At 43.4% G+C, this 288358-nt stretch overlaps 2 protein-coding genes and 1 long non-coding RNA gene across 4 annotated transcripts; 2 read left to right on the forward strand and 1 right to left on the reverse strand.

Moving 5' to 3' along the window:
• Nucleotides 1-24932: 24932 nt before the first annotated feature.
• trappc12 (trafficking protein particle complex subunit 12) lies at nt 24933-109308 on the reverse strand. Of its 2 annotated transcripts, none has more exons than XM_033021664.1 (12): nt 109213-109308; nt 97364-98617; nt 90142-90258; nt 86974-87087; nt 84784-84922; nt 75058-75170; nt 70930-71002; nt 57268-57341; nt 37675-37773; nt 31706-31809; nt 29624-29711; nt 24933-27441 (listed from the first exon to the last, which is right to left on the reverse strand). In XM_033021664.1, the coding sequence occupies exons 2-12, from the start codon at nt 98609-98611 to the stop codon at nt 27199-27201; spliced, it is 2412 nt and encodes an 803-aa protein (XP_032877555.1). In that variant the 5' UTR covers nt 98612-98617; nt 109213-109308; the 3' UTR covers nt 24933-27198. The 2 variants fall into 2 exon arrangements, with proteins under 2 accessions (XP_032877555.1, XP_032877556.1); XM_033021665.1 differs by having other exon boundaries at nt 109149-109246.
• On the forward strand, nt 109290-158100 carry eipr1 (EARP complex and GARP complex interacting protein 1). Its single transcript, XM_033021667.1, has 9 exons — nt 109290-109480; nt 114127-114210; nt 120933-121065; nt 136103-136259; nt 144605-144704; nt 148250-148386; nt 153249-153416; nt 156332-156499; nt 157799-158100. Exons 1-9 carry the CDS (start codon nt 109439-109441, stop codon nt 157968-157970), a joined length of 1161 nt encoding a protein of 386 aa, XP_032877558.1. The 5' UTR covers nt 109290-109438; the 3' UTR covers nt 157971-158100.
• A 54995-nt stretch (nt 158101-213095) lies between these two features.
• LOC116972861 lies at nt 213096-236292 on the forward strand. The gene is made up of 3 exons (XR_004411931.1): nt 213096-213223; nt 220605-220607; nt 236281-236292. It is a non-coding gene; the product is annotated as an uncharacterized LOC116972861 (long non-coding RNA).
• The last annotated feature ends 52066 nt before the right edge of the window (nt 236293-288358 follow it).

Genomic DNA, 288358 nt, shown 5'->3' on the forward strand with positions numbered 1-288358 from the left:
GTGTAATTGAGAAAACTCAACACGAACCATTAGAATTCGTGTCCAATATATTTACCAAAAACAAAAAAGATGGTGGTTGTCGCATCATCATAGATCTGACAAAATTGAATACATTTGTACAATATATTCACTTCAAAATGGAAACCTTTGTTACTGCTAAACAATTAATTTCCAAAGGTTACTTCATGGCCAGCATCGATTTAAAAGATGCTTACTATTCAGTGCCTATACGAGGTGACCACAGATGTTACTTAAAATTCAACTGGATGGGACAACACTGGCAGTATAAAGCACTGCCAAATGGGTTATCATCAGCCCCAGGCTGTTCACAAAAATTATGAAACCAGCCCTAGCGTTTCTACGGAAACGTAAACACATGGTCATGGCATATTTAGATGACATACTCATTGTGGGTAAAACTTTGGAATTGGCCAAACAAACTGTAACAGCCACAAAACAGTTATTTGAAAAACTGGGATTTATTATCCATCCAGTTAAATCTAAACTAACGCCTTCCACTACTATGGACTATTTGGGGTTCACCATTGACTCAGTTCACATGTCGGTGACTCTGCCTAAGGGAAAGGCTAGAGATTTAATAAAGGCTTGCAATAACCTTATTGACATCAGCAAACCATCCATCAGATTGGTAGCAAAAGTAATTGGCAAAATGGTGGCTGCCTTTCCAGCCACACAATTTGGACCTCTACATTACCAAAACTTACAGAGAGCAAAAATACAAGCACTCTAAATTAATGCAGGTCACTTTGACAGACCTATGAAACTACCAATCAAAACTAAAATGGAACTAAAATGGTGGATAGGTAACATCTGGCTTTGTTCCAATCCAATCATTGTCAGTAACCCTTCCATGGTACTACAAACTGATGCCAGTGCACTTGGGTGGGGAGCCACCAATACCATCACCAGCTGTGGAGGTAGATGGACTGCTCAGGAGCCATCATTATTACTCACACTGGGCATAAACTACCTGGAAAATGTTGGGTGCATTCCATGGCCTAAAGTCATATTGTACTGGGTCATATCACCAGCATGTTAGACTACAGATAGACAATACCACCGTGGTAGCATACATTAACCACATGGGTGGAAACAAATCGACATCATGTGACAATCTGGCTAATACAATTTGGCAATGGTGTATCCAGAGAGATATTTGGATATCAGCCACTTACCTACCAGGAAGACTAAATTTGGTGGCAGACACCAGGTCACGCAAATTTAATGAAAACACCGAATGGATGTTGAATAAAAAAGTATTTGCTGATATTACAGCAAAATATGGAACACCAGATATCGATCTATTCGCATCCAGACTTAACCACCAGTTATCAAATTATGTTTCATGGGAACCAGACCCTGGGGCAGCGGCGACAGATGCATTTTCGCTGCATTGGGGGAAATTGTTTATTTACGCATTCCCTCCTTTCTGCCTCATCAGTCGGGTATTAAGGAAAATATAAGAAGACTCTGCGTCTGGTATTTTGGTAGTACCCGATTGGCCTACTCAACCATGGTTCCCAGTGGTATTAAACATGGTATTAGAACCATGTATCACCATCCCACATAGACCAGATTTATTGCTACATCCCGTAACAAGGGATAGCCACCCATGCCATAAACATTTGAACTTATTAATTTGTAGAGTTTAAAAACACCTCTACTACAACTGGGACTGACGGACCGAACAGTGAACATGATCTCGGCGGCCCAAAGACAGTCAACCAAAAAACAGTATCTGGTCTATATCAGGAAGTGGGAGATGTACTGCCATAAAAACAACATCACCTACAGAGACATGAACATCCCGTCTGTTCTGGAATATCTGGCAGGCCTCCACTATGATGAGGGGCTCAGTTACAGTGCCATCAACTGCACCAGAAGTGCCCTATCGACTTACCTATGGCAGGGGACAGAGCGTTACTCTGTTGGGACTCACCCACTGGTAACAAAACTTATGAGGGGAATTTTTAATACTAATCCCCCAAGAACCAGGTACTCCCAAATATGGGATGTAAGTATTGTCCTGAAGATGCTCAGGAATTGGTCTCCAGCAACAGCTCTGTCCCTACACAGACTGACATTAAAAACAGTCATGCTAATGGCATTGGTTACGGCACAGTGGGTACAGTCACTGCATAAACTAAGACTGGACAACATGACTTCCTCAACAGAAAAACGTTTCATATCTATGAGTTAGTAAAGCAGAACAGACAGGGATCAGCAGGCCTCAATATACAATTTAGGTCATACCCAACAGATGACCTTCTGTGTATAGTAAGACATCTGTCGTTATACATGGAGAAAACGAAAATCCTAAGAGGCAATGAGAAGGCACTTTTTGGTCAGCCACAAGCAACCACACAAAAGAGTGACGGTCCAGACCATCTCAAGATGGCTGAAACAGGTGCTAACACAGGCTGGGGTGGATACTAATATTTTAAAATCTCATTCCACCAGGGCTGTAGCTACATCGGCAGCGATACAGTTGGATGTACCAATGGACCAAATCCTCAAGGCAGCAGGATGGTCTGGGGAAAAAACATTCTAATTATTTTACAACAAACCAGTAATGAAACCTGGAACGTTTGCAGAAACAATTTTAAGTTCTGTAAATTAATTTAAACCCATAAAAAGGGGTTATAATTTTGTGTTAATAAATTTTATGATTTCAATGTTGAATTCATGTCCAAATTATGTTAACACAATTCCTCCTACAGTGATCAAGGCAGACGTGATGCATGGACTCGTTTCCATGGCATGAAATCACAGAGCTTTAAAATCTTCACGTAGTCACTCGCGTGACTCCGAAGTAAACATAGTAAGATTAGAGAAGAGATACCAGTTAAGTATATGATCAAGGGTGGGAGCGGAGGGCACGTAATCCCTCATCGTAACTCCTCATAAAATACAGATCAAACTTCAAACTGGTAAGTTCTCGTTTAATCTTACTATTTTACGGCATGTCTCATTTACTATCTAATCATAAATAATGTCGTTTATAAGAGTGTCCCTGCATTTCTGCAGACTCTGGTTAATTGTATTTGGTTCACTCTTTCATTCCTGCAGTGTCCTACCTTTGTATTTCTGTGTTTTTGTTCAAACAGTTGTGTCACTCACTTTCTGTGGGTTGGCACTTCCCTGGTTACCATGTGGGATTTTACATGACTCTCAGCACTGAATCTCTTACTGCTGGCCATGGGGATAGACTGAGGAGGGCTGAGGTGTTGGAAACGCTGGCTTGGGTCGATGACATTTCCATAAGGCATCTCATTTGGAGAACTGAAGCCAGATACGATAGAACTTTATTTATCCCAGAAGGGAAATTAATTAATCTGCAAACAATTATAAAAACACAAAATACATAAAACATGAAATCAAAGTGATGAGCGGAAAGGATTGGACATGTGCCCAAAGATTGGGGGCGGGGGTCAGTCTCAGTCTATCCCACGACAGACAGAGGAGGGTTTGTATGGTTTGATAGCCACAGGGAAGAAGGATCTCATGTGGCGTTCTGTCATGTATCTTGGTGGAACCAGTCTGGTGCTGAAGGTATTCCTCAGGTTGACCAGTGTGTCATGGAGAAGATGAGCTATACTGTTGAGGATGCTCCACAGTTTGAGAAGCATCCTCCCACCCAAGACCATCTTCCATGATTCCAACTCTGCCCCCAGGACAGAGCCAGTTAAAAAGGAACAAATTGAAATAATAACATGGCGGCAGAAATCTATGTTAACATATTTTGTCATATTGTATTCCTGGTATATTATTAACCTGAAAATGGTCTGTTGCCATTTAGTGGCATCTGCGGGATGAAGGAAAGAGCGTTCACGTCGTGCCTTGTTTCCACCAATCTTTCCGCCACCACACACAAGAAGCACAAGACAGTTTAGAAGGATGTACACTCTGGAGTTTAGAAGGATGAGAGTGGATCTTATTGAAACATATAAGATTATTAAGGGTTTGGACATGCTAGAGGCAGGAAACATGTTCCCGATGTTGGGGGAGCCCAGAACCAGGGGCCACAGGGTAAGCCATTTAGAACAGAGACGAGGAAACACGTTTTCTCACAGAGAGTTGTGAGTCTGTGGAATTCTCTGCCTCAAAGGGCGGTGGAGGCCGGTTCTCTGGGTACTTTCAAGAGAGCTAGATAGGGCTTTTAAAGATAGCAGAGGCAGTGTGATATGGGGAGAAGGCAGGAACGGGGTACTGTCAGTTAGTCAGTCAATTTTATTTATATAGCACGTTTAAATCAACTTGCGTTGAATCCAAAGTGCTTTACATAGAAGAAATAATTAAGTTTCCGTACATCCATAGAAAAATTAAAAAAAAGAAAAATGACACAACACATTAGAATTCAACATGAACGATCCCCCCAGAACAGAATCAAAATTTTCCACTGTGGGGAAAGGCATCAGAAAGTTCAGTCCTCTTCCTCTGTGATCACCCGAGGATTCGGGGCCTATTTGTTGCCTCCGCAGCCAGTCCGATGTTTTCAGGCCCTCTTGCCGGGAAGGTGGAAATCCGGCGTCGGGTGAACACTCCTCAGCGGCTTGGAAATGTCTGGAGCGGCCGCTTCCTCCCCGGAGACCGCAGCACCCGAAGTCCTCAGGCCGCGCTGGTTGGAGCTCCGACTCTGGCGATCTCGGATCCCAGGCTCCGCGGTGTTATAAATCCAGTGCCGCCCGCGGCTGGATGCCCGCAGCCACAGCTCCTCAGATGTTGGAGTCGGCAGTCACAGCACTCCGGTGCTTACCGCCCGGCGACCCGGGTAGGGCATCGCCCGCTCCGTGATGGTGTCCTAGCGCTGTGCCGCCGCCGAAGCTCGGTTTCCGGCAGGAATCGGCATTCCAGTCCGATGGTACGCCGCGAGGAAGGGGCGAAGAAGCAGCTCGGAGGGAAGCCGCTTCCGACCTCCAACAAACATTTTGTTTTAACAGGACTAAAAATAAAAAGGGGATGGGGATGATCAGCCATGATCACATTGAATGGTGGTGCTGGCTCGAAGGGCCAAATGGCCTACTCTTGCACCTATTGTCTATTGACAGACACCATTGTATGCAGATGCCGAGAAGTGTGTTCAGCTCTGGCTTCTAATCTTGTGTGTGGACTTGATAGGAAGAAAAGTGTAATCTGCGCAAATGATCTGTAATTATCAGTTTTTTGGGACCCATTTGTAAATCAAAGAAAACTTAAAATCTCGTCCACTTTGCAAGGTTCCCTAAATTTGGCTGTGATTTATTTTGCAGCCAGAATTAGTTACACCTGACAGGGTTTTCATGTATTTGTAAAATTCCTTGTGAAGTCTTGATGCCAGTTAACTTACTTACCTCATCTTCAGTGGCCTTGCTCTGCAGTTAGACGAGAACGATCCAGAACTGTTTTAAGAATGGCAAAGAAAGAAGTTGTTCCTGGATGGACATTATAACGACACAGAAAGATACATTGCCAGATGATTAGTTTAGTTTACTTTAGAGATGCAGCATAGAAACAGGCCCTTCGGCCCACCAAGTCCACAGCGACCAACGATCCCCGCACACTAGGGACAATTTACACTTATGCCAAGCCAATTAACCTACAAACCTGTACATCTTTGGAGTGGGAGGAAACCGAAGATCTTGGAAAAAACCCACTCGGGTCACGGGGAGAATGTACAAACTCTGTACAGACAGCACCTGTAGTCAGAATCGAACCCAGGTCTCTGGCGCTGTAAGGTAGCAACTCTACCATTGCACTACCATGCCATCCTGATGATGAGGAAGGGTCATTGTTTATGGTTTGCACTGTCCATTCCGTTTTATGTAACTTAAAATAGGAGCAGGTGTAGACCACACAACCGTCTGAGTCTGGACATTGATTCTTCCCCTCCAGTACATTTTCCTATCAGATTCCCTAAGATCCTAATGCACTAGTTTCAGCCTTGGATTGACTACCTTGCTGAAGAGGGAATGGCTCCCCACCAACTCCACAAGGGCGAGTAGGAAATCCTTAAAACATAATAAAGTTGAAAAAAGAATCACAGCCCTCTGGGATGCAGTATTCCAAAGAATCGCCAACCATTTGAAAAAACAAAAAACTTAATTGATGGATCCCACCTGAGTCTTTGTTCGCTAAATCTGTTCAAGTTCAAGTTGATTGTCGAGTTCGAGTTTATTGTCATATGTCCCTGATAGGACAATGAAATTCTTGCTTTGCTTCAGCACAACAGAACATAGTAGGCATTGACTACAGAACAGATCAGTGTGTCCATATACCATTATATAAATATATACACACATGAATAAATAAACTGATAAAGTGCAAATAACAGATAATGGGCTATTAATGTTCAGAGTTTTGTCCAAGCCAAGTTTAATAGCCTGATGGCTGTGGGGAAGTAGCTATTCCTGAACCTGGTTGTTGCAGTCTTCAGGCTCTTGTACCTTCTACCTGAAGGTAGCAGGGAGATGAGTGTGTGGCCAGGATGGTGTGGGTCCTTGATGATACTGTCAGCCTTTTTGAGGCAGCGACTGCGATAGATCCCCTCGATGGAAGATGATGGACTGGGCAGTGTTTACTACTTTTTGTAGTCTTTTCCTCTCCAGGGCGCTCAAGTTGCCAAACCAATCCACGATGCAACCGGTCAGCATGCTCTCTACTGTGCACCTGTAGAGGTTAGAGGGAGTCCTCCTTGACAAACCGATTCTCCGTAATCATCTCAGGAAGTAGAGGCGCTGATGCGCTTTCTTAATAATTGCATCAGTGTTCTCGGACCAGGAAATCTGAACTCTTCCGCTGGAAAACAGCCTTTCAATATCTCTCTGCTCTGAACCTTGTACAACTCAATAGGATCATATGTCGTTCTTATAGATGTATAAAGTGTACATACCCATCCTATTCAATCACTGCCCATAGGACAACCCCTCGCCCAATGAACCAACCTTGTGAGACAATGTTGTCTTCATGTCAAATAGATCCTCCCTAATGTTAATAAGAATACTCCAGGTGTGGTGTTACCAAGGCCCTGTAGAATTACAAGACATCCCTACTCGAGCAAAAAAGGATAATATCCCATTTACCTTTGCAGTTCCTGTCATTACCTGTGTGTTGATATGAGGGAGCAAGTAGCAGTTTTTTTTAAATTTCAAAAATAAGCTTCACTTGTGATCAAAATATATCCCAAACAAATATCGTGTAAAACTCCTAATGTATTCCTAGTGCATGTGTACATTCAATATTGCTGGTGTTATACCTAGTTTTGTTAGCAGCTCACTGTTTCTTTACAAACCACACCATTGCCACTCAAGTGGCCCCCTGGGGTGATGTCCTTGCCCGTGCTTGTGGGGTGTCCCCACTGAGCTCAGCCCCTCAAAGTCCAGTCATTTATTTCTTCTTGTGGATGGAATATTAAACTGGAGAACCACCTGCCTATTTTTCCATTATTCACTTTTCCACCCCAATGCAAACCTTTTATTACTGGGTTATTACTGCTGTCTGTGGAGATCTTTTCTGTTCAAATTAACGATCTTGTTTTCTGCATCATCAAAAGCACTTTCTCTCATAAGGCCGGCATTCACTGCCTGTCTACTGGCAGTTAATTATCCCTGTTTCAGGGATAATTAAGAATCAAGTCCATTTGTATTGCAGTCACAGGTAGATCAGACATAGACTATGCGGATGGCATATTTCATTCCACAAATAAGTTAATGAGAGAGTTTTCACAATGCAATAGTTTCATGTGGACAGCAGCCTTTATACCAAGTTAATTTGGTCGCATAATTGGTGTTGCTGAACCATTAAACCACACTTTGCTGAAATAATAACTTTACCAGAATGCTGCCCTGCTCATGTAAATGCTCATAGACATTTTCGAATGTCCCGAGGTTATATAGTTTCATTACTTTATTTAAATAGCATCATACCAGGGGCGCCGCACGATTGGCAGCCTCGCCAACAGTCTGTCTGTTTTTTTCATCTTTCTTTGGTTATTTTTAGTGTGTTTTAAAAGTTTGTGTTAATGTTCTCTGGTTTGTTTTTATGTGGGGGAAGGGGGAGGGGAAATTATTTTTTCAATCTCTTACCCTGCCGGAGATGCGATTGTTTTGCTGATCGTATATCCGGTCGCTCTGCGGCCTAACATCATGGAGCTGGAGGCCTCACTTGGGACTGGCTTTGAGCCCCACCGCGGGGCATGGACATACCATCGGAGCTGATCCCTTGCCTGGGATCGCTCCAACTGTGGCCTGCGGACTTTACCATCGAGAGCTCGCAGTCTCGGGTAGAGACCTTAGATGTCGGGAGCTCCAACAACGCAGAAGGTTCGACAAGCCCCGACCCGGAGTCAGATCGCTCGGCGCGGGGAGCTGAGATTACCCCCGATACAGGAGAGGACCCGACCGCCGGCTACGGGAGTAAGATCGTCCCGTCAACGGAAGGCTAGAGGCCCCCGACTGGGAGAACAAAGAAGGGAAGATATTGAAGTTTTTTTCGCCTTCCATCAGTGAGGAATGTGGAGGAGTCACTGTGATGGATGTTTATGTTAAAATGTATTTTGTTGTGTTGTGTTGCTTTTTATTTGTATGACTGACTTGGCAAATGAAATTCCTCGTATGTTGCAAAACATACTTGGCTAATAAAGTAGTATTGTATTGTATTCTCAGTTGACAGCGCTCTTTAAATGAAATATTCTGGGCATTGAACCCAGTTTGAGAACATAACCTAGACTGAAGATAGACACAAAAAGCTGGAATATCTCAGCGGGACAGGCAGCATCTCTGGAGAGAAGGAATGGGTGATGTTTCGGGTCGAGACCCTTCTTCTGACGGTGATGCGGAGAGATAAAGAACAATGAATGAAACGATCGCCTCACGGAACACCTTCGCTCAGCCTGCCTGAACCAACCTGATCTTTCGGTTGCTGGACACTTTAATTCTCCTTCCCATTCCGACACAGACCTTTCTGTCCTTGATCTCCTCCATTGTCAGGGTGAGGCTGAATGCAAATTGGAGGGACAGCATCTCATATTTTGCTTGGGCAGCTTACAGCCCAGTGGGATGAATATTGATTTCTCTCACTTCAGGTAGCTCCGGCATTACCTCTCTCTCTATCCTCCCCCACCTAAGTCGCATGAGCTTCCCATTTTCACCCTACAAACAGCTTACAATGGCCTGTTTCCTTTATCCTCGTTACCTTTTTGCATATCTTTCATTATTCCGCTGAGTTATTCCAGCTTTTTGTGTCCATCTTTGGTTTAAACCAGCATCTGCAGTTCCTTCTTACACATAATCTAGTCTGACATTTCCAAGCAGGATGAGGGGGTGCACCATGTACCTTTCGGATGACTGTGCCATATCAAAGTCTTGTGCAACTGCTCAGATGTATCCCATGGTGAAAGGGCCTTTCATGGTATCACATGACGCAGCCTGGTAGATGCAGGAAGGATGTTTGCCCTGACTGAGGAGTCTCAAGCCAATAACCACCGTCTCAGAATAACGGGTCGACGGTTTAGGATATGAGCAATTTCTTCACTCAGCAGCAGATTAATTTTTGAAATTCTGTATCTTGAGGACTGTGACGAGTCAAGTGTGTTTTATCGTCATGTGTCCTGAAAAGGAACAATGACATTCTTACTTGTAGCAGCACAACACATATACCCATGTAATACCCATTATAAACAACAAAAACAAGTTCTGTATATATATATATATATATATATTCTGTATATATATTCTGTATATATATCTGTATATTTCTGGAGCGCTAGTATGGATGTTGTGGGCTGAAGGGACTGATTTCCAGAGGGCTAGTATGGGCATTGTGGGCCAAATGGATTCTTGGGCTGGTGGCTCAGTCATTCAAGCCTGTTGTGCTGGCAGCTCACTCACTCATGGCTGGTGGGCTGGCAGTTGACTCACGGCTATTCCTTGAAATTCCATTTCAAGCAGGGTGCAAGGCCACCAAATTCAAGTGCAGTTTCATACCATTTCAAGCAGAGTGCAAGGCCACTAAAGACAGCGAGTCGTGACCTCTCCTTCCTCCATCTTGCAGAGACTGAGCCACGTCCACACTTCTGGGTTTTATAGACCCTCCCACCAGAAGGGGCGTGGCCTTCATGGCGTGATTGACAGGAGAGAGAATCTCACCATTTTTTAAACACTAATAACTTTTATTTTTAATCGATGGGAAAAATCCTCGGCACCTGATGAGCGGAGGGGGGCTGAGTAAGATGGTCAAAAATCACAGCTATACGTGGTAGCGTTTTTTCTAAAATCAATATAAAGCGCAAACAGGAAGTGGTCAAGATTAGACTTTTAATTGTACGGAAGGCAAGACAACTTTAATTAGGCAAGCCAACTTTAATTCGGCAAGGCAACTTTAATTCGACAAGGCAACTTTAATTAGGCAAGGCAACTTTAATTAGGCAACACAGCTTTAGCATTTCCAAACCAAAGGCAACACAGCTTTAGCATTTCCAAACCAAAGGCAACACAGCTTTAGCATTTCCAAACCAAAGGCAACACAGCTTTAGCATTTCCAAACCAAATGCAACACAGCTTTAGCATTTCCAAACTATATTTTCAAACCAAATTAAGGGCATTGACAGGTCAGTAAAACCACTCACAGATTAGTAGACATGCGTTTCAGAGTTATTCACAGCTCAGACTGAGAGATGTGACCCTCTCGCTCCCCCATCTTGCAGAGACTGACTGAGGCACTCAACAATTCTGGGTTTTATAGTCCCTCCGGAAGGGGCATGGCCTTCAGGAGAGAGAATCTCAACAATTTTTAAACACTAATAACTCTTTTATTTTCATCGAGGAGGGGGGGGGAGAGGAGGGGGGGGGAGGAGGGGGGGGAGAGGAGGGGGGGGAGAGGAGGGGGGGGAGAGGAGGGGGGGGAGAGGAGGGGGGGGAGAGGAGGGGGGGGAGAGGAGGGGGGGGAGAGGAGGGGGGGAGAGGAGGGGGGGAGAGAGGAGGGGGGGGGAGAGAGGAGGGGGGGGAGAGGAGGGGGGGAGAGAGGAGGGGGGGGGGAGAGGGGGGGGGGAGGGGGGGGAGGGGGAGAGGAGGGGGGGGAGAGGAGAGGGGGGGGAGGAGAGGAGGGGGGAGAGGAGGGAGGGGGAGAGAGGAGGGGGGGAGGGAGAGAGGAGGGGGGGGGAGAGAGGGGGGGGGGGGGGGAGAGGAGGGAGGGGGGGGGGGGGGGAGGGGGGAGGGGGGGAGAGGAGGGCGGAAGAGGAGGGGGGAGGGAGAGGAGGGGGGGAGAGGAGGGGGGGAAGAGGAGGGGGGGGAGAGGAGGGGGGGAGAGGAGGGGGGGGGAGGCGGGGGGGTGGAGAGGAGGGGGGGGAGAGGAGGGTGGGGGGAGAGGAGGGGGGGAAGAGGAGGGGGGGAGAGGAGGGGGGGGGAGAGGAGGGGGGGGGAGAGGAGGGGGGGGAAGAGGAGGGGGGGGAAGAGGAGGGGGGGGGAAGAGGAGGGGGGGAGAGGAGGGGGGGGAGAGGAGGGGGGGGGAGGAGGGGGGGTGGAGAGGAGGGGGGGGAGAGGAGGGAGGGGGGAGAGGAGGGGGGGAAGAGGAGGGGGGGAGAGGAGGGGGGGGGGAGGAGGGGGGGGAGAGGAGGGGGGGGGGAGAGGAGGGGGGGGGGAGAGGAGGGGAGAGGGGGGGGAGGGGGAGAGGGGGGGGGGGGGGGAGGGGGAGAGGAGAGGAGAGGAGAGAGAGTGCCTTTTTATTTCAACCCAAACCCCCCAAACAACCATTTGCAGGCAGTGTTTTTTTACTTTAACCATATTTTCATTTTCAAACCACATTAAGGGTACTTACTCACAGTAGTGTGAACATGTGTTCAGTGTTATTCACAGCTCAGAGAAACGTGACCCACTGCCTTCCTCCATCTTGAAGAGACTGAATGAGGCACACCACTTCCTGGTTTTATAGTCCCTCCCCCCTGCCACCAGCGGGGGCAGCAGTGAGAATGGGGAATTTTGTAAAATCATTAATATCTCTGTCATTTTTCATCGACTGGAATACTCCTCGGCACACATGCGGCGGAGGGGGGCTCTGAGCGAGGTGGCCGAAAATGACGGCCGTAGGTGGCAGCGTTCTCTCGGAAATCGCAGCACAGATCGCCAAAACCGGTCAAGAACAGACTTTTAGTAATATACTAGACCAAGTGCAGACCCGTTGGGTCTGTTTCCCCAACGGCGTTTTGCAGGGGGGAGGGGGGGCTGCGGCATTAAACTCATATTAACCAACCCCCAAACACACAGGTGGGGGGATGGGATGAGGGGAGGGAGGGGAGAGGAGGTGGAGGAAATGGGACAGATTTGGGTGGGAAAGGAGAGCGGGGTAGGGGGTGAGAGAGGGGGATTGGGGGAGAGAGATGTGGGGGAGGGGGAGGATGGGGAGGTAGGGGAGGAGGGAGGGAGGGGGAGAGGGGTGGGGGAGAGAGGGGAAAGAGTGGGGAGGGAGAGTGGAGGGGGAAGGGGGAGAGGTGGAAGAGTGGGGAGGGAGGTGGAGAGGGGTAGGGGGAGTGATGGAAGAGGGACAGAGGGGTAGGAGGAAGGGGGTGGCGTAGAGAGGGAAGGGGGGTGGGGAAGAGAGGGATGGGTGGGAGAGGGGTGCGGAGAGGGAAACATAGAACCATTGAAATTAAGTGCTGGAGTAGGACCATTCGGACCTTCGAGCCTGCACCACCATTCAATATGATCGTGGCTGATCATCCAACTCAGTATCCTGTACCTGCCTTCTCTCCATACCCCCTGATCCCTTTAGCCACAAAGACCACATCTAACTCCCTCTTAAATACAGCCAATGAACAGGCCTCAACTACCTTCTGTGCCAGTGAATTCCAGAGATTCACCACTCTCTGTGTGAAAAATGTATTTCTCATCTCGGTCCTAAAAGATTTACCCCTTATCCTTAAACTGTGACCCCTTGTTCTGGACTTCCCCAACATCTGGAACAATCTTCCTGCATCTAGCCTGTCCAACCCGTTAAGAATTTTGTAAGTTTCTATAAGATACCCCCTCAATCTTCTAAAATCTAGCGAGTACAAGCCGAGTCTATCCAGTCTTTCTTCATATGAAAGTCCTGACATCCAGGAATCAGTCTGGTGAACCTTCTCTGTACTCCCTCTATGGCAACGATGTATTTGAACATTGGGCATTGTGACATCACACAATGGAACGTTCACCAAGTGCATGTGCTCCTGCAAAGGCATATGTAAATGAATCCATTCCGATTGGACATCTGTGAGCATAGGGCATTGTGACATCACACGATGGAACGTTCACCAGGGGCTGGGGCTGGTGCTGATTCTATGGGTGAGAAGCCAGTTTATTTTTGAAATATTGGGGGGGGGGTGAAGGATTTGATTAAAAACGTGCACTTAAACACGACGACCAATGGCAAACCCGTTGGGTCTGATCCCCCAACGCAGCCGTTCCCTACCCGTAGCCCCCACTGTGGGGGGGCGGCATCACACACACTAACCACCCCCACACACAGAGTTGGAAAAGTGTATAAACACCGTTCCCAACCTGTAGCCCTCAGGGGAGACGTGGTCGTCGAAGTCGGGTCCCGGCCGTCTTAAAATAGCGTATCTTGAAGTCGTCGAAGTCGGGTCCGTCTCGGCAACTCGGGGGGGGGGGGGGGGGGGGGGTGGCGGGGCGGCATCACACACACGAAGCATCCCCACACACAGAGCCTTAAAGGTGTAATGCCCCAACGCAGCCGTTGCCTACCCGCAGCCCCCACGGGAGACGTGGTCCTCGAAGTAGAGCCGTTCCCGAAAGGCCGTTTTTAAATAGCGTTGCGTGTGGTTGTGCTGTGGGCGCCAGCAACCGTTATGGTCGCTGGCCAGCAGGAGGCGACAAAATGAGTGGGGGGAGGGGGGGGGGGGGAGGAGAAGGTACATAAACATAACGAAATGTAATGAGGAGTGGATAGCTGGAAGGGAAAGTGAAATGTCTACCGAAATGGCTGCTTGTATGGGTGAGAAGCCAGTTTTTATTTGAAAAACTGGGGGGGGGGGGGGGGGGGGGGGGGGGGGGGGGGAGGCATTACACTTTTGCGTTGGGGCATTACACTTTTAAGTGGTGAAAGTTCTGACATAACAGGAATCAGTCTGGTGAACCTTCTCTGTACTCCCTCTCTATGGCAACGATGTCTTTGAGCTTCGGGCATTGTGACATCACACGATGGAACGTTCACCATTGGCTGGGGCTCCTGCATAGGCATATGTAAATGGATCCATTCCGATTGGACGTATGTGAAGATTGGGCATTGTGACATCACACGATGGAACGTTCAGCAGGGGCTGGGGCTGGTGAAGCTTCTGTGGGTGTGAAGCCAGTTTAGTTTTGAAATATTGGGGGAGGGGGGGGGGGGTTAGGATTTGATTTAAAACATACACTTAAACACGTCGAAATGTAATGAGGAACGGATACTTAGAAAGAAAAGTGAAATCTCTACCAAAATGGAAAAGATGTCGGCGATTCAGCGTTCCCCCTTATCCTTAAACTTTGACCCCTTGTTCTGGTCTTCCCCAACATCCGGAACAATCTTCCTGCATCTAGCCTGTCCAACCCCTTAAGAATTTTAAACGTTTCTATAAGATACCCCCTCAATCTTCTAAAATCTAGTGAGTACAAGGCGAGTCTATCCAGTCTTTCTTCATATGAAAGTTCTGACATCCCAGGAATCAGTCTGGTGAACCTTCTCTGTACTCCCTCTCTATGGCAATAATGTATTTGAGCATTGGGCATTGTGACATCACACGATGGAACGTTCACCATGGGCTTGGGCTCCTGCATAGGCATATGTAAATGAATCCATTCCGATTGGACATCTGTGAGCATTGGGCATTGTGACATCACACGATGGAACGTTCAGCAGGGGCTGGTGCTGAAGCTGAATCTATGAGTGAGAAGCCAGTTTAGTTTTGAAATATTTGGGGGGGGGGGAAGGATTTGATTAAAAACGTGTACTTAAACACGACGGAATGTAATGAGGAGCGGATACTTAGAAAGAAAAGTGAAATCTCTACCGAAATGGAAAAGATGTCGGCGATTCTGCGTCCGGTTTCGGAGTTGCAGGGAATCAATGGAAGAAATGTGGCCGGAAGCCAGGCCGGAAGCCGTACATGTAAATGGATCCGTTCCGATTGGACGTCTGCGAGCCTCGGGCATCGCGATTGGACGTCTGCGAGCATCGGGCATTGTGACATCGCACGGCGGGGAACGAATCGAAAGGCAGGCAGGCAGCCGGACGGAGTTCCGTTTCGGAATCTGGGGCGAGAGTTTTATATAATAACTAGACCAAGTGCAGACCCGTTGGGTCTGTTTCCCCAACGGCGTTTTGCAGGGGGGGGGGAGGGGGGGCTGCGGCATCAAACTCATATTAACCAACCCCCAAACACACAGGTGGGGGGAGGGGGGGGGGGATGTGAAGAGGGGAGGGAGGGGAGAGGAGGTGGAGGAAATGGGACAGATTTGGGAGGGAAAGGAGAGCGGGGTAGGGGGTGAGAGAGGGGGATGGGGAGAGAGATGTGGGGGAGGGGGAGGTAGGGGAGGAGGGAGGGAGGGGGAGAGGGGTGGGGGAGAGAGGGGAAAGAGTGGGGAGGGAGAGTGGAGGGGGAAGGGGGAGAGGTGGAAGAGTGGGGAGGGAGGGGGAGAGGGGTAGGGGGAGTGATGGAAGAGGGACAGAGGGGTAGGAGGAAGGGGGTGGCGTAGAGAGGGAAGGGGATAGAGGGATGGGTGGGAGGGGGTGCGGAGAGGGAAACATAGAACCATTGAAATTAAGTGCAGGAGTAGGCCATTCGGCCCTTCGAGCCTGCACCACCATTCAATATGATCGTGGCTGATCATCCAACTCAGTATCCTGTACCTGCCTTCTCTCCATACCCCCTGATCCCTTTAGCCACAAGGACCACATCTAACTCCCTCTTAAATACAGCCAATGAACAGGCCTCAACTACCTTCTGTGCCAGTGAATTCCAGAGATTCACCACTCTCTGTGTGAAAAATGTTTTTCTCATCTCAGTCCTAAAGGATTTACCTCTTATCCTTAAACTGTGACCCCTTGTTCTGGACTTCCCCAACATCTGGAACAATCTTCCTGCATCTAGCCTGTCCAACCCCTTAAGAATTTTGTAAGTTTCTATAAGATACCCCCTCAATCTTCTAAATTTTAGCATGTACAAGCCGAGTCTATCCAGTCTTTCGTCATATGAAAGTCCTGACAACCCAGGAATTAGTCTGGTGAACCTTCTCTGTACTCCCTCTATGGCAACAATGTATTTGAACATTGGGCATTGTGACATCACACAATGGAACGTTCACCAAGTGCTTGTGCTCCTGCAAAGGCATATGTAAATGGATCCATTCCGATTGGACATCTGTGAGCATAGGGCATTGTGACATCACACGATGGAACGTTCACCAGGGGCTGGGGCTGGTGATGCTTCTATGGGTTAGAAGCCAGTTTATTTTTGAAATATTGGGGGGGGGGGGTGAAGGATTTGATTAAAAACGTGCACTTAAACACGACGACCAATGGCAAACCCGTTGGGTCTGATCCCCCAACGCAGCCCTACCCTACCCGTAGCCCCCACTGGGGGGGGGGGGGCGGCATCACCCCCACTAACCACCCCCACACACAGAGTTGGAAAAGTGTATAAAGACCGTCCCCTACCTGTAGCCCCCAGCGGAGACGTGGTCGTCGAAGTCGGGTTCTGGCCGTCTTAAAATAGCGTATATTGAAGTCGTTGAAGTCGGGTCCGTCTCGGCAACGGGGGGGGGGAGGGGGGTGGCGGGGCGGCATCACACACACGAAGCATCCCCACACACAGAGTCTTAAAAGTGTAATGCCCCAACGCAGCCGTTGCCTACCCGTAGCCCCCACGGGAGACGTGGTCCTCGAAGTAGAGCCGTTCCCGAAAGGCCGTTTTTAAATGGCGTCGCGTGAGGTTGTGCTGCGGGCACCAGCAGCCGTTATGGTCGCAGGCCAGCAGGAGGCGACAAAATGAGTGAGGGGGGGGGGGGGAGGAGAATGTTTTAAAGAAAAAAATGGACATAAACATAACGAAATGTAATGAGGAGTGGATAGCTGGAAGGGAAAGTGAAATGTCTACCGAAATGGCTGCTTGTATGGGTGAGTAGCCAGTTTTTATTTGAAAAACTGGGGGGGGGGGGGGGGGGGGGGGGGGGAGGCATTACACTTTTGCGTTGGGGAATTACACTTTTAAGTGGTGAAAGTTCTGACATAACAGGAATCAGTCTGGTGAACCTTCTCTGTAATCCCTCTCTATGGCAACGATGTCTTTGAGCATTGGGCATTGTGACATCACACGATGGAACGTTCACCATTGGCTGGGGCTCCTGCATAGGCATATGTAAATGGTTCCATTCCGATTGGACATATGTGAAGATTGGGCATTGTGACATCACACGATGGAACCTTCACCATTGGCTGGGGCTCCTGCATAGGCATATGTAAATGGTTCCATTCCGATTGGACATATGTGAAGATTGGGCATTGTGACATCACACGATGGAACGTTCAGCAGGGGCTGGGGCTGGTGAAGGTTCTGTGGGTGTGAAGCCAGTTTAGGTTTGAAATATTTGGGGGGGGGGGGGGAAGGATTTGATTAAAAACGTGTACTTAAACACGACGGAATGTAATGAGGAGCGGATACTTAGAAAGAAAAGTGAAATCTCTACCGAAATGGAAAAGATGTCGGCGATTCTGCGTCTGGTTTCGGAGTTGCAGGGAATCAATGGAAGAAATGTGGCCGGAAGCCAGGCCGGAAGCCGTACATGTAAATGGATCCATTCCGATTGGACGTCTGCGAGCCTCGGGCATCGCGATTGGACGTCTGCGAGCATCGGGCATTGTGACATCGCACGGCGGGAACGAATCGAAAGGCAGGCAGGCAGCCGGACGGAGTTCCGTTTCGGAATCTGGGGCGAGAGTTTTATATAATAATAGATAGATATATATATATATTACTAAAAGTCTGTTGTTGACCGGTTTTGGCGATCTGTGCTGCGATTTCCGAGAGAACGCCGCCACCTACGGCCGTCATTTTATATATATATATTAAACAGACAAATAAATAAACAATAGTGCAAAGTCAAAAATAATGTTCCCAATCTATATAGTTGGGAGCTTATTTGGAGGTATTAGTGTTTAATAGCCTAATGGTTGTAGGGAAGAAGCTGCTCCTGAACCTGGGTGCTACAGTTTTTAGTCTCATATACCTTCTTCCCGATGGCAGCATCGTCAGGGTTGTGTGGGTCTCTGATGATGCTGGCTGCCTTTTTGTGGCAGTGACTCTTGTAGATTCCTTCGGTGATGGGGAGGTCAGCACCTGTGATGGACTGAGCAGTGTTCACCACTCAGCAATCATCTCAGTTCCTGGATGTTTGAGTTGCCGACCCAGGCTGTGATGCAACCAGTCAAAATGCTCTCTCCTGTACACCTGTAGAAAGTCAAAGGAGTAATTGTTAACAAACCGAATCTCCTCAATCATTGTGCTCATTCAAAAGACACGATCATCGTGTTAATTCAAAGCAGGGATCAGAGTTCTGGGTATTAAAGGAATCAAGAAATGTATGGCATAGGAAAATGGAGACTCAACCAATAATCACCCTTCAAAAAACACTAACTTAAAACAACTATGGGCAATTAATTTTCTCTGTGGATTGTCACCTTGTCGTGGTGGAGAAGCTTGTGTGGACCTGAGATCCCGAGAGTGATGCCATCTGGAGCTATACTCCTGGTAGGGCCACCCATGGAGGTAAGGTCGAGGGGGAGGTCTCTGACAAAGAGCAATCCAACCAAGACCTCAAAGGTGGAACAGGCAGAGGATAATGGCTGGCCTTACTGGAGCGTCACAACGGCTGAGAAGGCGGATGAAGGCTGCAGCAGAAAAGGGTCTCCGGTCGTCTTGGACTCCATGCCACTGGATCCCGACCCAGATCTGTCAAGGACCCTGGGGTGGCTGTCTGTGCACCAGTCTCCCCATGTTAAACAAAGTCATGCACAAGGGTCCTCCACATAGGGAATAGCACCCTGGGGACACCCATGGTCAGCCATGACCGAAGGGGGCCTAAGAATGGGCTATAAATCTAATTTCTGTCCCTGGGAGTACAGCAAAAGCATTATTTGCCTATATGACCCAGATACCACCAAAATAATTAATTGGTTGTATGTCTTTAATACTAATAATAATACGAATAAAATGGCAAAAACTACTAATATTGTGCCTTTAATGCAGTAAAACACCTACAGTCGCAGCTGAAGAAAATACCATCTATGCTGCCTCATGACAATCTTCCAGGTTTGCTGGCAAAAAGGGCAAAATAATAGAGCGTCCTCACCCAGGCCAATATCCCCTAAATCGTGGCCCGATTACTCTCATTTGGCTATATTGGTCAAGTCACAAAGCAGTTCCATGTAACTCACTGAAGCAGCGGACCACTTTATAACCTATCCACCCACGCACCCAATCAGTATTTTCTATATAAGAGTCTCTGGTTTATGTGCTGGCCTCATTAGCCTCCTCAAAACTGACCAAACTACAAACTGTTGTAAGAAGGAATTGCAGATGCTGGTTTAAGGCGAAGATAGACACCAAATGCTGGAGTAACTCAGCGGGACGGGCAGTCTCTCTGGAGAGAAAAAATGGGTGATGTTTCGGGTCCAGATCTGAAGAATGGTCTCGACCCGACACGTCACTCATTCCTTCTATCCAGAGATGCTGCCTGTCCCGCTGAGTTACTCCAGCATTTTGTGTGTCTCTTGAGTGGGATTCAGTCATCCTCCTTCCTGCCTAAAGGATGACAATGACCAAAGTTGCTTTGCAGATAAGTTGTGCAATAAAATGTAACACCAAGCCTCAACAAAATAAAATGAGAATAACATCTGAAGAAGGGTTGCGACCCAAAACGTCACCCATTCCTTCTCACCAGAGATGCTGCCTGTCCTGCTGAGTTACTTCAGCTTTCTGTGTCTATCTTCGGTTTAAACCAGCATCTGCAGTTCCTTCTTACACAAAATAAAATGTGAGATTTATATTGTGGTTTATAAGGGAATATACATTTGGCATTGAGAGCAAGTGGATTGGAAGTGAAGGAGACTGTTATTTCACTTTGTGGTCACTAGATGCCAGCACTTTGCTGTAACAGGATGAATATTGCCACTGATGGCAACTTGCCAAACATTTCAGTGCATTCGTCTGTGCTTTGTGTGAAAAGGTTTCCTCCCTCCAAACGAGTAACGGCTGTTCTGAATTGGGGGAAAAAAATTGAGGTGGCTGTTTTGAAAGGAAGGCGCTTATAACAAAGGACGCTTTCTTTTTTAAACGCTGGAGAATACAGGAGCTTCGTCCTAGCAATTGCTGCCTGCATGTTTGACATTTTTCCACAATGAAATATAATTATATACATTCCCAGTTGGGTCTGAATCACAGATTCACTGACATTTAAGTTGGCCTCTCCTCAGTGAATCCTGAATGGTTCATTAGACGGACTTCCGCACTGCTGAGCTGCAAACCACCTTCTGGGGAAGCATGAAGACGGGCACTCTCCCAGACCTCTCCCCCGCACCGCAGCAGCCTACCCTTGTCAGCAGAACATCAGAAATGATTGATGCACACCTTGGCACTCCTCCTGGAGACTGAGAGGACAACAATCCTGGGAAATTATATATTTATTTTAAACTGCGTGCATTAGGAAGACAGTAATTAATAAATAAAATCTGTGTTTTTTTTAAATAAAAGGAAGTGGCATTAAATATTAATTTTAATTCGATCCTTTTTCCAGGAACACATTCACTTGGACGATGAGGTTTGCTAGGTTCTTGGTGGCAGTAGGTACTTAGATGTGCGAGATAAAGGTGCCAGATGGATTCGGATTGCCATGGTAAAGGGAGACATGATAACCTTCCTGCATCCTATCATCGATTAAATGAAATGTAAGTCCTAACAGCATCATTGGGTTTATTGATCAGTGTAGAGGTCAAACATGTAATGTTAATGCAGCTGATGGTGTCAGATATTTTCAGATGCCACGTGTGACATTGGTACGTGACAATTTTCTCACAAAATGTAGCACAAAGAAACAAATGTCTTTGTTAAACTGCTTTTCTCGTGGAGCCCGTCTCCATTTCGGCTTCTGATTCTGTTGTATTAAAACAAAAAGACCAATATCTTCCGGTGAAATAATATTTAGGGAAGAGCTGCCAAACAGTAGCACGATTTAATGGCATACAAGAACAGAATAGTATGAATTTAAAAAAGGACACATAATCCATTCTACCTATTATTATAAAATGAAGCCTTCCTGTCCATGACATAATTTGCACAATGAATGGCACAGTTGCATATTGGTAGAGCCGCTCTGACATTGCCCGAGACATGGGTTTGATCCTCCTGTGATAGTAGAGGTAGGCCATTCGGCCCATCAAGTCTATTACGCCATTCTATCATGGCCGATCTATCTTTCCCTCCCAATCACATTCTCCTGCCTTCTCCCCAAAATCCCTGACACATGATCCTGACCTCGGATGCTATCGGTGTGGAGTTTACCTGTTCTACCTGACACCTCTGGTTTCCTCCTACATACAAAAGACGTGCAGGTTTGCAGGTTAATTGGCTTCAGTAGATTGTCACATTGTGTAGGGAATGGATGAGAAAGTGGGCTAACATAGAACTAATGTGAATGGGTGGTGGGCATGGACTTGGTGGGCCAAAGGGCCTGTTTCCCTCCGGGTCTCTAAACTAAATTTAAGCATCAGTAACAGTTAAACTGTTGAATCAAATCGAAGTTATTGTCATATGCACAAATACGGTGAGATACAAGTACAATTAAATCTTGCTGGCAGTAGCAGCGCAGACATAGACTCGTATATTCAAAACACAAGTTATACTCGCTTGTACTCGCTAGAATTTAGAAGATTGAGGGGTGATCTTATAGAAACTTACAAAATTCTTAAGGGGTTGGACAGGCTAGATGCAGGAAGATTGTTTCCGATGTTGGGGAAGTCCAGAACAAGGGGTCACAGTTTAATGATAAGGGGGAAATCTTTTAGGACCGAGATGAGGAAAACATTTTTCACACAGAGTGGTGAATCTCTGGAATTCTCTGCCTCAGAAGGTAGTTGAGGCCAGTTCATTGGCTATATTTAAGTGGGAGTTAGATGTGGCCCTTGTGGCTAAAGGGATCAGGGGGTATGAAGAGAAGGCAGGTACAGGATACTGAGTTGGATGATCAGCCATGATTATATTGAATGGCGGTGCAGGTTCGAAGGGCCGAATGGCCTACCCCTACTCCTGCACCTATTTTCTATGTTTCTATATATAAATTACATAAAGTTCTGAAAAGCAGGAAAAAGTTTGTTGAAAGAAGGTATTCCAAATATGGGCTATTGAGACTCCTTGACCAGGAAGATAGTAATAGTGCTAGAATAACTCAGGTCAGGCAGCATCCCTGGAGAACATGAATGGGTTATGTTTTGGGTCGAGACCCTTCTTCAAACTGATTGTCGGTGGGGAAGAAAGCTGGAAAAGGGGAGAGGCAGGATCTGCATGGCAGGTAATAGGTCGATTCAGGCGAGGGAGGGAGTTCTGATAAGAGAGCTGGTTGGAACAACTAACAAAGTGAGGAAGGTGTGAGACAGGTTTGAAGAGTTACGGATTATAAAGCCAGATGGAGGAAATTGGCGGGGTTGGGTGTGTGGCCTCACTATGGCAATGGAGGAGGCGGCCCAGGATAGAAAGGTTAGCATGCGAATGGGATGGAGTATTGAAATGGTTAGCGACTGGGAGATCTAGTAGGCCTTGGCGGACCAGGTGCAAGTGTTCAGTGAGTCACTATCTATGTTGGGTCTCGCCGATTTACAGGGTCTCGCAAAGATTGGGCCTTTCTACACCCACCCCCTTCCAATCACCACTTCACACCCAATCACCCACACCCTCTGTGCTGCACAACATAAGTTATCTAATATCAACAATAAATATAGAGGTGGAGAGGCTTTTCAGAGGACAAAAGAGCCGGAAATCTCCAGGACCTGACAATGTTTCCCCCTCTACTCTTAAGCTCTGTGCCAAACAGCTGGCACCGATCTATACAGACATTTTTAACCAGTCCCTGCAAACATGTACTGTCCCTGCCTACTTCAAAATCTCCACTATTGTCCCTGTACCCAAAAAGGCAAGGATTACTTGTCTTAATGACTACAGGCCTATCACACTGACCTCATGAAGACACTTGAAAGGCTTGTGCTGGCCAAACTGAAAAATATCACAAACTCCCTGCTGGACCCTCTGCAGTTTGCATATCGGGCCAATGGATCCGAGGATCACCTGGGCCTCCACTTCATCCTACAGCATCTAGACCGTCAGGGGACCTATGCGAGGATCCTGTTTGTTGATTTTAGCTCTGCATTCAACACCATTGTGCCAGAGCTACTACACTCCTAACTTTCCGAGTTGACTGTGCCTGAACCCCTCTGTCGGTGGATCACCAGCTTCCTGAGACAGGAAGCAGGCATGTGAGGCTGGGAAAGCACATCACGGACCCGCAAACGCTCAGCATTGGAGCACCGCAAGGCTGAGTACTCTCTCCTCTCCACCAACGACTGAACCTCCACAGACACCTGTCAAGCTTCTCAAGTTTGCGGACTACACAATCCTGATTGGACTGATCCAGGATGGGGAGGAATCTGCTCACAGACAAGAAGTGTCACAGCTGGCATCCTGGTGCTGTCGCAACAACCTAGAGCTCAATGCTCTTAAGACAGTGGAATTGATTTCAGATTTTAGGAGAGCTCCCCCTTTCCTCACCCCACTCACCATCAACAACACCACAGTCACATCTGTGGAGTCTTTTAAGTTCCTGGGAACCATCATCTCCAAGGACCTTAAATGGGGGGGGGGCTACCATCGACTCCACAGTCAAAAAGGCACAACAGAGGATGTACTTCCTATGGCAGCTGAGGAAGCACAATCTGCCACAGGCAATGATGGTCCAATTCTACACGGCCATCGTAGAGTCTGTACTCACCTTCTCCATCATGGCCTGGTTTGGCTCATCCACCAAGCACGACACCTGGAGGCTGCAGCGAATCGTCCGATCAGCAGAGGTTATTGGCTGCAACCTTCTCTTCATTGATAAACTGTACACTGCAAGGGTCAGGAAGCGAGCGGGCAAGATCATCTCTGACCCCTCTCACCCTGGCCACAAACTCTTTGAATCACTTCCCTCTGGAAGACGACTCCGGATTGTCAAAGCTGCCACAGCCAGACATAAAAAGTTTTTATCCACGAGTAGTTGCTCTACTCAACAGCCAAAAATCTGTGGCCTCCCTTTGATCTGGTATTTTGTTGGTTCACATGCTTGATCAATGGTGTTTTATCATTAATGTTTTATTATTATTAATGTTTAGTGTTTTCTGAGTCATTCGTAACTGTCATTGCATGTCATGTTGTTATTTGTGGGCGGAGCCCCAAGGCAAATTCCTTGTATGTGAATACTTGGCCAATAAACTTACTTACTTACTAACAGAAGCCAGGCCACATCGGGAACACCGGATGCAGTAGATGAGGTTAGAGAAGGAGCACGTTAACCTATCTCATCTGGAATGATTGCTGGAGTCTCTTGATGGAGGCTAGGTCATGTGCCCCACCGGGACTGCCACCCATTTCCCCCTGCCACTAACATCCCCCCCCTTCCTGCCCCCACCAATTTCCTCCCTCTGGCAACTCTTCAAACCTATCTCACACCATTCTTCATCTTTGGCCTTTGTTCGAACCAGCTGCTTATCAAAACTTTATTTTTGTGTATTTACCAGCATCTGCATTTCTGTTTTGACAAAGCAATACATTGTTAGATAGTACACTCAGCATCAGGAACTCCTATCAATTGAATAAAGAGTCAGAAATATAAAGCATTTATTACTTTTATTCTTTCTCATCAATTTTCACAATTTCATGCCAGTCTAATTGATTTTTAAAATAATAATTGATAAATGCTTATTTGGTCAGAAAGTAATTAACTGACTTGGTTATTTATAGTTTTAAACCATTTTGAAGACATGTCCGTAATAGTTCCCTCCCTAAGATGACCCAATATACACAGAAATTAATATTACATAAATTAACATACAATAATTTTAATTTACAATGTCCTATCATAAAACGAACATTGGGAGAAAATGGCAAGATTACTGTTGCTTAAAAATATGCGCTTTTAGGTAACCAAACTGTTCCTAGTTCTCTTAACTTTTGTGTAGATTGTTCTGGTTGGTACAGAATAGAGGTTGACATTGCTGATTTGTCCTTCCAATAGCTTTATGGTGGCTGACCAAGAGTGGAACACCTGGACACATCCAGAATTATTTTGTCTGAGTAGCGTTTTTAGAAGTTGTTTATGAATAAGGAGTTGCCTATTTAAGACAGAGACTTTTTTTTCTTCTTCTCAGACAACTGAGCACATTTCTCTCAGGGCAATGGAAGCAGAAACTTTGAATATTTTTAAATAGATGTAGGGAGATTCTTGATAAGCCAGAGGGTGAAAAGTTAGAGGTTAGGCTAGAATGCCATCTCTCAGATTCCTTCTGTAACTTTCTCACCACTGATGTTAGTCTCACTAGCCTGTAATTATCTGGCCTGTCTTTGCAAACTTTCTTAAATTAATGCATAACAGTAGCCACCCGAGATTAATGATTATGCAAATATTTCTGCCAGGGTCCCTGCAATTACTTTCCTAGCTTCCGACAATGCCTGAGGGTACATTTGGTCAGGCTCTTTGGAATTTATCCAGCTTTATGAACTTTAAGACTGCCAGTACTTCATCTTTTGTAATACCAATGTTTCAAAACATTACTGCTCTCTTCCCTGGGTTCCATTGCTTCCATTACCATCTCCGTGATCATGGTCGATGTGCTGATGGTATCGATGTTAAATTCCAGGATTTTAACAAAAACTTGTCTGAATAATACCAACATGCTACTGTAGGTGCTGGAAATCTAGAAATAAGCAGAAAATGCTGAAAATAGTGGGCCAATTACAATGCCATTTTCATCAGGATGAGGAAAAGTCAAACATAAAACAGTAAAAGTATTAACTTTGTCTTCTTTTGAAAGATGCTTTGATATGCACAACATATCACAGGGGAGTTGACTATTTTATTTCATATTGTCCATTGAACTAATAGCAGCATACAAAAAAGAGATCTAAAGTGAAATTGTAACCCACAAACAGTGCCCGATTGATGATTACCTGTTTCTCCTACTGTTGCTGCTGCTGCAAAATATCTACAACATTTTCTAATTTTCAGTATTAGCAGGTTTTTTTCCTGGACTGTGAAGTAACATTTGATATATGTGTGTGATGGTAAACAGTCCAATACATTTATGTTATATAAAGTTGCAACATCTCCTTTGAGGAAAGATGAGGCTTTGCATAACTGGTAATCAGCTCTAGAGAATGTTAGATAAACAAGTTGGCCAGTGGGCCCCACTTATCCACACAGTTGTTTATGTTCCACCCAAGCTCCTTCCACCCTACAGCTATCCCATAAAACAGTGATGCATCTAACTCACAGCTCTATGTTCTGGTTTAATCCTGACTTTTGTGCTGCCTGCGATAGCAGGGGTTTCCTGCAGATCCATGGATGGTTTATTTCATCATAACAAAGATATGCTGACAGGTAAATAAAATGGCCACTGTAAATGACCCCTAATGTGTATGTGTGGTAGAATCTGGGGAGAGTTGACAGTAACGTGGAGAGAATAAAATAGAATTTGTAGAGATGGATACTTGATGGTAGGCATGAGCTTGATGTGGTGAAGTTACTTCCTTTTAGGTGCATATCTGCTGTTTGGGTCTAATGTAATAATAAATTCCATGTGATTATATGGCATTTATTTAAAACCAAAAAAAACATTATTCTTGTACATCTAACCATCCACTTAGAACAGATCTGGTCAGTCTGCATGGGCAGTCGGAGCAAATAAAAATACAAATACAGGTGGGGGTAATTGAAATTCAAATTGTTCCCTTATCCCTAACAGATGCTGGCTGTGAAAGAGAAAAGATTATTTACCTGCAATATCAACAATCAGCTGTAGGTAAAGATCTTTAAAATATTTACATATTTACAGATTAAGTTACAATAATTAATTACAAACTGGAGAACATGGATGGTTTCACATTAGTTTTAGACACTGAACATTAAAGCTGTCTCCTTCACGACAGGCCACCGACTCCAGCAAGCTCTGTTTCTTCTGCATGCTGCGAGATGATTCCAGCTCATACATCGTGGTCAGGTTAAAAAGCACACTTTCATGCAGGTAGTGCTTGGGATCTTGCTGTACAAGTCCTTCCAGCTGCCTGAGGGAGTCCTTCAATTGGCCCAAGTATAGTAAGCATACCGCAGCATTGTTATTTGCCTAAATTGGAGAAAATAAATTTAGTTGATTAATTTTAACTGCTGGAGCAGCATTTCTTAACATTGAGAGGGGAGAGCAGCTTGCTAGCAATGCTGGCGTTTTTGAACAGAAAAGTAGCATTTACCTAATTACGTCGAAGAACCCACTTTTTAATGGGTTTTAAATGCCTCAAAGTCAGACATTTTAAAAATTGTTACAATCCTAAGACCCGAGTGCACTGCTGGAAGTCGTGCCTCTGATCAAGCCATGCCCTTTGAATCCAAGTCATTACAGGCCAGAGATCTCTGCACCCAGACCAGGTAAGGATGAGCATGAGAAGACCATGGACAACGATTCCAGGCCAGTAAGATTTGGCAGTTGGTTGCTTGACTACTTTTGACTTAAAAATCTATTTGAATAAAATAACTTCTTCAGAGTAGAATGAAGGTTTTCACTCAATCACGATCATCCCTTGCTTGAGAAACCAGTTCACTTATCTCAGAGCTTTCAAGTTTTGTCAGAGCATTTCAGTATTATAGTACCTGAAAATCAGTATTTTGCTGAGGAAATCAGTATTTTACGCGGTGCCATTTTGGTGAAGAAAGTGTTATTTTTTTATGTGTGGTCATACCCATGTAAGAGTACAAGAATGCATAACTTTGCTACCAATTGACATGTCTTCTACGCACCTTACTTGACAGTGCATTCATTACCATCTCTTTGTATACTGCTGTTTAAACGACTGCTTCCTGCTTTTAACACCAGATGATGATGTAGAAGCCATTTTGGAAGCCTCCCTCTCCCTCCCTCCCTCCCTCCCTCCCTCTCTCTCCCTCCTTCCTATTTCCATCCCCCTCCCGCTTTTCCTCCCCTCCCTCGCTCTCTCCTTCCTTTTTTTCCTCCCTCCCTCTCTTGTTCCCTCCCATTCCCTCTCTCCTTCCTTCCCCCTCTCTCCCTACCCCAACAGTCTGTGACCCATAGCGCTGTGGTCTGGCGCTATGTGCAAAGCCCATAGCACTATGTGTAAAGGCAATAGCGCTCCAGCTGGGAGCACTATTTTTAGAACCCATAGCGCTGTTCGTTTAAATTCCAACGTGCTAAACTGACAGCGCTGTTTAAACCTGGAGCGGGACAGGCAGATCAAAGCTTACAAAAATAATTATCCAGATCTTGAAATTGAAAATACTAATAGATTTAATCTGCTATAATTTTTAGAGGTACAGTATGACTTTTTGTATCCATGCATTTTTTAAACAGCACGATGAAACAGGAAGTCGGGCTGATTTAAAAAAAATCTACATTTTACAAAGCAAATCAGTACATCCGTATTCTGATCGCATTTCCGTACAAAATACGGAAAATCCGTACTACTTGGCAGCTGTTATCTGCAGTAATGTAAACAGAGCTTCACTGTCAACTTCATTGTGCACATGTATTGTGCAAACATATTGGGCAACAGTGTTCACAATACAGCCGCCTCCATACTGGAAGAACCAAATGCAGATCAGATGATTGCTTTGTGCTGTACTTGTGTTCAGCCTGCAAGCGTGCCTCTAACCTTCTGGTTGCCTGTCACCTGAAGTTCGTATCCCACTATCACTCTGACTTTTGTATGTTTCCTTGTGCATTTTTACAAGGCCTAATGCAAGCTTACGGAAAAACACTTCATCTACTGCAAATGGAACACAATGTGGTAAAATCTGGAAAAACTTTGGTCGGAAAAAATAGAAAATTAAAGTGAATGCTATTCACTGAAAGTTAATAGGTGGGTATTAGTATTTTGGAAGGTAAGTGATATGTTGCCTTTTGAGCCAAGAGGATTTAAGTGCACAAATAAAGATTCCTGCAAGTATATAGAGCCCTGCTTAACCTAGTCTGATATCCCTATCCAAGAATGGGGATACTTGCAATAGGAGTGGAATGAAGGTTCACAGATGGATTGATTTAATAAGACAAGAAATGTGTCTGTAATGACAGAGAATGCACATGAGATAAAATAGCCTACTCCTATTTCTTAAGTAAATAAAACAATTAGGTCAGGATGGATGGGATGGCTGGTTGCATAAACAAAGTAGAGTTACAGCTGAACGTAACATACTGGAAAAAGCAACATGCGGAAAATCTGCAGTGTGATGAAAATTACAATTTTATTAAAGTAGAACTACATTGTATAATGTTAAGAACACACCACAGGGTTACTCACCACTGGATTGCTTGGATCTAATTTGGTAACTTCGTTGAAAAAATTATAGGCTTCAGCAAAGTTATTTTGACCAAGGTGCAGGAATGCCCTAATGATAGAAATAATACATTTTCACTCTACTTAATGTTTTTTAAATCCAACAAAATTAAAACAACAAATTATGTCAAACTGAATGAAACACTCAATGGGCAATAGTCATAATTTGAAGATATTTCTCTCAGGAGTGGAACAAATATATGTTTTCACTTCAGGGATTTGCTTTTTGTCACAGAAAACAAATATTTTGTTGGAAATTTTAAGTTAACTTTTGGTCAGAAAGTATTTGTGTGTGTGTGTGTGTATGTGTATGTATGTGTGTGTATGTCTGTGTGTGGGGGCACACAAACCTGCAGAATGTACCTTTAAAAATAAAGTGCTTTATGAGACTTAAAATAAATGATATTCAGCATCATAAAGGCTGTAATGTCATGTAATTACCTCTAGCCGTTCCCTACTGTGTTTCTTTAGCTGCACAAGAGTAAGTTAAAACAATTTCAAACAGAGAACAAAACATGTGGGATAGGAGAAACAGATTCCCGTGTGACTGGAAGATACATATTGGTAGAATGCTTAATTTATCAATTTGTCCGTCAAACCAACTAACATCTCAAATACTTTCTCCCCCTCCCTCAGCAGAAAGATTTCTTGAATTTGGACCTACACATTCACACAAAGCCATGTTGTCGATGAATTCTAAGCACCCACACAGGATTTCATGTAGTGGGATCACAATGCTTTAATTAGACATGAACAGACTAGCATTAATTTCCACTCGGGCATCCCCCACACAATGATGTGGCTAGATCTTCACGAATGCTGTTCATATAAAAAAGCTGCCAAAACTGACTGGTTCTACATATTTTTTTCCTCTGATGTGATTACTGTATTTCCCGGCAATGAAGACGCAATTTTTTAACCCAAAAATAAGACGAAAATTTACCTGAGTCTTGGAGGCCGAAGGTTATGTTGTTAACCAAGAAAGATAGACTTGGCTATCCCTCAGTACAGCAACATCAAGAACATCTATCCCTCATTGCTGGAAGCTGTTGGGAAGTGGCTGTAAAACGACAGCGGCGTGGGGGGGGGGGGGGGGGGGGGGGGGGAGAAGAATTTCTTTCACAATGTGTGGGGAGTCTGGCCGGGGAGGGAAATAGGTCGGGTGGCTGCAAGCAATGTGTTGGACCGAGGACAAATCTTCAGAGATATGCACACCTAGAAGCTGTAAACTCTCTCCACCGCCATCCCGTCAATGAAGACAGGCTCGTGGATCCTCAGCTTTCCCCTTCTAAAGTCAACAATCAGCTCCTAGGTCTTGCTGACATTGAGAGCAAGATTGTTATTCTGGCACTATTCATACTGTGCAGAATCATGCCCATGCGGAAAAAGATATCCCATCTACTCTCGTCCCACATGCCAGTATTGGTCCATATTCCTCTAACCCTTTCCTGTCCATTTACTTGTCCACATGGTTTTTAAAATGTTTTTATAGTATCTGACTCAATTCCTTCCTCTGGCAGCTCATTCCATATACCCACCATCCACTGTGTGAAAAAAAAGTCACCCTTCAGATTACCAGTAAACCTTTACCCTCTCACCATAAAATTCAGATTTTCAATCTCTCTCTCCTGTAGGACTTATCAAGCATTATAAATTAGCTTTCAAATCTTGGTTTAAATGCTTCATAGTTCAGTGATCATTATTTGATTGGATTAATTGAGAAAGCATGTTGTTGCTTTCCTTGTTTCTACATGTCCCAGATCGGTATCATCAGTCTCTCTACTACCTTAACTTGTCAGGCGAAAGAACATTCCTTAGGTTTATAACTGCCCATCTGTGGATTAATCTAATAGTGTTCTTCACCCATGGTAGATTTTGCTGCATGACTGTCATGCCATCAATAGCCTCTGTGAAAAAGGAAAACAATTTGCCATACTTCACTTATCTTCCATGTTTGAGGCATAGGTTTTGAACAAAGTGAGATGACAGCAGTTAGACAAGGAATTAAAAATTATACATTTGAAAATGTTTTTTTCTGCATCTTACCTGTTCATCTGAATAATTATACTCTGTTGCAGTTCACTTCCTAACTTTGGAACCATTTTTTCAACTTTTTGAAAATATTTCTCAGCTGTTTTGATGTCACCAATCTAGATATCAAAGAAGTACAATATTGAAATCTTAAAATTTCAAATAAGCCATAATTTCTTGGACATCCAGTGGCTCTGTCATGGCTACCTCAGCCTTCAGTCCGATATCTTTTTCTTGTTATGTTTGAAGTGCGTTTTTTTTTTTTTGTCTTTATGTGGGAAGGGGGGGGGGGGGGGGGGGGGGAGAAAGAGGGTACGGTAATGGGGATTCCGTCCTTCAGTCGCTTCCTGGAGAGGATGCGACTATTATTCAAAACACATACCGAGTTAAAATTGAATCAGGATCACTGACCCTGGGTGGCATAAATTACAGTCAAATTGATTCATTTGCATGCCTGCCACCCGAATCTCAAAACATATGCTCTACCCCAAGCTCTACCATGGTAAGAGATTAACAGGCAGATCAAGGAAATGATTCTGTCCACTTCATAATTGGGAACAAAAATACAAAATTCCCACCCACTTCTGGCAATCTCTGGGCACTTGAAGGGGAGAAAAACCCAATTACATGGCACAAAGAACTTACTGCTCACATATTAAGAGTGCAAAGAAACAAAATATAAACAGGAGGAGTGCATCACCTCAAGCTATCCTCCCACTCATCTCCTGCCATGTTTGTGAATGCATTTGTAATTCTCACGCTGGTCTCATCAGTCACCCAAGAACAAGAATGGAAGCAATTTATCCTCAATCCCTAAAGACTTCCGAAGACCATTTAATATTGCTTTAAAAGAGATTAGATTAATATAATTACAGAATATTACAAACTAGCTGGGAACAATCAAAGATTGCACACATTGCAAATCTGATAGGCAATGATGTATTTATGATGTGAAATTGGCCTATTTATTGATCCTTCCAAAAGCACCCAATGGCAAGAACTGAATTAACATATCAGTTCACAATATGAACAGATATAATTGGTTAAATGGCCTTTTTAGTAAGGTTTTTTTTTCCTATGGAAGTCATTAAACGTGATTTCTGATTATACCAGCCTCAGTCTTATTTTTAAACATCTACACTGCACAGAAACTAGGTTAATTAACACATTATAGGTTAAAATAATTGAATGTCATTATAATGCCAGAGTAAAATATATACTAGTATTTTTCTCTGCATATAAAAGTATTAATAAAAAGCAGAAAATGAACTATGAAATGCTTGAGACGTGGGGAGGAGAGAAGGTGAAACAACTGGTGGACTGGTGCAACACGAACAATCTGATCCTGAATGTTGACAAAACAAAGGAGGTAATCGTTGACCAGGAAAAACCGGCACAGTCACACACCACTTCACATTAATGACATTGATGTGGAGTTGGTCAGTAGCACTAAGTTCCTTGGGGTGCAGATTACGAACAATCTGACCTGGTCACAAAATATCACATCATTAGTTAAGAGAGCGCAGCAGCGGTTGCACTTTCTGCGCCGGATGAGAAGCGCTCACCTCCCCCATCCCATCCTCACCACTTTCTACAGGGGCACCATAGAGAGCATTTTGACCAGCTGCATCTCTGTCTGGTTTGGGGACTGTAAAGCCTCCGACTGGAAGTCCGTGCAGAGAGTGGTGAGGACAGCTGAAAAAATCATCGGGACTTCTTTTCCTTCAACCGGGGACATTGCGTGCAAACGTTGCTTGTCTAAGGCCAGCAGTATTATAAAGGACCCCACACATCTCCATCATGCACTGTTCACTCTGCTGCCCTCGGGCAAAAGATATCGTAGTATAAGGAGCAGAACGGCCAGGTTTTGCAACTTCTTCCCCCGAGCCATCAGACTCTTGAATTCCATGTAATGTGCCGCCACTATTATCTATTTTATCTATTTTATCTTTTTATCTATTTTATCTTTTTATCTATTTTATCCTTTTTTTATTTTATGTTGCACGGGGAGCCAGATGCAACAAAATTCCGTTCAGGCTTGCATTTTATTGGTGTATTTCTGAATGACAATAAAGTCTTTGATAGATTGATTTAGTTCCATACTTAGTGTTCGGCACAACGATCATTTAGTCTAGAATTTTCCCTGCAACCACAGGAGATGGACTCCAATAGGCCATCAGTTCCCATACCAACCTTTCTGATCTTGGTATCATGCACTGCCAGAAGATTGGGGTGACATGCAAATTGGAAGAACAGCACCTCATATTCTGCTTGATAGCCTACAACCCAACAGTAAGATTCTCCAATTTCAAATAAAGCTTGTGTACATAAATTTTCCCACCAGCCCGTCACACTGTTCTTTTACCCTCCTCCTTATACTCATCTCCCAACCCTTCTTTCTCCGAGTCTCCCATTTCCATTTTATTCCCCTAAGCCTAAAGGCGAGCCGTGGCTCAATGACACCACCAGAGCCCCAAGAAGAGAATGCAGAAAATCAGAACGGAAGTACAAATCTGAAAAGCTTCAAATTTCCTTTGAACTCCTGAAAAACAATCTTCACAATTACCAGAAAGCGGTAAAATCTGCTAGAATTAAATACTTCTCCACCCTCATCTCCAAAACCGCTCATAATTCCAAGGTCCTTTTTATCACCATCACCTCCATCATTTGTCCTGCCCCCAGCACCAACTGGGTCCCCTGCTAAGTGCGAGGAATTTACTACATTTTTCACCAGCAAGGTAAAAAACATAAGAACAAATATTTCCCCACCCACCTGTGACCTGGCTGTCTCATTGATCTGCTCTTCAAAATTAGATTGTTTCCAACTCGTTACTCTACCCTCCCTTGTAAAATTGATCACCACCATGAAACCCACTACCTGCCCCCTCGACACTGTCCCCTCTGCCCTCCTAAAGGATGTAATTACAACAGCCGGTCCCATCATCCTCGCCATCTTCAACAGCTCTCTGGCCACTGGCACTGTACCTACCTGCTTCAAGCATGCAGTGGTCCAGCCACTCCTGAAAAAACCTACCCTCGACCCCACCTTGCCAAGCAACTACAGACCCATTTCTAAACTGCCTTTCCTCTCAAAAGCCCTTGAAAATGTAATTTTAAGTCAACATGCCTTACCTTCACCAAAACACTATCCTGGAAACACTATCAGGTTTCAGGGCTCACCACAGCACAGAGTCTGCCTTGTTGAAGGTACATAATGACCTATTGCTCACCGTTGACTCCGGCGACTGTGCAATCCTGCTCCTTCTTGACCTCAGCACAGCATTTGACACTGTTGACCACACCATCCTAATTGACCATCTCCGGTACGGGGTTGGTATTGATGGCACTGCCCTGAGATGGTTCATCTCTTACCTCAAAGGTAGGAGTTTCTCGACTAACATAGGCAACTCTTTCTCCTCCCCAGCTAATCTCTGCTGGTGGGGTTCCACAAGGTTCCATCCTTGGCCCCATTCTCTTCTCCCTGTATATGCTCCCCTTAGGCCAAGTAATTGAAAGGCACGGCATTTCCTTCCATTGCTACGCAGACGATACACAACTCTATCTCCCCCTGAAGCCCAAAAACCAATCAGATCTGCGTAACCTTACCCGCTGCCTCGAGGATATGAAGTGCTGGATGGCCCAGAACTTCCTCCAACTAAATGAGAGTAAGTCTGAGGTCATCCTTCTCGGGCCCTCGGACTCAATCAAAATGATAGCAGGCAGTCTTGGAAGCCTTACCCCACTACTCAAACCTCACGTCAAAAACCTCGGCGTGATATTTGACCCAGCACTGAAATTTGACAAACAAGTCAATGCCGTGGTAAAAGCTAGCTAGCTTCTTTCAGCTTTGGACGATAGCTAAAATAAAACAATTCCTCCACTGTGATGACCTCGAAAAGATCATCCACACATTTATCTCCTCCCGCCTAGATTACTGCAACTCTCTTTACACTGGCATCAGCCAATCTTCCCTGTCCAGCCTGCAACTGGTCCAAAACGCCGCAGCGAGACTCCTGACGGGCACCCGAAAAAGGGACCACATCACCCCGATCCTGGCCTCTCTCCACTGGCTCCCTGTGCGGTTCCGTATACATTTCGAGACCCTCCTCTATGTCTACAATGCCCTCAATGGGCTTGCCCCCTCCTACATTAAAAGTCTTCTCACCCACCACTCCACCTCCAGGTCCCTCAGATCGGCCGACTTGGGGCTGCTGAATATCCCGCAGTCTAGGCATAAGTTTAGGGGCGACCGCGCCTTTGCGGTTGCAGCTCCTAGACTGTGGTTTAGCATCCCCCTTCCCATCAGAACTACCCCCTCCATCGACTCCTTTAAGTCAAGACTAAAATCTTATCTATATTCCCAAGCCTTTCCTGACGTCCACTGAGCGAGGGCTATATGTATATATGTATGTAGTTTGTTTGTTTATACTATTCTTATAACAAATGTTAAGCACTTTGGCCAACGAGAGTTGTTTTTTATATGTGCTATATAAATAAATGTGACTTGACTTGACTTTTTCCTCCCCCCCCCCCTCCCCCCCTCAAATGTCCTTCCATTCATATCCCTCCCTCTGGTTTTATGTTTCACCGCTTCTTACCATATCTGATGTTCTTTTGTCTCCTTTTCATTGCTAACCTTTGTCACCATCTCCACCCATCTACCAATCATCCCTGCTCACCTGTATCCACCCATCATTTGCCTGGCTCTGCCCCATCCTCATTTCTCTTTTCCAGCTTCCCCTGCCCCCCCCCTCTTCATCAGTCTGACGAAGGGCCCTGTCCCGAAAAGTCATCTGTCATACCCTCCACAGATGCTGACTGACCGGCCGAGTTCCCTAGGTTCTTTCTTTTGCTCACCATTCCAGCATCTACATTCTCTCGTGTCTCTAATCTTAATAAATTGTTTCCTGCATGTATACCAAGGATATTTGTATATAAAACTATGAGAAGTAAAGATATGATAATCAGAACTTTTTTCATCCGAGATGGAAATATCCAACACTTGGGAGAATAGCTATAGGATGAGAAGGATAAAATATAATGGAGAAGTATGGACAAAATATAATGAAGAAAAGTTATGCCCTTTATCCTGGAATTGTACACTGTGAACGGCTCGATTGTATTAGTGCATAGTCTTTTCACCAACTGAATAGTTCCGCAACACAAAAATACTTTTCACTGCACCTCATTACACATGACAATAATGTCCCTGTCCCACTTAGGAAACCTGAACGGAAACCTCTGGAGACTTTGCACCCCACCCAAGGTTTCCGTGCGGTTCCCGGAGGTTGCAGGTGGTTGCAGGTAGTGAAAGCAGGTAGGGAGACTGACAAAAACCTCCGGGAACCGCACAGAAACCTTGGGTGGGGCGCAAAGTCTCCAGAGATTTCCGTTCAGGTTTCCTAAGTGGGACAGGAGCATAATAAACTAAAGAAACACAATGGAATATTCTCCACTTTCCTTGAAGAGTGCAGTTTCAACACTCAAGAATAACTAGTAATCCAACTGCCATCCTAGATATTCATTTCCTCAAAAATTATAACATCTTGGCTGCAACGTGTGCTATTTACAAAATGAAACATATTACTCGCATAGACGTGCCACCTTATATAAAAAATGCTCTACACCCAAGAAAGTGGTGTATTTTCTCTTTGTCAGGGCAAATAGAAATGAGCAAGAAATGTTGGCTTTGCCAATGATACTGCATACCAAAACAAGGAACAATGCAGATTTACACAAAACAATTACAATTTTACTTCCTACTTCACTCAATTTACACTTTAGTCAATATTATTTTACTTTTTCAAAACTTTTTTAGGATTCAGTCTAATTACATTAAGACACACAACATTGTGAGTACGTATGATTCTTGACTTCCCATAAGTCTGACCAACGTATTGTAAAAATAATTGAACGCGGGACTAAATTATCACATTCAAAGGCTAAGACATTGAAAAAGCCCTCATTTATCCCACGGCTCATACCTGCAAAAGTAGTCTTCCTATTCCACTTAAAAGCTGAGGCTCTTGTTCTGGTTGGTATTGAATGACTGAGAGATACATGTCAACAGCAAGTACGTAGTCCTAGGAATAGTGAAGAAAAGTAGGTAGTTTGTTCAATTCAGAATCTATATTCAATAAATCATCTTTAATCTTTGATGGCTACAATGCCATTTTGGAAAGATAAATGGGATCCGTTTTATTTGCTAAAAAAAATGGAAAAAGTGAACAACATGAAACCAAAGCACAATTTACAGAACCCATTTACTCTGAGTAAATCTCAAACAAAAAAAGCCAGTGTAGAGGGATCGTAGGTTGGCGAGGACTCAGTGGGTTGAAGGGCCTGTTTCCATGCTGTATCTCTAAAACTAAAAAATAAAACTAAATGGTATGAAGTTGTTCAGTAGATGATACCAGGTTCAACAAGATTAACATTGCAAAGGGAGTGGAAGATTGTAACCTTCACGTGGTCCGCCCAGTTTCAACTAATGCAATCAACTTGACGTGCACAAACGGAAGATAAAATAGAACAAGTTATCCAACAACTTTAGGCTGTGCACGCCACACGAAAGAAGAAGAGCATTTCAAAGGGACATCCAGTCCCTTCCTCATGCAAGAGGATTCCAGGCCTAACCACATGATGCTCCATGCCACCCCACCTCCACTCTCCTGCCCCCCAATATTTTATTGGGGCGTCCTTACTCTCTCTCATCCTCCTTGATCACATATCCCAGTCCCAACACTAACCTTGACCCTTCTTTCCAGCCTGATCATTCTTCACCACACACTCCCCCCCCCTCCCAATGGGAGCTCTCTCTCCCATTACCTTTCCCTGATCCCACACTGCATCTCTGCTCCAACTCCTATCACTTAACCAACTTCACCATCCATGTGAGTTTCCCCTCGCTGACACTGAACAGTTAGTACTCAGTAGTGGCCAGACCTTTGCATACTTCTTCCTGCACTTAAATTAATTTTGCGCCCAACATAACGTTGGTCTCTTCTTCCCCTGCCTTATCTTTCGAGCCTCTTTATTTGGCAAGGAATCCTAACTCCCCACTAATGTGCTTTCTCCCATCTCCAGCAGTGCCCTTGTATTTGGAGACCCTTGCTGGGATCATTTCCCCTCTGATTGCACAGCACTGCACCAATCCCAACCTCTTCATCGAACGTGCAGATAAGAACGTGCAGTGACCTCGACCATGCAGAGGCAAGATACCTCTTAATATCCCCCAGCCGATGACCCACCAACGAACACCAGGCTATTCTCTCTTACATATATCACATCTCTACTTCACATCCTCCTGATTTATTGCAACACTGCACTGTCCACTTCTATTTCTTATTGCCCAAATAGATCCACTGTTCCTGCCTGACAAATTATATTTTTATAGCTTAACTCTATTCTGTCTTCCCTTAGCCAGACACTTCCAACCTATAACACTCTCATCCACCTGGCAGAATTTATTCTTACCCTTATCTACTTCTCCGATACCTCTCATTTTCTACATATCAAAGGTAAGCCATCTGCACTCACAAGGGCCCCAGCTATTCCTGTTTTTTTTCTTTTTGGCTTCATGCAACAGTCCTTGTTCCAAACCTAGAGAAAGAGGGGTGGGTGGTGGAGAAAGTGGACCTCGAGGGTACCTAAAATTGAAGAAGTCAATGTTCATACCATTGGGTTCCTGAAACCAAGCAGAATATGGGCTGCTGTTCATCCAGTTTGCTTATGGCCTCACTGGCAATAGAGGCAGCCCCGGACAGAAATGTCCGTACAGGTATGTGGGTGGGAGTTTAAATGGCTGGCAACCAGGAAATCAGGTAGACTTGGCAGACTGAGCGCAAGTGTTCGTCGAAATGGTCGCCGAGTCTACGCTTGGTCTCACAGATGTACAGGAGCCCACATAGGAAACACCAGATGCAGTAGATGAGGTTACAGGAGGTCCATGTGAATCTGTCTCACCTGGAAGGACTACTTGGGTCTGCAGAAGGACTGCTTGGGTCCGTGGGAGGAGGTAAGGGAGGAGGGACAGGTGTTACATCTCCTGCAGTCGCAGGGGAAAGTTCCTGGAGAGGTGATGGTTTAGATGGGAAGGGATGAGTGAACCAAGGAGTTGCGGAGGCAGTGGTCTCTATGGAACGTGGAAAGGGATGGGGATGAGAGTTGAACTAGCGTTGGGATCATGTTGGAGGATGATGTGTTGAATGTGGAGGCTAGTGGGCTGGTGGACAGGGGATAGCAATGTTACAACATTTTGAGATTTAAAAAATCAAGTCTGCAATTTATCCCATCAGATAAAGCATAAAAAGAAGTTTAATTTGGCACCTAATTCACTTTCATATCTTCACTATTAAAAAGGTTATGGCCATTTCCATACTCGGAAATTAGCATCTTGTTCCCTATTGCTTTTGCATTGACTTAACACAAAAGCTGTGATCGAGGATAGTCAAAGTCCCATAGCTTCCTTAAAAATTAAGAGAACTGAATGAAATGTTCATTTATTATAGATTGAAGCATTCTGAAACAAATATAAAACATCTTACTTGGATCTGAAATTAAAGCATATAATTAGTTAATTATCTAATTGTAGTTAATTATAAAATTGACCGTTGTGACGGAAATAGTAATAAACAGCCAGACTGCCTTAAATTCAAAAATGTGATATTCTCAAGATCAGAACTTTAATATTATTGTATTATATGCTGTAAATCCGTAACAGATAGGTAAAGAAATTACAATTTCTATGGAGAAGATCAGTTGCTGGCTGGTACATTGGCATATCATAATCAGTAGCATCATCATACTCCTCAGATTGTAACCAATAAGCAACTCTGTACACCTTGTTTTTCCTCAACTTTTCAATTTTGGCATTGTAAACTACAAATGTTTGCTCTTCAAACCACACATGACATGCCTTTCTGCCCACTACTTTCCCAAAAACAATGTCCTGTAGATTCAATTTCTTAAGAAAAGGATAATTTCTTTAAATAGCCCAAGTATCCAAATAACAAACTAATCCCATTCACACAAGAATTCACAATATAACATGATTTTTAAATCTCACTGTCATGAATTTATATCCCAGATGGAAGGAATTTAATGTTTAATTCCCATAAATTAATCTAGAAACATCCACCCAAAATATAATAAAATTATTGTTTTTTGCACAATACATGTGACTCAAACTGTTGTGAATATTTAGTTTTAAAATAATGATCATGGAGAGAGAGAATAACACAAAATATAGACAATTTAGACGGCTTATATCCAAAAAAAAAAGGGCATTTTCATCTTGCTTCTGGAACGCGATCGATTGGAACGTTGCATTTGCAGTGAATTTGAACCCCATATTGGCATGAAAAACACTGCCGATTCGTATGGGGCCCAAATCACATTTTCGCTTATAGAGGATTGATTAAAGTCATCCCAACATCTGAGATTGCAACGGACTCGAAGAAGAAGATCCCAAGAAACAAGTTTATATGTAAAATAGACGACTTACACCGTGTTTTGTCCTATACGTGAGATCCGTCACGTTGTAGGCGTTGACAGCGTTAGAAGTCGCATTTTATTTTAATATAATTATGAAATTGTCTCGTGATTAAATAAATAAATATATTTTAAAAAATCGAGAATTAAAGTCGGAACGATTTTTCTGCAGCAGCTAGCAGCCCGAGGAAATCTGCCTCGGACAGGCGGTAGAAAACTGGATTTTAATCCCGCCCCCCTCCCTCAAAGGCACCAAAGTCGCGCACACAGCCAGTGGCAGAACTGCAGCGCCGCTGAAGGTAAGTTTTGTAACATCGCTACAGGGGAACTCTTATTTTTGTTCCATCTGGGGTTGAGGGGGATCGAGAGCAGAACAGAGAGCGATGCATCTATGACAGCAGAGGGGAATCACATTTACTAAAGAAAGAGGACATCTCTCCACATGGTTCACTTTCCCCAACTCACTCTCCATCTGGTTTGATCTGTCTGTCATCCCTCTCATCTGGTTCTAACAATTACCAGTCTCTGTCTCTATCCTTACCCCACCCCCATCTGCTTAAAATGTTCTTTATTTTTTCTTGTGTTGCTATCCACCTCTTCCAGCATTTGTTTTGCCCCTCCGTCCCACTGCAATATACTGGATATCTTCTCTTTATGTGCCCAGTCCTCATGCAGGGCATCCTCAAAATATTGACCATCCCTTTGCCTCCATAGATGTGCTTGACCCACTGAGTTTCCTGCAGTTTACTTTATTCTCCAAATTCCAGCATCCGCAGTCTCTTACATCTCCATCCTGCCGGCATATTGAACATGACTTATGGCATATAATGCCCAAAGTAAATGCAGATATTCAGTACTTAGATTTAGAAAAAAGGACCAAACATGCATGATAGAACATACAACAGGCTCTTTGGCCCACATCTTTGCTGAGCACAACCACCGTCTGGATGATTAATTGAGATTAATAAGAGAGTTAAACAGGTACGGATCAAAGCTTTAGACAAAGAAAACAAAGGTAAATATCAAAGCTGAGAAATGCAGGTCATAGTTGTTGCAGAAAGCTGAACAAAACAAGAGAAAGTGGAAATGCTGAGCAGTTCAGACAACGCCTGCAGGAAGAGAATATCTGAGATTATATTACAGATGAATAACCTTCTTACAGCACGACTGGCTAATTCTGACAGAAAAAACACTTTACCTGAAATTGTTGAATTTGAATTTGATAGAGGCCTAAAGAGCACAGTGCCTTAACAGAAGATGAGATGCTGTTCCTCAAACTTATGTTCGGCAACATAGATAGATAGGTCAGCGAGAAAGTGGGATGGTGAATTAAAGTGGTGTCACGTGAAAGGTGCAGGAAAGGTGAAGATTAGCAGAAGTAATGAAATGATTAGTCATTCTGAGTAAGAAAACAGCACCAATCTTATTGCTAATGCTTTGGAAAGAGGGTTAATTAGAGGGACTTAAAATGGACGGCAACACAGATTGTTCTATGTATCCCACAAAGAGATTTCTCACATGGATGACAAGAGAAATTGAGTCTCTGGTCAGGAAAAAGGGGGTGTGGAACATGTATAGGCAGCTGGGATCAAATGCATTTCCGGAGGAGTTTTGGGGAGGATTCAGAGGGATAATATTTATATATATGCATTTAGATACATTGGGATAGTCATCATGGTTATTTATGTGGGAGATCACGCCCTACGATTCTGAGCAAGGGCAAAGTTGTCTATATATGTTGTCTATATGGACTTCAGCATGACATTTGATAAGGTTCCGCATGGTAAGATGTTCTGGAAGCTTAGATCACATGGGATCCAGGGAGAAGTAGTAGACTGGATCTGCTTCATGGAAGGAAGCAGAGGGTGACGGTAGAAGGTTGTTTTTTGGACTGGAGGCCTATGATTTGTACCTCAGGGATGATACTAAAGTGGGTGGTATTGTAGATAGCGAAGAGGGCTATCAAACATTACAAGACCTTGATCAGTTGGGTAAATGGGCTGAGGAATGGTTAATGGAGTTTCATGCAGATAGGTGGGAGGCATTGCATTTTGAGAAATCAAATCATGGCAGGACCTTCACAGTGAATGGCAAGGCCCTGGGGAGTGTTGTAGAGCAGAGGGATCTCGGAGTGCAGTTACACAGTTCCTTGAAAGTGGCATCACAGGTAGATAGCGTGGTCAAGACATTGGCCTTCATAGGTCAGGTTATTATTTATGTCAGAATATTATATTACAGTTGTACAAGTAGTTGAAGTTGCATTTGTAGTGTTGTGTTCAGTTCTAATCACCCTGCTACAGGAAAGATGTTAAGCTAGAAAGAGTGCAAAAGAAGATTTACAAGGATGTTGCCAGGACTAGAGGGCCTCCTATAGAGAGAGGTTGGGCAGGCTAGGAATTTATTCTTTGGAGCACAAGAGGCGAAGGGGTGATCTTATGGAGCTGTATACGATTATGAGAGGGACAGAAAGGGTGAATGCCCAGAGTAAGGTAAATCAACAATTATAGGACGTGGGTTTAAGGTGAGAATGGAAAGATTTAACAGGAATGGGAGGAGCATCGTTTTTAACAGAAAGGGTGGTGGGTATAGGTAATGCAGAAAAGATAGTTAAGGCAAATGGTATAGCAACATTTGACATTCAACGGCATTTGAACAGGTACATAGATGGGAAAGGTTTAGAGGGATATGCATCAAATGTGGACCCGTGTCATAGAGTCAGAGTGATACAGCATGGAAACAGGCCCTTCGACCCAACTTGCCCACACACTTGCCCATGTCCCAGCTGCACTAATCCCACCTGCCCGTGTTTGGTTCATATCCCTTCAAACCCATTCTATCCACATACTTGTATAACTGTTTCTTAAACGTTGGGATATTCCCTGCCTCAACTACGTCTTCTGGCAGCTTGTTCCATACACCCACCACCCTTTGTGAGAAAAAGGTGCCCCTCAGTTTCCTATTAAATTTTTTCCCCTTCACCTTAAACCTATGTCCTCTGGTCCTCAATTCACCTACTCAGGTGCATCTACCTGATCTATTACTCTCATGATTTTATACACCTCTATAAGATCACCCCTCATCCTAGAGTCCTAGTCCACTCGACCTCTCCCTATAGCTCAGACCCTCTAGTCCTGGCAACATCCATGTAAACCTTATCTGTACCCTTTCCAACTTGACATCTTTCCTATAACATGGTGCCCAGAACTGAACTAAATGCAGCCTCACCGATGTCTTATACAACTGCAACATGATCTTCCAACTTCAATACACAATACTCTGACTGATGAAGGCCAATGTGCAAAAGCTTTTTTGACCACCCTATCGACCTGCGACTCCACCTTCAAGGAACCATGCACCTGCGTCCTAGATCCTTCTGCTCCACAACACTCCCCAGAGGCCTACCATTCACTGCGTAGGTCCTGCTTATGTTAGACTTCCCATCATGCAACACCTCATATTTCTCTGCATTAAATTCCATCAACCATTCCTCAGCCCACCTGGCCAATCGATCAAGATCCTGCTGCAATATTTCACAACCATCTTCACTATCTGCAAAACCACCCACTTTTGTATCATCAGCAAACTTGCTAATCTTGCCATGTATGTTCTCATCCAAATTATTGATATGGATGACAAACAGTAACGGGCCCAGCACCGAACCCTGAAGCACACCACCAGTCACAGAAGTAATCTTCCACCATCACCCTCACTTCCTTCCACAAAGGCAATTTTCTATCCATTCAGTTATCTCTCTCTGGTCGCATGCAATCTAACCTTCCAGAGCAGCCCACCATGCGGAACCTTGTCGAAAGCTATACTGAAGCCCAGTGCAGATGGGGCACATTGTTTGACACAAACATGTTGGGCCAAAGGGCTTGTTTCCGTGCCGTATGACCGACAAGTAAAGAGCAGGAGCAAACCACCAGCTCCGACAAGCCCCACCACTCAATGTGATCATGGATGATCTACGCTGGCCTCAACTGCTTTTCTGTGCCTGTCCTCTATACTCAATGCCTCCCTCTTTCAAATATTTGTATATTTCCACCTTAAATATAATGAATGATCTCACCTCCACCACTCTCTGGGGCAAAGAATTGCACAATTCACCACCCTTGGAGAGCAGATGTTTTTGGCAACTCAATTGTAATTTGACCAGCCTCTTATTTTGTTGTTATGTTCTGATGTTAGTGGTTCTCCCACGAGTGAGAACATTTTAACATCTACTCTGCCAAGCCTCCCTTTTAATTTTTTTTCCCAGCAAATGGATCCACCATCTTTAGTTTAATTTAATTTAGAGATACGGCGCGGAAACAGGTCCTTCGGCCTATCAGGTCTGCGCCGACCAGCGATCCCCGCACATTAACACTATCCTACACCCACTAGAGGCAACTTTTACATTTAGCAAGCCAATTAACCTACAAACCTGTACGTCTTTGGAGTATGGGAGGAAACCAAAGATCTTGGAGAAAACCCACGCAGATCACCGGGAGAACGTAGAAACACCGTACAGGCAGCACCCGTAGTCAGGATCGAACCCGGGTCTCCGGCGCGGCATTCTATGTAAGGCAGCAACTCTACTGCTGCACCACCCTGACCAGCTGAGAGAACAGTAGAAATCGCCATTAATCTCCTGAACCACTTTCTTTGAAACCCTTGGGTACAGTTCATTAGGTCCCTATTAGTTTTTAACCCCACATGTTTCTCCAATTCTATATCCCAACTTTATCCCTAATGCATTAAAATGTTGAGAACTATATTCTGCACTCTCTAAAACCCCTTTGTTCTACCTCTTGCACTTGACTCTGATCTGAGTGAATAGTGTGCCAACCAAAGCTTCTCACAGTACCTCGGTACGTGACAATAATAAACTAAACCTTGTGATTGGGATTTAAACAAGTTCCTCAATGTTATTTGAAATTGTTATCTGAGCAACAATTTGCAGTGTCCTGCACAGCAAAGACTGATGCATAACTTAACATACCTGCCATATCTTTGTTTCTTCTTATTAATTCATCAGCCTCATTCTCTAGTTCCATTTACTTTAGCTTTCTTCCGATTTATTTATCCACAAATATCTATATTACTAAAACTCGTCGTTTCTGCTGGCAATGTGTCACTCTGCTCTGCTTTTTCCTATCTTCTTCCAAACACAAGGCCACAGCCTTCCCATTTTCACATATTCTACTCACAGTTTGCCCGTCGATGCGATAAACATCTTCCCGTCGCATTCCGACCTATATTTCCAAAGTTATTCATGATTTAAAGTTTCAAAAAACGCCAGAACCGCTTTCTCAGAGCGTCCATTGATGATGTCACAATGCCTCTCACAGTGCACCAATCATAATGGGCTCTCAAGCTGACTGCCACAATGACATCACAATGGAACGTTGCCAACGGTAACAATGGCCTCTCACAGTGCACCAATCACAATGGGCTCTCAAGCTGTCCAGGCCCTGGCGCTGCTCTACGACCTGGGTAAGTCCTGGGGCAGGGAATGGAAGTGAGGGGAGGAGGATGAGGGAAATGAGGAGGGAGATGGGGTAGGGTCTCTACCCTCCTCCCTCTCTGTCCCTCTCCCTCTCTACCCCCTCCCCCTCTATCCCCTTCCCCCTCTACCATCCCTCTCCATCCCCTCCACCTCCCCCGCCCTCCCCTGTGACGCCACGCCCCCCCAAAGCCCCCTGCGTTGGGGACAGGACCCAACGGGTCTCACTTGGTCTAGTTCTTACTATTTGTTTTGTTATTACATGTGTTTTGCCTTATTTTTTTTACCCCCCTTTCTTCTGAGCTGGCTTAGCACCAGCACATGTGGCTTTGCATGTCCTTCTTTTCACTTTAATGTTATCTTTGACCTCCTTTGCTAATCACAGATGGTGCCTTTTTTTCCATTGAATACCTCTTTCTAATTGGTATAAATTTTCACTGAACATTACAGGCCAGCTGTTCAAATATCTGCCACTATTCATCTACTGACCTGTCTCTTAGCTTAATTTTCCCAATCCACCTTAGACAGCTCCACCTTTAAACCACTATAATTGCCCTTTGTTAAATTGAAGATAGTGGTTTTGCCCTTGCGGTGTTCACCTACAAACTGTATCTGAAATTCTATCGTGCTGTGGACACTATCTCTTAGGGCATCTTTAACCATAAGATATCCAATGAAACTTACAGTTCCCTTCACCCATGCCCGAGATATTGTCCCATTTATGCTCTGCCCTATCGCGAGGTTACATTTTGGGAGAGAGAATCTAAAAAGACTTTAGACATTTTTTTTCAAGGCTGCGATCCAACAGTTTTATTAAGAGATACAGCCCGGAAAAAGGCCCTTCGGCCCACCGAGTCCATGCCGACCAGCGATTTCCCCCACACACGAACACTATCCTATGCACACTAGGGACATTTTTTAACAATTTTATCAAAGCCAATTAACCTACAAACCTGCCGCTGTAAGGCAGCAACTCTACTGCTGCACCACCGTACATTACAACATTTTGTTTTAGGTTTAAGTAAGTAAGTAAACTTTAATTATAGCACATTTTAAGTCAACTTGCATTGACCCCAAAGTGCTTCACATAATTTAAATAATAAGTTCCATTGCAAACCATAGAAAAAGGTTTAAAAAAAAAAGAATAAAAATGGACACAACATATTATAGAGTTCAACACAAACATCCCCCCACAGCAGAATCAAAACATTTCCACTGTGGGGGAAAGGCACCAGAAAGTTAAGTCCTCTTCCTCTGTGAAACACCCGAGGTCGGGGCCCATTTGTGGCCGTGCAGCCAGTCCGTTGATTTTCAGGGCCCTCTTGCCGTAAAGATGGAACATCGGCGTCGGGTGAAACATTCCTCAGCGGCTTGGAAAAGTCTGGAGCGGCTGTCCCCTCCCCGGAGACCGCGGCACTCGTAGTCCTCAGGCCGCGCCGGTTGGAGCTCCGACCCCGGCGAACTCGATCCCTGGCTCTGCGGCGCTCCAAATCCAGCGCCGCCGGATGCCCGCAGCCCCAGCTCCGCGATGTTGGAAGTCGGCGGCCAAAGCGTTCCGGAGCTTACCGCACGGCGACCCGGTAGGCATTGCCCGCTCCGTGTTGGTATCCCATCGCTGTGCCACCGCCGCCGAAGCTGTAGTCCCAGCCGGTCCCGACAGGAAAATGCCGCTCCACTTTCGGTGGTAGGCCGCGAGGACGGAGCGAAGAAACAGCACGGAGGGATGCTGCCTCTCCGACCAGGTAGGGGACTAAGAATAAAGTTTCCCACTTCCCCACCCCCCACATAGAAGAACTCCACTAACATTTTTTAACATGACTTAAAATAAAATAAAATAAAGAAAGGTGTAGAGACGGACTGCAGGCAGGCTGCCATACACAGACGGCGCCCACTCCTGCACATCCGCCATCTTAAGTCATTAACTGAATTTGAATTGCCAGCATATCTGCAGGTCCATAAACTAGTCTTCTTTATTATGCCAAACCCATGAGAACAATACTACCCTCATCTGGGATTATTCCAATAAAGTTTCTTTCATATATCTATACATATCTCGCATTGTCCAGTCATACAGCATGTAGACAAGCCTTTCAGCTCACTGAATCCATGATGACCATCAAAAATTACTATTTATGGCTGGCGCTGATGATGGCTGCCACAGTGTACTGCTCCTTGCTGTTTTTTATGTGTTTGATTGTTTGTGTCATCTGTGAAAACCCTACAAAGATCACTTTCACGAGAGAGGTACTCATTAACATCGGACATACCGTGCCTCCAAACATTGTTCCGGATTTCTTTCAATCACTGGATTACTTGGACATACTCGTCAGCGGGACTGTGGCTGCGTTCAAGGTCTTGATACAGAGGAGGTCCCGCTCTGGAGCACTCACGCGACTCCGGCGACAAGGATCACGCACACCGCTCCCAAGCATATTCCTGGCAAACGTAAGTTCTCTCAATAACAAAGCGGACGAACTGCAACTCCTGCGCCGGACAAACAAGGACTTCTCTTGAGCCGCCGCCCTGTGTTTCACCGAGACCTGGCTGTGTGAGTCAACCCCGGACAATGCGCTGCAACTGGCTGGCTTCCAACTTCACAGAGCGGATCGCGAAGTGGAGGTAGCGGGGAAATCAAGAGGCGGTGGAATATGCTTTTATACCAACCAGGACTGGTGCAGCAACATCACGGTAATGTCAAACTTCTGCTCTCCCAGCCTAGAATCCTTCTTTATAAACTGCAAACCCTTCTACTCTCCGAGGGAATTTAACCTTTTTATTCTCTCTGGAGTTCACATCCACCCCCATGCCTTTGTAAGTGAGGCCCAAACACAACTCGCTGACCAGGTAATGAGGGTAGAGAGTGACTTCCCGGACTCCATGGTCATTGTTTTGAGGGACTTTAACAAAGCTAACCTCAGCCGAGACCTTCCAAAGTAGACTTCATGTTACTGCCCCACCAGAGGGGAGAGACTTGACCACTGTACACTTCAAACAAGAATGCATATCGCTCTGTTCCCCAGGCGGGTCTGAGTCTCACTGATCATTGTTTAGTTCACCTTATTCCGACTTACAGGCAGAAACTAAAATCTGCTAAGCCTGTGGTCAGAACAACGAAAAGGTAGACAATAGAAAATGGGTGCAGGAGGAGGCCAATCGGCCCTTCGAGCCAGCGAGGGCAATGAAAACCTACAGTCCTGCTTTGACTGCACTGAGTGGAATGTGTTCATGGAAGCAACCACAAGCCTCGATGAGTATACGGACACTGTAACATCATATGTCAGCTTTTGTGTGGACAGTTGCATTCCAACCAGGACTCGGACCTGGTTCAACAACAACAAACCCTGGTTTACAGCAGAACTCAGACAGCTCCTCCTTTCTAAAGAGGAGGCCTACAGGAGTGGGGATGCCGACCTCTACAGGCAGGCAAAGTAGAAGCTAAGAAGAGGAATCAGAGCTGCCAAGGAAAGGTACTCTGAGAGGTTGAGGAGCAAGTTCTCAGCTAGTGACTCTTCTTCAGTTTCAAAGGGATTGCAAGAAATCACCAGCTACAAGAGGAAAGCCCCCCTGCTCTTTGGACAATCGTCAGCCGACCAATGACCTGAACGAGTTCTACTGCCGGTTCGATAAACAGAAACTTAACCCTGGTACCCCCTCACCAACCAACACTTCACACCTACTCACAGCATGACTGCAAATGACTGGGGCCTCGTCCACTACCCACCCCCTCCCTGTGCCACATCAATCTGGCCACTTCTCCATCACCAACAATAGAAATTGAGGAGGTGGAGAGGCTGTTCAGAAGACAGGGAAACCAGAAATCTCCAGGAACGGACAATGTTTCCCCCTCTATTCTCAAGCTCTGTGTCGAACAACTGGCACTGGTCTACACAGACATTTTCAACCAGTCCCTGCAAACCTGTACTGTCCCTGCCTGCTTCAAAGTCTCCACTATTGTCCCTGTACCCAAAAAGGCAGTGAAGAAAGCGAATGGCATGTTGACCTTCATAACAAGAGGAGTTGCGTATAGGAGCAAAGAGGTCCTTCTGCAGTTGTACAGGGCTCTAGTGAGACCACACCTGGAGTATTGTGTGCAGCTTTGGTCTCCAAATTTGGGGAAAGACATTCTTGCTATTGAGGGAGTGCAGCAAAGGTTCACAAGGTTAATTCCCGGGATGGTGGGACTGTCATAAGTTCATAGAATGGAGCGGCTGGACTTGTATACTGTGGAATTTAGAAGGATGAGAGGGTATCTTATTGAAACATAAGATTATTAAAGGTTTGGACACACTAGAGGCAGGAAACATGTTACCAATGTTGGGGGAGTCCAGAACCGGGGGCCACAGTTTAATAATAAGGGGTAAGCCATTTAGAACGGAGATAAGGAAATGCTTTTTCACACAGAGAGTTGCGAGTCTGTGGAATTCTCTGCCTCAGAGGGTGGTGGAGGCCGGTTCTCTGGATGCTTTCAAGAGAAAGAGTTAAGGGCCTGTCCAACCTTCACGACCTAATTCACGACCCTTTTTACTCGTGGACATTTTTCATCATGCTAGAAAAACGGCCCGACCTACTTGATGCCACGAGTACCTACGACTAGCATCACGACCTGCTCCGACCTACCTATGACCTTGTGATGGCCATGCTGCGAGTATGAGCTAAGGGCAAACTCGGCATAGGTCGTGAATTAGGTTGTGAAAGTGGGACAGGCCCTACAGATGGAGCTCTTAAAAGATAGCAGATTCAAGGGATATGGAGAAAAGGCAAGAACGGGGTACTGATTGTGGATGATCAGCCATTATCACATTGAATGGCAGTGCTGGCTGGAAGGGTCGAATGTCCTACTCCTGCACCTGTTGTCTATTGATTACTGGTCTTAATGACTACTGGCCTGTCACACTGACCTCTGTAGTCATGAAGACCCTTGAAAGACGTGCTGGCCAAGCTGAAAAATATCACTAACCCCCTGCTGGACCCTCTGCAGTTTGCATACCAGGCCAATTGATCTGTGGATGATGCAGTCAACCTGGGCCTGCACTTCATCCTCTAGCACCTAGACCGCCTGGGGACCTATGCAAGGATTTTGTTTGTTGATTTTAGCTTTGCATTCAACACCATTGTGCCAGAGCTACAAACTTTCCAAGCTGACTGTGCCTGAACCCCTCTGCGGGTGGATCACCAGCTTCCTGACAGACAGGAAACAGCATGTAAGGTGTCCTTGAGACTTTTGAAAGGCGCCCACAAATAAAATTTATTATTATTATTATTATGTGAGGCTGGGAAAGCAAATCTTGGACCCGCAGCATAGGAGCACCGCAAGGCTAAGTATTCTCCCCTCTCTATTCCAACGACTGCACCTCCACAGACTCCTGTCAAGCTTCTCAAGTTTGCGGACGACACAACCCTGTTTGGACTGATCCAGGATGGGGAAGAATCTGCCTACAGACAGGAAGTGACACAGCTGTCATCCTGGTGCCATCGCAATAACCTGAAGCTCAATGCTCTTAAGACAGTGGAATTGATTGTGGACTTTAAGAAAGCTCCCCCTACACTCACCCCACTCACCATCAACAGTCACATCTGTGGAATATTTTAAGTTCCTGGGAACCATCATCTCCAAGGACCTTAAATGGGGGGCCACCATCGACTCCACAGTCAAAAAGGCACAACAGAGGATGTACTTCCTGTGGCAGCTGAGGAAACACAATCTGCCACAGGCAATGATGGTCCAATTCTATACAGCCATCGTAGAGTCTGTTCTCACCTTCTCCATCTTGGTCTGGTTTGGCTCAGCCACCAAGCATGACACACGGAGGCTGCAGAGAATCGTCCGATCAGCTGAGAAGGTTGTTGGCTGCATCCTTCCCTCCATTGACAAACTGTACACTGCAAGGGCATGGAAGCGAGCGGGTAAGATCATCTCCGACCCCTCTCACCCTGGCCACAAACTCTTTGAATCACTTCCCTCTGTCAAAGCTGCCACAGCCACACATAAAAACAGCTTTTTTCCACGAGTAGTAGCTCTATTGAATAACCAAAAATCTGTAGCCTACTTTTGCTCTGTTATTTTATTTAATTCACATGTTTAATTGATAATGTTTTAATATTAATATTTAATGTTCTATGTGTCATTCTTATGTCATGTTGTCACTTGCGAGCAGAGCACCAAGGCAAATTCCTTGTTTGTGAACATACTTGGCCAATAAACTTATTCATTCATTCATTACCTATTACTGACTCCTATTTTATCCTTGCCACATTCCTCAAAAACTTCCTAGATGCTACCAGTCATCTACACACTGGATGGAATATAAAGTGGCCAATTAATCCTGGTACTTGTCTTCACTTGTTCTAATCCTCTGGAAATGTTTGCATGGTTAAATTTTAGATTATCAGATTATAAGAGGATTATGGATTATTTATAATGAGACGGCTCTTAATGGTCCATAAAGATCCAACGTGCTGAAAATCACGAATGATGCATGAAATAAATAGCAAATTTCCAGTAATAGGAGGGCTGATAACAAGAGGGACCAGATTTAAACTAAGTGGTAAAAGAATCAGAGACAACATCAGAGACAACTAAAGCAGAGAAGTCTCTCATGAGACTGGCTTGCCGGAGATGCGATTGTTTTCCGGGTCGGATCTCCGGTCGCTCTGCTGCCTAATATCATGATGCTGGAGGCCTTGCTCGGGATTGACTGAGCCCCACTGTGGGGCGTGGACATACCATCGGAGCCTGCGGTCTCTTGCCTGGGATTGACGTTCCAACAGCGGCCTGTGGACTTTAACATCAAGGGCTCGCAGTCTTGCGTAGAAACCGTCGATTTCGGGAGCTCCAACGACGCAGAAGGATCAACTAGTCCCGACCCGGGGTCAGGTCGCTCAAAAGCGGGGAAGTTGACATTCCCCCGATGCAGCTTATTCGCCCAGACGCGGAGGCTCGACCGCCGACCGCGGGAGGACAAAGAAGGGAAGGGATTGAACTTTTTTTCGCTTTACATCACAGTGAGGAATGCGGAGGAGTCACTGTGGTGGATGTTTATGTTAAAATGTATTTTGTGTGTTCTGCTGCTTTTTATTGGTATGAGTGTATGGCAAATGAAATTCCTTGTATGTTGCAAAACATACTTGGCTATTAAATTATTATTGTATTGTATGATCATAGTCTGAAAGGGTGTTGAAAGAGTCATTTGGGAATTTGTTAAATACCTGAATGGGAAAACAATTGCAAAACAATGGGGAAAGACCACAGGAATTAGAATAAAGTAAAATTCTGTTGCACATTATAATTTTTACAAAAAGTCAACATGGCCCGAGATAACTGGATGATAGTAAGTCTGTTTCTTTCAATGGATGCTTGCCTAAAAGTTGCTCAGTTAAGTGCGTTTGAGAGTTGCAGGGGATATTGATCTTAACTCACAATAGAATTGCTATCGAGTTTTTGGATGTGTTGCTTTGCAAATAATGGGGGAAGGCAATTCCACTGAAAGGTATCCTTAATTTCCTGTCAGTCTTTAAATCACCGTTTCCTTAAGGGCCTGTCCCACTTACGTGTCCCTGGCACACAAATTACGCGACCCCGTGGTCGCATTGAGGCGCACGGGCATCGTATGGCCGCGCAGGGCCAGTCCCACTGAGAATCTCGGAGGGGTGTGTAGTTGTGCGCGACATCGCACGGGGCTCCGAAATTTTTGTAGCGAACGAAATCTTTGCGCGCCAACGGCCTGTCACGTAACTGACGGCCTAAGTAGGACAGGCCCAAGACCCTGGCGTGACGCAACGTCTCACCTCCAACAGCAGCAGAAGCAGGCAAACGATCGCCGAACTCAGCCTGGGGCTCACAGCCGTTGCGGTCCGGATCCACCCCCACTTCTACTCCCAGAGCGGGGCCAAGAAAATTGAAGATGGACACAAAATGCAGGAGTAACTCAGCGAGACCGGCAGCATCTCTGGAGGGAAGGAATGAATGACGTTTTGGGTTAAGACCCTTCTTTTCAGACTGAAGAAGAGTCTCGACATGAAACATCACCCATTGCTTCTCTCCAGAGATGCTGCCGGTCCCGCTGAGTTACTCCAGCTTTGCGTCCATCTTCAAATGTCATCACGTGCTCCAGACGGGTGTGCGTACGCATGAAATCGCGTAATTTGCGTGCCAAGGACACGTAAGTGGGACAGGCCCTTTACCTACCTTGATCATGTAACAGATCAGTATTTCAACCTAGTAACTATTCTTGTTGCATAAAGCTATAGAGGGGGCTGCTGGAAGCTATTCAAATGTGAGGCATAAAAATTATTTTTTTATTGAGAAATAAAGATAACTGGCACTACTGATCTCTAAACAATTTAGTTATTGCCACAAATTGGGATCAAACCTATAACCTACCTTGTGACAAAGTGTTGGAGTAACTCAGTGGTCAATCTTCTAAATTACTCCAGCATTTTGCCTTTTTTTGTGTAAACTGGCATCTGCATTTCCTTGCTTTAATCTTCTTTGCGAGTAATGTCCAATTACTTATATTATCACCTTATTAAAATGTACAAAACACTACATTCTACTTTATCAACAGGTGGCAAATATGATTTGGCCAACATCTGTAAATCACATCATGTAAATCTGCTATCCTTCAATCAGTCAACAACATTCTTTAAATAAAACTACAATCTCTAACTCGCTCGGATAACATTCAAACCAACCCAGTTGCCACTGCCATACTTATGAGCATAAAAGGCACCCAAGGTCTTCCCTTTTGCAAGCATATTATTCTGCATTTTTTCAAAGTCACTCTACCGAAAAGGACACAGATTGGACAATTGAAGAAGCATACAAAAACATAATGAATAAACCCATACCCATCATCAGCCGGTATATGTGAATTTTACAGTATGGAATTCAGCCAAGTGCTGTAACACTTGAGACTGATCCACACCCATGCTGACATAAACTGACCTCAAAGGGTAAATGTTGGACTGCGAAAAAGCAGGAACATTTCATTTATAATTCTTGTGGAATACTGTCCAATCTGTCACCTCCCCTGCAGAAGACATGCAATAAAATCTATTTAGAAAGGAGTCGGATGTGATGCTTCCACTGTTGAAAAGGCTGTTTTGATTTATATAATGGGAATGGCAATTTCTAGAAAGAATCTAGAAGCAGTTACTTCCTGCATATCTGCCACTCAATTTCAGAAGAGAGGAAGGCGCAAACAAAAATCTATAATAGATCAGAAGAGACCAGAATACTATTTCTTCTTTGGAACCAATTAATAGAATGGTCATCAATTGTCATAAACTATCTGGTAATACAGTGTAATTAATTTACTCAATGTTCAGGGCAATTCACATACAAATGATTTAACAAAGTAACAACATTATCACGTTTATCTGGTTGGGAAAAAAAAGGTTTTGATACATTTCTGGAGGAACTTTTTAAATTATTCACTTTTCGGGAGGTGGGCTTCAGCAAAGTAACAAAGCCAGCAATTTACAGTCCTAACTACCCTTCTGGATCACTCATCTTCATGTTTTAAGTGCATCCACAATGCTGTTTGGTATGGAGCCCCAGGACTTAGATGGTGGAAGTAAGATGATGGGATGTCTTGAATAGAATTAGCACCCCAATATTTATTTAGGATCGGGTGGATGGCACAGTGGCACAGCTGTTGATGCTGCTACTGCACACCTCCAGCGAACAGAGTTTGATTCTGACATTCAGCACTGTTTGTGTGGAGTCTGTACATTCTCTCTGTGACCGAATAGCTTTCCCCACAGGTTACAGTTTTCTCCTGTATCTGAAAGATTTACTGGTAGGTTAAATGGCTTTCAGACACAGTCTTTAAACTCTTTGATCAAGTTTTTGGTCATCTACACCCAAATTATCATGTGTGTCAAATTTTGTTTGATAGCAGTGAAATTTATCAAGAAAATTTACTATATTATATGGTAAGTTGACTGGTCAGTGCAAGAGAATCAAGGCATCGGTGGTGAACCAGAGAAGTTACATGAAAATAAGTGGGGATTGAGATTGATGGGAATGCTAACAGACTTTATGGGGTAAATGGCTCTCCTTTCTTATTATGCTGCAAAATATGTGAAATAAAGAGGGAATGAATGGAATTTTCAATCCAATTCAGTTTTGATGACAAAGATTCTAACAGCAGAGGGCGATGTTCTACAAAATAATAAATTTACCTCTATAAAGCTGTACTAATTTTTCATGCAGAATCCTACAGCTGGCGCCTCGGATCAAATTTAAAGCATTTAACAAGAAATTTGGGTATGCATGAAAGAAGAATTTCAAAAAACCTTAAAAATTGCAGTAAGCTGCAAATACTGGTCCCATGGTGCATGTGTTGCTAGAAATAATAAATCTGGAACAGGACATTAAATATATAGACATGGCATTGTTTTGGATTTCATAAAATGCAATTAAAACACCTTTATGTGAAGAGATCTTCACTTTATCTAACATGTCTGGTTTAAATTATCTGCACATCTCAGTTTCTTCTGCTACAATACACATTTTGAACTAAACTGGTGCATTGCATACGGAAGTGCTCAGATCATCGCATATATACGGTAATCCTGCAGCTCACAGCCACCCACGTACCTTCATCATCAGCAGGCAGTTTGCCATGGAGTACATCACACGCCCCAGACGTGACCTCCACAACTGCATAGAAGCTGCAAGACACAGGGGCATCTCATAAAAATATGGCGGACAAATAGTTGCTTTCTGTTACTAGTTTCACCGATTCAACTATCAGTCAGCATTGGCAATGGATTACATAATTTTATGATTTCTATTACTACTATCCCGAAAAAAGGTATTGCCAATGTATTCTCCTGCAATGCAACGAGGACTGCAAACAGATTTATGGTTAAAAGCTTAATGTTTAAAAGCTTAAAAAAATAGAAAATAATTCAGTTTGAATATCTGCTTGGAAAAGACAATATAATTTATTAAAATCATTCATATTTAATATTTTTACATTCTACTTTAATTAAGTGATGCATAAGTAAAAATATTTAAAACAAAACAAAGCCAAGTAGAAATTGTGAAAAGCCATAGAAAAATCACTGAAGAACCACAATGCATGTTTTGGATATACTCTGATTCAGGTGGCAATTTAGCTGTGCAATACTAATATAACAAGAACTGAACAGGCAGTTGCTGACATTATTTATGCATTTAGTGGGGCCTATATATATATATACAAAGACTTAAAATAATGAATTTCCTCACCCACAATTTCATCCTATTTTTCTGTGATGTTTTCCAATGGATTTTAAGGCAGTGGTCCATCGTGGAGCAATACCAGCCCACAGTATGGCCAAAAGCCAGCTGATCATTTTGTGGATGACACTGACCAAGAAGCTACTGAACTGTGGTTATTTCCTCCCTCCCTCCCCGGAGAATATCTGAAACTGATGACTAGCTAAGTACGTCACCAAAATGACAATGATACCAGTCCAGTTTGGAATAATCAGTAGAATATTTGAATGCATGTATCACAGCCAAACCCAACATCTATGCAAGCATTAACTATGCTTCATAGTATTTCATTAATCACCATCTGGAACACAGGATGATTTCCTTTCCTCAATCCTGGGAAGAGTTCCTTTCCATAGCGTGTGGGGAGTCTGGCCCGGGCCAGCACGGCCTGGGCTGCACAAAGTACCAAACTTGGTTGGGCCGCCAGGGGTAAAGTTGCGGGGAAGGCAGGAGCGTTGAGAAGGAGGGGGTCGGAGATCATGGCAGCAACTCACTCACCGCTGCCGGGGAGGGGAGTAGCTCGGGTGGCTGCGAGCGGCAGCGGGGACCTGACAGCGGAACCAGCCACCAGCTCAGCGCCTTCTGCCGGCCCACCTGCCAGCCAACCATGGTGTCCTTCGGCACAGGCGCAACCGGAAGTCCCCATCCCTCAGACCTGAACCGCACAGCGCATTGTCGGACAGGCGAAGATGGAGGCTCCCCGGTCCTCATTGCCTCTTTGAAGGAGTTTCACATCTTTCTTTCTACTGACCACACCAAACCCTTGATCCTGTCCCGCCAGTCTTTTTTCAAAATTTAGCAACTCAAAATGGGGGTGCGTCTTCAATGCAGGTGCGTCTTTGACGTCAGGAAATACGGTAGGTACAGTGAAATGCTTTGTTATGAAGTAATATCTACTTTCAACTACATACAATGCCCTCCATAATGTTTGGGACACAGCAATGTCATGTAAATGAAAGTAGTCATGTTCAGTATTTTGTTGCGTATCCTTTGCATGCAATGGCTGCTTGAAGTCTGCGATTCATGGACATCAACAGTTGCTGGGGGGGGAGTCTTCTCTGGTGATGCTCTGTCAGGCCTGTATTGCAGCCATCTTTAGCTTCAGCAACCATACATGCCTAGGCCATAACACCCCCACTACCGTGTCTCACAAATCAGGTGGAATGCTTTGGATCTTAGGCAGTTCCTTCTCTCCTCCATACTTTGCTCTTGCCATCACTCTGATATGTTCATCTTGGTCTCATCTGTCCACAATACCCTTTTCCAGAACTGTGGTTGTTCTTTTAAGTACTTCTTGGCAAACTGTAACCGGGTCATCCTATTTCTGCGGCGAACTAGTGATTTGCATCTTGCAGTGCAGTCTCTGTATTTCTGTTCATGAAGTCTTCTGCGGACAGTGGTCATTGACAAATCCACACCCGACTCCTGAAGAGTGTTTCTGATCTGTCGGACATGTCTTTGAGGATTTTTCTTTATTATAGAGAGAATTCTTCTGTCATCAGCTGTGGAGGCCTTCCTTGGCCTGCCAGTCCCTTTGCGATTAGTAAGCTCACCAGTGCTCTCTTTCTTCTTAATGATGTTCCAAACAGTTCATTTTGGTAAGCCTAAGGTTTAGCTGATGTCTCTATGACAGTTTTATTCTTGTTTCTCAGTCTCATAATGGCTTATTTGACTTTCATTGGCACAACTTTGGTCCTCATGTTGATAAACAGCAATAAAAATTTCCAAAGGTGATGGAAAGACTGGAGGAAAGACTAGGTGCTGAGAGCTCTCTCATTACTAGCATTACTAGCCCTGTCCCACGGTACGAGTTCATTTCAAGAGCGATCCCGAGTTTTAAAAAAATCAAACTCGTGGTTAGCACGGAGAATGAACGTAGCGGGTACGTCGGAGCTCAGGGACGTCTCTTAGCGGCTCGTAACGCTAACGGCAGGTACTCGGGAAGACTCGCTAATGGCAGGTAAGCACGGGAAGACTCGTGAAGATTTTTCAACATGTTGAAAAATGTCCACGAGAGCCCCGAGTATCGACAAGCGGCCATTACCGTAAATCTCTGAGCGAATCAGGGCAAACTCGGGAGAGCTCTTGGAATGAACTCGTACCGTGGGACAGGGCTTTAAGGAGGCATTTAAACACACCTGAGCAATTACAAATGCCTGTGAAGCCATGTGTCCCAAACATTATGGAGCCCTGAAATGGGGGGACTGTGTATAAACACAGCCGTAATTTCTACATGGTGAAACCAAAATGCATAAAAATCCCCTTTAATAAAATCTGACAATGTGCATTTTAACCACATGTGATTTATTTTTTAAATTACAAATCTCAAATTGTGGAGTACAGAGGCAAATAAATAAATGATGGATCTTTCACCCAAGCATTATGGACTGGTATGTTTTTTTTCTCTTTACATTTTAAACAGATGTCTCCGAAGAAGAAATACAAAATCGTCATTCCAAATGCCCAGCAAAAGAGACTGATTTAGACAACATTCGCAGAGATTATCCGAATTTGGACTACTCCAAATGTGATGATCTACAGATTCAGATTCAGATTCAGATTCAATTTTAATTGTCATTGTCAGTGTACAGTACAGAGACAACGAAATGCATTCTTAATGGGAAAGTAGTGGGCAGAAAGGCATGTCATGTGTGGTTTGAAGACCAAAAACTTGTAGTCTACAATGCCATCATTGCAAAATTGAGGAAAAACATGGTGTACAGTTGCTTGGTACACAAAATTGCTGGGGAAACTCAGCGGGTGCAGCAGCATCTATGGAGCGAAGGAAATAGGCGACGTTTCGGGCCGAAACCCTTCTTCAGTTGCTTACTGGTTACAATCTGAGGAGCATGATGATGCTATTGATTATGATATCCCAATGTACCAGCTAGCAACTGATCATCTCCATAAAGACTTGGTCTTTTGCTAGAAATTGTAATTTATTTACCTATCTGTTATGGACTTACAGCATATAATACAATAATGTTAAAGTTCTGATCTTGAGAATACCACATTTTTGAATTTTCAAGGCAGTCTTGGTGTTTATTACTATTTCCGTCACAACGGTCAATTTTGTAATTAGCGACAATTAGGCAACTAATTATATACTTTAATTTCAGGTCATCCAAGTAAAATGTGTCATACTTTTTTCAGAATGCTTCAATCTATAATAACTGAAAATTTCATTCAGTTCTCTTAATTTTTAAGAAAGTTATGGGACTTTGACTGTCCTCGATCACAGCTTTTGTGTTAAGTCAATGAAAAAGCAATATGGAACAAGATGCTAATTACCGAGTATGAAAATGATCATAACTTTTAAAATACTGAAGATATGAAAGTGAATTTGGTATCAAATTAAAATTATTTTTATGCTTTATCTGATGGGATAAATTACAGGCTTGATTTTTTAAATGTCAAAATGTTGTAACATTCCTACATTGGCCTTCATCAATCAGAGTATTGAGTATAGAAGTTGGAAGGTCATGTTGCAGTTGTGTAAGACTTTGGTGAGCCCCCATTTAGAGTATTGTATTCATTTCTGGGCACCATGTTATAGGGAAAACGTTGTTAAGCTGGAAAGGACACAGAGAAGATTACAAGGATGTTGCCAGGACTAGAGGTTCTGAGCTATAGGGAAAGGTTGAAAAGGCTGGGAGCACAGGAGGATGAGGGACAATCTTATAGGTGCATAAATCATGAGGGGAATAGATCGGGTAGATGCACAGAGTCTCTTGTCCAGAGTAGGTGATTTGAGGACCAGACATAGGTTTAAGGTGAAGGGGAAATGATTTAATGGGAATCTGAAGGGTTACTTTTTCACACTAAAGGTGGTGGGGGTATGCAACAAGCTGCCAGAGGAGGTAATTGAGGTAGGGACAATCCCAACATTTAAGAAACAGACAGGTACATGGATAGGACAGGTTTGAAGGGATACGGGCCAAACACAGACAGATGAGACTAGTGTAGATGGGACATGTTGGCCAGTGTGGGCAAGTTGAGCCGAAGGGGCTGTTTCCACGCTGTATCACTCTATGACCTCTCAGTCTCCACGGTGCAGAGAATGAAGTCCTAGCCTGCCTAACCTTTCAATAACACAGGACTTCACGCTTTGGCAACATCCTTATAAATTTTCTCTGCACCTTTTCCAGCTTAATGGCATCTTTCATATAACAGAATGACAAATATGAAAACAATACTCCAAGTGTAGTCTTATTAATCTTGTACATCTGTAACGTAATGCTCTAATTTATATCCTTCGTTCCCTGACCAATGAGCCAATGTGCAAAAAGCCTTCTCCGCTACCTGGGATGCCACTTTCATGGAACAGTGTGCTTGGACCCGTTCCATTCTATAACACACTCTACAGCCCTGCAGTTCATTGTAGAGGTTCTGCCCTGGTTTGAATTCCCAAAATGAAACACCTCACACTTATCTGCATTAAACTCTTTTAGTTATTCCTTTACCTACTTGCCCAGCTGTTCAAGATCTGCTGTAGATCTTGATAACCATCTTCACTGTCTATGATACCACCTATTTTGTCTCTTGTGCACTTACTAATCATGCCTTGTACTTTTAGTGTCATCTGCAAACTTAATAACCATGCTTCATAGATGATGCATCATGGCACAGTTCTAACCTTTCCAACATTATGGAAGCCAATCTGATTCACTCTGTTATAAATAGATTGCACTGAATATAGTACACTTCCAACAAATAATGGAAAAAGTTTTGAAGAAGCTTATTGCTCAGATTTGCTTTGTACACCAACATAAAACAATCAACCCAAATGTAGCCCCATTAATCAACTTTCAATCATCAGCAGTATTGGAAACTGTTGTGGATAGCACAAGTGACACATTCATTAACAACCTACTCACTAAAGCCCAACTTGACTTCCACCAGGATCATTCTGGTCCAGACCAAAAATATCCATAGCAGCATATGACCAAATGTGACATCAAGGAGCCACAGTAAAACTGAAGTCAAATTGAATCTGGGTGAGGAGTGTGCATATGAAACGGTATCAAACCTGTATCAAACATAGAGAAAGATAGTCGTGACAATCATCTGTCCAGGACAAGTCTATCAAAAACTGCTCAGGATAATTTTCAGGGTCCTATCGACAGTTCCATCAATGTTTTCCCCATATATTTTAAAGTAAAAGATGCATATTTATCAATAATTACATAATGTTCTGCATTAAATACTGATGATAAGTGCAGCTCAGAAACTCGCTCCCAAATGCTTTCCCACCATGCATAATGTGTGCCAGGTAAGTAACAGAATACTCTCCAATTGGCTTAAACAATCAAGAACTCGGACATCAATCCGCAACAAAGCAGTCTAATGAAATGGGAAGCAGCAATCTCCTTAAACATTGAATTCCTTTATCATCCTGTCTTAGAAACCTCCAGGGAGTAACGTCTTATCGTATATCGCCGTAGGATTATCTATATTCACACAGACTGCAACATTAAGGTGGTAACTGCCCCATACAATGACAGACCAGCAAATGGAATAACTCTCATATCTGGCCAATGAATGGGAAAAATGCCAAATCCAAATACAGAAATCATCCCTATGTTGCCTGTTACTACAATTGCACAATGACTTGTACATGAAATGCAAACAAATGATATCCAATGTTTCCTTCCTACATAGTTATTCTTGTTTAAGCAGTTTATTTCTGACAGTCACATATCATTTGATAATTAAAATGTCAAATGGACAAACTTGGGAATGTATTATTTTCTAACTGAAAGGTTACAGCTTTCCATATTTGAAATTTATAATGGAAACTCCTTTGGAGTGCTGCATTTTATAACGCCAGGGCTCGAAATTAACGGTTGCCCGGGTGCCATTGACCACTCAAAGCGCCGCCGGGCAACCTAAACACCGAGTCATTTTGCCCAGCTTGGCAACCAGATACTGGTTTGTACTGAAGATAGACACAAAAAACTGGAGTGAGTATGCGGGTTAGGCAGCTGGAGAAAAGGAACGCGACGTTTTGTGTCGGCGGTGACGGCTGTATTGCATGGGCAAGATACTAGGTGCGGGGTGACGAAGGGTCGCAGCGAATGACGGCCCCGAACAGCGGCTCCATCTCCTCCCGCACCCCGCCCGCCCTGATAAGGGCCGCTGCTTGAAAACCCGCTAACCAAAGATCTTATAGCAGAGCTCCACTATAGGATCTTTGCCGCTAACGGAGCTTTAAAAACCCTCCCGCACGCCGAGGCCGGGAGGAGGGACGGAGGGGGAGGCCTCGGCGTGCGGGAGGGTTTGTTTCGAAAACGGTTTTCGCCGTTAGCGGGATTGCTGTCGCGGCCGCTGCTGCTGCTGTGCGGGGCCCGTCATTCGCTCCCACACTTCTGAAGCAGCTGCACCATAGATCCTATAGCTGTAGGATCTTTGAGATGCACCGCTCGGCCCCCTTGGCTGGCGGAGGAGGGAGGCGGTGGCGAGGAAATCCCAACGGCCAAGGCAGCGGGGCGATGTTGTCCGAGGAGCGCTGACCCTCCTTCCTCCCTACCTCCCCCCTTTCTCTCTCTCTCTCGTATGCCCCCTCCACCCACCCTTTATCCTGGGACCCCTCCTCTACATCCGGCACTGATCCCCATTCCCGCCTCTATTCAGTCCTCACTGACATCCCCTGCACTCCCCCCCCCATCAATCTATTCATCCTGCGCTGATCACCCTATCCACCTCGCATTGATTCTTCTGCCGCCCCCCCCCATCCATCACTGGTTCCCCAATTCACCCTGTACTTACCCCTTTCCCATCCATCCTGCACTTCTCCTCCATCCATCCTGTACTGATCCCCCATCCATCCTGTACTAATCCATGCATTCATCCCATACTGACCCACCCTCCATTTACCCTGAACCTTCCCCCATTCATCCTGTAGTGATTTCCCATTCATCCTGCACAGACCCTCCGATCCACCCTGTACTGACTGACCCCCCCCCCCCCCAGGCCATCTATCCACCCCGCACTGATTCACACACACCCCCTTCCCTGACCCTATTGTCCTGGAAATGTCTTCAGGGCGAATATTGACTATGTTTGATAACGGAATGCAATCAAATGTGTTTTTATTCCCAATGTTATTATTTGTTAATTATTAATTAAATTGTGAACATGTGAAACATTAAAACCGCAGTGTTCGATTGTCACTGCTACCGTTGACATGTTATTACAGAATTCATTTTAACGGCAAATCAATGCTCTTACTATGGAGTATCAGTACTGTAGTTATTTAATGAGCAACATTCACAACTATACGTACGCATATATGTTACCATGGTCCAGGATTTATTGACACAGGTTGATCATACGCTGAATAATCCAAACACATTTTTGTTTGGGAGTGGAAAGAACTAATAGAAATTGCATTAACTGCAATGTGTAAAAAGAGTTGAGATACTGTCTTATAATTTTGCTGCATGTCATTGTGGGATATATCATGTCTTGAGTGGTGAATGTTTAGTTTGTGACTTTATTTGAAGCAGAAATAATATGTGATTGCTTCATTGAGTATAATTCCGACTGGTAACTACGCGCTTTATCCGAGCACATTATCGCGCGCGTCATGCAAGCCGTCTTAAATGACCACCTAAACTGTCATTTGGCAACGTAAAAAGCTGCCAAGGTTGCCCGGCTGGCAACAGGGAAAAAAAGTTAAGCGAGAGCCCTGAACGCGGTACAGGTGCACAACCTTTTATCCGAAGATCCAAATAACGAAAACCTCCGAATAGCGGCCATTTTTTCAGTCCTTGAAGAAAGGTCCTTGAAAACGTTCACCGAGGGCGGCCCGCAGAGATGACAGCGGAACCTCCGGTCGGTCCTCGAAGAAAGGGGAACTAAATCCCCATTCATAAAAGAGAAGGTGAGGGTATATTGCGCAGGAGGGTTAATAATTGACAATCTGCTGCTGCCTGCCCGCTGAGTTAAAAAGTTCCCACGGTAGACTCACGATACACAGTGTATCGTGAGTCTTGCGTGGGAACTTTTTAACTCAGCGGGCAGGCAGCAGCAGATTTTCGCTCCCTTCAGTTTCACCCCACATATACCCCTTTGCTTCCCGGCCATGTGTGTGACCCCTTCCCTCCCCAGCTCCCCGCTCATTGCACCGGTGCGGGGGCTTTGCACTGTCTTCACATCGGCGATTCCAGCAGGACCGTGCCAGTCACCGGAGACGTCAGGACCAATTGGACATCGACCACCAGGCCCACCGCAAACACGGAGAACCCAGAGACCCACAGCCAGCAGCAGCCCAGCCCAGCCCCGCTCCAACTACAGAGGAACCTGGGTTGCGGATGACGGGGCGCAGCTCGGGGCGTCGTAGGGGCCCATCGGGGAGCGGGTTCCTGTTGGTCCCGACGTCTCCGGCCACCTGCCATCCTCCGGGAACTGTACCGCCCTTGCAGGAGAGTGGGGTTGTTTGCAGTTGCAGAGGGAGGGGGCAAGGTCGGTACAGTTCCCAGTCTCAGCTCCAGTCCAGGGGGGTGGCCGGAGACGTCAGGACCAACGGGACACCGACCCCCAGGCCCACTGCAAGCACGGAGATCCCAGAGACCCACAGCCAGCAGCAACTCCAGCCCAGCCCCGCTCCAACTCCAGAGGAACACGTAGGGGCAGAAGCTGATGGTGTGCAAGGTACGTCTTGTTCTTGGGGTGGCGGATGAGGGGGCGCAGCTCGGGCTGTGGGCAAACTGCCACTTGTCGCCGTAGCGGCCCATTGGGGAGCGGATTCCTCTGGAGTTGGAGGGGGAGTGGGGTTTTGTGCTGTTTGATCGCCCCCTGCTATCCCAGGGACATGGAGACACAGCGGCTTTTTAGACTGGTGGGCAATCACTTCCAAAGTTCTGCCCACACAGTCAGTACACCTCTCCTACACTGCATTTCATACAAACATTTATTCTGCAAGAAAAAACTACATTGAAGACTCAAACTCGCGACCGAGTAACTGCCAGGATCGAGGCGCAAACTCGCGACCTAGCTAGGCCGCCTAAGGGCATGTAGCCCCGCTAGGGTGACATGAGTGCGAGAGGTGATTCAATGCTGCGGGCACATTTACAAATTCAGGAATTCATTCAACACACTGCATTTCATACAGACATTTATTCTGCAAGAAAAAACGACATTGAAGACTCAAACTCGCGACCGAGTAACTGCCGGGATCAAGGCGCAAACTCGCGACCTTGCGGATATGAGCCGAGCACTCTACCACTGAGCCAGCCATTAAAATCTACGCTAAAAAATTTCCATTCCGAAGACCGACAAATTCTGAATTACGAAAAGTGTCTGGTCCCAAGGCTTTTGGATAAAAGGTTGTGCACCTGTATATAAGAACTATCATTTTTCAAAACATTGAGCGATTATACAGCACTGTTGCATCGCAAAGAAATGAGCAAGCTATTTCAGTGAAAACGTTAAGACTGATTTATAAGAAACAAAACACTGAATGCTCAAAATCTGAGATGACAATCAGAAGTGTTTGAAATGCTTAAAAGTTCAGGTACCACCTGTTCGTTCAGAAAGTTCAGTTTATGGTTTTGTTGATGATTTTCCATCAAACTGGAAAAGATTGGACAAGATGCAGATAAAGTGGCACTGAAAATCAATGGAAAGGGTTGAGATTGTGGGAGATGTTCGGTGGGCGGTGCGACTCTCGTCAGCAGCGGCCTCTGCAGTCCGTCTGTGTTTTATTATTTTTTGTCTCGTTTTTATGTAGTTTTTTTTTTTTTTGGGGTATGTGTGTGGGGGGGAGGGGGTAACTTTAAAATCTTTCCCCTGCACGGGAGACCCGACCTTTTCTTTGTCGGGTCTCCGTTGTCGTTGGGGCTGCAACGTGGAGCGGCCTCCAACAGGAACGACCTGGGGTTCCAGCTGCGGAGCTGCCGACTACTCACCGTCACGGGGCTGGCCGAGTCCGGAACGGGTGGAGCTGTGGTGGAGCGCTGCTGCCACCCGACCTCCGGAGTTTCGGAGGCTGCAACTGCGGGTTTGGCGGACGGCGGCACCGGGAGCCTGCGGGTCCCTGCTGGGTGACCGCTTTTCGGGGCTTCCGCAACGGCGACTTCTCCCGCCCGAGTTGCGGGGTTGAAGAGCACCTGAGCGGGGCCTTACACCATCGCCCCGCGCGGCTTGGAATGGCCGTGGGACTTTGCGAGCGCACGCCGGGGGCTCTAACACCAAGACCCGGTATGCGACCTTGCATCACCCGGCGTGGCTTTAATGGCCGCTGGACAATCGCCATCGCCAGCCGGGGGCTTTGACTTTGACTCTGACTCTGACATCGGGGGGGGAGAGTGCAGTGGAGAGATAAGTTTTTTTTTGCCTTCCATCACAACGATGTGATGGATGTTTGTGTAAACTGTGTTGTGTCTCGGGTCTTTTTGTTTTGTAATGTATGGCTGCAGAAACGACATTTCGTTTGGACCTCAAGGGGTCCAAATGACAATAAATTGAATTGTATTGTATGAAAAGAGTATAACTGACAAAAATCAACAATGGTTACCCATAAAGGAACCAATGATCACTCTAGAAGAGACAAAAAGTGGAAAAGCAGAATCATTCTATTCGGCCACGAGCCTGCACCGCCATTCAATATGATCATGGCTGATCATCCAACTCAGTATCCTGTACCTGCCTTCTCGCCATACCCGCTGATCCCTTTAGCCACACGGGCCACATCTAACTCCCCCTTAAATATAGCCAATGAACTGGCCTCAACTACCTTCTGTGGCAGAGAATTCCCGAGATTCACCACTGTGTGAAAAATGTTTTCCTCATCTCGTTTCTAAAAGATTTCCCCCTTATCCTTAAACTGTGACCCCTTGTTCTGGACTTCCCCAACATCGGGAACAATCTTCCTGCATCTAGCCTGTCCAACCCCTTAAGAATTTTGTAAGTTTCTTTAAGATCCCCCCTCAATCTTCTAAATTCTAGCGAGTACAAGCCAAGTCTATCCAGTCTTTCTTCATATGAAAGTCCTGACATCCCAGGAATCAGTCTGGTGAACATTCTCTGTACTCCCTCTATGGCAAGAATGTCTTTCCTCAGATTAGGACAAAACAGTGTCCTCTGCAGTGGTGACACCAAGAGCATTCTGGTCAACTGGTTCGACTGGTCAGCTGGTTCGAATCCCGCTTGGAGTGCATACTGTCGTTGTGTCCTTGGGCAAGACACTTCACCCACCTTTGCCTGTGTGTGTCCTTGGGCAAGACACTTCACCCACCTTTGCCTGTGTGTGTGGATGTAATTATGTGAAGCACTTTGGGGTCAATGCAATTTGACTAAAAATGTGCTATATAAATAAAGAAAAAAAACCAAAAAAAAAAACCGTTCTGCATTATATTGCAATATATCCCAAAAGAATAATCTACTCCAGCCCTAAAAGTCTCAACTTTTTTGCAACCTTTTAATTCTGGTCTGATTCTATTACTTTACAATTATTTGGTTGCCAATTACCTGGTATTCCATTCCCAAGTTCGTATGTTTTTGTTATTACTTTTACTGATAATGATTAGTACCATACAATTAACATTATACCTCTGATCAGAATGTGAAATTGTGAAATACATTTTCACACTGAAGTAACAGAATTGGAGTACAGGGTTGCAAGGGAAATTGATTATCTCACCCTCAGAAATGTGGAGTTTATGTTAATTAACCTTTTCACAGTAGGACAGAGACACAAGAGTCTCCAGATGCTGTCATCTAGACTAGAGGAATAAACAAGCTACTGAATAAACTCAGTGGGTTGAGCACTGTCTGTGAAGGGATATGCATAATGGTGCTTTAGGTCTGGAATCCTCCATCTGGATTGCTTGATATTTTGGATCAGGACCAATCATCTGGATAATCCAACCCGAATTGTGGACTTTCCTGTGTGTTTCCCTCTACATATGCTTCCAGACCCGCTGCATTCCATAAGATGTTTGTTTTCTGAAATTAAGCTCTTGAGTTTTCCTCATCTTCTTCAGTATTGCCTCTGCACATCTGACCTGGTCCATATTCATCTGACTCTTCAAATGCTCGCCTTGAAAATTCCCTCTGCTGCAAAATTTCTAATGCACTGACTCTCTTCATTTACCCAAACACCAATTAAAAGGAGATAAAGGAAACAATAAATAGAAATTAAAAGTGAAAGGAGTTTAGCAAGGAGGCATCCTTCTTCTGCATTATGATTCTTAGAGTCATATAGAGATGCAGCACGGAAACGGGCTCTTCAACCCTTAGGGTCTGTACTGTCCATCAATCACTGCTGGGTCTCTGCCTCAGCATCTCCCCAGTTGATTTGACTTAGATTAGAACCGTGCATAATCCCACTCAAGATTGTCTACATCATTTGAATAAAGTTTAATTCCAAAATCAGCAAGGAGTTCAATGTTAACATGTTTCACCAGGGAAATGCTGTTTCTTTAATGTGCCAAAATTGTGAAAACATACTCAATATTAACATGTTAATCAATATGAAATATTTTAAGTCAAGCAACAAAAATCAAATGCAAAAGACAGGGTTAAACAATTATTAGGAATGTCATGCAGTCAGATCAACTGTGTTTAGACCTCTAATTATGCTTCTCTGTTCTGCCAGTTTTCCCAGCTGCATAATTGGCCAAGGTCCATGCATCCAGTAATTCACAGATGTGCAAAAGACTCAATTTTTGGCCAGTCTGAATGATCTGTCCCATACACCTACAGGATGCTTTTAAGCTAAAAATTGATATACAAATACACTCCTTATTGATAGGTGACAGAAAAACCTTCAAATTGCAAGAGGTTAGCTGCATTTTTAGGGTTTCAGTTTTCAGCAATGTAGAATTCCTTGTGTTATGATTTCACAAAATATGATTCTCAAATTTCTACTTACATATTAAGAAAGGTCTTATAAGCACAATCTTCTACAACATTAAACTAAAATTAAGGTGAAATTGCAGACCAATAAAAATACAATACGCTTCATGAGAAAAAAGTATTAAGAAAACATACCTTGTCTGTTCTCTGAGGATATGCTGATCATGCTTCCATCTTCAGCTAGCCCATTTTCCAAATTATCATGAACCTACATAAAACATAAATCAGTTTTTTAAAAATTGAAACGGCAGATTTATACATTTATTAAAATACGCAAAGTAACGCCGTTTCCCAAATATTGACAGCAAAAATTACCCAGCATATGAAGTTACTTATTAAAAACTTATTAAAAAAACATGAGCCACATAGAAGAGTTTAAATCTGTTATTTTTTTTTAAGTCAAAGAACATTGAGCTTCCATGTTTTACTAAATTACCTACGTGGATCAAAAAATAAGTCTTCACTGTTTCTAACACAAGCAACCAAATGAATTTAAGGCAATTGAGCTGAAGTCAATGAACATAATGCAGTGAATACAGTTGATCCCGCCATTTCATGCGAGGGTGGGGGTTGTGTTCCTAGAAAATTGTCCCAATCAGTATTTTCTGTAACAAGAAGCTGTGCCATCAGCGCATGTGTCAAGATGAGAAAAAAGATTATATACTGCCCTGCCACCACTCACATAAATTCTGTAAGAGCAAATTTATATTGCTTATCATAGAATTTTTAGTCGTAAATTGTAAATTTCATAAGGGAAAATTTCCAGTACCTGAACTGCCATAACATGGGATAAGGAATACAGACAACCCATGCATTCTGACCAATTGGGTTACAGAAATTCTGTAAAATTCACAAATCACGAAACAAAAATTTGAGCGAAAGAATAAAATTCCGTCTCACAAAATTTACTCTGCAAGAAAAGTAAACAAATCACAATCTTTTTTTGTTCAAAATGCATTTCTGGACAGTTGCACAAATGCACTTTGTGTTATGGAAAATTGTGAAACAGACAGTTTTCTAGGAAGGCAATCTCCACCCCAACGAGGTTGCCTGTGTTCCAAGGATTTTCAAAAACACAGAATTTGTAAAATTAAATTGGGGAACGATGTTATTCATTTTGTAACAAAAACTTAGCCCGAATATTATAATCTTTAAAGTTTGCTATTGTTTTTTCTGAGCCATCAAAATTAAGAGTTGCATCTTGTAACCAAAGCAGCAAACAAGATTGAATATTAATATCCATAAGCAACATTTAAGGACATTAAATGCATGCTTGATGTAATGCATGTGTCCCAAGGGGAGACTATTTAAAATTTTGAACCAGAGAACTGAATCAATACAATTTTTTATTATGCTTATGAACTGATTAATTTTAAGGAAGTGTGAATGAAGAGTCCTCATACTGCAGTCCATGTATGCATAAATTACCAAATTAGATGTAATAACGGGTTTTTCGGCAAATTCTGGTCAGCATTTTGATACAAAAGTGTACAATCTACTTGTGATCATTCAGTAATTTCTATTATAACAATATGAATCATCTAATAAGTTAAGCAACCATAGTAACAGGGTTTAAAAATGAAGAAATAGATCATTTGCCCCGACCGCAGGAGAAAAGGAGGGAAGAAGATAATACGTTATTGCCTTCCATCAGTGCGCTGTGGTGGATGTTTATGTACATTTTTATGTAGTTGTGTGTCTTGTTGCTTTTTTGGTATGAACTGTATGGCAAATTAAATTCCTTGTATGCTTTTACATACTTGGCTAATAAATTAATTACAATTACAATTTAAAGAAAACTATTTTGATATCAAGAATAGTTTGTTTGGGAATTTACTATTCTAATGAAAAACAAAGTGGTGAGGGTGGGGAGAGAGAGAAGAGAGTGCATAGGATTCTCAATCTCACCTGTAAAAGGCCAAAGTGTATCTGCTACCACTATCTCACATTTATCACTCAGTTGCCAACATGAACCATAAACCTCTAAAAATATTAATTGGCTATATTCTTGTGTGCACTTGCAAGATAAAGATTAGTACATATTTTAAATTGAGAATCCATATTCAAAGAACTTTATTAAATGGTACTACCAAGGAACAAAATAAACACCCCATTGTGCTAAAGAAAGCGAATGGTATGTTGGCCTTCATAATCAGAGGAATCGAAAATAGGAGCAAAGAGGTCCTTCTGCAGTTGTACAGAGCCCTAGTGAGACCACACCTGGAGTATTGTGTGCAGTTTTGGTCCCCTAATTTGAAGAAGGACATTCTTGCTATTGAGGGAATGTAGCGTAGGTTTACAAGGTTAATTCCCAGGATGGCGGGACTGTCATATGCTGAGAGAATGGAGCAGCTGGGCTTGTACACTCTGGAGTTTAGAAGGATGAGAGGGTATCTAATTGAAACATATAAGATTGTTAAGGGTTTAGACATGCTAGAGCCAGGAAATATGTTCCCGATGTTGGGGTAGTCCAAAACCAGGGGCCACGGTTTAATAATAAGGGGCAAGTCATTTAGAACGGAGATGAGGAAACACTTTTTTACACAGTTGTGAGTCTGTGGCATTCTCTGCCTCAGAGAGCGGTGGAGGCCGGTTCTTTGGATACTTTCAAGAGAGAGCTAGATAGGGCTCTTTAATATATGGGGAGAAGGCAGGAACGGGGTACTGATTGTGGATGATAAGCCATGATCACATTGAACGGTGGTGCTGGCACGAAGGGCCGAATGGCCTACTCCTGCACCTATTGTCTATTGTGTTGATCAACACAAGCCAGGTGTTGTACCTGCTTCCGATTTCAAGCCATTTTATTAAACACATTCCAATGGGGGGGGGGGGGGGAGATACTCTCCGTTATTGTCGATTGTCTGCTATAAACCGAATAAGGGGGATAGACATTAATTAGTTGAACCCAAGGTTGGGAAGAAGTGCAGCGACCAGGTGTTCAACAAATGGGAATTCACAGGGTGGGGAAGCACAGAGCCTCCAGACCCACATGCAGTGCACCAGGGACAGACCAGGTACTCATGCTGCCTTCATGCTGTTCACTCTTTCTGTTCCCCCAACCGGAAGCGCACCGCGTGGTGCCAGCTGGGCGGGGGGGGTGGGGGGTGGGTGGGAGAAGGAGACTGACAGTTCAATGGAAGCCTTTCACCATTACCAAGCAACTGAGGAGCACATTGCCAGGGTGAAGCAGGTGCAGTAGTATGTACAGTGTCTGCATCCAACACCCTGGGATCTTCCTTTATTGCAGCCACTACAAAACCATGCCCAATGCAATGCTCTTCAAGAGTGTTTTACTGCTTGTTCTCTCCTCACCTCCTGCCAACATGAACGGACGCCTATTCCATAATTGCAAGGGTTTACTGTATATTTCATGAGAACAAAAGTACATTCATTTAACAAACAGCTATCGATCCACAAGTCTGGAAATAAATGGTTTACATGTTTTATACCATATAACCTAGGGCTTAAAGAGAAACAGAACATTAATGCAGATTTAGGTAAGGCACCATCCATAGAAAATGAAACTGCCTCTTCATCAGAGCTGATAATTAGTTTCAGTACAGGTGGGGTAGTAATGAGTGGAACAAAGGGAATATTTGGGATAGGATAATTCAAAATGACTCAAAGGCAATGGTTAGATGTTTGGCCTGTGTAATGAGTTGTGAATGGTAGGTAAGGTAGTGAGTTTGCTTCACATGCTAAATTTATACAAGTAGGAAAAATAAATTAGCAAACAGGATATAAAAACTGATAAAGGAAAATATGGGAAAACTCGCAACCTGCCGTTAACAGCTCATTACACAGACTGAGCAGCTCCCTGTACTGATAACCACTGCCATTAAATCATCATGACTCCTCCTGTCACAAACATCTCTTTTGGTCTGTACATCCCTCCCCCGCTTTCTATCCTATTGAAAACTCGCTGGCATATCTCTTTACAAGTTCTGACAAAATTGTCACACACCTGATACATTGCGCCTCTAACCTCCTGCCTGTCATGCTGGGATATGTTTGGAACTAATAATAGCATAAAAGTTGTCACAAGAGCCTATTTTCGCTGTTGTAAAGAATAGCCATGCCAAATGAAAGCACAATCAGAAGAAAAAAAAATCAGCCAGCAATGATGTTATAACATGTAGGCAGTTTATTTTTATGATCCTCTGACAACAGCCATTCATACCATCACTGGCAACTTTATTAAGCAAACTATATTTCCCAGTCACATGATCAACTAGACCAACCTAGCTAAACAATTCCTACCTTTTGGCATATTAATTTCAGGCAATGCAGCCTGTCCAATGATTCATGTGGCTTCCCCACATATTGTGTCAGTTCTGCATGAAGGATTCTCATAGAAAATGGTATCATGGATCCTGCAACAAAAAATTTTTGAGAATTATGACTACACAAAAGAATCAACCATTTCAGTTTTTGCTTCTTTGGTATGGTCATTTGCACATTTTGAGCTGATTATTAATATTTTTGAGAAACTACATTTATAACATTTTAAAATATTAATTCAAGTTAAGCGGCCTGTATTTAACAATGAATATTAGTTTTGTCCAAAGTTGGGTGATGTCAACACCCATTCCCAACTCTCGAAATGTAGCCCAGTCATATGTTTAGGAATGTTACTCAAGTTCTAAACAAACAGGTGACAAGGAATTGTTCATTAATTTAAGATTTTTGTGCAGTCTTGGAAATTGTATATATTTTTTAAACAGGGCACGTGAAGCCAGATGATATTGTATATATTTTTTAAACAGGGTACGGCAAGCCAGATGAAACATAAGCACTGGTAGCACCGGTAGCAATACAGCTACTGCCAATATCATGCACTTAGAAATCAGTTAAACTAATTTATAACCATATTGCCTTTGTGGTGGCTATTGGTTACCCGTCACCTTCACTTGCATTTATATATTGTAGCAGACAACAAAGTGCAGGTTCTCATCCAAGTCCGTTAGCACCACCATCACTTTTCTTCATCAATGCTGGTTCAAAATTGTGGATCAATATTTACTGGTGTGAACATAGATACATTTTCCACCATCAACATCCTGGGATGGGGACAGAGTGAGCAGCATTGAGTAGAGACTCAACTGCAGCCACGAATATTTTGTGGCTAGCCCAATGTCAGAAGCTGGATATCCTGCAGTAAATGATTCATATCAATAGACAAAAAACACTAGGTGCGGGAGTAGGCCATTCGGCCCTTCGTGCCAGCACCGCCATTCAATGTGATCATGGCTGATCATCCACAATCAGTACCCTGTTCCTGCTTTCTCCCCATATCCCCTGACTCCGCTATATTAAAGAGCCCTATCTAGCTCTCTCTTGAAAGTATCCAGAGAACCGGCCTCCACCGCCCTCTGAGGCAGAGAATGCCAGACTCACAACTCTGTGTAAAAAAGTGTTTCCTCATCTCCTTCTAAATGACTTACCCCTTATTATTAAACTGTGGCCCCTGGTTCTGGACTCCCCCAACATTGGGAACATGTTTCCTGCCTCTAGCATGTCATATAAGATTATTAATGCCTCTAACCGTTAATAATCTTATATGTTTCACTAAGATCCCCTCTCATCCTAAATTCCAGAGTATACAAGCCCAGCCGCTTAATTCTCTCAGCATATGACAGTCCCGCCATCCCGGGAATTAACATTGCAAACCTACGCTACACTCTCTCAATAGCATGAATGTCCTTCCTCAAATTTGGAGACCAAAACTGCACACAATACTCCAGGTGTGGTCTCACTAGGGTCCTGCACAAATGCAGAAGTACCTCTTTGCTCTTATACTCAACTCTTCCTGTTATGAAGGCCAACATGCCATTCAAGTTCAAGTGAGTTTATTGTCATGTGTCCCTGTATAGGACAATGAAATTCTTGCTTTGCTTAAGCACACTTAATGACTTATCCCTTATTATTAAACTGGGGCCCCTGGTTTCACTTTCTTCACTGCCCGCTGTACCTACATGCTTACTTTCATTGACTGATGACTAAAGACCCCCAGATCCCGTTGCTCTTCCCCTTTTCCCAACTTGACACTATTTAGATAATAATCTGCCTTCCTCTTTTTGCTACCAAAGTGGATAACCTCATATTTATCCACATTAAACTGCATCTGCCATGCATCTGCCCACTCACCCAAACTGTCCTAGTCACCCTGCATTCTCATAGGATCCTCCTCACAGTTCACGCTGCCACCCAGCTTTGTGTCATCTGCAAATTTGCTAATGCTACTTGTAATCCCTTCATCTAAATCATTAATATTGTAAATAGCTGCGGTCCCAGCACCGAGCCTTGTGGTAACCCATTAGTCACTGCCTGCCATTCTGAAAGGGATCCGTTAATCCTTACTCTTTGATTCCTCTCTGCCAACCAATTATCTATCCATGTCAGCACTCTACCCCCAATACCATGTGCCATAATTTTGTCCACTAATCTCCTATGTGGGGCCTTATCGAATGCTTTCTGAGAGTCCAAGTACACTACATCCACTGGCTCTCCCTTGTCCATTTTCCTAGTTACATCCGCAAAAAATTCCAAAAGATTAGTCAAGCATGATTTACACTTTGTAAATCAACAGGATCGGTCCTAGTCAGCATGGATTTACGAAGGGGAAATCATGCTTGACTAATCTTTTAGAATTTTTTGAGGATGTAACCAGGAAAATGGACTCCAGCATTTTCCCCACCACCGATGTCAGGCTAACTGGTCTATAATTCCCCGTTTTCTCTCTCCCGCCTTTCTTAAAAAGTGGGATAACATTACCTACCCTCCAATGCACAGGAACGGATCCTGAATCTATAGAACATTGGATAATGATCACCAATACATCCACGATTTCTAGAGCCACTTCCTAAGTACCCTAGGATGCAGACCATCAGGCCCTGGGAATTTATCAGCCTTCAGTCCCATCAGTCTATCCAACACCATTTCCTGCCTAATGTGGATTTCCTTCAGTTCCTCCGTCACCCCATGTCCTCTGGCCGCTAGTACATCAGGAAGATTGTTGGTGTCTTCCTTAGTGAAGACGGATCCAAAGTACCTGTTCAACTCATCTGCCATTTCATTGTTCCCCATAATAAATTTACCCTTTTCAGTCTTCAGGGGTCCAAGTTTGGTCTGAACTATTTTTTTCCTCTTCACATACCTAAAGAAGCTTTTACTATCCTTTATATTTTTGGCTAGTTTTCCTTCATACCTCATTTTTTCTCCCCGTATTGCCTTTTTAGTTATCTTCTGTTGCTCTTTAAACGTTACCCAATCCTCTGGCTTCCCGCTCATCTTTGCTATGTTGTACTTCTCTTTTATTTTTATGCTGTCCCTGACTTCCCTTGTCAGCCACGGTCGTCCCTTACTCCCATTGGAATCTTTCTTCCTCTTTGGAATGAACTGATCCTGCACCTTCTGTATTATTCCCAGAAATACCTGCCATTATTGTTCCACTGTCATCCCTGCTAGGGTATCTTTCCAGTCAACTTTGGCCAGCTCCTCCCTCATGGCTCCATAGTCCCCTTTGTTCAACTGAAATACTGACACCTCCGATTTATCCTTCTCCCTCTCAAATTGTAGATTAAAACTTGTCATATTATGGTCACTACCTCCTAATGGCTCCTTAACCTCAGTTCCCTTATCAAATCCGGTTCATTACACAACACTAGATCTACAATTGCCTTCTCCCTGGTAGGCTCCAGTACAAGCTGCTCTAAGAATCCATCACGGAGGCACTCCACAAACTCCCTTTCTTGGGGTCCAGTACCAACCAGATTTACCCAGTCTACCTGCATGCTGAAATCCCCCATAACAACTGTAGTATAACCTGTACGACATGCCAACTTTAACTCTTGATTCAATTTGCACCCCATATCCAGGCTCCTTTTTGGGGGCCTGTAGATAAGTCCCATTAGGGTCTTTTTACCCTTACAATTCCTCAGTTATATCCATACTGACTCTACATCTGATTCTATGTCACCCCTCACAAGGGACTGAATTTCATTCCTCACCAACGGAGCTACCACCACCCAGTATGCCCACCTGCATGTCTTATTGATAGGATGTATACCCTTGAATATTCAGTTCCCATCCCTGGTCCCCTTGCAGCCATGTCTCTGTAATTCCCACAACATCATACTTGCCAATTTCTATCTGAGCGTCAAGCTCGTCCACTTTATTTCTTATACTTCGCGCATTCATATACGACACTTAAACTTTGGTATTCACCTCCCCTATTCACCTCTCCCCTCTCTATTGGCCCTGGCCTTGCTCTCTTATCCCTTCTCAAACTTTCCTTCCCATTAAATCGGGAGTCTTTTGTAACTTTTCCTGTACTCACTTTCCCTTTAACTCTATCTTTATCCTCAAAATGTGTCAATCCCTCCCCCACCCCCACTATTAGTTTAAAACCAATACCCTTGAATCCTGATACCCCAAAGCCTTTCTATCAGTTGCAGAACACAACGCAGGAGTGTGATAAAAGTTTCGTCTTTCTGGATGTCTGCAGCAACTCGAGCTTGACACAATTTAGAACATAGCAACCTGCATGACTGGTGCCAGATCACCAGTGTGCAGTGGCTATTTGTACTATTCTACAAAATGCATTCCACTTGCTTGCCTCGGCTATTCTAATAGCACCTCTCAAACCTGAAGCCTTTTATCAGAAAGCAGTACAGATCCTCCCCAGTTTACAAATGCCAGATATATGCACAGCTTGTACATACAATCAAGTGTTTGGGAGACCGGTAGCACAGATTACCTGGCTGCTGTGGGGTTGCAGACATCTGCCACCTGGAAATTTAATTCATGTAAAGAAACATAATGTCCCAACTGCAATACTCTATGGCTCGGCAGGCAAGCATACTATATACTTTGTTACTGCCGTACCCACCTGCGTTGCAACGTGCAGTCATGGAGTTGCGCCCAAGGAACTTTCTGTATATCAATGTTCCTAAGGTCCCTACTCTAATTGTTCTACCAAATTTTGACTTCCCAAAGGGTATTAGCGTAAACCTACCAGGATTAGACAACAATGCTGAAGAAACTCAGCAGGTGAGGCAGCATCTATGGAACGAAGGAATAGGGGACGTTACGGGTCGAGGTTCTTCTTCAGATTCGATTTTTCCAGCATCTGTAGTTCTTTCTTAAATGATTAGATACCAGATGCCACCACTCTGCCAAACTTTCCAGTTGACCCTGTAATCTCAGAGGACCTTCTTCGCTATCAGCAACTCCATCAATTTTTGTCATCTTACCAATCAGAGTGGCTACATTCTCATCCAAGTCATTTATATGTATTACAAACAGTACAAATCTCAGCACCATCACTCTGCGGTACACTCCTTATTAAAGACTTCCAGTTAAGCCAATGTCCAGATCACCAGAAATCAGTAGCATGGGTAATTTTGCAGCTGCAGCTGAGGTCCAGGTTACTTGTATGCTTCCTGGCCCCTTTAAATTCACCTGGCTCGCAGGAAAAATTATTATCCTAGTGTGACGTGTGAAAATAACGGTAACATTTTAAAAAATGATGTTGGGGTATTATTAGGAGTAGCATCCAACAAACCAGAAAATCAACTCGTCCAGCACCAAAGTTTCGAGGGAGCAAAATTCCTCTGGAGGCAGATTACAAAGAAAGGAAATGTAATTACAAGGAACTGCAGATGCAGGTTATACCAAAGTAAGAAGAAAGAAACAAGAAGTAACTCAGCTGGTCAGGCAGCATCTCTGGGGAACATAGATAAGCGATGTTTCGGGTTGGGACCCCTCTTGAGACAAAGAAAGGGAATTCCAACATGGATTACATATAATTATTTTAAAGTATATCACTTTTGTTTGTTGGGCAATTAAAAAGTAAAAAGCAGCCTGCTTGGATCAAGGAAGCTCTTGTAATAATATTCATAATCATACTTTATTAACCAAGTATGTTTTGCAACATACGAGGAATTTCATTTGCCATACACATACCAATAAAAAGCAACAGAACACACAAAATACTTTTAACATAAACATAGAAAATATGTGCAGGAGTAGGCCATTCGGCCCTTCGAGCCTGCACTGCCATTCAATATGATCATGGCTGATTATCCAACTCAGTATCCTGTACCTGCTTTCTCTCCATACCCCCTGATCCCTTTTGCCACAAGGGCCACATCTAACTCCCTCTTAAATATAGCCAATGAACTGGCCTCAACTACCTTCTGTGGCAGAGAATTCCAAAGATTCACCACTCTCTGTGTGAAAAATGTTTTTCTCATCTCGGTCCTAAAAGACTTCCCCCTTATCCTTAAACTGTGACCCCTTGTTCTGGACTTCCCCAACATCGGGAACAATCTTCCTGTATCTAGCCTGTCCAACCCCTTAAAAACGTTGTAAGTTTCTATAAGATCCCCCCTCAATCTTCTAAATTCTAGCGAGTACAAGCTGAGTCTATCCAGTCTTTCTTCATATGAAAGTCCTGACATCCCAGGAATCAGTCTGGTGAACCTTCTCTGTACTCCCTCTATGGCAAGAATGTCTTTCCCCAGATTAGGAGACCAAAACTGTATGCAATACTCCAGGTGTGGTCTCACCAAGACCCTGTACAACTGCAGTGGAACCTCCCTGCTCCAATACTCAAATCCTTTTGCTATGAATGCTAACATACCATTCGCTTTCTTCACTGCCTGCTGCACCTGCATGCCTACTTTCAATGACTGGTGTACCATGACACACAGGTCTCGTTGCATCTCCCCTTTTCCCAACCGGCCACCACAGTGACTCCTCCACATTCCTTACTGTGATGGAAGGCGAAAAAAAGTTCAATCTCTTCCCTTCTTTGTTCTTCCACGGTCGGTGGCCTCGAGCCTTCCGTTGACAGGGCGATCTTGGCTCCCGTAGCCGGCGGTCGAGCCCTCCGAGTCGGGGCGATCAAGCTCCCGCATCGCGGAGGAATCTCAGATTCCCCCGCGCCGGGGCTGGTTGAAACCTGCATCGTTTGGAGCTCCCGACATCGGTCTCTGCCCGAGACTGCGAGCTCCTCGGTGAAATCCGCAGGCCGCGGTTGGAGCGTCGATCCCAGGCAAGGGATCGGCTCCGATGTCAAGTCCACGGCCCCACAGTGGGCCCAAAGTCAGTCTCGAACAGGGCCTCCAGCTCCATGATGTTAGGCCACAGAGCGACCAGAGATACGATCCGGAAAACAATCGCATCTCCAGCAATGTAAGCGATTGAAAAAGTTTCCCCCGACCCACCACATAAAAACAAACCAGAGAACATTAGCACATACTTTTAAAACACACAGAAAATAATAAAAAGATGAAAAGACAGACAGACTGTTGGCGAGGCTACCATCGCGGCGCCACCAGGTGGACAAGTAAACCTACCTTATGGCATTTTATGCAAGTAACAGCAGAAAATAACTTTATCTCTTCAATCCAAAACATTAACTATGATACTATCAATTCATTAAGTTCAAAATTCATAATCCCCTCACCATGAACACTGCACATTGTGTACAATGGCACACAACACGCACACGAATGGTTCATCATTGTAGTTTGTTAATTGAACCATGCTTCAAAAACATTGCAAAGTATTGGAGAGTGATAAATACTGGATAATTCATGTGGACATTGAATTCTGCCTTTAGTTTTATTTCTTTGATAGTTGCATGGTTGCATCCCTTATTGCCTCTAAGAGATGTCAATAAGCCATTTTCATGAATTCTCAGTCCATTGGGTGAAAATGCTGCTGCCCATAGAGAGCTCAAGCATTTGGATCCAATAGCACAAATAGGACTACAACAGATATTCTGGACAGGAAGATGTGCAACTTAAAAAAAAAATGGGAGAACAATTTGAATTAAATTTAAATATTCTGACTATAATTAGACCTTAAAATTCTTATCAACAGCACAGCACTTCAAGATATTTTTGGGTCATAAACATCAAATAAATGCTGGTTCTTTATTCATTTATAAACTGAACATTATTTAATGTGCATTCAAAGGCCTGTAGCTTTGGAATTGAACTGTTTCTCTGCTTCTGAGGCATTGTGATGGGATAAATTGATCAGACAGGAATTCATAAAGTGCTATTAAATAGTCACAGCTCATTATTCTTAGCAAATCTAAAGAGTGCTGATTAAGCATCACTGTTCACTTAGTATTCTTGCTACAGAGTAATATTTCCCAACGTTATTGCTTTTCACAGTGAAGCAGCACCATGTGGCAAACACTGATGGCTAAATAAAATAATTCAAGGTGGCCAAGTAATAGTCCCTAAAAGATGCAGTAAAGGAAGTCATGTGCATTCAGCAGTCATTGATTTTCTCGAGTGCTTGATGAAAACAAGCATCCTGAGGCTTGCTAAATATGACAAGGGGAAGAGATTGCTGCTGAAACACAAGCAAAAAAATCCCAGCAGCAATTCTCAGGTTCATTTTAAAATTAAAAATATCTGTTCTAACTCAAATCAGGTTTGCTTAAGGTTACTGTCAGTGCATATTTTTTAACTCCTATCAGCCCAATCTATTTTATCCTGTTAAAATGTTTTAATGATTGATCCGAGTTGCCCTATGACACGCTTTTATGCAAGCCAAACTAAATTCTCTAGAAATTAAAAGAATGAGAGGTGGCTTTAAAAGGTCACCGTAAAAGATTAAAAAATAGTAGAGAATGAGCAGATAGTAACTTGTTTAGTTTAGGAGATTAGAACATCACAGTTTCAAAATAAGTGGTTTGTCATTTAGGATTAGAATTTCATCAGCAGAATCATGAATCTATGGTATACTCTAACCAGAAGGTTGAAGACACCAACTCATTCAGTGAATTCAAAATGATAATCTAAAATGTCTCTATTATAAAGGAATCAAAGGAATATAGGGACAGGACTGGAAAATAATGGCAGATCATCCATTAGCTTGCTGAATGATTGAGCAAGCTTGAGGGGATGATCCTCCACTTCGGCTTCCGTTTCTTACATTCTTACAACTTAAATGACACCTAAACTTATCCTGTACGAAGTTTAATTATTAATTATTTGATTGAGAAAAGATGCATTGGATATAGAAAGGGCGGGGGGTAGAGGGAGGGGGGGTGGGGTAGACGGGGAGCGGGGGTTAGACGGGGAGCGGGGGTTAGACGGGGAGCGGGGGTTAGACGGGGAGCGGGGGTTAGACGGGGAGCGGGGGTTAGACGGGGAGCGGGGGTTAGACGGGGAGCGGGGGTTAGACGGGGAGCGGGGGTTAGACGGGGAGCGGGGGTTAGACGGGGAGCGGGGTAGCGGGGCGGGGTTAGACGGGGAGCGGGGGTTAGACGGGGAGCGGGGGTTAGACGGGGAGCGGGGGTTAGACGGGGGCGGGGGGGTTAGACGGGGAGCGGGGGTTAGACGGGGAGCGGGGGTTAGACGGGGAGCGGGGGTTAGACGGGGAGCGGGGGCTAGACGGGGAGCGGGGGCTAGACGGGGAGCGGGGGCTAGACGGGGAGCGGGGGCTAGACGGGGAGCGGGGGCTAGACGGGGAGCGGGGGCTAGACGGGGAGCGGGGGCTAGACGGGGAGCGGGGGCTAGACGGGGAGCGGGGGCTAGACGGGGAGCGGGGGCTAGACGGGGAGCGGGGGCTAGACGGGGAGCGGGGGCTAGACGGGGAGCGGGGGCTAGACAGGGAGCGGGGGCTAGACGGGGAGCGGGGGCTAGACAGGGAGCGGGGGCTAGACAGGGAGCGGGGGCTAGACAGGGAGCGGGGGCTAGACAGGGAGCGGGGGCTAGACAGGGAGCGGGGGCTAGACAGGGAGCGGGGGCTAGACAGGCCCCATCTATGCAAAAGCTATGTCAGAAATTTTACTTCCTTGGGAAAATATACTTTGAATGTAAATAAGTTGACCTTTTTTGTTACTTATTTCAAGGAAAATACAAACATTTAAGATAGATGTACTTCTCTGCTTTCTCTATTAAATTACATTATTTAGTCCAAAAAGTATTAAATTTGAAAAAATGTTAAAAAACTGACCTCTGCGTCCAGGATACACATGAGGATAGTATTCATAGTACAAGTCTGGCTGATCGAGGTTCCCGAATGGCTCAAATTCCATCTCAGCATTTTGGAATAAACTCAGCTTCATCAACAAGGCTAGTCGCACAAACCACAGCTGTAAGAATGAACATATTAATGTAATTTGTTTGCACCATATTAAATTATACCTATCACCCAAAATTGTTTAAAAATTGACATTTTGAAATCAGACTTCCTCTGTTGTACATAGAGTTAATTCAGAAGCTCCACAACTGGAATCTAGCGGAGCATATTTTTAATCCAGATTGCTATTCAACTCCAAAATCAGGAACAGATAAATGAGTGCAGCGTAAAACCAAGTCTGCTCATCCCAAATTTCTAAATTTTTTAATGTTTAGCATCAAAATCTAAAATAATTTACTTATATCGAAAATTGTGCATTGATTTATCTTAATGCTTGTATCATCATTATACTGATGAAAGGTTTCATGTGGATTCAAACATACTAAATTTATACTCTAGTGATGCCAGCCACGTACAAAATAAAGCTTAAATACATTTTCTTGATTCATATGCTGCACTTTAAATATACGTCAATTGCCCTTTACCCCAAATGCTATTATTAAAAACAAATATTTCTGATACAATTGTTACTAGTTATTTTCATGAGTGCCGTTTCCTTACCCAGGCATTCACTTAAGAGATGTACATACCGTATTTCACGGCAACGAAGACGCACCTGCGTCGAAGACGCACCCCCAATTTAAGTTGTTAAATTTTGAGAAAAGGGTGGCAGGACAGGATCAAGGGTTTGGTTTAGTCCAGGGGTCGGCAACATCACCTGCGTGCTCCGGGACTGGCTGCAGTCGGCCGATTAGGAAAAGGGGAGATGCAACGAGACCTGGGTGTCATGGTACACCAGTCATTGAAAGTAGGCATGCAGGTGCAGCAGGCAGTGAAGAAAGCGAATGGTATGTTAGCATTCATAGCAAAAGGATTTGAGTTTAGGAGCAGGGAGGTTCTAATGCAGTTGTACAGGGCCTTGGTGAGACCACACCTGGAGTATTGTGTACAGTTTTGGTCTCCTAATCTGAGGAAAGACATTCTTACCATGGAGGGAGTACAGAGAAGGTTCACCAGACTGATTCCTGGGATGGCAGGACTTTCATATGAAGAAGGACTGGATAGATTCGGCTTGTACTCGCTAGAATTTAGAAGATTGAGGGGGGATCTTATAGAAACTTACAAAATTCTTAAGGGGTTGGACAGGCTAGATGCAGGAAGATTGTTCCTGATGTTGGGGAAGTCCAGGACAAGGGGTCACAGTTTAAGGATAAGGGGGAAGTCTTTTAGGACCGAGATGAGAAAAACATTTTTCACACAGAGAGTGGTGAATCTGTGGAATTCTCTGCCACAGAAGGTAGCTGAGGCCAGTTCATTGGCTATATTTAAGAGGGAGTTAGATGTGGCCCTTGTGGCTAAAGGGATCATGTGGTATGGAGAGAGGGCAGGTACAGGATACCGAGTTGGATGATCAGCCATGATCATATTGAATGGCGGTGCAGGCTCGAAGGGCCGAATGGAGAGAGAGAGAAGGAGAGGGAGAGGGGGGGGAGAGGAGAGGAGAGGGGAGGAGGAGGGGAGGAGGAGGGGGAGGGGGAGGGGAGGGGGAGGGGGAGGGGAGGGGGAGGGGGAGGGGGGGGAAGGAGAGGGGGAGAGGACCGGGACGAAGCAGCCAGCCTTCCGCGCAGGAGCTATCCGCCAATCACCCGCCAACCACCAACTCCACCGGTTGCGCCTGTGCCAAAGGGCACAGTGGCTGACTGGCGGGCAGGCCGCCAGAAGGCACTGAGGTGGCGGCCGGTTCCGCTGTCTGGTCCCGGCGGCCACTCACAGCCACCAAAGCTACTTCACTCCCCGGCCACAATGCGGTCGCTCCGCATCAAGAACATCGTTCTTGATGTTGCTGTACTGAGGGATAGCCAAGTATCATTCTTGGCTAACAAACCAACCTTCGGTCTCCAAGACGTATGCGTATAATTTTCGTGCCTTATTTTTGGGTAAAAAATAGCTTCTTCATTGCCAGGAAATACAGTACATTATTTAAAACTAATGTTTACTGATCCGCAGCTAAGCAATAATTCCAGAGGATTAGAGAGCAAATTAAAAAATTGCACAATCACCTACTTGCACAGAATCTGTCGTGTGGTTTGTTGGTTGACCACTTTTCCCGTAGCCTTGACCGTGTGCTGTTAGTAATCTTCCACAGAGATCAACAGCAGCGCGCCAATTTTTAGTATTCTGTTGCAAAGAAAATGAAATTATCAATTCACCAATTACTTTTAATAGTTTGAATGTAATTCTATCACCAAATTTAATTCAGGATAAATATGCAGTCTTCAAACAGGAATGTTAAAAGGTGAACCGAATTCAAAGTTGTCAATTAAAAATTCCAGATTCCTGGTAAAGGCAGCATAGTGGGATGTTGCAGTACTGGAGAAGCCAGTTCCAAATAAATCAAAAATAAGAAGATCTCTATGAGAACAATTTAGACATCATTGTATTGGCAATCAAAGTATTCTTATGTCACGATTTATTATAAAGGTTTTCAAGAGCATCTATTGGGCTCAAAAACAGAACGTGCTGGAAGTACTCAGGTCAGGTTGCATCTGTGGGAAATGAAACAGATTTAGTTTCAGGCCCAAGACCCTCTGTCAAAACAGGGAAGGACCATAATAACGTTGTTTAGATGATAGGGTAAAACCAAGGGTGACAGACAAAGAACAGACAAAAGAATGTAGGAGTCGCAAAAGCAGAGCTGGATGACACACCCAATAGGTCAGACTGGCAAGTGCTCCACTCTCAGTGGAACAAAAAAGGGGAAAGAAATAAGAAGCTGATCCCATATCACAGCAGAACAAAGATTCCTTGACCCGAAACGTTAACTTTGTTTATTTTCTCATAGATGCAGCCCGACCTTGAGCATTTCCAGCATTTTATTGTTTTTTAAATTTTATATTTCCAACATTTGCAATTTTTTAAATTTTGTTTTCATCGGGACTCATATTACTGTTCCGTCCAATTTTTACCCTTTCACTCAAAGGCAATGACTGAACTTTACTAGAGAATGGTAGTCCCGGTGGTATATTTGTTCAAGTATTTAGTCCATGTACAAATCTTGGGAGCATCACTTACAATGATCAGTTATAACAGTTTAGGAAAATCTCATCTTTAATGCCTTTGAAAAAAAAATTCAAGAAAAGGACAGTTAAAAAGGCTTTATTGCCTTCAAGCTTTTCTCATTCTTGAAAGTGTCCATAAGGTGATACATTTTCTGCTATTCTGTTCGAGAGGAAGCTCCAGCTGGAAGGAGAAATGGAAATGTTAGTAAAGGGTGTGATTTGGTGAGAAATATGGAGATGCCTGATTCTATGCAAATGGAACTGAGCATCACTAAGTGTGAAGAAGGGTCTTGACCCGAAACGTTGCTGTTTTCCTTCGCTCCATAGATGCTGCCTCACCCGCTGAGTTTCTCCAGCATTTTTGTCTATCACTAAGTGTGACTTCAGCAATTTGCCAAGATTTACATTTAAAATAAAAAAAGGTAACTTCACAAGCTTCTTTCTTCTCTGTGCAGAAGTATCAACATTTCTTTCACCCTCTTGCATTAATCCCATTTCACCTCATCCATAATGTTTAAGAAGGAACTGCAGATGCTGGAAAATCGAAGGTAGACAAAAATGCTGGAGAAATTCAGCATTTTCTCCAGCATTTGTGTCTACCTTCACCTCATCCATAATACTTGTTTCAATAAACATGTGGTTTGAATGTGGAGGCAATCTCTGGATGACAGGCTTACATTGATCGTCTCATATCACAATTGGAATGAATTGCCCGGGTCGCCGCGCTGGATCTCCGGTGTGCTGGGTCCGCCGATTGAACATCGCGGAGCTGTGGGTCTGTGGAGCGGCCAGCCGCGGGCGGCGGCGCTGATTTTAACATCGCGGAGCCTGGGATCTTTCGGCGAGATCGCCAGTGGTGGAGCTCCGTTCAGCGCGGCCTGTTGGCTTAGAAGCCGCAGTCTCCAGGTATCCTAAGCCTTTGAGAGGGTTCTCCCCACGCTGGAGCACCATTACCCAGCGAGAAGGGCCTGAAACATCGGGCCGCCGTAGCAGCGACCTCAGTAGGCCCGACTATGGGTGGACAAGGGGATGGGGACTGGACTTTGTGCCTTCCCTCACAGTGGGAACCATTGTGGGGGGATGTTTTTTTATGTTTAATGTTAAACTCCTTTATAATGTTATGTTGTATTCTTATTAATGTGCTGCAATGGCAACTCGAATTTCACTACACCAATTGGTGTATGTGACAATAATTGAACCTTTGAATTTCTCCATGTCTATCCTATTAAATTTATCTGCAATCAGGTTACCCTCTCAAGCAAGTCTATCCAATCCAATCCCATTCTGGATAAAGAAAACCAGGATAGTGCACTGGAGAGAATCAGGTTGCACAGAGGATGGGTGAAGGCAAACAGCATTAGCACAAAGAGTAATTCAGAAAAAGGAATGATTTGAGAGAGTCATAGAGGAGGGCCAAGAAGATTTGAAATGCATTTGTGTAATACACTGAAAGATGTTATGAAAGTGAGTACATGTGATTAGGATAGAATGGTAATAATGGAGAGCTGGCTTTAAGGAGAACAGGAATGAAAGCATAACATTCCTAACTACATTTATTCAAGAACAGTTTACATCAGCGAAATTCCAGTCTTGCTCACCCATCTTCAGACCCACCTTTTTAATATTTGCTAATATCTCTGCATTCATAATCACTCAGTACCAGTCAGAAATCTAAAAGCTAAAATTATTTAAAAGTTTAAGAATAACCAATCAGCCTACGCATTTGAGCCTGTCTTCCCTGATTAGGCAAAATCAGGTGGAGACAATAAATGCCAACATTGCTGGTGCCATCCACATCCCCCAAATTATTAAGATATTACACGTAAAAATTAATTAATTAAGGCAACAATTATATCAAATTAAATATACATACCTTTCTGCAGCCAATTTCTCCTATTCATGTGAATAGGTCCAATGAGAGCTGGAAAGTCAGTTCTACCCAGTCCAACCAGGCATCATTGAAGTGCTCTTCTGAGCAGAAGGTCGCACTACATTTTTCACTTGGGAATTTCCCAGTGACAGGTACATCCACCCATAGATCAGCCTATGGATTTTTATAAAATGGCTGGCCCATTGGGATTCCTTCCCTGTTCTGTACATCATTTCAAGCAAACAAGCCAACCATGAGAATATTTTATTTGTCTACTATGACCATAGAAAAAACTTTACTTACTATTAATTGCTTGAGCCCCACAAAGGATTGCTCTACAGCATTTGCAGTCAAAGCTTGTCTCTTCATTGCAGCCTGTTCTCCCATAAACCGCAGCATTACTTCCTTGACAGCATCACCCTGAAAGGATCAAAGCAAATCCAGTTTGATTTATGAGCCACTGTGGCAGACTAAGCAGATTTTTTTAAACGTCCACCTAAACTAGCCAATGTTTTATGACACACAAACAAAACAGCAAATCTGTTTGGAATTATTTCCAATAATTTCTAAGCCATTAAAGATCAACCCAGCTGAACACAATCAAATGCACATCAATGATCCTTACATATCTATAGAAATGTTGATCTTTCACCTTCATTAATTTCTTCTCAACTGAAAAATTCAAGGGTGCACATTTGGAAGGAAAATAACCAATGTAAACGTGTAATGCTACAATAAATTCTCCCAACTTGTGGCGCAATTGTATTTCGTTTTTCATCTTAAGTTGTTATACAGGAAAGAACTGCATACAGAATTATAATATGCTTTATTATTTGTATAAAATCCAAATTAAAAAAAACCCCCCATAATACATAATTTCAAAATATTAAAATAATGAAATGCTTTACCCCAAGTGTCCCTTTCCTAGAATTGCATTTTATTTGAATACTAACTGGGTCACGGATGTATTTGTAATGTTTAAAAACAAAGACCATTTATGTTTTTAGTTATTTTAATTAATCCCATTCCTAAAAACACTTTAATCCATTTAAGTTCTCTGTCAGAATGCTGAAAATCAGGATCAATTGCCTCACTATTGATTAGGCCCATCAGATAACTTACAGCCTCTCAGGATACAGGATAACATGCTTTCACTGGAGTACCATGGTTTCTGAGATGATTCGAGATCAGCGTGGGGCCTGCATATGCTGCCAAGAAGGGTGAAAGGAGGGGGCAGGTTGGGGATGGGGGCAGTAGGATTGACAATATGGGAGATGGTGTGCCTGGGCAGACACAAAATGCTGGAGTAACTCAGCATCTCTGGAGAAGGAATGGGTGCCGTTTCGGATCGAGACCTTCTTCAGACTGATGTCGGGGCAGTGGGCGGGACAGAGATAGAATGTAGTCGGATACAGTAAGACTAGTGGGAGAACTGGGAAGGGGAGGGGATGGAGAGAGAGGGAAAGCAAGGCAGGGCTGCCAACTCTCACGTGAGCGTGAGACTCATGCATTTTGCCCAATTCTCACGCTCTCACACTGATTACAGAATTTCTCACGCTCTGGGCCGCGGAACCGGGGGGAGGGGGGGGGGGGGGGAGGGCTGCAGCCCCTCCACTTTTTTGGCAAGACATGCTTCATAACCCAAAATTATCCGGCCCGCAGGCATATTTTTCTCTTCTGCTAAAGATCGCCGACATCCAGAATCTCAGAACAAGCGCACAGTGAGTGAGCGTGGCAAAACCAAAGATCATAGAGCGTAGATCATAGAACCGACTGGCCCCCCCAAACCCCTCCCTCTCCTCAACGGCACATCACAGCGCGGTTCACAGCTCCTTTCTATCATCTTTGGTCGAGATAAGGGGCAGTGAAAGAAATGCTGTGATTAGCCGCCGAGCTGGCGGGCGGGCCCGTGGGCCCCGAGAGAAAGAGAGAGAGTCAGCCCCGAGCAAAGGAGCTCTATGATCTTTGGCTCCGAGAGGGAGGGAGAGTGAGAGAGTGGGCCCCGAGAGGGAGGGAGAGTGAGAGAGTGGATCTGAGAGGGAGGGAGAGCGAGAGTCGGCCCCGAGAGGTTGGGAGAGTGAGAGTTGGCCCCGAGAGGGAGAGAGAGAAAGAGAGAGTTGGCCCCAAGAGGGAGAGAGAGTGAGGGGGGGGGGGGGGTGGGGGGGTACATGGGGGATATATCCACCCCACTTTTTGAGTTAGGGGATAGCCTATATTATGCCACAGTTTTTGGAGGTCGAGCAACAACAAAAAACAATAATTGTGCCACCCTCACCCCGCTCGGTCGCTCCGCTCCCTCACCGGGTACCTCCGAGGCCAATGATCAGTGATCACTCAGCCCAACTTTCAAAAAAGTTCCGCGACCCCTGTTGTGTGCGCATCTGTTGACAAGACATCAGCATCCTATGGGCCTGTCCCACTTAGGTGATTTTTCAGCGGACTGGACAGTTGCCGGTAGTCGCCTGAAAAGCTGGGATATGGAATGGCGACTGTCAAAGTGGAACATACACACACACACACACACACACACAAACATATCGTAAAGGCGGGGGCCAGGGAAAGCTGGGGAGCGCTGTCTAAAAAACTCCCACGGTGCAACGCCAAGGTGATACAGACACACACCACGATGAACAGGAAGGTTGGGGCTGTAATTAAGACAGCTAAAGTAAAGTGTACGGTAAGTCCTTTAAAATAGGGGGGGGGGGGGGAAGAGGTTGGGGGAAGGGGGGAGAAGGAGTGGAGACATTTAAGAAGCCAGAGATACAAGGCCATGAAGCTCGGCGGACATTTAACGTTACCGGTCGGTTCCTTGGTTCTGAAAACTACTGCTTACCCTTTTTCCCACCCCCAATGAGCCAAGGAATTTCACCGGTCAGCACCGGCTCAAACCTACGAGAACCTCCGACCTCCTGGCAACCCACTAGGACCTCCTGGCGACCCACCTACGGCACAAGAATTCTCGCTACTCTCCATGGCGACTTCATTCTAGTCACCACTAATTTTTCAACACGTTGAAAAATTCTGGGAGACCATAATGAGGCCGCGACTAGTTCCCAAAATGTGGGAACTCCTCACGACCATGAAGGCGACTCCCCGGCAACCACCAGCGAACATGTGGCAACCATGTGGCGACTACAAAGTCTCCTGCAGTCGCCTAAAGTGTTGCCTAAGTGGGACAGACCCATTATAATTATCTCTGTTATTCTCACTTGACCGACAACTGTCACACACCTCCAAAGCATGGTCCCATGCACATTTACATTGAAAGACACGGAAAGTGTCACACAGTGCAGCAATGTCCTGCTCCCGGCGGCAGTCGGAATTTAAGGATTTGCGGGAAGCAGCTGACATGAGCTAGGCCGGCGAGCAGCAGGAGAGAGATGTTCAGATGGAAAGCACCGCCAGGTGTGAGCGGGGAACTGAGACCAGTTCTCCGTGATGTCCGGATCCCAATGCTCAGTGCTTCGTGTTTCGGAGTTGGCTAATGTTATTGATTTGTAATTAGCCTGATTTGTAATGATTTGACAAAACCTTAATTTATTAATCCGGAATATCCAGGGGGATGGGATAAGTGTAATATTAAAATGGCATGCAAGGTGTTAAGCTGTCTGTCACAACATACAGCCCCGATAACCCATTATTTCCTTCAATTAAATATTGGGAAGGTGGCACCATTGTCATTTGCCACTCAACTGTTATGTTTGCTTACCTCACTGACTATTTCTAACCTCCCTTTCCCAATTCCTTTGACAAGTTGAATAGAAATGTCCCCAACCCCAATCTCGTGGTTTTATTAATTAAACACATAGATGAACATCCTCAAGGAGTGTAATCAGATGGAAACTGATTCAGTTGCGATGTTTAAGAGCTTGTTCAAAGAAGGGGCATATTTTAAAGGAGTGACAGAGATACTTGCAGGGGAATGTGTGAGGAGGTTATTATTTGTCTTTAGTTTTAGCTTGAACCAGGACATCTGAAGATTCAAAGTTTGATATAGTAATTGTGCTGATACTGACTCCAACTAACCACGTAATGAATATCATCCATTCCGGAATTCTTATTTTTCTGATGCCATTGAAACTTCACTTGGATTTCAATCACTTCAATGTAAAAGTAATTGGGAATGGGGAGCATTGGAACAAAAATTTGCTTTCGGTACATATTAACTGTAATATAATAATGTATGCATGTTGGTAGGTGCAATCATAACAAAGATCTTTTTATCATTGTTGTGTTATGAATACCACAGAAAATATTATGAACTCTCAAGAATATCATAGAATATTATTGCTTAAATATATATATTGTTATTGGCCATTGCATTTCAGAAAAGTCCCAGCTGAGAGGAAGACAACTAAATACTGAAAATATTGGGGGTGAAAATGACTTTAGGACAGTTTGTTAGGAAAATGAAGGAAATTGTAACAGAATACTTATACAGCTGAGTGAGCATAATTTTATGGATGAGAAATTGTGTTCAACCAATTGATGACTTATTTGACAAAGTAACTAGCATGTTAGATAACAAGGAAGCCAATGGATGCAGTAAATTTTGTTATATAAAATTTGGTCCGTGAAGTACCCAATAAAAGATTACCGCATTAGATAAGCACCTGTGGACTTGAACGTTTAAGTAAGGACTGCAGATGCTGGCAAAATCGAAGGTAGACAAAAATGCTGGAGAAATTCAGCGGGTGAGGCAGCATCTATGGGGCGAAGGAATAGGTGACATTTCAGGTTGAGACCCTTCTTCAGACTTGAACGTAATAGGTTCAGTCCAATATGGTCAGATATGGGGCTTTATGTGTGGGCCAGATATATTGTCAGAGCAGAGGGGCTAGGAGCAAGGCCAAGTGTACATCCAGAGTCAAGGTCTGGAATAGTACAGTGTCAAGATCTGGAAAAGCTGGGACAATGGGAGTGTTCAGCAATGGGAACCTAAGCAGGTAAGCAGCTATGATCAGGGTAGAATAGGGGGCTAGGTGCAAGGCTGGACTCAGGGTCAGGAATGAGAGAAGGTGTGCAACTGGAGTCAGGGTCAGAAGTAGTACCAGGTGTGCAGTGAGACCCAGGTTGGTCAACATGGGCCAAGTGCTTGATTATAATCTGATTTCCATACATGAATATACTAAGATCATTCATGTGCTGCACCTGTTGATCAAAGCCTGGCTCTATTGCGGAATGTAATTAGGAATGTAATGTATCCTAACCTTATTCGTAGCTAAACCAATTTAAAGCATAAATGGTGCATTCAAGTGCAAGTTAAAAGATTTGCTACAGTATGCACCAGATCGCACAATTTCAAGCTGATAAATGCAAAAGCTCCGTACCAACTCCCCCCCGGTCGCTATGCTCCCTCGGGCTTGATCTCTCGCAATTTCTCACTCCCAATTCTCACCCAATGTTGGCAGCCCTGGCAAGGGCTATTTGAAGTTAGAGAAGTCAATGTTCATACCGCTGGAGTGAAAGCTACCCAAACAAAATATGAGGTGCTGATGCTCCGATTTGCCCTGGGCCTCACTCTGACATTGGAGAAGACCCAGGACAGAAAGGTCAGATTGGGAATGGGAGGGGGAATTGAAGTGATGAGCAACTGGGAGATCAGGTAGGTACCTAGACATTTGATTTGGTTTTTGCTTGCTCCCAACAGTCCCTCAAATTCCAGCAAAAAAAATAAATCACCCAGTCATTTTTGCTCCATTTTCAGCTTGACATTTGCCATGAATTCAGTGGGGGAAGTTACATTTTTTCAAAGCACAAATTAAGAATGTCAATGAATTATTTATTCTATCCTCATGCCATGACATTGTCATTCTTTGCCATGACAGAGACCTGAGGCCTATTGTGCTGTCAGGAATGTGACTATCATGGCTTCTCATTTGAGGCTGACTAAGTGTAAGTGGGGTCACAATCCACAAATATTGGCCTAGGAGTTTGCTTATCCGATTGATGGGTTAGGAGGATTTTGTGGGATTGCACTGATGGCATTTCTCTTGTGCTTTACTGGATGCAGTCCACAGCTAGTACAGGGTGGCACAATCATTAATATCCTATAGACCAGAGCCCTCTGCAAGGTTTAAGGTCCAGATCTTCAAGCATTATTTTCCTCAGTTGGCCAAGGATTATGCTGACACATGATGGATGGTAGCAACTTTCATCACGTCTGCTTTCGTTCAGGTGGCTAGAGATATGGGAAGTGACCCACATTTTCCAGGGTATCACGTGGACCTTTATTGGTGGGAGGCACTGTAGTGCCACCGAGGATCACATTTTGCAAATGTTTAGTGCAAGTCCTATTCTCTCATACACTTCACTAAATGCACCAGTAATGAACATACAACAGTACAGCACGAGAACAGGCCACGTGGGTATCAATGTCTGTGCCGAACATGGTGCAAAGACCATCAATTGTCTACCTGCATATGACCCGTATCCCTCCATTCCCTGTATATGCATGGACCCAACCAAAGGTCTTTTAAATGCTACCAACATATCTGCTTCATCCACCACATCCGTCAACATGTTTCAGCACTCACCTTTATCTATGTAAAACTCTTGCCCCGCGCATCTCAGTTAAACTTTGCCCTTCTCACCTAAAGGTTATGCCCTCGATATTTGATTTTTATATTATTTTTTATTTTTTCTATTTTTCTATTCTTTCTGCAACCTTCAGCGTTCCAAAGAAAACAAATCCAAATCTGTCCAACCTCTCCCTGTAGCTAATACCCCTAATCCAGGCATTATTCTGGTAAACCTCTTCTGCACCCTTTCCACGGCCTCCACATCCTTCCTGTAATGGGGTGACCAGAACTGCACACAATACTCCAAATATGGCCGGACCAAAGTTACATAAATCAGCATCATGACTTATTGACTCTAATACTTAATGCCTTGACCTATGGAAGCAAGCATGCTTTCATTATCACTCTACTTGTGTTGCCACTTTCAAGGAGTTATGGATTTGGACCGCAAAATCACTCTTTACATCAATGCTGTTAAGGGTTATGCCCTTAAATGTATATTTTTCCCTTACACGTGACCTCCCAAAGTGCAACGCCTCACACTTGCTCAGATTAAACTCCATCTGCTATTTCCCTGCCCATTTATGTAATTGATCGATATTCCACTGTATACTTTGACAGCCTTTCTCACATTTGCGACCCCAGCAATCTTGGTGTCACCTGCAAACTTATTAACCAACCTTTTAATATTTAGGTCCGAGTAATTGATAGCCATGACAAACAGCAGCAGTCTCAGCAGAGATCCCGGCGGAACTCCGCTGGTCACCGATCTCCTGCATGAATATGGTCCTACCACTATCAGGTTCTGTCTCCTATCAGCAAGCCAGTTGTAAATCGATACAGCCAAGATCTTTTTCAGGAACACATCTAGTATTTATATTCTTACAAAAAAATCACTATTTATTCCTCGTTAAATGCATGCCACATCTTTGCGTCTCAATATCAGAAATATTGTAAAATAAACAACTGCCCAGTTTTTTTTTAGAAAAACGAAACTCACTTACTTGTATGTTGTCAAACTTCAGGCCAGGCATGGTTAATCTTTCCTTGTCAATAAAAACTGTGTTGAACTGTTGCGTAGCTACAGAAATTAGGATTTTCCTAGTCTCTTCAGATGGAAGCCAAGCATCATACCGTCTGTCTACCTCACTCATGTTCAGTGCTGTTGCAAAGGGATCATCATTTCCTGCAAATGCTGCTTGGAGCTGAGTGAAGGGCTTGGGTGACAGAGGTATTTCAGAAGACGACGCTGAAGGTGCTACACTATTTCCTACAATGAAAGTTTGGCTTGTGGAGTTGGAAGGACTGACCAACACTGGACTAGAAAGTGAGGACAATCGATCAGGTACTGAAGCACTAGCATTTGGATTACTAACAGAAATAAAAGATGTTGATGTAAAGGAGTCAAAAAATTCAGCTGCCGATGAACTTGAACTGGCATCATCTGTGAAAAATTTGCTTAGGCTAGGGCTAGGATGAACTCCAAATAGTGGTGGCTTACTTGGAGTATCAATGATTGTTCCAAAACTAGGAGATTTTACCATCTGAGGTTCATAGCCATCTGCTTTCAAAGGAGTAATAATCTGGTCTTTCGCTTGCTTGTCCTGATTAAAAATATTGCATACTGGTAGATTTTCATCCTTTGCCAAAAGAGTTTCTAATGACATTGGACCTTGTTTCTCCTGCAATTTGAATTCAACTTGGCCATCTTGTCCATTTTCAAGACTTTCTGTTGTTACTTGAAGCTCTTCTTCTGATTCGACTGCAAGCTCCAGATTCTGTGGGGCAGACATTTCTTCCTGTGTTGGAGCCCTGTCATCATTAGTATTGATAATAGGTGTAAGAGGTTGGTTCTCTTCAGCAGAAGCCTCTTTATAATCCTCCTTCTGCGAACCTACTGACCGAACATCACCACATTCCATATCTAAAGCCTCTTCACAGTCACGCAGGATTGCCAGGTCTCCTACATCACCCTCACTATTACTCGGTGAGTCAGATATTATTACACTCTCCATCATCTGTTCATTAAGCTTGTCCATCAGATTCATCTGACAGGTCTCAGGTATTTTATCTGTGGGCTCAGATACAAATGCATCACCACTGAGGTCTATAGTTTCTGTTCCAAACAGCATTTGCTGTTGTCGAGGTTGGGATTCTTGGAGCACCGTTGTCACACCCTCTTTATTTATCTCCTCACCAATATGGAATGTTACGGTATCTGTAACCTCAGAGCTGAAATGAAGATTTTCCATCTTTTCCTGCAACCAAAATTCACAATTTTAGTACTTTCCATATTTAAATGTCGCTACATTATGGACAGTATAGCCAAAACATTATGTACACATTAACATTAGTATGTGTTTAACCCAAATGCAATATTTTTTGGAATGGCTAGCTTAAATTAACTAATTTTTCCTTCTAGTGATTTCTTAAAAGGGATTTACTTTGGACACACAAATGTCCAAATGCCTCAAAAAGGCAGCCAACATCATCAAAGACCCACACCATCCTGGCCACACACTCATCTCACCACGGCCATCGGGAAGTAGGTACATGAGCCTGAGAACTGTAACATCCAGGTTCAGGAACAGCTTCTTCCTTACAACCATCAGGCTAGTAAACACAACAACCTCAAAAGCTATGAACTACAATAGACTATTATTATTATTATTGCGCTGTTATTGGTTGTTCTTTTTTTCCTGAGTTTTTGTTATATTATTTATTATGATTACATATTCTGTTGTGCTGCAGCAAGTAAGAATTTCATTGTTCTATCTGGGACATGACAATAAAACACTCTTGACACACAAACATCACATTTGTACCGACAAACCATCTTGACACACAAATGTCACATTTGTACCTACAAACCATTTTGTTTTAAATGTTAAAGGTACACAAAATTGCTGGGGAAACTCAGCGGGTGCAGCAGCATCTATGGAGCGAAGGAAATAGGCGACGTTTTGGGCCGAAACCCTTCTTCAGATTATTAAATGTTTGTGGATTAAGAAAGAAAAATCATCTCCATCGTGACAGTAGCTTGCAAAGGTTTTCATACCCCTTGAACTTTTCCACATTTTGTCACATTACAACCACAAACGTAAATGTATTTTATTGGGATTTTATGTGATAGACCAACGCAAAGTGGTGCATAATTGTGAAGTGGAAGGAAAATGATGCATGGTTTTCAGATTTTTTTACAAATAAAAAACTGAAAAGTGTGGCGTGCAAAAGTATTCAGCCCCCCTGAGTCAATACTTTGTAGAACCACCTTTCGCTGCAATTACAGCTGCAAGTCCTTTGGGGTATGTCTCTACCAGCTTTGCACATCTAGAGACTGAAATTTTTGCCCATTCTTCTTTGCAAAATAGCTCAAGCTCAGTCAGATTGGATGGAGAGCGTCTGTGAACAGCAATTTTCAAGTCTTGCCAGAGATTCTCAATTGGATTTAGGTCTGGACTTTGACTGGGCCATTCTAACACATGAATATGCTTTGATCTAATCCATTCCATTGTAGCTCTGGCTGTATGTTTAGGGTCGTTGTCCTGCTGGAAGGTGAACCTCCGCCCCAGTCTCAAGTCTTTTGCACTCTAACAGGTTTTCTTCCAAGATTGCCCTGTATTTGGCTCCATCCATCTTCCCATCAACTCTGACCAGCTTCCCTGTCCCTGCTGAAGAAAAGCATCCCCGCAGCATGATGCTGCCACCACCATGTTTCACAGTGGGGATGGTGTGTTCAGGGTGATGTGCAGTGTTAGTTTTCTGCCACACATAGCGTTTTGCATTTAGGCCAAAAACCTCAATTTTGGTCTCATCTGACCAGAGCACCTTCCTCCACATGTTTGCTGTGTCCCCCACATGGCTTGTGGCAAACTGCAAACGGGACTTCTTATGGCTTTTTTTCCCCAACAATGGCTATCTTCTTGCCACTCTTCCATAAAGGCCCGATTTGTGGAGTGCAAGACTAATAGTTGTCCTGTGGACAGATTCTCCCACCTGAGCTGTGGATCTCTGCAGCTCCTCCAGAGTTACCTTGGCTGCTTCTCTGATCAATGCTCTCCTTGCCCGGCCTGTCAGTTTAGGTGGACGGCCATGTCTTGGTAGGTTTGCAGTTGTGCTATACTCTTTCCATTTTCGGATGATGGATTGAACAGTGCTCTGTGAGATGTTCAAAGCTTGGGATTTTTTTTATAACCTAACCCTGCTTTAAACTTCTCCACAACTTTATCCCTGACCTGTCTGGTGTGTTCCTTGGGCTTCATGATGCTGTTTGTTCACTAATGTTCTCTAACAAACCTCTGAGGCCTTCTTCTTCTTCTATGTAGTGTTTTTTGGCAGTTGGCAAACAACTTTATTGGTGCATTACCGCCACCAACTGGCATGGAGTGTGGATCAAACAACACCATTACATATACTAATAACCTATATCCTTCCGAACAAATTGGTTACCCTAAGAAAAAGCAACAGGATTTGATAGCACTTATATGAACTCCCTTGCAAAATATCTACCAAATCAAATTGTACTCTTTCTTTTCTGAACTGCTCACTCATCCGTCCTCTCTCCTCCTCATACCTCTCACAATGTACAATGACATGCTCTATTGTCTCTTCTTGCCGACAGTATTCACATCTGCCTGTATTATGCTTGCCTATTATAAAAAGTGTACTGTTCAGACCAGTGTGTCCAAATCTAATTCTTGAAATTACTGTCTCCTCTTTTCTGTTTTTTCCTGCACATCTCATTTCTCCCACTTTCCTCTGGACTCTGTAGAACCACCGTCCTTTCCGCTCTTCCTCCCATTGCTTTTGCCATCTTTCCTTCAGTCTTTGCTTAATAATGTCTTTGATTTCAGTTTTACCTATGTTAATACTTAAATCAATCTTACTTCTTTTTGTTACCTCTTTTGCTACCTTATCTGCCATTTCGTTTCCTCTTATGCCAATGTGTGCTGGCACCCATAAAAATATGACTGTAAGCCCCATAATTTGAATTCTGAATAGTGTTTGTTGTATTTCAATCAAAATGTCTGGTCTACTGTCTGAATGGCTGTGCTGTAAATTCTTTATTGCTAAACTTGAATCTGAACAAATAACTGTCCTTAAAGGCCTAGTATCCTCGACCCACTGTGCCGCTAACAATATTGCAATCATTTCACCTGTGTATACTGAGACCTCATTATTGATCCTCTTCCCTACTTTGATGTGAAATTCTGGTACAATAAATGCTACTCCTACTTTATCTACTGAATCTTTTGATGCTTCTGTATAAATTTGGACAAAACTGTAGTATCTGTCAATGTATTCCTGTATGATGACTGAATTATACATATGTTGTTTATCCTTGTTTTTCTGTTCTAATGTTGTAAAGTCTACTGTTGCATCTGGAAGTATCCAAGGTGGAATTGAAGGTAATGGAACGGTTGGAACCACATTTAATTGTGCTATGCTGATTTGTAATGCTCTCTGGGTCACTGTCCATCCAAAACTTTTTGTTTCCCTTCTCTCCTTTTCCCAGCATGGTTTGACAGTAACTTGTGCTGGGTGTTCTTGACTGTGGCCCTGTAGGTTAATCCAGTAATTCAATGAAAGCTGTATCCTTCTCATCTCCAGAGGCATCTCCCCCATTTCAACCTGTAATGCTGCTGTTGGAGTTGTTTTTATTGCACCTGTACATATTCTCAATGCCCGATATTGAATGTTGTCTATTTTCTTAAGAGAAGTACTCGATGCGGACCCATACACCACACAACCATAATCTAACACAGATCTAATTAACCCAGTGTATATAATAATACATTTTATTTATGGGCGCCTTTCAAGAGTCTCAAGGACACCTTACAAAAATTGAGCATGTATAGGAAAAACATGTAAGGGGAATGAAATAAATAGTAGACATGACTAGTACACAAAGTAAAGACAGAATTCAATACAAAACACAGCATGAGGCAATTAATGCACAGATGAAAAGGGACGGGGACGTGGGGCTAAGGATAGGCAGAGGTGAAGAGATGGGTCTTGAGGCGGGACTGGAAGATGGGGAGGGACACGGAATTGCGGATCAGTTGGGGGAGGGAGTTCCAGAGCCTGGGAGCTGCCCTGGAGAAGGCTCTGTCCCCAAAACTGCGGAGGTTGGACTTGTGGATGGAGAGGAGACCGGCTGATGTGGATCTGAGGGACCGTGAGGGTTGGTAGGGGGAGAGGAGGTCAGTGAGATACGTGGGGGCCAGATGGTGGAGGGCTTTGTAGGTGAGGACCAGGATTTTGTAGGTGATCCGGTGGGAAATGGGAAGCCAGTGAAGTTTTTTGAGGACTGGAGTGATGTGATGCCAGGATTTGGTGTGGGTGATGAGTCGGGCGGCTGTTCAAAGCTGTTCTATCTGCCCCCCAATCACATCCAACTAAACATCTCATTACATTAAGTATCTTCTTACATTTGTCCACTACTTTCTGAATATGAACCATCCATGTAATCCTCTCATCAAACCATAAACCTAAAAATTTATAGTATTTTACTCTCTCCAATTCCTGGTTATATAATTTTAGTTTTACCTCATTACCAATTTTCTTCCTAGTAAAACACATTATCTTTGTCTTTTCCACAGAAAATTTGAATCCCCATTTATATGACCACTCTTGTACCTTTATTATAGCCCTCTGTAGTTTCTGCACAATAAACTTCACATTTCTCCCCCTTTTCCAGATTGCCCCATCATCCGCAAACAGTGAAACTCCCATTTCATTTACAATTTCTTCATATACATCATTTATCATTACTAAAAATAGTAAAGGACTTATTATGCTCCCTTGAGGTGTTCCATTTTCAATATCTAATGTTCCTGAGTATTGATTTCCAACTCGTACTTGTATTGACCTCCCAAATAATAAATCCTTAATCCATTTAAATATACGACCTTTAATCCCCAATTTACCTAGTTTCACTAATAACCCTTCTCCCCTCAACCTCTGAAGCCTTTACAGAACAGCTGTATTTATACTGAGATTAGATTACACACAAGTGGACTTTATTTACTAATTAGGTGACTTCTGAAGGCAATTGGTTGCACTGGATTTTATTTAGGGGTATCAGAGTAAAGGGGGCTGAATACTTTTGCACGCCACACTTTTCAGTTTTTTATTTGTAAAAAAAATTTGAAAACCATGTATCATTTTCCTTCCACTTCCCAATTATGCGCCACTTTGTGTTGGTCTATCACATAAAATCCCAATAAAATACATTTACGTTTGTGGTTGTAACGTGACAAAATGTGGAAAAGTTCAAGGGGTATGAATACTTTTGCAAGCCACTGTATTGTTCTTTGATTAAAAACCAGACTACAAATGTAGGTTGTTTGAAATGCAATGTTGAAATACCTTCCAATTTTTCTTCCTTGGAAGGGATCACCTGTCTCGGGACAAAAAAGACACAAAGTGCTGGAGTAACTCAGCAGGTAAGGCACCAACCCCGGAAAATATGGCTAGGATTCAGAGATGCAGCCTGACCCAGTTACTCCAGCACTGTGTCTTTTTTTTGTAAACCAGCAGCTGCAGTTCATTGTTTCTAGTGTTCTAAGAACTTCTCTTTTTACATACTTACAAATATTAAGAACCAGCAGCATATTTTACACAAAGCATGATTGAATTTTACCATAATCATATTGCACCACCTGAACACCCGATCTGACTAACCTGGTAGATGTATCTGCAGGAGATATATGCTTTCAGAATCACAGGGAAATGGCAAAAGCCTTGGTATAGATTGAATTAATTGTTTAAAACACTCTAAATGAAGTAAATGCAAAAGAAGCTAGCCCATTTGCAAAACTTTTTTTTTTGATTTGTCAGTTTTGCTACCTGCCAACTATCTATTTGACAATGATGGAAAAATCCAAAAGAACAAATGTACCACTAATTCCTCAAACGTTAACTGATAGCACAAGCTGTTATACTGCACACCCTTCTAGGTCCTGATCTAGAAAACACAAATTATCATACAGACAATAAACATTGATCACAGCTTGGTGGTTAATGTATATGTCAGACAGGTATTCATATTTACAGGCTACTATCAATTGTTTATTTTTTTTTTTTTAAATGATTGTATTAACATCTGAGAAAGGTAAATTTAGCTTTTGTTAAAGCCCTGTCCCACGGTACGAGTTCATTCCAAGAGCTCTCCCGAGTTAAAAAAAAAATCAAACTCGTGGTAAGCACGGAGAATAAACGTAGCGGGTACATCGGAGCTCGGGGACGTCCCTTAGCGGCTCGTAACGCTAATGGCAGGTACTCGGGAAGACTCGCTAACGGCAGGTAAGTACGGGAAGACCCGTGAAGATTTTTCAACATGTTGAAAAATGTCCACGAGAGCCCCGAGTACCGACGAGTGACCATTACCGTAAATCTCCGAGTTCAAATCAGGGCAAACTCAGGAGAGCTCTTGGAATGAACTCGTACCGTGGGACAGGGCTTTTATAAATTACAGCATTATCATTAACCCAATACAAACATTTAACATGTTCTCCTCAGATGCTGCCTGAGCTGCTAGGCTACTCCTGCACTCAGTGTCTTCATTTATAAATCAGCATCTTCAGTTCCGTGTTTCTTTGTTTAAACATTGGATAATTATTTCTTGTTTCCAGGCATAATGAACACCGGCAAGATTGTATTTATAGAATAACAGAATGGTGACAGTAGAGATGGTGGTCAGTCAGCACTTTGGGGGCAGACTGGGACCCTGAAAACAGCACAGCTTGTTTCACCTCACCCTCTTTTTCCCACATCAACTCCTGGCCCCTTCAGCCCACAATGTCTCTGGACATGGTGCCAAGTTAAACAAATCTCCTCCACTTGCATGTGATCCTTATCCCTCCATATCCCCATGCCTGTCCAAAAGCTTCTTAAATGTCAATCGTATCTGCATCCACCACTACCCTTGGTAGTGCGTCCCAGGCACCCACCATTCTGTGCAAAAAACGTGCCCCTCACTTTTCCTTTAAACTTTTCTCCGACCTTAAAGCTATGCCCTTTAGTCGTTGACATTTCCCTCCTGGAGAAAATAAGTTTAGACTGTCTTCCCCATCTATCCCTCCCATAATTTTTCTATAGTGGTCTTCCCTCAACCTCAGACATTTCAGAGAAAACAATCTAAGTTTATCCAATCTCTAATATCTAATAATCTCAAATACAGGCAGTAAACCTCTTCTGCACCCTCACCAAAGCCTCCACATCCTTCCTGTAATGGGGTGACCAGAATTGTTCACAATAATTACTGAATAAATGTTGCAAACATTTATTGCAATTCTTACACCGTTTTCATTCCATGGTTTTCTACCTTGTTCACATCTATGAAGAAGAGGCATCTTTAAGAAAAGCCGAAGACAAGACACAAAAAGCTGGAGTAACTCAGCGGGACAGAACCGCTTGGCAATTTATAGCAACCACACTGGCTTCATCAGAAAAAGGTTTACTTAAAGATGATGGGTTTTCAACCTTGTACGTTACCTCTGCTTCTCAATCCACAGATGCTGACTGACCTGCTGATGTTTTCAGCATCTTATTTTACTTAACCATGAACCACATTTAACAAATGTGTGCTGGCTTCCTTTAATTAGTTCATTCTCATAACTGTTCATTTTACCTTGTATTATTGTCTCTAATTGCTTCTCCAACCCAGATGTTTATTTAACTGTTCTCCTGGTGCTTTTGAGCTATTTATTGCCCATTCTTAACAACCTTATCACAGAATGGCTTGCTCAATCATATAACAGAAACTATGCATTTCCTTTCTGAAGCACGAGAATGAACCCAGTGAATTTTTACAACAATATAGCAACGATGACAGTAACTTCGTCAGGCACCAGTCTGTTCACAAACTTACTGAGTTACATTTCACAAGTTGCCATTGTGGTATCCGAACCCTAAACCTCTGGGTTACCATAAACAATACATAACTTAATCCTAGATTATGATTTCAACAAATGTTAATTATTCGCAATTCATTTTTCAATTCCTAACTGATACTCCCAATTACTTTAATCAACGTGGCTGCTTTAAATTTGAGTCTGAAGGGTCCCAATCCGAAACATCACCCATCTTTTTTATCCAAACATGCTGCATGACCCACTGAATTACTCCAACACTTTGCGTCTATCTTTGATATAAACCAGCACTTGCAGTTCTTTGTTTTTGCCCTACATTTGATATATCTTTGATATGTCATATGAGCATATGATAATGAAGTTGGCTTGATTTCCAGCTCTTGATAGATTCCCGATTTATTTACAGTAATTTATTAGAAGGAAGTGCAGTGGTAGTAGGAGAGGAAAGGAAAAAATTAAGAATGTGGATATTAGTAAACAGAAAACCAGTGAAGATTTGTATTTACAATCTTCAGCACCCATAGTGCTTGGTGGTGAAGTGTATTTCAAATGCAGAACACAAAGTGCCAGAGTAACTCAGTGGGTCAGGCAGCATCTCTGGAACAAATGCATAGGCCACCAAGTTTTAGGTCAGGACCCTTCTTCAAGTCTCATCTCCTTTCCATGTCCTCCAGATAATTTGCCTGACCTGCTGAGTTCCTCCAGCACTTTGTGTTCAATTGAAGATTCCTGCATCTGCAGTTCCTTGTGCTAACATTTCATTACAGAAGGATCCTGATCAGCAGGGCAAGTGGGCTGAAGAATGGCCAATGAGGTTCGATGCATTTAAGAGCGAGGTGTTATCTTTTTGAGAAGTCAAACCAGTGCAGGACCTTCACAGTGAATGGTAGGGCCCTGGGAGTGTTGTAAAATAGAGACATCTAAATGTACACAGTTCCCAGAAAGTAGTGTCACAGGTAGATAGAATAGTAAAGGTGACTTTTGGCACATTGGCCTGCATTGGTCAGGGTATTAAGTTTAGAAGTTGGAATGTTATGTTACCATTGTTCAAGACGTTGGTGAGCTGCATTAGGAGTATTTTATTCTGTTTCGATCAACCCTGCTATAGGATAAGCTGGAAAGAGTGCAGAAATGATTTACGAGGATGTTACCAGGAGTTGAGGAACTGAGCTATAGAGAGAGATGCAAGCTAGAACTATTCCTTGGAGCTCGAGAGGCTAAGGCGTGATCTTACATAGGTGTATAAAATGACATGTTGTGCAAGACATTGGTGAGGTCACAATTAGAGTATTGCGTTCAGTTTTGGTCACCTTTACAGGAAAGATGTTGTTAAGCTGGAAAGGTACAGGGAAGATTTATGAGGATGCTGCAGGACTCAAGGGCCTGAGCTATAGAGGGAAGTTGAGCAGGCTAGGACTTTATTCCTTGTAGTGCAGGCGTACTCTTTTACCCAGAGTAGTGGAATCAAGAACCAGCAGACAAAGGTTTAAGGTGAGGGAAAATAATTAATAGGAACCAGAGGGGCAACTTTTTTTAATACAAAGTGTGGTAGGTATATGGATCAAGCTACCAGAGGAGGTAGCTGAGGCAGGTATCATCACAACCTTTAAAAAGTATTTGCAGATACATGGATAGGATTAGAGGGATATGGGCCAAACGCAGGCAGGTGGGACTATTGTCGATGGGACATGTTGAGCCGGTTTCCACACTGTATGATGAGGGTAATTGATAAGGGTGAATGCAGTTTTTTTTTTACCCAGAGCAGGGGATTCAAGAACCATGGACAAAGGTTTAAGATGAGATGGGAAAGATTTTCATGAACCTGAGGGATGACGTTTTCACTGAAAGAGTGGTGAGTATATGGAATGAGTTATCAGAGGAAATAGTTGAGGCACATACAATAACAACATTTAGAAGGCATCCGGATAGGTACATGGATAGATGTTTAGAGGGATATGGGCAAAACGCAGGCAGGCAAACAGGACTAATTCAGGTCAGGGAATTTTGGTGGGCATGGACGAGGTGGGTGTGGGTGGGGGGTGAGGCGGGGAGGGTGTGGGTGGGGGGTGAGGTGGGTGTGGGGGGGGGGGGGTGAGGTGGTGGGTGTGGGTGTGAGGTGGGTGTGAGGTGGGGGGTGAGGTGTGAGGTGGGGGTGTGAGGTGGGGGTGAGGTGGGTGTGAGGTGGGGGTGGGGGGGGGGGGGGGGGTGGGGGGTGGTGGGGGGGGTGGGGGTGGGGGGTGGGGGGGGGGGGGGGGGGGGTGGTGGGGGGGTGGGGGGGGGTGGGTGGGGGGGGTGGGGGGGGGGGGGGTGGGGGGGGGGGGGGTGGGGGGGGGGGGGGTGGGGGTGGGGGGGGGGTGGGGGGGGGGGGGTGGGGGGGGGGGGGTGGGGGGTGGGGGGGGGGGGGGGGGGGGTGGGGGGGGGGGGTGGGGGGGGGGGGGGGTGGGGGGGGGGGGGGGGGGGGGGGGGTGGGGGGGGGGTGGGGGGGGGGGGTGGGGGGGGGGGGTGGGGGGGGGGGGTGGGGGGGGGGTGGGGGGGGGTGGGGGGGGGGGTGTGGGGGGGGGGGGGTGGGGGGGGGGGGGGGTGGGGGGGGGGGTGGGGGTGGGGGGGGGGGTGGGTGGGTGTGGGGTGAGGTGGGGAGGGTGTGAGGTGGGGGGTGAGGTGGGTGTGGGGTGGGTGTGAGGGGGTGAGGGGGGTGTGGGTGTGGGGTGAGGTGGGTGTGGGTGGGGGGTGAGGGTGGGTGTGAGGTGGGGGGTGAGGGTGGGGGATGAGGTGGGGAGGGTGGAGGGTGAGGTGGATGTGGGTGGGGGGTGTGGGTTGAGGGTGGGGGTGTGGGGTGAGGGTGGGGGTGGGGGGTGAGGGTGGGGGTGGGTGGAGTGGGTGTCGCCAGGGGCAGGTCCGCGCGGCCTCACCTCACCTCGCCTCGCGACCCAGCGACCGTTCCCCGGCGCCCACTCGCGCTCGCGCTCGCACTTCCTCACCTGACGTCGCTGCCACCAGCCGGCCTGTCCTCCGCTCCCCGCATGCGCAGCTCCAGCAGGAAGAGCGCACGGACGGGAAGCCGCGGCGTCCGTTTCGCGAACCGTCAGAGTCGGCGGCCTGAAGGGCTTGTTATTGTTGCTGTTTGTTGTGTGTTTTAATTCATTTTATCTCTCTATTGCCGCTCTCCCGCCCCCCCAACGTTTATTTGAAATACAAGCAGAGGAGATGGAAGACGACGCGCCTGTTATTTATGGGCTTGAATTCCAGGTATGCAGAGGTTTGGGGGGGGGGTTGGACGACACCCAAGTGAAGGTGGATCCTGGTCGGTGAGGCCGGAGCCAGCAGTTTGGGGTTGGCCTCATGTTGGGGTGAATGTGCCCCGTAATAAGCTGCTGTGCCTCTCTCTCATCGCCACACTAGTGCCCACCGCGCTTCGTTGGCTGTAAAACCCATCTTTAGACAAGGACGTGATGCAAAGTCTTTAATAACAACCCGTCCATTTAAGTGATGCAAATGCCTGCAATAGAAGTTGCTGTCACTCCATAGGACACCGAGCCAAGGCTCCAGTCCGAAGAAGGGTCTCGACCCAAAACGTCACCTATTACTTTTTTTCCAGAAATGCTACCTGACCCGCTGAGTTACTTCAGCATTTTGTGTCTTATCTTCGGTGTAAACCAGCATCTGCAGTTCCTTACTACACGAAACTCTGACTGTTTCGTTGAGCCGATATACAGATCCCAGAGCAAGAGTGTTATGCCCCGTTTGTATGCTGGTTTGTACCAAAGATAGACACACAACGCTGGAGTAACCCAGGGTGTCAGGTAGCATATCTGGAGAACATAGATAGGTGACAGGGTACACAAAAATGCTGGAGAAACTCAGCGGGTGCAGCAGCATCTATGGAGCGAAGGAAATAGGTGACGTTTCGGGCCGAAACCCTTCTTCAGACATTTCGGGCCGCCAACCTTCGTCAGACAAATTGTAAGGAGGAGAGGGAGGGACTAGAAGCAAGAAAACACCAGGACAAACCAGGGCCGGGAACAGATGACATCAGGCAGGGTGGTTCATCTATGGTTCATAGGCCGATTGTTGGCTCGGGGTGTCGTGATCTATGAAAAGTCGCTAAACCAATTCTACAGTTTGCAACGATGTATCCCTCTTGTTTTTGGGAGTGTGGGAAATAGCGGGAGAAATAAATCCACATTGGGGGAAGGGGCGTGCACAGGGAAGAGGGGGTGAGTGGTGGTTACTTGAAATTGGAGAATACAATGTTCATACCATTGGGTTGTAATTTAAAGTAACAAGCGGAATTTGAGGTGCTGGTCCTCCAGTTTGTGTATGGCCTCACCCTAGCAATGGAGGAGGCCCAGGACAGAAAGGGTGGCATGGGAATGGAAAGGTGCGTTCAAAATGGGAACACAGGGACGTCCAGTTGGCTTTTCTATGCTTGGTCTCGCTAATGTCAAGAAGGCCGCACCGGCAGCACGGAATGCAGTCAATGAGGCTTCAAGAAGTGCATATTTCTGGAAGGACAGCTGGGATCCCTGGGTGGAGATAATGGAGAAGGTGCAGGAAAGTTGAATTGAATCTAACCTCTAAAAGGTATTGATCACCTGTGAAGCAGACGCAAGAAAGATTTTAAAAAGCAAAAATACAAACAAGTTAATCCAAGAGTAGAAACATTAAAGAGCGAGATGCGTGTTAGATGTAAAAGGAAAGATGGCTCGGGCTCAGGCACAACTTAAGCCCAAACTCAGTCAACCATTTCTTCTTGTGCAGAAAGGAGCTGCAGATGTTGTTTCTTACCGAAGATAAGTGCTGGAGAAGGACTTCCTGAAACGTCACTCATCCTTTTTCTCTGGAGATACTGCCTGAGCCGCTGCGATACTCCAACACTTTGTGTTTATCAACCGTTTCTTCTTGCTGCATTCAGCAAGGTCTTTCATAAGGTTGCAGATGGTAGACTGCTCTGGAAGGTTAGGTTACAGGATGTCCGAGGAGATGGACTGGATACCGAATTGACTTGATAATAGGAAGCAGAGGGTGGTAGTGGAAGGTCGTTGACTATGGTATGCCTCAGGGATTCATGCTGAGCCCTTTGCTGTTTGTCATCAATATCAACGATTTTGAAGGAATTTGTCAAGAAGTTCATTGTACTTGCACAGATAGATGAATGGTGAAGAAAGCTTTTGGCACATTAGCATTATCAGTCAAGGAATTGAGTATAGAAGTTGGGATATTATGTTACAGTTGTACAAGAGTATTGTGTTCAGTTTTGGTCATCGGTGCTATTGGAAATTACATAGATGTTGTTAAGCTATAAAATATGTAGAGAAGATTTACGAGTATATTGCAAGACCTGAGTTACAGGGAAAGGTTGGACAGGCTCATCTTGGTCAAGTGATTTATTTACTTAAAGTGCAATTAGCTTTTCAAGTAAATGAAAACCATAAAAACTCCTCATGATGGAAATCTGAAACAAAAGCCAAAAATGCTGGGAACACACGGCAAGTCAGACACCATGTACGGAAAGAGAATCGGTTTCAATTTGAAGACTCGTTGTCAGGTTTTTTTAGTAATTCCTCTTCATCAGTTTTTAGCAAGTCCAGCATCTCAGCTACATTCAAGATTCGAGGGTTTATTGTCATTACAGCCGTGTACACAGTGTACAGTGCAATGAGATAGCGTTTCCCTAGAACCTCGGTGCTGTATAGAACACAATTGGACAACATGCTACAATTGGACAACAAAACCTTCCTTACTATAGTGCAACAAAGTAAATAGAAAATGTACAAAACTGCAACGCAGGACAGTAGACAACAGTGCACCAAAGTGCAATGTACACAAACCAAGTGTGCCATCTTAATTTGCTGAGACTAAACAAAATATTTTCTTCTTTGGGGGAAAAACTGATGCGAAGGAGTAATCTGTACTTTAGCCAGGAGCTGACCTGTGCTTTGGACCATGAGCTCTCTTACTATTGTTTTCTAATTAAGATTACCATTTTAACCGTGTTTGCTTGTTCTGCCTTCGTGTATTCACCTGTCCATGATCAGTAAAGAAATGTCATGTTGCTCAAAGATTGGTTCTCATGATGTAATTGGATTTTTATCAGAAACATACTGGGTTTATTGCCATTTTGAAGAGCCGGTGAATGAATGTCAACAATCCGAGCATTAGCTTCTCCAAATTCTTTTGGGGATGACTCCAGACTTAGTGAAGCCAAGGTTGCTACTTTTCTGTGGATTTTAAATGTCTTGTAGTTGACTACACTTGCAGAGGTGCAGAGAAAACAGATAGTAATAGAGGAGATTAAGTTAGTTTAAAGATACAGCGCGGAAACAGACCTTCGGCCTACCGGGTCCACGCTGACCAACAATCCCCACACACTTACACTACGCACACTACGGACAATTTACAATTTGACCAAGCCAATTAACCTACAAATCTGTATGTCTTTGGAGTGTGGGAGGAAACCTGAACTCCCAGGGAAAATCCACGCAGGTCATGGGGAGAATGTACAAAATCCATAGACAAGCACCCGTAGTTAGGATTGGACCCAGGTAACTAGCGCTGTAAGACAGTAACTCTCTACCGCTGTGCCACCATGCCGCCCAGTTGAGACGAGTTGATAAGAGACATACAGCCAGATGTCCCTTAATGAGATTAAATGTATTTATCAGTGTAGAAATGTTTGACAACTGGTATGCGAAGATACAGTGTACCATTTGAAATCAAAGTGAACTGACTACAAAATTATAACCCTACTTGTTCTGAATCAAGCCACTATGACAGGCTGAACAATTGTGCCAAATAAGTGCATAAGTCCTGATATACGCTAGCCAATGTTTCTGCTTAAATAATCCCCACCACAAGGTACTAATGCCCATTCTTTTGACTGCATTTTGACAGACTTTCTCCTGCTTTGTTTGGCTCCCACATAACCACGGATCCTTTAAAACTGATGGGAAATTTTGATGATCTACAAGTAATTTCAGATTCTAAAAGGCACATTTGAGTCAGTCTGAAGGAGGCTCTCGACCCGAAACGTTGCCTATTCCTTTGCTCCATAGATGCTGCCTCACCAGCTGAGTTTCTCCAGCTTTTATGTCTACCTTTGAATTACAGACCTATTCTTATAAAATAGATTAAGCTGTACACAGATGTCTCCATCAGAATATCCCAGTTGAAATTACAATAATACATTTTCTTTAAATGTATTGTGCATATTTTGCAGCTCTCTCGAAGCAGTGTGGGCCCACAGCGCATAAATCAAATGGCCAATCATTTGTCTCCACAGATCCTACTTGACCTACTGACATTTTCCAGCAGTTTACTTTTTATGACAGATTCCAGCATCTGCAGTCGTTTATATCTCTAAGTCAAATGTATTCCTCGTTTCCATAAATCCTGCATTTTTCAGTAGTCCGGTTATGAACAGTTGTTTTGTGGTCACTTTTAATTCCGAATACTTACTTTCTTTCTTCTGGATTTGAACAGGCCGGCACAGTGGTATAGCTGGTAGAGCTACTGCCTCATTTTACCAGAGACCTGGGTTTCAGCCTGTCCTCGGGTGCTGTCTTTGTGAAGCTTGTACGCTCTCCCTGTGACTGCATGGGTTTCCTCCAGGTGCTCTAGTTTTCTTCCTCCTCCCAAAAATGTGCGAGTTTGTAGTTTAATTGGCCCCCAGTGTATGGGGAGTGGATGAGAAAGTGGGATAACATGGAACTTGTTTGTGCGATGGTCGGCGTGAACTCAGTGGGCTGCACGGCCTGTTTCCATGATGTATCTCTCAACTAAACAAAACTAATTAGTGGAAGTTGTGATTGGTGACATTAAATCAAATGTTGGCATAAAGCAGTGATGCACTAACAAAACCAAAAATACTGATCTGTGTCATTTTTATTTTATAGGCTCGTGCTTTGGCACCACAGACAGCAGAAACAGATGCAATCAGATTTCTGGTTGGCACTCAATCGCTGAAGTATGATAATCAGGTGAATGTCATTGACACCCTATGACATAAGTGCAGTATGTATGTTAAAGAATAATGACATAACGAGCAGTTATGATGTGAACATAATGGCAAGATTTATTCATAACATTTAACACTAAATATCCATAAAATTATAGTTTATTTATAAAATACAGCTATATTATACAACTTTGTATTGTTTTCATTCATTGTGCATCTTTATGTTCAATTACCACTGCCTGACCCGCTGAGTTACTTAGTATTTTGTGCCGATCTTTGGTATAAACCAGCATCTGCAGTTCCTCCTATGTAATATTGACTTAATGTTCATTGTTTCTTTGTTTGGCACTTTTGCAACTGCACAGTTAAATTCTTTTTGCATATTTACACATGTAGGCACCGCCATGTTTTGGCGCCATTTCCAAACTCTGGTCCGCCCACCCGCTCTGTATACTGGAATAATTCCCGATCCAGGTAACCCCCAGACTCCGGCAGGGCCTTCCTCCGTCGCCCGATTGGGCCCGCGAACTGACATCCCTCTCTTCGCCTGGCCACCTTTGTCAAAATGGCATCAAAGTTTATTCTCAAACACTCCATGAGCGATAGGTTTGCCAGGTTATTACACAGGGCTCCGCCCCTTCAGTGTCCAGTGGCAGGGGAACACTATCTTGTGTGCTCGCCCCACAGAGCCTTTGCAACAGCTGCACTGGGTGCATCACTCAGATACTGGTCCTGCAATCTGACTAGCATTTGGTTCTGACAACTCATTGTACTCGAGGGCCAGCAGATATTCATCAGATCAAATTGAGTCATTCCCTGAGCTGTGATCTTCCAACAGCAGTGAATGTTTGTCACAGTATGGGTGCAGCTGGTGGAGCAGCTCAGAATGGACGTCAACAAAATACTAATGCAGTCCTTAAGATCTTCTTGGCAGACCTACTGTCCAGAAGTAGATGGATGACAGTCCCATCCATGCCAAACCATGTTGACGATAGTGTGCAGTGGACTGAGATTCCGGTTGTATATTTAAGATTTGATGGGCAGGGCCCTTCTTAACAACAGCCAAGTATAATTTTGTATATTCAGGGTTCTAATGATGGGGCATTTAGCTAAATGACTTTGATTATAGTGTGAACATAATAGGCAGAATTATAAGGCATGACAGATGGATGGAATAAAAACTTGAAAATGATAAACCTGATCTCAACTCCATTCAAACAGATTTCAGTAGTGCTAGGTAATGGAGCATGGGTTGGACAACTAATCTGTCATTGAGAAATGGGTAGATTTGGCTGCATAACTCAAATGTTGGCATTTTAGATTTAATTGTGTCGACTTTCCAGAGATTTAAAGAACTTAACAGCTGAAAGAAGGCAAGACTGATGAGATCTATCAGATCAGTGACTGTCACATTTCATATGGACCCAGGCTTTCCCTGGCACAAACTAAATTCAGATACTCAGTATCATTGGTTTCCCCACTCCACAGCACATCCTGCCCTTCTCACCTTCTGAAACTTTGATCTGTATTTTGAAAATGGTTTTCTTTCAGGATTAGTAAAAGGGGAAGGGGAGCCTAATGACCTGGTTTGGAGTAACATAAGCAGATGGACGGCTGTATTTGGGGAAAAGAGAACAAAGGAGCATCTGGTATAAGCCTACATTGCTAAGCTTTCGTAAAATTCTTAAAGATTGACAAGTGGGCAGCTTCTTTATTCAGATCAGGAAGTTCCAAGATTGAATTTAAATAGGGAGGAGAGGGGCAGAGTAGATAGGATCTCGCTGGCTCCTGGGCAAATAAATTTTGTCACGGTGTGCAGTTTGGATTGCTGTTCAGGAGTCCCTGCTTAAAGTGACATTTGTGAATATTTCATGTGAAGGAAGTTCAAGTTCATTATTAAATGTCTTCTGTCAAACAGGCTCATTCACAAACTTTCATATAAGTAATAAAAAATAATTCGGCTTTGTGAACTGGCACATCGACAAGGATTCATTTCTTCAGGGGAAAAGGAATGAGTGAAACATTGATGAGAAATAAAATACAGAGAGACCCTCGAGGTTTTAGTTATGGCCATTAGCTTGATGTTGGCGAATATCTCTTCTATAAGGATTAATGAGGTGGGTGGGGGGGGTCAAAAGATTTCAGTAAATCTATTTGAAAAAAAGAGAAATACATATTTTTAGCAGTTTCCTCCACAATTTTATTTTCCGTCTAAAATTTTAATACCGTTGCAAGGAGAGTGCCATGTGGTGCAGTTAAATGTGAATACAGAGTTGTCTATCATTTATTAACAAGATCCTGAAATATGCAAAATTGCCTTTGGATTCCCATAAATTTAAAATAAGTAAGCTTACATAATTTATAAACTCATTCTTAGTTTCAAGATCGTTTTACTTTGAGAGTAAATTCTTAATCTGAAAGCGAGATTAAAAATGTGACTGAATGAGCAGGTTCCTTTAAAAGCACTGGGATCATAACATCCTTGCCACTGTCTAATGCTCCTTACATTTGAATTTTTATTCCATAGTCTTGCTCCTTGTAATATCTGTAAACAGCTCCATTCCTATAACTCTCCAATTTATCCGTGCTGCTTTAGTTCTGGCCTTGCTCATCCTGAATTTAATTACTTCACCTTTGCTGACTACTCTTTCTGTTTCCAAGGTCCGAAACCCTGGAATTCTCTCCTAAATCTTCCCGTCCCTCCAAATCTCTGTCCCTCTGTTTCAACATCTTTTTCTTTGTTTGATTTCTGTAAAGCCTAGGTAGTGGTCCAAGCTTTTTGTTGCCTGGCCATGTGTCCTCTTTATGTGGCACGGTATTGATTTTTAACAATTTTAATTTTGCTCCCGTGCAGCATCTTGGAATATTTAGGATATAGAGAGAGAAAATATAACGTTTCTGTAATTCAAGCTTTCCATCAGGAAATGTTTTAATGTATCATATCTAGTGCAATATTTTTTTCAACATGTTTAGCAATAAACTTTAGTTATACCAATACATTTATAAATGTTAGTAATCAACTAGACCAAGTGGGGACCCGTTGGGTCCCGTACCCCCCAGGCAGTACTCCACCACTCACTCTTTTCCCCCAACGCAACCCGTTCCACCAACTCAATATTCCACCACTCACCCATAGCCCCAACTGCGCAGGCGCGGCTCATTTCTCCTCATCCCCCAGCACTCCCTCCTCTTCACCCTTCCTCTTCTTTCCCCTCTCCTCCTCTCCTCCCTACTCCCTCCTTCACCTCTCCCTCTCCTTTCCCCTCCCCTCAGTCACTACCTACCTCCCTCCCTCCATAACCCCACTCTCCTCCCTAACCCATCCTCTCCCTCTATCTAAATAACATTAAACAACAATCCTCTCCTCATCCCCTCCCCCATTCCCTCCCTCTCCTTACAACAATGTAACAAATCCCTCATTGCACTGGGAGTCCTGTCTTTGTTAACATTGTAACGGAATTTTTTTGAAAAGAGCAATCTTTTATGTTTTCCTCCCCTCCCCCACTCCCTCACCTCTCCCCGCCTCTTCGTTCCCCTACCCTCAGTCATTCTTCAACCTTCTTCGATAACCCCTCTCCCCTCCCTACCCCTCTTGACGTCATTGAAGCAGCGTCGATGACATGTGGGCTGCACAGACTTTCGCTTTTTACATGTACTGTGCATGAAAGGCATGGAGAATTATGCCTACCTAAGAGATCGATCTCTTAGGTAGGCATAATTCTCCATGCCTTTACTATTTATATTTAATAATTATCATTTTATAATTTTAGCTAGGGTAGGCTGTGCCTACCTTGCCTACCCTGACGGCACGTGTCTGCTACACTGCAAGATGCAAACCACTGGTTAGCCGCAAAAATAGGATTTGCCGTTACAGTTTGCCAAGAAATACTTAAAAGAGCAACCGCAGTTCTGGAAAAAGGTCTTGTGGACAGATGAGACCAATTTTAACTTATATCAGAGTGATGGCAAAAGCAAAGTGTGGAGGAGAGAAGGAACTGCCCATTATCCAAAGCATACCACCTCATCTGTGAAACACGGTGGTTCGGGTGTTATGGCCTAGGCACGTTTGGCTGCTGAAGCTAAAGATGGTTGCAATACAGGTCTGGCAGAGCATCACTAGAGAAGACACTCAGCAACTGGTGATGTCCATGAATCGCAGACTTCAAGCAGTCATTGCATGCAAAGGATATGCAACAAAATACTAAATAAGACTACTTTCATTTACATGACATTGCTATGTCCCAAACATTATGGTGCCCTGAAATGGGGGGTACACTGCTGTAATTTCTACGTGGTGAATCCAAAATGTATAAAAATAACCTTTTTTTAAACCTGACAATGTGCACTTTAACCACGTGGGATTTTTTTCTATTACAAATCTCAAAATGTGGAGTACAGAGGCAAATAAATAAATTATGGTGTGTCTTTGTCCCAAACATTATGAAAGGCACTGCCCCCAATGGAAATGGCAAATACTGACCATCAAATTCCCTTGAAAACATGTTAGCTCATATCATCATGCTTACTGTCTGTCAAGGCACTCAAAGAGTTTGTAATTATTGTGAATGTCTCCTACATATGTAGAATTGGGAAATAATTTTACACATATTGAATTTGTAGAATTAGTATGGATCACAGTCTTTCAGCTCATTGACTTTATGTGATCTTGGGCAAGTCACATCAGGTGGTCTTTTTTCCCCTGTCATCTACCCAATTTTGTTTTTCTTTTATGGTCCTGAATGGGTAGCCCTTCATTTTCAGACTGTGTCCTGGTTCTGGCCAATACAGCCAGGGATAACATCAAAGGTACACAAAAATGCTGGAGAAACTCAGCGGGTGAAGCAGCATCTATGGAGCGAAGGAAATAGGTAACGTTTCGGGCCAAAACCCTTCTTCAGACTGATAGGGGGTGGCGGGGAGAAGGAAGGAGAAAGGAGGAGGAGGAACCCGAGGGCTGGGGGATGGGAGGAGACAGCTTGAGGGCTAAGGAAGGGGAGGAGACAGCAAGGGCTAACAAAATTGGGAGAATTCAATGTTCATGCCCTCCGGATGCAGGCTCCCCAAGCGGAATATGAGGTGCTGTTCCTCCAATTTCCGGTGTTGCTCACTCTGGCAATGGAGGAGACCCAGGACAGAGAGGTCGGATTGGGAATGGGAGGTGAGCCACCGGGAGGTCAGGTAGGTTCTTGCGGACCGAGCGGAGGTGTTCGGCGAAACGATCGTTCAACCTCCGCTTAGTCTCACCGATGTAGATCAGCTGACATCTAGAGCAGCGGATGCAGTAGATGAGGTTGGAGGAGATACAGGGATAACATCAATCCTGATTATCATAATATTACCCCATCATCTGATGCATATAATTAACCTATTTTATCAAGACACAAGGGACTGCAGGTGGTGAAATCTGGAGCAACAAACAATCTGCCTGTGTGAGGGGGAAATACGTATTAACATTTTGGAAATCCTGCAGAAGGACTGAGAGTAAAGGGGAGAGAGGAAGTGGTGAGACAAGGGCAAGAAAGTGATTGATGAACTGAGAAAGTGTGAATAATGACAGGCAGATGGAGCTAGGTAGAGAAGGGGGAGGTATGGAGACAGGCAGATGATTGATGGAGGCAGACCAAAAACAAAAGCAGATGAGCCAGGTGCAGGAAAGGGAGCGGGAAAGCAGCAACAGCTGCTCAAGAGTGATAAGTGGGAACATAAAGACTACTGGTGTTGGAATCTGGGAAGTAAGGAAGATGATAATAGAAACCATTAGCAGAGAGGTGAAGTGTAGATAGAACCAGATGAGAAAGGAATCCAATGGGCACCATTACACTACACTTCTCTTTTCTGGCAATCTACCCTTTCCACTCGGTCCTGGTGCAGGGTTTCGACCAAAAATATTGACAATTCTCCCTCCTGGGAGATGTCAAATGTTCATGGAGCTAAATGATTGGGGATTGCCTACTCGGTTTGATCCTTGCTGGTCATCAGTCCCAGCTACATCAACTGAGATCAGAATTACGTATCCTGCAAGCTTACTATCAGGAATTATGTATTGAGGTTGAAAATTGGCAACTTGGTGATGTATCTACAAAGGCAGTCCCTGTATCTGGAATTGTACCTTACCTGTAAGTAATCATCATTAGGAGAACGGTTAACCATATAACCATATAACAATTACAGCACGGAAACAGGCTATCTCGGCCCTTAAGTCCGTGCCGAACACTTACTCTCACCTAGTCCCATCTACTTGCCCTCAGACCATAACCCTCCATTCCTTTCCCGTCCATATACCTATCCAATTTATTTTTAAATGATAAAATCGAACCTGCCTCCACCACTTCCACTGGAAGCTCATTCCACACAGTTGAAACTACTGGAGAGGAAGCACAGACGAGTAAAGATTATTCCTTTAATAAAATTGTAGTTCTCGTTAGAGTTTCTAAAAAGTAATATATATTTTTTGTGATTAAATTGTTTGATCAACACCATAGTATCAGCACATGAAAAGCCCTGCTGTTTAATGAATGTTGATTAAATCACCCTTGAATGGATGACTAACTTCTACTTTTCAATGCACAATCCCATGAAACCATACTTCTATTCCTCAGACTTTTTGTGAACTGATCCTGCACTCCAAGGACACCATTGGTCAAAGCTCATGCTCTGTTTCTTAAATTAGAGTATTTTATTAAAAAAAGCCTGACAGTCACTATTTCATTACTAATTTGTGGATGTTGATTATTATGTTTTCAGATTCACATCATAGATTTCGATGATGAAAATAACATTATTAATAAGAACGTCCTTCTGCATCAAGCAGGAGAAATATGGCACATGAGTACGAGCCCTGCAGATAAAGGTGTTCTGGCAACCTGCTACAATAAAAGTAAGTGGAGTGACCACTCACAGATTGGATAAAATAGGCTCCATTTTAAAACAGTAAAAATAATTCTGCATATTTATATATTTAATATAGACGTATTAAACGATTAAGTGAAGGAACGTTATGCAATTTTTTTCATTTATAACCATATAACCATATAACAATTACAGCACGGAAACAGGCCATCTCGGCCCTACAAGTCCGCGCCAAACTATTTTTTTCCCTTAGTCCCACCTGCCTGCATTCATACCATAACCCTCCATTCCCTTCTCATCCATATGCCTATCCAATTTATTCTTAAATGATACCAACGAACCTGCCGCCACCACTTCCACTGGAAGCTCATTCCACACCGCTACCACTCTCTGAGTAAAGAAGTTCCCCCTCATGTTACCCCTAAACTTCTGTCCCTTAATTCTGAAGTCATGTCCTCTTGTTTGAATCTTCCCTATTCTCAAAGGGAAAAGCTTGATCACATCAACGCTGTCTATCCCTCTCATCATTTTAAAGACCTCTATCAAGTCCCCCCTTAACCTTCTGCGCTCCAGAGAATAAAGACCTAACTTATTCTACCTATCTCTGTAACTTAGTTGTTGAAACCCAGGCAACATTCTAGTAAATCTCCTCTGTACTCTCTCTATTTTGTTGACATCCTTCCTATAATTGGGCGACCAAATTTCCTTCGTATTTTACAATATATTTATACCTATCAGTTGTATTTTTCTCTCAATGTGTCCTCATTTGTAAATGTATCTTAATTAACTTTTAAAAGGTATGTTAACTTTGTAATTGCAGTTCATTTCTTATATCTCATTATCTGACTGGATATTCAAACAAATGTTACTCATAAAATAAACCATATTTGAATTGAAGCATTCAATCTGCAGCAGAACAAAAAGTAAAAGTTATTTTTAATTATGATAAAGTAGTGGTAAAGATGTGACATAATGCATGTTTTTGTTCTTATATTTAGGATTTGATAAGTGTTTAAGCCACATGAGTTGTGCAAGCGAAGCCAAGGCCAATGCCATCATAAATTATAAAGTGTAATATGTCTGTTGGCCAAGTAATCTCATTCCAGCATCACTTGGTTACCAGAAATTCATTTTCTCTCATATTGCACACATGTTTTATGTGCTACCTGACTGATGTGTAAAATGGATTACAAACCTAGATCAGCACTTCATAATGCATAATGAACTATTGAATTGTGTTTCTGTGCACATGGTGCACCTATGCATAAATGATGCTGGGCCTGCAGCAATTACTTAAATGAGTGCAATGCTTGCTGCTTTACTGCTATATCTCAATCCCTCCTCTCTGTAAGGCTTTCATTATATTGACATCATTTTTAAAAGTTTTATTAGCTACATTTGATTTTTAGACTTGCCTTCTGTTCCCAAGAATTTATCTTGCTCCTCATGCTGTCCTCAGTTTCACTCCTCCTTTTAATCATTCTGAAAATTTTGATTTGTTTCTCCTTAGTTCCCAAAATTACAAGCTATAATAAATATTGCACTGTTATATTCCGGACAGCAGAATGAATAACAACTTACACGCAGGCTGCCTGGATCACAAGAGAGATTTATTACCCAACATCCCCTACTTATATACAACACCAACTCATTAGCATATACATGAATATGCATGAATACATTACACTGCTCTCCTTTTTTTAAAGTATTAAATCTAAGTACACAGTTACAATTTTCTTGTTGTGATACTTGATTTAAACCAGTATTCATTCAATCTTAAATGATAACATAATATATTTATTTTACATATTTATACATTTTCATTCTACCTAGACAGTGAGTTACTTAACTTAAAAACCTAATCTGCCTACTGGTTTACGGATCCTGCCTGATCGTCTAACAGTGTAATAGGTTTAGGTGTTGACTCAACTGTAGGCTTGTTTGGCTCTGTTTTAGTTCTCTGACTTTGACCAGAGAAATCTGTTTCTTTGTACTGACTGAACTTTGTGTTTCAATCACAGTTGGCTCTTCCAACTCACTTTCAGATAAAGACTCAGGGATTAGGAATCCATGCTCAGTTTTTGGTTCATCTTTGGCTGGAATCATTTGATCAGCATGAACACTTTTGATCCTATCTCCAACTTCAACTAAGTATTTTTTTGTTCCACACACTTCCACTATTTTCCCAACATCCCATTTGTCTTGGCTGGACTTGTTGGGAGAACTGAGAACACGAACCTGCTCATCTGGCTTGAAGTACCTCTCCTTTTTTGTGGGAGTCAAAATGCGTTTCTGACTTAATTGTTTTTGTTCAACTCTCAAAGCCAAATTGGGTTGAACTAGACTTAAGCGTATTCTTAGCCTTCTCTTCATCAACAGTTCTGCAGGTGAGTAACCTGTTGTTGTGTGTGGTGTGGTTCTGTACTTCAGCAAGAAACTAGCCAAACGATGTTTCATGCTGAGCTTTGAACTACCCTGCAAAACCTGTTTCTTGAGAGCGTCTTTGACAACTCTAACAGACCTTTCCGCCGCAGTTTGACATTGTGGCAGTTCAGTCGAGTGAGAACTTGCTCGAGGATTTCCAGATGTTCTACCATGCCTTCTGTGAATATCAGTAGGTCATCCTGGTTGCGCACACAGTGCGGAATGCCTTGTAATATTTGGTCCATGACAGTCTGGAAATTTTTCGGGGAGGATTTTACGCCATAGGGCAGCTTTGTATATGAATACAAGCCCTTATGTGTGTTGACAGTCAAGCACTGCTGACTTTCCTTGTCGACATTGAGTTGGGCGTAAGCATGAGACAAATCCAGTTTAGTGAAGACTCTTGCTCCGGCTAAGTTCTGCCTACAGATCTTGCGAGGTTGGTAATGGATATTGTTCGTCATCAACGGCTTGGTTGATTGTGACTTTATAGTCACCACATAGTCGAACAGTTTTATCAGCCTTGGGTACGGCCACAATTGGCATTGCCCAGTTACTCTGGTCTGTCTTCACAAGTACTCCATTACGCTCTAATCTGTCGAGTTCTACCTCCACTTGTTGCTTTAGTGCATAGGGTACAGGTCTTGGTCGACAATGCACAGGCCTCACATCTTGCTTAAGTCGAATGTGTGTAGAGTACCCTGTTATTCTCGTGTAACTGTCAGCAAAAATGTTTGCATGTTTGCTTATGACGTTTTCAATACGTGATTTGGACAAATTGATGCTGTAAATGTTCTTCCAGTCTAATTCTATTCTACTCAGCCAATCCTTTCCAAGGACGGTTGGTTCTGTAGCTGACTACTATGATGGGTAGTGTTACTGACTGACCATTGTGCTGAACTTTACAGTTCATTTGTCCACAAGTCTCCAAAACTTCGCCCGAGTAGGTTCTCAGCTTGACCTTACTCTCAAACAATGGTATTTGTGGGAACTTTGTTTCGTACAGGTCTTTGCTCATGACCGAACAATCTGCTGCCGTGTCAATACACATATCGATTAACTGTTCATTAATCAATAGTTTAGTTCGTAAGCCCTTGCCTTGGCTGGTTGTAGGCTTATCGATGTTGGTTGCATAAATGGTGTACAACCCAAGGCCATTGTTGATTGATTCCTGCAGATTGTTGGTTTCCTGTTCTAAGCTTAGCCCGACATGCTGAGGCGATATGGCCTTTCTTCTGGCTGTTATAGCACTTGGCCATTTTGAACTGACAAAATTGGGATGAGTGATTACCATTGCAACGATAACAACTGGCTGAACCTGGCTCCCCGCCATACTTAGGTTTTGGTTTAGAGCCTCTTGGTTTGGTCATAGGCACTGCCTTGTGACTGTAAACGGCCACTGTAGTTCGTGGTGGGCGAAACTCGCGAGCATTCTTTGATGCCATCTCTATTGTGGTAGCAATCTTGCATGCTTTCTCGAATGTGAGATCTGGAGTGTTCATCAGTTTGGACTGAATTCGTTCATCCACTAGACCACAAACAAATCTGTCGCGTAGTGCTCGTCCAAGAAAGGTTCCAAAGTTACAGTGTAAACTTAAGTTTTTCAAGGCAACAATGTACTCATTGATTGTCTCATTCTGCTTCTGGTTTCTAGTGCCAAATTTATAGCTATCTGCAATTTCCAGAGGCTTTGGGTTGAAGTGCTCCTCCAACTTCTTTATAATGACATTGAATGGCACGTCTTTTGCCTTTAAGGGAGCAAGGAGATTCACGAGTGTGCCGTACACTTCATACCAATCTCCGTGAGCAGAATCGCTTTCATGCGTTCGCAAACGGCCTTATTTGTTTCAGTCACTATCTCTCCTTCACCACTAATCTCCAATATATTGTTTGCCGTGAAAAACATGTTTGCTCTCTCCATTTAGGAGCTGAACGGCTCTCTACTCTTGTCAAAAGTGCCAAGGTTTCCAATGTAGCCCGTGGACGCTGCCATCGTGTTGTTCTATTTTTTTATTAAATAAAAGGCCCGTTCGAAAACTCCAAATTCCTGTCTGTTCTGGTGTAATAATTCACCTAAAACTTAGCTGTACAAAGACTATTGAGCTTGAGGAATTCGACAAAAAAAACTCAGTCTAAAATGTTATAAACTCCCAAGGACGAAATCTTGCCAAGTAGACACAACATAGAGATAGCCTGACAAACTCTCGCCGATTTATCCAGCTGCTGTTTTAAACTACAGTCCCCTGCATAGAAGGATCAGCAGGCCTCTCATGTCCAGCTCACAAACAACTGCGACACAACTCCGTATTTACTGTTTAAAATGTTAAACAATACTGTGTGTTGTAAAACACTTGCACTGTATTTAAATGATGAGTTCACAAACTCTATCCCATCCTCGTCGCCTCCCATCAACTTACACACAGGCTGCCTGGATCACAAGAGAGATTTATTACCCAACATCCCCAACTTATATACAACACCAACTCATTAGCATATACATGAATATGCATAAATACATTACATACCTTAGTTCCCAAAATTACAAGCTATATTAAATATTGCACGATTACAGAATGATTATGGATATTATAACAAATAACATAAAAGGTTATTTGGACAATGACCATGCACGAGCGGTTTACACAAGAGATGAAATACCATCCTTGCCGTCAGAGACCTAAATGCAATTCTGGATATTGGGGGACGTGGGGGGAGGAATGTATTTTATGGTTGGGTATCATTTCCTTGGCCCATATGTCATAGCAATGATTTTTGATTTCCTTTTCTAGAATTTAATTTGGAAGGTTTCCCTTGGGCCACAAACACAACTATCCAATTTACTTCAGGGAGCTGAAAACAAGGGTTAGACCTTTTAATTACTGGGTAAGAGACTTTGCATCTTATTTTCTTCAGGCCTTCTTGTGCAGAGCAATGCATTGTGCGCAAAGATTTTGAATTTAGAACTGGTATTGATGATTTTCTCTGAAAGCTGAGGTTGGCATGACATTGACATTGCATGAAACTTGAAATGGTCGCAAATATTGAAATAATAAAATAGAAATACTGTTTTAAATAGTTTCTGTAAGTACAACTTGTGATGGTGAAATGCAATATCCTTAGGACTAAATAAATCCTCCAGGTATCATTGTCACTGACATTCCCAGGAATGTTACTTGCGAACCATGCAAGATAGCTTTTTTGGATTGTAATTTGGGTTGTAATTTGGTAACCCACTCCCTGATATTCAGAATTGCTTTTAGGACTCTGATGGCAAGATAAGTATTTCATATCTTTAAAACGTGTAAACTGCTTGTGTTGGGACATTGTCCAAATAGTTTTGCATGTTACTTATTATAGTATCCATATTTATTGCCAGATGTCTTCATTCAAGTTTAAGTATACAAACAAGGGGTCTGCAGAGAAAACAAAAATCATTCACAAATGTAATGAACAATGAAAATGTTAGTACTTTAGTTTATTTTCTTCAATAGTTACATTAACATTACAATACACATAACTGTATAAATAAAAGTAAGGCCAATTCGGTGGCGATGTTAGGAAGAGAGCATCCTTTCGGCCAATAAATATACATTGAAAAAATTCAGTGTGTGTATTAGGCAGTAAGGCGTTCTTTTTGCTATAATTTATCTACCTTGTGAGGGTAAGTGTTCCTAAGGGAGTTATTGTTATGAGGATGGAGAGGCCTGGGGTAAAAATTGGTACCTACAACATTTCTTCCCATTGGATTGTGAGTTCCATGTATCTCAGACCAGCAGGTCATAAAGTAACTGCAGAAAGAGGTGTTTTATGTACATTGCTTATGCAGTTGATTAATTAGTGAGAGCATTTAGTAGAAATCAAACTAAAGGACATGCAAAAGTTCAGAAATGCAAGTCAGAGTTTTTACAGACAATTGGAACAAGGGGAAAAATAATGCAGTTTATTTTACAGATAGGTATGTCTGCAGTAGAACTGGCCAATTCCGATACAAACAGAGAAGTGTTGAATTTGATTTTCAGTCCCACTATTGTCAATGTGTCCAGTCGGAAGATGGAGTGCTGCTCGTCAAACTTGTATTGGGCCTGAAACAGTGCACAAAGCCACGGGCAGATAGGTTATAATGGGAGTGGGTTGGAGAATTATAGTGACAGGCAACTGAAAGCTCTTGTTGCCCTTATAACTTAAACGCAGGTGCTCGGCATTTGGTTTTTCTGATATACATTGCATCTTTCAAGTTTTCTCCCTCCCAATCCTCTCTTTTTGATGAGTTCCTAAAGTTACCACTGGGTCTCAGAGCGAGTCCGAAAATATTTCCTTCCCATGATCTTTCTCACGCAAAGCCTCCCATCACTCAGCTGTCCAGATAGAACATATAGCACAAGGCCAAGGCTTTAGGCCCACAATGCCTGTGCCGAACATGATGCAGAGAACAATTCATCTGCCTGAACATAATCTATATCCCTCCATTCCCTGCATATCCGCATGCTTATCGAAAATATCTTAAATACCACTTTTTTATCGGCCTCAACCACCACCACCCGGCAGCGTTTTCCAAACACTCACCACCCTCTGTGCAAAAAAAAAAACACTTGCCATGCACATCTCCTTTAATCACCTTAATGCTGTGCCCTCTAAGGCCTTTCTAATTCCATTCTCTTAAACCTTGCATGGAATTAATTTTTATTTTTGATCAAATTTACAACCTCTTTGTTTGTCCAAGGTTTTCTTACTTTGCCATCCTTATCCCTCTTCCTTACTGGAACGTGCCAGTTCTGAACTTTGATCAACTGGAGTTTAAACAACTCCCACATGTCAGATGTGGACTTGCCCAATAGCAACCTGACCCAAAATATGTTCGCCAATCCATGTTCTCCAGAAATGCTGTCTGACCCCCTCGAGTTACTCCAGTACTTTGTATTTCTTGCTCAGGATTCCAGCGTACAGTTCCTTTTGCCTACCATGGAAATTGTTCCAAGGTGTTAGTCTTACTGAGTCTTACTTGGTCTCAGAACATCCTACCTTGCAGACGAAGCTTCACGAGAAAGTTTGTCGGAGTTCAGTCCAGCATGGCCTTTTCTTCCACAATATCCGAGCCGAACACTATGCCAAATTCAACTCATCTTTTCTGTCTCAATTCCCTGCATATCCATATGCCTATCTAAAAGCATCTTAAATGCCACTATCGTCTCTCTTCCACCACCACCCTTGCCAGGCACCCATTCCTATCTGCAAAAAAAAAATACTTGCCTCGCGCATCACCTTTAAATTTTCTGATCTTAAACTTATCCCCTCTAGTCTTTAACATCCCACCATGGAAAAAAATTATAACTCTCTACCCTATCATAATTTCATATACTTCTATCATATCTCCCTTCACACTCCAAGGTTCCAGAGAAAAAAAATCAAAGTCTGTCCAACCTCTCATTATACTGTAACTATTACCCTCTAATCCAGGCAGCATTTTGGTAAACCTTCCTCTTCCTGCATCCTATCCATTGCCTCCACATCCTGTCTGTACTGAGGGGACAGGAACTGCACACAATGCTTTAAATGCAGCCTAACCAAAATTTGATAAAGCTGTGACAAAGCTCTTCCACTCGATGCCCCAACTAATGAAAGCACACATACCATCCACCTTCTCTACCATTTCATCTACTTGTGTTGCAACTTTCAGGGAGCTATGAACTTGGACCCTAAGATCCCTCTGTATACCCATGTTATTAAGGGCCATGCTATTTACTGTATACATCATAGTTATGCTGATTAAGCTCCATCTGCTATTTCTAAACCCACACCTGTAACTTATCTATATCCCTCTGTAATATTTGATGACTTTCCTTACTGTCCGCAATTTTCGTGTCACCTGCAAACTTACTAATCGGCATATTTACATTTATGTTCAAGAGGTTTGTGTAGAACACCACTACTTGCAGATCATCAGCCAGAATAATACCCAACCACCACTACCCCCTGTCAGTTCTGAATCCAAACTACTAAATCTCTGTAGATCTTATACATTTTAATCTACTCGATCAGCCTACCATGAGGGACTTATCAAATGTTTTTTTTAAATATATCTAGACCACATCCACTGCGCTAACCTCATCAATCACCTTTGGCGCCTCCTCAAAAAACTCGAAATCATGTTAGTAAGATATGACCTGCCACAGACAGGACCATGCTGACTATCCCTGGTTATTCCAATTCACTTTCACATGCAAGTGAATCCTCCCCAATAGCTTCCCTACTACTGACATAAGACTCAGTAGTCTATACTTGCCTTGATTTTCTCTCCTTCCCTTCGTAAACAAAGAAACACCATTGGTGACTCTCCATTCCTCTGGAACCTTGGTTGAGAGCAGATCCAAAGATCTTTGTTAAGGCCCCTGCAATCTTTTCTCCTGCCACTCTCAATAATCTGGGATAGATCCCATCAAACCATGAGGATTTAACCGTTTCGCATTTCAAGAGCCCCAACCCCACCTTCTTAATCTCAAACTGCTCTTCCTCACACTGATCTATCTTCCATGCCCTTCTCCTTGGTAAGTACAGTTGCAAAATACTCATTTAGTATCCCGTTTACAGCCTCTAACCTCCAAGCATAAATTCCCTCCTTTATTTTTGAATGGTCCTATCCTCTCCCTAGTTACTCTCTTGTTTTTAATGTACATTTATTAAGCCTTGCGATTTTCTTTAATGCGACTTGCCAGTGACATCCCATGGCATCTTTTGGTCCTTCTAATTCACTACCTGACTTGCCTCCTGCTCGGCTCATATTCCTAAAAGGTCATGTCTGATTTTCATCTTCTTAAATCTTTTTCTTTTTGATCAAATATGTAACCTCTATTGTTATTCAAAGTTTCTGAATGCTGATCAGCTAGCCTTTAAATGACTTGTAAGTATCTGATATGGACATGCCCAGGAACAACTGCCCCCAATATAATCACCCTAGTTTATGCCTAATAGAGTTGTAATCTGCTTTCCCAATTTAGTACTTTCCCCCAAGGTCCAGAAGCTGGCAAGCCATTCTTCTTAAAGGTAATTAGAGATAAGTCTTGACAATGATATCTGCGTCCCATAAATGAACAATAAACTTCTGGCGAGCTATGCATCCTAAAGCACTTCAAACAATTCAATTGATCATTTATTTCATTGTTGATATAGGAATACTTACAAACTTTCCCAGTTAATTCTCACTGTTCAAAAGTCACCCAATATGCAAAGACACATTTTGGTTTGATTACAGAATAAATTGATACTACAAATACCTCAAGAAACATCTTGGTGAAGGCAAACGTGGCAGGCGAAATACATCACTACCTTCAATGCAGCACAACACTATTCAGTTGATTGAGCAAAAGGGTATTTGAAGATCAAGACATCAGATCCAGAACATAACTCATGGTCTATCACTCAGCACGATTACTTGCTCTTTGTGCGTCAGAAACCTAGACAATCTACATCAAATGTCTTGAGATATAACCAGTACTGTTTGCTCAAAATTCTCCAAATTTACTGCAAGGTTAAGAGATCCATTGTTAGTGTTCTTTTCCGGACTAATGCCTCTGGTGTTCAAACACTAGTTCCACTCAGTTTGCCACGCGAGCTTTGGTTAAACCATGTGATTTGTATGCCCGATGCCAGATTCCTAATTCAGCGATTTGGCATAGGCAGGGAGAGGAAAAAAATCAAGGTTGTGCCCAAACTCTCCCCAGTGAAATCTGGGAATGTCTTGTGTATGGAGGGGAGGTGGAGCATTCAGTGTGTTGCAAACCTTGGGTTTGTGTGAGCACAGAGGCTCTGCATAAGTGGCCAAAATAATTTACTACCACAAAATCTGTCTAGCCCACCAGCTGCTGCCTGCACTATCTGTGAGAGTCTATGGTCCTCACATTGGCCTCATCAGCCATCTCAGAACCTACAAAACTGGAAGTAAATCATCCTTTGACACCAAGGGGCACCATAAGAAGAAAAGTAATTTTTCATTGCATTCCATTCTGTGATCTTTCTATCTCTGAAAAACTTAGTATTGTTTGCAACTCGTGCATCTTATCTCTTTAATTATGAGGGGAAATTAATATTGTTAATGATTTCTGGAAGAAGTCTTCAGAGAGAAGAGGTGAATGTAAAATTCATGAACATTATCTTCCATATCCGTTGCTTTTTTTCTTCTGTAATGTGATGGCTTTCTTCCCAGGCATGTGTTATGCTCTTTGCTGTATACCACCATGGAGTATGCAATGCAAAAATATGTGTTTGTTTCTTGGTTAATGAAAACTGCAAACTTGGGCTTTAGTGGAATGGGTTTGTGCTGGAATTTGAAGATTATTGCTGTGAACTTCAGGCAGCAGCTGATTTGGAAGTAATTGAATAAATTGGACTGCATGGGAGGAATTTATTTGCCATCTGCTGAATATCCTGAGGAACTTCATATGATGGTTTAGACTATCAACGTGATAATCAGGTTCTGGGGCTATTCATGGCAAGTATTTACATAGAACGACATAGAATTTATCATCAAAGTCTTATTGGTCCAATAGTTCTGTGCTATTTGTATTGCATACAGGCCCCTCCCCATTATACATCATAGTTACCTCAATGTATCAATGTATGCTATTCTTTTCTCCCTCGTGCACTTATCCCACTTTCTCTTTTGAAGCAAGTATAAGTAATCCAGAATTTAGAATGAATTGCAAGATCTGTACTCTAATAAGAAATGCACTTTGAAATATTTTCCAATTGTCTAATGAAACTTAATCTGAGTACTATTTGGTACAATTGCTCTTTATTAAAAACTGCTGCGCTTGAACTACAAAGAAACTCAGGGACCCATCATAAATTAATAAAACATTTATAAAACAATGTCCTGTACAACTTGTTTATGCCTTCAGGTTTAGTGTTTTAAATGTTTCTACCAGAATATATTTTTTAACGTTATGTTTGGAGTTCTTTAACTAATATAAAGAATATTGGCAGATGGTACAAGGGAAAACATCACACTTCAGTTGTCAGAATTCTATTTATAAGTGCTTACAGTGAAAATATATATTTTTTAAATGCAGTAACAACAATTTTATTTTTTGTGTTTCCAAAATACAAAATTATAGAAATTATTAAAACATCTCTTTTACTAGCCATTTATCCTGATTCTTTTTTGTTGTTGTTGCTTTTTTCTATTCTTCCCAACCCACCCTTGTCTCCCTCTGGTTTATTTATGGGCTTCTTTCCAGGTTTATTCTTGTTCACCTTTGTCTTGTTTCCCATTCCTTTCTGTCCTTTGGCACTCAATGCTCATTATCCTTGCAGCAGCAAGGGGTGTCTGATCAGCTCTATTGATTTTCTGTGCTGCTGGCAATGATAACACAGGCTTTCTTTCCACTAGAAAATCCACTATGTTGCGTGCTCCGGGGGATTTTGAAACGGAGCAAGAAAACCACAGGGGGGGATAATATAAAATGGAGCAAGAGTGAAGGAAGTAGATGGTAAATTAACTGTTCAAGCTGCACTGGACAGATTAATACATTTCTTTTTTTAATGTATGTCATCACATAGAGCAAAGACTTAAAAAAACCCCCACCAGTATAACGAAACGAAAACATTTAGAATGAAATGAGGCAGAGCATCATGCCCAAGAAGTAACAAATTAAATGGAATGAACTGCCGGTGTGTGGTTAATAGCTAAATTAGAAAGTGTGCAGTACATTATCTTCCCAGTAGCTGTATTTGAATTTAACAGGAAAGCAGACACACAGTGCAAAAAACATAGATTGCATCACATAATATTGTGACCAAATCTTATTTCTTGAAATCTGATCAGAATAAATAAAACTCATTCAAATCAAAAGTCAGGGGCAGATTCCTGATCGATAAATGCAAGGAATTTCATATCAAAACAAATGCAACAAATCTTGTTAAGAATTATGTAAATAAATTATTTTAAACTTTATCTTGCAGCTATAACTGCAGATATTGAAATTGTTTTATTTATTGAAATTTTCATTTAAAGAAATTATATGAACTTTACATTAAAATATATAAGCCATATATGCACGATTAAAAAGTATTCAAAATTAGTCATATTAATCTTCATTTGAACCATTTTTAAAGTTGAAACTGTTATACAGGTTTCTATTCTTATTTGTGGCAAACCTGACTTTTGGTTCTATTTTTGCAATTTAAAAAACATTAAATGAAATCTAAAATGTAGTTGCCTTTGCTAAATCTTCATCACATAGGAAATTCACCTGGAATGGAGGGTTGTAGTTATGAGGAGAGATTAGATAGGCTGGCTGTTTTCTCATTGCAATTTAGGAGGATGAGCAGTGACATTATAGAGATTTACAACATTTTGACGAACATAGACAGGATAAATAGTTAAAATCTTTTTCCCAGAACATGGGTGTCTAATTTAAGAGGTCACAGATCTAAGGTAAAGTGGTGCAATTTAAAGATGATAGGGGCAAGTTATGACATGTGGCCAAAATGCCTTTTAAACATTGTAATTGTATGTACCTCCACTACCTCTTCTGGACGTTGTTCACTGAGTATATGGTTAGAACGAGCATCCCGAGGAGGTGTGGAGTTAGATAATATTACAATGTTTAGAAGGCAACTTGCACAAGCTCGGATAGGAAAACAGGAGAGGGATATGGGCCTGATGAAGACAAATGAGACACAGTTAGGCATCACAGTATGATTGAGCTATCCCATAAAGCCCGGTTTCTGTGCTGCATGTTTCTATATTCATCCACAGGAACAAGGGATTTATTCAATTCATAACTTCCTACGGGGTTGGTTTGAGCTGGCTTTTCATGATTGTATTTAGGACTGTCACCTGGCAGACAGATAATTTCTTAACTGTTTGGCAAAATATTCTTTAAGATCACATGAACTGGGATTGTGAAAAGCAGTGATAAAAATCAGAAGTTGTATTTTTTTTCCGCATGGAGTTGTGCCCACTAGGTTAGCTAGTTCCTTAGTCCAGAGCACGGTTCCCTATTCACATTCTGTCTGATAATTGTTTTAAGAGCTTGCTTGGGTTTTGAATGCAAAATGAATGAATCTGTCAGACAACAATCAGGCTTTACCTCTAGCATTCAGCTAGAGAGGAATTCTCAACTAGAGTTTCCATTGTTAATAGTTCCCCACACTGCGTTACAGGGAAACTGATATGCACACACTTCAGGTAAGCAGAGGACTGGTTTTGCTGTCAAGGCACCCATACCTCAATAATTTGCTGACACTAACCTTCAAATAGTATTCATGGTAAATGCAAATGGATTTGGTAAAGGAGAGCTTACAAGGAATTGTGCTTCCACCTTTAGCGAGCACTTTCAGTAATAATTGAAGAGGGACAGGTCAGTGGCGCAGCTGGTAGAGATGCTGCCTCACAGTGCCAGAGACCCAGGTTCAATCCTGACCTGGGATACTATGTGTGCAGAGTTTTCATGTTTGCCTGTGACCACATGGGTCTCATCCCACATCACAATGGCTTTGGGGTTTGCAGGTTAATTGGCCTCTGTAAATCAACCCTAGTGTGTAGGGGATGGGGAAAGTGGGATAACTAATGTGAATGGGTGAACGATCGATGGTCGGCATGGATTTGGTGGGCAGAAGGGCCTATTTCCATCCTGTATCTCAAAATTAAATTGAACGAAAATCAGTAGCAAACTCAATTATACTAAAAGGGACTGGGATGGAATTTAAGAAGCAATCTAGGAAGACTTTAAAGTGGGGGAGAGATTTTTTTTCCTTTTGGATGTTTGCACTTTCTTGAAGGAATGGTTTAATGAAAACATCTGTTTAACTGGACTCCCAAAAATCTTTTTGTTTCAGGATACCTACCAATGCTATTAAATTCCAATTAAGTAGCCCACAGTAAAGAAATACTTATTGTTTATACATGTAACTTGGTATAAAATAATAGCATTATTGATGGCGAACTACATGAGCCTAAACTTCAGGTTTGATACCTATGCTACGATTTTCACAGGGATCTTTTCAAAACACTGAAGGGCAGCTGGAACACATGAAATATTAAATTTGTCTCGCCTCAGAAGCCATTGTCTGGATTTCAGCACAAATATCTGCAGTTCTCCAAATGAAACCTGTTGTATTATTCTCTCTTTGCTGCTTAATTAAAATATGACCGTTAATACTTCATTAAAATATTTCATTATATTTAACCTTGATATTCACCGATTATGACCATTGGGCTAAAAAATGTCCTCCATTTCAGAAATGAGCAGGTTATCACTGGCAAAAATAGTGATGTAAAATAGAATTTGTGGTAAAGATGAGTTTAGGTTTGTAGATGTTTTATATATTTAAAAAGATTAAAAAGGAACTGCAGATGCGGGAAAATCGAAGGTAGACAAAAATGCTGGAGAAACTTAGTGGGTGAGGCAGCATCTATGGAGGGAAGGAAGCGTCGCCTATTTCCTTGTTTCTCCAGCATTTTGTCTACCTTCAGTTGTTTTATATATTTAATTTTTATGTTATAACTAAACTCCTGGTTTTATTAAATAAACCAGTTATCCTTGTGTTAAAGCTGCCTGTATCTGAGAATACAATGAGTTAAATTTTCAGCACATTTATTAAAAGATTTGTTGACAGCCAATCTTTTTCTCTTTGGTGCTTAGCTTCGGACAGCAAAATCCTGACGTGTGCTGCTGTGTGGCGGATGCCGAAGGAATTGGAATCAGGCAGTCATGAATCTCCTGATGATTCATCAAGCAACCCACAGACCTTAGAGCTGCTTTGTCACCTTGACAACACAGCCCATGGCAACGTTTCATGGTAGGTCGGTCAGTATTGATTTAAAATATTTCAAATGCTTCCTTCAGGATGGGAATGTGTGAAATTTTTAATTGTAACATCGAAATAGCAAAATCCTGGGGGAAAAAAAGAGAGATATTCAGGGGAAAAAAAGCCACAATTAGTTTGTGTATGTCTTACACCAGTATACAGTTTTATTTTATTCAAGTAATTATCCATCAGTTTTCTGCTCAGTTTAACAAGTTATTAGCTTTAATGCATTTTAACATGCAGCTGATTAAGGTAAATGTTACTGGGGAATATATACATCGAGATTTGAAGTAATGAGACTGAAACGTTTCCAAATAAATAACACAATAATTTGTGTTATCATTTTCATTATAATCCAAATCTGTTTCTTTCATTAATCAATATGCAGCAATTGTAATTGGCTAATTATGACAATCATTGAACATTAGATGCAGATGGTTTAAATGAATTATGTTTGAACCTGAGATTTCATTAAAAATCTGATTTTCAAGTTTTTGATAACACTTCAATAATAAATTAAATGTACTTTTCAAAATAAATATACTCACACTTTCAAGGTGCATGTTTCATTGGAAACTACACTTGAGGTAGCCATTACTCTCCAGAAATGGCACAGAAATGATTGTTTCCATGTTTAAGTTCCTTGCCTTTCTCACACACGAGAATCAACCTGGCCACAAAGTATTCGGGTTTTTTTCTTAGTGGTGTCATTCAGTTTACAAGACTTAAATATGGTTCAAAAAGTGTTTGGAAGCTTCTGCATAAGACGGCTAGGAACTGCTACCAGCATATAAATGAGAACAATGAAGGCATTACTGAGTTTACAGCACAGCATTTGCTGCACAGAACAAGACAAGCTGCTACCAGCTGGGTTGGATTATTTGCAGGGGCACTACTGCTCTTAATTGCAGTGAAATATAGACAATAGACAATAGGTGCAGGAGCAGGCCATTTGGCCCCTCGAGCCAGCACCACCATTCAATGTGATCATGGCTGATCATCCACAATCAGTACCCCGTTCCTGCCTTCTCCCCATATCCCTTGACTCCGCTATCTTTCAGAGCCCTATCTAGCTCTCTCTTGAAAGCATCTAAGAAAGAAGATTCAAAGCACAACAATAGTATTGCCTTATGCCATCAGTGATTGTTTTTATTAACTTACTAGACTAAGTGGGACCCGTTGGGTTCCATGTTCACACGGGAGGGCTGGTCCCCCGACGCAATATTCCACCTCCCCACCAATTCCAATATTGGTGGCCAGTGGGGGGGCTTTCTGGAGTGCTGGTATGGGTTCTTGGGCTGGCAGCTCACTCACGGCTGGTGGACTGGCAGTTGACTCATGACTATTCCTTGAAATTCCATTTCAAGCAGGGTGCAAGGCCACCAAATTCAAATCCATGTTCCTACCATTTCAAGCAGGGTGCAAGGCCACCAAATTCAAGTGCAGTTTCTTACCACTATGAGCAGGGTGCAAGGCCACCAAATTCAAGTGCAGTTTCCTACTACTTCAAGCAGGGTGCAAGGCCACCGAATTCAAGTGCAGTTTCATACCACTTTCAGCAGGGTGCAAGGCCATCAAATTCAGTGCAGTTTCATACCACTTCAAGCAGGATGCAAGGCTGCCAAATTCAAATGCAGCTTCATACCATTTCATGCAGGGTGAAACCACCATAAAACCACACAAAACACCAAACTCTCAGATCAGTAGACATTTAATGTGTTCAGTTGATTCACAGCTCAGGCAAAGTCGTGACCTCTCCCTCCCCCATCATGCAGAGACTGAGCCACACCCACACTTCCGGGTTTTATATCCCCTCCCCATCCCACTGGAAAAGATGTGGCTTTCATGGCGTGATTGACAGGAGAGAGATTCTCAACATTTTTAAAACACTAATAACACTTTTATTTTTCATTGATGGGAATAATTATCTGCACCTGCTCAGCGGAGGGGGGACTGAGTAAGCTGGCCAAAAATCACAGCCGTAAGTGGTAGCGTTTTATCTAAAATCAATATACAGTGCAAACAGGAAGTAAGTGCATTTGCAGTAGTGCCTTATAACTTCAAGCCAAAGCACCCAAGCCACCATTTGCAGTAAGTAGTGCCTTTCAACTTCAAGCAAAGCACCCAAGACACCATTTGCAGTAAGTAGTGTATTTCAACTTCATGCCAAAGCACCCGCCACCATTTGCAGTAAGTAGTGCCTTTTAACTTCATGCCACCATTTGCAGTAAGTAGTGCCTTTCAACTTCAAGCCAAAGCACGCAAGCCACCATTTGCAGTAAGTAGTGCCTTTCAACTTCAAGCCAAAACACCCAAGCCACCATTTGCAGTAAGTAGTGCCTTTCAACTTCAAGCAAAGCACCCAAGCCACCATTTGCAGTTAGTGACTTTCAACTTCAAGCCAAAGCACCCAAGCCACCATTTGCAGTAAGTAGTGCCTTTCAACTTCAAGCCAAAGCCCCCAAGCCACTATTTGCAGTAAGTAGTGCCTTTCAACTTCAAGCCAAAGCACCCAAGCCACCATTTGCAGTAAGTAGTGCCTTTCAACTTCAAGCTAAATTTCCCAAACAACCATTTGCAGGCAGTGCCTTTTTACTTCAAACAAACCATATTTTCATTTTCAAACCACATTAAGGGGACTCACAGTTGTGTAGACATTCGTTCAGTGTTACTCAGAGCTCAGAGAGATGTTACCCTTGGCTTCATCCATCTTGCAGAGACTGAGTGAGGCCACCACTTCCTGGTTTTATAGTCCTCCCCCCCCCTCCAGCAGGGGCAGCAGAGAGAATGGTGAATTTAAAAAAAACATTAATATCTCTCTGATTTGTCATCGATGTGAAAACTCCTCCGCACCCGTAAGGCGGAGGGGGGCTCTGAGCGAGGTGGCAAAAAATGACGGCTGTAGGTGGCGGCGTTCTGTCGGAAATCGCAGCACAGTGGGCCAAAAGCGGTCAAGATCAGAGTTTTAGTAATATAGATTATGTATCCAGCTCCTTTCAGACTGCAGCAAACCACAAGGCACAGTTTGCAGTCCTTCATGAATGAGACCATTTGAGGCAAGCAAAACTTATCCTGCTCTCATTGACGCTCAGACACAGTGAACACAGTTTTGCACATGCCAGCCTTCCAATGGTGCAGGTTAAGATTGACCTGCCATGTGTGATCTTGGCTCTTTTTAAGAAGGAAATATTGTTTCACTCTGTTAAACATTGGCAGTGCATCCTGCTGACATATGCCTATGATGCTATTCCTTCATGTTGTCTCATCTCACTTTTACTTGCGTTTCAATCAGCATTTCAATCAAGGACTACCTTCTGAGCATCGAAAATTAACTCCTCATGATATGACTGGTGATCTTTGGTCACATGTGCACTGCAAGGCAACATTGTACCACAGGGGAAATTATACAGAATACATTGACATTTTAAAGCAATGACTCCCATTGTTTGAAACAGTGTGGAGCTCTGGAGTTGAGCACCTTTGAAAGCTTGCATTAGTCTATTTGCAAACTGCTCGTCCTAAGCATTAAGTAGCTACAGGGTGAGAGCTGGATATGGAAATAAAGCAATAGGAAGTACAATAGTAAGTAGAGAAGAGGGAGGGAAGTTGCAAAATGCTCAGCCTTCTTCTGCCCAGGCTCGATATTTAAATTATTCATTAGTATCCTCAGCAATGGCTATGCAATTCGTCAATACCTTTTGCTGTTCTCCAATAATTGACATCACATTATCTTTTTTATTATAACGCATGAAATGAAAATGACCACAAAATGTATATCTTGGCCTCATCTGTAAAGGCATGAGTGTCCTGGTCAGCACATGGACACAGCATAGAGATTAAAGAGTGAGGGACTTGGGAGCAGAGATGTTATAATTCTGACAATGAATTAGGCGTCTTTGTTTCTCGAGCTGCTTCACCTCCATAGTCTTGGTGATTCATTTGTTGCCAGATTATGACAATGTGTTCAATTATGAAAAGTGGGTCCAGAATTGTGTTGGCGGTAGTGTTAACTTGCAAGGCAACAACATGTGTTCCGAAGCAGAATGAAAATCTTTGATTAAAACCTTAGCATTGGCCATTTGATATTGTAACATGGTTACTTCATGCTGTTTCAGGTGTGGACTCCTATACATCCATGAGATTGAGTGCAGGCTTGGCGATCATTTCGCTGAACACCTCCGCTCAGTCCGCCTAGGCCTCCCCGATCTCCTGGTTTTTAAACACTTTAACTCCCCGTCCTATTCCCACACTGACCTTTCTGTCCTGGGCCTCCTCCGCTGTCAGAGTGTGGCCCAACACAAATTAGAGGAACAATGCCTCACATTTCGCTTGGGCAGCACAACCCAGCTGTAGAAATATTGATTTCCCTAACTTCAAGAAACCTTTGCTTTCCTTTTCTCTCCATCCTTCCCAATCCTAGTTCTCAGTCTAGTTTAATTGTCCTCTTGATTAAATATTACTGATTGTATGCCTCGTTATCACCATCCCCTCAGCTTACAATGTGCCATTCAACATTGCCATGATCATCGTCCCCTTTGATCTGTGTTTTCACACCTTACCCTTCCATATCTCTATGTCCTCGTTTCCCCTGACTCTCAGTCTCAAGAAGGGTCTCGACCTGAAAGGTCACCCATTCCTTTTCTCCGGAGATGCTGCCTGTCCCGCTGAGTTACTCCAGCATTTTGTGTCCATCTTTGGTGACTTCACGATTGTGTTAGCTTTTCCATATGACAAATAATGAGCTCTAAGTTCTTGGCATCTGTTTTCATCAAGGCGAAGGACATGGGGAATAGTGAGCTCAGTGTGGAGAATGCTAAAATCCAAGGGCATTTTGAGATTAAGGAGGAAATGATGTTGGGACTCTTGATGTGCATTAAAGTGGATTTCTCACCTGGATCTAATGGGATCTCTCCCAGGTTATTGAGAGAGGCAAGACATGAGATTGTGCGAGCCTTGGTGAAGACCTTCCCAAAGGACTGGAGAGTTGCTAATGTTTTTCCTTTACTTAAGAAGGGAAGTACAGAGCATCCAGGAAATTATAGGTCAGTGAGCATTGCGTCAATGGTAGGGAAACTATTGGAGAAGAATCTTCGGGATAGGAATAAATGATTTGGATGCAAACGTAGTCGACTTGGTTACCGCATTTGCGGATGACACCATTATTGCTGGGGTCGCATACTGTGAGGATGGCATAACATACAATGATCATAGTATCTATCATAGTCTATCATAGTTGATATAGATCAACTACAGAAATGGGCAGAGAAATGGCAGATTAAGTTGAATCCAAGCAACTATGGGAGGTCAAATGTGAGGAAGAAATATGAAATTCCTTTATGGAATTCCATATGCATGACCTTTAACAGCATTATTGTACAGAGGGATCTTGAGGGCCAAGTCCATAACTTACTGAAAGTGGCAACACCAGTAGCTAGAGTGGTAAAGAGGCATATGGTATGCTTGTTTTCATAGGTCGAGACGTTGAATATGAGAGTAAAGAAGTCTGGATACGGCTGTAGAGATCTTTGGTAAGGCAGCATATGGAGGATTACGCGCACTTCAGTTCACTCCAATACAGGAAAGATGTGAAGGCATTGGAAATGGTGCAGAGAAGGTTTACCAGTATGATGTCTGGATTAGAGGGTATTAGCTACAGGGAGAGTTGGAAAGACTTGGATTATTTTCTCTGGAACTCCAGAGGTTGTGGTGAGACCTGATAGAAGTATATAAAATTATGAGAGGCATATATCGGGGAGACAGTCAGAACCTTTTTCCCAAGATGGAAAAATTCATAACTGGAGGTCATAGATTTAAGGTGAGAGAGGCAAAGTTTAAAAGATATGTGCGGGGCATGTTATTTTGCACAGATTGTGGTGAGTGCCTGGAGCATGCTTCCAGGGATGGTGGTGGAGGCAGATAAGCTAGGGGTCGTTAAGAGACTTTTGGATAGCTATATGGATATGCAGGGTGTGGAGGGATGGATTATGTGCAGGCAGATACGAGTTTATCGGGGCACCATGTTCAATGCCGACAATGTGGGCAAAGAGCCTGTTCTTGCACTGTACTGTTCTATGTTCTATGAGTTCTACTTTTTTCCGTGTTGTGTGCTGACATGTTTTCCTGCCAGTAAAAAGAAGCAAATCAGTGAGCATTTTACAATGTACTGTATTGTGAGTTGACTGTCCTGGTTTGATAATTGCCTTGTGTGTGAATTTGGAATGTAAAGGGCCTGTCCCACTTGGGCGTTATTTGCGCGTAATTTACGCAACATCATTTACGCATCACGAATCATTACATGCGCATGGTACATGGTGACGTAGGCAGTTGCGCGCGGCACCCCAGGATTTTGGTATGTACAAAATCTTCGCGCGCCATCTGCGTGACGCGCAAACGACGCCCAAGTGGGACATGCCCTTAAGGCATCTACACTGTGAAATGTAGAACATTTGAATTGAAGGACTGAATATTGATTAAAAGAGATTGTAAGATTGATTTTTTACAAGGTAAGGCCAGTAGTACAGTTATTCAGTTATGCCATTTGAAGATCGAGCCCAAACACCTGGCGATCTATAGTTTGATCTGACATTATATTCGTGTACATCCCTCTTGGCATTGCTACCTATACCTACTGCGTCTTTTATCTGAAGGCCAGTGTTCTGACATCTTCTACTGAGATCAGTGCACTGTCAGAAATGTTTGGTAGCGCTTCATTTGAATGTTTGACCACTTCTCAAGGTATCAGAGGGATTCATTTTTGAAATGGTCCCCATTACTTCATGCAACAGCCCTTGCTATTTGGCCGCATGATGATTCCTGAGACTAACGAACAGCACAGGTGGTGCTGGGTGCAGGCAGCAATCATATGAAGCAGTAGGTAGCAGCAGTTTAATGTTCTGCCTGCACGCATTGAATTAGTTAATCGTGTAGTACAATCTTCTTAAAGATCTAAAGCAATTTATTTCCCAAAATAGCTAAATGTTTTGGAGTGGAAGTGTGCTTTCTTGCGATGGCACACTGGCTGTGCAATTTCCCAAATTATTTTGAATGTTTTCATTAAAAATAAAGAATTTACAATTTTATTTCTCAGTTACCTGAAATTTCTAATGCCTACGATTAAATGTTAGTAGAAAAGCATTTCATACTTTGCAATTATCAGTCATCCTCTAAAATATACTTTGTATCTCAGGTTACTGAATAGAAACTTTTTTCTTGAAAGCCAGGCTCACTTCTCAAAACCTTAGCATGCATTTGAAGGATGATTGAGCTGAATATGAAATGTACATCCTGATCATGTACACAGTACTACATTTCACAAATCTCAGGATTTATTCCTCAAATAATTCTAATGCACCAGAAAATCTATCAGTAAATGATTTTGGAAAAAAAAACAATTTGATGATAGCCAAAATTCTCATAAATGTATATTTGGTAATATTTCTAGCTATTAATTTTGAATTTTAATTGTAACTTGATTTACAAAGTTTTTGGATTCAGTTTGAATTTTTCTTTGGAAATATAAATCTTAATTATGATTTTGATTCATTCAATATGGGATTATCAAGGACATTATATGTGTTCACCTTAAGTAGGGTGTCAGTTCCAGTGAAGATGTGAAACTTTGGAATCTATTGGAGCACACTTATAAATGCATTATAGGCCATTATCATTTTTTCCATGAGTACGTTCTGATCCAACATGCCACCTGAAAAAGTATTTATCCCCCTTTGACTCTGTTGCTTTGACCTCCTCTGCCTCATCCATTTCCCAACTTTTCATTATGCTGCAAAGGTAGAAAATCTGTAACCAAATTTTGCAACATTATCAAAAAGTGTATGAAAATATATTTGGGTGAATAAATTGCAGGACTTTTAACTTTCCCAGGCTTTCAGCCTCCAATATTTGCAAGTTGCAGTGAGTCCCCAAGTGGCTTCATTGGATAATCATTCCATTACATCCTCCCTTTGTAAGTTATGACATTTATATGCAACAGGAACAAAGTGCTGTATAAATATAAATTTATATGCAACTTGGATAGGTACACAAAAATGCTGGAGAAACTCAGCGGGTGCAGCAGCATCTATGGAGCTCCATAGATGCTGCTGTACCTGCTGATTTTCTCCAACATTTTTGTGTACCTTTGATTTTCCAGCATCTGCAGTTCCTTCTTAAAGTACTTGGATAATTTCCTCTACTATAATTCCACATAGTTTGTGAATCTTTGATATTCTGAATTGTGCAAACCTAGACCTTGTAAGACATGGTATATATGCATTTTACTATTAAATTGTGTTGGTGAATATGATTGGGATTTTTACAAAATAAAATTTGATCTACAGTGTACTATGGGAGCCAATGGGAGATGGTAAAAAGATAGCATCATTGGCTGATAATCACATTCTTCTTTGGGACCTGCAAGAAAGCTCAAGCAAGGCCGTGGTAAGCAATTTTGTAGTTTACCTTTTTCTTTTCTGATAAAAACATTGTTTTCCTATTCTCAGTTGTTTTCGGTATAAAATCAATTTTATTTTGCATTGTTACTGAAAACATCCTTTGGTAAACGTATTGAGAGTAATTACATCTTTATGATAGTGAATGTATATTGTTAAAATTGCTTACAAAATATCATTATAGTGTGTTAATTTACATTGAGAGTTTCTATTATAATTGTTGATGTGCCAAAATAAAGATTGATTGACTGGAAGCTAAAGTGGACACATAGATAGTACACAACCACCCAAGGTGACAAAAGGCAGGGAAGATGTTTGCACCTGGTTCTGAATGGCTACGAAACGATAAGGCGTCTTGTGCCTATGAAGCAAGCATTAGACCATTTGAAAATTTAGAAAAAGAGGCTGAATGAAGCTTTGAGTCAAGTAGAAGATCTGCTTTGGGTTGCTGCTGATTGGTTTGGAGAAAACAAACCCCAACACTATGCCTTAAATAAGGTAATTACTTACAACTGAAAGCGCACAGTCCTGAGAATTATTTCATATACGCCGTACAATGTCTCTGAATCCAATCGGCAAACCTCAACTCTTTCCATTCACTCGATCCCATCTTCTATTGCCCGGTCCCTGGTCTTTGAGCTTCCAGAGCAAACCTACCTCCGAATCCGCTCAATCCTCCTATCGACCTCCACAACACACATCAGTCACAAGTTGGGAAAAGGGGAAGTACAATGGGATCTGGGGGTCCTTGTACATCAGTCTATGAAAGTAAGCATGCAGGTACAGCAGGCAGTGAAGAAAGCGAATGGCATGTTGGCCTTTATAACAAGAGGAATCGAACATAGGAGCAAAGAGGTCCTTCTGCAGACCTAGTGAGACCACACCTGGAGTATTGTGTGCAGTTTTCATCCCCTAATTTGAGAAAGGACATTCTTGCTATTGAGGGAGTGCAGCGTAGGTTTACAAGGTTAATTCCCGGGATGGCGGGACTGTCATATGCTGAGAGAATGGAGCAGCTGGGCTTGTACACTCTGGAGTTTAGAAGGATAAGAGGGTATCTCATTGAAACATATAAGATTGTTAAGGGCTTGGACACGCTAGAGGCAGGAAACATGTTCTCGATGTTGGGGGAGTCCAGAACCAGGGGCCACAGTTTAAGAATAAGGGGTAAGCCATTTAGAACGGAGACGAGGAAACACTTTTTCTCTCAGAGAGTGGTGAGTCTGTGGAATTCTCTGCCTCGGGGGCGGTGGAGGCAGGTTCTCTCGATGCTTTCAAGAGAGAGCTAGATAGGGCTCTTAAAAATAGCGGAGTCAGGGGATATGAGGAGAAGGCAGGAACGGGGTACTGATTGGGGATGATCAGCCATGATCACATTGAATGACTGTGCTGGCTCGAAGGGCCGAATGGCTTACTCCTGCACCTATTGTCTATTGTCTATTGTCCCTGGGTCAGCCAATTTACATATATTATCGTTATTGCAGTACAATCTCTACCCCCTCCCTCTCTACCCCCTCTCTACCCTCCTCCCCTCCCTCTCTACCACCCCTCCCTCTCTACTCCCCTTCCGGGGACCAGCCCTCCTCTGTGACGCCGCTCCCCCCCCCTTGTAATTGGGAAATAAAACACACAGTGGATCAGGCAGCATCTCGGGAGAACATGGACAGGTGGCATTTTGGGTCAGGGCCCTTCTTCAGACTTCAAAAGCCCTGTGTTTTTGTACCATTAATTAATTAGAGTTTTTATAGATCTTTTTTTATTTTCGTGCTTCATATTGACTGGTTTGATTGACAAGGGGCAAGTGTCAAGAGTTTTTAATTGTCATACAAAACTGGCAATAGAACAATGACATTCTTACCTGCTGCAGCTTAACGGGCTCATTAACACAATAACAGATGGATACATTTATAATAATCAATTATACAATAAATTAACTATAATACGAGGTAAGGAACTGGATCCACTCCAATTCACTACAAATCAGCAAGGAAATGAACTCGCTGGCTCTCCACTCTGCACTGGAGAGATATAGCAATAAATCTGTAGTTGGATTAGTCCAGAATGTGTACAGCAACAATGTGCAGTGGGGAGTTCAGAGCGAGAAAATAAAAAGTTGAAAAATGGATGAACAAAATGTTTGTGATATTTAAGCTTGTGTAATGTTTTAAAGGAGTTGTAAAGTGGTGAAATGTCTGGCTTTACAATACTCTTTTTTAACTGAATTTGACTTTCTAAGATGTAAAAGATAATAAAAATAATTATTCATTTATTTATTAATCCCATTAAGTTTTTAAAAATCAATTTTATAAGTAAACATTTACCAATTGTTCATAAATTCATAGGATTGTACAGAAAGTTGCTGACTTTGGCTCTGGTTTACTTCCAGTGCAAGGAAACAACAGGGTCCAATCATTTTAATGAATTGTAACCAGTATGTGATGAATGGGAAAGTAGGTCATAAAAAACTTAAGTGAATCAGAAAAGATCAGGAGGATAATTGCGAAATGAATAGCAGCTTCACATCCATTAAACTTTATGTGTATGGCACATTGAGAGCGAAAGTGGCAGCAACTGGAACGGGTGCAATCAAGTGCCGTGCATCATTGGGAAATCCTGAGAACTTAAATGTTTTTGCAATATAGACTCCCTGGCTAAATATTTTTTCACTGGTCTTTTTTTTAGCACTGAACATATCATTCTCCAAGTCATATCAAGTCATGTTGATTGTCTTAGGCACAGTGCATTGAGGTACAGATACAGTGGAAAGCTTGCTTCCAGCAGCATCACAGGCACATAGACTCAGACAGCAAACAAAAATATATCATATATAAATTATATTTGAATTTCATAAAAATATATTCGGTAAAAAGAGTAAAAACTGCAAAAAAACAAGACATTAGTGCAAAGAAAACAAATCCATGGTAGTGCAAGAGATGGCTTATTGTTGAGGTAGGAGAAGGCTTGATTCAAGAACCTGATGGTTGCAGGAAAGCAGCTGTTACAGAGTCTGCTGGTGTGCAGCATCAGGCTTCAGTACGTCCTGTCTGACACGAGCAGTGAAGACAGGGCATGGCCTAGAAGGTAGGAATCATCGATGATAGATGTGGCCTTCCTGAAGCAGTGCTTCATGTAGATGCTTTTGATTGTGGGGAGGACTGTGCCTGTGATGGACAGGGCTAAGTCTACCACTCTCTGCAGCCTCTTGCGTTCATTGGCTTTGGAATTGCTATACCAGGCCATAATCCAATCAGTCAGGATACTTCCTAACTCTTGTGAGGTCCAAAGATGTATTGTAAGTATTGCCAGCAAGGAATAGATGAGAATGTGGGATTAATGATGGATTAGTATAAATGGGTGCATTATGGTTGGCGTGGACTCAGTGGGCCAAAGGGTCTGTTTCAGTGTGGTATTTCTCTGTGACTCTAAAGTACAACATTAATATTTATGAATTCCTGCATAGTTAATTTATTTGTCTGTTTCTCGAATTCTATATCTTCCTTTCTTGATGCTATTGGTTTATGTAACGTGTTTTAGCTCTCAAGTTCAGCAACTCTCGAAGGAAAAGGCCAGTTAAAGTTTACTTCTGGACAATGGAGTCCTCACCACAACTGCACACAAATTGCAACAGCTAACGACACGGTTATTCGAGGCTGGGACACCAGGACCATGAGGTAAGCACAAGATGACTCTCAATCAGCAGTTCATTGTAGTTGTTGTATATTGAAGACATAATCTGAATATACTTGACATTCTAAACTTATTAAAATGCAGCCTGTGAAAATGACCACCTTTAGGCATGCTTTCAGTTGATCGCTTCAGCAAATTAACATCTTACAATTTACTGCAACTTTTGTAATTGGCATTACTGTATTTACTACACAGGTGGCTTTAAGATGGTTTAGTTGTATATACTTATATCTTATTAAGTCAGTAATGAACAAATCCGTAATGGTATTTCTTTGACTTGTTTGTGCAACCCCAGTGCCAACTCTGTAATGTCAGCATTCTTTGTCTCTGTCCCTGCAACCATTGCGATTTCATTGGACTTGCTGAAACACAGAATAAAGCTATTGATATTTTTTCAAGAAATCACCCAAGCAATTTTGACTTCACCCTTTCACCTCATTGGATAGCAAACTGCACCAAATGTTCCTACTGAGCTCTACTCATTGTGTACCTACACAATGATTGGACTTCCACAGTATTTGAACTTCTGAACTTTTTATTCAAATGTTTGTTCTTTAATTTTTTTGAAGGAAACTTTGCTAATTTTCAAGAACTAGATCCAATCAGGACTTCATAAAAAATAAAAAAGATTTACGCAAAGAATCCCTTGTGCATACATCAGATGATCACATTGAATGGCGGTGCTGGCTCGAAGGGCCGAATGGCCTACTCCTGCACCTATTGTCTATTGTCTATTGAGCTTCCTACGCTCCAAAGGAAAAATACCTAGCATATCCAACCCCTCCCTATACTCAAGCCCAAAAGCCCACGTTACACCCTGGTGAATCCCATCTGCACCCTTTCCAACTTAATGATATCCTTGCCATAGCTGGGTGAACCGGACTTACTACACAGTACACAAACTGAGGACATGTACACTTAAATCATGATGTGTCAACTTTATACAATACGCTTACCAATACTGAATAACGTTTAGTGGAGAAGGAAAAAATGCTTTTTTTGCTACAAAGATATAAACTTTACAAAAATACCAGTTTTGTAGACGATTTTGTACACAATGATCAGTTGTATGAAAATTGTATGAAACACCATGTGTGGTGCCTTTGAAAATATAAATTAACCTATTTAATATTCACTTATTTTTATGATGCATACTTTTATTTCTAAACTTCAAAATTACATGGAATCTTTTCAAAAATTAATTCAATGAAAATATTAAATATTATGCAAAATTATGTCTATTCCACATTAATAAAGTCAGAGGAATAGGTGTAAACTATCCTGAAGCCTACATCCTCGTTTAACAAAATCATGACTAATGTGTGGCCTAGAGCCATAGCAACGTTTTTTCTCCATACTTTGGATTAACAAAAAATATATTAATCTCAGATCTAAAAATTACGAGTTGGCCCTTGTGGGGGTGATTTCCAAATGTCTACATGTGTGTGCAGACCATTTTTTCTAACTTTGTTGCTGAAAGTCCTGAGTTGAATGTTTTGACATGTCAGAATCAGTAATCTATTACATTTCCTCCTGGAATTTAACCCTTGGAATCCTGGTATCATTCTGATAGTTCTGTGCTGCAGTCCCTCTAAGATTTGTGCCAGCCATGGAACTTTGCCGATTACAAAGAATATTCCCTGATTTACTGTAACTTACCCACTAGTTTTGTTCAATGTCTATTGGGCATGTGGCTAGAACTACATGCAAGACATATAAATACATTCTTTCCATCAGTATTTAATATCTTTGATATTGAACAATATAATTTCCTAAAGCTTGAGGGCTGTCAGCAGTAGCATGATTATAATGGATAGGCAACAGTGGTTGCTAGTACAAAGGTGAAGGTGTGGCATCAGTCTGTGCAGGTGATCCCCATTGTCCTGGCGCGACCATTCAAGATAGAACCTCAGGCCACAAATCTCAATTCACTCTCTCATCAAAATAAAGTTGCTTCCTGAATAACTTGAAAGAATGAAGGTGAAATTGCTTGTTCTTTTCTACGTTTTAGTTATTAGAACATAGACTACAGAGCTCTGTTTAAAAGGGAATAGTTAATTTTTTTTAAAATATAAGATTTAAAAGAAACTGGAAGAAACAGAAATACAAAGTAAATGTTCTCAATTGCTGTTGAAGAATGATCACCTGAACAAATTGTTTTTTCGAGGCTGCAAGCCCATGATCATATAATGGCAATCTTAATATAAAAGTATTATTACCAAAATTATCCAAATGAAATTAAAATTTCTAAGCTAGGATCACATTTCTTAAAAAAGTGGGCTAATTGGGATCAGTTAGCATGGCTTTGAGTGGGGCAGATCATGTCTTACAAACCATTGGGTTTTTTGAAGAGGTGGCAAAAGTGTTTGATGAAAGTGGGGCAGTGGATGTTGTCCACATGGACTTCAGTAAGGTCCTTCATGGTACAGTGCTCCAGAAGATTACGATGCATGCCATGAGATCCACTGGACTTGGTTGTTTGTTTTCAGAACTGACTTACACACAGAAGACAGAGGGTAGCAGTGGAAGGATGTTATTTTCACTTGAGCCCTGTGACCAATGGTGTTCTGCTGGGATCAGTGCTAGAACTCTTGTGTGTGATGTATATCAATAACTCGGACACAAATGTAGATGGGTTGGTTATTAAGTTTCAAGATGGCACAAAAATTGATGGAGTTACAGACAATGAAGAAGCCTGTCAAAGGATACAGCAGGATATAGATAAGTTACAGATATAGACAGAGAAATGTCAGATGGAGTTAATCCGGGCTAGTGTAAGGTGTGGCACTTTGGAAGATTAAATGTAAAGGGAAAGTATACAGTTAATGGCAAGACCCTTAACACGCACGCACACACACTCGCACCTATCTGATATTAAAAAAAGACAAAGAAGTATTAGTAAGTACAAGAGCTAGATATTCCTCTACATACTTTCCTATCTGTCCCTTTTATTGCCATCCACAAACAATAGTGCCAGATCTGGGTAGTTGCAGTCAGCCTTCAGTTTGATGATGGAGAAGCATGTTTAGATCACACCTCTCCCTTTATTTTGTTTTGCCAAAGTTAATGTTTTTTGTGTTTTAGGACTGTCTACTCTTTTCAAGAGACTTTATTGATGTGATAATGATCTTTCCAAATATATTCTGTAGCAGTTGTCCTACTCCAACTCGGCATGGGAAATCCATCTCCAAGACTTTCTTCTTTGCCTACCAATGGTTGCAAGCCTACATGAGAGACTTCTAGCAGATCAGAATAGTCAATTCTTCCCTTTTATAGAGTTTTTGTCTTAACTTTATGTAACAAGTTTTGACAGACATTGTTCCTTAAACAATATACCTACAACACTCGAGCCTTGATGATTTAAAAACTGAAAGGTCTGCTCATTTTATGACCATGATCCTAGATCCATTGCCCACCAATATGCTGACTGTGTAGCATCACTGTTGCATTGTGGCTGCAGCTCATGGAGAAAATCCTGAAGCTTACTATGGCTGCAACATTCTCCCTGGAGCAGCAATGGTGTGTAAACAACATGTAAATATACTTCCAATTTATGCAGCATGTTAACCTATATAAATTCACTGTTCCTCCATTGGTGCTGAGTCACTGGCGGGATTCATGACCTTACTTTATTATTGGACATCCATCATCGTAGAGTTGTAGAGGTTCAAGAGAAAGGCCATCATCACCATCACAGCAATAAATCCAGTCTTGTCAGTGACAACTGCTCCCTGAGAATAAATAAAAAAGTGTTAACTACTTAATTAATCATTTAGGTGATCCTGTTTAAGGGATGAATATTGCTTAGGGATTTGGGAGAACGTGCTGCTAATTTGTCATGGGTTATTTTGCATCCTGATGAGAAAACGGGATCTCATGCAAAACATTGCATTATATAAATGATTAAGAAAGTACTGCAGATGCTGGAAAAATCGAAGGTAGACAAAAATGCTGGAGAAACTCAGCGGGTGAGGCAACATCTATAGAGCGAAGGAATAGGCGACGTTTCGGGTCAAGACACTTCAGACTGATGTGGGGGGCGGCGGGGAAAAAAAAAGGAAGAGGGGGAGATAATTTATCAGTATTTAACAAATAAATGCAATACTCCGAATTATAGGCCAGTGTATAGGTCAGTGAGCTTTACAAGATTGACAGAGCAATTGTTGGAGGTTCGTAGAAACAGGATTTACTTCCATTAAAAACATATATACATATTAGAACAAATCAGTATGGGTTTGTGTAGGGGAGGTCCTATCACATTGAGTTTTTGAAGAAGTAATGAAGGTGATTGATGAAGATAGGGCAGTAGATGTTGTGCACAGGGACTTTGTAAAGGACTTTGACAAGGCCTTTGAGGATAGGTCCAGAAGATTAAGTATGGATGGCTATAGAAAACAGATGATTCTGACAAGGATAATTCTCAGAAATTGAATCCTTACATAACCCGGGAACTGCCAACATTCTTTGCACAAACTCTCGCATCCAAGCATGAAGCTGGTTGACTCCGAGCCTCTGCATTAAAGATGGAAAGATCAAAGGAAAATGTGTCGGTGCCATCATTCTCAATACCTGGATAAAGTACCACATTTCCATAAACAGATTCCCACTGCAAAGTCAAATAAATATAAGCATATACTACTTCCTAAGGACAAGCTTCACTTAGCTTGCCCTTTCGGAGATATGATCTTGATCAGGGAAAATTCCCTTGATGTACGATTTGAAAAAGTCCATGCTGCAAAACATTTTCATTGAACATTATTTATCCTTTTCATTGTCAGAAAAAAATGGATGCACGTGTGCATTGGGCTACTTCAGAAGTGAACTACTTTACACTTTCTTTCCACAGTCAAGTCTACTGTGTGGAAAATGCACATGGCCAGTTGGTACGAGACCTTGACTTTAATCCTAACAAGCAGTACTATTTAGCAAGCTGTGGTGATGACTGTAAAGTGAAGTTTTGGGATACCAGAAATGTTCAGGAACCAGTCAAAGCTTTAGAAGAGCACTCACACTGGTAAGCAATTGTCTTAATTTTCTCAATCAGCATTGCAGCCTCATTCATTTCGGTATGCATATCATTGAAAATATTTTGGGTCTACCTTCTGAAAGCTGTGCTTAAATAGATTAGAATGATAAGAGCCAATGCTCCGTCTTCCTCGGAATTGTTGACTGTTGTTATGGAGAAGACTATTGTTCCTTGCCTCATGGAGTCTTGGAACAATCTAACCTCTCTCTTTTAATTTTCTCTGTAACCTCCATACTGTAACATACAATGGCTAAGTTACCCACCAACCTAAAAAGAAACTTTGTGATACGAGAGGAAATTGGAGTAAACCCATGTGTTCATGGAAAATGTGCAGCCTTCGCACAGATATCACTGGAGGTCAGGACTGAACTTGAGACTGTGAAGCTGTGAAGCTACAGTTCCACTCTACCATTGTGCCACATAGCCATGAGGTTGGGAGACTTCCATTAATATCATATTATTTTACCTTTTCTGTTGTGTTTAAAAAAAACTAGTTTTCTGATCGCATCTGATTTTAGTGCCAGTATAAGCCATAATTCTGCTCCTAATTGATACATGGATATTTTAAAATGGTTCACTTTTAGTTCTTTGACTCTCTGCCCAAAAGCAGGATAGTATTGTGCAGGTGCTGTGGCTGAAGTTACATATCTCATTAGAAACCGTAGTACATTCCCCAGCCATCTCAGACTCCAAAGTGAGCTCACTCCTAATGGATTCATGTTCATAAGTGATAAGAGCAGAATTAGGCTATTCGGCCCATCAAGTCTACTCTGCCATTCAATCACAGCTGATCTAACCCTCCCCCAACCCCATTCTTCTCCCTTCTCCCCATAACTCCTGACACCCGTACTAAGCAAGAATCTATCTATCTCTGCCTTAAAAATATTCATTGATTTGGTCTTAACAGCCTTTCGTGGCAATGGATTTCACAGATTCACTGTCTGACTCGAGAAATTCTTCATCATCTACTTACTAAAGGAACGTCCTTTTATTCTGAGGGCATGACCTCCGGTCCTGGACTCCCACTCGTGGAAACATCCTCTCCTCATACACTCTATCCAAGCCTTTCACTATTCGGTAAATTTCAATGAGGTACCCCCTCATCCTTCTAAGCTCCTGCGAGTAGAGGCCCAGCGCCATCAAACGCTTATGTTAACCCACTGATTCCTGGGATCATTCTCGTAAACCTCCTCTGGACCCTCTCCAACGATGAACTTTGTGTGTTGGATTGGTAATCTACAAAGCTCCACATGCATTTGTGCACAAGTCTGACCACAACCTTTGCTTCTATAATTTCTCACGGTTGAAGTATAGGGACAGGAAGAAAAAGAGATGTTGCAGATCAAAGGGGGTGGAAAGAGAATCAAGGGATAATGAGATATGACAGGTCAGGATGAGGATTTCACTTGGGTTGGGAATTGATCAACAGTTTGTGACTGAATACAGTCAAGACCAGAGTGGACCTGGCAAAAGACTGGGGATTGAATGCAGGCAGATATGATGATTCATGTCACGGTGCACGATCAGCAATGTCTGTGCACCTACCTGCACCTGTATATGGAGAGACATGCTGCAGTTCATGGAAGTGCTCATTGTGTTCACCAGTGCTATCAGATTGCAAATGAAAGTTGAATGCCGCTGTGCAAAGATTTTATACCGTGTGGTTGTAAGTATAATAATTGATTTATTTTTTGATATATGTTAAATAAGTAAACTTGTTTTCAAAAATACAAGCTGTATCAGGTAATTTTAAGAAAAATTGCTGCCTGAATCCACCAGAGATAATGAAGGTACCAAAAAGCATAACCTTTCCCCACTGCTTAAAATTCTTCACTGATCAAATTTCTGACTTTATTATTCATTTTTTAATTGCTCCCAGGGTCCTTTAAGCATGCCATGGATTGCAGCCAGATTAACGCATCCAATGTCTCCTGTTGGCTCTGTGCTTTCTTGCAATTTAGCTTGGAGCATGGCTCTGCTCATTTTCAAAAGGGCTCCACAAGTGAGATGCCCGATTAGCATCTGTGGCCTGCTGGAAATGAGGCCCAAGGCCCAATTTGGAGCAAGACATAATGCTGTTGGAAGCGAAAATAGTTAATCAATAAACGGTACAGGCAAGCATTAGATTCATTGGAATGTGTAAGAAAGAAATGCAGATGCTGGTTTAAACCGAAGATAGGCACAAAATGCTGGAGTAACTCAGTGGGACTGGCAATATCTCAGGAGAGAAAGAATGGGTGATGTTTTGGGTCAAGACCCTTCTTCAGACTGACGTCAGGGGGGAGGGAGATAAGGAAGTGAGAAGGCATGAAAACAGGGCAAAGGGAATGGAGATCAAAGAAAATGTAGACCATACCATTATAAGCTGGGAGAAGGTAACTACAAAGCAAACAGAGAGAAAATATAGTCAGAGCCAGTAAGACCGGTCGGAGAACTGGGAAGAGGGAGGGATGGAGAGAGAGGGAAAGCAAGGTTTACTTGAAGTTAGAGAAGTCAATGTTCATACTGCTGGGGGAGGCCCAGGACAGAAAGTTGTGTGTGGGAATGGAAGGGGGAGTTAAATTGTTTAGCAACCGTGAGATCAGGTAGGTTGAGGCGGACTGAGTGGAGGTGTTCAGTGAAACAATCGCCTAGCCTGCGATATATAAGAGTCCACACCTGGAACAGCGAATACAGTAGATGAGGTTGGAGTAGGTGCAAGTGAACCTCTGCCTCACCTGAAAAGACTGTTGGAGTCCTTGGACAGAATCGAGGGGGGAGGGACAGGTGTTGCATCTCCTGCGGTTGCAGGGGAAAGTACCTGCGGAGGGGTGTTTGGGATCTTTCTTTATTTTTCTGTATTTAAGTATTCAGCACACAAAGATTTATATGATTCCTCCAAAAAATTATTTTCCTGTATGCAGGGTGTGGAGTGTCCGATACAATCACTCACATGATCAGTTGGTGCTGACTGGCAGCAGTGACAGCAGAGTCATTCTTTCCAACATGGTGTCCATTTCATCAGAGCCGTTTGGCCACTTAGTGGATGATGATGATTTAAGTGACCAAGAGGAGAACCAGCAAGAAGAGAAGTATGTTAATTGTCACTTAAATATAACCTCCGAAAGACGGTAGCAATTTAGACAAATGTGAGACATTCTGTACCAGCATCAACAGCTAATGTACATGAATAATTTCTGTGAGTTATATGTAGCTTTCAATCTGAGTTTGTGGGAATAGAAAATGTAGCTTTAAAAATAAAGGTATAATCTTAGATTAGGGATGTGTAAATGAAAGTCGGCACAATGCAACAACCTTGCTGTTCTCCAAGTAATGCCACAAGATCTTTTATGTGTGTTGGGGTGGGAGATTGCAACCTTCACGTGGTCCATCCTGTTTCGACAAATGCAATCAACCTGGCGTGCACAAACAAGATCAAATAGAACAAGTTGTCTTACAACCTTTAGGCTGAGCATGCCATACGCAAGAAGAAGAAGTAGATCCTTTATGTGCACTTGACCAGATAGCTGAGCCTTGGATTAATGAACGCCTTAATGTTTCCTGCCAAAAGTACAACATTTCTCTCCATAACTGAACAGAAGTTAGGTTTTGTGTTTAGTTCATAGAATGGAATTTGAACTCTTGTTCTTCATTTATATATTCATTTACTTCCATTATTTTTGTGTATTTTGTGTGTTTATTTTCTTTCAGCCTTAAAATGGAAGAAAAAATCACAACTATGCTATTCCTTTATTTTCTCCCTGCTAAAAAAATATTGCACGGAGGGAGTGAAGAGTTATAGGCCTGTCCCACTTAGGCGATTTTTTACGTGCCCACAGGCGACTAGGCTGTCGCCACATGGTCGCCAGGGTGCCGCCTGTATGGTCGTGAGTAGTCTCCTCAGTCGCCCAAAGAATCGTAGCGTTTTTCTGGTCGCTGCTGGATTTTGAAATGTTCAAAACTTTTCGGCGACAGTTGGCTTGATGCCAATGAGTGTAGCTTGACTTCTCCTGACATAGGTATTGTCGTAGGTTGTCGCCAGGATGACGCAGGTTGTCGCCGGTGCTGATTTCGGTGAATTCCATTGGCGACTATCTGCGTCAACCGGCGACAGGTACCAGCGACAGGTACCGGCGACTGAATTGTGTTAAGTGGTTGCCGACAGGGTCGTAGCTTGTGGACGTAGGTTGTCATAGGTGTGGACGTCCTAATGGGTCGCCGGTTGTCGGTAGCTTGCCGTAGTTTGACGTCGACTAGGTGGTAGGTTGTTGTAGACATTGTTGTAGACATTGTCCAGTCGCCAGTTTTTCGTTTTTTTTAATTTTAAGCAATGCAGGGGATATTCACCAGGTGCCAGAAGTATTTAATCATATATTGAATTTTCTTTATAGGAAAGAGCCACTACAGGACAGCATAATAGCTACTTATGAAGAGCATGAAGATAGTGTTTACGCAGTGGAATGGTCCTCCGCTGACCCCTGGTTGTTTGCATCTTTAAGTTACGATGGAAGACTTGTGATAAACCGAGTACCACGGGCATTAAAGTATCGTATTTTGTTATAACTTTGTAGCACAATAAATTCAGTTTTTATTCTTAAACTATGGAAGTACGTCCTTTGTTAAAATACAATATTACCCTGGAAATAAATTAACAAATAAATAAATGTAATATATCTGCTACATTGCCGAGAATCTATATATTACTAAAAGTCTGATCTTGACCACTTCCTGTTGTTCTGTATATCGACTTTAGAAAAAACGCTGCCACTTAAGGCTGTGATTTTTGGCCATTTTACTCAGAGTCCCTCTCCGCTGCGCAGGACGAGAGTATTTTTCCCATCGATGAAAAAAAAAAGTTATTAGTGTATAAAGAAATGTTGAGATTCTGTCTCCTAAAGGCCACAACCCTTCCGGAGGGACTATAAAACCCGGAATGCTGAGTGCCTCAGTCAGTCTCTGCAAGATGGGGGAGCGAGAGGGTCACGTCTCTCAGTCTGAACTGTGAATAACACTGAACTGTGAGTGGTTTTACTGACCTGTGGTTTGAAAATATAGTTTGGAAATGCTAAAGCTGTGTTGCCTTTGGTTTGGAAATGCTAAAGCTGTGTTGCCTTTGGTTTGGAAATGCTAAAGCTGTGTTGCCTAATTAAAGTTGCCTTGCCTTCTATATAATTAAAAATCTAATCTTGGCCACTTCCTGTTTGCGCTTTATATTAATTTTAGAAAAAAACGCTACCACATATGGCTGTGATTTTCGGCCATCTTACTTAGAGTCCCCCTCCGCTTATCAGGTGCCGAGGATTTTTTCCATCAATGAAAAATAAAAGAGTTATTAGTGTTAAAAAAATGTTTAGATTCTCTCCCCTGTCAAACACGCCATGAAGGCCACGCCCCTTCTGGTGGGAGGGGGGCAGGGACTATAAAACCCAGAAGTGTGGGCGTGGCTCAGTCTCTGCAAGATGGAGGATGGAGAGGTCACGACTCGCTGTCTTTTGTGGCTTTGCACCCTGCTTGAAATGGTATGAAACTGCACTTGAATTTGGTGGCCTTGCATCCTGCTTGAAGTGGTAAGAAACTGCACTTGAATTTGGTGGCCTAACAGCCTGCTTGAAATGGAATTTCAAGGAATAGCCGTGAGTCAACTGCCAGCCCACCAGCCGTAAGTGAGTGAGCTGTCAGCACAACAGGCTTGAGTGACTGAGCCGCCAGCCCAAGTATCCCTACTAGCCCTCTGGAAACCAGTCCCTTCAGCCCACACCCATACTAGCGCTCCAGAAAGCTCCCCCCCCCCCCACTATCCACCAATCTTGGAATTGGTGGAGAGGTGAACTATTGCGTTGGGGGACCAGCCCTGCCGTGTGATGCTGGGACCCAACGGGTCCCACTTAGTCTAGTAATAAATAATGATCGACACAAATGCATTTTGTAAATTCAGTCTATTTACACAAGTTGAAAGAGTTTGAATAATTATGACAATAGATAATAGACAACAGGTGCAAGAGTAGGCCATTCGGCCCTTCAAGCCAGCACCGCCATTCAATGTGATTATGGCTGAGGTATACATTCAACAACTTTCACTGACCACATTGAAGTAGCCTATTTAAACTTTCATCAGATCTGAGAGAAGGCAGAAATATGTTGTTTTAAGTTGCGGAGAAGCCGTGGGGTGGCGGCAAACAGCTAACACGAGTGGGGGTGATGCTGGTAGAAGGGTGTCCAGGATTGTTAATTGTGGCTGATCTGTCTGGAGATAATGTAAGAGGTGAATTATGGAAAAGGAGAAGGAAAGAAACGCCATGCTGGAACAGTGAGGTACAAAACACTGAGTTTGTTGGAAATACCCCCATCATACTCTGACATCATAATAAAAAATGCTGGAAAAACTCAGCAGGTCAGATAGCATGTGAGGAAAGATAAATGTAACAGGCTGATGACCCTTCTTTGAGGGTATGAGACGTGAATTGGCCAAGATAGACTGGCAATTGATTCTTAAAGGGTTGACGGTGGATATGCAATGGAAGGCATTTAAAGACTGCATGGATGAACTACAACAATTGTTCATCCCAGTTTGGCAAAAGAATAAATCAGGGAAGGTTGTGCATCCGTGGATAACAAGGGAAATCAGGGATAGTATCAAAACAAAAGATGAAGCATACAAATTAGCCAGAAAAAGCAGCCTACCAGAGGACTGGGAGAAATTCAGAGTCCAGCAGAGGACAAAGGGCTTAATTAGGAAAGGGAAAATATATTATGAAAGAAAACTGGCAGGGAACATAAAAACTGACTGCAAAAGTGCTTATAGATATGTGAAGAAAAAGCGATTAGTTAAAACAAATGTAGGTTCCTTGCAGTCAGAAACAGGTGAATTGATCATGGGGAATAAGGACATGGCAGACCAGTTGAATAACTACTTTGGTTCTGTCTTCACTAAGGAAGACATAAATAATCTGCCGGAAATAGCAGGGGACCGGGGGTCAAATGAGATGGAGGAACTGAGTGAAATCCAGGTTAGCCGGGAAGTGGTGTTAGGTAAATTGAATGGATTAAAGGCTGATGAATCCCCAGGGCCAGATAGGCTGCATCCCAGAGTACTTAAGGAAGTAGCCCCAGAAATAGTGGATGCATTAGTGATAATTTTTCAAAACTCTTTAGATTCTGGAGTAGTTCCGTAACCCCACTTTTTAAAAAGGGAGGGAGAGAGAAAACGGGGAATTGCAGACCAGTTAGTCTAACGTTGGTAGTGGGGAAACTGCTAGAATCAGTTATTTAAGATGCGATAGCAGCACATTTGGAAAGTGGTGAAATCATTGGACAAAGTCAGCATGTATTTATGAAAGGTAAATCATGTCTGACGAATCTTATAGAATTTTTCGAGGATGTAACTAGTAGAGTGGATAAGGGAGAACCAGTGGATGTGTTATATCTGGACTTTCAGAAGGCTTTCGACAAGGTCCCACATAAGAGATTAGTATACAACCTTAAAGCACATGGTATTGGGGGTTCAGTATTGATGTGGATAGAGAACTGGCTGGCAGACAGGAAGCAAAGAGTAGGAGTAAACGGGTCATTTTCACAATGGCAGGCAGTGACTAGTGGGGTACCGCAAGGCTCAGTGCTGGGACCCCAGCTATTTACAATATATATTAATGATTTGGACGAGGGAATTGAATGCAACATCTCCAAGTTTGCGGATGACACGAAGCTGGGGGGCAGTGTTAGCTGTGAGGAGGATGCTAGGAGGCTGCAAGGTGGCTTGGATAAGCTGAGTGAGTGGGCAAATGCATGGCAGATGCCGTATAATGTGGATAAATGTGAGGTCATCCACTTTGGTGGCAAAAACAGGAAAGTAGACTGTTATCTGAATGGTGGCCGATTAGGAAAAGGGGAGATGCAACGAGACCTGGGTGTCATGGTACACTAGTCATTAAAAGTAGGCATGCAAGTGCAGCAGGCAGTGAAGAAAGCGAATGGTATGTTAGGATTCATAGCAAAAGGATTTGAGTATAGGAGCAGGGAGGTTCTACTGCAGTTGTACAGGGTCTTGGTGAGACCACACCTGGAGTATTGCGTACAGTTTTGGTCTCCTAATCTGAGGAAAGACATTCTTGCCATAGAGGGAGTACAGAGAAGGTTCACCAGACTGATTCCTGGGATGTCAGGACTTTCATATGAAGAAAGACTGGATAGACTCGGCTTGTACTCGCTAGAATTTAGAAGATTGAGGGGGGATCTTGTAGAAACTTACAAAATTCTTAAGGGGTTGGACAGGCTAGATGCAGGCAGATTGTTCCCGATGTTGGGGAAGTCCAGAACAAGGGGTCACAGTTTAAGGATAAGGGGAAAATCTTTTAGGACCGAGATGAGGAAAACATTTTTCACACAGAGAGTGGTGAATCTCTGGAATTCTCTGCCACAGAAGGTAGTTGAGGCCAGTTCATTGGCTAGATTTAAGAGGGAGTTAGATGTGGCCCTTGTGGCTAAAGGGATCAGGGGGTATGGAGAGAAGGCAGGTACAGGATACTGAGTTGGATGATCAGCCATGATCATATTGAATGGCGGTGCAGGCTCGAAGGGCCGAATGGCCTACTCCTGCACCTATTTTCTATGTTTCTATGTTTCTGTTTCTTCAGAACTGAGAAGGGGAGAAAACAGGTTAGTCAAGATATATAAATAAGTGCTGGAGGAACTCAGCGGGTCAGGCAGCATCTGCGGAGGGAAAGGACTAACAACGTTTCAGGTCAGGACCTTTCATACTTATGGAGAAGGGGGAATAAACCTGGAAAAAGGAACAGAGCAATGCTTGGCCCGCAATAGATAGATGAATAGAGGTGAAGTGAGGGGGCAGTGACTGAAAGATGGGTAGAATAAGTGACAACGCCGAGAGGTGAAAAGGAAACAAAAGGGTGTCACATAAGGAAAGAAGAGGAGGAGCGAAATGTAAAGCTGGAGGGAGGGATATGGGTGGAAGGGGACGGTGGAGAGTTAAGAAGGGATTTATAGGGGAAATGTGGGGGATTGGGGAGAAAGGAAGAAGGTGACTGGGGTGGTAAATGCATGCGTGCTGAGGGGTGTGGGGAAGGGGATATGGCAAGGGAAAGAGGGCGCCTAGTAGGATATATTATTTGAAATTGGAGCATTCAATGTTCAAACCAGTGATGGAAATGGGGGGGTACGCAAGGGGACGGCGTTCCCCTACTTTCAGTTTCCATCCTGTGCGTGAATTTGCAGCTTTATCCTGCGCTATTTAATCCAAGGGCGAGCGGACAGACAGACGAAAGCAACGATCATAGAGCGGAATAGATGACATTTCGGGTCGAGACCCTTCTTCAGACTGAGTCAGGGGAAAGAGGAACAAGAGATAGACGGTACTAAGGACAAATGAATGGAACATATGCCTATATCTCCCGTTTCCCCTTCCCTTGACTGTCAGTCTGAAGAAGGGTCTCAACCCGAAATGTCACCTATTCTGCTCTATGATCGTTGCTTTCATCCGTCTGTTCCCGCGTTCGCTCCCTCTTAGTGCCGGCGCTTCTCCCCTCAAACTCTGCCAAACAAAATACACATACAGACAGCATGTACGGCAGATCGGTGCGGGCCAAGACCAGGTGCAGGGCGAAGGATGACATCAAACGGGTCATGGCAGCTATCGAAAAAGTACGGAAATGGTAAGGGAGTAATAAAAATAAAAAAAACACCCGAAGGTAATAGATGTTTAACACAAAATAAGGGGCCGGAGATCGTTCCGTGTCCGTGTCAGAGGGATGGAGGTGGGGGGTGGGGGGGGAGGGCCGGCATTAAGCCGATTGGACCAATTGCTCCCAATTGGGCTCCGCGCAAGAGTAATCTACCCCGGGTGGAGGGGGGAGAGAGGGGTGGAGGGGAAAGAAAGGGATAGACGGGGAGGGGGTGTGACGGGGAATGGAGAAGGGGGAGGTGTGTCGTTCCCTCACCGTCCCGGGGCAGTGCTCCCGCCCCTCCAGTCGCCGTGCTTCATGCACACAGTCCCGGCTCCACCCCTCTCTCTCCCCGGGAAGATGTGGTGAACAATACAGGGAGGGTTGGGCCGAGGGTTGGAACAACTATTACAAACCTAAGTTAGGATGGGGTAGAAGCCCAAACAGTAGGATGGGGCTGAAGCCCAAAATTTAATGCCTGGACTGGTTTTTCACCAATAGTTATTGGTTTTCCAGGATCTAGTCAATTGTTTTGTTTTTTTCAATTCATACTCACTAAAACAAATGGTATTGTAACTATGTACTTTTCAGAGGTGATCTACACATTTTGTTTGTTACTTGTAGGCTTACATGTATGCAATTTTATATTAAAATGTAGCTTAGACCTGTTTGGTCCATTAACTCGCAGTCACTTTTTAAGCGCACATTTTGATTACTTTCCATTCTACCATAGAGATTGAGTGGGTGCAGGATTTTCTGGAGCTCCTTCCAAATGACAATACCTTGTACGTTCAAAGTTAAAAAGGAGGACTAGGCAGGAATATTAAAATGATGACCTGCAGCTGAGAAAAACAAAGATGTTTTGTGCATGAAGAAGCCATGACCAAAGCAGAAATTCCAGAGCGGAGACGGAAGCCTGTTACGGAAATGGTGCTGAAGATTACCCATGACCCTACTACGGCTTTTTCGTCGAGTGGGCTATCTTGCTCCGCTATAGGATCGTTGGTTTCCAGTCTCCATGAGATGGAGAGTGTGGAGGAAAGTGGCGCTCTAAGGGCAGTCCACGTCTTTCACCAGCTCATTGGAACTTTTCCCAATTCCATAATGACTGTCTAAGAACTTGGCCCTCACCAGACCTGTCGTCTCTCCGCCATAAACGGAGTTCACCTCCTGGCCGCTCAACTTGTAGACCACCCGCTCCTTCCTGAAGCGGATATCAAACAGCTGTAAACCGCTGGCGGGACTGTGGCGGAACGCGAACTCCCAGTCAAAGTAGCGAACGTGGTTGTTTACAACGTGGTATCTTGGTCCACATGGCTCAAACTGGAGGGGGCCGTAGGTTTGAAACTTCTCTCGAGGTCTCAGCGAGGTGTAGTTGGGATCCGAATCCGTCTCTCTCACTCTCTCACTCCCTCTCTCTCACCCTCTTGCCTCGGCATTCCCGGAATCATTTGGCATTTTGCGGTTCCTTCCTGTTGGGGGGGGGGGGGGGGGGACTCTGGCCCGTGGCGGCTCCTGCTCCATTCCCTCTGCGGGTGCCTCCTGGCCCGCTGAGCTCCTCCAGCACTCTGCGTGTTTTTTGTTTGGCTCTGGAGTTTAAGGTGGACTCGGGGGCTGGGTAGCTCAGCGGGACGGGCGGCGGTTCTGTAGAGTGGGTGGCGTTTCGGGTTGGGAACCTTCTGCAGACAATCACAAGTACTCTCATCGTCGAGAGTTCAGTTCAGTCTAAAGAAGGGTCTTTTCTCCAGAGTCGCTGCCTGTACCACTGAGTTAATCCAGCTTTATGTCTAACTTCAATTTCAAGGGTTAAATAAAAAACACAGAGTGCTGGAGGAACTCAGCGGGCGAGGCGGCATCTGTGGAGGGAATGGATTAGGAGTTGTTTCGGGCCAGGGTTCTTCTTCAATAGGAAGGAACTGCAGATCAAATATACTAGAGCGGATACTAGTATCTTTGCTGCTGATCAGGCATGATATTCTTCCAATTTAAATCGTAATTCCTATTTCATTGTTTTCCTCTTTTCAATTTTTTGTGCTCGATTATTTGGCGGCCAATCAACCGCTGTCTCTAAGGGGTTTGCGTCCAATCACCGACTGGCTTCCCTTAAAATTCCGTCCAATCAACAAATCTGCCTCCTCCCGCCCAATCAGCCACTGTCTCCAAGGGCATTGTGTCCAATCACATAATGCGCTGGTCACTCGGTGGCCAATCAGACAGTCTCCTAGGGGCCTTTTGATCAATCAGTGACCTGCTTCCCTCACTGAAGCAGACGATGGCTGCAGCCAACACAGAGAGAGAGAGAGAGAGATATGCAAGAAAGCAGCTATGGCATATAATACACAATAAACTATATTATAAATACTCAATAAACAAGTTATGCATTCTTGTACTCTTACATGGGTATGACCAAAAAAATCCCCCCTTCCTTCCCAACCTCAGCCTCATCATCCCTCATGGACCTAAGAGTACCCCTAGTTCCTAAAACCCATTTCCATCACTGGTTCAGACCACTGGGTTGTTAGTTACCTTTTTGGAATACAAGGCGCTGTTCTTTGCATGCGACCTCACTCTGGCAATCGTTATTTAGCAAAGTGTTACATGCATTTTTATAATAGTGCCTCATTAAACCTCAGAGAAATACCTCAAAGAATGTTTTCATGGATGATCAATTACTACAAGGCATTTCTGAACCATGTTACTATGAAAGCTGTTCTTCCGTTTGAATTATGAAGAATTTGCTGCAACATGACTTTCTTTTTTTTGGATGAGATACATCCTCCAAGGGCACAGCACATGAATGATGCTGGGAAGTGCCTGGCCTTACCTCCTGCACTCAGGCAACTACTGGGATGGACTGGCTCTCCTTGGAATACCTTCTACTCCAGTCGAGCCTCCAGCTGCCAGTGCTCCTTTTGCCTCCAACATGTTCATCATAAATCATCAGTCCCACAGGGAATCGCATTTTTCAAACTTCAAAAGATTTTTCCCTCATAGCACCAGATGAACTCGTTACAGAGGTTACAAAAATGGCTGGCGGAGGATTCACAAGAACAGTGTAAAATAAATGTCCACATCTCTAAAGAAAATAAATTCCAGATACACAAACATCCTACCAGAACTGCCTTGCCTTCCATTACAGTAAGGAACGTGGAATCCACTGTGATGGATGTTTATGTTAACTTTTATGTGGTTGTGCGTCTTGTTGCTTTTCACTTTAGCATGGCTGTGTGGTAACTCAAATTTCACTGTACCTTAATTGGTACATGTGACAATAAACTGACCTTGAAACCTTGAATGTAAGTAGAGCTGATGTTTACTTTTATGAAGCTTCTTCAGTCTGAATTCACCTGTAACTGACAAATGCAATATTTGCTTAGAAATTTGAATGGGAAGCCAAATGTAATATGATTGGGAAGTCAAATGTAATAAGATTTGAGACGGATGGCATCAACATGTCTGGCTTTTGATTTTTATACCCGCGTAACTTTGAGAAGCTGGGTAATTGCTCATACCGCACAGGCATGTTTTGCAATTTATCACACAGCAGAAAAAAAGAGCAGGAAACAGGCATATCTACAATGCCATTGCCAAAGCACGCAGCCTTAGTGGTTTCTCTTTCTGTCACATGTACTTTTTTTAAATATTAATTCTGCAGGCCTCCATTTGCCTCATGTTTCCTGCTTCAAATTTAAATCTCACCATTCTGTTGTGACTATTTCCTTTGACTTAATTCTCGCTTCTACATTGCTTGTTAGGACTTATTCCACACAATTTTTGCTGATTTATCAGAATTTGTAAATTCACCTTATTTAAAGCAGCAAAGTGTAATAACATGGGAATCCTATCGGAACTTGTCAGAATTGTGGATGAGATATTAAAAGCTGATGGCCCTTTTATTTGAATCTGGTCAATGATGGACCAAATTCTCAATTTGCAAATAAGAAAAAGTTGGAAACCATGGAAAATCTCTCTTGAGTGGTTGTCAGTCCAACCATAGGAGTGGAGAATCTAAAATGTTGTGCTAATTGGTCAATGGTGAGTGCAATGAGAGTAACCTTGGAGATCAGTGGTGGGATCTCTGGAGTTTCTGGGATATGCTGGGGTGTATATAGATGGAGGGAGCGATGGGCAGGACCAGGCATGGATGCCTGGCTGTTTGAAACCTACCCCATACTTAAAATTACCCACATTAGGCATTATCCATGACTTGGAGAAAGTTCATTTTACCAAATTGGGATTTTTCTGCCAGGATGGAGCTATTATGTTTGTAACATTGAGGATCTAGGCTTGGCAGCCATAGATGCACAAGTAGTAAAATAATTTGACACATCGGGATTAGAAACTGACTGAGAGGTTGAAGACAAAGTTGACATATTATACGCAGGACATGCAAAATACTCTGGTTGTGAACTAATGTAAATTTTCTGCACTTGCTAAATGACAACCTGGAAAATATAAGAGCTGAAGGGACTTTGGGACAATAATAAAGTATATGAAGATGATATGTGACACTGTGATTATAGAAATCTACATTTCCAAACAAAATGACCTTTCTGGCACTTGAAATTACCAGGGAGGTGTGGACCTGATAGAAAAAAAGGGCAGAGGTTTTGTAAAGTGGAAATGAATCAATCGGATTAATATTAACTGTAATGGTAAAATCCTGATTGGTATTTTAGGGAGAATATGTGCATGTGCGATAGTGAAGATCAATAGATTTATTCGTTATTTAAGCAGATTAAGCAATATCGTGTTAGTCCAGGAAACTGCTGTTGAACTGAAAGATTAGCTGTGATCTTATTTAATAGCAGAGCAGACACAAGTTTCTAAACTGCTTACTTCTGTTCCTATTTTTTTTTGTCTTACTGTGAACTAATTTACTTTGAATGTGTTATCTTATTACTCTATTTCCTCAACAAATTAACATTCAATAAAATCTGATTGTTTCTAAAGTTCACATCCCAGAAACCCAGGTTAGATTCAAAATACTAATTTTCTTTTCCTCTCCGATAACAGAATACCATTATGTGCAGTCTTGTGAGTAGCATCCTCTGTTCCGTGTAACATTCTCAGGATGAAAAAGGAAAAGGTATTTGTGTAAGGTTGCTTGTGTTATTGTGTACCTCACTTTATGTTCAAAGAAGCATTACCAAAGCTGAGCCACTGTTTCACAGAAAGACACTACATGAAAATAGGCCCTTCAGCCCACTGAGTCCGCACCAACATCAAGTATGCATTTACACTAATCCTACCCTAACCCATATTATTCCTATTCCATCAATCCCCTCTTCCTCAAATTCTACCACTCACATACATAAAAGGGACAATTTTAGTGATCAATTAACCTCCAAACTCCACGTCTTTGAGATGTGGCAGGAAACTGAACATCTAAGGGAAGCCCATGTGATTACTGGAGGAACGTGCACCTCCTGGGTCACTGGAGATGACGGGTCTTCTAGCTGCGCCAAGGTGCCCCCTCTGAAATGTGACAATGCAAGATATGCCAGTGAGAAGTAGGGTTGCCAATGTTTTCACTCCCAAATAAGGGACAAAAGGTCAAAATAAGGAATAAATTCCCGATGGCAATTTGTTAACCGACTGGGTGGCTGGGTGAACGATGAGGTGGCCCGGGTGCTGGACTGCACACAAAGCCTTGTCGGCGGGCCAGCTGAGGAGTTTTGGCCCGGGCAGCGCGACATCGGGCGCAAAGTCTGGCACTCCATCTAACTCATGAACCGATATTCGGCCATGAGAAGGAGGGGTGAAGGTGTCAGCGGTAAGCAAAGGTGCAAAGGTCGGACAGCTGGCCGGGCTGCCGACCGACGGGGTCACGGGCGAGGCACTGCTGCCACACTCCATGGGCTGCACTATGTCGGGACGGGTGAGGCATAGCTAGACGCGGAGCTCTGACCCGACAGTCCCCTCGACCAAAGTGGTAGCAGTCAAATACGGGACAAACAAATTTAGCCTAATATACGGGATGTCCCGGCTAATACGGGACCGTTGGTAACCCTAGTGAGAAGGCTGCACAGTCTTTAAGGGCACAGGCCTTCCTCCAAATACCCACCTGAGTCACAAATTGGCCCCATAGCAGAAGCATCTAGGTCGCGGGGCTGGAAACTGGAAGTATCCTGAGCTAATTATGCTACCACCATCATCTATTGCAACAAGTGATGGCTTCTACTGATTGTCGCCAGAAGCTTGCGCCCTTTTCAGGATGGACAATGACAACGAGGCCAATATTTGTAACAAGATGGACATGAAAATAAGAAGAAGAAGTGACAAATTAACTCATGTCCTGTAGTCGTATAGCACTGAAGCAAGCTCTTTGGTCCATTGAGTTCACATTGATCGTCATTCCTTACACGAATACCGCATCATTCTCTCCACATTCATTTCAACTCTTCCCCCCTCTCCATCCCCTAGAGGCACTTTACAGTTGCCAATTAATCCACCAACACATATCTTTGGTCTGTGGGAGGAAACCATTCTATGAGTAAAACACTTAATGCACAAAGTAAAACACTTAATGTACAAAGAAGATTCACTAAACTGGAAAATATTTAATTCGATTTTTTAGATATTAAAACCAAATCAATTTGCACAAAAAAGCTTACTCTTTGAGATATCAATGCGAGTCTCCCTTATCAACATTATTGTATTTAAAAGGGTTTTTTACACCACTATGAAATTGTAAGCAATGGTCACCTCTGGAAAATGAGCTGTATTGTTTGAAAGCTGGCTTGTTGAAATCTGCCCTGATGTGCAACTTCTGATTCTAATCAATGACAGAAGAGAATTGTGCTGAGAAATAATAAAAGATAAAGACCATTCTGGTGGCTAATTTCCTTTCAGGCATCATTGACAAGTTTGCTTGGCCACTTGCCAGAGGGAATACAAATTTGAAAGTAAGCACATGCATTTGCAATCATATTTCTGCTTTGGAATATTTAAAAATAATCTTATTTATATCTGCTAATATGCAAGTTATAAAGGACTAAATTCCATTAAGGAAAGGATTGCAATTATTCACCAATTTTTGAATATATTTTTTGTGAACATCCAGTCACGTTTTTAAAATCGTACCATTGTGATTCTATATCTATATTTTCAGTAAAGCAAAAAATTGTTAAAACTGTTAGTTTCTTTTGGATGGAATCATACCATTGAGGGTTCCTATGATAAGGATTGCAATATTAGAAGAATTGTTGTCCTTGCTGAGTCTCGACCTAATCCCTCCAATTTAAGTGGAGGAAATAAAAAGAAACTGGACTGACCTAGCACCCCTCCTAGTGGCTGATGAAAGAGTGCAATCAGTTGCAGTTATCCGTTCTCTTGCCATCATTGATTGGAATTTATTTTCATTCACCCAGAATATTTAATTGTCTTAAAACGTTTGATTTTAGGGATTGCAATTTAGTTCCATAAAAATATGAGACGACACTAAATATTTGGGACAGTTACTCATGTTGATAATTTGCAAGTTTCATGTTGTTTTCAAAAATATATTTATTATAAATTTCATGATGGCGTACCAGAGTGAAATTGCAATTGTTTAAACATTTTAACATGAGATATTGCTTCTCACAGAACCAATTTTAACAGATAACAATTACCTATGTGTCACAACTACAGGATCATATTTGCTATCATAGAAACATAGAAAATAGGTGCAGGAGTAGGCCATTCGGCCCTTCGAGCTTGCACCGCCATTCAATATGATCATGGCTGATCATCCAACTCAGTATCCTGCCTTCTCTCCATACCCTCTGATACTTTTAGCCACAAGGGCCACATCTAACTCCCTCTTAAATATAGCCAATGAACTGGCCTCAACTACCTTCTGTGGCAGAGAGTTCCAGAGATTCACCACTCTCTGTGTGAAAAATGTTTTTCTCATCTCTGTCCTGAAAGATTTCCCCCTTATCCTTAAACTGTGACCCCTTGTTCTGGACTTCCCCAACATCGGGAACAATCTTCCTGTATCTAGCCTGTCCAACCCTTTAAGAATTTTGTAAGTTTCTATAAGATCCCCCCTCAATCTTCTAAATTCTAGCGAGTACAAGCCGAGTCTATCCAGTCTTTCTTCATATGAAAGTCCTCACTAAGGAAGACCGTCTTCACTAAGTAAGACATAAATAATCTGCCGGAAATAGCAGGGGACCGCGGGTCAAAGGAGTTGGAGGAATTGAGTGAAATCCAGGTTAGCCGGGAAGTGGTGTTGGGTAAATTGAATGGATTAAAGGCCGATAACTCCCCAGGGCCAGATAGGCTGCATCCCAGAGTACTTAAGGAAGTAGCTCCAGAAATAGTGGATGCATTAGTAATAATCTTTCAAAACTCTTTAGATTCTGGAGTAGTTCCTGAGGATTGGCGGGTAGCAAACGTAACCCCACTTTTTAAGAAGGGACGGAGAGAGAAAACGGGGAATTACAGACCAGTTAGTCTAACATCGGTAGTGGGGAAACTGCTAGAGTCAGCTATTAAAGATGGGATAGCAGCACATTTGGAAAGTGGTGAAATCATTGGACAAAGTCAGCATGGATTTACAAAAGGTAAATCATGTCTGACGAATCTTATAGAATTTTTCGAGGATGTAACTAGTAGCGTGGATAGGGGAGAACCAGTGGATGTGGTGTATCTGGACTTCTAGAAGGCTTTCGACAAGGTCCCACATAAGAGATTAGTATACAAACTTAAAGCACATGGCATTGGGGGTTCAGTATTGATGTGGATAGAGAACTGGCTGGCAAACAGGAAGCAAAGAGTAGGAGTAAACGGGTCCTTTTCACAATGGCAGGCAGTGACTAGTGGGGTACCGCAAGGCTCAGTGCTGGGACCCCAGCTATTTACAATATATATTAATTATCTGGATGAGGGAATTGAAGGCAATATCTCCAAGTTTGCGGATGACACTAAGCTGGGGGGCAGTGTTAGCTGTGAGGAGGATGCTAGGAGACTGCAAGGTGACTTGGATAGGCTGGGTGAGTGGGCAAATGTTTGGCAGATGCAGTATAATGTGGATAAATGTGAGGTTATCCATTTTGGTGGCAAAAACAGGAAAGCAGACTATTATCTAAATGGTGGCCGACTAGGAAAAGGGGAGATGCAGCGAGACCTGGTTGTCATGGTACACCAGTCATTGAAAGTAGGCACGCAGGTGCAGCAGGCAGTGAAGAAAGCGAATGGTATGTTAGCTTTCATAGCAAAAGGATTTGAGTATAGGAGCAGGGAGGTTCTACTGCAGTTGTACAGGGTCTTAGTGAGACCACACCTGGAGTATTGCGTACAGTTTTGGTCTCCAAATCTGAGGAAGGACATTATTGTCCTAGAGGGAGTGCAGAGAAGGTTCACCAGACTGATTCCTGGGATGTCAGGACTGTCTTATGAAGAAAGACTGGATAGACTTGGTTTATACTCTCTAGAATTTAGGAGATTGAGAGGGGATCTTATAGAAACTTATAAAATTCTTAAGGGGTTGGACAGGCTAGATGCAGGAAGATTGCTCCTGATGTTGGGGAAGTCCAGGACAAGGGGTCACAGCTTAAGGATAAGGGGGAAATCCTTTAAAACCGAGATGAGAAGAACTTTTTTCACACAGAGAGTGGTGAATCTCTGGAACTCTCTGCCACAGAGGCTGGTCGAGGCCAGTTCATTGGCTATATTTAAGAGGGAGTTAGATGTGGCCCTTGTGGCTAAGGGGATCAGAGGGTATGGAGAGAAGGCAGGTACGGGATACTGAGTTGGATGATCAGCCATGATCATATTGAATGGCGGTGCAGGCTCGAAGGGCCGAATGGCCTACTCCTGCACCTAATTTCTATGTTTCTATGACATCCCAGGAATCAATCTGGTGAACCTTCTCTGTACTCCCTTTATGGCAAGAATGTCCTTCCTCAGATTTGGAGACCAAAACTGTACGCAATACTCCAGGTGTGGTCTCACCAAGACCCTGTACAACTGCAGTAGAACCTCCCTGCTCCTATACTCAAATCCTTTTGCTATGAATGCTAACATACCATTCGCTTTCTTCACTGCCTGCTGCACCTACTTTCAATGACTGGTGTACCATGACACCCAGATCTCGCTGCATCTCCCCTTTTCCTAATCGGCCACCATTATGTACAATACACATACAATGTACGTTATGTGCAACGTATCAACTGTACAATGCCAAAAGGATAAAATAATCAAAGCGGGGTAGATGAAGGGAGGCAGAACGTTAAACAATTATAAAAACTACTTGCCAACTTCCCCCCCATCCCACCTTTGGCAAATATCTGGATGTTGCACCAATCATGATATTTACTTGGAATTACCTATAGGATTGTGAAATACTTCTGTTCTTCCCCAAGTTGTATGCATGAACCACAATGAATTACCACAATAAAAGCAATATTAAAGTTTGATTTAATAAACATTCATGAAGCGTCACAAATTAGCAAAGATTCCAGCTTGAAAGGAGACAGGATAAATATACTATATTTTACATGCCTGTGCTCTTTCTGCCTTGCAAGCAAAGTAAAAATTCAACAACAAAGCTAATGGAAACCAAAGCAGGGGTAGTGCAAAACTAGCTGACAAGCATTGTCGCACATTTTACGTGACTGTCCAAGGAAAGTTCATCGTCTATAGATCGTCATTGAACACCAATCATCCCCTCCAAATTCATCATCAATTTTAAGGCACTGGATCTCTGCTTCTCCCTATGCAACCTGGTCCTCGACTTCAACATCGGAAGATCCTAATCAGTTGACTGGCAACAACAGCTTCAGGACTGTGTGCTCAGTCCCCTGGTCAACTCGCTTTCTGCCCAGAGTCCAGAAGTGGTTTGCAAGAATGATTCCAGGAGTGAGTGGGTTCGCATATGATGAGCATTTGACAGCACTGGGCCTCTACTCGCTGGAGTTTAGAAGGTTGAGGGGGGACATTGATACTTACAGAATAATGAAAGGCATAGATAGAGTGGATGTGGGAAGGTTGTTTCCACTGGTGGGAGATGTCGTAGCCTCAAAATTTAAAGGAAGCTCTTTTAGAAAGAAGGTGAAGAGGAACTTCTTTTGTCAGTGGGTAATTAATCTTTGGAACATTGCCACAGAGGGCTGTGGAGGCCAAGTCAGTGTATTATTTTAAGGCAGAGAAGGACAAATTCTTGGTTAAGGTGTCAAGGTTTATGGGGAGAAGGCAAGAAAATGGAATTAGGAGGCAGAGATCAGCCATGATTGAATGGCGAGGTAGACTCGATGGGCCCAATGGCCTAATTTTACTCCTATAACTTGTGAACGTGATTGTATAGCCTGATGCCACTTTGAAGCATTCTTTAAATTTGCCAATGATACCATCATATGCCAAATAACGGATAACGGCAAGTCAGAGAACAGGAAATAGATCGATAATCTGATTGAAAAGAACAAAGAACAAAGGACATTTATTGTTACATACACCAATTGTTGCAGTGAAATATGAGTTGGCATTGCAGCGGGATCAACGTTACCCACTGTGAGGGAAGGCAGCAAAGTTCAGTCCACTTCCTCCATGTTCACCCGTGGTCGGGGCCTATTTGAGGCCTCCGCAGTTGCCACTACGGCGGCCCGATGTTTCAGGCCCTCTCGCCGGAATGTTGGAACTCTGGCGTTGGCGGCTCTCAGCGGCTTGGAGTTTCGAAACGGCCGCTTCCTACCGGAAACCGCAGCTCCCGAAGTCCACAGGCCGCGCTGGTTGGAGCTCCAGCACTGGCGGTCTCAGCGAGAGATCCCAGGCTCCATGGTGTTTAAAGTCAGCGCCGCCCGCAGCTGGACGCTCCGCAACCACAGCTCCGCGATGTTGGAGTCGGCGGTCTCAGTACTCCGGAACTTACCACATGGCAATCCTCGGTAAGGCATCGCCCGCTCCGCAATGGTACTTCAGCGCTGCGCCGCCGCCGGAGCTGGAGCTCTGGCCGGTCTCCAGCAGGAAACACCGCTTCAGTCCAGTTGGTAGGCTGCGAGGAGGGGGCGAAGATGCGGCTCGGATGAAAGACGCATCTTCGATCAGGAAGGAACTGAGAAAAACAGTTTCCCCTTTCATCCCCCACCCCCCACATAAAAAGATTAGAAGACCTCCAAAACAAAACTTTTTAACACATTAAAAATTTTAAAAGGGTTAAAGGGCAAACAGCTGCAGGCGGGGCAGCCATACTCAACAGCACCACCAACTCAGTTGCTGGGATCAGAGCAACTATCTTTCTATCAACGTTAGCAAGATCAAGGAGCTGGTTGTTGACTTCAGCAAGGCAAAGCTGAGGGATCATACACCTGCCTTCATTGGTGGGACCATAGACTTCCTTCAAGTTCATGGGTGTACAAGTATTTAATGATATATTCTGGGCCCAACACACTGATGCAATCACAAAGAAAGCTCACCAACGCCTTTATGTCCTCAGCAGTGTAAGGGGATTGGGCATGTCACTGAATACTCTATCATTCTTCTATAGATGCACAGTGCAGAGATACTGACTTATTGCATTACGGCTTGATTCTGTAATTCAAACACTCATGAACAATGGAAGCTGTGGAAAATGGTGGACAATGGAAAATAACCATGATGGTTATTGATCTGCCCACTATCGAGGGAATCTACAGGATATGCTGCTTCACGAAGGCAGCTAATATCAACAGTGACCTATACTATCCTGGCCATGTGTTCTTCTCGCGGCTACAATGGGGAAGGTGAAACAGGAGCCTGAAAACTATTACCTCCAGGTTTGAGAACAACTTCTTCCATCAACCATGAGAATAAATGATAATTTATTGCATACTTTTCCTGTTTAGTTTAGAGAAACAGCGTGGAAATAGGCCCTTTGGCCCACTGAGCACCTGCCGACCATCGATCACCCGTTCACACCAGTTCGATGTTATCCCACTTTCTCATCCAATCACTGTACATTAGGAGGAACTTTTTAGAGGCCAATTAACTTACAAACCCGCACATCTCTGGGATGTGGGAGGAAAGCGATGTTCGTGTTGGAAACCCTCAATGTTGGAGAGAGAACGTGCAAACTCCAGACATCACCCGAGGTCCTTGCTCCACTTAACTGCGCCACTGTGTCCAATATATGTCCAATATGCATGTAAACCTTTTACTGTGTCCAATATGCCTGTAAAGCTGCAGCAGGCACGTAGATCACTGTTCAGGCTCATATCTGGTGCATATGACAAACGGACACTTGAAATATGTATGTTTGTTGACAGTAACCATTAGATTTTCTGAGCAGATGAGGAGGAAGGCAGTGAGGACGTTGAGGCAGTGACCTTCTGTAACATGGACCTGGGAGGTCAACCCTGCTCCTCCATCTTTGATTCTTGTAAAGGAATTGTACAATATTGTTGGTAGCATGCAGCCATCTCACCAAGGACCTATTACACAAGGTCATTTACCAGCTGTTCACCCCTCATTAACATACTTAAAGTACTGAATATTTTAATAGTTGTGGCAGAGTGGATCTGACACATTACCTGTGTCTCTGATTATACTGTTTACCCATTTTCTGCTTAGAATATGAGCACAAGGGCTTCTTTCAGAGCGGTGGAACATTATGCTGTGGTGATTCCCTGATCCATCACCATTTATTAAAGACAGTGTTTAGCAGCCTTCAGCCACCTGCGTTTAACTGGCTGAATAATTTCCACATTTCTGTTACAATTTATTGACTATTCACAATCCACACCACAATTAATACAAATCCCACCTCCTCCAATGGGAAGTTAATAAGAATAAAACCCCTTTGGGATCACATAACAATTGGAATTCATTATTTTAAACATATAAAATATGATATACAAGATCAACTATATGTACCTTGGATTTTTGTAGAGCATTTATCTTATTACATTAAAATCATTGTTTATGAGATTTTAAATCCATGAAATATGAAACATCATGTTTCACCTGGAATTCTCATATTTGGCAACAAATAATATTGCTCTATTTCATTTGCCTCCAGAAAGGAGCTCCTGGCTTGGGAAGCCTTTTTTCAGGTGTGTCTATTAGACACCTGTGGAGCAATACCTGGTTCAGGGTTGCGTCATGATAATTTCTGCTCAGTGCAGGGGACTGTTGGAGATTCTTTGATAAGAGACCCCAACCATGTGACAACACCTGGCAAGGTTGCAGTATTTCTACCACACTGTCTCAGGGAGTATCGGAACGAGGTGACTCCGATTATAATGCTGGCTCATCCAAGTCATATGGGAGCCAAAGGCCTGAGGAAGCAACACCTGGTGCAGGGTTGCGCTCTATTTCCTCCCTGAAATACTCAGTTTCAGTGAAATACTCCAGAAGGGAGCAAGGACTCGGAGTCACTAGCAGTGAAACCTGTCTGGTAAGTATAATAAATAATGATTTATTCCGACGGCCACTTCAGAGTCGCTGGCAGACTCGATGTGCACAGCTAGTCCCGATTTGGCTCCTAGAGGGAGCAGCTTGGCAACCCCAAGTCGGGGCAAAGTCAAAGCCAAGTCTGTGAGACAAGTCCTGTCGGACGATTCGGGTCAAGGGGATTCTGTCCCCACATCTATGGCAGATGTGATTGGCTGTTTGGCTCAATTGGAACATCTGATGAATCAGATGGTGGCACGAAATATGCTCCATGTTACGGAGACATGCACAGGCAGTTCGAGTCATATGCCTGTGGCAACACCTGGTTCAGGGTTGCAATATTCCTCCCACTCGGAAGCGTATCGGAGATGGTGGCACAAAATATGCTCCGTGTTATGGAGGCATCCACAGGCAATTCGAGTCATATGCCTGTGGCAACACCTGGTTCAGGGTTGCAATATTCCTCCCACTTGGATGAAAGGAGTGTTGGAGATGGTGCCAAATAATATGTTCTGTATTATGGAGGTATGCACAGGCAGTTCAAGCCACATGCCTGTAGCAACACCTGGTTCAGGGTTGCAATATTCCTCCCACTCGGAAGCGTATCGGAGATGGTGGCACAAAATATGCTCCGTGTTATGGAGGCATCCACAGGCAATTCGAGTCATATGCCTGTGGCAACGCCTGGTTCAGGGTTGCACTATTTCTCCCACTCTGTCGAGGGGAGTGGCGGAGATCAGTATGGAGCTGACTCCGAACATGAGTATGTGCCTGAATCCCATGCTTTAATGCATGATGTACGAGAGTCGCATAAGGAAGAGCTGCCTGCTCTTGCCTCTAAATTTGCTGTTCTCTCAGGGACGGGTAAGCCACTACAAGAGGAGTTGGCCAGTGGCATCTGCTACCTAACATCACACCAGCTGAAGGAATGGCAAGCATGGCAGACAGGTTCTGCAAATGGAACTTCGCTGAAGCTCCAACATGCAAATCGACCCGGGTTCAGAGACGCTGGCAGGTAAGGTCTCTTTATTAATCTCCGTAAAACTCCAAAATGGAGCAGTCTGTCGGCCCAGGTTTGGGTTTACTGGCAGCATGGGCTGTCTAGTACCTTTCACTGTCTCTGGGAAAGATCAGGTTGATGCAGAGACATTGGCAGGGTGCCTTGCATAGTAACTTCTGTAAGTTCCAAGTAGGAACAGCTTGATTACCCTGGTTCAGTGTAGACCATCATGGAACTGGCTGGCCATATGGGTCATATTGACCAAGGAAGCATTGCCTCATCATCTGTTATTGAGGTTATCAGGTGGCTCAGTAGAATGAAGTAGTTGAAGACTCCCTCAACACATGTTTAAATTTCTGCTCAGTTAGTAGAGTTGCCAGTTCATTGGAAACATCATTGCCATCCTCTCTGGGATAGGTAGCTACCAGCAGGAAGCTGGTCTGGCATATAATATTTTTATCTGACCTGCAGGTTCATGTTGTGAATCAACAATGTATTTATAATAATCCATAGGCTCAATGCCAGTATTCCTGATTGAGTGGCGGGTCGAAGAGATTGTGTTGTGCACTCTGGCGACTCAGACAAGTGGTTTCAGTCAGAGGACTGCGAAGCAATTCCTGATTCAGGCTTGCATTATGCTCAATTCCACAAGGAAGAATGCTGAGAATTCGTGGTGACTCTTATAGTCAAGAGTTGACAGGGAACTCGTATTCCCACATCAAGGGGATACTGTGTTTTCAGCTCTAGTCATAAGGTTCTGATTATATGTTATCAGCAAAATGTATGAATACTAGATAATGCATCTTCTGTGGCAAGAGAAGCCAAATATTTTCCGTCCGTATGGTCAATAGAGGAACGGTGGTTCAGAGTGGAATCAGTGACATCTCACGGAGGATGAGTGGTCTGGCCAAGAACTAGAGGGGTATATTTCTGATACTTCTCAAGATTACAGAAACATGGAGCATGCCGAATGTTGTGTTTAGTTACCCAGTTTAAGATGGATGATTGGCTTTCAGCAATTTAACTGATTCAGAGAATCGATCTTGAAGATGCATACTTTGCCATATCTATACACATGAGGCACAGATTATCTGGTGTTTTGATAACAAAGCCAGAGGTGGAAGCCAATGCTGCCCTACTCAGATCAAAGGGCATTGTGTCATCGAGTTTTAGATTATATGCAAAATTTGCAGCTGATAAACTTAAGGGTTTATCAGTAGATGCCTCGTGCGATATTAAGGATAAGGCAACATGAAATTTAATAGTGCCAACTTTGCCTATTCATTCAGGCCATGGTAAGGCGGCTGAAGCAACTCCTATTTACTCGGTCGCGAGTGATGGCTGGGGCAGCCTGTCTTCTCGGGCAGCTAGCTCTGCACGATTGTATGGGAAGTTTGTGAACAAAATATGTGAGTTACTTTTAAATGGAAGTAACAGAGGTTTGTGTGGTTTTCAGTTTGGGCTTAGGGAAGTGTTTATGTGATAGCACAATTGACACTGCTTGTGCTGCTTTGTCATTCTCTATAGTACCATAAGTGGGACAATAAATGATTGGTTATTCACCCGTTGTTCACTAACGTTATGCAGGGGGTATTTTATATGACCACTCTAAAAGCCTACACTCATTGTAGTGTGCGATGTATATCAGTAAATTATTATGCAAATATTCTTCTACTGTATTCCTAATGGGAGCAGTATTTTTAAGTTGATTATGCTTTCAGCAACTGATTTCAGCACAAAGAACACAGTCTGTAAATCTCTGCCTCGGTCTCTGGGTCATAACTGACATTAGGGTAGCTTGTTATGGGAATGATCTCATAAGCAAAATGGGCATGATTGCGTACATTTGGAATGACAGCATACCCACCAGAGCGGAGATTGGGGGTGTCATTAGGTATACAAGTACACTGAGCTTGCTAGTACCTATGAGATGAAAGATAGTTTCTTTATTGTTATTCAATAGTCTCAAGATATTGCTGATGGCTCATTAGCAGCCAATCGAATGGATAAGTTCCCTGTCATCATACAGCAAGAGGCTTACATATTGCGTGTTAAGAAGTTATAACATTTGGTTGAATATGTCTGGATATTTGCAGATAGAATTCTGCACAGTGTTGCATGAGTTATTGTCTAACTCAAAGCCAATTGGGACTGTGGTCCAATTAAGAGCAATGGCCATGTATGCAAGTCAGCATCATGGTATTAATAACCCATGTTTTTCTACCATTAATGGTTTATCTGTTTAAGTGTTTCACACACAGATTGGGTTACTGCATTAAACCACAGAGCTTTGATGTCTTCATGTAGTCACTCACGTGACTTTGATATAAAATAGAAAGATTAAACGAGAATTTACCGTTTGAAGTTTGATCTTTATTTTATGAGAAGTTGAAGTGAGGGTATACGTGCCCTCCACTCCCAACCTACTTCTCATAAAGATCATTCGGTGATCTAAGGACGTTAATCTTTCTATAGCTTAAGTTCAGCAACTAGTCTGTGGTTTCATACAGCTGATCTGAAGATTGACGCGCATTAGCCTGGCGGGCTCTTCACGTATTCCCTCACTTCAACTTCTCATAAAATAAAGATCAAACTTCAAACGGTAAGTTCTCGTTTAATCTTTCTAGTTGAAGGCGCTGGAGGCAATACCCCAGTCCATCTCCTACCAGCCCACTCCCTTCGTCCGTCGCTGCCAGCGGCTCTCTCCTTGAATCACCAGTCTTCAGGGATCCGAGCTACCCCCACAAGTGGCCATTGGGTCTTCAATCTCGGTGGCCGACAGGTCTTTGTCGTAGATAGACACAAAATGCTGGAGTAACTCAGCGGGGCAGGCAGCATCTCTGGAGAGAAGGAAAGGGTAACGTTTTGGGTTGAGACCCTTCTTCAGACTGATCTCTGGTCTTTATCATCGTCTGCACTGGCCCCCTCCTTGTCCCTTGTTCTCGGCGGCCCTTGTCTGCTCTTGTCCGGCCCATCCACACTCTAGGCGGTCGATTCGGCCACCAGGCTTGGCCTTGTGCACGCCGGCCAGCCTCAGACATAAATGCACTATTTTAGTTTCACTCTCCCTAACCAGTGGTGGTTACATTCTATGATTTATTTGTAAAATCCCACTAGTATAAGGGACACTAGTTTTGACCTAGCAAAATAAGAGTTTAAAGAATACAAACCACATTGAGCTGGAGATCAAATGAGATTATTGATTGGACGTCTTTTTCAGCCAAGCAGTCTGGCAGCTAGGAGATGCTGACTTTTCCCAGGGAAGCAGCGGTTGTAACTGAACCAAAAGCAAATTTCTATAGATGCTGGAAATCTGAAATAAGAATGGAAAATGCTCAAAGTACCCTGCAGGTCAGGCAGCATCTGCAGAAAGAGAAACACAGTTAATGATCTGCACAAAAGGGTTCTCCGTAACATAGTCAACAATGAAAGTTCATATATCGAATGGCCATCGATATACAACTGGATTCATTGTGGTGTTCAAAAAGGGACTACATTTAGGGTGGCATGGTGGCACAGTGGTAGAATTGCTGCCTTACATTGCCAGAGGCCCGGGTTCGATCCTGTCGATGGATGTTTGTCTGAACAGAATTTGTACGTTTTCCCCATGACCTGCGTGTTTTCTCCAGGATCTCCGGTTTCCTCCCACACTCCAAAATACATGTTTGTACGTTAATTGGCTTGGTATTATTGTAAATTGTCCCTCGTGTGTGTAGGATAGTGTTAGTGTGCAGGGATTGCAGGTCAGTGCAGACTTGGTCGGCCGAAGGACCTGTTTCTGCATTGCATCTCTAAACTAAACTAAACTTGGACAAGACTGACTTTCATACAATGAAAGAGACCATCTACAGCAACTGAGATAAATCATCCAAAGAAGGTGATAATAGTTGGGGAGTAGAACCAGTTTATGCCCACAAAAGCCAAGAACTCAAACTGATCAAGTCTCGCAGGAACTCAGTTCTCTCTCCTTCGAGTTGAAGTAGTCATGTGCAGTTTTTGTATTATTTGGTAGGATTGAATGAATATTGGCTTTGGTACTCATCATCTAATCAGATGCCTATGTAGGGGGTTTTGGTTTAATTTTAAGCTGGCAGTACCTGACACCCAAATTCCAGTTCTTAAAGACAAAAGTCTGGTTTTCTGTATCTGATATTTGACAAAGAACAGAAGAGAGATCTTACTGTATAACAATACTCTGTCTTTGCAAAGGTAGGAAGGCAAAAAGACTAATGCGCCCCTTGTTTCTGTACTTAAATCAGTGAATGCAAAATATTAGTTCAGTAGCAAATGGAGTATTGCATACTATTACAGCAAGATATAATGTTCTGGAGGTCTTCAAGATATACAATAATAACATAGAAACATAGAAAATAGGTGCAGGAGTAGGCCATTCGGCCCTACGAGCCTGCACCGCCATTCAATATGATCATGGCTGATAATTCAACTCGGTATCCCATACCTGCCCTCTCTCCATACCCCCTGATCCCTTTAGCCACAAGGGCCACATCTAACTCCCTCTTAAATATAGTCAATGAACTGGCCTCAACTACCTTCTGTGGCAGAGAATTCCACAGATTCACCACTCTCTGTGTAAAAAATGATTTTCTCATCTCGGTCCTAAAAGACTTCCCTCTTATCCTTAAACTGTGACCCGTACAGTATTATAATAACGTACGGTATTATATTGTTTTCAATGGCAGCTAAATAGTAATGCTGAACAAAATATGGAATTGGCATTAAAACAATTATGGAGTGATTACAGATATAATTCAAAAAGGTTCTAAATGTCAAGTTCTCTGGCATATTATGTTTGGAGTGCCCGGCACTTCCTCACAACTAGCTATCTCCATCATTCTGATCTCCATATTTTGCCATTTGCTTGGCTGGCATTCAGTCCCAAATAAGCAGAAAATTATTCCCACTAAATGCTGAGAATCCATTGCCGACAGTCGTAGAACATTCTTTCATCCAGAGCTGAGTTTCAGACTCTATTTGCAGAAAAAATATTTTAAAAGTATTGCAGTCTGTAATGTTGACCAAGACAATTTCTGGCATTTGGATCTCTACTCTCTAAGAAAAGTGTTTAATACATGAGATGAAGTAGATTGGGACAGTATTCTCGAGAGCTTAAAACAAAATGAGAAGACTCCCGTTTATCTATATCTTAAGGGCGCGACAGGGAAGATGCAGTGAGGTTGTTCCTATTCCTGATGTCTTTAGTATCAAGGCTACAGTATCAGAATAAGGGATGGATATTTTTCCTTGAGATGAGATGAGAGGAGAGGAGAGGAGATGAGACAGTGGTGAGCCTTTGGAATTCTATATCCCAAGTGGCTATCGAGCCTTAGTTGTCATGTTCATTCAAAACAAGGTTTGATACAATTCATTGCAGTTGTATAGGGCTCTGGTGAGACCACATCTGGAGTATTGTGTACAGTTTTGGTCTCCTAATTTGAGGAAGGACATCCTACTGATTGAGGCAGTGCAGCGTAGGTTCACGAGATTGATCCCTGGGATGGCGGGACTGTCATATGAGGAAAGATTGAAAAGACTAGGCTTGTATTCACTGGAGTTTAGAAGGATGAGGGGATATCTTATAGAAACATATAAAATTATAAAAGGACTGGACAAGCTAGATGCAGGAAAAATGTTCCAAATGTTGGGCGAGTCCAGAACCAGGGGCCATAGCCTTAGAATAAAGGGGAGGTCATTTAAGACTGAGGTGAGGAAAAAACTTTTTCAGCCAGAGAGTTGTGAATGTATGGAATTCCCTGCCACCGAGGGCGGAGGAGGCCAAGTCACTGGATGGATTTAAGAGAGAGTTAGATGGAGCTCTAGGGGCTAGTGGAGTCAAGGGATATGGGGAGAAGGCAGGCACGGGTTATTGATAGGGGACGATCAGCCATGATCACAATGAATGGCGATGCTGGCTCGAAGGGCTGAATGGCCTCCTCCTGCACCTATTTTCTATGTTTCTATGTTTCTATGGCAAATGGGGACAGTGCTGGAAAATGTAGCTGAGGTAGAATACCAACCATGGTCGTGATGTATAGAGTAGTTCAAAGGACCAGATGGCCTACTCCTGTCACACTTCTTAGGTTCTAAATAAATTAATCACATTATATATGATTTAAATAAATTACCAACTGCTCACAGGTTACTTGTTGGTTGATTTATTCTGGCTTCTGCTATATTCTGCAAGTGTTTGGGCATTTTGATTGTTGTTTCAAGTTGGACGATTACAGGGAGCAGTGCAGCAGGCGTTAAGGAATTTATTACCAATCTCACAACTTATTCACAACCCAATTGCTTCTGGTCAAGGATGCTTTCACCTTGGGATAGAAGCAAGTGAGAGGCAAAATTAAGACCAGGCACAGCAGATGGAACTGCTGGAAGAGGCTTGTGGAGGAGAGATCTCAGCATACATTACCAGGGTTTTCAGAAAACAATTCTTCCTCCAGGATCTTATCAAGGAACTATGTTTGTGGTTTGCTGGTGCCTGTATCAATCATTATTTTTTATCACTGAACTCCATATGGAGTAAAATGCTAGCATGCACTCATTTTACTTTCCCAAGCATTATGTTGGGAACTTTACTTCCACCATCTACTTCAGCCAACTTCCGAATCTCAGTTATGACACTTCTGGCCTCAAAAGTATGACGGAAGCAGTGATCTCCATCACTTCATCCACCAATGCACTTACCTGATCAGGATCACGCACCCCACAACTCCGATATTCTCAGCAGACTCTCTCCATGTTCAGGCACATGGCACTCAGTAGAAAATACGGAAGAAGGGGTCTTGGTTTGAATGTACCAAAGCTTGTTCACCATGACAAATGATGAACATTTACAAACCAATGTCATTGCTGTGTGGAATTTCTTTGTGATTTGCTCCTTTCAGACAATATCTGATGGCATTTTCAATGTCAGATATAGCATTGCATCAAGGAGGCAAGTAACATTCTATTCAAAAGAACCATGTATTGCATTTCCTTCTCAAAGCAATTGTAGATATTAAGAGAGGACGTTCTATAAACTGATAGGGATCTCCGAGTACAATGAAATCAAGCTGGAATACTATTTGAATACTTTTCAATTGTATGTGCATGAAAATGCTCTCATCTGATTAGCATGAAATATGTGATTCATACTAATCAGCTAATGATATGTGTGACTGAGTCCAATATCCAGCAAGCTATAAAAATGACTGTATTCTTTGCAAACCTGCATCACAATCCCATATAGCCAGAATCTAAATGCATTTGGTGGTCAGGATTATCTTCCTGATTCATGATTAATAATGCCAGAGGTATTACCACAGAGGGAGAAGTGCATGTGACAACAAAGATGTGATGATGCAAAATAGGACTTAGCATTTTCTAGCCAGAGAACTGGTTACAAAGTGATCGGAGGACTGCCTAGTACTATATTGATTTCAGCAGCTAGCTAAAACAGATGCTTGGTTCCTCACATATTTTAATGATGATTATAATATCTGTTCAGGATCTAAATCAGAAATTGGTGTGTCAATCACCTAGTTCATGTGCGACCTTCACAGTGATCCATAAAGTTACTACAGGAGGTTGCTGTCAGAAATCTATGGCATTTTTCAAACTACTTATTGAGAAGGCACTACCAGGAGGAACAGTGAGCTCCAAAGTAAAATAATACAATGCTACTGTGGTCACAATTTATAGCTTGGTATTTTTGATAAATAAAACTTAATGTACAAACTGTAGGCACTCTACTTCTATCCTGTTTACAGCCTTAAAGTGGTGCTTTCTTAATTTCATGTACACTTGCTGACAAAGGTGCTGGCTCAAACTTTTGTGTTATGTTCCTTAAAGTCTTGTCATCTCCAAGGGCTTTTTTTGGTTTGTGTGCCTACAATTTGCAATGGAACTTAAATAATGTTCTCCCCGTGACCTGCATGGGTTTTCTCCGAGATCTTCGGTTTCCTCCCACACTCCAAAGACGTACAGGTTTGTAGGTTAATTGGCTTTGGTAAATGTAAAAATTGTCCCTAGTGGGTGTAGGATAGTGTTAATTTGTTGGGTTCGCTGGTTGGCGCGGATGCCAATACTTAGAATAAAGCTTCTTCATACATTCTTAAACAAAATGGTGCAAATATCATTTGTTTGCATTATTTCAACACAATATTTAGGTTATGTGGACAGCCAGATGTATTCATACTGCACTGATAACAAATGACTTGGCAATGTATCAAAATTAAATTGACACTGTAAACCTAGAGTTCAAAATACATTCAGAAATAGATTGAGACTTGCCAGAAAGGGTTATCTTATATTGTTTTTGTTACATGTTAAATGAAGTGAAAATCCACTTTGACTCCTAAGTGCCAGAGATGCTTGTTTTGCTCCTCTCCAAATGTTTAAGCAGTGCAGTTTTTGAATGATTTTTTGTATAAAGGTTATAGAAGCTGAATGCCTAGGTTTGTTGAATGGGAATGTAGGAACCCATTCCCAGATAATGGCAAGTTAAAAGAGAGCGGGGAACAAAAGCCTTGGCGGGTCAGAAGGGAGCATGGGAACCCTAGGCTCTGACGAGTCAGAGAGACCACAGCAATATTTATATAGTCAGCCAGATGCTGAAACTTTGGGATTTCTGGATGGTTGGATTCTGGATTAGCGGAGTTTTACTGTATCATTTTTTAAAAGAAAATCAAATGTAGTTTAGCCAAGATAAAAGTTTGGATGGATTGGCTTACAAATTCCCTTTTTTGCAGGTATAGCAACAACTGAGAGACTGGGAAAGAATGGGACTGTTTTTGGCTTCAATTCAAATAATTTTACTGAAGTCACGGTTTGGTTTGAAAAGTGTTAGTGGGGATCGGCAGATGAGCACGGTTTCAAATCTGAGGTCTCTGAACTCCATCATCTTCAGCAGCTTAAAGGGCACAGCCATAGAAACATAGAAAATAGGTGCAGGAGTAGGCCATTCGGCCCTTCGAGCCTGTACCGCCATTCAATATGATCATGGCTGATCATCCAACTCAGTATCCTGTACCTACCTTCTCTCCATACCCCCTGATCCCTTTAGCCACAAGGGCCACATCTATCTCCCTCTTAAATATAGCCAATGAACTGGCCTCAACTACCTTCTGTGGCAGAGAATTCCAGAGATTCACCACTCTCTGTGTGAAAAATGTTTTCCTCATCTCGGTCCTAAAAGATTTCCCCCTTATCCTTAAACTGTGACCCCTTGTTCTGGACTTCCCCAACATCGGGAACAATCTTCCTGTATCTAGCCTGTCCAACCCCTTAAGAATTTTGTAAGCCCTTAAGTAGTTTCTATAAGATCCCCCCTCAATCTTCTAAATTCTAGCGAGTACAAGCGAGTACTTGGTTTATACTCTCTAGAATTTAGGAGATTGAGAGGGGATCTTATAGAAACTTATAAAATTCTTAAGGGGTGGTGAATCTTTGGAACTCTCTGCCACAGAGGGTAGTCGAGGCCAGTTCATTGGCTATATTTAAGAGGGAGTTAGATGTGGCCCTTGTGGCTAAGGGGATCAGAGGGTATGGAGAGAAGGCAGGTACGGGATACTGAGTTGGATGATCAGCCATGATCATATTGAATGGCGGTGCAGGCTCGAAGGGCCGAATGGCCTACTCCTGCACCTAATTTCTATGTTTCTATGTTTCTATGTTTCTATCCAGTCTTTCTTCATATGAAAGTCCTGACATCCCAGGAATCAGTCTGGTGAACCTTCTCTGTACTCCCTCTATGGCAAGAATGTCCATATCTCTGATAGTCCCAAACAATGTGCCAGAAGTGTAATGGTTACTCTGATAGCATTCACTTTAGTCTTTCAAGGAACAGCAGCTAGAAGGTAGTGAAATACAAATATATTATTATTCAGGTTCAGTGTCACTGTGGCATTATGATGGGAAAGGCAACATTTAATATCATTCCATCATCATCACTTGTTTACACTCACCCTTTCTTTACTGAATACAGAGCAGCAGCAACAGTTCTAAGAAGCAACTGGGAAGAGATGCATTCCCAGTTAAATTTCTCATAAGGCTACCCGAGGAATACAGGAGCAAGTAATATCCTCCAAATTAGATTGCATTTCTTGACATGGAAATTACTGCCCTTTCACAAACTTTACTTCCAGTCTTTGAACATATTGTTACCTGCCTAATTCATGTCAATTATTGCAGAATTGGTTGCTTGAATTCCCTGTCCTTGCTACATTATCAAAAATAGCTCTTATGAAAGCCATCAATGAAAGCCTCTGTGGCTGTGGCATAGAACAATCTGTACAGCCTTGTCCCACACTACCCTGGCTCGGCTCATCTGTTGCTGCAATACGCATCCATGCCTATGCTACTTGTAGACCAAACCACCCCAGGTCATTTGTTCCACTTTTCATAAACCTGATGCCATCCGAAGATCTGCTGGTCATGACGCAACTCACAACACAAAACTGGAACATCTTTCAGACATGTGCATGTTTACCTACATGTGCTTTATGCCAAGACTGGTCATGATTATAAAATACTTTTGCTTCCTCACAAATATCTCCATGGCCTTTTCGCTTTGCATCTTTGTCATCTTCCTTTGCCCTATAACCTTTTAATAAAGAGCAGAAACAAGGGACTGCAGATGCTGACTGATTACTCAGTCTGAAGAACTAAAACATCGCCTATCCATGTTCTTCAGAGATTCTGCCAGACCTGCTGAGTTACTCTAACACTTTGTAACCTTCAAATACATGTGCTTCTGTAATTCTAGCTTCATGATCAGCTCCAACTTCAATTGTCTCATCATTGCAGCTGTGACTTAAGTGCCTCAAAACCCACCCACAAACCTCAACACATCTCCATCTTTAAGACTCTGCCTCTAACCAAGATTCTGGTCATCTGCCCTGATTAGTCCATTTCTGGCTTGGCATCGATATTTATTTGATAATACTGTCTCAAATATTTTCTGAGGTGCTTCACAGGTTAAAGGTGTGAAAACATGCAAAGTAGGTCTTTAATTGTAGGAGAATTAATTCCCTGGGCAAATAACTAATTAACTTATTTGCCTAGGTGAAGACAAAATAATGGAATAGAACATAATAACGTGACAGTAATGGCATTAAAGGCACACTTGTACACAGCGAGTACCCCACCCTTAATGTCTGGATTCAGCTGGATTTTAATTATATGATAACTAATAAATTTAAAAAATACCTCTGTTGTTCTGCAGGAGATGAAAGTGTGATAAATTAATGACATTAAAGCACTCAATCAGGAATCAATTTGAATCAAGGACTAACTGGGTTGATTTTTCTTTGCTTGGCCCACTAGCAGATTGGCTGGGGAAGTAGTTTAGAGATGTACAAATCAATAATAAACCAATACCAACAGAATATAATATAATAGATAAGTGTTGCAGTGAGCCATCAGGCCCTCTGGCTTTGAATTTCTGAATCATCTCTACATCCCTTAATTTCCCAAAATTCTGCAACTCTGTTTGGAATGAACCAACTCAGTCAAAATTCCATCGACTCACAATTCTGAGTGAAGAAATGTTTCCTCAGATTAATTCTAGCTGTCCTTCCCTTTATTCTGAGACTATGATTGATTCTAGACTCCTTGACCAAGGAACACATAGTGTCATAGAGTTATAAAGTGTGGAAACAGGCCCTTTGGCTCAACTTGCCCACGCAGATCAGCACGTCCCATTTATACGAGCCCCATTTGCCTGCATTTGGCACATATCCCGCTAAACCTGTCCTATCCATTAACCTGTCGAATTGTTTCTTAAACATTGCAATAGTCCCTACTCTGGGCAAGAGACCCACATCCTCCCTATATTTACTCTATCCAGCCCATTAAGCACCAAGAGGCAAGTGAAAGAGGTAAAGGGTAGCCTCTCCACTGTTCACATAACAGGATGGACATTGTACATATTCCAAATAATTATTACTGGTGTAAAAGCAAGGAACTGAAGATGCTGGTTTACAAAAAAGAAAAAGTACTGGAGTAACTCAAACTGAAGAAGTGTTCCACCCAAAATGTCACTTATCCATGTTCTCCAGAAAGGCTGCCTGACCTGCTGTCCATGCATAGTTATGCATAGAACTAGTCACGGCCATGCATAGCCCATCAGAAATCCACCTGGTTTGCAAAGTTCTTAGACCCAGTGCACTATACAGCCTGGAAATAGGCCCCAGTGGTCCAACTCACCCATGCCGACCAAGTTGCCTAACAAAGCTAGAACCGTTTGCCTGTACCTGGCCCATGATCCTCCAAACCTTTCTGATCCACATAGGTGTGACAACATGTGGCTTTTAAATGTCCTATTTTGTACCTACCTCTGCTATGAGCTTGTTCCATGTACACACCACCATGTGTGTGAGAAAGATGCCCCCTCAGGTCCCTTTTAAATCTTTCCCTTCCCACTTTAACCCTATGCAGCCGAGTTTTATCTTTGCCCCACTTGATTTTATAAAGCTCCACAATGTCACCCCAAACTCTATGCTTCAGCCTCCTATGCTCCAAGGGGGAAAAAAGCCCCAGCCTATCCAGCCTCTTCCTAGATCTCAAGCCTTCCAGTTCTAACAACATCTTATGAATATTTTCTGCACCTTTTCAGGCCTAATGATATGCTACATATATCTGGACAGCCAGAACTGTGCACAATACTCCAATCACAGCTGGATCACTGGCTGAGCCAGCCTAGTCCAGGAGAACAGAGCTGCAGCTGAAATAAAACAGATAACTTAACCTCATATTTACCAATTCACCTTGCATCTATTTAGGAGCAATGATTTATTGTAATATTTGTAAGGGTGAACAAGGGACAATCAAGAGAGAAAAAGTCCCTCCCTAAGACTTGTCTGCATGCCTTTTGTTCAACCTACAGGGTAATTCCAAAGTTTCCAAGTTCAATTTAGTGTAAGTGAAACATAGTCAAGAGATCCACTGCTTTGGTCATCTCATGACTGATATTGTGAGTTCTTGTGAGTTCTTGTGATTTTAAATACTTCACTAAATTACTTAGTAACTGTCAGAACTTGCTCTAACTCAAAGCTCTATCCAAATCATCCCCTCTGTCGATGATTTTACAGAAACCCTTTTGGGAGTTTATGGCTTGGTGGTTTCCATTCCACTTGGGTTGATTTTTCTTCAAAAGAGTGAGGAAGCAACTAATGGGCCTGTCCCACTTAGGAAACCTTTTAGGCCACTGCAGGAGACTATGCAGTCGCCACATGGTCGCCACATGTTCGCGGGTGGTTGCCGGGGAGTCGCCTTCATGGTCGTGAGGAGTTCCCGCATTCTGGGAACTAGTCATGGCCTCATTATGGTCGCCGCAGATTTTTCAACATGTTGAAAAATTAGCGGCGACTAGAATGGAGCCGCCATGGAGAGTAGCGAGAATTCTCGTGCCGTAGGTGGGTCGCCAGGAGGTCCTAGTGAGTTGCCAGGAGGTCGAAGGTTCTCGTAGGTTGTAGCCGGTGCAGACCGGTGAATTTCATTGGCTCATTGGGAAAAAAAAACTTAAGCAGTAGTTTTCAGAACCAAGGATAAACGACCGGTAATATTAAATGTCCACCAAGCTTCACAGCCGTGTCTCTCTGGCTCCTTAAAAGTTGTCTCCACTCCTTCTCCCCCCTTCTACCCCCTCTCCCTCCCCTCTCCCCCCCCCCCCTCCCCTCTCCCCCCCTTTCCCTCACCTCCTGTAAAGGACTTACCGTGCCTGTGCACTGTGCTTTAGCCGTCTTAATTACAGCGCCAACTTTCCTGTTCATCGCGGTGTATGTCTGTATCACATTGGCTTTGCACCGTGTAAATTTCACTCATACAGCGCTCCCCCGCTTGCCCTGTCCCCTGCCTGCATAACAGGCTGGTGAAGGAAGTGATATGTTTGTGTGTGTGTGCGTGTGTGTTCCACTCTGATAGTCGCCGTTCCAGTTGCCAGGTTTTCAGGCGACTGCCGGCAACTTGAAGGTAGACAAAAATGCTGGAGAAACGCAGCGGGTGAGGCAACATCTATGGAGCGAAGGAATAGGTATCATTTCAGGTCGAGACCCTTCTTCAGACTGATGTGGGGGAGGGGCGGGGGGAGGGAAGAAGATAGGATGTGGCGGAGACAGTAGGCTGTGGGAGAGCTGGGAAGGAGAGGGGAAGGAGGGAGAAAGCAAGCACTACCTGAAATTGGAGAAGTCAATGTTCATACCGCTGGGGTGTAAACTACCCAAGCAAAATATGAGGTGTTGCTCCTCCAATTTGCGGTGGGACTAACTCTGGCCATGGAGGAGGCCCAGGACAGAAAGGTCGGATTCGGAATGGGAGGGGGTTGAAGTCCTGAGTCACCGGGAGATCAGGTTGGTTATCTACGCTTGGTCTCACCGATGTAGAGCAGCTGACACCTAGAGCAGCGGATGCAACAGGTGAGGTTGGAGGAGGTGCAGGTGAACCTCTGCAGCACCTGGAAAGACTGCTTGGGTCTTTGGATGGAGTCAAGGGGAGAGGTAAAGCGACAAGTGTAGCATTTCCTGCGGTTGCAAGGGAAAGTACCAGGGGAGGGGGTGGTTTGGGTGGGAAGGGACGAATTGACCAGGGAGTTACGGATGGAGTAGTCTCGGTGGAAAGCCAAAAGGGGAGGAGATGGGAAGATGTGGCCAGTGGTGGGATCCCGTTCGAGGTGGCGAAATGTCGGAGGTTTATCTCTTGTATGTGACGGCTGGTAGGGTGGAAGGTGAGGACAAGGGGGACTGTCATAGTTACGAGCTGGGAGATGGAGAATGAGAGTGGAGCTACGGGATATAGAGGAGACCCTGGTGAGAGCCTCATCTATAGTTGAAGAGGGGAACCCCCGTTCCCGAGAGAATGAGGACATCTCCAATGCCCTGGTTTGGAACACCTCATCCTGAGTGCAGATGCGGTGTAGACGGAGGAATTTTGAGTAGGGGATAGAGTCCTTACAGGAAGCAGGGTGGGAAGAAGTGTTATCCAGATAGCCATGGGACTCAGTGGGTTTGTCGCCGGCAGTCGCATGAAAAATCGCCTAAGTGGGACAGGCCCATTAGGAATGTTATTTCTCTTTTAAATCCATGACAAGCATAATTAACGAGGTTGGCATTATATATTTCTTCAAGTATATGAAGGTCAAGTTTGACTTCTTCACATGGTGTCGGGGCAAAAGTCACAAATCAACAGCTGTTGTCTATTAAAACTTCCCTTTTCAATATGAACATCGCGTGGTTTGTTTCAGTTTGGTCTTTCCATAATGATGTCTTCATATTGGTAATTTCTGTTCCAGTATTTTGTGTCATCTTTTTTCAATTTCAGTCTTCTGCCATAAATAACACAAGTTCTTGGTGATTTAATTGTTTTGCATGTTCTAAACATCTTAAACTTACATCTTACTTCTGGTAAAGCAAACAAATTACTTTGATTACTTTGTTTTGGAGAGGTGCTGTTACTCCTGCCTTGTGCATATTTGGATCAAATAAAAATTGAACAATACTGCTACACCATCACTTATTATTGCACTTGAATTATTGATTTTACTTCTCTCATTGCTTTCTTGTTCCAAAACCACTGAAGGAATTTTTAACTCTCTTATCTTTGTTTTTTAAGTGTTTCATACCCGTGTTGATCGCATGTAATTGCTGCAATTTTTAAGGCTCCTCCCAATAAATTCTCCCTTTACAGCAGTTAACTTGTTCGATAATCCATTTTAGATCAAATCTATTTAATGGGAGGTTATTGCTGTCAGGAGGTATTTATTCTGCATGATTAAGATTAAATGTCTAAAGATGGCCCGTTTGCTCTTAAACCAAAGAATTATTCGACCCATGGTCTGATTTGGTTTTTCTTTACCCTGCATATAGGCCTATTAGGGATTATTCAGGAGCTATTTTTGAATGACATTTGTTCTTGAGTACAACCATGACATCTATAGTTTTGCGAAGTGTACAGAGATAGCCATTACTTTGGGATGGAAGTTACAGAATTCTGTGGATAGGTGGCATTAATACAAATGAGAACTGGTTTTCAAAAGACAAAACGTGTTCTAATTGCAAGCAGTAATTAGAGGTTAGCACTTAAAGGTTAGCTTTGTAAACAAACATAATGTTCTGCAGAGAATAGACTACTCAAGCAACATGGTTTACAAATTGACATAACCATGAGATGTTCTCACATACATCAGTATCAATGCAAGACCATGGAATGTGTCAAGTATGTTCAGGAATATGTTTTCAGGCTATTCATAGATAGCCTTACAAGGGAGAGGGCAAAGTTTGACCTACTCCATGGAAATATGGCAGGGTAAGTGACACCTATCTATCTATATATTAAAACTCTGTGTGTGTGTGTGTGTGTGTGTGTGTGTGTGTGTGTGTGTGTGTGTGTGTGTGTGTGTGTGTGTGTGTGTGTGTGTGTGTGTGTGTGTGTGTGTGTGTGTGCTGTGTCAGATTCCATTTTCAGATTAGATTTGTGGCCTTTGATTCCTTGGTCTGCCAAAACCACACGCAAAAATCCCGAGATTTGTTCCATTTCGGTAGAGATCTCACTTTTACATTTTAACAAGTTTGTGTTCACAAAATGAATTTTGGTTGTCAGGTGGCTGCAACCCAATTCATTTTGTGAACACAAACTTTTTAAAAAGGCGAGGCAAACTATTGGGCTGCAGCCACCTGACAACCAAAATTCATTTTGTGAACACAAACTTTAAAAAAAAAAGGCGAGGCTGAGTGAGGCACTACACCTCCGGGTTTTATAGTCCCTCTCCCCTGCCGCCAGCGGGGGCAGCAGAGAGAATGGGGAATTTTTTCAAAACATTAATATCTCTCTGATTTTTCATCGATGGGAAAAATCCTCTGGTCCAGGAAGGCGGAGAGGGTCTCTGAGCGAGGTGGCCAAAAATGACAGCCGTAGGTGGCGGCGTTCTCTCGGAAATCGCACCACAGTGGGCCAAAAGCGGTCAAGATCAGATTTTTAGTAATATAGATGACAAATGGAGATAGTCAACGACAGAGAACATGCGAAAACTTAAACACAGGACAGACCTGATACAATGATACAATGATACAATTTATTTATCGTTTGAGGTTCAAACGAAATTTGGTTTCTGCAGTCATACAAACAAGTAGAAGAACCAAGACACCACACAATTTACACAAACATCCATCACAGCGAATCTCCTCCTCGCAGTGATGGAAGGCAAAGTCTTATCTCTCCCCTGCACTCCCCATTCTCCTCCCGATGTCAGAGTCAAAGCCCCCGGCGGGCGATGGTAAGTAAGTCCCGCTGCCATTAAAGCCGCGCCGGGCGATGCAAGGCCGCGCTCCGGGTCTTGATGTTGGAGCCCCTGGTGGGCGCTAGCAAATCCCGCAGCCGTTAAAGCCGCTCCGGGCGATGTAAGGCCCCGCTCCAGGTCATCCTCAACCCCGCAACTCGGGCGGGAGAAGTCGCCGTTGCGGAAGCCCCGAAAAGCGGTCTCCCAGCAGGGACCCGCGGGCTCCCAATGTTACCGTCCACCAGACCTGCGGCTGGAGCCTCTGAATCTCCAGGGTCGGGCCGCAGCAGCGCGCCACCATAGCTCCTCCCGCTCCGAAGTCGGACAGCTCCGCGATGGTATGTACGTCCACAGGCTCCGCGACTGGAGCCCCAGGTCGTTCTGATTGGAGGCCGCTCCACGGTGCTAGGGCCCAACGACAACGGAGACCCGTCAGAGAAAAGGTCGGGTCCTCCGTACAGGGAAAAGATTTTAAAAGTTTCCCCACCCACCCCTCACCCCCACCCCCCGCCCCCCACACACATACCCAGTTTAAAAAAAACCATTATAAACTACATTGAACGAGACAAAAAATAAAAAAAGACAGACGGACTGCAGAGGCCGCTGCGATGTGAGTCGCGCCGCCCACCCATCAGACCTGGTCAGGGATTGTCAGCGAGAATAATGAAAATGGAATTAACTGCAACATGATTACCTGAACAGCACACTGTTCAATAAATCATAAATTACAATACAGGTGCACAACCTTTTATCCGAAGATCCAAATAACGAAAACCTCCGAATAGCGGACATTTTTTCGGTCCTTGAAGAAAGGTCCTTGAAAACGTTCACCGAGGGCGGCCCGCAGAGGTGACAGCGGAACCTCCGGTCGGTCCTCGAAGAAAGGGGAACTAAATCCCCATTCATAAAAGAGAAGGTGAGGGTATATTGCGCGGGAGGGTTAATAATTGACAATATGCTGCTGCCTGCCCGCGGAGTTAAAAAGTTCCCACGGTAGACTCACGATACACAGTGTCTTGCGTGGGAACTTTTTAACTCAGCGGGCAGGCAGCAGCAGATTGTCGCTCCCTTCAGTTTCACCCCACCTACACCCCTCTGCTTCCCGGCCATGTGTGTGACCCCTTCCCTCCCCTCTCCAGCTCCCCGCCCATTGCACCGGCGCGGGGGCTTTGCACTGTCTTCATGTCGGCGATGCCAGCAGGTCAGTGCCAGTCACCGGAGACGTCAGGACCAACGGGACACCGAACCCCAGGCCCACTGCAAGCACGGAGATCCCAGAGATCCACAGCCAGCAGCAGCCCAGCCCCGTTCCAACTCCAGAGGAAAACTGCAAACTGGCCGGAGACGTCAGGACCACCAGAAGCCGTTCCCCGATGGGCCGCTATGGCGACAAGTGGCAGTTCGCCCACAGCCCGAGCTGTGCCCCCTCATTGGGACACCGACCCCCAGGCCCACTGCAAGCACGGAGATCCCAGATCAGCAACTCCAGCCCAGCCCCGCTCCAGCTCCAGAAGAACACGCTCCCCGTATGGGCAGCAGCTGATGGTGTGCAAGGGACGTCTTGTTCTTGAGGTGGCGCAGCTCGGGCTGTGGGCGAACTGCCACTTGTCGCCGTAGCGGCCCATCGGGGAGCGGATTCCTCTGGAGTTGGAGGGGGAGGGGGGTATTGTGCTGTTTGATCGCCCCCTACTATCCCAGGGACAGGGAGACAGGACGTTCACCGAGGGCGGCCCGCAGAGGTGACAGCGGAACCTCCGGTCGGTCCTCGAAGAAAGGGGAACTAAATCCCCATTCATAAAAGAGAAGGTGAGGGTAAGTTTGGAGTGCATACTGTCGTTGTGTCCTTGGGCAAGACACTTCACCCACCTTTGCCTGTGTGTGTCCTTGGGCAAGACACTTCACCCACCTTTGCCTGTGTGTGTGAATGTAATTATGTGAAGCACTTTGGGGTCAATGCAAGTTGACTAAAAATGTGCTATATAATAAAGAAATTTAAATTTATTTTACATTGCGCGGGAGAGTAGGAATCCCAAGACAAAGTTGAGTGAGCGTTCACCGAGGGTGGCCCGCAGAGGTGACAGCGGAACCTCCGGTCGGTCCTGGAAGAAAGGGGAACTAAATCCCCTTCATAAAAGAGAAGTGGAGGGTATATTGCCCGGGAGGGTATCTCGCCTACCTGGAAGAAACCGGACATTTTTTCCAGGATGTCGTCTGCACACCAAAGCTCACCAAAGCTCACGTTTGGCGCTAAACATGGCACGCCAAAGCTCACGTTTGGCGCCAAACGCACGTCGCCTCTGCTGCACACGGATATAAGAGTGTGAAAATGTCGCCTTAGGCCGCCTAAGGGCATGTAGCCCCGCTAGGGTGACATGAGTGCGAGAGGTGATTCAATGCTGCGATCACATTTACAAATTCAGGAATTCATTCAACACACTGCATTTCATACAGACATTTATTCTGCAAGAAAAAACTACATTGAAGACTCAAACTCGCGACCGAGGAACTGCCGGGATCAAGGCGCAAATTCGCGACCTTGCGGATATGAGCCGAGCACTCTACCACTGAGCCAGCCATTAAAATCTACGCTAAAAAATTTCCATTCCGAAGGCCGACAAATTCCGAATTACGAAAAGTGTCTGGTCCCAAGGCTTTCGGATAAAAGGTTGTGCACCTGTATATAAATATTGGTGTCAATCTCGCAATGGATACTTTCAAGGGCACCTTTGTTAACTTAAGTGACCATCATGCACATTAGCCTGACTAATGCATAATCCGCCCACTGCCTGCACACCCATCCCCCCCCACTCCAAAATACACAGTGTTTGTGTTTTCACAAATTGCATTCATCATTTCAATTTAGAGTCAAAAGTGTAATTTCAGAATCATTGGGGAATGCTGGCCGATTACAATGAACTAAATATGCAGACATATAATTGGCAAATGAATTGTGGTATGAGTTTAGAATGAAAAGTACAGAAGCTGCGCACACTTTGGATAATCAAGTAGTGTAATGGAGAAAGATCAAAGTATAGAGGTTTGGAAGGCGTGGGTAAATAGGTCAAAAAGGCTTTTTTAAATGTCTACCTATTTGCTCAAAGATAGGCTTCAGAAATGGGATGAATTTATAGTGTAAGTTAATCTTCTAAAAATAAGCAGACATTATGTTATACAACCGTAATCAAACAGTACTCTGTGTGCAATTGTGTGCAAGAGTAATTGTAGAAGATACTAAAAAAGATGCACAGGGATGAAAGCAGAAATAAGAGATTACAACCAGCACTGGAAGACTTAACAACCTCTTCTTTTTTCCCAATAAAGAGAAATTTGAGGGGAAAATTAATTGTACTTTTTTTAATTTATGACGCAGTTAGATAGGTTGGCCATTAGAAAAGGTGATCGTCAAACACCTCCACATGCACTCAATAATCATTATAAGGTCAGTGCTGCTTTCCTTCTCTTAACTTGAAATAATCTGGCTCGCTTTCCACATTTAGTAATTGAAAACCAATTTAGGAATTGAAAACCAAGGTGTATTCTACAAATTCTCTGTGCTGAAGCATCTCACAGGTACATGCCAAAATAACCAAATGTGTGATTCAAAGGAAAACCAAAATCTGAACACAACTGTCCATTAAAGTGGCAAATCTAGTATTTGAGTGAAATAAATTGAGTTTCAATACACTCGGAGACAGCAATTGTTCACAACATGATTTGCAAAGTGGGAGATGGAAAAAAGAATTCAAAATTTAAAATTAATTTAAACTATTAAATTTCACAAAGTTTTTGTTGATTCCAGTATGATGAATAATACTTTAGCTGGAAGCTCGCTAAAGTTTTGGTTGAGATTTTAGTTCTAAATTCTGCTTTAAATGTAATACTGAGTACCTCACCTGTGAGTACCTCACTTATAAATTCTTCTCAGCACTTGGCAGCACGGTGGCGCAGCGGTAGAGTTGCTGCCTTACAGAGAATGCAGCGCTGGAGACCCGGGTTCGATCCCGGCTATGGGTGCTTGTCTGTACGGAGTTTGTACGTTCTCCCAGTGACCTGCATGGGTTTTCTCCGAGATATTTGGTTTCCCTCCAAAGACGTAGAGGTTTGTAGGTTAATTGGTAAATGTAAAAATTTGTCCCTCGTGGGTGTAGGATAGTGTTAATATGCGGGAATCACTGGTCGGCGTGGACCACCGGGCCAAAGGGCCTGTTTCTGCGCTGTATCTCTAAACTAAACTAAATGTGAATCAACTTTGTTCAAAATATTAAAGAATGAAAATAATCAAAAAATAGTGCTGCAGTTTGTTCTGGTGTCGAGACAGTCGGAAAATATTCTCCAGGCACTATGTGTAACCGATTTATAAAACTACCAATTAACTGATTTATGAAATAAGCAAGTTAACAATGTTAAAAATGTATTATTTATGAATGAATCACAATTTAAAAAAAAAATTATACATTTCTATGCTGTGTATTTATCAGTTAATTAATTGTCATTTATAGATATAACCAATGCAAAATTGAACATCTTTTCAGACACATTTTTGTGCTTCCATTCCAACATCAAGAAGATTGTGTTTCATTTCAAGTGAATGTAGAAAAATCAGTTTTGTCTTCATAGTTATGGTTTTAAGCCTGCACTATTTACCAGTTTATTTTAATATAATGATTAAAACTCCTCATTATGATTGAAAGGTATACTGTACCTGTGATAATAAGCACTCAAGTGACTGCATTTAATGCAACCAGATATGCAAAAAAAATAATTGGCTGTGCTAGATTGCTTATCTGCATGTTCAGAAATTAGTGTTTCACAGAGATATACTACAGTAGTTGATAATCCTTGAACATTAATTATAAAATCTCGAGCCTGACTGCAATATTAGCTGGAGAATGTCCAATTGTGAGAAGTAATGAAAATTTATAACAGTAATATTGTGAATTAATATAACGCAAAGGTGGACATGGCAAAATTGCGTTATATTTACTGTAGAGACATGCAGGAAATCCTAAGGAAACTACTACCTAAAATTACTTTCAGTAAAATAATGGCAATGCGGGACATAATGCTGTTTGTTGCTTTAAATGTAATAGTAGCAATAATCTTTCTAAATTCTCCAGGTAAATGAACCATTCTTTAAATCAACAATTTGATTTCCACTCTATTGTTTAAGGAAGGGCGATAGGGTACTTGGAAAATCAAAGAACGAGTAGCCTAGCATTTGTTGCCATGAAATTACTAGAGACTACAAGTGTAAATCAACTAAACACTTGTAAAACCTCAGATCAGGTTTTTCGGTGGGCGGCGCGACTTTCGTCAGCAGCGGCCTCTGCAGTCCGTCTGCGTTTTTATTATTTTATGTCTATGTTTTTATGTAGTTTTTGTTATTTTTTGTTGGGGTATGTGTGTGGGGGGGGGGGGGGGGGGGGGTGGTGTGGGGGGGAGGGGGTAACTTTTAAATCTCTCCCTGCACGGGAGACCCGACCTTTTCTTTGTCGGGTCTCCGTTGTCGTTGGGGCTGCAACGAGGAGCGGCATCCAACAGGAAGACCGGGGGCTGTGGTGCCGACTGCTCACCTCACCGTCGCGGAGCTGGCCGAGTTCAGAGCAGGTGGAGCTGTGGTGGACGCTGCTGCGGCCCGACCTCCGGAGTTTCGGAGGCTGCAACTGCGGGTTTGGCGGACAGTGACACCGGGAGCCCGCGGGTCCCTGGAGGGAGACCGCTTTTCGGGGCTTCCGCAACGGCGACTTCTCCCGCCCGAGTTGCGGGGTTGAAGAGCTCCTGGAGCGGGGCCTTACACCATCGCCCCGCGCGGCTTGGAATGGCCGCGGGATTGCGAGCGTACGCCGGGGGCTCTAACACCAAGACCCGGTGTGCGACATTGCATCACCCGGCGTGGCTTTAATGGCCACGGGACAATCGCCATCGCCCGCCGGGGGCTTTGACTTTGACTCTGACATCGGTGGGGGGGGGGGGGAGTGCAGTGGAGAGATAATTTTTTTTGGCCTTCCATCACAGCAATGTGATGGATGTTTATGTAAATTATGTTGTGTCTTGGGTCTATTTGTTTGTAATGTATGGCTGCAGAAACGACATTTCGTTTGGACCTCAAGGGGTCCGAATGACAATAAATTGAATTGTATTGTATTGTATTGTATTGTATCAGAGATACCATAGGAGTTTATAACGTGTATTTCATAGTCATAGAGTGATACAGTGTGGAAACGCAATAGAAAGGAAGGATATTAGCTTGGAGGATGTGGAATCGATATGGGTAGAGCTGCGAAACACTAAGGGGCAGAAAACGCTAGTGGGAGTTGTGTACAGGCCACCTAACAGTAGTAGTGGAGTTGGGGATGGCATCAAACAGGAAATTAGAAATGCGTGCAACAAAGGTAAAACAGTTATAATGGGTAACTTCAATCTACATATAGATTGGGTGAATCAAATTGGCAGGGGTGCTGAGGAAGAGGATTTCTTGGAATGTATGCGGGATAGTTATCTAAACCAACATGAAGAGGAACCAACGAGAGAGCAGGCTATTCTAGACTGGGTATTGAGTAATGAGGAAGGGTTAGTTAGCAGTCTTGTTGTGCGTGGCCCCTTGGGCAAGTGACCATAATATGATTGAGTTCTTCATTAGGATGGAGAGTGACATAGTTAATTCAGAAACAAGGGTTCTGAACTTAAAGAAAGGTAACTTTAAGGGTATGAGACGTGAATTGGACAAGATAGACTGGCAATTGATTCTTAAAGGTTTGACGGTGGATATGTAACTCGCAGCTCGTGGCTGCGCTTTGAAAAGGCATTGTGACGTCATCCATCTCGCTTCAGCAGTTAGATTTTAAAAATATGTCAGATTGGTGAACAATTTTAGTAAAATACTCAGGAAATAATGAATCAAATTTTCAGATGAGGGGATTTTTGAAATCATGAGGTAAATCTCTACCGGAATATGTAAAAATTTCACCGTTACCGCGTCAGGCTTTCGAGGAGATGTGCATCACATATGAAAACACTCACACACACACACACACACACACACACACACACACACACACACACATACACACACACACTCACACACACACACACACACACAGAGAAATACATCCACGTTCAAGATCAGTTTTAATAGTTATATAATATTTTGTACATTTTCCCTACAAGATTGAATACTTATTAACATCCATAAAAAATATAACTACTCATAACAATCTTAAGTAAATAAAATGTGACATATTTTTGGAAAAGACCTTACATATGCATATTGCCTTTCATGAGCATAGGGTTTTCTTATGTTCTTTGAACTCGATTAAGTACTTTTGTTGTAATTTGGAAACTTGGCAGTTTACACTTAGCAAAAACTCCACAGACAACAATGAGATAGTAACAAATAAAGCTTTTTTTGCAGTGATCAAAAGATGGTTAATGAGTAAATATTGGTCACAGTGTTCCTTGAAATGTCTATCATTTTTGAATAGCACCAGGTGATCTCCGCCATCAGCTTAACATTTCATGCAAACTATAGCAGGTCTGACTGTGTGGTGCTCCCCCCATCAGCTGGAGTGCATTACATCTTTGGCTTGAAACTTGGTCCACAGGAATATCTCAAATGAGTGAACTTCAAAATGAAATGTCAACATCAAGTTAATTTAGTACATAGCAAAAAACAAATCATTACAAAAAGATACATTTCTAATGAATTTTCAGAAATAAAAATTACACACAACATGCTGCAAAGAATTCTGTAATTTTGGATGAAGATTGAAAATTGTCAACTTTTATAATTTCAATGCAATGGTTAAAATCAACAAATGTTGCTGGTTTTTTTTAACTCAATGAATTGATGCAGAATGCAACGTGTAGAATCTATGTCTAACTTTTGGAATTTCCAGGTTTAACGCATCACATTTGCATGCCCTGCCTTCTCTTTTCTTGGATATTTCAGAGAAGGATTATTGCATCAACCGTGTTGCTGCGGATGTCAAGATAATTATCTTCATTTTGAAATGGGCTCCAGCACAGTTTAACTGCTGGGACACCCTTCAAAATTCTGCTCAGTTTTTGATTATTCTTTGTAATGGAAACAGAGCATTATTTAGGGCAGTTTCTGGTGAAGCTAATTCTATGCATTCTATTTATTGGAGAAGTTTCAGCAGTACCTCAGGTATTTCATAAGCTGTAATATGCTCAAGTGAAACAATTCATTTTTTGCAGGAATTGTGCCGTGGTTTTGCTTCATGCTCTGAATAGCTAAGTGCTGTGGCAATGATGCTCGTTGGTAAAAATTGGTCCCTCACAGTTGATTAAGAATCACTTCATAGCAAATGGCATTAATCATTAATGGCAACACTTAGTTGTGCTGCCTTTTCAACCTTGCAATGAATGACTGCAGTAGCTTTCCAAATTCAGCTTTGCTTCTTTTAAATAGAATCAGTTTTAAATATTTTCTCATTTTTAAAGCATTTACTGGTTTTGATGATTGTGGGAGATTTCATCTTGTCTAAAGTTATTTGGTTTACCATAACAACAATGTAAAACACTTTATTCTCACTCTGCTACCCTTCATTCCAATTTGCAATGATTTAATCAATTGTAAGAGCAGAAGGGGGTGAATTCCCTGCCAACTCTGTCCATGTTTCAGCTGCAGTCTTATGTTCTGAAGAAGGGTCTTGACCCAAAATGTCACCCATTCCTTCTCTCCAGAGATGCTTCCTGTCTCGCTGAGTTACTCCAGCATTTTGTGTCTATCTTCGATTTAAACCAGCATCTGCAGTTCTTTCCTACACATGTCCTGATGAATGGTGAACCATTCAAGCTCGCTGGTTGCACAGCATTGAGAGTATGTTATTTTCTTTCTTTATGTTCAATTGTCATGCCATCCACAAATTCACTAATTGTGCCACATAATTTCTCATCCAAATCGTTAATAGATGCAATAAACAACTGGGAAGCCAGCAACAATCCCTGCGGGCCAACACTTTGTCACAGGTCAACAATTTGAAAAGCAACCCTCCACTCACATGCTTTAACTCCTTCCACAAAGTCAATTTTCTATCCAGTTGAACAGCTCACACTGGATCCTATGTGATTTAACCATCCTAAGTGATTTAACCACTTGCTAGCCGGGGGCTTTGACTTTGACTTCGGGAGAGGAATGGAGAGCAGGGGAGAGACATAGAAACATAGAAACATAGAAAATAGGTGCAGGAGTAGGCCATTCGGCCCTTCGAGCCTGCACCGCCATTCAATATGATCATGGCTGATCATCCAACTCAGTATCCTGTACCTGCCTTCTCTCCATACCCCCTGATCCCTTTAGCCACAAGGGCCACATCTAACTCCCTCTTAAATATAGCCAATTAACTGGCCTCAACTACCTTCTACGGGAGAAAATTCCACAGATTCACCACTCTCTGTGTGAAAGAAGTTTTCCTCATCTCGATCCTAAAAGATTTCCCCTTTATCCTTAAACTGTGACCCCTTATTCTGGACTTCCCCAACATCGGGAACAATCTTCCTGTATCTAGCCTGTCCAACCCCTTAAGAATTTTGTAAGTTTCTATAAGATCCCCCCTCAATCTTCTAAATTCTAGCGAGTACAAACCGAGTCTATCCAGTCTTTCTTCATATGAAAGTCCTGACATCCCAGGAATCAGACTGGTGAACCTTCTCTGTACTCCCTCTATGGCAAGAATGTCTTTCCTCAGATTAGGAGACCAAAACAGTACGCAATACTCCACGTGTGGTCTCACCAAGACCCTGTACAACTGCAGTAGAACCTCCCTGCTCCTATACTCAAATCCTTTTGCTATGAATGCTAACATACCATTCGCCTTCTTCACTGCCTGCTGCACCTGCATGCCTACTTTTAATGACTGGCGTACCATGACACCCAGGTCTCGTTGCATCTCCCCCTTTCCTAATCGGCCACCATTCAGATAATAATCTACTTTCCTGTTTTTGCCACCAAAGTGGATAACCTCACATTTATCCACATTATACTGCATCTGCCATGCATTTGCCCACTCACCCAGCCTATCCAAGTCACCTTGCAACCTCCTAGCATCCTCCTCACAGCTAACACTGCCCCCCAGCTTCGTGTCATCCGCAAACTTGGAGATGTTGCATTCAATTCCCTCGTCCAAATCATTAATATATATCGTAAATAGCTGGGGTCCCAGAACTGAGCCTTGTGGTACCCCACTAGTCACTGCCTGCCATTGTGAAAAGGACCCGTTTACTCCTACTCTTTGCTTCCTGTCTGCCAGCCAGTTCTCTATCCACATCAATACTGAACCCCCAATACCGTATGCTTTAAGTTTGTATACTAATCTCTTATGTGGGACCTTGTCGAAAGCCTTCTGAAAGTCCAGATATAACACATCCACTGGTTCTCCCTTATCCACTCTACTAGTTACATCCACGAAAAATTCTATAAGATTCGTCAGACATGATTTACCCTTCATAAATCCATGCTGACTTTGTCCAATGATTTCACCACTTTCCAAATGTGCTGCTATCCCATCTTTAATAACTGATTCTAGCAGCTTCCCCACTACCGACGTTAGACTAACTGGTCTGTAATTCCCCGTTTTCTCTCTCCCTCCCTTTTTAAAAAGTGGTGTTACATTAGCTACCCTCCAATCCTCAGGAACTACTCCAGAATCTAAAGAGTTTTGAAAAATTATCACTAATGCATCCACTATTTCTGGGGCTACTTCCTTAAGTACTCTAGGATGCAGCCTATCTGGCCCTGGGGATTTATCGGCCTTTAATCCATTCAATTTACCTAACACCACTTCCCGGCTAACCTGGATTTCACTCAGTTCCTCCATCTCATTTGACCCCCGGTCCCCTGCTATTTCCGGCAGATTATTTATGTCTTCCTTAGTGAAGACAGAACCAAAGTAGTTAATCTTTTTCTCTTCACATATTTATAAAAAGCTTTTGCAGTCAGTTTTTATGTTCCCTGCCAGTTTTCTTTCATAATCTATTTTCCCTTTCCTAATTAAGCCCTTTGTCCTCCTCTGCTGGTCTCTGAATTTCTCCCAGTCCTCTGGTAGGCTGCTTTTTCTGGCTAATTTGTACGCTTCATCTTTTGTTTTGATACTATCCCTGATTTCCCTTGTTATCCACGGATGCACTACCTTCCCTGATTTATTTTTTTGCCAAACTGGGATGAACAATTCTTGTAGTTCATCCATGCAGTCTTTAAATGCCTTCCATTGCATATCCACCGTCAACCCATTAAGAATCAATCGTGAGTCTATCTTGGCCAATTCACGTCTCATACCCTCAAAGTTACCTTTCTTTAAGTTCAAGACCCTTGTTTCTGAATTAATTATGTCACTCTCCATCCTAATGAAGAACTCAACCATATTATGGTCACTCTTTCCCAAGGGGCCACGCACAACAAGACTGCTAACTAAACCTTCCTCATTACTCAATACCCAGTCTAGAATAGCCTGCTCTCTCGTTGGTTCCTCTACATGTTGGTTTAGAAAACTATCCCGCATACATTCCAAGAAATCCTCTTCCTCAGCACCCTTGCCAATTTGATTCACCCAATCTATATCTAGATTGAAGTCACCCATTATAACTGTTTTACCTTTGTTGCACGCATTTCTAATTTCCTGTTTGATGCCATCCCCAACTACACTACTACTGTTAGGTGGCCTGTACACAACTCCCACTAGCGTTTTCTGCCCCTTAGTGTTTCGCAGCTCTACCCATATCGATTCCACATCCTCAAAGCTAATGTCCTTCCTTTCTATTGCGTTAATCTGCTCTCTAACCAGCAACGCTACCCCACCTCCTTTCCCTTTCTGTCTATCCCTCCTGAATATTGAATATCCCTGGATGTTCAGCTCCCAGCCATGTCTCCGTGATCCCAACTATATCATAGTCGTTAATAGCTATCTGCACATTCAACTCATCCACCTTATTACGAATGCTCCTTGCATTGAGACACAAAGCCTTCAGGCTTGTTTTTACAACACTCTTAACCCTTATAGTATTATGCTGAAAAGTGGCCCTTTATGATTTTTGCCCTGGATTTTCCGGCCTGCCACTTTTACTTTTCACCTTGCTACCTATTGCTTCTACCCTCATTTTACACCCATCTGTCTCTACGCCCACACATTTAAGAAACCCTTTCCCTTTAACTCCATCCTCCACTATCCCATTCGACACCCCACCCCCCTTATTCAGTTTAAAACCACCCGTGTGGCAGTGGCAAACCTGCCTGCCAGAATGCTGGTCCCACACCTGTTAAGATGCAATCCGTCCCTTTTGTACAGTTCCCCCTTATCCCAAAACAGATCCCAGTGATCTAAGAATCTAAATCCCTGCCCCGTGCACCAGTTCCTCAGCCACACGTTCAGGTCCCGTATCTCCCTGTTCCTGCTCTCGCCAGCACGAGGAACTGGAAGCAAACCGGAGATAACAACCCTGGAGGTCCTGCTTTTCAGCATTTTTCCGAGCTCTCTAAAGTCACGCTGCAGAATATTCATCCCCTTCTTTCCGACATCGTTTGTGCCGACATGCACTACCACTTCCGGATGTTCACCTTCGCCCTTGAGGATTTTCTGCACTTTGTCCGTGACATCCTGGATCCTGGCACCAGGAAGGCAGCACACCATCCTCGCATCCCGTCTGTTGCCGCAGAAACCCCTGTCCGTACCTCTCACAATGGAGTCTCCCACTACAATGGCGTTGCCTGCCTTAGGCCTTTTTGGTTCTGGCTCAACAGCCCTATTCGCATCGCAAGCCAGTCCGCCGCTCAGTGTAAACATGTCTTCTGTCCCGACAGCTTCTAAGTGGGTGAACCTGTTCACAAGAGGTACAACACCCGGGGACGTTGGCATTCCATGCTTCCCTCCCTTTCTCACTGTCTCCCACCTTCTCTCTTCCAGTACCTTAGGTGTAACAATCGTACTGTAGGACTTGTCAAGGAACGACTCCGTTTCTCGGACGAACCGGAGGTCATCCACTTGCTTCTCCAGTTCCCCAACACGGCCCTTCAGGAGCTCTACCTGGATGCACTTCTCGCATTTGTAGCAGCCAGAGGCACCAGCGGTGTCCTTGACCTCCCACACACTGCAAGCATCGCACTGAATCAGCTTGGCTGACATCTCCTTCTTTCGTCTCTACCTCTCAAGCGTATTGCGTGGTCTCCTCTCCTCAGTCTCCTTGCCGAAGACTCTCGAGCCAAAGACTCACACTTTACTCACAGGGCACTTCCCTCGCAAGGCCGCTCACTCACTGCCGCTCGCTAAGAGCCGTCTTGCTTAAATTGACTGATAAATTGCCTGATTTACCAATTTACAAACCTCAGTTTACAAAATCCTCAGTTTTCAACTGGTTTCCCAGCATTGAATCACTTCTCTCCTCCCACTCGGGCTAGAGCCAATCAGTCGTATCTCTTGCAAAACTCCTGCTGCTGTTGCTCCCAAAGCTACAGCCATTCTGAGTAAAGTCTGCCTGTGCTTGGCTTCTACTTTTCAAGACTTTTCAAGACTTTGCCTTCCATCACAGTGAGGAGGAGATTCACTGTGATGGATGTTTGTGTAAATTGTGTTGGTGTGTGTCTTGGTTCTTCTCTTGTATGACTGCAGAAACCAAATTTTGTTTGAACTTCATGTGAGGTTCAAATGACAAATAAAGGGTATTGTATTGTATTGTATTGTATTGTATCAGGACCAGCCTACCAAAAGCAGTCAAAAGCTGTGCGGAAATCCATCTAGATCAGTTCTACCACCCTGCCCTCATTAATCGTCATGGGTCATTTAAAAAAAACTAAAACACATTTTTGAGTCACAATTTCCAACACACAAAACCATGCTGATTATCCCTATCTTATTAGTTAGCAGAAACCTTTGCTCTCTCTTCTGCCTTGGTGAAGAAAAAGGCGTTCCAAGCCAGAGCACCCTCTCTACCTCCCTGGTGCAGATGTGGCTGCAAGCAGAGGCTCCAACACATTTGGATTCATCCGAAGTCCCCTCTCCATAGCCAGTTCCTCTCAGCAGTTACTCTGCTCCAAACTTGAGCTGCTGCTCCCTGATCATTTTTTCTCCCTTCCTCCTGCTTATTGGAAATCTCCATCAGGCCTTTTAATTCATTCCACTGTGGATTCTGGATTTCGTCATTGACTTGCTTCTGCTCCTGGCTTGATGACACCAATACGGCTCCTACTGTTTCAATAATCCTGGTCAGTTGAGTCAGGTTGGCTCTACCTGCTGAGGCAAGGGCTGGGCGATTCATTAGGACCTTGAGGTCAACAGAGATGCTATAGACAATAGGTGCAGGAGTAGGCCATATGGCCCTTCGAGTCAGCACCGCCATTCAACGGGATCATGGCTGATCATCCCCAATCAGTACCCCGTTCCTGCCTTCTCTTCATATCCCTTAACTTCATATCCCATATCCCTTAGGACGAAGTCAGCACGCGTTTGTGAAGAGGAGGTCTTGCCTTCCAAATTTGCTGGAATTCTTTGATGAAGTAACGAGCAGGACAGACAAAGGAGAGTCAGTAGATGTTGTATACCGAGATTTTCAGAAGCCTGTGATGAGGTGACACACGTGAGGCTGCTAGGGAAGATGAGAGCCCATGTTATAAAAGGGCAGATACTAGCATGGATATCAGATGGCTGGATGGCAGAAGATAAAGAGTGACAATAAAGGGGGCTTTTTCCTATTTGGCTGCCAGTGTCTAGCAGAGTTCCGCAGGGCTCGGTGCTGGGGCCGCTGCCTTTCATGTTATATAGGAATGATTTGGATAAGGGGACTGAAGGCTTTGTGGCCAAGTTTGCGGATGATACAAAAATATGCAGAGAGGCAGGTAATGTAGAGAAAACAGAAACTCTGCAGAAGGACTTGACAGGTTGGGAGAGTGGGCAGAGAAGTGGCTGACGGAATATAGTGCAGCTTGGAAAACAGGTCAATGGCCACCTAACCCTTGCCTAGTTTTATTTAGGAAAATCATATAAAGGCACGGGATAGCTGGTGACTAGGATAATCCTGCAGGACTGTTTTCCTGCAGATTTGGCCCATTTATTTTACCTTTCAACATATAACCATATACCTTTCAACATATAACCATATAACCATATGACAATTACAGCACGGAAACAGGCCATCTCGGCCCTTCAAGTCCATGCTGAACACTTATTTCCCCCTAATCCCATCTACCTGCACTCAGACCATAACCCTCCATTCCTTTCCCGTCCATATACCTATCCAATTTATTTTTAAATGATAAAATCGAACCTGCGTCCACCACTTCCACTGGAAGAACATGCAGCTGTCATGCAAGATTTTCTGATTTCTTTTATGAATACAGAAGCTTAAAAAAGCACTTAAGGCAAGAGTTATTACCTACACTTTACAACATCCTAGCCTGTTCTCTTTCCTTTCCTGGTTCTTCAGATCGCACAGTTTTAATTTAAGAAATGTGGCTGGTTTTGAAAACTTCAATTCCCGATCTTAATACATACACATACTGAGACTGGTTACAAGACAGATCAAGTTTGTTGAGCCATTTTGATATTTGACTTCCATTCTTCCCACATCCAGACATCATAAGGTCTTAAGTGATAGGAGCAGAATTAGGCCTTTCGGCCCATCTAGTCTACTCTGCCATTCAATCATGGCTGATCTATCTCTCCCTTCTAACCCCATTCTTCTGCAGTCTCCCCATATCCATTGACACCTATGCTAATCAGGAATCTATTTATCTCTGCCTTAAAAATATCCTTTAATTTGGCATCCACAGCCTTTCGTGGAAAATAAATCAAGAGATTCACCACCCTCTAAAGACTAAGAAATTCCTCCCCATCTCCTTCCTAATGAACATATTTTAATTCTGAGGCAAGAGGGTAATGGTGGATGGCTGTTTGTCGGGTTGGAGGCAGGTGACTAGTGGGGTGCCTCAGGGATCTGTGTTGGGTCCTTTGTTGTTTGTCATGTACATCAATGATCTGGATGAAGGTGTGGTAAATTGGATTAATAAGTATGCAGATGATACCAAGATAGGGGGTGTTGTGGATAATGAAGAGGATTTCCAAAGTCTACAGAGTGATTTAGGCCATTTGGAAGAATGGGCTGAAAGATGGCAGATGGAGTTTAATGTTGATAAATGTGAGGTGCTACACCTTGGCAGGCCAAATCAAAATAGGACGTACATGGTAAATGGTAGGGAATTGAAGAATGCAGTTGAACAGAGGGATCTGGGAATAACTGTGCTTAGTTCCTTGAAGGTGGAATCTCATATAGATAGGGTGGTAAAGAAAGCTTTTGGTATACTAGCCTTTATAAATCAGAGCATTGAGTATAGAAGCTGGGATGTAATGTTAAAATTGTACAAGGCATTGGTGAGACCAAATCTGGAGTATGGTGTACAATTTTGGTCGCCCAATTATAGGAAGGATGTCAACAAAATAGAGAGAGTACAGAGGAGATTTACTAGAATGTTGCCTGGGTTTCAACAACTAAGTTACAGAGAAAGGTTGAATAAGTTAGGTCTTTATTCTCTGGAGCGCAGAAGGTTAAGGGGGGACTTGATAGATGTCTTTAAAATGTTGAGAGGGATAGACAGAGTTGATGTGGACAAGCTTTTCCCTTTGAGAATAGGGAAGATTCAAACAAGAGGACATGACTTCAGAATTAAGGGACAGAAGTTTAGGGGTAACATGAGGGGGAACTTCTTTACTCAGAGAGTGGTAGCGGTGTGGAATGAGCTTCCAGTGGAAGTGGTGGAGGCAGGTTCGTTGGTATCATTTAAAAATAAATTGGATAGGCATATGGATGAGAAGGGAATGGAGGGTTATGGTATGAGTGCAGGCAGGTGGGACTAAGGGAAAATAATTGTTCGGCACGGACTTGTAGGGCCGAGATGGCCTGTTTCCGTGCTGTAATTGTTATATGGTTATATGGTTATGGTTATTGCCTCTAATCCTACACTCTCCCACTAGTGGAACCATCCTCTTCACATCCACTCTATCCAAACCTTTCTCTATTTGGTAACTGTCCCTCCTCAACAGCAAGTATAGGTCCAGTGCTTCTAACACTTATCATATGTTAACCCATTCATTCCTAGGATCAATCTTGTAAACCTCCTCTGGACCCTCTCCAGAGCCAACACATTCTTACTCAGATAATGTGCAAAAATTGCTCATAATATTCCAAATGTGGCACCTTAGCTCAGCGACAGCATTACTTCCCTGTTTTTGTATTCTTGTCCTAGGAGATATGGGGAGAAGGCAGGAAAGGGGTACTGATTGGGGATGATCAGCCATGATCACATTGAATAGCGGTGCTGACTCGAAGGGCCAAATGGCCTACTCCTGCACCTATTGTCCTCTTGATATAAATACTGGCATTGCGTTTGCCTTCCTTACTGCCGATTCGACCTGCAAATTAACTTTTTGGGAATCCTGCACCAGCACTCCCAAGTCCCTTTACACATCCGATTTCTGGATTCTCTCCCCATTCAGAAAATAGTGTGTGCCTTTATTCCGTCATTATGCAAATGATAACTGGCCAAAAAAACAGGTGTTTTCAGTACGAATTAAACCAATTCAAAAGAGTGACGAGAGCCATCATTTCAAAGTGATATGATGTGATATGATTACACAGCATTTCTGCATTTCTAGAAGTCAGAATTGCCTGAATAAAAAAATATAATAAAACAGATCACATTTGGAGTTATGGGGCAAATGGGGGTTTGATAATGGTTGAAGAAGAATAAATATCATGAATCGCTAATGGACTAGTTAAATGAAACATAGTAATTAAATAATGATGTAATTGTGGTTGGGACATAGGGATCTCCTATGAATGTCACAGCAATATTTATCAGAAATGACTTTAAAAAAATGGTTTTGCAATGTGCTTAATCCCTGGTTAAAAGGTTCTGAGATCTGATTGTTGCATACGGCATGATCAATTATACACTCCTACACAAGTATTTTCATTCATAGTAGCGTGAAATCTAGTGACCATTTATCAATAGATAGCCAAAATGTATTGCCTAATTAAAATGCTGTGTAATACATTAATTATGACTTTATTTCAAGAGTCAAGAGACTTTATTGTCATGTGTCCCTGATAGGACTATGAAATTCTTGCTTTGCTTCAGCACAACAGAACATAGTAGACATTGACTACAAAACAGATCAGTGTGTCCAGATACCATTATATACGTGAATACACACATGAATAAATAAACTGATAAAGTGCAAATAACAGATAATGGGCTATTAATGTTCAGAGTTTTGTCCGAGCCAAGTTTAATAGCCTGATGGCTGTGGTGAAGTAGCTATTTTGTCTCATTTCTATCTTGTTTGCATTATTCTTCACCCCCATCCTCTAACAAATAGTGTATTTAATTGTCAAAGCACTTTGGATACCCTGAGATTTATTGCATTTTTTTTCTCTTCAATGTCAGTGATCTTTCTGCACACTATGATTCGTGCAGGTTCAGTAGGAGTATTTTCTTTACAAGTATGATTATGAACCGTAGAGCAGTTGAAGATTTGGTGCAGCTGAGGTTGTTCACTGTGACATAAACTAGCAATGTTACAACATTTTGAGATTTTAAAAATCAAGTCTGCAAATTATCCCATCAGATAAAGCATAAAAAGAAGTTTAATTTGTCACCTAATTCACTTTCATATCTTCAGTATTAAAAAAGTTATGGACATTTTCATACTCTGAAATTAGCATCTTGTTCCCTATTGCTTTTCCATTGACAACACAAAAGCTGTGATCGAGGACAGTCAAAAGCCCATAACTTTCTTAAAAATTAAGAGAACTGAAATAAATTTTCAGTTATTATTGATTGAAGCATTCTGAAACAAATATGAAACAATCTTACTTGGATGACCTGAAATTAAATCATATAATAAGTTAATTACCTAATTGTAGCTAATTACAAAATTCAATTACTAAATCTAAACATCTATCCATTTCTTAAGAAACGATTAACATTTTTAAATAGCCTAAGTGTCCAAATAACATTCAAACAAGAATTCACGATGTAACACGATTTTAAAATCTCATTGTCATGTATTTATAGGCCAAATGGAAGGAATTTAGTGTTTAATTCCCGTAAATTAATGCCCATTTAAATCATCTTGCGAGCAGGATTTTGTGGAACGCGATCGATTGGAACGTTGCGGTTTGCGGTGAACTTAAACCCGATATCGGCAGGAAAAACACTGCCGGTTCGTATGGGGCCTAAATCACCTTTTCGCAACGTAAAATTTGGATTAAGGTAATCCTAAGAAGCACGTTTATATGAAAAATAAACGGCTTACCTTTAGCTGTCCCGTACGTGAGATCCGTCCCGTTGTTGGCATTGACGGCATTAGAAGTGGATTTTTATTTTACTCCAGCGATGAAATTGTCCCGCGGTTTAAAAAAAAAATCACAGAACGGCATTCGGAACGATTTTTCAGCATTACCTATCAGCCCAAAGAAAATATATCTCGGACTGGCAGGAGAAAACCACATTTTATCCCCGCCCCCCCCCCCCCCCATCAAAGGCGCCAAAGTCGCGCGCACGGCCAGTGGCAGAATTGAAGCGCCGCTGAAGGTAAGTTTTGTAACATACCTACATAAACATAATCATTTATAGAACAAATTTATGTGTCCTCCTCACTTCAGTGATTGGTCATCTTGCAGTTTTTGACTGCTCGGTACTGCAATATCATTCCTAATTAAGTGTGCAGCTTCTGAATTGAATGGAACCACTTCTGAGGGAGTCATGACATTGGGTTATAGATCCATTCTATTGAAAGCTGTTAAACATAATAAAGCTGTGGGTTTATGCTTTGTTCCATACAGCCTTTTGAAACAGAATGGACAGCACAGTGCTGCTTTCCTTGTGTAGCTGATTGACTCAAATTTTCATTCATAAATTGTGATCACATACTTTTAGTGGGATTTACAATGGCAACAAACAGTAATTCCTTTTGTGTGCATGTCAGGAGTTGGCACAGCAGTTATTGGTGACATCAATCTTCATTCAATGCTGATTTGATGCTTTGCACGCTAAATTACATGATTGATTCAAATAGAGGAATGTGCAAACCATGCATAGAAAATCTAAATTTGCAGCAGGTAACTTGGAGGACGTTCAATGACTTACAGGATTCTTGGGTTGATGAAGGGCTTGGTAGATGGGATGATTATGAGATAAGAGAAATGCTGAGAGTTTTATCGTAGTTAATACTTATAGGGTCATAAGGCACAGAAATAGGCCCTTTGGTCCAACTTGCCAATGCTAACCGAGATGCCCCATCTGCACTACTCTCACCTGCTTGAGTTTGGCCCATATCCCTCAACCTTTTCTTTATTTTGAATGTTGTTACAGTACCTGCGTCAACTACCTCCTCTGGCAGCTCGTTCTACTTGACCATCTGCCTCTGTGGAAAAAGTTGCCCCATGAGTTCCTATTAAATCTTTCTTCTTTCACATGAAACCTATGTCTTCTCTCTTTTTGATTCCCCTACTCTTGGTAAAAGACTGCATTCACCCTACCCAGATTCAGATTCAGATTCAGATTCAATCTTTATTGTCATTGTGCAGTGTACAGTACAGAGACAACAAAATGCAGTTAGCATCTCACCCAGAAGAGCGAACATAGATTAATGAGCAATAAATATATATATGTACATACAGTAGTAGTAGTGCAATTTTTCTGGGGGAAGGAATGTCTGGGGGGGGGGGTGGTGACTGGCAATCACCGAGGTGCAGAGTTAAGTAATGTAACAGCCGCAGGGAACAAGCTGTTCCTGGTCCTGCTGGTCCGGCAATGGAGAGACCTGTAGCGCCTCCCTGATGAGAGGAGGGTAAGCAGTCTGTGGCTGGGGTGAGAGCAGTCCTTGACGATGCTGCGCGCCCTTCGCAGACATCGTTTGCTCTGGACAGACTCAATGGAGGAGAGTGAGGAACCGGTGATGCGTTGGGCAGTTTTCACCAACCCTCTGCAGTGCTTTCCGGTCGGAGACAGAGCAGTTGCCATACCATACTGTGATACAGTTGGCAAGGATGCTCTCGATGGTGCAGCGGTAGAAGTTCACCAGAATCTGAGGAGACAGATGGACCTTCTTTAGTCTCCCCCTTCATGATTTTATACACCTCTGCAAGATCAACCTCCTGCGCTTCCAAGGAATAACATCGTAGCCTGCTCAACCTCTCCACATAGCTCAGGCACTCGAGTCCTGGCAACATCCTCATAAATCTTCTCTGCTCTCTTCACAGATTAATGACATCCTTCCTATAGCAGGATGACCAAAACTGGACACAATACTCCAAATGCAGCCTCACCAACATATTGTACTTATGTGTTTGATTTTGACAATAGACATAACCATCTCCCAATTTGCACTGTACTATTGTATAAAGAAACTTAGTCGCAGGGACACTTGATTCAGGAAGTGGGGAATTCACCTCCAGCTTGGGAAGAGAGTGTCAGGCAGTTCAGGCACCCTGCTTTGCAACCACATTGGACTTTCGCATGATTCAGCAGGTGATTAACAGGCTGCACAGATGTGCCTTGAACATTTTAATGCCACATTCCTGACCTAGACTGGAATTACAAAGGAGTTTGCCTCCTTCATGCTTAAATATTTAATTAGACCATGGTTGTGAACTATGATGGTCAATGCTCTACACCTGGGGATCTTGCATAATTCCTTCATTCTGAGAGACTTATCCATGCCGGATATATTCCAGTCACCAGATCAATGGCTTCTGAGGGAGAAACAGTTCCCTGCATCTCAGCTCCTGATACAAGCAATAGATCAATGTTCTAATGTGTGCCTTAACAGCCACTGTAGAATGGATTGTTAAAGTAGAGACCAGTACTGATCAGAATTGTGGTACTACTTATTGGCAGCCGTATGCAGGATAACCTAGCCTTCGTGTGGACACAATCCTTCTCTGCAGTTGAAAAGCGCAGAAGAGGAGGATTGAAACTGGTGCCAATGCTGCAAGACTCTCTCTCACTATTTGCTTCATCAAAGAGCCTGGATCACCATTAACATAGCTGAGGAATAGAAGCAGTCCTTACCCACGTGATCAGGTTCTGGACAAAATTCAGTCCTGTGGGAGATAAGTAATATTTTTGCCACACAGGTTTAGTATATATTGCCAGGAAATTCAAACGTGGAATTAAGGATGAATAGCTTTTAGGCAAAGTAATAAATGTTTTTAACGAGAAATTCATCCCCCAGTAGTAGTGCTATTAATCCCATATAATGATGACTATTTGTACTATTCCGCTTTTGAGATTTAGTTCCATCAATTGCAGCTGTACTAGATGGTATGTTTAATATTACTAACTGGGAATAAATTTCTAGGTATTTTTCTATAATGTACAGACAGTCCCTAAACCCCTCTTCGCCTTCAGTATATTTAAGTGCAGAGTAAAAGTACGATGTGTTACATAGAAAATAGGTGCAGGAGGAGGCCACCCTTCGAGCCAGCACCGCCATTCATTGTGTTCATGGCTGATCATCCCCTATATAGACATATAGAAAATAGGGTTCTTACTCACAAAAGTACATCTGATTTGAAACTGCACTTTGTTAAAATATTGTGTTGGGACCCTGTGAGCACTGGCATACGTGGACAGCTGCTGCAGGGAACTTCTACCTTTTGATCTGCCTCTTCATGATAATACTCCAGTAGGGTTTGCATAGATACTATTTTGATATTTCTGCTTGGATTCCTAACTCAAAATATCCATTTGTCAACCCAGAATCTGTTATTTTTGACAGAAAGGCACCTGAATAGCTTGTTTTTTTTAGGTTATTTTTACATGGCGCCTGGATTTGAGTGGATGATCACCTGCCATAATTATGCAACAGTAATTATCGTTTCGCTTTCCTCCATATCATTTCTAAATATTGTGATCATTACAAAATAGCTGGAGAATTTAACAGGTCTTTCAGCCAGACTTCCCATTTCTTTAGCAACAACGAACTGCAGATGCTGGTTTACACCAAAGATAGACCCAATGTGCTGGAGTAACTCAGCGGGTCAGGCAGCATCTCTGAAGAAAAGGATAGGGGACATTTCCGAAACATTACCTATCCTTTTTCTCCAGAGATGCTGCCTGACCCGCTGAGTTACTCCAGCACTTTTTTTGTCTGTCTTCGTATTTTAAGGCATGTTTGCTATTGGAAAATGTCCTCAGGCAATTCTGGACAGTTTCCGATTGGAATATCGTGTGTAGTTCAGGTCGCTGCATCACAGGAAGGATGTGAAGGCTTTGGAGAGGTGAAAAAGAGGTTAACCAGGACATTGCATGTATTAAAGGGTATTAGCAATAAGAGGAGGTTGGACACACTTTGATTGTTTTCTCTATAGTGTTGGAGGCTGAGCGGGCGACCCGACAAATGTATATAAAATGATGAGAGATATAAATAGAGCAGACAATGTTTTTTTCTTGGATGGCAATATCAAATTTTAGAAGGAAGACGTTCAACTTAAGAGGAGGAAAGTTTAAAGAAGATTTATGAGGCAAATTTTATACGCAAATAGCAGGTGCCTGGAACACGTTGCCAGGGGTGGTGATACAAGCAGACATGTTTGCAGAGTTTAAATATGAGTAAGTAGGAAATGTGGGATGTTGATCACTTGCAGGTTAGTTGGTATCATGGTTGGCACAGACACCTGAGACTGAAGAGCTTGTCCTTGTGCTGCTTTGTTTAGGTATGCTACAAAACTTACCTTCAGCGGCACTGCAGTTCTGCCACTGGCCGCGTGCGCGACTTTGACGCCTTTGGGGGGGGGGTGGCGAGGTTAAAATGTGGTTTTCCCCAGCCTGTCCGAGATATATTTTCTCAGGATGTCAGCTAATGCTGAAGAATTGTTCCGACTGCGGTTCTGTGAAAAAAAATTTAAACCGCGGGACAATTTCAGTGCTGGAGTAAAATAAAAATCCGCATCTAATGCCGTCAATGCTGACAATCGGACGGATTTCCCGTACAGGATAGCTAAAGGTAAGCCGTTTATTTTACATATAAACGTGCTTCTTATGATTACCTTAATCCAAATTTTACGTTGCGAAAAGGTGATTTAGGCCCCATACGAACTGGCAGTGTTTTTCTTGCTGGTATGGGGCTTAAATTAACCGCAACCGTAACGTTCCAATCGATCGCGTTCCACAAATCCCACTCGCAAGATGATTAAAATGGTCATTAATTTACGGGAATTAAACACTAAATCCCTTCCATTTGGCCTATAAATTCATGACAATGAGATTTAAAAATCATGTTATATTGTGAATTCTTGTGTGAATGTTATTTGGACACAGGCTATTTAAAAATGTTAATCTTTTCTTAAGAAATGTTGTTTAGATAGATGTTTAGATCTAGTAATTGAATTTTGTAATTAGCTACAATTAGGTAACTAACTAATTATATGCTTTAATTTCAGGCCATCCAAGTAAGATTGTTTCATATTTGTTTCAGAATGCTTCAATCTATAATAACTGAAAATGTATTTCAGTTCTCTTAATTTTTAAGAAAGTTATGGGCTTTTGACTGTCCTCGATCACAGCCTTTGTGTTAAGTCAATGGAAAAGCAATAGGGATTAAGATGCTAATTTCCGAGTATGAAAATTACCATAACTTTTTTAATACTGAAGATATGAAAGTGAATTAGGTGTCAAATTAAACATCTTTTTAATGCTTTATCTGATGGGATAAATTGCAAACTTGATTTTTTAAATCTCAAAATTTTGTAAAATTGCTACTTTGTACTATGTAACTGATGCACAACTGGCTCATGGGAAATTAGTCCATTTGGTGAAGATGTGATTGCGGTTGTTAGGTGCCAGGAGACGGAACATTGGAGACAAAGGGGAAGAAGGGCATTTGGCACAGAATGTTAGCACTAGACTATTCGGATCGGAGGAAGAGTGGATTGAGCAATGCATGCCATTTGCCTGCCCTTCTGTACCTCTTGGCTTCACGTTTAGGAAAGAAACCCTGGATATAAATGTTTTCATAGCACCTTCCAGCTTTCCTCGGCACACACAATGTGCAGGCCTGATTAGTCCTCTCTAAAACAATCATGAGGTTACTTCAGACGTGCACAGAGCATCTTGTGACCAGTCATAACGAAAAAAACCCAATATGAAACATATATATTAGATCCTCCTTTTGAATAGATCAAATTGAATGCGATCACTCTGCATACAGTGGTGAATCTTTTTTAAGCAATAAGATGGGTGCCAATTAATTCAACTTCCAGACATAATTATCAGAAATTATGTTGCATCACTTGAGGAGAATTCTACAGAATTAGTTAATAAATTGTTGATATACAAATATCACATGTTGTTAGATAAAACTATAAGCTGCAATGGGGAGATCTCATATTATCTCTGTAACTTGAACATGTACGTGGATAGGAAAGGTTTAGAGGGATATGGGCCAAACGCGGGAAGGTGGGACGAGCGTAGATGGGGCATCTTGGTCGGCATGGGCAAATTTGGCTGAAGGGCCTGTTATCATATGGTATGCTGTTCTATGACTATATAACTGATGCCAAAGTTTAGCACAAAATACATTCAATATGTTTCAGACTTAAAAATCATAAGTATGTATTTAAAATTGTGTGATGGTCTGCTCTACTTACAGTAAGGTATTGACAATTGAACCTTGATTTTAACATCTAGCATCTGCAGTTCCTTCCTACACTGATTTTAACCAATGTAGACTCTGCAGAAGTAGAAATTGTGCGACTTGCCAGGGATAAGAGAACTGTCATTAAACTCACTGGCCCCTCTTCCAACTACCTGAACTGAAAGGGCTGTTGAGCCAAAACCAAAGAGGCCAACGCCATTGTAGTGGGAGACTCCATTGTGAGAGGTACGGACAGGGGTTTCTGCGGCAGCAGACGGGATTCAAGGATGGTGTGCTGCCTTCCTGGTGCCAGGATCCAGGATCTCACGGACAGAGTGCAGAAAATCCTCAAGGGCGAAGGTGAACAGCTGGAAGTGGTAATGCATGTCGGCACAAACGATGTCGGAAAGAAGAGGATGAATATTCTGCAGCGTGACTTTAGAGAGCTCGGAAAAATGCTGAAAAGCAGGACCTCCAGGGTTGTTATCTCCGGTTTGCTTCCAGTTCCTCGTGCTGGTGAGAGCAGGAACAGGGGGTTATGGGACCTGAATGTGTGGCTGAGGAACTGGTGCACGGGGCAGGGATTTAGATTCTTAGATCACTGGGATCTGTTTTGGAGTAAGGGGGAACTGTACAAAAGGGACGGATTGCATCTTAACAGGTGGGGGACCAGCATTCTGGCAGGCAGGTTTGCCACTGCTACACGGGTGGTTTTAAACTGAATAAGGGGGGTGGGGTGTCAAATGGGATAGTCGAGGATGGAGTTAAAGGGAAAGGGTTTCTTAAATGTGAGGGATAGACAGAAAGGAAAAGGAGGTGGAGTAGCGTTGCTGGTTAGAGAGGAGATTAACGCAATAGAAAGGAAGGTCATTAGCTTGGAGGATGTGGAATCGATATGGGTAGAGCTGCGAAACACTAAGGGGCAGAAAACGCTAGTGGGAGTTGTGTACAAGCCACCTAACAGTAGTATTGGAGTTGGGGATAACATCAAACAGGAAATTAGAAATGCGTGCAACAAAGGTAAAACAGTTATAATGGGTGACTTCAATCTACATATAGATTGGGTGAATCAAATTGGCAAGGGTGCTGAGGAAGAGGATTTCTTGGAATGTATGCGGGATAGTTTTCTCAACCAACATGTAGAGGAACCAACAAGAGAGCAGGCTATTCTAGATTGGGTATTGAGTAATGAGGAAGGGTTAGTTAGCAGTCTTGTTGTGCGTGGCCCCTTGGGAAAGAGTAACCATAATATGGTTGAGTTCTTCATTAGGATGGAGAGCGACATTGTTAATTCAGAAACAAGGGTCCTGAACTTAAAGAAAGGTAACTTTGAGGGTATGAGACATGAATTGGCCTAGATAGACTGGCAAATGATTCTTAAAGGGTTGACGGTGGATATGCAATGGAAGGCATTTAAAGACTGCATGGGTGAACTACAACAAATGTTCATCCCAGTTTGGCAAAAGAATAAATCAGGGAAGGTAGTGCATCCGTGGATAACAAGGGAAATTAGAGATAGTAATCAAAACAAAAGATGAAGCATACAAATTAGCCAGAAAAAGCAGCCTACCAGAGGACTGGGAGAAATTCAGATTCCAGCAGAGGAGGACAAAGGGCTTATTTAGGAAAGGGAAAATAGATTATGAAAGAAAACTGGCAGGGAACATAAAAACTGACTGCAAAAGTTTTTATAGATACGTGAAGAGAAAAAGATTAGTTAAAACAAATGTAGGTCCCTTGCAGTCAGAAACAGGTGAATTGATCATGGGGAACAAAGACATGGCAGACCAATTGAATAACTACTTTAGTTCTGTCTTCACTAAGGAAGACATAAATAATCTGCCAGATATAGCAGGGGATCGGGGGTGAAATGAGATGGAGGAACTGAGTGAAATCCAGGTTAGCCGGGAAGTGGTGTTAGGTAAATTGAATGGATTAAAGACCGATAAATCCCCAGGGCCAGATAGGCTGCATCCCAGAGTACTTAAGGAAGTAGTCACAGAAATAGTGGATGCATTAGTGATAATTTTCCAAAACTCTTTAGATTCTGGAGTAGTTCCTGAGGATTGGAGGGTAGCTAATGTAACCCCACTTTTTAAAAAGGGAGGGAGAGAGAAAACGGGGAATTACAGACCAGTTAGTCTAACATCGGTAGTGGGGAAACTGCTAGAATCAGTTATTAAAGATGGGATAGCAGCACATTTGGAAAGTGGTGAAATCATAGGGTAAAGTCAGCATGGATTTATGAAAGGTAAATCATGTCTGACGAATCTTATAGAATTTTTCGAGGATGTAACTAGTAGAGTGGATAAGGGAGAACCAGTGGATGGGTTATATCTGGACTTTCAGAAGGCTTTCGACAAGGACCCACATAAGAGATTAGTATACAAACTTAAAGCACACGGTATTGGGGGTTCAGTATTGAAGTGGATAGAGAACTGGCTGACAGACAGGAAGCAAAGAGTAGGAGTAAACGGGTCCTTGTCACAATGGCAGGCAGTGACTAGTGGGGTACCGCAAGGCTCAGTGCTGGGACCCCAGCTATTTACAATATATATTAATGATCTGGATGAGGGAATTGAATGCAACATCTCCAAGTTTGAGGATGACACGAAGCTGGGGGGCATCGTTAGCTGTGAGGAGGATGCTAGGAGGCTGCAACGTTACTTGGATAGGCTGGGTGAGTGGGCAAATGCATGGCAGATGCAGTATAATGTGGATAAATGTGAGGTTATCCACTTTGGTGGCAAAAACAGTAAAGTAGACTATTATCTGAATGGTGGCCGATTAGGAAAAGGGGAGATGCAATGAGACCTGGGTGTCATGGTACACCAGTCATTGAAAGTAGGCATGCAGGTGCAGCATGGCATGTGAAGAAAGTGAATGGTATGTTAGCATTCATAGCAAAAGGATTTGAGTATAAGAGCAGGGAGGTTCTACTGCAGTTGTACAGGGTCTTGGTGAGACCACATCTGGAGTATTGCGTACAGTTTTGGTCTCCAAATCTGAGAAAATACATTCTTGCCATAGAGGGAGTACAGAGAAGGTTCACCAGACTGATTCCTGGGATGTCAGGACTGTCATATGAAGAAAGACTGGATAGACTCGGCTTGTACTCGCTAGAATTTAGAAGACTGAGGGGGGATCTTATAGAAACGTACAAAATATTTAAGGTGTTGGACACGCTAGATGCAGGAAGATTGTTCCCGATGTTGGGGAAGTCCAGAACAAGGGGTCACAGTTTAAGGATAAGGGGGAAATCTTTTAGGACCGAGATGAGAAAAACATTTTTCACACAGAGAGTGGTGAATCTCTGGAATTCTCTGCCACAGAAGGTAGTTGAGGCCAGTTCATTAGCTATATTTAAGAGGGAGTTAGATGTGGCCCTTGTGGCTAAAGGGATCAGGGTGTATGGAGAGCAGGCAGGTACAGGATACTGAGTTGGATGATCAGCCATGATCATATTGAATGGCGGTGCAGGCTCGAAGGGCCGAATGGCCTACTGCATGCACTTATTTCTATGTTTCTATGTTTTTATGAACGCTATCTGGAGGCTGCTGTTGGAAACAATTTGCTGGATGGAGATTTGATCAGCTGTGCAATGGTGCTGCAAAGTTAAAGTGTGTGTCAATATTCACCATCCAACCACACAAATATGTGAGAGTGTTGTAATTGTGGGTCTTGTGAAAACATATTCCAATATAAGGCATTCTAATCTAGAAAGAGGGGAAACGTGAGAGTGGGGAAGATAGATGCAAGTTCCACCGGTTTAATAGTACGATACTTATGAAGAGTTAGACATTTTGATCGTTGGGTTAGAAGGTTACATTGATGAGAATAAGGAGGTTTGTGTGAGTAAGGAGGTAAACAATCACAAAGCCATACCGCACGGAAACAGGCCCTTTGGGCCACCTTGCCTGTACCGACCAAGTGGGCATACTGGACTAGTTCCACCTTTGTCGACATATTTAGGGAGCCATGCCCCTTCCTTCCAGTTCCCCCAGTGTTCTGCAACACTGAACATCCAGAGCTCTACCATGCACTGTGCATGAAAATAAATGACGACCAGTCAGGAGAAAGGCAGTCCACATTTTACAGTCTTTTGGTTTTACATTATATTTAATAGTATATTTGTAAATGTTTGAATTTTAGAAAACTGAATAAGCCGCTGGGATCTTACCTATTGCTTTTATTAAATGAAATATCAGCATCCTCCAGTTACACATCATTAACTGCTTTGTTGTTCTTCATTAACTCGCAACATCTCCCCAACAAGGAGCTGTTAGTGTGAGCAATCTGTATTAATATTCTCTGACATTAGCATTTACTGCACTATGAATTAATTACAGGAAAACGTACATGATAATGGGATGGAAGGAGGGGCAGTTTGGGGGATAATACAGGTTACAGTTCATGCTTTGCTGTGTCTGTCAGAGTTTACTCATGTCAAAAGTGACCTTTATTTTTTGACTTCAATTAAATTATATTTCTGAGGGAGAGTAAAGCACACTGTCAACAACATGTTGTTTAAGAAGGAACTGCAGATGCTGGAAAATCGAAGGTTACACAAAAATGCTGGAGAAACTCAGCGGGTGCAGCAGCATCTATGGAGTGAAGGAGATAGGCAACGTTTCGGGCCGAAACGTTGCCTATCTCCTTCGCTCCATAGATGCTGCTGCACCCGCTGAGTTTCTCCGGCATTTTTGTGTACCTGTCAACAACATGTTTAGCACAAGCAAATAAGCAAAAACCTCTGCCTCCTAATCCTTTAGTCTAATCTTCCTCCCAACCTTTCTACTTTTTAAAGATCCAAACCAGTCTCTTTGACAAAGCTTTTGTCACCTTGATGTATGATGGCTGAGTGTCAGTTTGTGTCTGATTTTTTTTTTTTGCTCTTGTGAAGCACCTTGGATATATTTGCTGTTTCCCTGCAAGTAGTTTACTGTATGTTGCTGCTTACAGAGCTATAAAATACTGTGGACTATTTGATGCTCATAGTTGCTTCACTATTCACCATAAATACAACAGGGTAGCAACAGAGAGAGCGAAGACAATGGAAAGATTTCTTGTTTTAATCTTACAGAAAATGACCTTCAAGGATGAACCTTTTGCAAGCCTTGGCAGCTTCATAGGCAACCGGGAGATCAGGTAGGTTAAGGCGACATCTAAAGACCACAACAGTCTTTTCAGGTGAGGCAGAGGTTCACTTGCACGTCCTCCAACCTCATCTACTGTATCCGCTGTTCCAGGTGTCAACTGCTGTACATCGGCGAGACCAAGCGCAGGCTCGGCGATTGTTTCGCTGAACACCTCCGCTCAGCTGCCTCAACGTAACTGATCTCCCGGTTGTTCAGCATTTTAATTCCCTCTCCCATTCCCAATCTGACCTTACTGTCCTGGGCCTCCTCCACTGTTAGAGTGAGGCCCAGCGCAAATTGGAGGAACAGCACCTCATATTTCACTTGGGTAGCTTACACCCCAGCGGTATGAACATTGACTTCTCTAACTTCAAATAGCCCGTGCTTTCCCCCTCTCTCCATCCCCTTCCCCTTCCCAGTTCTCCCACTAGTCTTACTGTCTCCGACTATATTCTATCTCTATCCAGCCCATTCCTGACCTGAACGTCACCCATTCCTTCTCCCCGGAGATCCTACCTGTCCCGCTGAGTTACTCCAGCATTTTGTATCTACCTTAAATGAGACTAATGTCAGGTTTAATGTCTCACCCCTGTGAAAGAATACACAATGTACAAACTATCCATGAAGACTCCCGATTATGTAAGGATTTCATTCCTTAGAATTGTCAACAGCTGATTCCTCCCAAGTCAGAAACAAGAGGGAGAAATACCTGATATTTCATATTGCTCTTCATACACTTGCCATTTTTTTCCATTTCATCAAATATTCATTAATAATTAAACTAATGAAATATTTACTGTAGAGACGAGGAACTCAACTGGTATGGCAGCATCTGTTTAGGGACTGGACAGTTATATTTTGGGTCAGGACTCTTCTTCAGAAATATTTACTGTATTCAGTTATTAATGAATACCACAAACCATTTTATTACTATTACTATATATTTTTTAAATTGATAAAAATTTAGGGGGAAATTTGCATGAAGTCAGATTTCTGTAAGTTAGGTCATTCGGTAACCCCGGGAGTCCCTGTGGTACTGATATCAAAATAGAAAATACTGGCGTCGTTCAGCAAGTCAGATAGCATCTGTGGAAGGAGGAATAGATAATGGTTCAGGTCACCAATTGTTCAGTAGACTATATTACACCATTGGCTTAGAAGCAGTTGAAAGAAAGTTCACTATGTGACCTACAATATTCTGGTGTTTTTTTGCAATGTGATTGGATTTCTACCGCCTACTGCAATCATTATTTCTGCATCAGAATGAGGAGCCTTTTAAGATTAGGGCTAGAAGCAATAAGAATCTTAGCTTGTAGATGTACAGAGATTTTAATCTTGCAAAATATTTTAGGTATTTTATGGGTCTCTTTCAGACACGATTTGATACTGAACCATGGAAGAAATATTAGGTTGCTGGTCAAAAAATATGTTTTTAAAGAGCCTTGTGATGGAGCAGGTCAAGAAGATATATGTTGAGGGAAGTAATTTCAGAGATTAAGTCTGAGACAGATGAAGGCACAGCCATCCGTTGAGGGATAATGTAAATTGGAGATCTTTTGAAAAATGAGAAGGTATGACACTGAAGCAGGTTCCATGGTGCATGCTGTGGAGAAAGCACAGGATAGGGCCCTGTAGATACAAATCTCATCCTATAGTAGGAACAACAAGGAATTCTGTGTCAGTGTGTGGAAAGCAAACAAGTGAACATCTCTCAGCGAAGCCAATAACTCATGTGGGAGTCTCAAACTTCCCGACGTGTTCTCAGGATCAATGGCAATCTCATTTGTTAACATGAGATGGTTCAGGTTGGCTGCATTCAAAGATCTATTGGCCCTTCATCAAAGTGAACATCAGCTCCTATAGTAGGGCTTGGAACGACGTCCACCCACAGAAATACTTGAAACAAAATGACGTCTTTCCTTTCCCAGATCCTGATGCAAGGTCTTGACCCGGAATGTTGAAAATTAATTTGCCACCACAGATGCTGCATTAGCTACTGTGTTCATTCAACAGTTTGTTTTTATGCTCCAGATCCCAATATTTGCAGTCTCTTGAGTCTCCATGCCTTTCCTCTGTATGGTTAAATCATCTGTCTAAACTACAACCATTTCTGAATGACACAACAAAGACGTAATCAAATTACATAGGGATCTAAATGAATTTTATTACACTGCAGACACAACGAGAATGCAAAAACTGGAAACTTGAGCAAAAAATGAAGTGCTGGAGGAACTCAGCAGGCCAGGCAGAGTCTGGGGCGGAAATGGACGGATGAAGATTGGATCAGTTTGAAGTAGGGTCCCGATTCGAAATATCATCTGTCCATTCTTCTCCACCGTTGCTGCTTGGCATGTTGATTTCCTCTGGTGTTTGATTTTTGATTCATATTAAATGATTGGCTTCGAACTCTTAAAGTAAGCTTATTTTACAGTGTACACTTTTATGTAGAGTTTTGTATCTTTTCCATTAAAAGCAATTAAAAGCTTCCAAAATAACTAACATAGAAGGAAACACACAGGTATGTCATACCTAGACCACTTACTGTTGATCCCCTCCACACTGAAACGAATGAGATGCAATTCTAAAACTAAATTCACCTGGGTAAAATTTTTGCAGGAATATTACTGGCAGAATTGCACGAAGTTCACACAGCATTGGTGAACTCCCAGAAGGAATTCAGCATCAGTGTGTGGAAAACAAACAAGTGAACATCTCTCAGCAAATTCAATAACTCATGTGGGAGTCTTGAACTTCCCAACGTTTTCTCAGGATCAATGGCAATCTCATTTGTTGACGTGAGATGGTTCAGGTTGGCCACATTCTAAGATGTATTGGCACTTCATCAAAGTGAACATCAGCTCTGAACTTTCAACAAATTAACATTACATGCCCTGGATGGGAAATTGTATACCCACTAGAACTTACAATATCTTGCCACACCTCACCACAGATGTCTCGGGAGGTTGTTGAGTTGTTGAGCTTTCTTTGTGATTGCATCAATGGCTAAAAGTTGACTATTCTTTGAGATTAATTGTTTACATCCCTTGGTTTTGTGCGATTCTTAGTGTAATGCAACAGGCACACCCAGATGTATCCATTGGTAATAGGAAAAAAAAATATTTATACCTGTGCTAATGTATTTCTTCAATCTGCCTTCTAGGGAGTGTCTGCATTGCTTGTAATCTACCAAAAATTCCCTAGATTCTCTCAAGCTCCCAGGGGTTGGAAAACTAAAAATATAATACTACTATTCAAGCAAAGTGACCAAAAGAAAACAGAAAACCATTTAGCCTAGTATTTGGCATTGGGAAAATGTTGAGATCCATTATTGAAGAGTAGAACATTTGGAATGTCAAAAGACAACCAACATGGTGATATAAAGGGGAACATGTGGTTGACAAATTTGCTTGTCCTTTAACGATATAAAATACAGTGGACAGTACAGTAAGCACAGTACCTGGAAACAAAGGGGAAGCCTCTATTGTGTCCGGAAATGTGGCTTGCGGGCAGGACTTCAGGTCAGGCTGTAGCGCAGGGGACTTCGGCTCCCTCTCCCTACTATCCTACTGGCCAACGTACAATCCCTTAAAAATAAAGTGGAGGACTTAAGGTCAAGGCTGCTTTATTAAAGGGAGCTGAGGGAATGCTCTGTGTTCTGTTTCACAGAGACATGGCTCACCCCCAGCTCCCCAGACTCAGCGGTCCAACCTGAAGGGTTCTCCATCCACCGTATGGACCGTACACTGGCATGTGGGAAAGGGAGAGGAGTGGGCGTCTGCCTCATGGTCAACTCTGCGTGATGTTCAGACGTGGCAATCCTGTCCAACTCCTGCTCTCCACACCTCGAACATCTGGCGGTGAAGTGCTGTCCATTCTACCTTCCGAGGGAATTCACCTCCATCATCCTGACTGCGGTCTACATCCCACCCCAGGCAGACGTCCGTCTGGCACTGGAGGAGCTGCACGCCGTGGTCAACAAACACCAGACGTCTTACCCCGAGGCATTTACCACCATTGCTGGGGACTTCAATAAGGCAAACCTAAGAAATCACTCCCTAACTTCCACCAACATGTCTCCTGCTGCACCAGAGGACCAAACACCCTCGACCACTGCTACACCACCATCAAGAATGCCTATCGTTCTATCCCTCGCCCTCACTTTGGTAAATCCGACCATACCGCGGTGCTGCTTCTTCCTGCCTACAGGCAGCAATTAAAGAGCGCACCCCCAGAAGTGAGGACAGCACAGAACTGTTCGGGGGGGGGGGGGGGGGGGGGGGGGGAGGGGGGGAGGGGGGCAGAGGAACAACTACAGGACTGTTTGGAGTCTGTAGACTGGGCAATGACCAAGGACTCAGCAACGGACTTGAACGAATATGCCACAGTCGTTACAGACTTCATTAAGAAATGTGTGGAGGACTGCATCCCAACAAAAACCTTCCGAGTGTTTCCCAATCAGAAACCTTGGATGGACTTTGAGATCCGCACTCTTCTGAAGACCAGACACCGGGCATTCATGTCTGATGATACAGTGGTCGACAAGAAGTCCAGATACGACCTTGGTAAGGCCATCAAAAAGGCCAAGAGAGACATCTGCTCCAAACTGGAGGATGAGACAGATGTTCGTCAGCTGTGGCAGGACCTGAATGCAATCACCTCCTACAAGGCGAAATCAGGAGGTAGCTCGGATGTTGGCGTAGCATCATTCCCTGATGAGCTCAATGCGTTTTACGCACGGTTTGATAGGGAGAACACCGATGTGCCTTCCCGAGTCCCCATTTGCTGTGATGGTATTTCAGTCTCAGTCACAGAGGCCGACGTCAGAAAATTCTTCAGAGGGGTGAACCCACGAAAAGCACCTGGACCTGATGGTACACCTGGTCGTGTTCTAAAAACCTGTGCGGACCAACTGGCTGGAATTTTTACAGACTTTTCAACCTCTCACTTTTGAAGTCCGAGGTTCCCACCTGCTTCAAAAAGGCATTAATTATACCAGTGCCCAAGAAGAGTAAAATGACGTGCCTCAATGACTATCAACCAGTGGCACTAACGCCTGTGGTGATGAAGTGCTTTGAGAGGTTGATCATGGCGCAAATCAACTCCTACCTCAACAAAAACCTGGACCCACTGTAGTTCACTTACCGCCACAACAGATCAACGGAGGATGCAATCTAGCTGGCCCTCCACTCCGTTCTGGACCACTTGAACAACAAAAATTCATATGTCAGGCTATTATTCATCGATTACAGCTCGGCATTTAATACATCCCCTCCAAGCTGGTTACCAAACTCGCAGAACTGGGTCTCTGCACATCCCTCTGCAATTGGATCCTCGACTTCCTCATTCACAGACCACAGTCTGTTCGTATTAGTGGAAATGTGTCAGACTCAATAACAATCAGCACGCGAGCACCTCAAGGCTGCGTGCTCAGCCCCCTGCTGTACTCACTCTATACTCATGACTGCGTAGCCGGTCATAGTGCGAACTCAATCATCAAGTTTGCTGATGACACCACTGTTGTGGGATGTATCACTGATGGGGATGAGTCAGAGCATAGAAGAGAGATCGAGCAACTGTCCATATGGTGCCAGCACAATAAACTGGCCTTCAACACCAGCAAAACCAAGGAACTGATTGTGGACTTTGGAAGGAGTAGGAGGGGGACCCACAGTCCCGTTTATATCAACGGGTCGATGGTTGAAAGGGTCAAGAGCTTCAAATTCCTGGGCGTGCACATCTCTGAAGATCTTTCCTGGTCCGAGAACACTGATGCAATTATTAAAAAAGCAAATCAGCGCCTCTACTTCCTGAGAAAATTACGGAGAGTCGGTAAGGAGGACTCTCTCTAACTTCTACAGGTGCACAGTAGATGCTGACCGGTTGCATCGTGGCTTGGTTCGGCAACTTGAGCTCTATGGAGAGGAAAAGACTACAAAAAGTAGTAAACACTGCCCAGTCCATCATCGGCTCTGACCTCCCTCCCATCGAGGGGATCTATCGCAGTCGCTGCCTCAAAAAGGCTGGCAATATCATCAAGGACCCACACCATCCTGGCAACACACTCATCTCCCTGTTACCTTCAGGTAGAAGGTACAGGAGCCAGAAGACTGCAACGACCAGGTTCAGGAATAGCTACTTCCCCACAGCCATCAGGTTATAAAACTTGGCTCGGACAAAACTCTGAACATTAATAGCTCATTATCTGTTATTTTCACTTGATCAGTTTATTTATTCATGTGTGTATTTACGTAAATAATGGTATATGGACACACTGATCTGTTATGTAGTCAATGCCTGAAGCAAAGCAAGAATTTCATTGTCCTGTCAGGGACACGTGACAATAAACTCTCTTGAAGTCTCTTGAAGTCTTGAAGGATTGGGGAAACTAGAAGATACGGTTTATTGGATGTTGAGAAGGCATTTACTAAGGTGTCACATAAACATTATTGAATATAATGAGAATACTGCATCAGGAGTGATATATTTACATAGGTAAGCTTCAAACAATAAACAGTCAGAATAAATGGTAATTGGTAACTAATGATATGCCACAGGGATCAGTGCTGGGGCATCAGTATTTACAATCTATGTTAATGATGTGGATGAAGGGATCAAATGCATTACAGACAGATTTGCTGATGATTCAAAGATTAGATTAGTGAATTGTGAGGAGGACACAAAAGAGCCTTCAAAGAATTGCAGATAAGATGTAGTTGGTTTAGATGTACAATTTGTGAAATTCTGAGGTTATTAATTTGGGTAGAAAGAATGAAGAAGCCAATTATTATTTCAAATGGAGTAAAATTACAAAATGTCGAAGTACAAAAATACCTGCTGTTCCTTGCACTTGAAACATAAGATATTAGTATGCAGGTGAAGCAAGCAATTACAGTGCAGAATTGACTTACTGCAAGATAAATGTAATATAAAAGGGGGGAGAAATTTACTTGCACTGCGGCAGTACAGAATAGTACACTAAATTAATTCATTGGATTATGATGTTGAAGAAAAGCTGAACCTGGACCCCTAAATGATTGAAGGAAATCTTATGGAAACATCTGAATCTAAGAGGTTTTGACTGGGCAAATACAGAGAGGATATTCCTTCTAAAGGGGTATCTGGAACAAGGGGGCATATTTTCTCGATCAGTTATCTAAAATGGTGATGCGAAGGACTTCTCTCAGACAGTTGTGACTCCTTGGAATTCTTTCTGAAAGGACTCTGGAGACAGGCACGTTGCATATATTCAAGGCACAGATTGACAGGTGATTAAACTGCCTGGGATAAGGGAAGAAAGCAGAAATGTGGCATTGTAGCTCAGGCAGAATTAACTATGATCTCTAGTTGAAGCATGGAACATGCTCAGGGATCCAAGTGGCTTCAACTGCTTGCTCTTCTGTTTTCAATCAAAAAGCAATGGGATAAATACTTGAAAGATAAAATTTTATAAGGCTTTGAGGAGATTGCAAGGAAGCCTTATATTGAACGCCAGTCTGAACATTAGTCTGAAGAAGTATCCTGACGTGAAATATCACCCATCCTTTTTCTCCAGTGATGCCGCCTGACCCGCCGAGTTACTCCAGCAATTTGTGTCTATCTTGAACACGACATCTGGTTTCGCAATGATGGGCTGAATCCTCTGCCTTTTCAAAATAAATTCTAGAAATGACTGTGAATCTGAAATCATCTGATTGAATATTTCCTCTGTGACACATCTTTCATCGACCTTAGAGGCTGCCTACAAACTCCATCAAGCTAATTTGTGTGGTTTAACATATTCTAATGCATTTGAAATGTATTTTCAATCATTTGCATTGGATTAAAATACAGATTTTAAAAATAAATTATAATCAAATACTTAAGATGGTATCTGATTTTACTTCGGAGTCACGTGAGTGACTACATGAAGAACCCACTCAGTGCGCAGGTGCGGCATTACGCCAGCAGTGCAACAGCGGCTGCAACGGGAGTTAGGCGCTCCCGCTACTGAATGAAACGGACCGTCAGGTGAGTATCCTGAGGTCGGGTTTCTTTTACAGGTGAGCCTTTTTCTGCTTGTGTTTTACAGGCAGAGAAAAAGACTCTGGAACAAAACTGTCCCCCGTTCAAGGAGGAACGTTTTCCCGTCGGGGAGGGGGGCAGCAACAGGCGGTAGGAGCGTTTACCCGGTGTTCCTCTATTCCCCGACACTGTGCCGAGCCCAGCCCGCTAGCACCTGAGCAGCGGGCTGGATGCATAGCCACCCGAAGAGGCATCCGGCAGGTGTTCCCGATTTCGGATGGGACGTCTCTCCACCCGCACGGGGGGAGAGAGAGCCGCCTGAGCCGCTGGAGCGGCTCACGGAGCAGGTGCCTGCGAGACGCGCTGCTTGAGGGGCGCTCTCGCATCTACAAGGCACAAAAGCTCTAGAAGAAGGCGGTAGGAACAATTACCGGGCGCACCGCTATCCCCATCACCGCGCCGAGCCCAGTCCCGCTAGTGCCTGAACTGCGGGCTGGATGTCTAGCCATCCGAACAGGCATCCGGCCGGTGGCGTCCGATTCGTTGGACGGGGACATGTCTCCACCTAAATGGAGGAGAGACAGCCGCTGGAGCTGCATCCAACAGCTATTGGAGCAGCTCCAGCGAGATGCGCAGAAAGAGCGCTCTCGCGGAGGGAGGTCAGGCACCCCCTCCACAGTGTTTCATGCACTGCCCTCTGCTCCCTCATTACTGGAGGCTAGCATTGGTGACCAGGGCTGGGCTGGTCTGGAACAGGGGCAGGCGGACGAATTCGGGAGTATGCCAGGGGTGCAGGAACAGGAAGAGCTGCTGGGTGTGGTGGACCGCTTTGTAGCAACCTCACGGGCTGGAGCACCGCTGGAACCAAGAATGGCGGCCAGCATCAACCATCTATGCAATAAACCATTACTGGAAAAGGTGCTCGCTGAGGTGCTGAAACAACACACAGCACCAGAAAACTGTGAGGCCCTCAAAGTAAAAAGTGTCAACAGCCAAATCTGGGGGCATGTGGGGTCACACATCCGGACCCAAGAACTCAAGCTACAGCGGATCCTAGGCTCCTGACGTCGGCCATCACAGCCTTTGCTCGTTCCGTGGAGACCACGGAGATGGATACCTGCCAGCAGGATGTGCTGGCATTAATGTGTACCACAAAATTTGAGATCAACAATCTCCGGAGGGAAACATAAGACCAGCCCTCAATCCCAAATTTGCTGGCTTGTGTAAAGCCCCAGCTGCGGAGACGGACGCGCTGCTATTTGGGGAAGATCTCAATAAAAAACTGAAGGAGATGGAGGAAGCATCAAAAACCTTCGGCCTAATGAGGGCAGGCCCCGGGACGAGCAAACCAAGACCTCCGATACCCAAGCGGGGGGAGATTACACTTGTTTAAAGAAGCATGGGGTATGGTCACGAGTGACAAGTATATTTTCAACAGCATTAGTGGATATAAAATACAATTCATGTCAGAAAAAACGCCGCCAGTTCAACATTGGCCCCAAAGGGTATTTCTCCCTCCGTCAAAGAGAAACGTGAGGGGCAAGCTGAACTGGTGAGACTTATCACAAAGGGGGTCATCGAAAAGACCAAACATGAACCTTTGGAATTTGTATCCAATATATTCACTAAAACCAAAAAAGATGGTGGCTGTCGCATCATCATTGACTTAACATCACTAAACAAATTTGTTAAGTATATACATTTCAAAATGGAGACATATGTTACTGCCAAACAACTGAATTCCAAAGGACACTTCATGGCAAGCATTTATCTTAAATATGCTTACTATCTAGTACCCATATACAAGGATCATCGCAGAAACCTAAAATTTAACTGGATGGTACAAAGCATTGCCCTATGGGCTAACTTCAGCCCCAAGATTATTCACCAAAATATTGAACCCAGCCATGGCAATACTAAGAAAACAAAAACATATTGTCATGGCATATCTGGATGATATTCAGATAGTAGGGAAAACGATGGAATTGGCTGTGGCAGCAGTATCAGCTACAAAACAGCTCCTCGAAACTCTGGGGTTCGTCCTACATCCAGATAAATCTAAGTTGAAGCCATCCACTATCATGGACTACCTGGGCTTCACAATTAACTCAGTCCATATGACTGTTACCTTGCCAAAGGCAAAAATGGTTGAATTAGCACAATCATGCAACAATTTAATGGTCAACGAGCGACCAACTATTCGACAAGTAGCAAGAGTAATTGGGGAAATGGTAGCAGCATTTCCGGCTACACAATTCGGACATTTGCACTATCAAAAAATTTACAGAGAGCAAAGGTACAGGCAATAAAACGACATACAGGTCACTATGATCGTGTCATGAACTTACCCACTGAAGCAATATCAGAGCTACAGTGGTGGGCAGAAAACGTTTGGCATAGTTTCAGCCCTATCTTTATCACTAACCCTACTTTAGTTATTCAAACAGATGCCAGTGCTCAAGGCTGGGGAGCGACTAACTCCATATCCAGCACAGGTGGTAGATGAACGAACCTAGAGTCATCATTACTACTTACACTGGGCATTAACTATCTAGAGATGTTGGGCGCCTTTTATGGTTTAAAAGCATATGTATCTAATATGCAGCACTTGCATGTTCGGTTACAAATTGATAAATACTACGGTGATGGCTTATATTAACCATATGGGTGGCATAAAATCATTATCATGCGACAAATTGGTCAACATGATTTGGCAATGGTGTGTCGAAAGACATATTTGGCTATCAGCTACTTACCTACCAGGTAAGCTAAACACCCATGCCATGAGAAAATTAAACGCCTGGGTTGCAAGTTTGAACAGACCTTACCTGGAACTGGGATTGTCCAAACAAACCACCACCACCATGTCGGCATCCCTTTGAACATCCACCAAGAGGCAGTACTTAACCAGCATCAAAAAAGGGAGAAGTACTGCCAGGAAACAGAACATACGCAACAGCCACAGCCACCAACATACTGGAGTTCCTGGCCTATCTACACCACGATGTAGGGATCAGCTACAGTGCCATCAACACAGCACAGAGTGCTCTTTCTGCTTATCTCAAACCAGCGCCAGGACAACAGGCGATGTGATCCCATCCACTGGTGGTAAAACTGATGAAGGGCATTTACAATATCAAGCCCTAAGCCCAGGTATACCCATATTTGGGATATCAGTGTGGTCCTGACATATCTCAGGGAATGGCCACCAGCCAGATCCCTCGGCCTCGAGCAAGCTACACTAAAGACGCTCATGTTGATGGCACTTGTATCCGCTCAGAGGGTCCAGTCACTACACCTATTGCGACTGGACAACATGATCACAGCTCCAGACAAGAACTGTCGTTATCCAGCGACTGATCAAACAGAGCAGACCAGGAACACCTAATCCAGTCGTGGCTTACCCACCAGAACCGCGGTTATGTGCCATGACCCACCTACTATCCTACATAGACACAACCAAAATATTCGAGGGAGATGAAAAGCCTTGTGGGTCAGTCACAAAAACCTTATGGTCGGGTGACGAGCCAAACCATTGCGAGATGGCTCAAGCAGGTGCTAGAAACTGCTGGGATAAACACTAACATGTACAAATTTTATTCCACCAGGGCAGCATCCATGTCGACGGCTAAAGAATGGACATGCCTATAGACCACATCCTGGCTACAGCAGGATGGTGGGGGGGGAAAAGACCGTTCAGAAATTTTATAATAAGCCGTTGGCAAAACCTGGTTTATTTGCAGTAAAGATTTACGAACTGCAAATATTTAATTTAAGCCCAGGGGAGCAACTTAATTCTTTGTTGTTATTGTTTAAAAAATACCATTGTGTTTTTCTACAAATAGACTCATTGGTTGATTACGATAACACTTCCTCCCTCAAGAACTTCGGCAGTGAGTGAAATGAAACTGTTACACGGTTTGAAATCACAGAGCTTTGAAATCTTCACGTAGTCACTCACGTAACTCCGAAGTAAAATAGTAAGATTAAACGAGAACTTACCAGTTTGAAGTTTGATCTGTATTTTATGAGGAGTTACGATGAGGGATTACGTGCCCTCCGCTCCCACCCTCATTATATGGATCAAACTAATAAATTGATGTCTCCTATTCTTTACTATGTTTACTTCAAATAACTGTGTCTATCTGTGATTCCACACCGCTGCTTGGAAGTATGCCGCGCCTGCGTCTGAACGGGTTCTTCACGTAATCCCTCATCGTAACTCCTCAAAAAATACAGATCAAACTTCAAACTGGTAAGTTCTCGTTTAATCTTACTATTAACATTGCTGAGAGAAGTGATACATTGATTAAGCAATTTAAATAAATCTTTGATTCAAATCCAAACACTTTCTTCTTCCTCGTTTGCCAACTAATTTAATGTGAATTCATCCAATGTTTTCTCTATAAATGTGCATAATCTTGTGTTCTTTCAGAATTATTACCTCCAAATGGAGCAGTTGTGGGGAAGTGGGAAAGTAGAGTTGCAAGAAACATTAATTTTGACACTGCCCCTTTAAGAAATCCATGCCTTTATTTCCATTGAATGTCAGGCTCTCTTTTGGGACCTTTCTTAATTCTTTTTTCTTCACTGTCAGCAAATCATTGGTTCCATTGTTTACCATGTAAGAAAGTTCAAATCAACATTTATTGATTTTCCTTTTACTGCAAGCAGTTCAAACTCTCTCCTGCTGTTCTTGTATTGGTGGTTTAGTGAAGCTTTTCAACTTCTTTCAACCTAATTTGTTCCGTTCAGTCTGCAAAGTTTTTAAACAATACAACAGCATCATTCTGAAACGGTTTGAGCTACTGCTTACTTGCTGAGTTCTTCCCACATGGCCATCATTATTCCCATTTGTAGCAATTAGCCCAGGACTGTTTTGGTGTCTTGAAATCCATGTTTAAAATAAAGAACAGAAACTGCACTTTGCATCTTAGTTCTCTTTTAGTAGTTCCAACTATAAATGGCTTCCACAAGCTTTGCATTCTGCATCTGTTCCCGTGCTTTAGATCTCATAGATACGTAGATACATAGACAATAGGTGCAGGAGTAGGCCATTCGGCCCATCGAGCCAGCACCGCCATTCATTGTGATCATGGCTGATCATCCACAATCAGTACCCCGTTCCTGCCTTCTCCCCATATCCCTTGAATCTGCTAGCTTCTAAGAGCTCTATCTAACTCCCTTTTGAATGCGTCCTGTGAATCGGCCTCCACTGCCTTCTGAGGCAGAGAATTCCACAAATTCACAAGTGTGTGAAAAATGTTTTCCTCATCTCAGTAAAGATGTTGTAAAAACGTTGTTATGTTGTGTACTTAATTATCATGTCACAATACAGTTTCAATCATAACAATATAACAATGACAAATCTTGGATTGTCATGGATCCATCTGAGCTGTTAGCATCCCCACAACAGCTCCCATTTGTTAATTTTAAGGGCATTCACAAAAGCTGATGTGACCAGTAACTTCTTTGGAGTCTGATTTTTGTCGTTGTATTATTTGAGTTGAGCAGAGGCCCTCAGAGACCATCACCTTGGTTAACCTGCAAATGGAAATTCAAGTAGGCTGTGTATACTTGTAAGAACAATCCCTTAGATGATGTACAGAAAGTGCACAGTTTACAGCCTGACGTAAAGCACAGGTCCAAGGTATCTTCCTTCAATATCATTCCTGTAATAGGTCAGCTATTAAATGTGGCTTGTGAGGGGTTTCAGTTGAATGGCCAGTTACTTGGATGGTCATTGTGATTGCTTCATCTGTGAAATCTCGCACACTGTCCCCCCCTTCAGAGCAATCATTTCAAGGTTGTTATTTATCAGATCAAATTTCCCACAGCGCCAGACTATTTTTCAACATCTTCTCATTCTATGAGGTGAAAAGCACAGTTAAGGGCAGTATCATCGACTTCATTATGCATTTTCGTTTTATGTAAATACACAACCTTAATTTTGAAACTTCAGTTGGTCCAGACCTCCACAGTTATTTTTGCAAGGGGATGCTCTATCTATGACCTTTAATGTGATGAATTATTTCTTGATCTCAACCCTAACTGACCGCGGGTCCAGTCTAAGGTTATTCTCCTTTGCCAGAAGAAATTGTTCCCTCCTCTCTATTCCATCAGATGTTTTTGTGATCTTACTCTCAATTAAATTATTCCTCAATCTTCTGTAGTCAAGGGAACAGAATCTTAACCTGTGCAATCCTCATTATTTAATCCCTTTAGCCCTGGTAATGTTCCTTTGAATCTCTGTCTCACCCCTTTAAAGGACAAAAGGACAAAGAAGCAAGATGAAGTCAATGCAATTATATTAGGTTAGCTCTGATGAAAGACCATTCGAGAAAGCAATATCCTTATTCACTGTCATTTTCTACAGCTTAATTAGCGGGTCATCTTAATTTTGGGGATATGATATCTCTGCTATCCTTTATACTAGTCCTGGGCCCAATACATTTTTTCCTTGTATGTCACAATGTCCAGAATTTATATCAAGAATTTTACCCAAATACAGACTTTAAGGGGTGGTTCCAGGTATGAAATCGTTTTTTTCACTTGCTTCATACTCTTTTTTATTCTCTGGATAGCTTCTAGTTAAGTACCTAGTTAAATATGGTGTTGTGGGGGGGAGGGGTGTGTGGGCAGGGGGTGTGTGTGGGCAGGGAGGGGGTTGTGGGGGGTGAGGTATGGGGGCGGGGTGGTTTGTGGGGGAGAGGGGTGTGGGGGTGGAGGGGTTGTGGGGGGAGGGGTTGCGTGGGCAGGGGGGGAGGTGGGTAGGGGCGAGAGTGCTCAGAGAAAAGACGGGGGAAGAGCCATGGGGGAGAAGGGGGTATAACGGGCTAGGGTGGCAGGAGCCAGCGAGGGGGACCAGAGGGGAAGGGGCTGGAGCTGGCGGTGCGTTAGCGCGCTGGTCGCTGGTTGTTCTCCTCAGAGTCTCCGCTTTCCATTTGGCGACATCTCTGACCCCGCGCCGCGCCGGGCTGGGCTGGGCCGCTTCTGTTCCTTCCGAAAATTGTGTCTGTTTGGAGACCTCCGCCAGCCATCCAGAGCATCCTTCAGCTCCAGTAAAGATGCAATGGTGCAGGAAGGGGCGGACCGTCCCGCGGAGTGACAGGAGAATAGACAAATCTGCGCGGCGCTGACTGGCAGGAGAGGAGATTGATCTGCGCATGGGTCATTTTTAAGATTTTTAAACCTCGCTAACTTTTACATTATGCCTGTGATCAGAACGAAACTTAGTGCACTCATAGCACAGGAGAACGGTGAGTAAGCTGGCGAAAAATCGTAGCGCTATCGCGTACCGTTTTTACGCAAATAGAAAGAACGCGCAAACCGGAAGATAACAAGATCAGAGTTTTAGTTATGTATAGATAACATTTACTAAATGGCATGTTACACCCACCATTGGTATGTGAAGCTTTTTGCATCAAAGCTTATTTTTACGGTTGAGCATATTTACATATCTATGGTGGAATTGTTGACCAAAATTGGAATTTGTATATTATGCCCCTGTCCCACTTAGGAAACCTGAACGGAAACCTCTGGAGACTTTGCGCCCCACCCAAGTTTTCCGTGCGGTTCCCGGAGGTTGCAGGTGGTTGCCGGAGATTGCAGGTAGTGGAAGCTGGTAGGGAGACTGACAAAAACCTCCGGGAACCGCACGGAAACCTTGGGTGGGGCGCAAAGTCTCCAGAGGTTTCTGTTCAGGTTTCTTAAGTGGGACAGGGGCATTACTGTGCAGAAACAGCAGATCAGTTACAGATGGCTACAGATGTGCCACAGAAAGCAGTTTATCAGGATGCATCACAGCTTGGTTTGGGTACAGCTCCATCCAAGACCCCAAGAAATTGCAGCGAATTGTGGACGCAGCCCAGACCATCGCACAAACCAACTTCCCTTCCATTGACACCATTTACACCTCACGCTGCCTCGGAAAGGCCAACAGCAAAATCAAGGATAAGTCGTGCCCAAGCCAGTCCCTCTTCTCCCATTGGGTAAAGGATATAGAAGTGTGAAAATGCACTCCTCCAGATTCAGGGACAGTTTTGTCTCAGTTGTTATCAGGCAACTGAATCGTTCTACCACAACCAGAGAACGGTCCTGAACTACTATCTACCTCTTTGATGACCTTTGGACTATCTTTGATCGGACTTTACTGACTGTACGTTGCACTAAATGTTATTCTCTTGGCATTCTTACAAAGAAGGGTGAGCAATAGAGCTTCAACAGGAGAATGGACAAAGCAATATAATGGACCAACGAAATGAAACATAGTTCAGCGAAGACAAATTGTTGAGTAATACTGGTGTTGGGTAAAAAACGTTTTGCACCAAGACTGTAAAAGAGTATTGCAAAAGGTTGGTAGAAGTAATTAATTCATCGCAAGGTGCGGCACCATCTAAATCTGCTTTTCTTCCTTGGGTCAGCAGCACACTTGTGATTCTTATTGAAACAATTGGTTCAGAATGCACCCTAGTTACTGGAGGATTGACCTCCCTAGCTGATGACCTGAACTCCATTTACGCTCGTTTCGAGATGGGCAACACCACCCCAGGTCTGCTGACTATCGACAAAACCGCCAGCGGGCTGGCTAACGAAGCTGAAGGGAGGAATGTGCACACATTCTCCCTGTCCAAGCATGATGTGAGGAGGGCTCTGACACGGGTGAACACAAGGAAAGCTGCAGGCCTCGATGGCATCTCGGGGCGAGTACTCAAGTCCTGTGCTACGCAGCTAGCTCCGGTGCTCACTTCAATATTTAACCTCTCCCTGGACAAGTCCGTGGTCCCTGCCTGCTTCAAAAAATCCATCATTGTACCGGTACCAAAAAATGCCTCCCCAGCCTGTCTGAATGACTACCGTCCGGTGGCCCTCACCTCGGTAGTCATGAAATGCTTTGAGAGGCTGGTGAAGAAACGCATCTGCGCCTTCCTCCCTCTCAACATGGACCCGTTACAATTTGCATACCGTCCGAACAGATCCACGGACGATGCGATCTCCCAGGTTTTGCACACCGCTCTCTCCCATCTTGACAGCCAGAAGGGGGGCTATGTGAGAGGGAGGCTTCAGTTCAGCCTTCAACACGATAGTTCCCACCAGACTGGCCGAGAAGCTACTGTAATTAGATCTCAACACCTCCCTGTGTGCCTGGGCCTTGGACTTTCTCACCACCAGGCCCCAGGTAGTCAAGATGGGAGGGAATACATCGAAGTCCCTCACCCTGAGCCCAGGATTCCCCCAGGGTTGCATCCTCAGCCCCCGAAGGAAATGAAGGAGCTGATCGTGGACTTTAGGAGGGCACATCGTCCGAGGACGTACACAGCATTGAGGATAAATGGGGATACTGTGGATAGGGTGAGCTGTTTTAAATACCTGGGAGTCCACATCTCTGAGGATATGACATGGACATCACACGCTGCAGCACTCGTGAGTAAGGCAAGGCAGCGCCTTTACCACCTCAGGCAATTGGGGAAATTCAGAGTGTCTCCAAGGATCCTCCAGTGCTTCTACTCAGCAGCTGTGGAAAGCATCTTGTCCAGAAATATTACAATCTGGTTTGGGAATTGCTCTGCCCAGGACAAGAAGGCTCTGCAGAGAGTAGTGCATTCGGCCGAACGCACTATGGGAACTTCACTCACCCCTCTGCAGGAACTATACATCAGGAGGTGCAACTCCAGAGCCAATAAGATCATGGGAGACTCCTTCCACCCCTGCAACGGACTGTTCCAGCTGCTACGGTCAGGCAAACGCCTCTGTTGCCATGCTGTGAGAACGGAGAGGTTGAGAAGGAGTTTCTTCCCAGAGGCCTTTAGAACTGTAAACTCCTATCTCACCAGGGACTAACTTTACTGTGTCACTCTACTGCTGTTTTTTCCCCTTTTTCCTTCCGCCCACAATATTTAATATGTAAAATAATATGTGATTCTGTTCCATTCTGTTTGTAGTTGGTTTGGTTGTTTGTTTGTTTGTCTTTTTGCACAAAGTCCGCGAGCATTCCCACTTTTCATTTCACTGCACTTCTCGTATGTGTATGTGACGAATAAACTTGACTTGACTTGACTGAGGATCTTTGTGTGGGAATGATTAACTAGCAAACTAGATTGATGAAATGCAAGCATATGAATGCTCTGTTTTCCATGCCAATGCCGACTGTGAATCTAAATGTCTCAACTGATGCAGAATTGCAATGTGGCAAGGATTTTTTTATTAATTTCCTGCAGTTTTATTAAATGAATGCAATCTCCAAACCATTTAAAAAAATGCAGGTTTTTGGAAATCTGAAATACAAATTTGCTGGAAATGCTCAGCGGGTCAGAAAAAATTCTGCTGCCTTGCTCTGGCTTCAGGCCAGTGGCTCCCTTGCGCTAACTGTGTCCTCTTTTGATCTTGTGAGGTACTGTACAGATTTCAGTTATTCTGGAAGAATTTTACAGTAGGATTCCACTAGATTTGGTATAACATCTGAAATGAAACGTAAGAATTCAAATGGTCTGTTCTATTGCACCTCTTATGGTCCCATGGATCTCATTATATTCATTGCCTACAGATACGTTGTGCCAAAATCATTGGGTTAAAACATTTGGAAATTTAAACAGAAATATTTTTCTGAAAATGTGACTCCACTGCCTTCAAAATATTTGTTGAGAAAAATACTTTATTTTCCCTGAGGTCCAATTTAAAATGCCCCTCACTTGCCTGATAGCTTAATTGACAAATTATTATATGCAGGGCATTAACTGTAAGGACAATGTTTTGTGCTCCTTTTCCCCCTTTATTATGGTATTCTGTTTTCTGTCAAACAGCCATTGGTGGTTGCAATTAGATTCAGCAACCAAGGGTAAGAGAGCAAAGTAAAACAGTTTCTGCTCTTGGTCACTCTATATTTGTGAACTGTACCTTAGCAAACTACAGGTAATGGACATAATTAGCAATGAACACTATCGTTACTATAGCAGCATAGCTAATAAATATTTATTCACAAACTTCACATGCAAGGTTATTTAATTTGACAATAGGCTACCCAATAGTTCATCCTTTCATGAGTTAGAAGCTGCAGTCTCAGGAAATTGGAATTGGGTGGTCAATACCAAATGATTAACTGTTGTCCGTTCATTATCTTTGATCTTGGAAAATGCAAAGCAGGGTACTGAAAGGAGATGTTCTTTGTTCCTGAACTATCACTCTAAGCAAACTGCTTTTTATTCTGCTGACAGCAAGCTGGGACCAATGGTGTGTAAAAATCCCATTTCCACAATCACACTGGGAGACTACATTGAAAATAACAGCCTCCTTGATGAGGATCTCAGCCTCCATGAGTACGAACAAAATAAAGACAGCAGGAAGGCATTTCCCTCTGCCGAAATCTTAACCAAACAGTGTAATCCAGGATTATGTATCACTAAGAGACACTCATATATATTCCCTTCACATTATATTTAAACATTTATATTATATCATCAGTAAAATGAAACAAGTATAATTATGATTAAAATTAGCTCTATGGGATGATCAGTGTTGTATCTGCTCACAAGCTCCATATGACTATATTACATAGCAAAATCAATAGACTAATGATGAATGTTAATAAAGTATAATAATCCATGCATGTAATGAGGCAAAAATACTTTGTTAACATTATTTATAAGGGGATAAGAAAGAAATATCACTGTTGACAGTTATTAGAGTTTCTTAATTGCTCTTGCAAAGACAGTGGATATTTGCAATGAATTCCCAATATTGGTAATTGTCCCTCAAAAAGAGTTTCTAGGATTGAGTTGGCTATTGTCATTCCCGAATCCAGTGATCAAATTGAAGTCCATTGGTATGATTTGGTTCTTGTCAGATACCAGGTGTAAAGAGCTACAATAACGCACAGTTGTCTTTACTGCTTTTATTGTTATAACTCACATTCATTACTGCACTAGCTGTACGTGGTCCGTCACACGAGCTAGAGAGAGATCAAGGGGTGGGGAGGTTACATTTATACTTGGGATATAGGGAGTGGTTAGTAGTGGTGAGGTCACTATGTTAAAGGAACATCTACATCCTTTCCCTTGGAAGCAAACAATACAGTAGTGACATAGGGACCACGTCTCATGCGCTACGAGCAGGCAGGCAAACAGTTAAACAAGCAGAGGAGCATACAGCTAAGCAAAATCACCATAGCGGACAGGCGGCTTAACCAGTCGACCGGACCGGGTCCGCAGCTCGCCATCTCCTCCCTCTACAGGAAGAGCAGCAGCCGAGGCGGGGAAAGGAGCCGGGGAACCGGGCGTAGAAAGAGCAGGCGGAGGCAGAGGCGGGAAAATAGCGGCAGAATCGGGTGCACGGGCAGGCGAGCCAGGGGAAGCAGGCGGCGAGTGAGGATGAGAGAGCTGGGAAGGCAGGGACCGAGGCATGCGAGGGGCGGCAGGCAGTGTTTCGGGCAGGGGAGGGCAGAAGGGGACAGCGGGAGGCGGAGGAGGCTCGTTGACGGGACGGAGATGTTGGCGGGTCCGCCTGTAAATTGTGCCGTCGTGGTCGACAAGGTAGGAGCGCGGCGATCCAGCATCACCGACAACGGTGGCAAGCTTAGAGGGACCGGAGGGGGACTGCATCCGGACGACTTGGCCGGGGAACAGACGCGGAAGGGGGCGGCATGACTGGTCGTGGGAGCGCTTCTGCACTTCGTGCTTGTGAGCAATGCGCTCCTGGACAGCAGCAGGCTTTAGGGGAGAAGGCACGAGTGACCGCTGGGTGACAGGGAGCGGAGGTCGCGTAGTGCGAGACATCAGCCGTTTGGCTGGCGAGCCCAGGACAGGGTCGCGGGAGATGTTGCGGATATTAAGAAGAGCTAAGTAAAAATCGGATTCGGACAATCTACAATGTTCCAGCAAGTCCTTGGCACTGCGGACAGCGCGCTCCGCCAGGCCGTTACTCTGCGGGTATTCAGGACTGCTGGTGAAATGGCGAAAGTTCCAGCTGGCAGCGAACCCCCGGAACTCGGCACTGGTGAACTGGCTGCCGTTGTCAGATTGGAGGGTAGCCGGGGAGCCGAAGGTGGCGAAGTGGCGGCGCAGCTTCCCGATGACGGCCGAAGAGGAGAGGGAGTGCAGCTGATCAACTTCGAACCAGCTGGAATAGGAATCAACAAGGACTAGAAAGTGCTTTCCATGCCACTCGAAAATGTCAGTGGCGAGGGCCATCCATGGAAGTTCAGGGGCAGGCTGTTGCAGAAGTGGCTGGCGTTGCGGACGGGGAGCGAGGCTATTGCAGGTAGCGCAGGCGGAGACCCTGTCCCGGATGTAATCGGCCATGCCGGGCCAGTAGAACTGACTCTGGGCGTGTGACAGAGTGGCTTCGGCCCCAGGATGACCGCGGTGGGCGGATTCGAAGTAGTGAGCATGCAGCGCAGCGGGCACGACCACTTTGTGACCCTTCACCACCACGCCGTCGTGCAGGACAAGCTCATCGCGGACCAGGAAGTACGGATCAGCACCGGCAGGTAGAGATGAGCGACGGTCTGGCCAGCCCTGCCTGATGACGTCGGCAAGCTGCTGCAGGGCAGGATCCAGGGCAGTGTGCTTGACCAGGGATTGCATCTGCTGAGAAGGCACAATGTTAAGGTTAAGCACCATCAGGTCGGAGGACTCGTACGGGTGACGGGCAGTGGATACCAGGGGTGCACGAGACAGAGTATCGGCCACAAACATGTCCTTGCCTTTGCGGTACACAATCCGAAAGGTGAAGCGTTGAAGCTGCAGCATCATACGCTGCAGGCGGGATGAGGCGGCGTGAATCGGCTTGTTTAGGATGGTGACCAGCGGCTGGTGGTCAGTCTCGATAAGGAAGTCGTTTCCCAGGATGTAATCCTTGAACTTCGAGCAGGCAAACACCACGGCCAGGAGCTCCTTCTCGATCTGAGCATAGCGCTGCTCAGCAGGGGTCATGGTGCGGGAAGCGTAGGAGACGGGTAGCTGCAGCTTGTCGTAGAGCTGCAGGCAGGCGGCACCGAGGCCGAACTTCGAGGCATCGCAAGTCAGAACGATGGGGCGCTTCAGGTCGAAAAATTTAAGAGTAGGTGCTCGGACCAACTGGGACTTCAGGGCTTCGAAAGCCGACTGATGGTGCGGGAACCAAACCCAGGCAACGTCCTTTTTGGTCAGTTCCCTCAAAGGAGCGCTCATTTCGCTGAGGTCGGGGATGAACTTCCCCAGGTAATTGACCATGCCGAGGAAGCGCTGCAGGCTTGGCACGTCGGCGGGCGAAGACATACTGGAGACGGCAGCAGTTTTCTGCGGGTCGGGCTTGAGACCGGAGGCGGTGAAAACGTGCCCCACATACGTGACCTCCGGGACGCGGAAACGGCACTTCTTGGGGTTGAGCTTGAGGTTTATATCGCGAGCCCGGTCGAGGACCAGGCGAAGGTGGAGATCATGCTCGGCTACGTCCTTCCCGTAGACCAGGATGTCGTCCACGATTATGGCACACGGCAGACCGGCAAACAGCTGCTCCATGGTCCGCTGGAACACCTCGCTGGCGGAGTTGATCCCGAATGGCATGCGGAGGAAACGGAAACGTCCAAAAGGCGTGCTGAAGGTGGTCAAGTAGGAGGATCGCTCGTCAAGCGGTATCTGCCAGAACGAGCTCTTGGCGTCGAGGACGGAAAAAACAGTGGCCGGGCCGACCTGTGCAGCGACGTCCTCTACAGTTCGCATAGGGTAGTGCGGTCGTTTGATCGCCAGGTTCAGGTCCTTGGGGTTGATACAAATGCGGATTTCACTTTTGTCCTTTTTGGCGGCAACGACCATGGTGGAGACCCACCGGGTGGGATCGCTCACCTCTTTGAGAATGCCCCAGGTGACCATGTCGCGCAGCGTTGATTCCACCTTGTCCTTCATGGCGAAGGAGACGCGGTGTGGCGGGCGGATCACAGGTTCAACATCGGGGTCGACGACGATCTTGTAGCAGCTGGGCAGCTTGCCCAGCTTGTCGTCGAAGCGGTCGGGGTATTCCAGCAGGGGGTCCATGAGGGTCCGCACCAGGTGTATGTCACGGTGAAAGGAGACCAGGCCGAGGTCCTGACACGCCCGGGCACCCAGCAAGGTGACGCTGTCAGAGTCTAGCAGATAAAAAGTGAGGGGCCGAGAGGCCTTCAGGATCTTGCAGTGCAGGGTTGCCTTTCCCACGGGAACGAGAAGCCCTCCCCCATAAGCATGTAGGCGGGAGTTGTCAACAGTGACTTTCTCATCGGTCCTAATCTTTTTGAATAGGCTTGTTGACATTACATTCGTAACTGCCCCCATGTCTAGTTTCGCAGTGAAGGTCGAACCATTAACAGTAACCCTAACCGAAGGGTCTGCTATCAGGGCATGTGCATCTAAGATCGAAAAGATGCCCGCCTCCCCTTGGGAGGGGGAACTAGTATCAGACAAAGGTAAATCTTCGGGCTCGTGTTGGGAATCGAACTCGCTATCAGCCTGAGCAACGTTGTTTAACATTCTCCGTGGTGCGGGTACTGGCCTGCCCTTGGAGCGGCAGGCTGCAGAGAAATGGTTTAATTTTCTGCAAAAGTTGCATGTCTTTCCCAACGCTGGGCACACATTGAACTGATGGGAGGAAAAGTTACAGTTAGGGCAACGCCGTGGGCTGGCGACGCCGGGTGCGGGAGAGACCTGTTGCCGTGGCGAGCCAGTGTTCCGCCGGCGGGCGGTAGCACTGGCAAAGTTGATGTCATGACCGGCCGGCGGCGAAGCCGAGTCCACCGCCTCAGCCATGCGGGCGGCGTGTAGAGCCTCGTCTAAGGACAGGTCGGGCTTACGCAGAAGTTCAGCCCTAAGCTTATAGTCTAAGAGGCCATATACAAGAATATCCCTGGTCACTTGGTCTGGTGTGAGAGCGTCCAGGCGACAACGTCTGGCCATGTGTCTCAAAGCGGCGATGTAGTTATCAACGGACTCGCCAACGACCTGGCACCGATTGAACATCTTATACCGTGCGAGAATACAGTTAGTGGGGACGTCGCACATTGCGGTGAATTTAGCCATAAGACATACCGGGTCTCGCTCATCTTCACCTGCAGCATAGACAAACGACTCAGACCGTTCCAGGGCGGCGGGGCCGGCAATGTTGAGGAGTAGGGACGCCCGCATCTCGGCGGTGGCTGCGGGATGGGCAATCGTCACGTAGTGCTGAAAGTCGCGTCTAAAGACATCCCAACGGTGGGCAATGTCCGAATCGAAGACGAGAGGATCAGGTTTACGGCACGAGGAAGCCATGGCACGAGAGTATAGAAGGGGTAGGTTACTGGGTCAAATAAAAAAAAACAGGATAGCAAGAGAATAGGAGACGTAGAGACGTAGAGCCACTATTGTGACACCATGTAAAGAGCTACAATAACGCACAGTTGTCTTTACTGCTTTTATTGTTATAACTCACATTCATTACTGCACTAGCTGTACGTGGTCCGTCACACGAGCTAGAGAGAGATCAAGGGGTGGGGAGGTTACATTTATACTTGGGATATAGGGAGTGGTTAGTAGTGGTGAGGTCACTATGTTAAAGGAACATCTACACCAGGTAACTGAAAATAAAACAAAGAACATTCAGCATGGATTTTTAAAGGGACCTATTATGCTTCATGAGCTTTGCAGGATTATATGAAGAAGCAACAAAAATCTACAAGGATAATATCGTGGACATCATACATTTGAATTTTGGAAGATTCTTCAGGTACAGTGCAAGAGATATTAGTCACAGAGAGTCAGCACTCATTCAGATCAGAACAAGGGGAGTTAGGGGGTGATGTATAGGATCAATAGCAATTTGACCATAAATCAGAAAGTAGCAACTAGCAGTTGAAGGAAGTTTGGCAAAAGATGGAAAGTAGAATAGCAGAAAATTGCCTGTTGGACCACTGGAATTCATCACTTACATACACATACATCTCATAATTTGTCTGCTGTCTGCTTATACTGTCTACTATTCAGAAGCGACTAACTCATTACAGAACTCAATATTACTAATATTGCTGCTCCTCTGTCAAGTTAAAATGATACAATTGCTGGGTGCATCAAGAGACAGGAAGGAGACCACAGGCATAGTTATGATTTCAGTCTGCAAGTTCATTTTGCTCGCATGTTAGATCTGACTGGTCGTGAATAATATTCTTACAGAATTAGAATTAGAATTAGATCCCTTTATTGTCATTCAGACCTTTCGGTCTGAACGAAATTATGTTGCCTGCCGTCATACACAGAACCAATAAAAACAAAACATACAATAAACACAAATTAAACATCCACCACAGTGAGTTCACCAAGCACATCCTCACTGTGATGGAGGCAAAGTCTTAGTCTCCGTCTCTTCCCTCCTTGTTCTCCCTCTGCGCTGAGGCGATCGATCCAGGCTGGAGATGCCACCCTCCAGTCCAGCGGACCTCCGTGGTGATGTCGCTGCCGCCGAAAGCTGGAACGCCGTCTCCGCTCCGAGACGGCCCGCCACAGCATCAGCTCCGGGCAGCCGCCCCAGCTCCAGGCCGCTGCCCCAGCTCTGGGTCCCGCAGTCTCCGCTTCGGGCCGCCGCCCCAGCTCCGGGTCCCGCAGTCTCCGCTCTGGGCAGCCGCCCCAGCTCCAGGCCGCCGCCCCAGCTCTGGGTCCCACAGTCTCCGCTCCGGGCCGCTGCCCCAGCTCCGGGTCCCGCAGTCTCCGCTCCGGGCCGCCGCCCCAGCTCCGGGCAGCCGCCCCAGCTCCAGGCCGCTGCCCCAGCTCCGGGTCCCGCAGTCTCAGCTCCGAGCCCCGCTGCATCAGCTCCAGGCCGCATCTGAAAGCCAGAACGCCGCACCAGCAAGTCGGGCCACCGCTGCCTCAGCCCCGAAGACGGCCAGCCTCTAGCATAAACTAACAAAAACATACATAAAAAAACCTTTGATAAACTAACAAAAATAAACATAAACATACTTAAATTTTTAAAATTCATATAACATCCCTAATTGATGGGTGAAAATTACTAAACAACGTGGATGAATGGGGAACTGTACCTGCACGCCAGGAAGCACAGTCAGGGCTGATGGAGAACGTGCATGCGCCTGTACTCGAGTGAATCACTTGATGATACATTAATCCGTCATGTCCAGCTCCTGTCCACTGACCACGAAAGGCCGTTTCACACTGGCGCCGTGTAGAAGTCGCTAAATATGATGTCGCTAAATATGCCGTGTGTATAATAACATTTATGAATATGAAATTAAACACAAAAATGACTCAAAAATGTATTTACATATGATTAGCCTATTTATCACAATTTCTCTCGGAACCCCTCGCAACCTCTCGCGGAACCCTAGCGTTCCGGGGAACCTCGGTTGAGAAACGCTGCATTAGACAGTCCTTGGAGAATAGGTATTTGAATCTCTTGCTGAAGCCTATGCCACTATCAGTACACTCTTGCAGCTGTAGTAATAATGAGGTTAGTCGGTAATGATTCCCATAATACTGTTGGAGCAACAGACAAAGGCAATACAGGTCATTATTCAGGATCAATGATGAATTTCTGCAGTGGATCAATATTTACCATATCACTTTCCGCGGCCAAATGATGACATGGTCATCATGCATTGCCTCAATGACTACATCTGTGACTGAGCTTTCATCCAAGGGCATGCTGGCAGTAGCCTTGATAATGAGTCCAGAAAGGGTCATCTTTCAAAACTGCCTATCATCATCTTCCTTTTCTTCCTGCTGCTCTGCAGTGGGCAGGGCTGTGGCATAATTATACCAAGGTTGTGCTGGATACAGCAGAAGGTTATAGAGGAAGATACTCGCTCTGGAGAGTACTCCCAGATATCCACTGATTAACACGGGGAAGATCTAATCTTCATCTCCTCCAGTTGTTACATCGGTGCCAAGAGGTGGATGAGGATGTTGAACGCTCCATTCATTTTTGTTTGGAATGTGGTAAATGCGTGTCTCCATGAAGTTAATTGTTGCAAGTTTGTTCCCGCGGAATGGAGAGGCTGTATTTGTGTACTTTCTGCCACTCGTACCAAGAAATTGAAAATACTTTGTGAGAGGGAATGAATGTGCTGCTATGTTGAGAAGCTGGTACCATGTGAGAGTCTTTGTCACTAGAGCATGACATTAGTATTAAGAACTGGTGGGGAAGAACTGATTGAGCTTGAGGATACCACTGAGTGGTCAGGATTGATCAAAGTGTTTCATTCATAATATTGCAAACCTGGCTGGTGGAGTATTCCTCCATCAACTGCACATTCTCAGAGAACATGGCTGGTGCTTTGCGGGAAAGTTGGAAGGGATGTTTCTTTTATTAGAGGAGCCAATTGTGAAGTTATTGTTACAGAGGCTTTGGATCTCCTGACTTTCTTTATTCCACTGCCAGCTGCTCCCCTCTTCTAAAGCTCTTGGCTCATTTCTATGTATTCTGTTTATTCTTTAACACCACCCGGACACTAGTTTCTGGCTAAGTATTCTTTTAGGTGTTTGTATTCCACTTCTTCCTTTTTATGTTGCACTTTCATCTTGTGTCACATTTAGACATGGCGAAGAAACTGATAAAGTCTGCCTATCAATGTCACTGTAAATTGCTCGTTCTAAGCTTCCGCCCAGCCTAGTTTCAGTCAAATACCACTGAATCAAGTACTTGCGCAACTTATCTTTATTTTGACAAAACACAATTACAATCCAATTACTATATCTAACCACCGCGGATTCAATCCTCGTATCTGCCTGATCAAGCTCTCTAGGCTTCGCTCAAACAGAAACACTCCAGAAGATCACGCAGACTCAAGCGCTCTCCCAGAAGTAGGACCTCGTGGTAGCAGACTTTTAGAGGTCCCTGGACCTCGAGGGGCCGAACCACATGGGCGTGGTCTCTTTACAATCCAATTACAGATATCGATTAACCCCATACATAACAGACATTTCCCTAATCCAATAATACAGTGGCTAATACATTATATTCAAACTCTGGAGCTCAGAGGCTCGAGCTGCAGGCCGGTGGACTTTGATATCGGGAGCTCGCGGGTCCAGGTGGGAGACCGCTTTTCGGAGCTCCCGCAACGCAACTTCTTCAGCCCGTGTCATGGGGTTGGAACGACCCGGAGCGGGGCCGTACATCGCCTGGTGTGGCTTTAATGGCCGCGGGATATTCCAACGCCCGCCGGGGGCTCCAACTTTGTGACATTTAGACCTGGAGCGAGGCCGTACATCACCCGGCGCGGCCTTAAATGGCCGTGGGACTTACCATCGCCCGCCTGGGGCTTCAACATCGGGAGTAAAATGGTGCAGGGGAGAGAAAAGACTTTGCCTTCCATCACAGTGAGGAGGAGATTCACTGTGATGGATGTTTGTGTGAATTGAATTGTTTGTGTGCCTTTTAGGAATTGTTTTGTTTGTATGGCTGTAGAAACTGAGTTTTGTTTGAGCCTCACTGAGGTTCAAATGACATGGAATAAATATTGTATTGTTGTATTGTGTAACAGTGTCTCTCGGAGGAAGCTAACATTGCAACATTTACCCTGATATGCAAGAAAACCAGAAAAGGCTCAATACCTCATCCAATCAACATTCAGTAAAGTAAAGCTTTGCAACATTATTTACAATTATTTACAAAGTGTATGTCTGGTTTGCAGTCATCCAATCCATTCTGTGCATTTTGCACCTAATTGACAGGGTCTGCAGAAGATCCCATTCCCTTCCTGCAGCTTGGAGTTAGGCTCTAGACAAACTGGCACAACTCTGCAGCTTGTTCCACAGAGAATACTTTCAAATTGACCAAATATCCCAGCAGCCTTGAAGCCTTTACCCAATTTTAGAGTCCTAGCCTCTCCAATCTGGCCAGCATTAACATCACCTTCTATCTATGAGAAAGAAAATAAGTTGAGATGCAAGTAAACAGGAACAGAAAACATGGATACAGTCAAAAACCTTAAATTGTCTGCTAACAATTTATACACTATCAAAAAACCAAGTCCAAATGACCTGTATAGCTGTGGACAATTTTCATTATAAAACTGTGATTACTAAGAAATGGGATGCAAGAAAATTGGGACACATGAGACTGCAGATGGTGGAATATGTAGCAATAAAAGGAAAGCTGGTGCAGGAATTCAACAAGTCCGGTAGCATCTGTGGAGGGAAATGGATAGTCAATGTGTTGGGTGGAGACTCTATTCAGAGAGTTCCTCCAACATCTCTCCCTTTTTTAAGAAAATCAAAAGCAGTAAACATTACTGTAAATAACATAAATTGAATAGATAAAGAGAACAAAAGAGGTAGTGCACTAGTTATATTTATTAGAGGTACAACAATGGCAAGAGAAGTAAAAGTAAATCAGTTATTAATAGGAGAGAGTTGTGAGTCTGTGGAATTCTCTGCCTCAGAGGGCGGTGGAGGCAGGTTCTCTGGATGCTTTCAAGAGAGAGCTAGATAGAGCTCTTAAAAATAGCGGAGTCAGGAGATATGGGGAGAAGGCAGGAACGGGGTACTGAATGGGGATGATCAGCCATGATCACATTGAATGGCGATGCTGGCTCGAAGGGCCGAATGGCCTACTCCTGCACCTATTGTCTATTGTCTATTGATGTAAATGAAAGCTGAGGATATAGATGTAGATATAGATATACATAAAATAATTAAACAAGTAGAAAACATATTAATGGGTGTGTTCTATTTAACACCTGATAGCTGATAGGAAACAAAGGAAAAAAATGTTAATTTTGGAAATACATCAAGAAAACAAATATTGGAAAATCTATCACAGAATAAATCACCTAGTAGAGGTTGATATAGGGGATAAGAGAATGGTGTTCCTACATTGCATGCATGACTTCCTTCTTGATGTGAGAAGCCTAGCAAGGAACAATTTGTTACTGAAATTCTTAATGAAGAATGCATTAGGGCAATTAAGAAAAGTAAAACAAAGGGATAATATGCCTTGGGACATGAAGTGAGAATGACATTAACATTGTGTAGATCAGAGCAATACATTGCAGAAAAGCTGATTTCCAGGACAGTCTTGGGAAGAATATGGACACCCACACAAATAGCACATAACGTTTGGATCAAACACAACACAGCATGATGGCATTGCAGTTAGTGCCGTTGCATCACAGCTTCAGAGACCCAAGATTTACAATACAATACGATAGAACTTTATTTATCCCAGGAGGGAAATTGGTCTGCCAACACAATATTGTCATAAAACACAATAATATGAAACATGAAATTAAAGTGATGAGTGGAACGTCCAGGATTGTGGATGTGCAAAGATTGGGGGGGAAGAGTCAGTCTACCCCACAACAGAAGGGGGGGGGGGGGGGGGGGAGTTGTGCAGTTTGATAGACACAGGGAAAAAGGATCTCCTGTGACGTTCTGTTCTGCATCTTGGTGGAACCAGTTTGTTGCTGAAGGTGCTCCTCAGGTTGACCAGTGTGTCATGGAAGGGAGTGAGCTGTATTGTCCAAGATGCTCTGCAGTTTGAGGAGCATCCTCCCCTCCAAGACCACCTCTAGTGAATCTAACTCCACCCCCAGGACGGAGCCAGCCCTCTTGATAAGCTTGTTAATTCTGTTTGCGTCCGCGGCCTTCGCCCTGCTACCCCAGCACACGACAGCGAAGAAGATGACACTGGCCACCACCAATTACTGCAGATGTTGAAAGAGCAGAACCTCCACAGAAAGTACAGATGGCTCCGTCCCTTCTTATACAGTGCCTCAGCGTTCATGAACCTTATGCCGAAAAAGATCGCCTAAGTGGGACAGGCCCTATTGTGTTTGAGTGTTTTATGTATTGTGCTCTTCCCAATACTGCACTGGTTTCCTCCCACATTCCAAGGGTGTGCTGGTAAGTAAATTGGATATGGAAAATTGGATCTCCAGTGTAGCTAAGTGACAAAGAACTCAGAGGGGATTTGATGGACATTCGACAAATAATTTGTTGCATGGGTACGGGAAAGGAGAAATGGAACTGATTGACTCATACTGAGCCAGTATGAAGCAAATGCCTGAATGGCCTCAGTTGTAATGTCAGTAAAATGGTTAGCAATATTGAGCAGCAGTGAGAAAACTTTAAAGCTTTTCAACAGAGTCCAAGGGAATATATTCTGCTAAAAATCAAGATGAACTGATCACTAATACGGGACCATTAATAAAGAAAGACATTTAAGCCAATAAAGGAAAAGAATGAGGATGAAGAAAAGGGCATAAAAAAGAATACGATCATGGGACGTCAAAAAATGTTGAGAACGTAGAGGAAGGACAATAAAGTTATATTATCGAAAGACATTTAGATAAAAAGAGAAGCTATTTTACAGGCACATAAATAAATAAAGTTATGAGGGTCTGAAGAAGGGTTTCGGCCCGAAACGTCACCTATTTCCTTCGCTCCATAGATGCTGCTGCACCCGCTGAGTTTCTCCAGCATTTTTGTGTACCTTCGATCTTCCAGCATCTGCAGTTCCTTCTTGAACACAATAAATACAGTTAAATTGGGAGTGGAGTAGTGGCAAGATAATGTCACAGGCAAAAAGAGCATATATTATATTAATTAAACATAGGTGATAGAACCTCAGTCCAAAAGGTTTAAATCCCCTTGTCAATTCTTCCCTTCCCTCCCAGACCACCCCCTCCCTGGGCACTTTCGGTTGCAACCGCAAGAAATGCGACACCTGTCCCTTTACCTCCCCCCTCGACCATTCAAGGACCCAAGCAGTCGTTCCAGGTGCGACAGAGGTTCACCTGTATCTCCTCCAACCTCATCTACTGCATCCGCTGCTCTAGATGTCAGCTGATCTACATCGGTGAGACTAAGCGGAGGTTGGGCGATCGTTTCGCCGAACACCTCCGCTCGGTCCGCAAGAACCTACCTGACCTCCCGGTGGCTCAGCACTTCAACTCCCCCTCCCATGCCCCGTCCGACCTCTCTGTCCTGGGTCTCCTCCATGGCCTGAGTGAGCAACACCGGAAATTGGAGGAACAGCACCTCATATTCTGCTTGGGGAGTCTGCATCCTGCGGGCATGAACATTGAATTCTCCCAATTTTGTTAGCCCTTGCTGTCGGGCTGTCTCCTCCCATCCCTCAGCCCTCGGGCTCCTCCACCTCCTTTTTCCTTCCTTCTCCCCACCACCCCAACACCATCAGTCTGAAGAAGGGTTTCGGCCCGAAACATTGCCTATTTCCTTCGATCCATAGATGCTGCTGCACCCGCTGAGTTTCTCCAGCATTTTTGTGTACCTTCGATTTTCCAGCATCTGCAGTTCCTTCTTGAGAACTTTAAATCCACATGTTTTGAATGATCACATGATTGCATATTGGTATGAAAAGGACTGTTCCAGAAATCTGGCAAACAACCAGATTGGAATGTGAAAAAACAATACACGCATCAGTTTAGTTTAGTTTATTATTGTCATGAGTACAGAGATACAGTGAAAATGTTGCTCTGTTTGCTGTTCAGTCGGATCATACTGTACATGGGTACAACTGATCCTCTTCTGGAACAGCATGCCATGTTCCAGCACCATCTTGCAATTCTACGTCTCTGAAAGCCTGATCGTGGTGGAAACAAGATATGCAATTTCTTGTATTCTCACCTTAAGGTCTGGTGCCCCGGGGACACTAAATCATTGAAGCAAGGTTTGCCTGACCCAGCCGAATGCCGTCAGCTCCTTCAAGTGCCTCTCCGTACAGTTATCACAGGCTGCACACAATCTACTCGCCCACCTGACTGTCGTAGGGTTTTCCGCAACTGTTTCCGGCATCAGTCTGAGGAAGGGTTTCAATCTGAAACGTTAACTATTTCCTTCGCTCCATAGATGCTGCCTCACCCGCTGAGTTTCTCCAGCAGTTTTGTCTCCTCACAACCTGTGACCACTGGAACTGGGCCGTCCATCTCCTCCAGCAGCCGTCCCACCTCGTCCGTGAACCAAGGCTGCCATGCCCCATTTCCTGAGCCTATCGCTGAACTTTAGGGTACTTTCCAAGGGAATCGTTCAGTGTGATAAAAGATAATAAAATTCATGCGAAAAGAGAAAATAGAAAAAGGCATAAAAAGCAAGAAAACAGCACCAAATCATGAGAATGGATTTAAAACAGGTGGGGTCTTAATCAGTCTTCTTGATTTTTTTAAAGAGATATCAGAGAGCACAAACAAGGAGACGTAATATATATAGTGTCCAAAATATAGATGTAATACATTAATGTCAAAGGTATGCAGAGATATTGGACGGAATGGATAACAAACCGACCTCAAATGGAAATTAGGGTGTAGGGGCGTTATTCAGATTGGTAGAAGATGGAAAGTGAGATCCCACAGGATCAGTTTTGGAATCATGTTGGTTCACAGTTTCAATTTTGGAATGAAAACACAGTTTGTTGACAACTCCATATGTTTGGCATGGAGGAAATAAAGCAAATGATTAAAAAGAGATTAATAAAAAAATTATTCAAAATTACAAACTTGCTCCAAGGTCAAATAATTCACAAATTAATTTCAATTCAAATTGAGACTTTGATTTTGGAGTCTGATAGCAGTTCAATGATTCAATGGTACTGAGGTACAGTGAAATTCCTTTTCACGCACAGTTCAGCAAAAGTGTTACTATACGTAAGCACATCTGTAAAAGGAATACTGCACTGAGACGGAATACAAGAGTCGCCAGATTTTGGTGCCATTTTCAAGTTCCAGTTATAAGGCTTCTTAACCTGGTCATGAAGTCCCATTGTCCTGGAGGTGTTGCAGGGACAGCCTGGCCAAGCATAGCTGCTGGTGTCCTCCACAGCTGTCCCACGCTCTGTGCAACTGCAGATCACGTCCGGGCCTCTTGGAGCGGCATCCGATCCTGCTGAGCCCCAGGCTGCTGCAGAGCTTCCAGCAGCCCACGCCAACATCGAGGTGCACTGCACTGCCTCATGCAGCCGATCCGCTTACCAGCCCTCTGTTCCTTGTGTTGTAAATCAGAAGGATCTAGGAGTACAGGTATATGGATCCTTTAAAAGTGGCATTGCAGCTAGATAGGGTGGTAATGAAGGTTTTTGGCACGCAGGTCTTTCTCATTCAGGGGATTGAGGATATAAGTTGGGATGCTATGTTACAGTTGTACAAGATATTGGTGAGTATTTTGTTTAGTGTTGGTCAACCTGCTGTAGGAAAATTTGCAATTAAGTTGGAAAGAATGCAGAGATTTATGAGGATCTTGCCAGGACCCGAATGCCTGAGCTACAGGGAGAGATAGGGCAGGCTAGGTCTTTATTCCTTGTAGTGCAGGAGACTGAGGGGTGATCTTCTGGAGGGGTATAAAATCTTGAAAGGATCTTTTGCATGGGGTAGGGGAACCAAACACCATAGGTTTCAAGTGAGAGGCGAAAGAGTTAATAGGAGTCTGAGGGGCAACCTTTTTGACACAGAGTGTGGTGGGTAATTCCCCAGTAATGGCTTTAACTTCATTGTCCATTGAGAGACTCACTCGAAATATAATTGATTGATTGCATTTTCACCTCACGAATCCAAATGTAATTAGTCTTCCATTTGTAAGCTTACCTTCAAGTTAGTCTCTGAAACTTCCTCCAAAATGTTTTCGTCTTCCTATCATACTTTGGGACGCTGATGAAAACCTACATTTGTTTCTCTGACCGAACTTCGCTGGGTCATCAGCTTTTACTTATGGTTTAGGAAAATTTGTATAAAATGCCTGGGGAATTGAGATAGGTGAGGGATTATGTGGGATCTGAACATAAATTGAGGTGGCAGTGATATTTAATGAAGTAGTAATTTGGCTATCTCCATGCACTAGACACCAGTATTAAGTGGACTCCTGTCATTTGAATGGGCTTCTCTTCTCAACCTCTATTTTGGGCCAGGGGTTCTTACGCAGAAGAGGCAGAATTTGAAAATCAACTGGGACCATCCTTCTCTTCTTCAGATGAGACTCCAAATGCTGTCTGCCTTTGAAAGCCCCTGCATCTCTTCAGGTCTCGCCCTCACATACTGAGTTCCCTGCAGGAGCAGAAATACTACTGGAAATGTATTCAGGGCATTTAATAGCCGATGATGTTGAAGGTTTATCAAATGTCTTCACTGGTTCAGTTGAAAATTAAAAACAATAATGATGGTACATTATAGACTGGGAAAATCATAGCGGGTAGGGTTCAGATGGGGTGCAATTCCTCAAAAGTGTTCAGGAGAGTTTTCTTATGTGGCCCCCCACACGTGAGAGGGCAACGCTGGATCTAGTATTGGGAAATTGGGAAGGGCAAGTTAATGAAGTGTGTGTGGAGAAGCCTTTTGGGACCAGTGACCACAGTTCGATTAGGTTTAAGATAGTTATGGATAGGGACGGAGAGGGCCCACGTGTTAAAATGCTCAACTGGGATAAGGCCAACTTTGAGGGTGTGAGAGAAGGTCTCGCTCAAGTTGACTGGAGCAGGTTATTAGAGGGGAAAGGAACATCGGCAAAGTGGGATGTTTTTAAAAGTGTACTGAAGAAAGCTCAGGATATGTACGTCCCCGTTAGAGTGAAGGGCAAAGTCGGCAAAAGTAAGGAAGTTTGGCTGACGAGGGAAATTGAGTCATTGGTAAAAAACAAGAAGGATGCATGGGACAAGTATAGGCAGCTGGGATCAAGTGCATCCCTGGAGGAGTTTCAGAAACTAAGGAGTAAACTAAAAAAGGAAAGCAGAAGGGCAAAAAGTGACCAGCTCTGGCGGGTAGCATTAAGGACATTCCCAAAATATTTTATAAATACATAAGGGAGAAAAGGGTAACTAGAGAGAGAGTGGGACCTCTCAGGAATCAAAGCGGTCACCTCTGTGTGGAGCCACAGGAGATGGACAAGGTCCTCAATTAGTATTTCTCCTCTGTATTTACCGAGAAGAAAGACAGTAGGATGGAAGAAATTGGAGCAGTCATTGGAAGTGTCTTGAAATCAGTCAGGATTACTGTCGAAGAAGTACTGAAGGTACTGTCATGTTTGAAGGTAGACAAATCTCCAGAACCTGATCTGATATATTCAAGGACATTTTGGGAAAGTAGAGAGGAAATTCCGGGAGCCCTGATTGAAATTTACGAGTCATCCTTAATTACAGGAAAGGTGCCGGAAGACTGGAGGGTGGCAAATGTTGTGCCTCTTTTCAAGAAGGGCTGCAGGGAAAATGCTAGGAACTATAGGCCGGTGAGCTTAACATCTATAGTTGGTAAGTTACTGGAGAGTATTCTAGGGATAGGATGTACAGACATTTGGATGGGCAAGGGCTGATTAGGGACAGTCAGCATAGTTTTGTACGTGGGAGGTCGTGTCTCACAAATCTGATTGATTTTTTTGAAGATGTGACCAAAAAGGTTGATGAGGGCAGAGCTGTAGATGTTGTGTACATGGACTTCAGTAAGGCGTTCGACAAGGCTCCGCATGGTAAGCTGCTCTGGAAGGTTAGATCGCATGGGATCCAAGGAGAGATTGCTGAATTGATAGCAAATTAGCTCCACAGAAGGAAGTAGAGGGTGATGGTGGAAGGTTGCTTCTCAGACTGGATGACTGCGATGAGTGGTGTACCTCAGGGTTCAGTGCTGGCCCGTTACTGTTTGTCATCTACATCAATGATTTGGATGAGAACATACAGGGCAAGATTAGCAAGTTTGCTGATGATACAAAGTGAGTGGTTTTGCAGATAGTGAAGATGGTTGTGAATGATTGCAGCAGGATCTGGATCGATTGGCCAGGTGGGCAGAGGAATGGTTGATGGAATTTAATACAGAGAACTGTGAGGTGTTGCATTTTGGGACGTCGAACAGGGGCAGGACCTACACAGTAAATGGTAGGCCCCTTGGTAGTGTTGTAGAGCAGAGGGATCAACGAGTACAGGTGCATGGTTCCTTGAACATCGAGTCGCAGAAAGATTAGTTGGTCAAAAAGGCTTTTGGCACATTGGCCTTCATCAGTCAGAGTATTGAGTATAGAAGTTGGGAGGTCATGTTGCAGTTGTATAAGACGTTGGTGAGACCGCATTTAGAATATTGTGTTCAGTTCTGGGCACCATGTTATAGGAAAGATATTGTCAAGCTTGAAAAGATTCAGAAAAGATTCACGAGGATGTTGCCAGGATTAGAGGGCGTGAGCTATAGAGAGAGGTTGAGTAGGCTGGGTCTCTATTCCATGGAGCGCAGGAGGATGAGGGGAGATCTTATAGAAGTATACAAAATCATGAGAGGATTCGATCGGGTGGATGCACTGAGACTTTTGCCCAGAGTAGGGGAATCGAGGACCAGAGGACATAGGCTCAAGGTGAAGTGGAAAAGATTTAATAGGAATCCGACGAGTAACTTTTTCACACAAAGGTGGGTATGTGGAACAAACTGCCAGAGGAGGTAGTTGAGGCTGGGTCTATCCCATTGTTTAAGAAACAGTTAGACAGGTACATGGATAGGACAGGTTTGGAGGGATATGGACCAAGCGCGGGCAAGTGGGACTGGTGTAGCTGGGACATTGTTGGCCGGTGTGGGCGAGTTGGGCCGAAGGGCCTGTTTCCATATGGTATCACTCTATGACTCTAATATTAATAAAATGTTAACGCAAGTGATGGATGAGTCATTTTAACATCTGATTCATGTGATGCAAGGAACTCTGACAGCCATTAAACCTGTTTTCACTCCACTGGCTGCCCACTCCTACTAGAATGCTAATAATATTTATAGACAAATGCTGCCTTCAATCTTCATCTGGCCAATACATGTTTTTTTTAGCTATTATCAGGATTTTCTTAATTGCGTGGCTTGATTATTTTTTTTGAATTCATATTTAAAATGGACAGGCTCCTTCTCTCAATTAACAATTGATAATTGCCTTGTGTTTAATTGCCAGTATCGCAAGATGCACTTAGAATGGACTTTGCAATTTTCTTTCATTAGCCTTGCAAATTTGTGAGTGTTTTATGTTGCTTTCTCTCACGAGATTAAGTGAATAGGACAGAATCAATGATGGAGTACAGTGTATATGGTTTGTGGCAGGTTTGTTCAATTGTCTGCTGCAAGGTGAAATTATAGACTATGCCTGGAGCTGAGATGCCAATGATACCTTGACATTATGGTGCATATTTTTGGTAGGTGCTGTGAAATATCTAGTATGGAGTATCACTGAGTGAACTGCTCTTTAACTGGATGCATATGAAAACCTATAATAACACAAAACTTTAATGTTGGAAGAAATGTGGTGAAGAAATTATAATTAAAGCCTTTGCTGTAAAACTGGCCATTCAGACTGCATTAGTGAAAGATGGGATGAAGGTTATAGTTTCCATCTTTTCACAGCATCATAATTTAACAAGTTTGAGGCAGATAGGGAGTTCCTCTTTCCGTCCTTAGGAATTGGTGTGAATGATGATGCACTCCTATATTTCCCGCAGGGCACAAGAGTGATTGCTGATAGACTGCCTGAGCACAGCAGGAGCTGGAAGGATGGAACACAGGCCTCAAGTTCAAAGCTACCTGTCAGTTCTAATGACTTCTTTTTAAGATGTTTTCTGTGCATGAGCATAATGGCCTGCAGGGGTCCTAGCAGCTGGCTGCCTGAAAAACTACAAGAAAGTGCCTTATTTCTGACCTGAATAACCGTAGAATGTCTCTTAGCATCGCTGCTTTACATGCAGTATGCGTATCTGAGAGGCACACAGCAGCCTTCATGATATGGTTATTGTACAGCGGTTATTGCTGCAACACATTTAGACACTGTGCAGCTATAATTCGTTTTGACATGATATCCTCATTTGGCAGGGTCCACAAACCCAGGTCTCTCACATTATGGGGAAAACAAATCTCAATTCTTGTTTGTATTGAGCATGGGTCGCATTGATACAAGGCGCTGGTGAACGGAAGGCTGGAAAGACGAGTTTAATCTACAAACCCCACTGGAGCTAAAAATATTTCAATTTTCCAATGTGTTGATACTTTTGTTGCAGCTGATGCTGTTTATTACTGTTACCTGATTGTGTATGTTCGATTCAATATGCAGCAACTCAGATTCTCTGACAATAATCTCAGCAATTCGGACCTCTCTGGGTATGGCACAAGAATCGTTTAGATATTCTGTCAGCACGTGTAACCTTAGTCAAGTGTACGTTGACCTGCTGCTGGTGGCTTTACTAGAATCTTATCCATTTATTCATTTTGCCTTCAGTTGATGTGATGGAACTAATCAGTAAATGGTTGATAAATCTGCAAAAGGTTTCTCAAAATGTTACACTATCTACCCCTGCCACTCGTCCAACACAAATGTTCACAGTCTGTGTCTTGCTGCAACTATAAGCTGTGACCTTGGCTGTGCTTACTGATGGTGCAGCTGTTCAATTACTTATTAGTTTAACCTCCCCCACCACCACCTCATATCCCACCAATGACTGATACAAACTGATTATAGCCGATCATCTCCTGGACCAAACTTTACTTTTGCAATGGAGATTGTTAGTATTGAAATGGGGTGGAAGATTGCAACCTTCATGTGGTCCGCCCAATTTCGACGAATACAATCAAATATGCATGTTAATCTTGGCTGAAATCGAGCAGCCATAGTACCCACACTTTAATAAGGATTTATGTATTGCTAGGCCATTTTGGTCAAGTCTGGTATGCTCTGTAGAAATGGGACAAGCTTCGGAATGGTGCCAGTATGTCTGTGGCTCAGATCAGTGTTGCATATTCAGTTGATAGATGGATGAGATTTCTGCAGAGGCCATTCAGGGAAATGTAAAATGCATGGATCTCTGCAAGAGCCTTGTATATATTGTAAATAATGTTACGAGACAGTTACCCTGTTAAGTGTCGATTGGTTGAAATGTTAATCACTGTCTGGTTTGTTTGAATCCCAGGGTAAATGTTGCATTATTCAAGATTCAGTTAGCCTCTTCTGGAAGCTTCTCCTGCAACAATGTAATAAGATTATCTAATTGGCCTGTGTACCTGTCTTAAAATGTATTATTGTAATTTGTTATACTTGATTGTATTGTAAATGTACCACCCCTCTGTAGTTCGGCCCCTTAAGGTTTGGGGACCAATAAAAGGCAGCCCCCATGAGGTTTGTTGCCAATCTTCTGGAAGAGCGCTTGGGACTGCGTGACCTTTTGGAGTGTTTCTGCTTGCACAAGACTAAAGAGCTTGGCCAGGCAGACACAAGGATTGAACCTGCAGTGGTTTAGGTATCAGAGAAACATAGAAACATAGAAACATAGAAAATAAGTGCAGGAGGAGGCCATTTGGCCCTTCGAACCAGCTCCGCCATTCATTGTGATCATGGCTGATCGTCCCCTATCAATAACCCGTGCCTGCCTTCTCCCCATATCCCTTGACACCACTAGCCCCTAGAGCTCTATCTAACTCTCTCTTAAATCCATCCAGTGATTTGGCCTCCACTGCCGCCTGTGGCAGGGAATTCCATAAATTCACAACTCTCTGGGTGAAAAAGTTTTTTTCTCACCTCAGTCTTAAATGACCTCCCCTTAATTCTAAGACTGTGGCCCCTGGTTCTGGACTCGCCCAACATTGGGAACATTTTTCCTGCATCTAGCTTGTCCAGTCCTTTTATAATTTTATATGTTTCTATAATGTGTCCCCTCATTATTCTAAACTCCAGTGAATACAAGCCTAGTCTTTTCAATCTTTTCTCATATGACAGTCCCGCCATCCCAGGGATCAATCTCGTGAATCTACGCTGCACTGCCTCAATCACAAGAATGTCCTTCTTCAAATTAGGAGACCAAAACTGTACACGATACTCCAGATGTGGTCTCACCAGAGCCCTATACAACTGCATCGTACAGGGTGATTTGTTGTGTTTTCCAAAAATAAAGTTTGGTTGTTCCAGTGCTTGAATCAGTGGTTTATTGACTGACCTAGACTGGGGGGAAGCTTAGAAAGAGTTTATTTGCATGCACAATCAAATAAGATCAAATAGAATACGTTGTCCTACAACTTTAGGCTGTGCACACCATACTCAAGAAGAAGAGTATTAAAATATCTAGTAAAAACAAATGCCGGTTTATTATTGTCCAACATAAAGACCACATATTTGTATCAAATATTTGGCCTGTCCAGCCAAATTAAATGGACATGTGCAGTTAAAGTTTTTCGCATTTTAGCATTTTCCAGACCTGGCCAAGATTGGGAGAAAAGGACTGGATATGAAAGGAAAACCTGTTTGGTTGCAAAATCAGATGTGTGAGGAACTGATTTGAATGGTCTTTGATATTGTTTGAGAGAATGGCCATTTTGGTATGGAGATACGCAAGATTGGATTGTCCTGAACAGCTTTGCACAGCCAGAACATTGCATTGCCAGGCCAAACCCCCAGGAAACAGATTGTCCATAATTGGTTGTTTAATGAGTTTCAATAGGTTATATACTTTTGCGACTTTACATACATTGTCAGTTAAGCAGAATTATTTTGCTTGAGCGTACTTGTTCTTTTTCAAATCAATATACCCAAATAGACTCCCAAAATGATATACGTAAAGATAAAATTGTATATGCAAGGTATCTTTCAAATGGCTTTGAGTGAATTTTAAATGTATACATTCCTGCATACTGATCTAAATAATGCCAATTAATTTAATCACAGACGGTGGATCTAAAATTCTCATTGTTTGAGATAAATCCATTTTCAGATCAATAAATCATATTTCACTTATTCGTCACATTTATAAATCAAATGATTTTTAAAAACAACAATAGTAAACAAAAACTACACCTTAATTCACTTCCCAATGTGTTGTTTTATGGCAGGTTTCACATTTGGTAATATGTAAGTAAATTTGAGTGAAAACAAGTAAAATGAAAAAATGTTTCAAAATGGACAAAATTGAACAGAAATTTTAGATAGAAAGAAACTATTCCATAAACTCCATAGATGAATGCAAGGCACTCTATATTATAATTACAAATCTGTGGATTTTCCTAATATCCTGAATTTTTTGGAAAGATTTAATGGTTGCGCGCCTGCACAAAGTCGACACCCATCACTCAATTGACTGAAGTTTAGATGCATGTACACTGCGATACCACTAGGGAACAGTGATGCATCTCCCACCAGACAGTCAAGCAGCAAACTACCTTTGCTGGGTAGATGATGAGACACACATGAAAGGAGGAGAAAGAAATCTGAAATAAATATAGAAGATGCGCAGGTTAAAACAACGGCCCGGTCCTTTGATAAAAGATAGATTCATATTTTGTATAAAGCATTTTTGAAACCATTTTGAAGGAGGAAATAAAATTACAACAAAATTAAAAGCGTCTGATAAAGACGTATACTCTTTTAGCACTTTCCCTGAGAACTGGCAATATTATGGTGGGGGTGGGGTGAAGTGATAGATACCAGGCTTCTTCTTACAGAGTCTGTAGAAGGGTCTCAACCTGAAACATCATCCATTCCTTCGCTTCAGAGATGCTGCCAGTCTCACTGTGATGATGGGTTAAATGGCCTCCTATGTTATAACATTTTAGATTTCATGCAAATAAAATGAAATTAAGTCATGTAAAAGGTAATAAAAGAAGTGGTCCCATATTGCAAAAAATTACACTCAATGGTAATATTGGTTTGAAATATACATATCCAAATTATTTTAAATCAATGTTTTGATGTATAGAGATTTGCGATAGGTGAATAGGAGTCTTTAATATAACACAGTTAAAATCTCTGTGGAAGAGAGAGGCTTGAGTATGTGATTGCCCAGTAAATGGTGTAAATGAAATACAGAAAATCAATTGAAGAAAGAACTTAGCAATTTTTCAGGATGATATTTATTAAATTTGAGCATCATTTTGTTGTCTTAATGTAAAAATAAATCTGGCGATCTGAAAACGCTTCCCCTGTTCCACTTTCCCGAGTTACTCACGAATCACCATATAACCATATAACCATATAATAATTACAGCACGGAAACAGGCCATCTCAGCCCTTTTAGTCTGTGCAGAACACTTACTCTCACCTAGTCCCATCTACCTGCACTCAGACCATAACCCTCCATTCCTTTCCCGTCCATATACCTATCCAATTCATTTTTAAATGATAAGATCAAACCTGCCTCCACCACTTCCACTGGAAGCTCATTCCACACAGCTACCACTCTCTGAGTAAAGAAGTTCCCCCTCTTGTTACCCCTAAACTTTTGTCCATTAATTCTCAAATCATGTCCTCTTGTTTGAATCTTGGAATGGAAAAAGCTTATCCACGTCAACTCTGTCTATCCCTCTCATCATTTTAAAGACCTCTATCAAGTCCCCCCTTAACCTTCTGCGCTCCAAAGAATAAAGACCTATCTTGTTCAACCTTTCTTTGTGCTGAAACCCAGGCAACATTCTAGTAAATTCTCCCGAGTTTTCCCCTTGGTTCAAACTCGGAGATGCCAGCCGTAGGTACTCGAGGTTATTTTTTTTACTGTATTTATACAGTGTATTGTGTATTGAAGGCTACAAACAATACATTAGGAACAGAGCTTTAAATTATTGTGCATTATGCCACTAACATTAAGAACACTTTTAATTGAACAACATAGAGCAGGCTTTGACATTTTGCAGACCATTCTTACCCTTTCGAAAATATTTTATGGTGAGAAAGGTTTAAAGGCAAATTCATTTTGTACCATTGTAAAATGAATCAGGTGTGCAAGGGGAATAAATGCTGTTTGGTGCACTGGATCCTTTATGGAGGCTCAGCAGAGGTCTACCTGCATGCAGCTGAACAGCTGTTTCTTAATGTTCAAAAGGGAACTGCAGATGCTGGAATATCAAAGGTACACAAAATTGCTGGGGAAACTCAGCGGGTGCAGCAGCATCTATGGAGCGAAGGAAATAGGCGACGTTTCGGGCCGAAACCCTTCTTCAGACGGCCCAGCTGTTTTTTAATAATGTCCACTGTCTATCCGCGGGAAGGATTAGTTTATATTTAAAGAGAGTTATTGGATTGCATATTTAAAGCAGGTGAAACAGCCTTTCGTACAGTTTTTGCAGAAAGAAATATCGCCTCTATGAATTAAAGATTCTGTGAAGATTTAATTCGGGATATCTCCAAGAAGAAAAATGTCAAGTACACCCAAAAGTTGATGCAAGCATCACAAAGGAAAATTCTCTTATGTCTGTCCCATTCCCTTGGTTTTTAGTTGATAAATCAGCAATGATATCGTGGGGTATTCCCACGAGTAACTAGAAGTATCTATAATTTGAGTGTAATTATGCTATTTTTGCTGTAATCTCCTGCTTTTTGATTTACTTAAATTTCAAGAATTGCAAGTTCCACAATTATTTGAAGAAAAATAATTGCCAGCAAACATTGCTATAGGAGAGCAATGCACAAGTCCCTGGTTTATTACTTTTTACATTGGAACAAAACTAGAGTAACACAGTGGTACAGTTGGTAGAGCTGATGAGTGTGATCTACCAGTGTGCTCCATGGAAATATTTAGAATCTGATAGGCACATTTTGAGAACTTGGTTTCCAGTTGAGAACTCCCTCAACATGGTGAGCAGGGACCTTTGACCCTTGTGTCAAATTCAAATAAAACTGGCTGGACCATGCCTGAAGATCCTTAAAGAAACTGGTGACTTCTGCCAAATGACCCACCAGTTAGTTAGCTTCACTTAGGTTCAGTATGGATGAGGGAGAAGTTGTACTGTCAAATGTGTTGGGCTGAACTCACCCCGTCTATTTGACTTTCCTCGTGTCTCCTTTGTGTTGAAGCTGCTCAGCTTTGAGATGGCTTTGGTGCAGTTTGCTGGTTTATGGAAATGTCGCGCTTGGTCCAATGTCGGAGTGAGCTTGATTCACCGTCTTCATTCCTGCATTCCAGATTCGCAGACCAGTTTGTATCAGGAGCCACAACAATACAAATTGCTCTCCCAATATCAACACAATGATTACATTGGCTATTTGAATAAAGTAAAAAACATTCTTGAAAAGTAAAAACATGGTGGTAAGTACAATCTCTATTTTTACAGAGAGCATGGAACACAATTCTGTTGAGCCAAATGTGCTTTTATTGTAGAACATAGAACATTACACAGCAAGATCACACCCTTCGGCCCACAATGTTTGTGCCGAACATGATGCCAAATTAAACTGGTCTCATCTGCCTGCACGTGATCTACGTCCCTCTATTTTCTACACTTCCATGCGTCTATATAAAAGCCTCTTAAACGCCTTTATCACTTCTGCCTCAACCACCATCCCTGGCAATACATCACTACTCTGTGTAAATAAAACTTGCATTGCACATCTCCATTAAACTTTCCCCCTCTCATCTTATAGCTATGCCGTCCAGCATTAGTCATTTATACCTTGGGAAAAAGGTTTTGACTGTCTACTCTCTCTATGCTTCTCATAATTTTATATACTTCCATTAATTCTCTCCTGAACCTCTGACGTTCCAGCGAGAACAATCCAAGTCCATCTATTCTCCCCCTGTAGCTGAAACTCTCTAATCCAGGCACTATTCTAGTAAACCACCTCTGCACCCTCACCAGAGCCTCCACATCTTTTCTGTAATGGGGCGTGCAGAACACGCAATCCGACAAATGCAGCCTAACCAATGTCGTATGGAGCTGCATCATGACATCTTGACTCTTAGGTTCAATGCTCCCAGCAATGAGGGCAAGCACACCAAACACCTTCTTTAGCACCCTATCTACTAGTGCTGCCACCCTCACTCAGCTATGAACTTGGACTTTAAAATCCTCTGCACAACAATGGTCTTGCCATTAAAGTATACTCTCTCCTTACTACTTTGTAACTTTCTGAAAAGTAAAAACAAAATGCGGGAAGTATTCGTTCGTTCAGACAGGGTTCAGTAGATCAGAAACAAAGCTAATACCAATTGTTCCTTATTAGTTCTGTTTTTCTCTCCATTGATACATCTTGACCAGCTGAGTATTTTTAGCATATTTCTGAATTCTGGCATCTGCAGTTTTTATTATTTGTAATATCATGTATTTTAGTTTCTGTGTTTCTGGGCTTGGTGAATCTCTTTGTATCTGAGTGCTCCGTGACTCATTCAGCTGTTTAAAAAGAAACACTGTTGAAGTTATAATATTGAGGTGGAAAATAAGCTCACTCCCTCCACTCACTCTGCAGCAACCTTGACATTATCATCATCCCCGCCGACAAGGGAGGTGCCATGGTGGTCTGGTGAGCTGACCTCTACCACGCTGAGGCCAGGCGCCAGCTCTCGGACACTTTCTCCTACTTGGACCACGCACCCACAGATGAGCATTAGGCCACAATCTCTCAGACCATATCTGGTTTTTATCACTTCTGACTGTCTGCCTTCCACAGCCTCCAACCTTATTATTCCCGAGCCTGCACGGCCCGGTTTTACCTTCTCCCCAAAATCCATAAACACAACAGCCCTGGCAGACCCATTGTTTCTGCCTGCTCCTAGCCACCTGAAATCATTTCCATGTACCTCGACTCCATCCTATACCCCCTGGTCAATGCCCCCTGACTTATGCCCAAGATACCTCACACATCCTTTGTCTCTTTAATGACTACCGCTTTCCGAGCCTCCACTCCCTCATATTTACTATTTAGCTGTATCTCTCATTTCTCTTTCCCCTGACTCTCAGTCTGAAGAAGGGTCTTGACCCGAAACGTCACCTTTCTCCAGTGATGCTGTCTGACCCGCTGAGTTACTCCAGCTTTTTGTGTCTATCTTTGGAAAATAAGCAATGCAGTTTTGCTGAACGTTACTGAGTGGATCCAAGATGACTGACTTCCTTCAGAGTTCTCATACACAACTAGTTCTCAATGAACACTTTATTATAGAACATCCTTGTACATAATGAATTAGATTAGATATTGTAGGTAATGATTTATTATGGGTCATTTTATCCACATTAGGGGCAGTACATATTTTTTTCTGGGCTACTGATTTTCTGCCAGTATAGGCAAGTAGGAGAGAGGAAATTGCATCTATTCTCAGATAGCCTTTTGATTTTAATAGCATTTTAACATTATATGGAGACATTTTATGGCAGTAAATACTAGAGATATCCTTTCAAGACAGACATGTCTGCTAAATCTGGTGATGTATTTGGACAAACAATGGACTCATGATGACTGCACTGAAGGGGATGTCTGAAAGTGACTGAAATCTAGGATGATGCTGTTGTACTATCTTGAATCCCTGGCTTGGAAATGCTTCACGATCTTGTATCAGCACAATGTTATTGCAATTTGATCAAAGATGTTTGATCAATTAGAAGATCTGACATTGGTGAAGGAGACATTCAGAGTGAATTTGATCAGGTCTGTGTCACCAACAGTGCTTTGTACATAATTAGTTTAAGCCTTAATATAAGCTGTGTGCCTGATTTTACAAGGTGTGATTTTGGGGAGTTAAAGGAGACTGCATATTTGGTCTGTGCAGGCTTGCATTAATATGTAAATTAATGTTACAGAGCATTATAAATGCTGGCTGCTGCCTTGCTCAAGCAGGCAGAACCCTGATTAGAAAGCATTCTTAAAGCTAGGTTATTGCTTTTTTGGCCTGCATTTAGGAATACGATTGATTTTTTTTGCTAATAAGAATTAGCCTAATTATTGTTCGACCATCATTGTGGACCGTTCCAGTCGCCATCTCCCTGGCCACCGGAACTCATGACCAGAACATCTAGATATACAGGGACACCTACGTCAGGCTCCTAATTATCGGCTCTAGCTCACACTTTGATACCATCATCCCAATTATACCCATCAACAAATTCTCTGGATCCAGGAGCTAGCATCTGCCTTTGCCACTGGATCTTTTGACTTCCTGACCCCCCAGACTCCAATCAGCGAGGATAGGCAACAAAACATCCTGCACAATAATTCTCAACACTGGTGCTAAGTAAGGACTGCTTTCTAAACTTCTTCATTTGCTCCTTATACACTTCTTCTTCTTCTTGCGTTTGAGGCAGCAGAAGTCCGCAGCAGGGTGATGCCATCCGGTTCGACATCCGTAGGTGCCCGCCCTAAAAGGGGCGCATGCTCCCGGTTGGTGCCAAGCTGCGGCGCTACTGCAGTCTCTGTTTGTTGTCGTTCGCCCGACTGAGGTCAGTTGACAGGGCTCACCACGGGGAGGTCGACAACATGAGCCCCCTTATACACTCATAACTGTGCTGCCCACATTGTGCACAATCTCCATTTACAAATTGCCAGATGACACCACTGTGTTGGGCTGCATCTCGAACAATAGCAAGACAGGATACAGGAAGGCGATAGAGAACTTAGTGACATGGTGTCAAGATGACAACCTCTTCCTCAATGTCAGCAAGATGAAGGAGCTAGTTATTGTATTCAGGAAGCAGGATGGAATAGTTGCCCCAATCAGCATCAGTGGTGCTGAAGTGGAGATGGCCAAATTACTAGGTGTAAGGATCAACAACATTTTTTCCTGGGCCAATTGATGGTATGCGTAAATAGCTTATTCTCACTCAGGTTGAAGCACAAGCATCTTTAATGTTTGGTTCATCATCACATAAGCAGTACATCACACGATCAGTCTACTGCAGCTACTGAAGACAGCAGGTGAGTTCTTACACTATAAAGCATGCATTAAGCTGAGTTATAATTACTAAGCATTCTGATTGGCGAACATGCAATAGCCAATCTACATATCTTCTTGTAGAAATGAAAGAGCAACTAAGGTACTTTAAACAACAAGCCGAGGGAATAATAGTGGGGTTAAACAAAATTGCCACATCTAATGGGTGGCCTGCTAACCCACCCGGTCCTCGTATGGTAGGGGGCTGCCTCATCGCCCTTTTCCTCCGAAAAGATGTGGGCTGGGGTTAGTATTACCGGGGGAGACCCAATGGGCCTGTGGGGGGAGACTGCCACGGGGGAACAGGGAGTGGACCGATGCGGGGAGCCCGGGGTACTGGTTACAACAGGGGATGCAGGTGCTGACCGACGCGGGGAGCCCGGGGTACTGGTTACAACAGGGGACGCAGGTGCTGACCGACGCGGGGAGCCCGGGGTACTGGTTACAACAGGGGACGCAGGTGCTGACTGACGAAGGAGCCCGGGGTACTGGTTACAACAGGGGACGCAGGGGCGGACCCGATCGCGGCAGGTGATGGAACGGCTGCAACAGGCGTTGGTTTAAATTCGAGGGGTGGGGCATCAGGACCCGGGGTCGCCGGACGACGTTCCTTCACAGGAAGATGTTGAAGGTTACGTCTGTAGAGGACACCATCGACTTTGACCAGGTAGGAGCGTGGTTCCTTTGAGGGACCATGAATATGTCCTTTGTCCGTTTGCAGGAGCACCACTTGTATAAGTGGTTTGAGTAGTTTGCTGGTTTTGTCATAGAAACGCTTCTGTGTGTCTCATTTAAACTGTACACGCTTTTGTATCATAGCGGGGGAGCGGACTTGTGGCTGCAGCTGTTGCTGGGAGACAGGCAGTGGTGGACGCGTCTAACGGGACATTAGCCGCTGGGCAGGGGAGCCGAGAACGCTGTCCCTTGAAATGTTTCGCAAATTTAACAGGTGCAGGTAGACGTCAGATTTAACTAGGTAGGAGCGCTCCATGATTTGTTCAGCGCTCCGAACAGCACGTTCGGCAAGTCCACTGGACTGTGGGTATTCTGGGCTGCTGGTGACATGTTGGAAGTTCCACCGTTTAGCAAAGTCCTTAAACTTTTGGCTGGTGAATTGAGTTCCATTGTCAATCTGAAGGGGGACGGGTACCCCATGCATGGAAAGGTGGATTTTCAGTTTTTGGATCACTGCTTCAGAAGTGATCGTTGGCAATGTCAATTTCGAACAGTTCGAGTAGGAGTCCACTAAAACAAGGTAGTGCTTCCCGTGCCATTCAAAGATGTCAGCGTGGTAGGGAGGGAGCCGGCTGGGGTAAGAGTGGCTGCTTCTGCTGATGCGGTGACTGGCTGATGCAGATGGCACACGATTACGTTTTTTAGCGTATGTACTTTATCATCCCGGGCCAGTAGATCATATTCTGGGCTAGTTTTAGAGTGGCCTCTGTACTGGGGTGGCCTCCGTGGAAGTCATCATAGTACTCGCTCCTTAAGGTAGGGGGGATGACTGCCTTGTGGCCTTTAACGATTATTCCGTCCTGCAACACCAGTTCGTAGCGAACCAGGAAGTCGGGTCGTATTTCAAGTGGGGTGCTTGACTGTTTGTTTGGCCATCCGTTTCTTATGACGGAGGTCTACATCTGTGAGGTTGTATCCACAGCTGTGTGTTCGGCAAGGAGGTGTAGGCAGTCGATGGGCATGAACGAGACCTTCAGGACTGAGAATTTGTCCTGTTCAATGGGGTGTCATTCACTGGTGGTGCGCAGGGCTCTGGAGAGCATGTCTGCAATGTGCAAGTCTTTACCTTTCTTGTAAATGATGCGGAAGTCAAACCACTGCAACTGCATCATCATTTGTTGTAGGCGAGCTGGGGCGGCATGGATGGGCTTGTTCAGAATGGTGACTAGTGACTGGTGGTCAGTCTCGACCATGAAAGTTTTGCCAAAAATAAAGTCTTTGAATTTTGAACAGGCGAAAACAACGGCGAGCAGTTCCTTCTCGATCTGGGCATAGCATTGTTTGGTGTCCGTTAGGGTGCGTGATGCGTAGGAGATGGGCATCACCTCCCCGTCGGTAGCTATTTGTAGGCAGGCTGCACCTTATCCGTACCTGAATGTATCCCAGGTAACGGTGACTGGCAGGTTTAGATTGATGTATGCCAGTGTTGGTGCGCTGGCTAGCTGGAGCTTTAATGTTTCGAAGGCTCTTTTGTGCTGGAGGTACCAAGACCATGCATTGTCCTTGTGGGTCAGTTGTCGTAGTGGAGCAGAAAGTTCACTGAGGTTGGGAATTAATTTACCCAGGTAGTTGCCCATGCCGAGAAATCGTTGCAAACTGGTGACGTCGGTTGGGACTGGCAGTTCGTTGATGGCTGCAGTCTTTAACGGATCAAGTTTCAATCCATTCCGGTGAATACATGACGTAGGCAACTTCCGGGACCCGGAACTTGCATTTTAGAGGGCTGAATTTGAGGTTGATGTCTCTGGCATGGTTTAATATCTTCTTCAGGTTAGAGTTATGCTCGGCCACATCACGGCCGTAGACTAAGATATCGTCAACAATGATGGCACATGGATATTCTGCGAACAGTTGTTCCATTGCACGTTGGAAAACCAGCTGGCAGAGTTGATGCCAAAAGGCATCTTTAAAAACCTGTAGTGGCCGAATGGTGTGGCAAAAGTTGTTAGGGCAGACGATGCCTGGTCCAGTGGTATTTGCCAGAAGGAGCTTTTTGCGTCAAGGGCCGAGAACACCATTGCATTTCCGATTTGTGCCGCTACATCCTCAGTGGTTCTCATCGGATAGTGTTGGAGTTTAATTGCTCTGTTTAAATCCTTGGGATTGATGCAGATCCGCAACTTTTGTTTATTTTTCTTGGAGGTTACGACCATGGTGGAGACCCAGTCAGAGGGTTCGCTGACCTTGGCAATGACTCCAATGGAGACCATGCTTATAAGTTCGGCGTGTATTCTCTCCCGCATGCCATGGGGGACGCGGTGAGGTGCGCGAAATATAGGTGTGACTGCATGATCCACAGTGATCTTGTATATCGTAGGCAGCTGGCCAAGCTTGTCGGCGAACAGGTATTTGTAATTGGATAGCATCTGCTGTGTTGGGCAGAGTTTGTGGACAGCACGCCCAAAGTAAACCAGCCCCGGGTCATGGCATGCGTTGATGCCAAGCAGGGTTTCTAAGTTCAGTTGGACAATGTAAAACATCGGGTTTTTAGTTTGCTCATTGACAGTGCATTTTAAATCAGCTTTACCCAATGGGTGAAGAACATCCCCCCGTAAGCATGTAGGGTGGAGGAGTCCTTTTTCATTAGTTCAGTGGTTCTTATCTTGTTGAACTCCCTGAGTGACATTACGTTCACCTTGGCACCAGTGTCGACTTTGGCATTCAGAGCCTTGTTGTTTATTATCATGGTCACCGCAGGATCCAGCAGCTTGCCTGGGGAGCGCAGGAGGGAAAGCAAGGTTGAGTCGTTGTCTGTGTTATCGGAATAATTCCCGTGGGAAGCATCGTCTTGCTCTTGGGAATCAGAGTCAGACAGTTCTTGTTGAAGCAGGTGCAGATTCGTCCTTGAAGCAGTGTTCCCATGAGATCGACAACAAGTGGTAAAATGATTAAGTTTCTTGCAGTTGTAATAAACTTTCCCACGGGCACCCCTAGAGAGGAAATAATTGCAGTTTGGGCATCTCGTGGCAGGCACATTGGGATCTTTGCGGGACGTGTTTAAAAATTTCTGCAGAGAGTAGTTAGCTAGATTTATGCTATGTTATTGGTGAGGACTGGTGGGGTCAAAAGTGGGGCCAGTGGGGCTACGGTTTCTGCCATTCGACATGCATGAAGGCTTGATCTAAAGTCAGTTCAGTGTTCCGAAGCAGTTCAGCTCTTAGCTTGCGGTCTCTCATTCCTCCCACAATTTTATCACGTACTAACTCATTGGCCAACTCACCGAAGTGGCATAGTGTGCTCATGTGTCGTAGAACGCTGATAAATTGTTCAACAGGCTCCTCAACCTGTTGCTGTCGGGCAAAGAATCGTGTTCTCTCGAGTATATGGTTCGATGGCAGGTTGCATAACTCTCTAAACTTTCTTAATAGGACCGTAGGGTTGTCGATAGTTTCTGCTGGCACCAGTACCTGACCATTCGCGTCGAGGTGTGCTGGGGTGAATTCAAAGTTGTCCGCATGGATCATTGCTTCCGGACCCCCTAGGTTGAGTAGTAGCGATGCCTTCAGATCGTCGGGGTCGTTTCGGTGAAGGGAGCGGATATAGTGAGCATAGTCGCGCTCAAACATTCACCAGCGCTCGGCTATATCAGAATCAAACACGAGGAGCTTGGCTTTCAGCAGGAGTTAGCCGTGTCGTCAAAATCAATCACAAATAAAAAACTGATAAAGAAAGTAAATCCCGGTTAACAGACGAGGGTTGGACCCAGTTTTCTGACACCATGTAAATAGGTTAGTCTCACACTGGTTGAAGCACAAGCATCTTTAATGTTTGGTTCATCATCAAATAAGCAGTACATCACACGTTCAGTCTACTGCAGCTACTGAAGACAGTAGGCGAGTTCTTACACTATAAAGCATGCATTAGGCTGAGTTATAATTACTAAGCATTCTGATTGGCTAACATGCAATAGCCAATCTACAGTATGGCCAAAAAATCATCCTAACACGTCTACTTCCTCAGAAGACTAAGAAAATATGGTGTGTCTACAATGTTCTACAGATACATTGTGGAAAGCACACTGCCAGGTTGCATCACAGATTGGTTTGGCAACTGCTCTGCTCAAGACCAGAATAAATTACAGAGAGTTGTGGATGTAATTGATTCCATTACACAGATCAGCCTGCCCACCATTGATTCAATCTACACTTCACTCTGCCTCGGAAAAGGAGCCAACATAATTGAGGACCTTTTTCAACCCGGCTATTCGCTTTCCTCCCTGCGTCTTTCAAGCAGAAGAGAGAAAAGCTTGAAAGCATGTACCACCAGATTCAGCTTCTGCTCCACTGCAATCAGATTACTGAATGGTGCTCCTATAAGCTGTAGTATAGTCACTACTTCATGTTGGACCATGGACATTTATTTAACGCTATAGTGCTATTATGCTGTAACACTTGATTCTGCCATGGACATTCGCATGGACCCCAGCCATCTTGTCAGTTACTTCCAAACGTCTTTGCTTCAAATGTACACTGGCATCACCCCCCTCTACATCGTTCTCCGCTACATTGATGACTGCATCAGGGCTGCATCATGCACAACTTGATTTCATTAAATTTACCATTAACTTCCACCCTGCCCTCCATTTCACTTGGACTACCTCTGACATCTCTCTCCCCTTTCTTGACCTCTCTGTCTCCATCATAGGGGACAAACTATCGATTGATGTCTCCTACAAACCTATCGACTGCCACTGTTATATGGACTACACCTGCTCCTACCCTACTACCCTCTACTCTCAATTTCTCCATCTCTGCCGCATCTGCTCCCAAAATGAGGCTTTCCATTCTCGGACATCCGAGATGTCATTCATGGACCCCTCACTTGCATCTCCTCTGTGTCCCGTAGTTCAGTTCTCACTCCTCCTCTCCCCAGACAAAACAAGTATAGAGCTCCCTGGACCCATTTTTCACCCCATTAGCCAGGCTTTGACCAGTACCTCATCTCTTACAGATTTCATTCCCACCCCTCCTACAATAAGTCTGAAAAAATGTTCCAACTTGAAACATCAGCTATCCACTTTCCCTAGAGATGCTGCCTGACCCACAGAGTTACACCAGCACTTTTTTTGTAAACCTGCATCAGCAATTCCTTGTTTCTACTGTATTCTGCAGTCTGGGATTTTTCTCTTTGCCATATCTGTTGTACATGAGTTTGACTTGATTGTGCTCATATATGGTAAGATGTGACTGGATACCACATAAACAAACCTTTTTGCTGCACACATGACAATAATTAACCAATGCCAATATCTTTTGTCCCCTATTGCTGGTGTTTTGTAACTTTTTTTTTTGCTTTCAGTTCCTCTGTTTAAAATGTGTTCATTTTAATCGAAATAAAATGTATTAAGATTGCTGAGATGAGCCAAGCTGCATTAACCCTCGTACTGCAGCTTAATTGGAATTAGTAAGACTACTTCATGAAAGAGTGACCTTTACACACCCATGTTATCAGGAGTTGTTTGTGTAAAACATTGAGTTCTACCTCAATTTCTCAGCTGATCCTTATTTTCAGCACTTCTGCTTCCTGGCAGACACGGTGATAACACTTGCATCTTTTTTCAGCAATGATATAAAGAACTAGGAAAGCTCTTAATGTTCCTGTGATAGCCACAGTGATGCTCGGCTTCTATAAATCTGATCCTCTTCAGAGGAACCATTTGGAATTTCCAGTAGAGTTCAGGCAGATGAGCCAGCCTTAAGTTCATTTCTACATTGGACAAATGAGTTACCTGAGTTTGCAACACCACACCAAACCTTGTGTCAGAGAGGGAGAAAAGGGATGTTCCGGACGGCTGGCGTGGGGCCTTGCAAGAGTGGACCCGGCGGCCGTTACAAACAACCAGCTGCCCGCTTGTGGTCACATGCGGCGGTGGGCCAGCTCGCCACTGCGAAGAAGGGTCCAGCGAAACGCTGCCTGCAGGGAGAAGCTCGTAAGCCCCGAAGACCGGAGAGTCGAGGATGGAGTCTCTGGCAACGATGGACACGAGGTAGGTAATGTCATAAGTGATAGGAGCAGAATTAGGCCAATCGGCCCATCAACTCGACACCATTCAATCATGGTTGATATATCTCTCCCTCCTAACCCCATTCTCCTGCCTTCTCCCCGTAACCCCTGACACCCGTACTAATCAAGAATCTATCTCTGCTTTAACAATATCCATTGACCTGACCTCCACAGCCTTCTGTGGTAAAGAATTACACAGATTCACCACCCTCTGATGAAAGAAATTCCTTCTCATCTCCTTCCTAAAGGAGCGTCTTTTAATTCTGAGGCTATGATGTCTAGTCCTAGACTCTCTCACAAGTGGAAACATCCTCTCCACATCCACTCTATCCTAGCCTTTCACTATTCTGTATGTTCCAATGAGGTCCCTCCTCATTCTTCTAAACTCCAATGAGTACAGGCCCAGTGCTGTTAAACACTCATCGTATGTTAACCCACTCATTCCTGGGATCATTCTTGTTACCATCGCTGATGGTAGGAGAGGGACCGGACTTCAGGGTCAGCTGCAGGAGACGTCCCCCGGGAGATAGAGGCAGTCGGATGCGGAGAGGGACATCGGGTCATGGGCCTGCAGCAGCCCGGTGCTTACATGGGCTTCCAGCATGTGAATCAGACTTTGCACTTTGGAATTTTTCTTTTTCTTTGTAAAGAGCGCCAAAATATGGTGACTGTGCATTTGTGAGTTGTGCAAAAGAATTTCATAGTACTGTGCATACGTGACAATAAAGAACCATTGAACCATTGAAAATGTGTTTCTGCATTCCAGTGATGTTCAGGTGTCTTCCCATCCTTTAGGTCATGGGTGGGAGGCACCCACAATGGCTCATTTGGTAGATGGGAACAGGGCATTTACATGTGCCTTCTTTCCTCAACTCCAGTCTGAAGAAGGGTCCCGTCCCAAAACGTCACCCATCCTTTTTTGTCCAGAGCTGCTGCCTGACCCGCTGAGTTACTCCAGCACTGTGTGTCTATCCACCCCACCGCCCCCGCTCGAGCTGCAACAATCGGAGTCGATTTGCGCAGAATAGAGACCGCTGAGCACTTCTGTTGACTGTCCTATCACAGCTGTGTCTGTGATCCTCTCCCGCACACTTTTATCGTGCATTTCCAACAAGAACTATTCAGGTTACCAACAGATCTTGAGAACGAACCCTAATGTAACCTAGGAACTGCCTGTAAAGATAGCATCTGACCACTATTAGAAAATCGCACGCAGCAGCAAATACAACCATTATATATATTAATGATCTGGATGAGGGAATTGAAGGCAATATCTCCAAGTTTGCGGATGACACTAAGCTGGGGGGCAGTGTTAGCTGTGAGGAGGATGCTAGGAGACTGCAAGGTGACTTGGATAGGCTGGGTGAGTGGGCAAATGTTTGGCAGATGCAGTATAATGTGGATAAATGTGAGGTTATCCATTTTGGTGGCAAAAACAGGAAAGCAGACTATTATCTAAATGGTGGCCGACTAGGAAAAGGGGAGATGCGGCGAGACCTGGGTGTCATGGTACACCAGTCATTGAAAGTGGGCATGCAGGTGCAGCAGGCAGTGAAGAAAGCGAATGGTATGTTAGCTTTCATAGCAAAAGGATTTGAGTATAGGAGCAGGGAGGTTCTACTGCAGTTGTACAGGGTCTTGGTGAGACCACACCTGGTGTATTGCGTACAGTTTTGGTCTCCAAATCTGAGGAAGGACGTTATTGCCATAGAGGGAGTGCAGAGAAGGTTCACCAGACTGATTCCTGGGATGTCAGGACTGTCTTATGAAGAAAGACTGGATAGACTTGGTTTATACTCTCTAGAATTTAGGAGATTGAGAGGGGATCTTATAGAAACTTACAAAATTCTTAAGGGGTTGGACAGGCTAGATGCAGGAAGATTGCTCCCGATGTTGGGGAAGTCCAGGACAAGGGGTCACAGCTTAAGGATAAGGGGGAAATCCTTTAAAACCGAGATGAGAAGAACTTTTTTCACACAGAGAGTGGTGAATCTCTGGAACTCCCTGCCACAGAGGGTAGTCGAGGCCAGTTCATTGGCTATATTTAAGAGGGAGTTAGATGTGGCCCTTGTGGCTAAGGGGATCAGAGGGTATGGAGAGAAGGCAGGTACGGGATACTGAGTTGGATGATCAGCCATGATCATATTGAATGGCGGTGCAGGCTTGAAGGGCCGAATGGCCTACTCCTGCACCTAATTTCTATATTTCTATGTTTCTATGATATTAACTTATTAATCATTCAGTTATCAACTCTCCAATAGATCCGATTCCTCCAGGACCACAAGCCATCTGACTATTTTTTCTCTGTGAGTGATTTTACTTCTTCAGAATATAACAAAGAATATTAGAGGAGCCTGGATGGTACCCCAAATAAATACCTTTTGATTACAGCATCCCCATTCTTGGACCAGAACTTTGTGAAGACATTTACATCAATCTTGTCATGGTAACAATAGTAGGTATAGAACTTATAAACATAATGTCAGATGTTCTTCCTCTTTCTATTGCATTCAAAGATGTTGTGGCTGCTGCTTTTGCAGAATGTGAAATACTGACCCATGAAGAGCCAACCTTTACTGTTGCAGCTCTGGTAGTGAGACCTCCAGAGGTTTATCACTATAACATATTGTTGCCTCCCAAGCAGTCTGACACTGAAAAATGCATCTTCCCTTGAAAGAAAGTTAAATGCTGCTAACAAGCCAGATTTTACTATGGGCAGCCGCTGTGATGTCAGAGCTGGTATTTTGAGTGCTTCACTGTACAAGAACTCAAAGCAAAAAAATAACAGTTTCTTAAAATCTGTCACCTTTTTTCGTTGTTTATTCAAATATTTGTCAAGGCGATGAAAGGAACGATACAGGAGAGGGAAGGAACACGTGGTTGAGTGATGCCGCGACAAAGATCTCTTGCTCAACATCGACAAAACCAAGGAACTAATTGTTGACTTCAGAAAGGGAAAATCAGGAGACCATGCAGCAATTTTCATTGATTGATCCGCAGTAGAGATAGTTACCATCATCAAATTCCTGAGTGTTAATCTTGCGGATGAATTTTGCTGGCCCCAGCAAATAGTTGTATTCGAGAAGAGGGTGCGCCCAGCCTCTAACTTTCTTGAAGTTTAAAAACCTTTGGGATGTCGCCAAATACTATTTAAAAACTTCTGCAGATGTACTGCAGAAAGTATCCTGACTGGATGCTTTGTGGCCTAGTATAGTAATTCCAATGGACAGGAATCCAAGAGGCTGCAGAGAATGGTGGGCACTGCCTGGTCTGTGATGGGTGCAGCCCTCTCCACTATCCATAGCGTCTAAATGAGGGATTGCCTCAAGAAAGCGACATCTGTAATCATGGATCACCGCCATCCAGCTAAGGTCCTCTTCTCACCATTATGGTCGAGCAGCGGGTACAGAAACCCAAAGTTGCAGTTTCATGAACAGTTAGGTTCCCTACAATTATTTGGTTCTTGAAGCACAATCCTAATCCTACCTCAGTAATGGAATACTCTGACCACCTATCACACCACCATTGACTTGACTTTTTAAAATTTAAGTTTTGCACTAATGTCTTGTTTTTGCAGTCTTTTAAAATTTGTCTTGCAAAATGTATGTAACTATTGTATAGTTTATGTCTTTGTGTGTTGCCTGAGTCTATATGCTGGTGATGTTGTTGCAAGCAAGTTTTTCATTGTACCAATGAAAAAGCTACTTACTTAACTACTAAACCAGGTTCGCTTCTTAATAAACAGACACCACACAAACTGTTTGGTAGACCAGATCAAAACTTTACTTAACATCGGCCGATGGAAGGAGGGAGGGAGAACTCCAGTCAAGTGACCATTACAGACACTTGACCGTCCTCAGTTCACCTCACTGAACAACAGAAATACATTGCCTTAAATAGGGTTTTTTTGTCCCCTTAGCACATTTCACAGACATTAGTCATGGTCAGAGGTTGGTCAGAGGTACATGAAAAGGTTTCCACAGAATGCATCACATCAAAGGCCTTTGTTTACATAGTACAAGATAACATTGGCCATTTGGTTTACGACATTTTATCTTCACAGAGATCACCCTAGCTGTTTCGCTGCTTCCTCGCTGTCATTTGGTCCTTCATAAACATAGGCCATTTGGTTTATGGCATCTTACTTCAAAGATGTGACTAGCTCTTTCTCTCTGCTTGTCCCTTGGGAGACAATGCTATGGTGTTTATTATCCCACACACTGCAACCTGAGGCAAGCCTAATTTGACACTAAATATAAGCTATAAGCTAGCCCAGAAACCTATTTAATATCTTTTTATATTTTAACTAAAATTCAGCTTCATCATTCCATCCTTTTATCAAATTTTTGATAACAACTACAGCCCTTGCTGAGTACATACGAAAACCATAAGCATCTCATCAGACAAATTAATAGTACACTAGTAACACAATCATTTCATAGTGGACAATCGTTCCACAAGTCCCTCCAAACATTTTAAATGGCGACCAACCTCCCCCGGACGTGACACTAAGATACTACCATAGGACAGGAAAAGGATCATAAAAATTGCTCAGCCTTTATTCGGCTTCGCTTGGAACTCCCCTTGTGCTGGTGTAACTGGTTCATGCTTCTCTTGTGTGGCACTGCATTTGCAACATAACAATGCCTGTCACAAATATACTGTTTCCTAAAAATACACCAGTGCCTTGGTTGTGGCAAAAACAGGTAGATTTAACTGGCCTTTGCAGACCTCTTACTGTCTGTAGTCAGGGTATCTTTGCTGCGCTTGTCATGTTTGACTTCAATCTTGTTTAAAAGGAGGTGTGTACCATCCTTTGAATGTTGGTTAGTCCGCAAGTTTGCCATTCTGAAGAAAGTTCAGTCCATGTGGGCTGGGCCACCCCAGAATAAAGGGAGCCTCAATAGCCCATCGTCCTTGTTTCCACAAACTGTTCACAGTCAATCAAATGTATCCAGCGACGATGATCTTCAATCTTTACAGCAGTTCATGTTGTTAGCAAAACTTGGTTGTTCTTTTCAATACAGTCTCAATTTCTTCTTGTCCCAGCACCATCATCGTATAGCTTTTATGGCCTTGGTCACTGGTTTCCAGCAAAAACCCCTCCAACCTGGGAATGTAGATCTGGCAAGACATGGGTTAATTGCCGACCATACATAATTAGTTAATTGCCCAGGGCCTGTCGGTGGCTTCCCCCCCACTCTCCAGGGGGTGGACACAGCAGCTTTTCCTGTATCAATCTTGTTCCCAGCTGAGTTTCTCCAGCACTTTTGTCTACATTTGATCCTCCAGAATCTCCAGTTCCTTCTTAACACTTCCCTGTGAACTTATTCTTTAATCCGATTATATCCGAAGAGGCTCTCTCCACCTGAATATTCAATTCTCCAAATATGTTCTTTTCCCCAATCTACTTCCCTCAAACCCCCTTTTGTAAGTCATAAGACAATTTTTCATCTACCTAATTTCCCTCACACAGCACATGCTTCAACATCTTTTTGTGTTTGAAAACAGTAATCTTGCTTCATTTGCATTTTAAAAGACAACCTCTGTTATCATATCAAAACAATCTTTCCCAAAAGAACTCTCAGAATCAGTAATCAATAATACATTTTCTTTTTCTCTGTAATTTTGACATTTCCAATCTCATTTAACACTTTAATCGGGACGAGTCTTTTTTTTTAAACTTGGTTCAAAAGATTTATAATCAACCAACACATTTTATCATTCGAGTATAGCTCCGCCCCCCCCATTCATGCCTGTTTCTTAACGGAGCACACCATAAACTGTTCATTTGCATTTTAAAGGACAAACTTCTTAAAGCGACACACAACTTTGCTCATTGCTTCAAATTTCACACATTCCACATAAAAAACATTGTTTTACAAGCAGTACATATACAAAAACATTGTTTTACCAGCAGAATATAATTTCATCTTCAAAGACGTCTCTTTGTAATTTACTTTCCCTTTTTCTGACAAGATTTCTGTTTACCAAAATCCTGGTTACCTAACCCTAATTGGACATTGATCCAGATCATGATTAGTCAGACTCCCCTTGACTTTTCAGTCTCCCTACCATATCCTCATTTCTCCATCAAATTTTCCTTCATCCCCAAATTTTTTATAACATAGTTGCCTGTCAGAAAAAGGAATTACCTCCGGGGTAATTTTGTTTTGCAATCCCCATTGACCCTTTCCACCATCCCAGATGCCTGTGGGTGGTGTACACAGTGAAATTGCTGTTGAATCTTAAAATGTGCACATTTGTCCTTATTAATAGTGGTTAAAATAAGGACCATTGTCTGAGCTTATGACATTAGGTGGGCCAAACCTGGGAATAACTTCTCTTAACAACAATGTTACCATAGTTTCAGCAGTATTATTAGTGGTTGGTAGAGCTTCACTCCACCTGCTAAATAAATCTAAAATCACTAAGCAATATTTATAACACTGGGCCCTTGGCATTTCAATAAAATCAATCTGTATGCATTCAAACGATCGTAATGGTATTGGCGTCACCCCTGAGGGTATCTTAAAATTTGCCTGGATTACTTTGTTGACAAATTTTACATTCATAGGCCTGCCACCACATTTC

Source organism: Amblyraja radiata, chromosome 5, assembly GCF_010909765.2.
Source record: "Amblyraja radiata isolate CabotCenter1 chromosome 5, sAmbRad1.1.pri, whole genome shotgun sequence".
Lineage (NCBI taxonomy): Eukaryota > Metazoa > Chordata > Chondrichthyes > Rajiformes > Rajidae > Amblyraja > Amblyraja radiata.

Coding starts and splice junctions, on each gene's coding strand:
- eipr1 (XM_033021667.1), top strand. CDS start 109,439: ATGGAAGACGACGCGCCTGTTATTTATGGGCTTGAATTCCAG. Junction 144,705..148,249: donor AAAGCTCAAGCAAGGCCGTG/GTAAGCAATTTT, acceptor AACGTGTTTTAG/CTCTCAAGTTCAGCAACTCT. Junction 148,387..153,248: donor TGGGACACCAGGACCATGAG/GTAAGCACAAGA, acceptor TTCTTTCCACAG/TCAAGTCTACTGTGTGGAAA.
- trappc12 (XM_033021664.1), bottom strand. CDS start 98,611: ATGGAAAATCTTCATTTCAGCTCTGAGGTTACAGATACCGTAACATTC. Junction 87,088..90,141: donor TGGGGCTCAAGCAATTAATA/GTAAGTAAAGTT, acceptor TCTTTGCAACAG/AATACTAAAAATTGGCGCGC. Junction 84,923..86,973: donor ACACGACAGATTCTGTGCAA/GTAGGTGATTGT, acceptor TCATTCTTACAG/CTGTGGTTTGTGCGACTAGC.